Genomic DNA, 229,324 nt, shown 5'->3' with positions numbered 1-229,324 from the left:
ATCTCACGGTGGCAGCTCCACAAAGCTTCTTGATTGGGGTGTGAAATAAATTTTCAGCCTCAATTGGGCAGCAGCCGACATTATTCTGCTCCTCTTGAGTGGATTTTCCTCCAAGATAAAACAACAATATGCTTCTCCTTTCTTTATCTCTGGCTTTCCCCCTTCTCTGCTGTGAAAAAGACTAATATTATCACTATCCTACTCTTTCCCTGCTAATACGCCCCTAGTGAGTACTCAGTGATGCCACAGAGGTGCAGATAATTTCCCGAGTATCAAGGAAGATGCCCTCTTAGGGGCCCCTGGCACTCAGCAGGCGGGCGGCCCCGTGATTCTGATCTCATCAAGCGAGCACGTCCGCCTCCATTAGTCTCTGGCATTGTGCTCGAAATTGCTCTGACTTGTCGGGTGATTACCTCAAATGAACAATTAGGCGGCTGGCTGTCACAATAACTTGCTCCCCGTCTGTGAATTGGCTCGCCAGTTTTAACGGCTGCTGCTGCCATCAAGGTGCTCCAAATAAATGATCCATTCTGGAGGGGAAATGTCAGCTCATAGCCCCCATAATGAATCGGTGCGCAACATCTAGTCGCATGCACCATAATGGGATGATGAAGGGGATAATGCTGCCATTGGACAATGAATACGATGGCAGAGGAAGTTTCTAGATTGAGGCACGAGGCGATCGGTTTAGGGTGAATGCATTTGTGGTTGTAAAAAGTAGTGCGGAGTGGGAAATATGTCACATGCACCAGATTCTTTAGGAGTAATCTTAGGAATAGACTTTGAAGTATATCAGTAAATTTTTGCATTTAATGATAGAAGAGTGTTAGAAAATTGACATAATTCAGATTCACTTTTCTTGGACTTTGCATACAACTTTCCCATTTGACAATCCAAGTCCTTTTTGTAGACTTAAGATGGGGATAGGAGGCAAGAAGAAGAAGAAGGAATATATTTGTATTTAGCCCTTTCAGGCATTTTTGGACTGGACGAACTTTTACATAGTTCGAAGAACCCCCTTTTTATTGTGCTTGCACCACAAGAACTAAGAACAATCCTTGTTCTCAGAACGCCATTTTGAGGGACTTTGAGGCAGCGCTGTAGTCTAGTTTCTTGTAGGTGAAATACTGTGATGACCTACCTTTCTACCTCCTATAACATGCTCTGCAATGAGCTCAGCCGAGTGGGGGCGAAGAGAGATGATGATAGTCTCTGCATGTTCCCTGGTGTCTGCTCAGATTGCCATCACATCTCTTGACACTGTATTTGTGAAAACAAATAGCTGACACAGAACTACGTTGTGATGTATTCTTGCTCATTTTAAGTGAGTATACAGAAATCCCTAACTTTCTTAGTAGGTGTACTGTATGGCATATACCTGCACATCATGTAGACTACACCACTGTTTTGGGGTAAGTTGCTTCTTATGGCGTCCCCAGAACTGTTTGGTTGGAGACTGCCTTTCATTACAGGTTCATCTGCCTTTCCTCTTTCCCTCTTCCTCTTTAGCAAACAATTAAAGAGTTCCTTCAGGATTCACAAGAATAACTCCTTAGGTGGCTGGTAACTCCAATGACACAGATTAAAAAAATCATATCACACCTCGAGGCCTGTATCGGCATGCTTAAGTAGTTGAGTAGCCCCAAGCTGAACCTGATGAAGCCTGAAGCAAGAAGCATTTGTTGGAGAGTTGCACTTAGTGTTTGATTAACTTGAAGTACTGAAGATATATTTCAGTGAGCCTCCTAATGTGCAAAGACTCTCCATTGATTCCATCTTGTGCTGGAATGATTTGTTGATTCACAGGAAATTTGACAAAAACTTTTTTTAATTGTTTAATTTTTTTAAGCAAGAAAGCAAGCAAGAAACATTTGCAATCGGATCACAAGAAAAAATGTTGGCATTGTATACTACAGGCCCTAATGTTTAAACAGTGCTGAGGTTAACATGTGCTTAGGTTGAGGCACAAAAAAGACTTGGTTATGGCTAGAAAAAGACAGTGTTTTGGCTTAAAATACACTGTTTTGGTGGCAGAATCCCAAATGGAAACACAGCAGTGTCTTGGTAAAAAAACAACTGCTTTTCATGGCGTTACACCAGCAAGAAACACAGCATATTACCGCTGAAAACACAGCTGGCAGTTGCTAAAGATCCCCACATTTGGTGACCTTAAAACTGCTGGAAATGCAGTGTTGGCTTGCTAAAAAAAACTGCTTTTGTTGTTTGATGGTGTCGAAGAGTGGTCTGCAGCTTGGCAGACATCCTGCCTCCTCTCCACCCCCTGATGACAACATCAGCTCATATACGTCACTTTAGAAACATTGATATGATTCGTGTGTAACATACAAATGTTACATATCCATGGTGTGCAGAAATGTACCATGCCAACACTTGCTTCTGGTGACTGGGTTGAACATTTGATGATTCCAGGTTCTCAGCATTTGCTGTTTTTCTTGGTATCAGAATGTCTAAGTGTTTCAGCCTCACCATATAAATGATGGACCTCATCTCCAGGGCACAAAACCAAAATGGGCCTTGTTTAAGCAAATCTGGAGAGAGACACAGTCACAGATGACAACTTGCTTGGGTTGTTTATTTGTCCTCTTCCCTCTTCATTGTAAGTGCAGCGCCACACTTCTGAATTCAGCACTGTGTTTCCCCATGTCCTCCCCAATCCCCCAGCCCACTACTGGGAGCAAATCTGGTCTGCTCCGATTGGTCTCAGCCACGGTGGGCAAGTCATCAGAAGCGGCAGCCATTGGTTCCAGACGCATCTTTACGAGGCGTAGACATCCACTAGAATGCAATCTATGTTTGTGGTTTACGGGAGTGTGTATCTGTCTACCTCTCGGGCAAGTTGAGGAGAGTCCCCGCGAGGAAATCCTGCATCAGTGCTGACCAGATTACCGATCAGAGCGTGACCAATGTCAGAAAGCGCAGAGCGGAGTAATGCGGCCTAATGGCAAGACAAGCCAGGGACTCTTTAATGGTAATGAATACACAATGTGAGCCCAAGGCGGGATGAGAGGGAGGGTGGCAGAGATTGGGGTGGTGGTGGGGGGGGGGGGGAGTCGTGACCAGACTGGTGAGGAGGGAGAGATAACCACAGAGTGTGGGAAAGGAGAGGAAGGTGTACTGTTTAATGTGTGTGTTCAAGCAAGTTGATGAAATAACAGAAACACTGTACACAGTGAATCCTAAATTGTTGAGCCCCGTACTGTTTGGTTTTTGCTGTTGTATACACAACAATATAGCACCGAAAGTTGTGAGGCCACAAAGTTATGATAACAAGTAAAAATATGGGAAAACTTGAGTTTATTCTTCTTCTGCTTTATCATTAGTTATCTGTTTTTTGACCAGAAAAATCTGTGTCTGATATATTTAAATCTGTCCAGTCATGATATCCAGTAAAAATATTTTCCTATGTAGGCCCACCAGGTCCTAACAGCAAGTAAGCATCTTTCTGTCCACACTGAATCCATTCAATATTCAGTTCTGTTACGCCACATAAACAGACCATGGAGGATATGAGCTCTGTGCTTTAGTTGCCATCAGCAAGTAGGTTGTTATTAGCAGACGTCATCACCAGAAACGTTTGCAGGTTTGCTGGTTGAGTTTGGTCATTGATTAACTCACATGTTTGCGGGTTAGGCAGGGCAGGTTGGCTCTTTGACAGGCTGGGATGGTGTGGGTTTTAAAAACTCTTGGGAGGATGTCGGGGTGGATGGTTGGGTCAAACAAACAGAGGACTTTGACCTAGGAGTCCATTGTTCGTTTCCACTGTAAAACAAAAAGTCAACATTGAGTTATTTTAATCCTTTGAAACCTGTGCAAACTGGCTTGATTTCTTTTAAAAACAAGAGGAAATGACCCAAAAATTTGCTAGAAATCAGTTGAAAAGACAAAATTAGTAGAAAAAAAGTTAAAAACAAACAAACAAGGAAATGATATATGTAATTTTTGTGCTGACCCCCTACCACCAGTAGGAGCGTTACTTTAGGAAACAATACTGTGGGTCATATTAGAAGGGAGAAACAAACAACCTGTGTGGCTGTATCGGTTGGAGGACATGTTGTTTTGATCATATCACATGATTTTCATCAGCATCAATGTATATGTTTAAAATCCCATTTTTTCTGAGTATACTTTAAGGACACTTCAGGCCCAGAAATATTCAGTTGAACTGCTTGTAAATCTGTTCACCATTACTGATGGACACTATTGATAGTATTTGAAATTATTTGAAAGTATACCAATGTTTTGCATATTTTAACACCTTTTACTCCAAATACTTTTCATATACTTTTCGATATTTTGATATTTCGAATGTGCATTTCGGATATTCCAGCCTTCCAGGCAGACAGAAGTTTGCACTCACGTCTCTGAAATCAATTTCCACAGTCTTGAAACTTACTTGAGAGATGCTATGACTCATCATATTGAACATTATGTCTGCTTAAGTTACATTATCATTGTGTGGTGATGCTGCTGCTGCTGCAAGTGCAGGCTACTTTGAAAGAGAAGGCACTGCGTTACCATGCTGTCCGCTTGACAATAATCCAAACAGACATGTACAGTATCTTAAGCAGGTTTGCAATGATATAAGCAATGATTTGCTTTGGAAAATGCCAGTACAGTAATGGAGTCCTTGAGACTTGTATAAAATCTACATTTTACAAGACAGGCATTCTGACTTGTCAAAGTATTGCAGGAGAAGCACAGGTGGAGTTTGTTTCACCTGCACTTTTACTAAATCAGGTTCAATCAAACCAAAAACTTTACTGCAGGATTGTTGGTTTGTCCACCAGAGTTTGACTGCGTAAAGTTAATTTCAATTGCTTTTCAAGTAGTAGTAAACAGAGGAGAAGTGAGGGAGGTAGAGATGTGGAGAGGGGTGGTTGCAGCTGAGTCTGTCATGTGGTATTTCTCATTTACTCTCCCTGTCTGTTGTGTGCACAGCCTTTCTCTCCCCATGTGATGATTCTCTGCCTGTGTGTAACAAAGGCTTCCTTCAGTGGCAGGGCCAATAAAAACAGGAATTAAACATGATCAGAGCAGCTCTTCACCTTCCTCATATCCTCCTGTGGAAGCCCAGGGAGACTCGGTGACGGTCTCTCCATGGCTGACTTTCACCAACTCTCTCAGTGTTTATCTTCCTCTCTTTTCACTTACCTTTTTTCATTTTGGGGGTCTACACCATTTCTTGTTGGCTTGTTGTGGCTATACGAGTTGAGCTAGTGGTCGTGTAGGGAAGTCCCAGCCACAGTGGAGAAAAGCAGAAATTACAGTAAAGATATTGCATGTCCAAAAATATCTTTTTAGTGGTGGCACTGTCTGGATGAAGGCTGATATGATGTGTATATTTGTGTGTAGGTTCTTGTCTTGTAATTATGCCGGAAAGTCTCTGGAATCCCAAAAAGTGAAAATAATGAAAATGCAGGAATGATAAAAAGCATTTTCAGAATGACAGTGATCATTTCCATCATATTTTTGAGTTACTATCTTATAATTTAAAGCTGCTCTGTGGATGGCAAGGTCAGTCTGTCGCTCATTCCATCACTTTGGTTTAGACTGAAATATCTCAACAATTACTGGTCAAGATGTCATTAAATTTTCTTTAAATATTCATGATGCATAGAGGATGAATACTAATTACACTGGTGATCCCCTGACTTTTTATCGGGAGTGTGTCCGTGTTCCCTCAACACCATGTTCCCTCTGTCTAATATCAATATTTTTATCGTGATATCTCAAAAAAATACAGACAAATTTTGACAACAGCCCGAATCCTAACCCAGTTATGGAAGGGTCGGCTCTGACGCTGAGGGAAAATGAGCTTAATTTGAATGGAAAAATATTAATGAGGGAACATGGGACTTAATTTGGATGGTTAAAAAGTTCATGAGGGAACCTGGGGCCTAATCTGGATGGGAAAAAGTTCATGAGGGAGCCTGGGGCCTAATCTGGATGTGAAAAAGTTCATGGGGGAACATGGGGCCTAATCTGGATGTGAAAAAGTTCATGAGGGAACATGGGGACTAATCTGGATGGGAAAAGTTCATGACAGAACGTAGGGTCTAATTTGGATGGGGAAAAGTTTCATGAGGGAACATAGGGCCTAATTTGGATGGGAAAAAGTTTGTTAGGGAACATGGGACTTAATTTGGATGGTTAAAAAGTTAATGAGGGAACAGTGGGCCTAATTTGGGATGGAAAGTGTTCATTAGGGAACATGGGCTTAATTTTGGAAAGAAAAAAGTTCACAAGGGAACATATAGCCTAATTTGGATGGAAAATGTTCATGAGGGAACAAAGGGCCTAATTTGGGATAGAAGAAAACTTCGGGAGGGAACATATGGTCTAATTTGGATGTGAAAAGGTTCATGAGGGAACATATGGTCTAATTTGGATTGGAAAAGGTTCATGAGGGAACACAGGGTCTAATTTGGATGAGGAATGTTCGTGAGGGAACATGGGCTTAATTTGGGATGGAAAATGTTTGTTAGGGAACATGGGCTTAATTTGGTATGGAAAATGTTCATAGGGAACATGGGCTTAATTTGGGATGGACAATGTCTGTTAGGGAACATGGGCTTAATTTGGGATGGAAAATGTTCATTAGGGAACATGGGCTTAATTTTGGATAGATAAAGGTTCATGAGGGAACATAGGGTCTAATTTGGATGGGTAAAAGTTCACAAGGGAGCATGGGGTCTAGTTTGGATGGGAAAAAATCACGAGGGAACACTGGGCTGAATTGGGATAAAAAAAAGTTCATGAGGCAATATAGGACCTAATTCCGATGGGGAATAAGTTCATAGGTGCTGAGGGAGCATAGGGCCCCTTTCATCTTGCTTCACTTTTACTGTATTTATCCTGTGAAATATACTTTTTGTATCCAATACCTTTTTAAAATGAACAGATACTTGCAAAACTAATATATGTGTAGTGCTGTTTAGCAAATGTTAGCATGCTTACACACAAAACTGAGATGGCAAACATCAAACCAGCTGTCTTGTTATTGTTAGCGTTCTGAGCATTTAGCTCAAAGCCACTAGCATGACGGTAGATTCTCGGTTTTAGTACTTTTACAGTAGTATCTCATAGATTATACATATCATAGATATTTATACTTTAGTTATTTTTAAGGGTGGGGAAAAAATATTCTTAGACACAATGCAGACATGGAAGATTCAGCATTGATTTAACAGTGTCAAAAATTGATTGTCTTAATGTAAGTTAATGACGGGATTTTGACAAAACAGAAAAGGTGAAACTCAGCTGTTAATAAATCAAATGGTGAGGTTCCCAAACACCCCTACCACAAGTCATTTTTATTTCTTAAAATTTTGTTCCTAACAATTTTTTTTTTCTTGGCCGAAATGGTCGTCCATAGCACCCTTTGACCCTCTTGACCTATTTATTAAAATCACAGCATGAAGGCTTAGGCTAAGGAGCAGCCAAATAGCACCAAATGTCAATAAAGTCAATAAGGATTTTACGGATTGCTCTTTTAAGTGAGAAGACATAAAACAGCTGTACTTTCAGTTCATACATTTATGTAGTTATCTCTCTAAAACTACCCGCTGGGCTGTTTTTAAAAAATCATAATAGTGTATCAACACAAACAGGTTTATTCTTTTATGTTATTGTTTTTCTCACTTATTTATTTTACTGTCACAGCTGCACTGATACAATTTTCTCACCTTTTTTTTTATCACTCCTTCAAGCCCTCCCGCTGCTTAAATCTTTGTAAAAGGTGGATTCTGATAAGATAGTGAACACAGAGGGGATATCATGTGGAAAAGAAGGAGAACTCTAGATAGACTTTAAACATACAGATCTCTTGAAGTCTCTCTTTGCCTTAGGAAATCCATTATTTGGATGATTACCTCCTGCTCATGAACCAAGCTACCGCAGCGAGCACAACCGACAGCAGTCAAAACGGACTCGCATTAAAAATGCAGCTCAAAGTCCACACAGTCTATTGGATCCTATCAGAAGGTGAAATCTCTCAGCCAAATTGATCTGTTTCAACACACATCCCCAGATTACATTCCACAGTAGATTAGAGGACTGTGGGGGGAGGCATTAGCAGATATTCTCTTTTGTCAGCAGAATGGCGGGAGAGTGGAAACTGTTCACGCTGCCTCAGTTTAAGTCTGCTAGTTGATGCTTTAGTCTCGCTGTTAAAATCATAAAAACTGAATTGGTTTTCGGTATCGGGGCCAGAAAGTACAAATAGATAGAAGAATGCACAAATGTAATCTGTATTCATATTCAATATTTAAGATTTTAAACAATGATGCTCAGTCAGGCCTGGTATCAACTGTCTTTGATCCGTCCATTTAAACCAAAGAAGTAAAATGAAACTGAAAAGTAACACAAGATGTTGGAGTTATAAAGTTGCATTTAAAGCACTTTTTAAGTGCACTGTATGATTTTTTTTAAATATGAAAGGACCAAATAATCTTATGAACACTAAAGATCTGACAAATTACAAGCAATTCTACACACATTTGGTTGGAAAGAATATGGGAACCGAGCCCTTGGCTGAATTTAGCTTGTGGCATCAGGTGACCAAAATGTCAGGTCAACATCTAATGCCAACGTCAATTTGACGCAGAATACTGCTGACAGATGGTTTCAGGTGAGTAAATATAGGCAGTGCAGGCAGTGTGGTTGCACTGGGGGCTGTGAGGTGAGGGGCCCACTGATAGAATGGGCCCTCCAGCAATGTGTTGGGTAGAGAATGGATCCCTATGAGTGACTGTCACCTTGTAAATATGCCTGTGTTCAGAGAAGAACTCGCATTTAATTAAAAGCAGTGCCATTTGCTATATATGTGCTTGAAAAAGGGCAAACCCATCTCTGATTTGCAAACTGGTCTGTAGTCCATTGCAGTCCATTTTGCAAAGGAGTTAGTTAGTCTGTACAGGTATGTCCGGACTTCACCGCACTTGCAGACTCACAGACTTTGCGAGGGTGCTCCTGGGAAGTCTGGGAGTGCTTATGGCTGTCCAAATGATAAATAAAAAATAATAGAAATACAGGCTGTAGAGGGTAAGTGAACCTCCACGTTTGCTGCTAAATGCTTTGCATTGAGGTGATATTTCAATATTTCAGGCTTGAAGTACTCTGATGGTACGACAATCCCTTACTGCATAAATTGCAGAGAACAGTGCCCCTATCAACAGTTCCATCTGTGCAGTTTTTAAATGTAAACTTTCTATTCACAGGGTCAGGCAGCGTTGTGTCGTCTGCCTCCATCATGTCACAAAGCCACGGTGGCCTTCAATGACACATCAGGTCAAAGGGCACCATGGAGAGCGATTGATCAGCGCTAATTTTGTAACGCGTTATTCTTTGTGATTAATCAATCGAGATCAACGCATTATTTTGACCACCCTTAACGACATTCAGTCATCAAGTATGGAGAACAAAATCCAATGTCTGCAAAATGTCATAGTATGTAAGTCCATATAATGTGAAATTTAAATCATCAGCCCAATTTTTTTTTTTTTTTAATATTTTATTGATTTTAATTTTCAAAATGCAAAAGGAAACAGAAAAACAAAACAGGAGAACAGAAAGAAAAACAAACATACATACAAACAAACAAACAAACAAGCCTGACAGCACCTGAATCACAAATCATAGCAAAATGGCAGCATCGACAATATATAGTACAGGCCAAAAGTTTGGACACACCTTCTCATTCAATGTGTTTTCTTTATTTTCATGAAATAAGGTGAAATAATTGAAAACATGTTTTATATTCTGGTTTCTTAAAAATAGCCACCCTTTGCTCTGATTACTGCTTTGCACACTCTTGGCATTCTCTCGATGAGCTTCAAGAGGTAGTCACCTGAAATGGTTTTCCAACAGTCTTGAAGGAGTTCCCAGAGGTGTTTCGCACTTGTTGGCCCCTTTGCCTTCACTCTGCGGTCCAGCTCACCCCAAACCATCTTGATTGGGTTCAGGTCCGGTGACTGTGGAGGCCAGGTCATCTGCCGCAGCACTCCATCACTCTCCTTCTTGGTCAAATAGCCCTTACACAGCCTGGAGGTGTGTTTGGGGTCATTGTCCTGTTGAAAAATAAATGATCGTCCAACTAAACGCAAACCGGATGGGATGGCATGTCGCTGCAGGATGCTGTGGTAGCCATGCTGGTTCAGTGTGCCTTCAATTTTGAATAAATCCCCAACAGTGTCGCCAGCAAAACACCCCCACACCATCACACCTCCTCCTCCATGCTTCACAGTGGGAACCAGGCATGTGGAATCCATCCGTTCACCTTTTCTGCATCTCACAAAGACACGGCGGTTGGAACCAAAGATCTCAAATTTGGACTCATCAGACCAAAGCACAGATTTCCACTGGTCTAATGTCCATTCCTTGTGTTTCTTGGCCCAAACAAATCTCTTCTGCTTGTTGCCTCTCCTTAGCAGTGGTTTCCTAGCAGCTATTTGACCATGAAGGCCTGATTCGCGCAGTCTCCTCTTAACAGTTGTTCTAGAGATGGGTCTGCTGCTAGAACTCTGTGTGGCATTCATCTGGTCTCTGATCTGAGCTGCTGTTAACTTGCGATTTCTGAGGCTGGTGACTCGGATGAACTTATCCTCAGAAGCAGAGGTGACTCTTGGTCTTCCTTTCCTGGGTCGGTCCTCATGTGTGCCAGTTCGTTGTAGCACTTGATGGTTTGTGCGACTCCACTTGGGGACACATTTAAAGTTTTTGCAATTTTCCGGACTGACTGACCTTCATTTCTTAAAGTAATGATGGCCACTCGTTTTTCTTTAGTTAGCTGATTGGTTCTTGCCATAATATGAATTTTAACAGTTGTCCAATAGGGCTGACTTCTGCACAACACAACTGATGGTCCCAACCCCATTGATAAAGCAAGAAATTCCACTAATTAACCCTGATAAGGCACACCTGTGAAGTGGAAACCATTTCAGGTGACTACCTCTTGAAGCTCATTGAGAGAATGCCAAGAGTGTGCAAAGCAGTAATCAGAGCAAAGGGTGGCTATTTTGAAGAAACTAGAATATAAAACATGTTTTCAGTTATTTCACCTTTTTTTGTTAAGTACATAACTCCACATGTGTTCATTCATAGTTTTGATGCCTTCAGTGAGAATCTACAATGTAAATAGTCATGAAAATAAAGAAAACGCATTGAATGAGAAGGTGTGTCCAAACTTTTGGCCTGTACTGTACATCACAGGACAAGCATAGCACAAAAGAAAAATTTACTCCATTCCTGTGTTAGGTCACAAGTTTTCAAGTAAAAGGGGGTTGATGAGAAGATACATTCTTAAAATAAAATTACAAAATCAATTGGAATTCATTCTGAGAGCTAATCCACCCCTCTGTAGTAAGTCTGAAATTTCATATGGCAGATGCTCTAAAATTGGTTGCCAGATTTTTTTTAAAAAAAAGTATTGTTCCCCCCTAAGGTAGCAGAGAGGCTTTCCATCGGTAAGACCTTATAAATTTCTCTGTACCACTGCGTTACTGTTGGGGTTTTGTCTTTAATCCATTGGAACAAAATACATTGTCATTGTCATTGTTACAGCTAGTAACAGAAGTTTTGTTATAAGAGTGTACTGAGAGGGGTTAAGATCGAGACCTTCTAGAGAGAATCCCAACAGAAACAATGCAGGTTCCCTTTTAATGTCCATGCCCAAGATTGTACAAATCTCTTTTTTAATATTTTTCCAAAAACGTGCAATAAAAGGGCATTTCCATATTAAGTGAAAATAAGTTCCCAACTCTTTCTTACATTTTTTACACATGGGGGATATATTGGAGTTGCATTTATTGAGAAACTGGGGTGTACGTTGTAGCCTGTGAAATATTCGGTATTGGTTCTCATTTAACCAATTACATAAGAATATTTTACTCGACAATGAAAATATCTTAGACCACTCTTCCTGGCTAGATTGGATTCCTAGGTCCTTCTCCCATGTAATAATAATTTATCAATGTTATATTTCTCCAAGGACTGTAGCTTCTGATAAAAAATGGAAATAAACTTTTTTGTAATATTTGGAATGAGAAGAAGGTCATCAAGAGTGCTCCTAATGTACTTATCATCAGGAAACTTGCAGGCAGAGAATATAAAATGTCTGATCTGTAAATCTGCAAAAAAGAATGTGATGGATATTCCATATTTAATCTGAAGTTGCTGAAAAGACGTAATTGTTTCTGCTTCAAACAGGTCTCCGATTGTTTTAATACCTTTTGTAAACCACTCTTCAAAAACCCCTTTCCCTTGTCCAGGTAAAAAGAAATTATTGTTAATTATTGGTTGAAGGGATGATGAAAAGTTTTGATGACCAGTCATTTTAGAAATATCAAACCCTGTTTTTAATGTATTGCTTACAATTACATTTTTTTTAATATTTGATGGGAGCTGGACATTACCTGACAGATAACTTAATAAGGAGTGGGGGTGGCAACACCAGGAGTCAATATGGGATTTTTTGGTTTCTAAAAAGTTGCGTATCCAATTATAAATTGTTTGGGCATGGCAAGCCCAGTTATAATAAAGAAGACTTGGTAGAGCTATCCCCCTCTGTTTAAAGGGAGTTGCAGCGTTTTAATTTTCACTCTGGCTTTCCTCCCATGCCATAAATATCTGGAAAATGACTTTTCTATGTCCTGAATTGCGGTTTTTGTAATATAGAGAGGAAGCATTTGCATTGGATAAAGAAGCCTCGGTAGTATATTCATCTTTATCAGGCTCGCTCTGCCCAACCAAGATAAGGGTAAATCCATCCAGCGATTTAGATCTGTTTTTATTCCTGCAATAATATTTGTAAAATTTTGTTTGTAGTTAACCCGATTTTAATTCTAATCAAAATTTAACATCTGTCAGAAGTGAGGTACCAATGTCTTTCTGACATCATAGTGACGTCCGGTGCCCGCTGTGACGGTTGGGACCCCTACACAGGCCTGCAAGCCAAATCTGAAGGGTCGCAAAAATGAATGACAAGATAGGAAAACAGAAAATGCATGCAAGTGCTGCAGTAAATTATTTTAACAGGAGAGACTTGTACTTTGTAAAATTATATTTATTTACATGTGCACATAAGTATGAGAAATATGAAAAGTCGGTGGCGATTAGACCCCATCGTGATGTCATAAAATCCAGGAGGGTGGTAAAGACGTAGTAGATTAGGGATCCCCCTCCCTATGGGGTCTAGATTCTGGTGGTGGTGTTGGGGCTGATGAGATGAGTTGAAGAGGGGGCTGAGGGTCTGGATGTGAAGAGGAGTGGGCTTTTGATGAGCTGGTCCTGGGCTCTGGATAAGGTGACTGGAGGTGAATGAGGTGGAGGAGAGGGTGACGATGCCCTTAGATGACAGCTGACAGAAGCAGAGAGGAGAACAGATTTGGCAGCAGCAAAATGAATGGCTGAAGGTGGTCGTGGCAAAGTTTGATTGGCTAACCAACAGAGGGAACACCCAAAGTCAGCTGATTGGTGGAGGTGGTGGAAGTGGGATAGAGGGAGAATTATGAATGGATATAGCATAAAGTCTTCCTGATTGAACTTATGCTGAGCTTCATGAGTATTTTGTCAAACATTCTAATTGCTAATCTTCTTCTGACTTATTGGATCATTTTAGCACAAGTAATCAAATTAGATTCATATAAAATACCGGCGACATATCATGCGGATGTTAAAGACTGGCTTTTTCGTCAGTGTCTGATGCCGCAAGTCACCGGCCAAGCGCCGGATTTCAACGACTTTGAAGTGGAACCGGGTTGGCGGAGGACCTCCAACAGGTCCTGTTTCATATGTGTCCCTCCCAATGTTCAAATGAAACTTATACCTGTGTATGGGCATGCACCCCCACAGAGCTCAGGTGAGGTCGGGGCTTAATGAAAAAGGTAGTCACAGAGACACAGAGTGAATCTGGGGTCGTGTTTACCAACAGTAACAGACAATCCTGCACACTATACCTTTAAATTTGTTTCATTGTTCCCATTGTCCCTGAACCTCTCTTGTCAACAACTGTTTCCTCCTCTGTTGGACTTTGCTGTTAACAATGAATTCCTCCATGCATGGCTAATAAAAATCAGTGCAAAGTGGCAGCATAATGAAAAACATCACGTCTTAATGCAAGCTCTGCAGGAAATCTACAACTCTAAACAGAAAAACAGCTTCAGAAATGCAATGCATGTCTTCCTAATGGCTTTTGATGAAAAATGTTGAAGTGGATTTGTGCCTTCCTCTTTAAAAGTACATCAGACAGTTATTTCATAAAAGCAGGAAAACAGGCCTTGGAGCATGGTAATATTAAATATATCGAATGTACACAGTTTCCTTCCATTTGTTTTTCAATAGATGCCGTGCAGCTTAAAGGGGGTGTCTTTCTTTTTTGTCACTTTTACCTTCCATCTATGTGTATGCCCCATTAGCCAGCATCTTGCCGGCTCTTTCTCCCCTGCATTTTAAAGCTGTAGTTTACTGCCAGCATGCTTGGTCAGGCTTGTGATTCACAGAAAATGATGAGCTAAAGGCTTACGCTCGGCCAAAAAATATATGGCTCTGAAAATGGATGTCCTATATTTGAGCCACTTGAAGGGGGCGCTTGATTTAACCAGCCAGAAACTTTAACTACCTTAAGTTATTCATGCTCCAAACCTTTAGTACCCTAATGTCAAGAACTTCTCAGCTCCTATGAGGAAAATTCCATTTGCTGTAAAACTGTGTAAACCATCAACCTTCTCTTAAGAAAGACGTTGAGCACCATCGACTTTTCTGAACCGCTTTTTTTCTTTTCAAGCTGTCTTAATTTGGAGTCATTGCCTGCGAGCATGACTAATAATGCCTTTTACTTAACTGGGGAGGAGAGATAAGTAGAGGAGCATCTGAAATCAATGGAGGAGGATTAGGGAGGACCCTGGGGCTTCCACCTTCACAACACATGCTCCTCCTTGGCACCTGAGGATAGGAGGTGGGAAATACCTTTTGGCTACACTGCCTTAAAAAAGGAACACAATAATACAATTTCTATGCATAATACAAGCTCTTAACATTTTGATAGTTTACCAAAATCTGAACCAAAGCTGTTTTTGCCTGAAGCCATGCGATTTTCCGTTTATTGGATGTTTATTATTTAATCTGGGCATTATTTGGATTTCAAGTGTTGCTTTTTCTAATGGGAAAAAGGGTAACTGTACTGTACGTCACAAGGGAACACAGGTGGGACCTTTAAAGCTGACATTTCAGTTTCAATTAATATATGCGGCGCATCATCTGAGGACTTTGAAACTGTGCCGTCTTAGAGATGCTGGGGAATTATGGAAATGCAGCCTCAGCAAGGAATTGACTGCCCTCAGCTAGGAAATTACACTGCGACAAAATAATTAAAAGCCATGTCTAATTTAAATACATGCCTCTGCACTCTAAAATACCCCTCAGACCCCTCGGTGCGAGTCTGGAATATGCCGCCTCCACAGGTTTTGAAGTGAAATCAGCCCGCAGGCGTCTGCGCCGAAGCAACAATGATTGGACCTGCCTTTGAAAAGTGTAATAGAGAAGAAAATAACATGTAACCCTTTCCGCAGAATCAAAACGGTGCCTTGCTCTGTGTGTGTGCTTTGTGTGTATGTGTGTGTGGATCCACGCAGAGAGAGGGAGCAATAAGGTGAAATAGAGATGAGTGGCTGCAGAGGAAAATAAGCAATGAAGATGGAATAAAAAGAGAGGAAAATGGTCTATCTTTTTCACTGTACTCCAAGTGTGGGCATATTTTGCTTGCGTGCACCTTTCTCCACACATGCATGCACACACATCTGTACTGTATGTAGTCAGTATAGGCAACAGTCCTATTATAAGGCAATGAAGCGGCTTAGCCACTATCTCAGGCCTTGCTGACAAAACTCTAATGTATAGGGCCTTGTGCTCTCTGTGCTGGGATTCAATTAGGCTGCCTAACAGTAGGGCCTGCCTGGAATGGGACGGAGGAGTTAGAGCCCTGTCATATGGGCCCAGTGGGGCGGCAAGCCTCCACTCTGTCTGCCTAATACTGGTGTCACAGCCGCAGGGAGAAGCCCACTGCCAAGGGCTCCGACTGACTGAATTAACTCACTTTATTTGTTTTCTCCGTTTTTTGTGTCTTTCTCTTTACATCCGCACTAGGTAAGACTTTTATTTAAAAACAGCAATTTGTCAGCCATAGGTCGTAGATTTATGCTCTTTGGGCGAATAAAATTCAGGTTTTTACACTTCCTGCAGGAGGAGAGGCAAAAAAATAGTGAGGGCTGTTTAAAATTGAGTTAGTGCTATGCCGAAAAGGGAAAAAAAAGGGAAGATACCAGGACCACAATACAACCTGGAGGGTTATTTCTGGTATTGTCATTTTTTAAAAGCATCAGGGGAAAAAGATAGGGAAAGCAAAAATAAGTAGTAAAACCCTTTTTACAGAGAGATCACACTGTACAGCTGCTACGAAGTCCCTTCTTTATGCTGCATTTTTTACACAGAACCAAACAACGGCGGCATCATGCTGTCGCTCTGCATGATTACAGATAACATGCCAGCCTACCAGAAGCAAAAGAGGTGTGACAGGCGTGATGTGTTACACAACAGTGTTGGCCTCTATAGCGGCATGTAACATACGAGTCAGCAGCGCTTTCTAAACAGTAACACGATTGATTTTCCAATTTGCTGATTTTTTCGGCTGTTGTTCTTCTTGTTTGAGTTAGCTGCTAACTGCCACTAGCAGCTTTTTAAATCTTCCTGGTGTGGGTCACAGCTCATAATACGTCGTCAAACTGTCACACCCATCCTGTCCGTGGTCCAGGCCTGTCGTCTGTACCTTTTAAACAAGCCCGGTCTCACTCTGAAGTCGTCGAAATCCGGCTGTTGGGCAATGACTTGCTGCATCAGAAACCAATGAAAAAGGTGTGAAAAAAGGATGATACACACAATACAAGTGATACTTGTGATACGCGGCTAGTTGTTGTTATAGTTTAAGGGCGCCCAGCACCATCAGAACACAGTGGGACAAGGACAAAAGTTTAGGCGGCAAAAGTCCGACTGGGGCGGGAGGGAGGTGTGGTGGATGGGTCCAACAACCATTGACTTTCACCAGAGAGAGCAGTGTTCACATCCTGTAAGATTCTAAAGCCAAACCATGCTCTTTTTGCCTTAACCTAACCATGTGTTTTTGTTGTTGAAGGAAAAAAAAACGTCACTTCACGGTGTGCCGATGTAGTGTGTTTACTTTGAAAGTATCATATTGTATTGTATCATATTGTACTACCTCTGCTGCTAGCGAGACAACTCTGTCTTCCCATTCCACAATGCTACCTTTTCTAAAGAACAATTAGACAACAGTTCAGGACCACTACAAGTATAAACACTTCATACTAGAAAAATAAAATTTTCATAATGCTAGCTGGCAAAATGGCAAGGCTAAGTAATTTTGTTAAACAGCTGGGCACTGTTGTTTTAAAGCAACATTACTCAAACAGGAAGAAATAGCCAGCTGCTCTTGCAGAAAATACGATCATGTAGGTCGACTGTGCAAGCAGCTTGGTCTGACACGTTTACGTTTATTGTGAGGTTGCGCCCTCTAGTGGCCAGAGTCATTTTTACAAGAGGAGGAAGTGAGGTGATTTAGTATAAGGTTGTATAAAGATGGAAGAAGTCCCTTTAGGGTGGATGGGTCAAAGAAGCACAGGATTTTCACCTGGCGGACCGTGGTTTGTGGCCCAAAGAGATAATGACTTTATTTAATTACAATGTAGCATAGTAGTATTATGCTAGTATGTGTAGCCTTATACGCTAATTACATAATGTCTATCATGTGACATATGTGACATTATGGTAGAAAAAAAGTTCTTAGTTAAGGTCAAACCATGATGTTTTTCCTAAACCTAACCACAATGATTAATGGCTGCCATTTCATGGCATTAAGGATGTGACCGTTAGGAAGGTAATGTTGTTGTTGTAAATGTTGTTTTGGGGACATTCATACATATCGTTCTGGAAGTCAGAGGAAATCGATCTATTCTATCGTTTAGGAGGGAGAGTTGAAAATAGCACATTTCTGGAGGACTATTTCTAGTTGTGGAATAATCCGCATTTGGTGCACTAGTGAGTATTTACAGCAGCAGGACGGTGTTTGTGTGATCACCTCAACATTGGCAGGAGCACGGCAGCCAGTGTAGGTGTTCTTTCAGTCCTTGGTTTGTATCCATTGTGGATGCTTTTGCCTGCTTTCATTTAACGTTAAAACCATATTGTTCTGAGTGATTAAAACCCCATTCATATCCTAAAATACATGTTGGAAATTCATCAGCCTCAAAAAGGGTGGATATGAAGATAAGCACCATGAAAGCCCAAAGCAAACACCAGTGGATTAACACTTGTTACCACAATTCTGCTATCAATTAGATCAGTTTAATAATTTAATGTCATGTACCTCTTTTTTGTGGCTTAAACTGTGTGGAGAGGCATCAGGATTTTGAGTTATTTTCAGATTGGTCATGTGTAGAATATTTGACTGTGTAAAGAGTGGTAACATGCTTTGAATTGCCACAAACGGGCACCTGCTGAGGACAATTCATGCTTGAATTTGGATAAACTGGGGAAGAATTTTCAGCCTGCAATTTACGCTTTGTGTGGAGCCCACTTTAAGCTCCTGTTTGCCATTTTCTGAATCGTCCTCTTTGTGCCCACTCCAAACATCACGCCTGTCTCCTTTAACCTTCCTCTGATTGGTGCAGCTGCTGAACACCATATCTTTATTTCAACCTCCCTCCTTCCCGTGTGAGGCCGTGTCTGCAAGCCAGACCAAACAACTTTCCCGACATGGAAGCCAGATCGGAGTGTAATCAGGGACTGAACCTCAGAAGCACACACCCACTTCAAAACACTCAACGTGAGCACCAAAACGTAACCAGGAAGAGCTATTCCTCGCACTGTCCTGTCCGCCCGACGCCGAGGCCTCAGCAGGATGGTGGCCCCGCCAGCCGTGACTCAGCATGGGATAATCAGTGTGGAGCCGCGGCCGGGATTACAGCGGGCGGGTAGCACGGGGCGGTAGGCTGTGGGCGAGCAAGGTGACAGGGATTCTGGGGAGGAGGGGTTCTCCTGCCATCAGCAGACCCAGCGTGAGATGTAATAATCACCAACCCACCACGGGCCCCAAGCCAGGCTGCTAACCAGCCATTATTGAGTGCAATCACGAAAAGGGAGGCCCATCAGAAAGAAAGAAACAAAAAGACACAGCGGTCTGACAGAAACACTTTTGGGGTGAAAGAAATAAATGAAAAGTCACTGAGTGAGCTGCAAGCTCCTGCTACTTGAAATCAGCATGTAAGTGAAAATCTGCTGTGAAACATTTTTCTGGCAGAGGACAAAAAGTTAGAGTTGGAAATTACTTTACCATCAACATTAATGGAGTTAACCAGAAAGAGATATGTTTCTAATATGAAACCCAAAGTGTTCATTCGGGTGCTTTCAGACCTAGAGTTGTCTTGCCTTGGTCTGAATCAGGGACTAATTTTGTTATAAAGTTGCATGATTGCCTAGAGTTGGTTGATGTTCTCATGACAGCATTTACAAGCGGACCAGATAAATGCCTGAGTGTGAAAGCTGCTCTTGATTGGGCAGAATTTCCATGTGGGAAAAATCCAGGAAGTAAACAAAATGTTGAAGAAGAGTACACTTGCAAGATAAATGCGACACTTTCTAATGTCACAGTGGAGGGGCAACTACGCAGGTTGATTTTAGTGCTGGTCAGCATGGACTATATTGTTGTCATTGTTCATTTTGAAATAAAAACTGAACCCTTATGTATGAGGGCATGGAGAGGCAAGAAGGAAAACAGTTCTAGTGATCTATTTTCAAAGTCTGATCTAAATTGTTCTTTCTCCTGTGTTCATGACTTGTAGGCTACAGGTAAAAATTTATGGTCAGGGTCATTTTTTCCAAAGACCCAAGCGCACTGAAAGCAATAACTGACGCGCCTCGTTTGACGCACATCAACCGATGCTCCTGTGGTCCACTGCAGGCGTCACTTTCAAAATTCCAACATCAAAGAACCAGCAGTATTTTAGAAAACTATTTCTGTTCATATATAGGCATGCACAGGTTTAAATGCTTTACAGTTACCTCCCATTAACTCAATCAGTTTGTTGGCAGTAAAGTCACGGGGGAACAGCTGTTTCATTTCATCTTTTAGTTTTATTTCCAGGTGGGTGAAAATCACATAAAGCACAGCTAATCATAACTATACTCTGTTAACTAATTGCTGTTGTTAAGTTCACAAGTTAAGTTTTAGGCTAGATGTCAGTTAACACGTCATGATAGGAGACACGGGCTACATCTGTTCCGCTAACCCAACTAAGCTTTTATTATTCTTATTTTTAGTATCTGACATGTGACAGCACAACAGTTAAGATCTATATTAGTACAGTTGTTAGCTGTGGCAGTTGTTTTTGTTTGGCGCTGTAGAATTACAGTTGTATAATTGTTCATAAACTTTTGAGCTCAGCTACCGGAGCTTACTGTACGTCAACTGTTGTCTAAAACCAATGTGTGCTTCATGGAGATTATAAAGAGGAGAAGTCACATCACTGGGGTGCAACACGTGCAATAAAATCTGGTCTGGACTTTCCGAAAGGCTCAATAGCTGTCGAATTATCATAGAACATTGGGGATGATTGATTCGTGCCACTGAGGCGTCCGTGGACAAAAGTCTGTTCTATGGTGATTTCTATATAAAAATGTTCCATTGCCATCCATTTGGGCATACCCAAAAAGTTATGTCATGTCCAGTGCACCCAAAGAGCACCTGAGCAGACACCATCCCTTACTCATAGCACCATCTGCTGTAACCCTCCAGCATCACAGCTCCAGGTACATTGCAGATGTGTCGTACTCCATAGTCTCCAAATCTCCTTTGAATAGCTTTGGTGTGCTCTTGCTTCAAGTCCACCTCCCCGCCTCACTGACTTTGGTCGCTGGGTTCTCATTTAATAAGGCGTTTTGTGTACTTCAAAACGCATACGTCAGATGCTTTTAGTGCATTTGGGCCTCAAGTGTGTATTGAAGTTATGCTCATGTTGGCCGCAAGAAGCTGAAATGCATCACTACCCAATGATCTAAAGACATTGCAGTACATTGTTGCACGCATCTATCCAGCCTTGCTTTAAGCACTACAGTATAATTCATGTGACAGAAGTGCACTCGACTCCCTCTTGTGGCCGAAAGTTGCAACAATGCTTGTCTAACTACTATGCCTGAATGCAGGCTGTGTATTTTGATAACTATGTCACAATATAAAACTATACATTCTTTAGTAAATAAGACATTATAACCTCTGAATGTTCCCTATGTTTCTGAATAAGTCATAAAAATTAAATACATGTAATAAAAAAGAGAAACAGTATATAGGGGTGGCTTATTTTGCTTCTTTCGATGAACTTCTTATCCCTACATTTTCTTTGGCCTGGAAATGTATTTTAAGTGCTGCTAATCTACATAATCTGTGTAGCTCACACTAACAGCAGATTAGCGCACATTAAAATACATTACTAACCAAAAGAATTACATGACCATAATGTTACATATGGCGCCATACACATTGGTGTATCCTTAAATTCATTGTTATCAGTGTATCAATTTAGATTTTTTTCACCTGTTTTCAGTCATAAACACAGGAGAGAAAGCAATTTATAATGAATCGGCAGATAAGAGCTTCAATTTTTCAACTGTTTTGACATATTTTTTTTTAAAGTAACTTACCTTAAAATTACCTTGGCAAAAGTTTTTTTTCCACCTGGCACCTGGTGTTTCACAGATAAAGAAAAAGTGAGCAACTTCAAACGATCAGTCCAACAGAAACCTTTTTTCACCTGTTTTTAAGTCATAAACAGGGGAGAGAAAAAAAAATGTATTACCGAAAATGTTCCCTCTCAGGGCTTCTGTAATTTGAGATTAAATTTGACAATGTAACATTTCAGTATAATGAGTTGAGTTTTAATTATTTATTTGTTTAATAATGACCACTTTGGGCCTCCATACAAACACTTGCATACTTACATTATTATACAAATGCAAAGCCACTAATGTCACTTATCTGATGGAATTTCTCCTAAACATTCAAAATCTTAGTTTTCCTGTAGAGATATGCATTTGGATCAGTAACACAAGAGCTCTTTTTTTCTTTTAATGTCCCTAATTGCATTGCTGTTCCAGATGAATGCACACAATGAGAGCGGTTTTGTTATGATAACTGCCAAACGTACAATTACAAGTCCCATTAACATCCTCTTGAAAAGAACGTAGATGCACAAAAGAGATGGACTGAATACATGAGGCAAAATTACAGACAGTCGATACCCCCGCTCATTGATTGTCACGGAAACACAATAAAGTCTTTGGTAGTTTTACAGAAGAGATGGAGGTATGCTGTTTCTATCTCAGGGGTGACTAGGCAGGAAAGTGTGGGGGTCATTTTAAATCACACTTTAATTCAACAGAAGATGACAGCCATTGTCAACATGCTTCGTATCGAGTTTAATCCCTGAAAGAGAAAGTAATTTAGTGCCTCGGCATGCTCTCGTAGAGGAGTAGCTGATTATTTTATTCACTGTATGTGTGGAAGGTGGGTGGTGGTGGGCGATGCTGTAAATATAAGTGTGTCTCTAGTGTGTGTACTCGTACTCGTACTCGTACTCGTACTCGTACTCGTCGTCCTCCGCTTATCCGGGTCCAGGTCACGGGGGCAGCAGCCTCACCAAAGAAGCCCAGACAGTCCTCTCCCCAGCCACTTCCGTCAGCTCTTCCGCGGGAACCCCGAGGCGTTTCCAGGCCAGCCAGGTGATGTAGTCCCTCCAGTGTGTTCTGGGGCGGCCTCGAGGTCTCCTCTCGGTTGGACATGCCCGAAACACCTCCCAAGCGAGGCGTCCAGAAGGCATCCTTACCAGATGCCCGAACCACCTCAACTGGCTCCTCTCGATGTGGAGGAGCAGCGGCTCTACTCCGAGTCCCTCCCGGATGTCTGAGCTCCTCACCCTATCAGCCACCCTACGGAGGAAACTCATTTCGGCCGCTTGTACTCGCAATCTCATTCTTTCAGTCACTACCCAGAGCTCGAGACCATAGGTGAGGGTTGGAACGTAGATCGACTGGTAAATTAAGAGCTTTGCTTTCTGGCTAAGCTCCCTCTTCACCACAATGGACCAGTTAAGCGCCCGCATCACTGCTGACGCCACCCCAATCCGCCTGTCAATCTCCCGCTCCATCCTACCCTCACTCGTGAACAAGATCCCGAGATACTTAAAACTCCTCCACCTGAGGAAGGACCTCCCCCTGACCTGGAGTGGGCAATCCACCCTTTTCCGGTGGAGGACCATGGTCTCAGACTTGGAGGTGCTGATTCTCATCCCAGCCGCTTCTAGTGCGTGTGTGTAACTATAAATATCCATCAGTGACTGCGTGGACACTGTACGTCTCCTTTTTGTGGTTATTGCATGAGTACATATGACAATACTCATTAAGAGGCAGACAAAGCTGTTCAACTATCACATGGGTGTAATATTTGTTTGTCCTCATACTTGTGGACACCTATGTATGGAAGCAAATCAGAGACATTAAGTATTTTCAACCACTGGTTTGTGGACTCCCTTTTTGAAGTTCTGCATAACAGCCATTGCCATCTTGTTTTTTTGGAGCCAGAAGTGACCATATTTGGGTGAGAGGCTGGTGCTGTGGAGGAGTGAGGGGTGTATCTGACCAACACATTCTCACTTTGACCTCGCCACACATTGCCACTTGGTGGTGGACCTTCCACGTCTAGATAAGACACACTGTGAGTGCGTCTGTTGTTGATGTTGTGGGACATTGTGTCAAATTCCGCCTGTTACTTGCATTGTGTCTTTTTAAAATACACTTCCGTTTTCACAGGAAATGTAGAGTTTGCATGTGGTCTCTTTCAAAATAAATGTAAACTATAATAGCGACTTGCTGCGTATCATGGCGATGTTGAAGGACGATTTCTTTCATACCAGGCTGTAAAGTTGGGCATTTTAACATAGGGTCTATGGGGATTGACTGGCTTTGGAAGCCTGCCTCAAGTGACCATTTAAAGAACTGCAGTTTCTGGCACCTCAGCGTTTGTTTCATCGTTCAAGGCTTCCACTTAAAAATATATACATTTCAAGTCATCTTTTGAAATTGCAGAACAATAGAATTCATATACATGTTTTTTTCAAAGTAAAATAATTAAATGCTATGAATTCAGCTGTGTTTACATTTCAATATTAAGTATTAAGTGGTTGTTTAAATTGAAATATGTCTCTTATTTGCTTCCATACTTATGTGCTTTCAAGCTTTGGCAAAATTGATGATGTTTCCTCAAATTCTAGTCAAGTCAGTTATTTCATTATGTTTCCATTGTTATGCTTCAGGTTTCTTCATGATGTTTCAGGTGCAAGAATCGTGATATATTTTGTCTCAGGTGCATTAAGTAAGAATTACCTTCTGAAAGCATCTCATTTTTGTGCCTGCTGCATGTCTCAGGATCTGATTGTGTGCCACATATCCACATCCTACAGACTGTAATTGCCAGTTGACTCCATGCAGCTTTTTGGCTATTAGCACTTATGAGATAACTTTGGATATTTTTACCCTCGGCTGTTTTCAGAGCAGTTTCTGTGGTGATGAGAAGTCTGTTTTTTATCCCTTTCTAACTGTGGCTGCGACTGTTTCTGAATAACTTAAAACGACATATCAAAACACCTGTAGGATTCAGGCTGTTGACTTCAGGAAATATTGCAGTGCTGTGAGCTGAAATTTAATTGAGAGCAGGTATAGAGGAGGGTGGTTCTGTTGTGCTGGACTTTATTGTTGAGCTCTAAAGCATTGTGGGTTTAAGTCAGCGAAGCATCTGTGGCTGTGAGCCTCACATGAAAGAAGTTTTTGAAAGGAGAAATAAAGTCTTTGAGAGTTGGAGAAAATGGCCTCAAATGTCCTCAAATTAAATAAGCAGGGACGGTGATAGCGGTAGGGTCAGAGTAGTCTGGGTCATCGCTCTGCAAAAGCAGATAAGACCCTGAGACAGATGCTTTGTGCCACAGTGTCTGTCAATCTGTAGATATTTGTTATTGTCAGGCCTTTGTCTGTGTGAGTGTGGATGTGAGTTTGTCCCTGACTCCACATCCAGCAGAAAAAATCTTAAAAAGTTAATGTTTCCTCTTTGGCAACAACATCAGGTTTTGTTGTGTCCTTCTTGGCAAATACAAAGGTTATAAATTAACCGAGAAATGTATTATTATTTTGTGTGTAAGTGGAAAATAAAAAAAAATACTTGTTATGTTGTTATTCATTTATGAAACACAAAAAGAATTTAGCGGAAAAAAAAAAAAAGTCATACCATGGAGAGTTGGCCAGCACATGGAGGTGGGTGGTGGACATTCAGAGGCAGAGGCAGAGGCAAAAAAAAAAATGACAAAAAAACATGATGTACTTAGCCAATCATCAAAATATTTGTCCAGTGTTCCAACCATAGTCTCCAACACACCTCTGTCCAAGTGAGGAGTAAAACTTTCATGCATAGTAACGCACACATGGTGCTCTCTGTTTTGTAGTTAGTGACAGCATCCAACAAAAATTCCACCATGCTGAAATTCAGTGCAGCAGAATGATTCAGTTTCTGTTAGCATCTGAGGGCTATTCAAGCAAAAGCACTACCATTTGCTCTTAGGCACTGGATGGTGCCCTCTTGTGGTGGATACAATTTGCAACGCGAGACAAGAAGGAGGATTTGGTTTTGGATGCATATAAAGTACGCCACCTGGATACCCGGAGGTAGAGGCTGGCAATACAAGCTAAAATGGCTTGTGGTTCTTCCGAACACCACTGACGTCACCAGTTCATGGGAGAAGGGCAGATTTTGAAGCGGCCCCCAGAGACATGTTGTTTTATGTCACACTATAACAATAATTTGGATAGATGAAGTTAATGTTGAAAAACGGCAAAGTGAACCTTTATTGTGTTGGATTTGTGTTGCCAGGAAGTTATTGACTTCTTTGTGTTTGGTATGGGGCGAAAAGAGGATTGTGATGTAATTAATATGAACCGTATGTATATGAAAATATTTTTGTTTTTTTGCCTAACAAGAGTCTGTGGATACCGAGGATTTAAAGACTCCCCACCTTTAGACTCCCCACAGCTCACACCTTTAGGAATAATTTGATGGTGTTTTTGGGCTATTTCTTGCATACTTCAGGAAACAATGAACACAGAGCTTTTTCAAGTTGGTGCAGACATATTTTAGCAACATCCAAGGTTTTGCTGTAGCTTCGAGGGCTGATTTGATTCCTTAAACATTACTCCCTGGAACCCAGAAAAGAAAAATGAAAGTGATTAGGAAGAATAGAGATGAAGGATAACTGCTGAAAGCGAGTCGTTGCATGAGATCTATAAATTATGACAGTTTGGTGCTGCTCTGAATGTGGGCGATTTGGTGGAAAAAAACAAGTGCTTTCTGAATTTCTATCAGAAGTGATACATTCAGCTCAGTTCATCTTCACGTTATCCCATTTCAGAAACCTTTTAGAAAGTATTGACTACACATGCCAATAGTATCCTGTGATAGCATGTTCTTTTGTGCAACTTTTTAATGTTATTTTTCCACATGAATATCATCTTGGAACATGAACATCTGCCTCCGTATGCAGTGCTTTTGTTGTGATCTATACTGTATGTCACACATACTGCCTCTCGGTGAAGTACAACCACGGACAATGGCTCCGTCTGACAGCAGAGATAAGACTCCTCGAGTTGCTTTTGTATCAGTATGCATCACTTTCACCAGCGCTTCACTGGCTGTGTTCTCACATGGGAGATGGGATATCCAACCGCTCCGTCTGGACAAAGACATGAGTAGAGACGGGGCTGAGCATGCGCTACATCCCCCTTTGGTGGTTATACTCTACAAAGCCCTTCTTTGACTGCAGGTATTTAGCCAAATGATAAGAAGATACTGAAATAAGAAGCATAAGTGATTTAACGTCTCATTGCTGGAGCTCAACAAGTCTTTACAGTCTTGAATGTGTTGGCAGCGGCTGCTTCAATTGAGATGGATTTTGAAGCAATAGTTCGACATATTGGTGAAATCCAAAGAACTGAAGATACCCCCTGTGCAGCCGTCCCTCTCTCCTGGCAGTGCAGGATATCCACATGGACTAAAAAAGAAATCAAAATTCCAGCACACACCAGGATATTCAGACTGACACTTAATTTATTGACAGCTTCCAAAAAACAAAACAAAAAATAGGAGCAAACATTTAAGAAATATATTTGCTGTCTTGCAAAGAGTTAGATGAGAGGATTGATACCACTCTAAAGTCTATACAATAAATATCAGCTTAGCTAAGCTTAGTCGGAAGACTGGAAATGGCTCTGTCTACATGTACACTGTGAAAAAAAATTATAATAATACAGACTTTTTCCAGTTTATTTCATACACTTTTCCTATATTTTTTTAAATATATGAAAATATGAGTCATGTGACTTAGGACCTCTGATGTTTAAAATACAAATGTGAGGGTGGTATCAGTCTTCTTATTTAACCCTGGACAAGAAAGCAGATAAGCATGCCTTCCAAACTTCTTTAACGTCTTGTTTTCATCTGTAACCTCTCATTATGTTCTCTTGCACAATTGTGAGACTCTTAAAAGAACACAGTGTTGAACGTGAGGCTGATTCAGCGCCCTCACATTTTTTTCCTCCTTTACTAATCATTCCCTAACAATGCTGGACCTCAGCTTTCCGCTCGCGTCGGTGGATGTCCTCAGAACCAATTTCTGCATTTCAAGAAACCAGTTAGCAATACACACACGCAGACAGCCGCGAGAGAAAGACAGGACCACACCTCATCCTCGCTCATTATTAATGAAGGGGTCAGGTTGGACAGGAGCGCTAAGCAAGACATAGCACAAAGCCAGAAACATGATGTGAATTCTTTAAAAAAGAAAACAGAGCATGTGTAGCAGGTTGGTGGTGAGATGCTCTGACTAATGAGTAGTTCTGTGTTGCTGTAACATCAGTGTTTCTCATGCTGCGATATGTGTTTGGTCAACCTGCTTGAAAAATGTATAATTGGGTGAGTTGGTGCTTGTAAAGAAGGAAAACCTCCCACAGAGCCAAGCTCTCACAGCGCTGCTACTTGTAATGATATTATTTTGTGGGTGAAAACAAGTTATTAGCTAATGTAATATCTATGTTTTAATAGTACATATTTTGGGTCCTGTTCAAGATTTTCAGACTGAAAAATTATATATTTAACTGTTCTAAAAATGGTTTCTGGGTCTGTTTGGATTTTGCATGAAACCAGTCCAACTTACTTCTCTACAATCAGAAATTTTACAAGACTTGACATATATTTGGAAGCATTTTGCAGTTTTAGCTTTATAGGAAAGCATTTCATTTCACTTTTTACTTGAAGAAAATGCATTAGATGAACCTGTCATAGGCTGGCAGGTTGGTGTGATGAAGAGGCTGGGTTAACTGAGAGAGTTGCATGTATGGCAGGTAAAAAGTGCCCACTGTGACACATGCTTATGACACAAAGCAACAATGGGCATGTGCTAATTGAGTAGATGATGACATCATTTCCCAAACAAAATAGCCAGAGTTTTTGTTTTTTTTTTTAAATCTGCACCTTAGAAGGCTTTTAGAAGATTTCCCTTTTGGAAAAATAAAACACAGTTTGTGTGTGGACAAAAAATATCTATATGCGTAGACAGGGCGTAAAATGAGAGTGCTGTTCGGAGAAATAGAGTGTTCTGTTTCTATCATACAACACATGGTTGAAATACAAGGAAAAGAGCTCTGCTGCTTCGACCCAGAGTGACCCAGAGTACTCTCTGCTGCTCCGGGTGTGGTGCTCTGAATAACCTAAAGGTGTATTCCAAGAGAGCTCAGAAATTGCAGTTTGTGCCATTTGTGTACTATATACGAAGGCACCCTTGACCAGACATGCAGTACGCTGTGTTCAATAGATGTGTCCATTATTATCCTGTCTACGTGTCCCTTCCCTAGATAGCGTCTCTAAAGCTATGTTTACATTACAGGGCTTAATGCTCAATTCTGATTAGTTCCCCAGATCCAATTTTTCTAGCTCGACTCTTCACATTCAAGTCTGAGGTGATCAGTTGTTTGATCCCCAGCTCCTCCAGTACGCATGTACTAATCGAAGTATCCTTGGGCAAGATGCCGAACCCCAAATTGCTCCAAATGACACATTCGCACACTCTCATCGGTGTGTGAGAGTGTGTGAATGGTTACTGAGTAGCAAGTGGCCTCATGTATGATAGCCTCACCCACCAGTGTGTGAATGGGTGAATGTGATACTGTAAAGACTAGAAAGGTGCTATACTAGTGCAGTCCATTTAGCATTTACTATAGCAGTCTCAGCTCAGTGATCAGATATGTAACAGATTAAGGAACACATATAAAAGTGTTCCAGATCTGATTGTAGAAAATTCGATTTTTGTATCTAACTTACTCTGATAAACTCAGATCTGTGTCACATGAGACCAAAACTTTCAGATTTGGGCCACATTTGCTTGTAATGGGAACGTAGCCGAAATATATTTTCTGAAAATGAACTTTAATACACACAGAAAAACTTGGAATAACATGATTAACAATTTTCCAAACAACTGCTCCAATTAACACCAGAAGCCTGTTGCCATCCACAGATTCTAGTTAAAAAGTGACCTGGTAGCACGTTAAAAAAAACAGGGTCCTTGGCAGAAGCTTCTCTGGCTGGAGCCTGGATTACTAGCAGGGGTCCTCCTCTCTGCAGGGAGAAGTTGTGGGGAGCTAAAGCAGAGAGTGCACCGCCAGCCTTTATGATTCCCTCCACGTTCCTCTGATTCCCAGCCACTCACAGATCAATAGCGGTCTTTGAGCAAAGCAGAGGCCCTACTGTGGCTGCATTCACCAGGGCCAAGCCACGGTGGCCATTGGTGCAGCTTAACCATGACAGATTCATCCTGGCCTGGTTCTCCCATTAGTCAGCCACCACGTGTGAAAACACAGACCTAAGGTCCCATCATGGGAATTTAATGCACTTCAACGTACCTGCAGCCAAATAGAAAGAAAACAGCCGCTGTTTTTCCCTCCAACGGTGATGACTCACAGTAGATATTAGATCTCCACAGTCTGTGAGGCCAACATGTATCATAAGCAGTGTCTCTTTATGTGTAGAAGTGGCTCCAAATTGGAATCGGGGCATCGAGTTCACTTGTGTGCCGCCGTTGGGTATGTGGCTTAGTGGAGGGATCGGTTCATTTACTAGGAAGGAAGTGTGTGCTTAAAGTGGAGTGGGAGGTGTGTCTATGTATGTGTGTGCTTGCTCTTCCATGCTCTTACTGCTCAGCATGTGAATTATGTATATGGATAAATGCATCTTTCCATACAACCAATAGTGTATCCACTGTGTAGCCTTCTTTTTTTCCAAAATAAAGTGTTTTTGCTGCATGGCTGAGGCCCTAATTGATCGAATTACTCGCTCAATTTGACTTTCCAATCCAAACTTCTCTTGAAGAATCCTCGTTCATAGTTATATATTTTAATGGTGTCCGTGTCCTGGTTTGAGCACAGAGGCAAAAGTAAACACTGTTTGTAATGCTAAATACTTTGCTGAGTGGATAAGCCGAGAAAGTATTTCATACACAGTCGTATTTCTGTCTGCGAGACGCTGAATGCTCATTTGTGAGGTTCAGTCTGTTGTGGTTGCTTGGGATTTTGCAGAGCAGCGTCGTCTCAATTGGCCTGCAAAATTAGCATCATATTCTTCCAAGCTTTTAATTTCATCTAGTGTTGTTTTTGTTGCTTTTACCAGTTTGGTTGCACTTTTATGCTGCTGTTAAGTTTCTTGGATAATGGAGCTCTTCCTGCTTTATCAGCACTTCCAGTAACTGCTATTAGGATTCTCTGTCTGTGATTTCAGCTGTGCAGTCAGCCAAAATATCACTGGGAAGCACACAGGCCGTGCTCTCTTTATGCACTGTGCTGTGGCCATTTTGTGGTGTTTATGCCAAGGGCCACGACACTGACTCCAGCTATGCAGAGGGCAAAGTGTTAGGCCTGGCTAGCTGGTGGCCGTAACCCCGTGAACCCTCCCTTGGACACACAGATGCATGTGCGCACAAACTCAGAGTCGGGGGACGAGTATAAAACATGACAGTATTGGCAGGTCCCGGGATGGCCGGGCCGCGTCTGCCCCTCCAAGGTGTTGGGATTCATAATGACCCCGAACGCTTCTATCCGATGTGTATTGAGCGCTTGTGACACATAAAACTGTCGTGGCGTGATGAGAAATAACCACTGTCAGCCCACATCTGCGCTTCAAAAGATTTAAGCACGGACACAGGAGAAGGGAGAGGGGCCGGGGGTGCGGGGAGAGATGGACCAGAGACGAGAGGAGGCACGGAGGAGAGGGGGAGGCAAAGGGCAGTCCGCATGGCAGCGCAGCATGATTCATGCGCCTGCAACAAGACTCAGGCTTTTTCAAGAACAGTCTTCTGTTACTTTGGCTTAGTCACTGGTCTGCTGACTAATACCAAAACAGGGATTCAAGTTCTGGTACAGTATGGCCAGTTCATAAAACATTTGACCTTTTCTTAACACCGGAGTCTGGTAGATCCTGGAGAAAGATCTTTTTTTTCAACATCATCTTTCGTCTAAATCCCCTCATGTTCGTCTTTTATCTCACCAATAAATGGAGAGACGATAGAACAGTAGATGCATAGATGGATTGATGCTAGGTGACAGAGGGATGTCAGATGGATACATGGACGATACATCATCAATGCAAGAGGTGGTGGTTGTTTAACTGCCAGCATCCTCACACTCTATAACCTCTGTTTTACAAAAAGTTGGACGAAGTGTTGCGTGACCCATAGGTGTAGATTTTGGGGGAGGACCGTGTCCAAAGTGTTTCTTTTCTGGGGCCACCTTATTTTTTTCTAATTCTTTGCAATGGGAGTGTCATGTATTTACGTCTTGCTACAAATGCCAGCAGCGTGACCAGGCGCTAGGTGTGAATTTTGCGCTGAGCACTGCCAGTTGAGCACCGAGACTTGAAAATATTCCACTCTGGTTAAAAACAGTGCATTCGTCAGCTGTTCAATCACAGTGGAATAGGGACAAATACCATAAAGACCAACCGCTGTTACATGTACAAGTGCTGAACAATATATGTTTCCTCTTAAGAACACGCACAGAGCAGTGGGTCTGACCTCTCTCCCTATGTGCTTCAACCTTTCCTTCCTTCAGAGTAAGTATTCTACCTTGTGCCGACGCGTTTACTTCCTGGGATATTCAGTATCATAGCAACAAAAGTTGTGCCTCCAAAGTGTCTCAAGCACTCCCAGCTCAGCATCTGCCATTGTCAGCTGGGGAAAAAAACGCTTTGGTTGACACAGGGCCTTATGGTGCGATCGTTTTGTACTCGGAGGTCGGAAAGTCCCAGCTCCCAGTCAGAAGTTTAAACTCGAACGCACCCTGAGATCGGATTTCCAACTTGGAAACTCGGAGCAACCGCATCAACCCTGACTTACATGAATAAACACATATACTAAAGTAGTGTTTATAGCATTTTTATCTTATTTGTTTTACATTAGGTCAACAAAGGCAACAAAGGCTTTCTTGCGGGCGTCCATGTTTTTTTCCGACTTGTCCACCATTGTCAACTAGAATGCAAAAACTGTTGTCACTGTCATTCCCACTTCTGACTTCCGACCTCCGAATAAAAAACGAAGGCACCATGTCACCATGAACTCATTCAGATAAGGTACAAATTGATGTAAGAAATTAAATGTTCAATTTTTAAAGAATTCCTGGTGAGGACCCCCGAAACTTTCTGTTTTCCCAATGCTGAAACCTACAAGCTTGGCATAACCGTCCATTGTTTGACCTACAGAAGAAGACATGTTGAATTCTGCTGACAGCGATGTCTCCAGCTGTACTGATGCAACCGCTAATGTGGACTTAAGAGCAGCTAGCAAGAGTGTGGACATTCTAACAGGGCCCTTTGACCTTGAGGCGTTAGCAACGTAGGCAGTTACACGTGGTCAGCTGGAGATGCACAGTAGTGTACTCTTCCAGCTTCTGTTCAAATCATCCAAATGCATGCTAATATCAGATGGAAACAGGCTCATGGATAATGCATAAATGGATGGATGGATTTATGTTAGATGGTAGACAGATTACACAAACACATAAATAAAACAAAATACATTTAAACACGGAATTTAAAAACTCTGAATATCTCCCTTCCCATTTTTACCTTCTCTAACAGAAGCCGGCTCCATGTGCAGTCACTGTGGCTGAGCAGACAAACGAGTGACATCTCCAGAAAATTACAGACAATTAACTTTACAACAACACTGTTGACAAGTGGGGTTTTGACAGGTAATCTTTTGGGAGAGGCAGTGCAACAATGACTGCTCAGCTCCAAAGATGTGAATCATGAATTTGTTTCATACTAAAGAAAAATAAAAAACACACTCTCATCCCTGCTTGTTAAACACTAGAAACAGTTTGCCATAGGTTGTGGATCTAATTCAGCAGAGTAAAACACAAGTAAACAGCCTTTGATTTTTCTTTTTCTTTTTTTTTTCCGTCCTTCGCTGTGATGTTTTCAGGCGCGGCGGGCGAATGTGATTTTGAATGATGAGACGTGCTCAGCGTGTCTTCTAACTCACAGAGGGGTTTCAGGTAGTTCTACCTGTTAACCGACAGTTAGCCTAAGTGTCTGAGCGGGCTTCCCTGCGGTGAGGCAAGAACTTCAGCTCCACGGGGGAGGAGACGGGAGGGAGGTGGAGGCGATTAGAATCGTGTGCCGCCTCTCAATCATGTCATCAGTCTTTTGAGATGTGGGGAGATTGTTAGTGTGTGACTCCACACAAGCCAGACCATTTACAGTACCTACATGCCTGAAATGTACACAAGTGGATGTTACAATTTAAGATTTATGGTCACAGTGTTGATGCTGGCTTTTGAACGCTGATATTTCTTGAACAGGAAATAGTCCGTGTTTACACACCTATATATATGGCTGACGCAGCATTACTTGGCATTCAATCATCTTGACTAAAAAGCAAAGCTCTCTGCCAGATTTGAAAGCTGCTATTTGCCTTTATCATCGTTTTATTTTGTGTGCTACTTGTTGGTTTGATAAGAATTGAGTGTTTGACTGTTAACTGTTTGTTGTTTTTCACTCTGATTGTTGCTTATTTAGTTCTGAGTATGAAATTTTGTGAGGAAAGACTTAAAGGGACAGCTCACCCCAAAATCAAAAATACGTGTTTTTCCTCCTATCTCTGGTGCTATTTATCAATCTTGATTGTTTTAGTGTGAGTTGCAGAGTGTTGGAGATGTCCATCTTCTCTCCAATATAATGGAACTAGATGGCACTCAGGTTGTGGTGCTCAAAGCGCCAAAAAATGTCATTCGATCCTCAGACCTTGTTGTGAGCAGTTTCATGTAGGAACTATTTTCTTTCCACCGAACTACACCTGCCAACCGTATCACCATGCAGAAGGAAGCATGCACCTATGTTAGTTCACCTAGCTGAGCTAGTTAACATTACAGCCATTTATGATATAAAAGTAATGGGCGTCACCACTGTGATGTCATCCATTGGTTTAAAGCCTCGAGTTAGACCACAGTGACCATATTTGGACAAGGGGGTGGAGCTAACCCTAACAATAGCTTCTAGATAGGTTAGCACAGTGCATTTACAGTTAATGGTGAACTGCCAGCATGTGAATGCTAATTTTAACTAATGAAAACCAAGCTTAAATCCATTAAAACAAAGCAGTAAAGCCCAGTTCAGATTCGTGCCAAGACAAAACCATTTCAGAAGGTTGCAGAGAAAAGTTTCAGAGGTGGATGGTTATAGAATGTAAAGCTTGTCACCTGTTTCAACAGCCAGTTGGCTTGTAGTGAAGTCCGCTGGTTAAGTCAAAATAAACACAGACGGTGTGTTTGCTTGCTGCAGCAGGTGCTCCGTCCCCCTGAGCCCTCTGTTTCCATCCTCATGGTGTGCAGGTGTTGGACAGTGGGTCACTGCTGCTGCTCTCTGTATGTGCATATGTGCACTGTACAGTATGTGCACTCAAAGTGCCTGCACCCTTCATTATGCATTACTTTAAGCTTTAATAACATATAATTGGTTAGTTATGTAAAAAAGCCCCCACACAATTGTCACAAAGGGGAAATTAGCTATAAAAACCAAAACTGTTTCTTGTACTAGACTGTAACCATTTTGGAGCCAGCCTTAAGTGGCCATTTGAAGAGGCATTTTTGCGTTGGCTTCTTCTTTAAGCCGCAGAGGTCACAGTATGGTTGCAGTTCAGCTGAGGAGGAAGCCATTCATGTTTACATCTCACACTTCCTTTTGCACGGTGATACAGTTGGCGGGTGTAGTTCCGTAGAAGAAAAATAGTTCATACATGAAACTGCTCACAACAAGGTCTGTGGATTATCTTGATTTCTGGAAAAGAGACAATGCCTATGAGTTTTTCAAATTTATTTTTTGGCGCTTTGAACATCACAAGACAAGTGCTGTCTGGTTGTGTTATATTTGAGAGACAGCCGATTATTGTTTTTGATATTAGGGTTGAGTTGTCCCTTTAAGATTTGAAGCTGAGTTTCCAGGGGCTGTAACTGTTTATCGCTTATACTTGCGTCCTCGCCTACATACACACACAATGGCTACTCACCTGCACACATAATTAGTGCAAATCTGGTGGCTAATCACTGTTGCTTTCACTGCCTCAGTCTGTTCCTGACTAACTATTTGATTTTCTAACCATCTTTTATCTTTCCAGCTCCAAACTCCAGCAGGTCGGCTTCAAACCAGGGCTGTGGAGCCACCTCAGCCCCTTCCTTTACTCCTCTGTTACCTCATTCCCCTCTCCCTCCCCTACCTGTTTTTCCCGTGGACAAGTTACTTTCCACATCCCTGTTTGATCTCTTGATTTCACCTCTTTTTTTCACCTCCAGTAGCTTTATGACCTGGTTTTGTGTCTATGTTTGTGTGTTTTTGGTTGTTCGTAGAAGCAGGTCTCCAGACAGAACAGAATCTTAATTTTAAGTCCTCCCCAAGCGTTTTTTGTAAGAGCCTATCCGTGCTTCCCTCTAAATCGGAGACCTTCCTGGGGTGCTGAGTAAGGGAGGAAAATGATGGAGGACGGCTGGTGTGGTAGTGGTGGTGGTGGTGGGGTCTCATGGCTCTGCACAATCAGAGTGGTGCCTGGTTTTAATGAGGAGCCTGTTTGTTAAGTCCACTCAGGGAGGCTGTGCAAGTGCTTAGCATTTGCTCTCTAATTAGGAAAGCTAAACAGTCCCTATTGCTGAGGATCAACCATTAGGGGGGAGAGGAGGCACTCAGCGCGGCTGTGCACGGGGTGCAGATTGCTGGGCCGAACACTGAAGGGAGGAGTAGGAGGAGGAGGAGGATGGGAAAGAAAGAAACAATCAAATGTAGAGTTATTGTCATTGCAAACAATGGGCTTAAAATTTTTGGAAGACGAGAATCGATTTCCACGGTCATAGCAGTGATGAAGAAACCAATCAGACAGTGTGCCAGCAGGTACAACAGTATCTGAGTGTAAACCCACCAAGCATGGTCATTACAAGGAGTCCACCTTGTGGTGTTCAGGAGAACTGCAGCAAAACAATACTGTCTCAGTTGCAGCTGAAACTGTGATGGCATTGACCATTTCATTACCATCATTACATGCAATTTACAAAACTGCGTGGTCACAACCATCATCTGCTATCAAGTGAAGACGGTCCACCTTTTCTAAGTGCGCGTGGGCGGGAAAACATGTTTCCCAGCCTGAGTGCAGCACAGGGAGAGCCATGATGAGGATGTTGACAGGGAAAACAACACCATTCTGCCACAGCTCCTTTTGTCCACACAATAAATGCCTCCCTGATTACCTCGTTCCCTGTCATGCAGACTGCTGTTAAAGTGCAAGAAGAGACGAGCACTTTTTAGATTAAGACCCTGATCAAATTTTCATAACTCAATTTCAGGGAGAGAGCGATTGCTGTGGGAGGACTGGGGGAAGAGAGAGATGTTAAAGTGTTTGTGAGTGTGTTGCCTGTAATCAGTTTTCTTTGTCTGCATCCATTTCACTTTGAGTAAAACTGTGTCTGTGATGATAACGTTCATGTAAGCTCCGGCTTTCAAATAGTCGTACCAACTTAATAAAACCGTAGCTGATAATGATGTTTAGTTTTGGTATTGAAGTTGCCAACAACTGTGGCAGCAGTGAACATTTTTTCAATATTTACAAATCTGGTCTTTTCCATAGCAAACTACACAAAGATTCATTTCTCTCAAAAACAACACATTTCCATGTATGTGGAAGTATTAAACTATGGGCCTATATTTGCAAGATGTAATGCAATGTAATGAATAAACCAGTTTTTCAGCACATTGCAGAATATACCACGTATGGCACTTGGAAGTTAATTATTGAGCTTGGAAATGGGTTGAAAAAGAAAGTTCTCAGCACAAGGCAAAGATGCTGGAGCTTTCAGTCATACCTCAAGGCCTTCATCACCACATTCCTAAGTGGCCAAAATTAATTTTTAATCCCATACATGATATCAGCCATCTCCATGACAACTGAGCAAAACTCAACATATCAAATTACAAACATTATTAATCATAGCTAAACAAGTTTCAACCATAAAATGTGATCAGGTTCTGGGCCTTGTCCACTTTTGTGTCAGGATCGGCTGCAGACTGACTTAGCAGAGATGGCTGCCATCTTGTTTTTACATTGAGTAGTGTATTGTGCAGATTATCCTTTCACATGTTCACAGATGGAAACCTTGTAACAACTTTTACCTCCTCTTGTCTGATCGTTTCTGTGCACTCTGTCAGGGCCACTAGATGGGACAAAGAAAGTGTTCACGAAGGAGGACAACAGGGTAAGTTAAACAGAATGACAGTCTGCACCAATTTTCAGACATTCGAAGAACAGAAATCTGAACATTACATGAAGCCAGGTTCAAATTTGTTTTTCATGTTGTTGATTTATCAGTGAAACATTTTACCCAAGGGAGTGTAGGATATCTTTTTGCATCACTCCATAAATAAGAAAACTGTCAACAGTTAACAATTAAAAAAAAAAAAAATTGATGTTTTTAGGAATCTTCTAATAATCGAGCTATGAATGATATATGAACAAACCCCACTGTAAAAACATTCAGAATATAGATAGGAATAAAACTGAAAAGCTTGGTGTATGTTGGTACTGCTGAAGTGAGATTTTTGGCTCAGAGTATGAAAAAAACATAATTTTGAGAAAACAGTCGTTAAAGATATGTATTGGAGAATTCCATACATTTTTAGACAAAAAATAAGACCACACAGGTGAATAGGGTAAACTTTCTAATTCGTACATTATCACCATTAAACTTCCTCAGCTGATTACTTACATGTTATTTGCATTACAAGTTTTCTTAAATGTAATGTTTTAATGTGCAAATGATGCATTGTCTAATGAAAGAGATACTTCACTCACAAAATTATCATTGGTGTATCAGGTAGTCAAGCTGTTTACCTTGAATTTGTGAAGAAACCAGTGAAAATATTGATTTATTGATTGGGAGGTGATAAACCCCTTCAGGTGTTTCAGTGTCAGTTTTAAATACTTAAAATGCATGTGTTTGGGAAGTACTGAGCATATGACTGGATAAGTGAGACTCAGATTATACTGCACAAGTTGTGTGAGAGTTTGCAAATGAATGTTTTAATGTAATGCTGCTGCTGCTGTTGTATGCCATTTTTCATGGAGGCATGCGAGAAAAAGTTTTCTTAACGAATTCGAGGTAACATGGCATGACTAATTGGTATACAAATGTTATTTTGTGGATGAAGTATTCCTTTAAATACGTGCTTTTTGCATATATTTCCAGATCATAAATCAACACCTAAATGTGCATTTTGAAAATGTGTTTCCATTAGTCTGAAGACCTACCATAAACTTCAAGTTGTCCCAATCAAACTTAATCCCTTTTAGTAGCCCAATGACAAAGTTTTTCGGATGTAAAAACCTGGTTGTTGGCTGCCTCAAGTTATGTGTCCATTCCTTGATTACCCTGTAGGTTATTCATGTTCCTTTAGTCTGTAAGGTTCCTCAAATCAAAAGAATCAAAAGTATTTTTCAGAAAAATTCATCCAAGTTGTGAGTATTGTTTCAACAGGATAAAGTGGTGGTGTATCGGTATGCTGCTAAGTGACGTAATCCTCGATTGTTGTAGCTCCCTCTCTCTGATGTGCTGTCTGTCAGAGCTACTGTAGATCAAATGAAAAATGATTTATAATATAAATATCATCTGAAGCCTAATTTCTATAAGTAATATTCATACTTGTTTAAATAAACAATGTGGTCATATTACCCATCCTTGCTGAGCAACAGTTTTGTGTGAAAGGAATTTAAGGCTTGTCCCAAATATAGGCCTTTTGAGTTCAGTGATTTAAGCAAATAATAGCCCCGGCTATTAATTAAGTATTACTGTGTGATGAAAACTCTATGTTCACCCTTATTGCCTCTGTTCCAAATATGTATTACCATTTATGCACCATATACATCTGAATAGAGGAATAATGCAAGAAGGAGAATATATCATATTGCACTATACATCTATATGGTATGTCTTGCAAAGAGCTGATTCTGGATGATTCTAGTTTTGTAATTTTTCTGACTGAGACAAGACAAAACTTAATTCATCCCAGGGGAAATTATTGTACAGCAGTTGTATGAGAAGTTGAAAGACTTTTCTAATGTTTAGAAGGGGGGGTAACTTTGGTTTGAGAAGTAAAGCCGGATTTAGTTTTAAAATCGACGTTCTGCATAGACATGTACCGTACTCTGTAGCCTACCCCATAGCCTGATGTGCACCTTCTCAGAATTGTAACTGTACGTCACGGCAACAGTCTTTCTGTCAATTTTTAGAAGCTGAAAAACATTTTCCTCCATGGAACACAGCTTATACTAACTTGTATTTCACAGATAAGGAACAATAAAGTGTGAGGAATATAAAGCCTCCACACACTGGCATTTTAAGTCCTTTGTGTGATTTAACCTGGCTTCATATGTGTAGAGAAAAACTCCACTAGCTGCTAGGCTAATTTATACAATTTCAAATGTCATAGACTTATGCTAATAACTTTAGCATGTTCTACTTGTGGGGAAAATGTGTCCAGCAACAAACAAGTGTTTTGTCTGTGAAGCTGATTTGTGTACTTGTGTTTGAAGTTGTCGCTATAGAGTTATGATTTATGTGTTTTAGGTGTGTTCTGTATCAATCACACTTAACAGACCTTCACAGAAACCCCACAGCCGGCTGTATAATTGCTCACAACGGCGTAGGCTATGTGCGTACCTCAAGTGGGGACACAGTAAAATGGGGGGTGTAAGTGTTCCTCCCCCAAATGAACGATTTGTATCACATTTCCTGCATTTTTACATACATTTAGGGACCACTGTAACCAAAACAATATGGTGGAAATTGAACCTCAGTGTTAATATGTGATAAAAACCGTCAAAAGGTGCATGTTGCAGTACATAAATGACATGTGTTTTATCATAATGACGAATGCTGGCAGTTTCATCCTCACAGTGCAGTCTATATATTAAACAGTGATCGCCTCAAGCACTGTACATGACCCTTTAATATGTAGGTATATTTATTCCCTCTGTGTGCTAATGTGCATTTACAGTCCATGGCTTCTCCTTCTAATATATTGTGCTTCATGTACTGGGCGGGCTGAGAAGGTTTAGCACCATTGGTATAACTCATGTACTGTACACTGCTCATGTCTCTTTCCTACGACAGCAATATCACAGCGAGGGCAGCCCCCTCCCCTCTCCTCGCTGTTATGTGCTCCCTTATCTATGTCTTCTCTATTACTTTCACTCGTCCTCTCTATCTCTCTCTTCCTTGTTTCAGTCTTTTCCCTCTCCTTCTGCTGAGTCTCAAATGCTTCAGGTTGTATCTGTCTATGTGTCTGTCACCTCTCTTTCTTCCCTCCCTCCCTCCCTCTCCCAGACAGTTGACTGGTATGGCGACACCAGACTGCGTGTATTTTTAGTGCTGCCACAGATGGGGCCGTGGCAGCATGTCAGAGACCAGAATGTTCTTTATCTCAGCTGTCAGGCCATTCCCCGCGACCAAAATGGATCCCGTCCACTCAGGAGGGAAGGTGGGGAAGGGGATGCTTTATATTTGCTCTTCAATTTCAGGTTTTAATTGTGTCTTTTGGCATCTCTGAGCAACTATTGAGGGTGTAAATGGAAGGTGGTGAAAGGAAACGCTCGCAGTTGCTGTGTCAGCTCCTCGGTGGGAGCTGCATCCAAACCTGTGATCAAGCTGAGGTGAATTTGCAGACCATACCTCGGCAGGAAAACATCTCAAAAGCAGGCTGCCTGTCAGGACAAAGCACAGCAGATATCAGTGTATATAGTCACAGAAAGACACATTTTCTAACATTGCACATTTTGTAGCAGGAAAAAGATCCTACGCTGTGACCAAACTGGCTCTTAAAAAGCTTTGTAAATTACCAACCCAGGCTTTATTCATAGCCAAAAGCAGGTCTGTACACAAGTAAATGATTTACACAAGTATTTTAATTTTAACCACCAACTACTTGCTGTTGAAATTCAAACACCACTGAATTAAAAGCATTGAAATATTTTACTTTAATTATTATTTATTTGTTTGAATTCTCCTTTTTGAAATTGAAAATGTGAAAATTCTTGATTTATAATTCCAAAAGTTGAATTTGCGACTTGTTTTCACTCCAAACTCGTCACATATGCCTGCTGAGGGGGCTTTTGACATCTCCATATGACACCCTACGTATCACGGGTGCATCTGTTGTTGACATTCTAGGACGCCGTGTCAGTTTACATCTGTTACATGTAGTGTGTCTTTCGGAATACACCTCCATTTTTACAAGTAATGTACAGTTTATGCTCGTTAGAAGTCTTTTTTAATATAAAGCTACAAAGTTGGTAAAACACCTCTTATTTTTATTTATTTCCTCGTGCAACAAACGCAAATGGTTAGGTTTAGGCAACTGTTCGTTGGACCCATCCATCACCCTTCCCGCCCACCATCAAGGGCAGGGGTTGGTGACCTTTACCATCAAAAGAGCCATTTTTGGCTGGAGTCAAAAAAAATATTTGAACATCATGATAAAGGTAACACAGCCTTTTAAGTCAAATTTAGCCGATCAACATTACTAATGATCTAAATGAGCATTCATTGATATGTTTTAGCACAAGGTGGCTACTCTGCAGTGGGCTACAGTTGAAGAATGTAAGAGTCACTTTAGGCCTACAACAATAAAAATCAATAGCAGTTATTAATTTCCATATGATTGTCTGTCAAAGACACAGGGAGCAACTGGAGAGGGGCTACACAGCCCTTGAGGCTCTAGAGTCGCAGGTTCAAGACCTTTGCTCAAGGGACTTTGCAGCTCCTTAAGTTATGTTGTTTTCCGGTGCTGTTTCAAACTGACGCCATCGGGTGGCATATCACACCACCATGAAAGGATGCCTTTTCTCAGCCGTGTCTGACAGGAGATCAATGACCATGTGGTGGTATTTGACAACTTCAGAATGAGAACAGGTTGGAATTTGAAAAAAAGAAATTAATGTTCACAAATTCAGATGCAAATATTCAACTTTCAGAATTTCATAAAATAGATTCTGAAAAAAAAAATTTATTCTAAAACTCTAAATTTTGATCCAAATTTTTGAACATTAGAAAAAATATGCGGGTGGCGCGGTGGTGTGGTGGTTAGCACCTTTGCCTCACAGCAAGAGGGTTGCCAGTTCGATCCCGGGCGTGGGAGCCCTTCTGTGCGGAGTTTGCATGTTCTCCCCGTGTCAGCGTGGGTTCTCTCCGGGCACTCCGGCTTCCTCCCACAGTCCAAAGACATGCACACTGGGGACTAGGTTAATTGATAACTCTAAATAGCCCGTAGGTGTGAATGTGAGCGTGAATGGTTGTCTGTCTCTATGTGTCAGCCCTGCGATAGTCTGGCGACCTGTCCAGGGTGTACCCTGCCTCTCGCCCGATGTCAGCTGGGATAGGCTCCAGCCCCCCCGCGACCCTCAAGAGGATGAAGCGGTTCGAAGATGAATAAATGAATGAGAAAATATGCTTAGCTTTAGCTTTTGACATTGTCAAAAATCTTTGAATACCTGGTTTTTCAAAGTAAAATATTTCAATGCTATGAATTCAGGCGTGTTTTTATTTCAATATTCAGTTTTGTTGTTAAAGTTTTTAAAATTTAAATACATATGTCTCTTATTTACTTCCATACATTCTGGTTAATTTTCATGCACCAATTTGTGCGTTTTCTGCATCAGTTTATGATGGAAATGTCTTTAATTTCGTCAAAGTAAAAGTTCTGTGTCTGCACACCTCTATGTTTAAGGTCCCCACTTGTAAAGCACTGAATGTGCACATTTAGGGAATAAGCTTTCTATTTGATTCCCTAACAACCTCTGAACACTGTGTTGGTCAGCAGAGACCAGGGAGCAGGTCTTTCCGACTCTGAAGATTTTTTTTTCTCTAGTGCAGAGGGAGTAGTAAAATATGCTGCAGGCTACGACTGGGGGTCAAGTGGTCGGCTTTGTGCATCGCAGTTTGGAGTCTGCTGAGACTCTCCTCTGGCAGCGTTCACACACTCTAGCAGCAGACCGGCTGTCCGCGTGAATATCAAGGAGGGGTGGGAGGAAGACAGAAGGGGATGCTGACAGAGAGGAGGGAGAGGGAGGGACGGGAGATGGTCTGTGGGGCAAAGAAGTCAGAAATGATCCAAAGTTTGGTTTGTCAGGCTGTCAAGTTGTGTTCAGGTGATTGTTTTCGGCAAGTGGGAGTGAAGTTTTGAGTGACTTTCTTTGGCTATATCTCCAGTACCATGACAAAAACACACGATTCAAAAGTGTGTCTAAGGCTCGAGTTCACGCCTGAACTTACGCCTGAAACAGGGTTAGTTGTAACATTTATTATATCTCACTCCCTAGAGGGTGCTGTGAAACTAAATTTTAGTGTAGAATTTCAAAATCAGAATTGGGGTCAGAGGTCACCAAAGGGTCAATCCTGGAGTAAGACACTTGACATTGATGTGAGAGGACTTTTTTGTCATGTCAAAATGTAAATATCCAGTTCTTCTGTGGTTCTCATAACATTGACAGCACTGACATTTGGTGTTACATGGGGCACAAACAGCGGTGTCCTGTGTAAAAGCCTATGCTTGTTTGACCCATTCAACACCCTCCCCCTCCTCTACCCCTAGATGGTTTACAGTGGAGTTAATTGAAATCTGGTGGCTGGGCCTTGGGCAACATGTGGACAGTGACAGGAATCAGGGTCGGGTGCACTGTGTGCCGGGAGCATGCTAATCCCTGGCGTCACAGACTGGGCCACACCGGAGTTTATATTATTTGTGCAACACAGACTCTGTCCTTGTAGTGCTTCACTATGCGTGTATTGAGTTTTGCAAAGTAATAATGTAGTTACTAATGCAGAATTTGGAGGCTTAGTGTATATTATATTATATTAACTTCAGGCATGCATTGATTTCATTTATTTATTTTAATGTGTAAAAACACACACAAGGTTGCTCTGCTGTGTCACATTGCCTCCAGGACAATGAGATATTCATTTCAGTCATTCTTAAACAGATTGTACTCGTTGTTACACGGTTATTTGCAGGCTTCCGTGTTCAGTGTAGCACCTTTAGTTGTTTATAATGCTGTGGGCATGCTGCAGCAGATGTGTCACACTGCAGCTGTGTTCCTACCCGACACCTAAGACTTCTATTACACAATGAAAGAGAATCTATTAAGGTTGCAGTTTTTGAGGGATTCAGATGATCCCCACAAGAGTAAAAAGTGCATTTGGTGGGGACTATTTTAAGCCGTGGACTGATACACATTTGGTGCAGTAGTGAGTATTTAGCAGCAGCAGGATGATAGTGTGTGTGAGACTCACTCTTAATTAACCATTTTCATTGGGAGCATATTAGCATTTAGCTCAAAGCACCAGCTTCACGGAGCTGCTACTGTGATCTGTGAAACAGAGGGAATAAACTAGCTTTGGTTACACAGACAATGCTTGTTAATGGGATCAGTTTGTTGTTGGTTTCATTTGAGAGACAAAAATAAAGTGAAAACATTTGATTTGACAGCAGTGCTCAAGATGAGGCCTGAGCTCAGATGTTGTCCTGTGCTGAGAACAAATGATGATCAATAACTCCTCTAATTAATATTTTTTTCCTCCATGAAGCTGTTTTTCCCAGCGGCGCAGTGGGAGGGAAACTCAGGTCAATAATGTGTCTTTCAACGAGGAGCTCTCATCAAGCCCGAAGGTCTCCTTTCGGAGTCTTGTTGCATTTCCGAGCCTCATTTCCATTCCCCGTCCCTCAAGGCAAGGTAAAACAGTCCCGAGGTATACGAGCAAAGGCGCTATACTTTGTGCCGCATGACTGGCATTCACCTGCAGCTCGGTCATTTGATATGGAAATGACGGGCGGCCAAGTTCTTCTAACTGAAGGGAAATAATGGAGCATACACAGACAGAAAGTAAACAAAAGAGTGACAGTGATGACTGTTCCAAATCTGCTGCTTTGGTCAATCTAATTATCAGCTTCATTTGCACTTTTCAAAGACAAGGTCACACCAGTCATCAAGATTTCTGGACAGCAAAAGAATCCTGCATATTAGCAACTCAAAATTTTGTTGCATAAAGTCGAGACGAGTGGTCAAGGTTTCGAAGAGCAAGCAAAACCATTATTATCAATGTCTGTATAAAAAAACATGCCCGTACTCTTTTGGGAACTTATAGAAGCAGGACTGTTCGGCCCATAGCATAGTTTAATTAGGACCCTGTTTTGATGATTTTTACAAAGTCCAGAGCAGAAAGCCGGCTAACACCACAGAGAATCAGGATGAAACATGGAAAGAAGCGAAAGCGATTGAGTCACATTAACAAAGGGAGAACAGTAATCACAGCCCTTCAGAGGACGTATCCCATTGCACTCCCTCTTTTGAACGTGCAACGTCTTGCTGCCACAACAATGCGGTCTTTCTCTCCATTGTGCCGATGGTAGGGCTGAACATTCAAAGGGGAGATTACAGGGCTAGTGCAGCTCCCATGTCTGCAATAAATGAGAATGTGGAACACCAGCAGTGAGACTCAGCAGTGTGCCAATCAATATCAGCCATGTTCTCTGTGACTACAGTAATTATCATCACCATCCACAGGAATGACATGTTGTTTGGGCTTCGCAGAGGGTCAGATTGGTGGCACATGATGTTTCCATGGCGCCAGTCTGCTCCAGCCTGGTATAGTAAATTTAGTCTTGTCTGATTCTAAGAAAGCCATTAGCAGTCAGTAGCCACGTGCTACACACCACATACTGCTCTGAAGAAGAAACTTACAGTTACAAAGATTGAAGTACAAAGAGCATAACTACTGCATATATGAGAAAGAGCACAAGTACTGCATATATGGAAGCAAATAAGAGTTTCTTTTTTATTTATCAACCACTGAATACATAATATTGAAATTCAGACACCACTGCATGCATTGCATTGAAATATTTTACTTTGAAAACCAGGTATCTGATTTTATTTGTTCTGAATTCAGATGTGAAATTCCAAATGAATTTAAGTATGTTTTTGTTGTTGTTGTTTTTTCAGTATTCATAATTTCAGGTCCAAAAGTTCCAGATTTTTTTTTTCATTTGTATTATTTTTATTTTATTTTATTTTGCCTTGTTTTATTTTTATTTTGTTTTGTTTTGTTTTGTTTTTATTTATTTATTTGATTCAGCTGGAATTTTTGTATCTAAATTCAGCCAATGAAATTTGAGCAACCTGAACTTTTTTTTTTTTTTAATTTTGTGAACATTGAACAAAATATATTCAAATTCAGCTTTTAGAACCGCAGATCAAGAATATTCATATTTTTGTCAATGTTTGCAAATTCAGATGCAAATGCAATTTTCAGAATTTCAAATAAACAGATTTTTGATTCTTGAATCTCTGGATCTGAATTTGTTAACATTGACAAAAACATATTCGATTTCAGTTTTTAAAACTGCAAGAAATTTCATGTTTTAATTTGAAAGAATAAATTAAAAAACATTTTTTGAAAGTAAAATATTTTTAATGCTATAAATGACATGGTGTTTGAGTGGCTGTGAAGATTAAAATACTTGAGAAATGCAGTTCTTCATTAAGGCCAAAACGGCTCCGCTGTCTTAAGAGCATTAATCCAATATCCCTCTGTGCAGAGCAGTGAGTTAATAATGCCACCACCTCTAGGAGAGGGTGAAAAATCTGCTGTTCCCCTGAACACTGCAGAGCCATGGTTAGCCTGTGTATAATGTACTCTGTGTTGTATTTAGATATGAGAACCTTTAAAGCTCTTTTACTTTATCAAACATAAACCAGACCACATGGACATTTTGGCACGTGTGCCACTGCAGAGCACAGTCGCGACAGCGGAAAAATCCTGATTGATTGTGCAACCTTTGGAAACATTCATGTTGATGGGCTAATGTCTGAGATTAGACACCTGTGGGACAAAGCCGTTTAGGGCTCTGAGCGGAACAGTGTGTACTGAAGTCAGCTATTGTTGCAGGTCGAGCTCTAATCTGTTTGCATACAACACCTCCATGTTAAGCACATCTTAAATAGATATGCATAAGGGCAAAGATCACACTTTGATGAGATGTTTTTTTCAGCAGGGATGTTTTCTGTGATTTGTTAAATGGGGTCAGTCCAGCTCTGATCAAAGCCATATTTCCCACATCCATCTCTGACTGTGTGATTGTTGCATTCATTTATGAAATGGCAACATACTGTTTCTCACTGAGGCCTTGTGTGCTTTTTCTTTATGCATTTTCTCAAAATAGATAAATTGTTGGCTCTGGCATGTGAGTGACTCAGCAGGATGTAGTTTTACATTCAATATATTCAGATAAACATATAAAACATGATGTTTTCTTTGTTAAAACAACCCAACAATATTTATATTACAAACACACTCTCTTATTTTTCCTACCATATTCCCCTGAAATGGCAGGAAAGGGAATCTTAAAGGTAAAATGTGTGATAGTGTGATGCACATGTCGACAACTGAGCAAACTCCTCATGAATCACTTGATGAAAAGTAAATGGACCTGGTACATTATTAGAGACATTTTTGTTTTTTCCTCCTGCTTTTTATCCCTTATCCAACTCTTATTTTAATATTTCATTTTAGTATTAAGTCTTAGTACTTTGCTTTACCCCTTTATTATCTTGTGGGGGTGGTTTATTATTATGACTATTATTATTATTAGTAGTAGTAGTAGTAGTAGTAGTAGTGGCAGTATTATTATTATTACGATTATTATTATTATTATTTAGAATTCAGGATACTTATTTGAGTCCGTGGAGAAAATTAAGACATTATAGTTGCTCCCATACTGTTTATAGGCATAGAGAAATTATACGAAAATAGAAATAAGAAGTACGCAAAGAAAAAAATGTGCATTATGCTACAATATAGAACACAATATCTACATATTTTATATGCATAGATTTATATAAGAAAGAGATGATAAGATAGAAATAGAGGTTTATGAAATATGTTCAAATATGTGCATTACACATGTCCTAAATATAAATGTAAGACTAGAATAGGATACTAGAAATATATTATAATACTTTATTATAATATAATATTATAGGTATAATGAAATTATAATTATTATTATCATTGATCCCCGGCAGAAAACTGGGATACATTATAGTTGCTCTCATACTGTTAAGCTATGGGCATAGTGCATTATGTTATAACATTAAACGCAATACATAAATATAAATATAAAAATATAAGAACATTTTAAGACAGATAAATGTTGTATAAGAAATACACGTATATGAGATCTGTACAAATATGTGCATCATACTACAAGTGTGAAAATTTAGAGTAGGTTATTATTAATTATATTATTTAATTTTTTTTATGACTTTACATTTTTTATGTCTTTATTATTCATGTTTTTCAGATTTTTCCCATCACCACAGCACTTCATCCTGTGAGCTGTAGTTACACCTCCGCAGCAGCAGGGGGAGTAGCGCGCTAATAATCCTCAGTAACATTTAGAGGCGAAGAAGATTGAACAACATCAACAGTGTAGCACTGGCGCAGGTATTTCTCTGTGTATGAAGCGCACACCTTTATCCCAGTTCATGACTTTGAATAGATACGACATATATTTTGGATGTATTATTTGTTTTATAATGTTGTTACAACACGGGTTGCACGAGTAAATGCTAGCCGTTAGCTTTAGCTACATGTAGCTAAGCTAGCTAGAAGCATCAGCGCGCTAAGCTGTCGTTATTTTGTGCGTGTGTGGGTGGATGCAGCTTCGTCATGTGTTTTTTTATTCCGTTAAAAGATCGATAGCTCACTATGTTTAGCTTTACCACTATCACACTCGCCTTTTGTGTCTCCTGAGCCTCATATTGCCTCATCCCTAATCCGGTTATTTCTTTCTGGCCCAGATATTGAGCAGTGCAGCAGTGACAGAACCGTGAACATGGACACAAGAGCCTTGAGGAATCCTTATCACGACTATGATGGGACCCCTGCGTCCACACAGGGGTTGTTTGACTCCCAGGGAAAGGTAATGCATGAAGAGTGAAAGGTGTGGGTGTGTGCATGTGATTCATGTCCACTAACCCTCCTCATTTAACATTCTCTGTACCTTCAGCTCACATCAGAGTTTGCCCAGCGGCTGAGCAGCAAGGTCAGCGAGCTTTTAGCTGTCATGGAGAATGGGCTGAAGTCTGCTGACCCAAGAGATTGCACCAGTTACACCGGCTGGGCAGGTGACACATCATCACACACCCCTTATAAGTGATATCACATTATCAGATTGCAGGGAATTGCATTCATGTAACTGTGAGTCAATGTAATGTCAAGAAGAAAGGCTGCACACGACATTAATGCACACTTTGTTTGCCTTATGTATTCAAATAAAGACAAGAAGTTTGTGCTCTAGAAAAAACAAAACAGTTTTGTGCATGGACATGTTTTGTTAATGCTTCGATTTCCCTTCACAGTTGATCAGGGTCATACATCACATTACAAAACAAACATTCACTGAGGCATCTGACACACTTTCATGTCTTGTTAAAGGGTTGCTGACTTAAATAGATATTAAACATTAAATATAAGAGTTCTATCAGAAAGGGCTGTAACTAATGATGATAATCTCCCTTGATTAATTGTTTAGACTTTAAAATGTCACAAGAAAAGACAAACCGATATCACAGTTTCCCATAGCCCAAATTGCCTCATTAATATGGCTTCTTTTGTGTGACCAACGGTAAAAAACAAACAAACATTCAGTTATTTTTTTTGCTACAGTATTTAGTTTATAATCATAAAAGGCCAATAAATCCAGAAAATATTCACATTTAAGGAGCTGGAACCAGAGGAATTTGCCATTTTTTGATCAGAAATATCTGACAGTGATAAATATACAATCAATATACTTTAAACTTAACTTAAATTAATGACTGATTTATTGTTTCAGCCCCACGCACCTCATGTGTCCGTGCTCTAGGCACCTGGCATTTTTGCCGGAGCGCTCTGAACTCCTCAAGTTGAAAAAATGTCAACTCAGAGCGGAAAAGCACCCTATGTTACCTCCACTTTTTTTTCCCATTGTCCAATCAGATGATTTGAGAGGCGGGCCTTCTGTAGTGTCACAACAACAAGTTTACAGTTAGTAAACAATAGGGGAGACACAGGTGGTAGCGGATGCTGGATTCCCAGAGCTATATGGCCCAATATCATTGCCAAACTGCCCTTGAGTCATCCTAGAATATGCCTCGAAATGTCCATCATGGAGGAGAAGCTCCTGGACCGACTGGTGGTACTCCCCATCATTCACCCTCTTTATTAGGGTCTCATGTCCCCACACAGATCTCTGTCTCCCTGTGCCCAACAAACAATTTGCTGACAGCCTATCACCCTCAACCAGAGCTACAGCAAGTACCTTCTGCCTGTCCTTGTGCATCTTGTGTTTGGCAACCTGCAAAATGCTTTCTGTGTGATCGGGGCCTAAATTATTCTATACGTTACCAAATATGCAGCCTTACTTCAGTTATGGTTTGACACAGTTTCCAGTGCTTACAATGATACCACGTACTATCTCTCTGTCCACAGGCATTGCTCTGCTCTACCTGCACCTCCATAACGTGTACAACGACTCCACCCTCCTTCAGAGAGCTCTGGAATATGTCAGCCGCAGTCTGAAGTGTTTGACCCGACGCCATGACGTCACCTTTCTGTGCGGGGATGCGGGGCCCCTGGCTATAGCCGCTGCGGTGTACCATCGCCTGCAGAGGGTGCACGAGACAGAGGAGTGCATCAACAGGTCAGTGTGGATATGAATTTTTTAGGTATTGATTATATAAAAGTGTTATGGTTCCTGAGGTATGTAATTTAGGGTAATCTATCATAAGTATCTGCAGCTGAAGGACAATAGGTCTTGTTTTCCAGTGTACAGAAATGCATTCACATGCTGCTTAAACTAAATGCTTGGTATTGACTGGGCTGTTAATCAGTGACCACTTTAATTGGATGAAGCAGACCAGTACTAATAGGTGAATATCACGCCTGATCCAGTGTAATTGACCACAAAAGGTAGGATTGTGATTACATTTATTATACATAAAGTGTACAATTAACTGTACACAGCACCCTCTCTCTCATGGTCACGGAAGACCAGTTTCACAATCTCATTTTCAGGCCTGGAAAAGTCCTAGGCAAAATCATTGAAAGTTTGGAAGAGTCATCATGTTTAAATCTTCTGTGGTTAACCTTCCATGTAATGTGACAACGGCTAGTTAATTTTCTGCAGCTCTTGACTTAACGTAGCTCAAATATGCGTGGACATGTGACACTGTTTCGTTCACCATTGCATATGTGTTGTCATTTTTAAATCTGATATGTTGCTCCCAAGAAAGACAAATTAAAAAAAATCTTAATTATGGATGCTTAAAAAGTCATCAGGGTGTCTGCAGGGCCTTTAAAAGTCGTAAAATGTCTGAAATTCAATGTTACAACAATAAGGCCTTAAAGCTTACCTTTCTTGCATTTTACATAGCACTTAGAAAACATTTGAACACCCACAACTCCCACCTCCCTCCAAAGTCCCATCCCCATCCACCTGCCACTCCACCTCCCTCCAATAAGTTAATGTTTCAGAGGCTACGTTACAGTCGGCTAACGTTAGCCATTAGCAACTGGATGTTGTGTTGTCATATAATGTTATAGGTTATATTAGAAGCAAACTAAACATAACGTTACCTGTCCTGCACAGTCAAACGCAACCCCAGAGTTTTGAAACTTATCCGAGATCAGTGATGACTGATGAGTTTTATAATGTAGCGTAAACGCTAACGTTAGATAGTACTGGTGACTGGCAACAAACAAGGAGGCTTAGGCAACGGTATGCTACAGTAGGGTTACTGTTAGCAACTGGATGCTGTGTTGTCATATATAACGTTATAGCCTATGTTACATTATGGCATCTCGTCCCTTTTTAGCTCAGGATGAAGCTGCATGTGTAGGGTGTTATGGGAGCGGTTACGTCAGTCAGAGGCCTCCACGTGGGGCAGACAGACAGGACGCTCGGCCAATCATTGCATTTGGTCTGAATACAATGATTGGTCGGAATTTTTCTTAGAACCATATTAGAGATATGAGTTTTTATCTCTGGTGGAATTCACTTAGGGTTCAGTGTGCCATCAACTTATTAATAGCATTTTAACCTAAACAAAGAAAAGCATAAAATTTCCAGAAAGGTAAGTGTCGCTTTACAAGTCATTAAATACTCTTAAATTTGAATTTGTGAGATCTTAACTGCTACAAACATTTTATCTAATTCCATTTATGCATCTTTTAATTTGTTTAATGAAAACAAGTGAAGCTTTTTTTTTTTATTTGAAAGTCCGCTTTTCTTTATTTACAAATCTAATAATATAATACTATCATTTTACTTCATACTTGCATTTACCTACTTGATTTGTCCAAAAATCTTTCCTAAACTTGGTGAAAATGTGTCTTGAAAGGGTTTAAAAAGCATTAAATTTTACTGTCTGACACCTGTAGGCATGGAAAAGTTTTGAAATTTTGACCATAAAAGTGTGGGGGGTGTTTCAGGTCACCATGCAGTGTTTTATTTAAGTTAAATAATGGCTAATAGCAGGATCAACTTTAAGAATTTTTAACATGAGGAACATAATGCACGGGATTTTACAAATGTAGCTATCTCAAGGTACAAATGTGGGATTTTAATGTTGGCAATTCTCCACATTGATACAGTAAAAATGTTTTGAGTCTGTGTGTTGTCAGAGAAATTAAAATGTATCAGTTATTGCCAGGAGCAAATGAATTTCCCTCACAATTTAGTGGGATTTCTTAAATTATAAGGGACACAGGTGACATGTTTTATACTTCCTGTTAATATAATCCAATTCATCTTTCCATGTTTGCATTTTGCATCAAAGATGTGCATCACGTCATCTGTCAGATTGACGATGCTGCTCTCCTTGCATGTGACGAACATTAAATGTTAAAACTACGACTATGAAGAGATAAACAACCTTCAAAGGTGGAAATAATATTACAGCTTTCAGAGACTCATACTTAAACTATGCATGATTAAGGGAAATTATTTCAACCCTGAAGTGTCAAGTTTATTTCTTAATGTCTATATTTATTATTTAAAAACAAACTGATTAAATCGATAATAGGTGAGGCAGGCCACCCGCTGCATTATAATTAGGGGGAACACTGTCATGGATAGTTAGTTGTTAAAATAGTCAGTCATGGCAAAAGGTCATCCTGATTGTGTCTCTTGTGCTGATCTCCCAGACTGCTGCAGATGCACCAGCATGTCGTGACAGGTGCGGGCGGGCTTCCTGATGAGATGCTTTACGGGCGGATGGGTTACCTCTACGCCCTCGTCTTCGTCAACCAGCAGCTTGGGCAGGACAGGATCCCGCTGCAGTACATCCAGCAGGTGGGTCACATACAGAGCTAAAAAATCACCGTGATGTGAGGCGGTACAGGAGGACTTTTTCATCCAGGACAGGCTGAATGATCATCCATGACTTCTTAGACAGTACGTACAAGAACTTTAAACAGGCCAGACAAAGAGGAAATTAAAGCTACATCGATGAAAGGGTTGGGAATAACTGAAGAAAAAGAGGAGAAATGCATTAACTAGATATTAAAAACCACCCTGAGTGTGAAACAAAGTGAAATAATACTATTAGGAGACTTTGGAGTTAGAGACCTGCTCCTCTGACTCCTAGCTTGCTACCCCCCAGCAGTCTTGATTTACCGTTAGGTGCTAATTTGCTCACTCTTGCACATATTGATGTCCAATCGCTCTAATTTGTCTCCATTGATTTCTTTCAATTGTACAGATTAGGTGTGTTTGTGAGGCGGGATGTGTTATTTCCCTCTTCAGATCAGTGAGGCCGTGCTGGTGTCAGGCGACAACCTCAGCAAGAGGTTGAGGTTCCAGAACCACAGCCCTCTGATGTACGAGTGGTACCAGGAGCAGTACGTCGGCGCCGCCCACGGCCTGGCTGGCATCTACTACTTTCTCATGCAGGTAAAGCAAGTCTCAAGCAGCTTATGTCCAGTTTGTGGAGCCTAACCTTTCTTCATATCTCCATTAGAAGTAATACATTAACACTTAATATACATTAAAGAAAATACATGCATGGACTTTATATTTACAGATGAGCCAGCCACAGATTGGCAGGTTATTTTGTTATGTATAAACTTTTATTGTGACCTAAATGAGCAGCAAAATTCACAACAGCCATAATTGAACATCGTCATTGTGGCCAACCAGTATCAAGTTGAACGATAATCTTGCCACATTGCCCAAGCCCACAGACAACACACACAACAAACGAAAAATATTCGATTTACACAAAAAAAGAAAACAAAGAAAAGAAACAAATCCTCACCAGAACCAGTGAATATTTAGCATTTATAATAATTCATAATTCATAATAAAAGCTTTTAAGTAGCAAAAAACGGGGGGCTTTTATTGTGAAGAATCCATACTGTAGGAAGTGAAATGTGCGCACTTTTCTTCAATAAAAACAAGTCCAGTTATACCTCAGTCGGGAGGAGTACAAGCAGACTGAGCCACAGTAAGATGCTGAGATGAACAGCTGCTGACAAGAGGCTCTTACTGCACCTCTGCGAACAGTCACCTCCAGGTAAACAACTTCTGTTACCTGCCGTGCTATGTGATGGAAAAACACTGGCAGCAAAATAACGGGGGAACTTCAGCAGTGGATCAACCTGCTGATTTTAAACGTCATTGACTTGAGACAAGTGTGTCATCGGTTAGACACATCTAAATGTGGGTAGTTGTAATAGAGATGGAAATTCCTGTCAAACAATGTCAAGCCAAGGAAAACGCCCATGTTGTGACTTACTCCAACTACTGTACACCCAAGGGTTACTTCCACCCTGATGGTCCGATCTCTCCCTCACAGCCAGGATTTGTCGGTACTGAGGAGTACGTCCACAGGCTGGTGAAGCCCAGCGTCGACCACGTCTGCCGTCTCAAGTTCCCCACAGGAAACTACCCCCCCTGCATCGGCGACGATCGGGACCTGCTGGTGCACTGGTGCCATGGGGCGCCGGGGGTGGTCTACATGCTCCTGCAAGCGTACAAGGTAAACACTGAGGGGACAAATGAATACTGAAGAGTTACTGTGATGGAGTCCAATCATGTAGAGAATGAAAGGGGAGTTCATTTACAGAGTCACAGTGCCATCTTGTGGTGAAGTTTTGTCAGTTCCATTGTAATTTCAGCTGATATGATGCTGCTCGTCATCTCAAGTCATTTGTGTGGATTTTTTGAAGGCGTTCTTTTCTATTTTCTGTCAAAATAATGAAGTATGAAAAAATGATTTTGTTTTCCTGATAACAAATGTTTGTGTGTCAAACTTCTGCACTGACTTTTTCACGAGATGAAGCATATTTATTAGGGAAAAAATTAAACAAAAAACTGTCCTTTGTCCCAGGTCTTCGGAGTGTCCCAGTACCTGGAGGACGCCCTGCAGTGCGGAGAGGTGGTGTGGCGTTACGGCTTGCTGAAGAAGGGCTACGGGCTGTGTCACGGTGCGGCGGGGAACGCCTACACCTTCCTGGCTCTCTACCGGCTAACGCAGGACCCCAAGTACCTGTACAGAGCCTGCATTGTGAGAGCACATTAATGAGACTTTACAATGTAATCAGTATACATCATTCACATAGTGCAGCAGTTATCTGACTACAGATATCAATTAATCTTAATTAGTGTCCAGGTACTTGATGAATGCTTCTGCAGTTTGACAGTGAGGGATTATGATTGGGAGTTGTTTTCTCAATTGGTTTATGAAGAAATTAAGATTGTTTTAATGCTTTTTTATCCATTATGTTCTTCTGTTTTATGCAAAAACAAATGGAGAATACAGAGAGAGTTTCTGCAGGTCCTTAAAAAGCCTCTATTCTGTATTGCAGCATTGTCATGCATGTCATCCCCCCATTAACATTGTCGGTTATTGTTGGTAAACACGCTCACCAGTGAAAGCAAACGCCAGATTCACTCTCGTTTGGCATTCCGCCTTGCTATATTTGCGTGTTTTTTTGGCACTGTGTCTCTTGGATTTTTGCTGTGTACAGTCTGGCAGTACACATTAACACAGTAGTCATTAACTTTTTGTAAAGCCCCAGCCTCACCTGAGCACACACCCATTAACATCCTGAGCATAGAAAACCAGTAAACCAGTACAAACCTTGCAGGAAATAACAGCATTTTTATCCCAAATGAAAATACATTTTTAAAAATACACTTAAATTAAACAAACAACTTCCCCTATTGGTCTAAGGATTTGAATGCTTCTTTACCTGTCTGTCCAATAATAATATAAAAGTTGGTATGTACCATCCTATGGAAACACAGTGCCCTCACTTGCGCAAAAATATAATCAATATTTTCTCTGAATTAATGAGATCATTATCTCAGAATTCATGACATCTGCACTTGTTTTCTGAATTTTTCTGAATTTTTGTCTCATTAATTCAGAAAATAGGAACAGACGCCGCATGAATGCGTTACCCTTCTGTAGCATCCCTCGAAGTATGATGCCATAACAAATAGAGGGAGGTAATTTTCTGTCTCTTTTTGAGGCTTCATATTGTGTCTTTCCTTGGCGTCCTCTGACTTTGATGCAAGATGTGAAAGTCACATTAAACTTAGCTCAAAGGACAACCAATCATAGCACAGTTGGCCCCTCGCCAGCCTTACAATCGAAAATTATTCCAGAGACAGGGGGCATGTGAGAGGCAGGGCCTTTTATGTTTATTGACAATAGGTTGGTAGCTGTCGGTGCGAGTCGGCGTCAAAGCGCGCCGAGCGGGCCTGGCAGCGAGCTCTATTTGGATGCACTCCAGGTGGCACGAGTCCCACGTGTACCATCATTAATATGAATCTATTCATAGAGGATGGAAATAGACTCTTCAGATGTCTCGCCTAAGCTCTGCTACATGCTCCCAGCGCAACACAGTGACATTGTGGTCATAATGTGATACCTCGACAGATGCTAGGATTTCTCTAAGAGGAGCACAATTTTTAGCAGTTGTTGACATTGCTCTCTTTTCTCCTGAGACGCTGCGACTACAGTCAACTGTTGTTATAGAAGGGGAATGTTATTATGACACTGTCTCTCTCTGTCTCTGCAGTTTGCCGACTGGTGCATGAACTATGGCAAACATGGATGCCGAACACCAGACACTCCCTTCTCACTTTTTGAAGGTAATCTGTGATGACATGTCCCACTTGCCATACATATCCTGTTGTTAGAATACTTGGTTTGTTTCAACTTTTTAATCACCAAATAGAACTGATTAAATCTAATTAAACCGATCGTTTTAAATTATATTATGTAAACACACCATCTCACTTCCTGTTCACAGGCATGGCCGGCACCATCTACTTCCTGGCCGACCTCCTACAGCCGATGAAATCAAGGTTCCCAGCCTTTGAGGTGTAGAAGTGAGTCCTCCCCACTCACACTGTGGGAGAAAAGAACAAGGAGAAGACCCGCACTTCTGCTGTCCATCACACACACACGCGCGCGCATGGAAACACAACACATTCAAAGCAGCACAACGTCATGCCACGTTTTTCCTGCTCTTCTCTTCTCTCCTGGGATTTTCCATGATATTAACAGGATAAATCTCAGCTACATAATTGTCGTAAAGATGTGTCAAAGGGGAGAGCTTGAGTCGCTTTTTGTTTTTTCTGTATAAATGAAATTCTTGCTTGGCTGTTGCTCAGATTGTGACGTCTTTAAAGGTTTCAGCAAAAGGATAGAAACCAATTTTCTGGCTGTCAAAACATAAATTAAAACATGGTGAAACTAAACAGCGTTAACTTTACTAAATATTTCTATTATTCTGTAAGCTTGATATGTTAAAAAATAGGGACATGGATGCTTTTAGTTTGCACAGCTTTTCTGTTTTCTTTCTCAGAGTCAGCAGCAAAGCTAGGAACAATGCACTAAATATAATTCAGTACAAGCTGTGCCATGTGTGAAGGGATTAACCCTGCAGTGTAAACTGTTGCCTGTCCTTTGCACTGTCTGAGCAATAAACCATGTGTCTTTTTACAGCTGTCGCTTTGTGGTGAATTCCCTTAGCTCCTGCTCATCTTTGTGAGTATGCAGCAGCACAGAAAGGCCATAAGAGGGCAGCAGAGAGGCTGGAACTTGTGAATTAATGAGACGATTGACCTCCGCTTGGCAAATGTAGTGCGTTCACCTTGGTCACTTTATGAATTTGACTGTCAAATTTAATGCTAATGAAGTCAGCGGATATATGGATACTGCTTACAAGATGGTGGAAAAAGTGTCCACTATTTGATCTGCTTTACCCTAATTATGTAATGAATCGTCTTTTAAGCCCTGAGATAACACAGGCATGCAGGAGATATACACTTTTGACATCTCTCTCACTGTAAACTGTCAGTTTTAAGCCTCTAAAAGAAGCCTCCTGTCACAGTGGCAAGTGTCTAAAATCCACTTGGCTCAACTGGCCTGCTCTCTATTCCAAATAAGGCTCACGTAATACTCGTGAAAACCAAGCGACGACACAATGCCACCACTCTTTTTTAAGCCCCCTGCCCGTGCTTCTTCATAACCTGACGTCAGCTGGGGTTTTGGAGGGCTAAAGGGTGGTTACTGTACCAGTCTTGGGGAGCAGGAGTGTACATTTTCTCCACCCCCACCTCCACAGAGCCAGCCCAGCGTAGGAGAAACCGAACACCTCCAGCAGGAATGGGAGTAAAAATAGAGCTCATCTGTCCAGGGGAGTGGTGTCTTTCACTCAGTCTCACAAATGGCCTCCAACTCTTTTCCGTCAGTTCCATAGCTGCAGGACATAACTGTTCTGGTCCGTGCAGTCTGGCAGCACACACACACACACACACACACACACACTGTTAGTGAGTTATCTAATCCTGTGCACGCTGCCTTTGTGTGTATTTACACTTGTTCTCCCTCTCAGCTTTGTCTTTTGGAGAGTCTGTGCAAGAAAATAAAGTTTGAGTCCAAAACCACATGCTTACAAATTGACACTTTTGATTTAGCAGCCAAAGACTAATCCACTCTGCACTGCACAAAATCAAGTACAGTCCTTGGGCAAAAATGTGTGGCAAGTCAGAAATGATGTAAATAATACACTGACAACATTCATATCTATCATTTTATTACTGCAAAATGAACCTAAAGATTATACTAAATATACAGTGGCCATCAGAGGCTTGTGAGGGAATTGCAGAGCTAGATATTTTGGGTGCAGACTGCATCTTATACAGTGTAATTTAACCTTTAATGCAAGAAAAATTCATGGGTCAGCTAATGAAGCTATGCACACATTAAAATACACATTAAAAGTAATTGGACAGTACAAAAAAGTAAAAGCCCCACACTCGACAACAAAATCAAATACCAATGCAAAACAGCATATTTTTCCATTAATAAGAAACACTAGGGCAGTGCAGCACCTTGCACATTCGACACCCTCGGCCTATTTTCACCCCCTATACACATTTAGATCATTGAACATATTTTCTGTGCAGAGCAGTAAGGACAGAGTTTCATCCTTACTGCTCATTTTGAACATACATCAATTTGTCAACTTGCCAAGAGTATCTTTTTTATTTTTGGTGTGTTTAGTCTTAAATTATATATAAAAAGTCTTGAAATTGAGCTTGTTTATACCTGTTGACCCTGCAACAGAGGCAGGATGGACCTTGAATTAGGATTGTTTAGTTAAACTTCTGTTTCCATATTCAAAAATTAACTTGAATTCAAAAATTAAACAGAGTAATTAACACTACAGGTTCAACAATATGGAAGCAAATAAAAGACAAATATTTGAATTTGATAATGACTGAAAACTTAGTATTGAAATTTAAACACCACTGAATTCATAGCATTGAAATATTTAACTTTGAAAGATCATGTATGAGTTCACCCCGCAATTTCAAAAACTGAATTTGAATGTGTTTTCATTTTTCTCAGTTCTATTTCCCTCGGTGTTCACAAATTCAGACTCAAAAATTCAAGTTTCAGAATTTAAAAATAAATAAATTGGATAAATTGACTAATCGAATTTGGGCAAACTGAATCTATTTTTTTGAAATTCTGAAAAGTGAATTTTTGAAAATGTAATTCAGCTTTTAAAATTGCAATCAACTGTATTTTCCTCAATATTCACAAATCCAGTAATTGAAGTTTAAGAATTTAAAAAAGAAGAATTATTTTTATTTCATTTTTATTTTTTCTTGAATTTTTGGATTTGAATTTGACCAATTGGATTTTAGCAGCCTAAATGTATTTTTTTAATTCTAAAAAAAAAAATAAAAAAATAAAAAATGGAGTATTCAGTTATTGTTAAAATTAAAATACTTCTGTCTCGTATTTGCTTCCATACAGACAATCATAGACAAAGCTTTGAGACATAAAAGAATTATAAGATCAAGCTAAATGCTGAAACATAGCACAACAGTGGCACAAGACAACATTCACCAAGGTAGTGAGCACAGATACGAGTCTGGTGGTTAATGGTGCAGAAATGTATTTATTTGTTTAACAGCAAATGTTACAATTAAGTTTTGTGCATCTGCTGCGTTGATAATAATGGACTCCTTTTGATACAGTCATCAGCACCATGGAGAGCTCTGTGAAGCTGCTCTGCGCTCGGGTCATTTCACCTGCATAGATTATATAATCAAGTCTTTACTTCTGGGTAGCTTAACCTATTGTTATCACTTTATAACCTCGATTTCACTCTAATGCATTATAGCGCTTGATTTAACTACTAAAAACATGAACTTTGGGATGTCTCCATTAGCTATGTTGCGGATAATCTGGTGCATTGATTTATAAACCTTATACTGTAGTATTATGAATGTATATTAAGGTCTTAAATAAACTGTCATTAAAAGTTGACTTTTGCAATGCCTGTCAGAATGGAATCAACTTTTCAGATGGTTTTTGCCCTGCTGCTATTTCACCATAAGAGGAGGAGCACGCTGACAGTTTAAAAATATCACCTTGTAAATGAGCTCTCTGGGCTTGGAGCCACTCTGCAGTGGGCCACTAGGTAGGTGACTTCTCTGTATTTTCACTCTCATGGTTCAACTGCATCCAAAAACCTCCCTCCAAAGTTTAGATGTCAAGCTAATGAAAGTTAATGGTGTTTTGTCTTTATAGAAATTAAACAGTTTCAAGTCTTGAGACACAAGACATGGAGTCTTGACACAGTTCTTTGGCCTTCTAAAAATACCCCTGTCCCCTTCTAAAGGCCTACTCCCACTGCGCGGGACGCACAGCTCTCCTTTCCGTTTGCCCTAAGAAAGTTAAAGATGTTCCAACGTGTCATCTGATCCGCCCCATTAGCATACGTGACGTCACGTGCCAGGGTTAAATAAGAGGCGGCTTTGACCATGGCTCAGGACCACTCTGTCTTGGGACTTCAGCTTCTCTTCTCCTTTCTTTCCGCTCCTCCAGCTCCTTCTCTCCAAAATGGTGTGTACATAATTGTGTTTTGGACCCTTTGGGTGGGGCGGTGCCGATGGAGTTACTTTTTTTTCTGCCAGGGACAATTCTTTGTGGCATGGGTTTGGACACCATCTCTGCAGAATAAGCTCAAAGTTGGGACTTAATTGGCATCAATGAAATCGTGATAGGAAGGAGAAATCAAGACTTTTGCTCTAAAAAGCTTGTCTTTAAAAAATGTGATAAAAGTTCTTGGGACCACCACTTTAAAATACACCCACAGTTTACAGCAATACATTCTCTGCTTGAGCATTGTTAGGAAGTCTTACATGAACTGGACTTTGTCTGTGCATCTTCTTCACTCATTCATTTCTCTGCGTTCTCTGTGTTTGTGTATTTGTAAATGTGCATTGTCTTTGGTATACATGTGCATTTTTGTGTGTTTCCACATGACAGACCGAGTTCTCAGCGGACCAGATTGAGGGTAAGTGAAGAAACACCAAGATTTGTCCTTGTCCCTTACAGAAAGCTTGACGTGTGAGAAACAGGCTGTGAGAATCTAAACGTCTCACAATAATTCGTGGTGACATTATGCCCCAAACCTTTCCTAGCGAGGAATTTTAATTGTCACACTTAACAAACTCGGAGTAGTTGTTTGCTCAGTTAAACCTCTAGTCCAAATTAACTCCCAAACTCACCAAAGGACGTGCCATTTCACGGATTTGTCCAGTTGTCGAGGAGAATTCGAGATATGTCTATTCTAAGCCGACCTAGCCTTGTCTTGTGGCTCGCACGCAGCAGAGGCGTTAATCCCGAGGTCAGGGTTTAAGATGCAGCCTCAGCGGTGTCCTATTACATGCGGAATCCAGACTCTGATCCCCGAGCACCATCCCCAACCCTTTTGTTCAATGCTGAAAGATGTGCCCTCTATAAACATTACCCTGTGTTTGGTGAAAGGTATTTGTGGGGTAATAGGCCTACATAATGGCTTCGGTATGGATAGTTGTGTATCTTAGAGTTGGAGGCAAAAGCACTTCCTGTCAAGCTAATTGGTTTGTATGGACTTTCAATTTGCTTTGCACCCAAAAAAAAAGTGCTGCTCCTGCACATCCTGGTACATTTATACTACAGTGAAACACATGCAAGCCATGCATGACGAGGTGTTGGTTACAACACAGTCAGCATTCTTATGTTTAACTTGAGCAGGGCCGTGCTGCCATGCCTCTATATGGCCAGGGTTCCTCTCTCGGGGTGTATCAGTTTGCTCCCGATGTCGACCTAAATGCCTCTCAAATGCAAGCAGAGGCAGGAATGGAGAGGGGGTCAAAGGGGCGGGGGTGGAGGTGGGGTGGGAGGTACAGCTGTTCCTTCTGCTGCTGTTCAGACCATTAATCTGTCAAAAAGGTCACTTTGAGTTGGCTTCCTGGTAGGATTCATAGGAATAGCTAACCTTTGTTCAGTACCTTCCTCCTCTCTGCTTGGATACAGCTGTCCCTTCCAATTATCGGGGAACAATGACTGAAGTATGCGGCTTCTACTGTCTTTGATCCTCGGAAACAGTGTGGCACCACATGGCTGCCATAGCTGACTAAAACCCTGAAGGATAGAAAACCCAAAGGCATTTGCACAAAAAGAGAACATTACTGACGTATCGGACAAATCCGACGTAATTTTCTGGGGGCAATATAAATTGTCCAATAGCCTTGACATATTTTTTACCATTTGCCATTTAGTTCTTTCTTCTGATGCCATCAAGACATAGCTTTCCAGTGTGTGTAGCCACTTAACTGTTGTGAGCACTATAGCAGAGGGCATCATGTATTTTTGGTTCTTTGACTGACTTGTGTCTTTGTAACTCAAAGTTCTCGCTTACTCTTCCTGGCCAGATTTCAAGGAGGCTTTTGGCCTCTTTGACAGAGTCGGTGACAGCCAGGTGGCCTTCAACCAGGTGGCTGATATCATGCGCGCTCTGGGCCAGAACCCCACCAACAAGGATGTTAACAAGATCCTGGGCAACCCCACCGCAGAAGGTGAGACCCCATTGCATGCTTGCAAAATGCAGATATATGGAAGCAAATAGGTGACAGAATTATTTGCATTCTAACAACAAAATTTAAACACCACTGAATGAATAGCTTGAAATGCTTTACTGTGGGAAAAAAAAGAATGTATCTGAATTTATTTGTTTGGAATTCACCTCTTTGAAATTGAAAATTGAAATTTCTTGATTTGCAATTTTCATTTTTCTCAATTATAGTTTTCTCAGTGTTTATAAATTTATATAAAAAAAAATCAAGTTTCAGAATTTGAAAAAAAAAAAAAAATTCCAGTTGAATTTTTGAGTCTTTATTTGACCAATCTAATTTGAGTCTGTGACTCCATTTTTTTTTTTTTTTTAATTTTGAAACATTAATTCTTGGAGCTGAATTTTGTGAACATTGAAAATCAAAATTCAATTCAATAATTTCTCTCAATTATGTTTTTCTCACAAATTCAGATCCCCAAATTCAAGTTTTAGAATTTACAAAAAAAAAAAAAAAGATTATTTAACTTGAATTTTTGGATCTTAATTTGACCGATCAAGTTTGACTAATGCTATATCCTGGATTTATATATCTAAATATGACCAATTGCATTTTAGCAACCTAAATGTAATTTTTAAAATTCTGATGGTTTATTTTTTTATCTGAATTTGTAAGAATAAAATTTAAAAAATTCAAATTAAGCTTTCAAAAGTGAAAATCATGAAATTTCATGATACAAAGTCCCTCAAAAAAATACTAAAATTCTATTAATTCAGTGCCGTTTGAATTTCACTATTTACCATTCAGTGATTGTCAAAAATAAAAATACTTTTGTCTCTAGTTTGCCTCCATATATGCATTCATAGACAAAAATTAAAGACATCAAAGAATTATGAGATAAAGCCAGATGCTAAAACATAGCGTAGCAGTAGCACAAGATAACGTTCGTAAAGTTAGTGAGCACAGAGGAGAGGTCTGTGGTTGTTTATGGTGCCCTCCGTGTGACATTTCCAACAGACATGGCCAACAAGAGGCTCAACTTCGACGCTTTCCTTCCCATGCTGAAGCAGGTCGACGCCCTCCCCAAGGGTACCTATGACGACTACGTTGAGGGTCTGCGCGTCTTCGACAAGGAGGGCAACGGCACAGTCATGGGCGCTGAGCTGCGCATCGTGCTGTCCACCCTGGGTGAGTTCCCCAAATATAGAAGTGCACAAATATAGTCTGCTTAGCACGCACAGTGTGTGTGTGTGTGTGTGTGTGTGTGTGTGTGTGTGTGAGTGTGAGCGTGTGTGTGAAACAGAGAGTCTGACATGGATCCTTGTAACATCTCCAGGAGAGAAGATGAATGAGACAGAGATTGATGCTCTTATGGCCGGCCAGGAGGACGAGAACGGCAGTGTGCACTATGAGGGTAAGCTGATACTTCCTGGCATGCCTTTTCTTTTTCTTTTTTAATAAATATGTAATGCCTAAGATTTACTCATATGGCTTTGTCTTTCTCCAGCTTTCGTCAAGCACATCATGTCTGTGTAAGAGGCCAGCAGTTGGAGTGCTGAGGAAACTGTAGCTCCCCTACAGACAGCCCATCAGTGTTCAGGACATCTTCACTGTATCAAAGACCAACCAAGGAAAGACAAGGACTATGTACAAGGGATGTTGAAGCAAACCCATCTTGTTGTTTATTTTGTTTTTCTTTCCATTTCGTCACCAACCCTCCTCTCTCGGGACATCACCACCACCTCTCCGCTGAAGACCTCCCATCACTTGGCCTCTACTCCAACCGGGGCGTGTCTCCACTCGCCACATGGGGTGAGGAACGGGGGAGAAGGGATGACCGCTCATCAAGTGAGGGTAGATCCCTACCTTCCCACCGCCACCTCATTCAGTCATGCCATCACTGGCCCAGCAATGCCAAAGGTGCTGGAAAATGGTTGTGGATAGACCGCCAAAAGTCTTCCCAGAAAAGTTTTATTTATTATCACTCTGTTCATTTCAGAATAAACTTTTCCAACGTACATCCCATCTGGGTTGGTTCTTGATCTTTTATTGACCACATACAGCTGTAGGGATGCTTTGGTGCAGAGCAAACAGTTGTTCTGCTGAGTGTGTACACATAGCGTGTGTACATAGTGTGTGTACATACACAAGTGTGTACTTAATATCCCACTGTACAAAGTCAATAGACACAAATACAGGTTGTTTTTGTGAATTGCAAACAGGATGGATGGATAGATAGATAGATAGAAGGACGGATGGATGGATAGATTTATTTATATAGCACCTTTCAAAACAAATCAATGTCATTCAAAGTGCTTTACATTTTGATTGATAAATATAGAGAATAAAAAAGTTAAATCAGAAAAAGGACTGGGAAACTAATGCACACTGTGTCATACAGTAATAACTTAAAACAATAATAGAAAATAAAAACAAGATCAAAACTACTTTGCTGCTACTAAATTTTTTTTTTTAAATATTTAAAATAATATGCAGGATAAAATATAAAATCAAAGTCAGGAGAATAGCAATAATAAATAGAGAAAAATACAGATAAGACCACTGAATAAAAAGAAAAGTAAAAATATAAATAAAATATAGAATAAAATAAGAAAAACAATCAGGGAAATAGCAATAAGACAAATACAGATCAAAAGTAATAAATAGAATAATTATAAAACAATAGAACTAACGTAGGACACCACACAAAAGCCAGACTAAAGAGATGGATTTTTAGCCTATGTTTAAAAGTGTAGATGTTTCTGACTCCTCTCAGAGCCTCCGGCAGATTGTTCCACAGTTTTGGAGCATAGTGACTGAAAGCAGCATCACCAAATGTTTTTGTTCTACTCTGTGGGACAGTTAAAAGAGAGGAGCCAGAGGATCTGAAGGGCCTTCCTGGTTCCTAAAATAAAAACATCTCTGAAATATAGTCTGGTGCAAGCCCATGCAGTGCCTTAAAAACTAATAAAAGAACTTTAAAATCAATACGAAAACTAACAGCCAGTGCAGGGATTTTAAAATAGGCGTAATGTGTGCCCTCCTTCTGGTCTGAGTGAGAACTTGTGCTGCAGAGTTTTCAATCAGTTGCAGCTGATTAATTGTATTCTTGGGTAGACCAGAAAGGAGAGCATTACAGTTGTCTAGCCTGCTAGTTATAAAAGCGTGTATTAATCTCTCCGTGTTGGTCAGAGAGAGAAACGGCCTCACTTTGGAAATGTTTTTTAAATGATAAAATGCTGTTTTTGTGGCATAGCGTATATGTGGCTTAAAATTAAGATCAGAGTCAAATGTCACTCCTAGATTTCTTGCCTCTTGACCTGGGTTTAACTTTCTGAGTGATTCAAAGTGATGGGGGAAGAAACTGTTCTGCTGTACAGTTTATTTATTTATTTATTTAATCTTTATTTAACCTCTTGAGATTAAAAATATCTCTTTTTAATAGTGTCCTGGCCAAGACAGGCAGTAATTTAAGTTACAGACAGACAACATAGAACAAAAATACAGCTCTAAAACAAGCAATATAAATGAGTGATGAGTTAATTATCAATCAATTACAGTTGGTAATAAATCTCATTGCACCATGATACAGAGTCTAGAGCATGCAAACACTGGGGTGCATTCATATATGATACATCCCCAAAATCAAGCACAGTCGGGGATGTGGCAAAGACCAGTCTTTTTTGACCTAGAAAGAAAGGCAGTCTCTACTTCCAAAATAAAAACCCACTCATCTGTAGAGAAGTTGGAACAGGTTATGTTCAGGGGTGTGATGGGTGTGCACAATGGGACACAATGGGCCCTGATGCATAAGTTGAAGGGCCAATATTGCATCGAGTACTCTTTAAATGCATCATGGTGTTTTGTTTTTTCTTGTGACATCTTCAATGTGTATTTTTAGGCTACAGGCAGACAGAAGGCAGACTTTTACTTTTGTTTTACTTTTGTAATTCGGAGGAGGAGCCAGTGACTACCCAAAAAGTGATCTGATCTGTCCTTATAGTCATTCACACATTCTCACTCATCTAGTTTGTTTGCATCTTCTGCTGTGTGCTTTATTTCTTTTTTTTTCTTTTTTTTTTTTTGTCAAGGATGTCTGTTAAAAAAGTAGCTGAAACTTGTCTTTTTGGGCTGAGAAATGTTTCCAGGCAAGGACAGGCGCTCTCTGCGGCTGCTGCAAAGTGAAATATAGCCTCAATTGTTTAAATATTTGTCTTTGTTTGGTAGTATTACTTTTGAGATGAACATATGTTTCAGTAATTGACATTTGTCTGTAGGGGTGGGTCACAACCTTTGGGGTCAGAAGTAGTCAGATAAATAAAAGCACTAATACCACACTGTAAAAATATGTTAAATAAATTTATAAGGTAAAAATATCGATTGTGCAATTAAATGTTACCTGTTAGTGTGAAACAAAGATAAAATAAGTAAATAAGTATATATGTTGTTGTTGGGTTTTTTTGTTTTTTGTTTTTTTAAAATCTGTTTCTTTTTATACATTATTATTGCATTTTCAATAATGTTACATATTGGATCTCTGAAATAGGCAAAATATCAGAATACATTTAAAGATAAAAACCTTTTATTTTTGGCTGGATAAAATATTCAATGATTTCTGCACCAAAATATATATATTTCTTTTCATTTCTAATATGATTTCTCTCATTATTTTGTCGAGTACATGCTATTAATTTTTCATGATATCAGCTAGGCAAATTTAATATAGATATATGTGATTATTTGTACCAATTGTTAGTTTTTACCTCCTGCTGAAAACTAAACACATGTATTTCTGCAATCCTTTTATCCCACCAGTAGGTGTCAGTAAGAATACATGTATTTATTTATTTAGTAGAAGAAGAAATCTCTGCGATAAGACAAGAAAATAACAAGAGGTCTCACTCTGCTGCTGTTATGATGGGCAAAACTTTCTTCTTAAGTGTGAAACCCTGCTTCGAAATCACATCATAAATGTATTTATCCGTAATTACACTCGAATGTTAGTTTCTACAAGCGGAACTAAAAACGTATTTACTTAACAACCCGGAGCACCTCTCAAGGGATAAAACCTCCTTTCTTAGACCGGAAGAGGAGCCAGAGACGGACTATAAAGTGATCCATCTCATAGACATATATACATAGACGCCGCATTGACTGCCGCTGCCTATTGGAGCCGACGTCCTCGCCGGCCGCCATCTTGGATGGGTCTCGCTTTGCCTCCACAGTGCATTCACTTCTATTGAGGAAGGAGCTGTATGCACAAGTAAAATAGAATAACTCACTGAATTTTCAACTGATTTTCACACGGTTTGGTTTGTTACAAACGGCACACATGTAGTTATGATACAGGATGCTTTCGTACATTAAAAATGCGGGATTTCATGCTTTAATACTTTCTGCAGATAGCAACAGCATGTTATTTAGGTCACATCACAGTTATTTTATTCACCTCAACCCCAGAGTGGGATATATATATATATATATATATATATATATATATATATATACAGTATATACTGTATAAACATACTGTATAAACACCATATACACAATAGAAAACACAGTATAGCATATTATGTATCACATAATATGTAGGTCTGAGGTTTGCTCAAACTGTCAGCTCCTTTAAATCAGGGCTAAAAACACTATTGTTTACTGAAGCGTACTCTTAGATTAAATACTTACTTGCTGTATTCTACTGCCCGTACTTTTTAACCACACACTGCTGATTTATGCCTTTTATTATTCTACTTCTTTTCTTATCCTGACAGTTCAATGTATTGAGCCTGTTTTTATTTTATGTTACTGTATTTTATTATTATCATTATCATTCTCAATTTCTATTTCCCTTTTCAATCGACTGTTTTTATTGTTTTAAATGGTGTCTTGTTGCTTTTAATGTCTCTGTAAAGCACTTTGAACTACCTTGTGTTGAATTGTGCTATACAAATAAACTTGCCTTGCCTTGCCTTGCCTTGCCTAGCACACCTTTGTGCACATACTCACTTTTCCACCAGCTGTGCTGCAAATATCCCCTGCTGCTCATCCTTCTGTATCTTTTTTCAAATTATCTTGACCACAGTCCCATTTTCATAGTTATAATACCAATACCAAAATTAATTTCAGTGTTTATGTAAATACTGAAAATGTTTTTTACTACTTTTGAGGGATCACAGCAGTCAGTGTAATAAGAATAACTTTAATAATCCCCGAAAAGAAAATTTCAAAGAAGTCTGTAAGATCATCTATTTAACGAAGATTTATTAAGTCTGATGGCTGTGGGTATAAAAGAGAGTGTGTGTAAGAAATAAACTCAATCAACAATAGAGCTTTTTCTTTATTAAAATATATTAATAAATTTATTAATATGCTATACTACGTTTTGTATTGTGTATATTGTGTTAAAATACAGAAATACAGAAATACTTTATTGATCCCCGAGGGGAAATTGTTTATGTTACTATTGCTCCTTGCAAGAGAGGAAAGATACGTGAAAATATAAGAAATTTAAACATTAGTATTAACAAATATAGAGTTAAATAAACAGGAATTATTAACAAACATAAACTTAAATAAATATATATATATACATATATATATATTGTAGACTGAACAAGATTATTTACACAAACAAAATATATACAGTCAGGGTGAATGGGGTTATTGCACAAGTTAGATTAAATTATTGCAGTGTGTGAAATAGTCACAGGGCCACTCAGAGGGAGGAGTTGTACAGTTTGATGGCCACAGGCAGGAATGATTTCCTGTGGCGCTCAGTGGTACATCTTGGTGGTATGAGTCTCCCACTGAAAGTACTCCTGTGCCTGACCAGCACATGGTGGAGTGGGTGTGAGACATTGTCCAAGATAGTTCTTAGCTTAGACAGCATCCTCCTCTCTGACACCACCATCAGAGAGTCACACTCCATTCCCACGACGTCACTGGCCTTGCGGATCAGTTTGTTGAGTCTGTTGGCGTCCGCCACCCTCAGCCTGCTGCCCCAGCACACAGCAGCATAGAGGATAGCACTGGCCACCACAGACTCATAGAAAATCCTGAGCATAGTCCGGCAGATGTTGAAGGACCTCAGTCGCCTCAGAAAATAGAGACGGCTCTGGCCCTTCCTGTAGAGAGCATTAGTGTTCTTAACCCAGTCCAGTTTATTGTCAATGTGTACCCCCAGGTACTTATAGCTCTCCACAATGTCCACACTGACCCCCTGGATGGAAACAGGGGTCACCGGTGTCTTGGTCCTCCTCAGATCCACCGCCAGTTCCTTTGTCTTTGCCACGTTGAGCTGCAGATGGTTCTGCTCACACCATGTGACAAAGTTATCCACAACAGCCCTGTACTCATCCTCATCACCCTTGGTGATACATCCAACTATAGCAGAGTCATCAGAAAACTTCTGAAGATGGCAGGTCTCAGTGCGATAGCTGAAACAGTATATATATGTGTGTGTATATCTATCTATCTATCTATCTATCTATCTATCTATATATATATATATATCCCACTCTGGGGTTGAGGTGAATAAAATAACTGTGTTGTGACCTAAATAACATGCTGTTGCTATCTGTAGGAAGTATTAAAGCATGAAATCCCGCATTTTTAATGTACGAAAGCATCCTGTATCATAACTACATGTGTGCCGTTTGTAACAAACCAAACCGCGTGAAAATCAGTCGAAAATTCAGCGAGTTATTGTATTTTACTTGTGCATACAGCTCCTTCCTCAGTAGAAGTGAATGCACTGTGGAGGCGAAGCGAGACCCATCCAAGATGGCGGCCGGCGAGGACGCGCTCAGGCAGTCGATGCGGCGTCTATGTATATATGTCTATGATCCATCTTGCCTACTCATACGATCTTTGACTTGTTTGCTTCTACCTCTCTACGTGACCAGTGTCATCGTCCTCCTGCTTTAATCCAAGATGTTTCTTAAATATGTCAGCAAAACTTGTCTTTTGGGACTGAGAAATGTCTCTGGGCGAGGACAGGTGCTCTCTGTGGCTGCTGCAAGGTAAATTATATGATATATATACATTTATAATGATATATTACTTTGAAAGTGGAGTTATGTGTCAGTGGGCTAATGGCTAACTTCAAGAAATGCGGAATTCTGACACAGTTTGAGTTTTATCGAGTAACATCGGTTATATTAAATATTGAAAGGCTGCTGCACTCTTGGAAAATAGTATATTTTATCGATTGTAGCGGACGTGCAGTTGTCTGTTGAAGTCAACCTTTGGCACACTGACATTGTGTTGTCACTTTTTGAGCAACTGTTGACTTAATATTGATATGATCAGAAAACCAACAATTAATTCGTAGCATTAAACTTTTTTACTTTGAAAATATAATTTTTATTTTGTTTTTGACTTCACCTCTTTGAAATTAAAATATGAGATGTTTTAGTTATGTTTTTGTCAGTGTTTGTAAATTCAGATCCAAAAATTCGACTGTATGAATCTTAAAAAATAGACTCAGGTGGCTGTAATTTGATTGGCTAAAGACAGATACAAAAATGTAACTTTAATTTGTTATTTTGTTATTTTATTTTTTTTTTTTTCTAAGGTTTGAGACTTGAACTTTTGGATCTGAATTTGTGAATATTGAGGGGAAAAATACTCGAATTCATAAATAAATTCAGATTCATGGTTTTCACAGTAAAATATTTCAATGCTATGATTTCAGAGGTGTTTAAATTTCAATATTAAGTATTCATTGTTTGTTAAAATATTGTTGCAATGTCAAAAGCTGAATTTTAATGTACTGTATTCAATGTTCACGAATTCAGACTAAAAAAATTCAAGTTTCATCATTTTCAAAAATCAGATTTAGGTTAATGGCTCATTTGACTGGTCCAATTCACATCCAAAAACTCAACTCCAAACATCTATTAATTAATTTGATATTTTTCTGAATCTTGAATTTTTGGATCTTAATTTATGTACACTGAAAAAAATAAATTCAGAATTAGCATTTGAGAAAGAAAGAAAGAAAATTCCCATTGTGTTGGTCAGCTGGCTAATTTTCAACTACAGTCCTTTGGCAAGATGTTTTAAAACCAATAAAAGGATACAAGTCACAGGATTTTCTCATGTCTGATTGTCTGAAAAACAGGTCTTGCGCCTTTGTTTGAATGTGTGATGGATGTCACTGTTTCTTATTTCCAATGGGAGAATGTTCCATAGTTATGAAGCTCTGACAGGAAAGTAAAAAAATCAAAGTTAATATGTCCGGTACAATTGTGTAAATTGCTAAACTCGCATGTAGAGCTGAAAGGGTTCAAATAAGTTCAAGGATCGACTTATAAACACATCTGGAACTGTTTAATATTTAATAATTTTACTATATAATGACAAAAACTCTGTCTGTGGGTGTGTCATTGTGTCTCTGTTCCACGTTTTTCTCCTCACTGACTTGGTCAATCCATGTGAAATCTGGCACAGTGGTAGAGGGTCATGGGAGGATGCGAATGGGGGGGCCATATTAGCAACCGATTGAAATTGCAAACTTTGAATGGGCATATCTCATGCCCCGTATGTCGTAGAGACATGAAACTTTGCACAGAGATGCCTCTCCTCATGAGGAACAAATTTGCCTAGAACCCATAACTTCCGGCTATATAGATTTTCCACCATTTTGAATTTTTTGAAAAACACTTCATCAAACAAAATGGGGGCGCTAGAGAACTAATTTCTGATCTAGGCCTAACCGCCATATTGATTTTTACTAAACTTGGTAGATATGTAGAACAGGATGCCTCAAGGTGACTGGAGAAATTTAACTCGCTGTGGCTCCCCCTTTGGCTGATTTATTTATTTATTTATTTATTTTTTTCTAATTTTTGGTATGACTAAGTCATGGTATGGTTTGCTGTACATAATCACAGAAACTGTCAGTGTGTCATTCTGTCAGTCAGTCAGTCAGTCATTCTGTCTGTCCCATGTTTTTCTGCTCACTGACGTGGTCAATCTATGTGAAACTGCACATAGGCATTGAGGATTGGCATAGGTAGAAGGTGACAAAGCTACCAATGGGTATGCACTAGTTTTAGTTGTTTTTAGTTGTTGTCTTATATGACAATTATCTGACTGTTTTTAGGTTTTTGAGTGCTAGTTGGACAAAACAAGACATTTGACGACATTGCATTGAGCTTTAGGAAATTATACTTTGCTTCCTTTGTTATTGTCTGTTTGTTTTTTTTTACATTTCACAATTAATAGAGAAGATAATCAAACAGGAACAAATGATGATGAGAATAAACATTAGTTTCTGCCTGCCTGTCATGCTAATGTTAGCATCTTAAACTTACAATATCAAACTATCCATGATCACCTGCTGCTTTACCAAAGTGAAATTATTTGCCATGGGCTGCCAAATCAGCCACTTGCTGGCATTCAAGAAGAGTATGGTTGGTTACATTTCTGTAATTCCTCCCAGGCTACAGCACAGTCAAGCCCAGGATCATGGGCAGCCTGCCCCATCAACCCGTCTAGAAACCTCCAGTGCCAAGACCTTGATGGACATCGGGACCCGCCGGATCTTTACTGAGGACCATGATATCTACAGACAAAGTGTCCGGCGCTTCTTTCAAGATGAAGTGGCTCCACACCACAAGGAGTAGGTGGAAGCATGGCACATGCTCAGAACAACCACAAAGAAATGCAGAATTAATCAGTTACTTTCCCACCTCACTATAATCCCCTTTTCCATGTTCCAGGTGGGAGAAGGCAGGTCAGGTGAGCAGGGAGGTGTGGGAGAAGGCTGGTGAGCAAGGGATGCTAGGAGTGTTGATACCAGAGGAGCACGGTGGCATCGGAGCAGACGTGTTTTCTGCGGCTGTCGTGTGGGAGGAGCAGTAAGTTGCTTTGGAAATTTGAAAACATCCATCATATCAAAGATCAAACTATTTTTAATCAGGGGGGTTTTTTTTGTTTGTTTTTTTTTTTTGCCCTTCAGAATGTACTCCAACTGCTCAGGGCCGGGTTTTCTCCTGCACTCCGACATCGTCATGCCCTACATCTCCAACTATGGTAGCAAGGAACAGATTGAACGCTTCATCCCTGACATGACTGCTGGGAAATGCATCGGCGCTATTGCCATGACAGAGCCGGGAGCAGGCAGGTCAGGACTCGAGCATAGATGAAACATCAGCGATGGTGTTGTGTAGCTTTGATGACACGGCATCTCTATCTTTTCAGTGATCTTCAAGGTGTGAAGACGTACGCCAAGAAGGATGGCAGCGACTGGATCCTCAATGGCAGCAAGGTAATGAGCTGTAAAAGCAAAACTGTCATTCCATCCGATCTCAACATCACCCTGAACTCTTTTTCGCTTTCACCTTTCCAGGTGTTCATCACAAATGGTTGGATGGCTGACTTAGTGGTGGTTGTGGCTGTGACTAACCGTGAGGCAAAGTCAGTGGCACATGGCATCAGTCTGTTTCTAGTGGAGAATGGCATGAAGGGCTTCCAAAAAGGACGCAAGCTGGAGAAGATCGGTCTGAAGGCCCAGGTACTGGAGCTCCTTAAATCTTCTTCAATCCTGCTAAAGGTCATGTGAAAGATTGATGTCAGGAGACTGTGATTCTGTCATCTCACTATTTTTTTCTTCTTCTTGTAAAGGACACAGCTGAACTGTTTTTTGAGGATGTGCGACTCCCAGCTAGCGCCCTCCTGGGAGGACTCAACAAGGGTTTCTACTACCTGATGAACGAACTGCCTCAGGTGACAGGAAAATGTTGAACTCATTCACTGAAAGGGTAACTTATTGTATTTTCTACCTGAACCCTATTTTACCATGCATTTGAGTCTAAGTGACTAATGGGAACAACTATTTTTGAAATTGCTCCAGCATTGAGCGAGAGGGCTGCATCTGACAGCCACAAAACGCCCTGCAATGTGACGTTGAAGGGCAATTGTGCACCATCAATTTATGTCCACTAAAAGTGCTTATTTTTGCCACTGACAGGTTCAGATTGTTGTTATAAGTGTCTGACAACATTATAGAAAGCATCCCTACAGAGATAGACCTTTTTGTTAAAGAGTAAGATCCTTTTTGTTTCACCACAAACAGCCCACCAGACCCCATTTGAAATAACAGTAATTTTATCATCATAAAACACACCTCATCCCAAGTCTACAGAAAAAAAATGAAACTCACAAAAGGCATCTTGGTTCATTTTTCCACTGTTTCAACAATCACCAACTCTTGGTTTGTTGAAATAAACCCTTAATTCATACAGTTAAATGTGAAATAATGCTGGTTCTATACATGCTAAAATCACTTTACTTGAATGGAGTCTGGTGGGTTTGGTGATGGCGGTTTCTGGTTCAACAAAAAGCATCTTTCTCTTCAACAGAAAGGTCTATCTCTGTAGGGATCCTTTCCATAATGTTGTCAAACACTTCGAATGGTAATCTGAGCCTGCATGAACTTGTTTCTAGTTGTTTCTTGTTTTACTACAGAGATACCTCCACCCAAGGAACTCTGTAATTGCTTCGGTTCAGCCTGTCTGATAGTAAATCTTGTTATCATTTTATGGCGAAGGAGCGTCTGGTGATTGCTGGCATGGCCATTGCGAGCTGTGAGTTCATGTTTGAGGAAACCAGGAACTACGTGATGCAGAGGAAAGCTTTCGGCAAGACGGTCGCTCATCTCCAGGTCTGTATAACAAGGTTTTTTCTGAATCTTGTGTTTTTACCTGTGTGTTATGTACTGTTTAAACTGTAACTGGCAGACAAGAGTTTCAGAAGTTAAGGTTTACCTAAAGCTACTGTTTTGAGATATCTTCATCACACGCTCCATACCAGTCAAAACGTAAGAGAATAAATATCATTGCATCTAATTTTACTTCACAGACTGTTCAACACAAGCTGGCAGAGTTGAAGACTGAAATCTGTGTGGGCCGATCCTTCATAGATAACTGCCTTCAGCTCCACGCTGAGAAACGCCTGGATGCCGCAACAGCTTCCATGGCCAAGTTCTGGTGAGAATGTGTTAGCTTCTCATCTTTAAAAAAAAACAGGCTATGTTGCAGCCATTTGCTAATGTCCTTCACCTTCTCTCCAGGGCTTCTGACCTCCAGATTAAGGTGGCCACTCAGTGCCTGCAGCTCCACGGAGGCTGGGGCTACATGTGGGAATACCCCATTGCCAAGTAAGTACCACATAAGCTGTGTACCAGAGGGTCGGTATAACATCAGGGAAGAACGCCACATTGTTCGTATTCCAGTCCTTCTACAAGTTGCTGGACTTGTCTCGCTTTGTTTTTCCAGGGCGTTTGTGGACTCCCGTATTCAGCCTATCTACGGAGGCACCAACGAGATCATGAAAGAGCTCATCGCCCGCACCATCGTCAGCCAGAAGTGAGAACTTTGGATGTTTTCACGGTGGAGGCGCACTGGGGAAAGTGGGATGCTTTGCACAGGTGTTTTTTCTTAGTTCACCATTTGTGTAAATTGGGTTAAAGCAGGTGTCTCTGGGGTTTCTTAGACAGAGCAGGGACCCCTACTGCATATCGTCCTATTGTTGAAAGTTGCTTGTTAAACTGGGCCTACAGTAAGGTAATGTAGGGCAGTCTAAAGTGCCATCTATAAACTTACCTTTTTATTCATTCATACATCATGTTTGTCTCTGAAGTGGATGGTATTTCTGAATCTCATGCTCGAAAAATTACAAAGCAATCCACTGTGGCTCACAAGGATGTTGGTACACTTGAAATAATAATACAGCTTACTGGCCAGTGTGTATCAATAGCACGTAACTGTTAGCTTACTAGTTTGCCTCGCTGTTATAAACCGGTGCTGCACAGTAATTAAGGGTTACCTAGCTAACATGATTGCACAAGGTTTCAAGGGTAATAGTCTATCATGAATGCCGTGTGCCTTGAATGACCTACCTCTTACAGATGGAAAATTAAATTTGTTGATTTTAAAGGCTGACAGAAAATAGACAGAGCACAAAATGCTAAGCATTGTATGAACAAAACCTTCAATGACCTCAGTCAAACATGTTGTATTTCACATTGTTGGTACAAAAAACAACAACTTATTTTTATGTTTGCTTCTGTCCACTCACTGTAGCGGTAGTCGTGTGTATAGAATATATTGTATATATTGCACTAAAAATAATAGATTCCAGCCAGAAAGTATTTTTGTAAATGATTGGGTTGTTTATTGATATTGTGTTGAGTATGTAGCTGCATAAAAGATTAATTAATCAGATCTATGTGCCTTTATGTCAACACTGAAATTGTCCAACTATGGCTGTCCACCTGATGAAATAAATGAAGTTCACACAATGTTTAACTGTGCAGTATTTTTCAGAATCAACAGAATATTCAAATTTATGTGTCTGAATCCTGTAATATGGAAAATAATTACAGAAAATTTCAGAGCTGAGAGTAAGAGACTGAACACAGCTACCCAAATGAGGATTTTGCTTCATTGCAAGTTCAGATATTGACACAGTTTATTTGTATGACCCAAGCACAGTGTACAGTCCAATGCAAGGAAGTAGTCCAATATGGTTAGTCAGCTTGAGTCCTCATCTTTTTGATATGTTCAATAAAAGGTCTCCACATTTTATAAAACTTGATGAGGGAGTTGGACAGAGTGTTCTGAAATTCCTCAAGATGTAGACAAGAAACCATGTCATTTAGCCATTTTGTAAAGCAAGGAGGGGAGGCAGATTTCCATTCTCACAAGATAATGCTTTTTCCATACATCTGAGACATATATTACAAATAAACTAATATTTTACATCAGATTACAGGTAGATCTTGAGAGTATGTCAGGGTGTGAATTTGAGGCATGTGATTGAGAGAGTTAAAGATGAATTGATGTAAATGAAGTGCCCATAGGGACTTGGGTTGGGAACCAGAGGGGTCGTCGGTTCAAGTCCCCATCTGGGGAAAAAAAACTGACCCTTCCCAGTATATCTCCTAAACTGAAGAAAAACTTGCGAGACACCATCCCCTGTGCATTTCCTCACACCCACCAATAGGTGGCAGCAGATGGATGGATAAATGGGTCAGACAAATGAAAAATAACCAAGTGTCCATTTGATTCCAATGCAGCACACTCAGCAGGCAACAGCAGACTGTTGAATGTGTCTGGAAGATTTAAAGCAGCTTTCTCAGTTTTATAAATTATATGGTACAGCATGCTGTAGCAATGTCTGGGTACCATGTATCACTCTTTGTGGATGTGGTGTATGCGCCTGAATATGCACAGCATGCCAGTCTGACTCCCTGATGCCCAAAAAACCCACATCAGTGCCAGTTGAGGAGGCAGACGGCATCCCCACCACGCCTCACCTGGGGAGGACAGAAGTGCAGCTATTGCTCACTGATGCATTTTCCAACCCCTCCTTTTTCTTCCCCTCTTCCTCCCATCTTCTCTCGTGCCCCTCCTTCCCACTCTCCCCTTGGCATCGCATCCACATTATCCCCTTCCCTCTCCTCCTCTCCTCCTCTCTCCTTTCCCCCCCTCTCTTCTCCATGTTTCCTCAGCAACAGCCACACCCCGCTGCTTTCAGCTCTGCACTCATTTCTACTGCGGACACAGTGCATCCCCTTTCAGCAAAGTAGCACATTATAGACATGCAAAACCCTCTTTAACCATGATTCTACGTTTCCTTGCACCTGTCTGGCTTCATATCAGTGTATATCTGCATGTCTTTGTTGCATTTACACTCATAAAAATGTTGCACATATGCCATATAGGAGGGATTGCCCTGTCATGCACATCCACATAATCCTGCTGCGCCTACACTGCTGCATTTACGGTAGCTTAATTTGCGATGGGAGGGATCAGAGGGCCCCATACCGCTCTCATTGTCACTACAGCTCTCTGCCTTCACACACACACACAAGGGTATTAGTGCCGCTCAGCAGCCTAAACCTCCAGGTAAGAGCTCAAGCTCTTTGTTTGTCATTTACTTGCCTTATAATAAATACCAACAAGCATGCATGTAGAGTTTCAGTTATTTTAATGCAGCACAGGCAGCTGTAAAAGTTTCTTTAAAATTAAAAGTCAAAGTACATTAATGTTGCTGTCCACTAATCCTCAGCTGTGTGTATGTGTATGTGTGTGATGTACAGTTATGCGTGGATTTAGAGATGTAAAATGATGGCGCGCAATCTCGACAGGGAGTTTCTAACTCACTGTGGCTTTCAAGTGATTTAAGAGTAAAAATTGAGTGTGTGCACGTGTGGAAATGTGTGAAACTGCGTTTTAGTCGCTGTTTATTTGTGGCTGTGTTGCTGCGTCCTGGTGCGCCTCTGTCCGCTGCAGCAGCCTGCGCCTTTTGTTCTGGTCCACGCCTGTATGGTGCTGAAACCGGCGCTGCCCCCCAGCTATTCACTGCAGCACAGGAGAGCAGACTAACCTGTGAGGAAAGGATGGGGATTTAACATGTAGATGTGTAGAGAATTTTAACTGAAGTCATATTTGCGCATTCATATATTGGCTCATGTCTTGCCCATGGCCATGGCTTGTGGATATGGGAGTAGCCCAGCTTGTAGTTGGCATCTTGTCTGCCACAGCCAGTTGCCCTTGCAGTCATCACCAGCTTGCATCAGCAAAAGGTGTCTTGCACTGATGTGTATTTTATGTTGAATTAAGTTAAATTTCTGTTATGACAGCCCTGATTCCTCATGTCTGCAGGCTATAACGGAAGCCCTGATGGGTGGTGATGTCTATTTTATACATATATTCAGCCACTGATAATGATCTAGAAAAGCCCAGACTTCCATTAAGCATGGATCTGTTCCAGACCTGCCTCCTTTCAGTGTCGCCTCAGCCTCCACACACCGAGCAGAAACAGGAACCACAGATTTCCCATGTCTGGATGTGAAAACATTCCTTTTGTGAAAAGGTATTAACACTCTCATGAAACTGCGCTCCAGTTTTTGTGTCGGCACATTCTGATTGCTGTCTCATAAACCCCCGGGTATGGGAGATATATAATGAAAACAACACCCTCACATGCTGATGATGTACAATCATATGGTGGGTTTTGACTCAGACTGAATGAGATTTAAGTGTTCAAGTGTTTCTTGCTTTGAGGCTTAGCAAGTCATTTAAAGCCAAGAGTCATACACCCTTTTGGATGTTTAATCAGATTTTATCTCTCTTCAAAGCCAGACGGCAGTAGACCAATGTAAACTGGTGAAAATACTCTCAATATAGTGTACACTTAAACTGATAATCATTTTTTTAGGTGGCTAAAAGACGTTTTGCTGCTGCGTCCATCCACAGCAGTGCATTGCTCAGCTTCTGTGTCAGTCCGTCTGCTGCTCCTCCAAACTTGGACCATGCCGACAGACATCTACTGTCTATAATAAACTGACTATGGATAATTACCTCACACAACCCCACCTCAGAAGATCCAAACTGTTCCTTTAAGGCAAACCTTGGAGGTTGGTTGTCAATTAACCTAACATACATTGCAAAGAATGGGCAGAAATCCATACATATGACTACACAGATAGAAAAAGTGGCATTAAATGAAACATTAGTTCATTATTTAAATGTAGATTATGTGTTTTTCAGTTCGGGCCAAATAGGTGTTGACAACGTGTATCGTGACGTGTGTCAGGTTTCACCTACTTGCCTCCTGTAAGGACAAACCTCCATCCGACCAGATTGGGCTGTGTCTTATCACCGATGGAGTAATTGAAATGACCTTAATCACGTAACAACAGGTTGGATTTTGTGTGTTTATTTGCATAAGCTATGAAAATACGACTTATCTAAATCTCAAATTTAATTCTAGTGGACTCCTCCTGCGTTCATGTACAGTATGTGTGTGAGAGCCATACATTCAGCCACTTTGTGCTTTTCCAACCACTGGGAAACCCAATCCACCTCCATGCACCACGCGGGAACGTTAAGTATATTTCCCAACGTCAATTCTGGTTAGGTGCGCCGTCAAAATCCTGAAACCACAGAACCACTCTGTGCTCCACTGAAATTAAGACACGCTGTATTGGCTGGTGCTTCCTTCCTCCTGGGAAGGAATTGTTTTGGAACAATGTTCGGCATAAAGATCAGTTTCTGGATTTGTTTGTGGATTGATAGTTGGACTCTGTTTTGCTTATTTGTGAAGGAGAGTGTTTGGTTTATGTGCATGCCGTGATGGGTTTTGGAGGTATGTCAGTGGTGATATGGATCTCTTTTGTGTGTGCTTGCGTGCGCTCTGGGAAGTAGGTGAACACAGTGTGGTCTAGTGCCATCGTCACAGGTGTTTGAGGTCTTTGTCCCCTGCTGCTCCTCCCGTCTGAGGCCTTTTTGCTCTACAGGTGTCTAATGGGAGCTGGCAGAACTGTGCTTTAGTCCATGATTAAGTCTTGACTGTGAGAGGGACCTAATCTAATTCACATACGTCAGACAAACCAAACGGCCCACTGACCTGCATGTGGAGCAGGCTCACACACACACTGATTCCTGGCACACTAGAGTGCTTTTTGATGGGCGTAGAGGAATGAAATTACGGATGTGGAGTAAATCAAAAAGCTGATAGTGTGAAGTGTTGTGCTGCTATCACCTGTACACCAACATCATCCATTTTTCAAGAATGAATCACTGATTACACACTGAAAAGGCAAGGCGTCACTGTCTTTGAGAAAAACAGAGCTCTTAACCAAGAGAAGAAGGATGGTGTACAAAAATAGAGTATAAAAATAATGGACAGAGTCACCGTGACGTCAGTTATTGGTTTGGCATTGTGACTTTTGCTATCTTGGATTTTTGGAGCCAGAAGAGGCCATATTTGACTAACCCTAGGCGTAGGCGTAACCCAAAGGCGTAGGTTTCATTTCAACATTGGGGGGGCACATATGACGCAGGTGGGGGATTGAAAGGAAAGGAAATTTAACTTCCTGCATCCTGGTGAGTTTTTATGCACCAATTTATGATGGAAATGTCTTTATTGTCATTGAAGTAAAAGTTCTCAAGTTTTTATTGGGGTGACGAATACACGTTCTAAATACTGAGTGGGACATGTCCCCAGTGTGCCCCCTGCAATCTACGCCTACAATATGTTTTTGCTCCCAAAAACCAGGCTTATAACCATTAACAGAAAATGTTCATACCAAAAAAGCTGAACATCCGACTCTTTTTAAGGTCTTCTGGTTTTACCAAATGCTGAATAAGACTTACCACTTACGTACCTCCTCTCTTCCCTTACAAATGTGGTCCTTATTGCTTGTTGATTGGTCAGTTGACGTGATGAAGTATGAAGACAGCTTTCACAGGAGTCAGTTTGTAAAAGTTGAATGGTGCTTGCGGCTCATTGCATGGACAGTGCTTGCTTGCTGTTCTGTGCCCAAGCTAGAGACTGCAACCCAGCATAGTTGCCTAAATGGTGGTATGTTCAATACTCACCTGCCGAACTTACGTCAAATGCGGGAACAGAAGATTCTTTGTCGTGTGAAGTGATTTCCACCCACTCACATCCAGATGAAATCTTGCCGACTAATGACCTGTCTGGTCGACTAACGGGGGCAGCTAAAGTTGTCAGGCTGTTGTTAGTCTTCTATTAAGCAGTGCACTGGAGTAATAAGAACAATCACGAATGCTATAGACAAGATGGACAATGCTGTCGAGGCTGTTCTAAATCAACGTGTCTTCTTAATAACTCCCAACATTATATTTGTTTTTACTTTGTTGTTTGTACTGTTGTTTGTTTCTACTATGTGGACTCTACTGTGTGGACTTAAAATGACCTTAGTGTAGGCACATATCTTGGTCTCCAGGGGAGGGGGATTTGATTTTCCCTCACCAATCACTAAAGAAATCGGTTAGAGTGGACGCAATGTCAGACTGAAGATGGAAACCGAGTGTAACAAGTTTACAATTCTGACTGATATCAGGCAAGGTCTATGGGGGACGACTCGCTTTTGAAGCCAGCTTTTTTTCCAGCCCTGGAGGTTGCCACTTTGTAGTGGCTAGTGTGGCAAAATCTTAGAAAAAGCACAGATTTTGTATTGCATTACGTTCAAACAGCACATAAAATCTGCAGTCCAGATGTAGTCGAAACAGCTGTTAAAATGAAGGCCCTTGAAGTTCACTATTGAAGACACAGGTGCAGAGTTTATGGCGTATGATAAACACTGTGTATCTGGCGCTGAGATCCATCCTGTGACCTCCCTGGTAGAGGACAGTCTTTCTAACCATTCACCCAGCCTGCTTGCCCTTGTACCATCTCCATCTCCATCTCCGGCTGACTAGCACCCAGTCTCCCAAACAAACCCTGACAGCCAGTGTCACATTGCATTCCTCACGGATGGTGCCCCTCGACAGAGAGGACACTCATTCAGGGCATTCTTACACTCCGTCACCAACTTCCTCAGATATTGGCATCCGTAATATTCTCTGCTGCTCTCACTTCTGAAGTTGTGTCATAACCATGTTAGCTAATCCGTGAGGTCAGCGCGATAATGGCGGGTTTGTACATAAGAGGCTGCGGAAGACCGGGAGTGAGTAGGAAAGAGGTTTATTTCTGAGAGACAAAGAACACCGCCTACCACAGTTTGTACAGGTCGACTTGGCTGGCGTACAGCAAATCCACGGCGTGTTGATCCATGTGCCTCAAACTTATTTCCCTCCTCTAGAAAGCTTTCTTTATTTAGAGCAGTTTGTGTGGACAAGTGCCCAAAAGCACATTCCAAGAAAAAAATGTGCTGGATGTTCACACGGAGCTATTACAGGAAGTTTATGCGTCTCTGTCTTCACAGGGTTATGACATATAGTTCAGCTTTAAATTACTGTTTGCGGTTTCACACCCCTAATTGGCGCACGAGAATGCAGGCAACTGGGCTGTTGACATATTCTGGATAATATTATGGCTGGGTCTGTTTCTATATGTAGCCAGCTGGGTCCTGCATCTGTTTTAATGTTTGCAAAGCACCAAAGCTTGGCTGGATTTTATTGGCTGTGCTGTCTAAAGGAACTTTTAATTGCATTTTTATTGACAGACAACAAACTGTGTTTTTGGCGGTCAGGATTCCTCAAGGAAAAATTAGCTTTTAAACTGCAGGTGGTATTGAGTGTTAAAGATGTTTAATTTTGTTTCCCTGAGATCTTGAAAAACCATGTAGGAAAAATTTCTTTTTTCACTTGTCCATCGAAGTCAGAACTATTTTGAGACTTAATAGTAGCCTAAATGATGCACTAGAAGCAGCAGTACATGCAGCAGTTACACTGGAGGCCAGTCTGGTTTTTCGGACCCTGACCTGGGCCAACGGTGGGAAGAAACCACTAATGAGCCTTAGCGTCTTCCTGAATGGGCCAGGGACCCTCCAGTTAGCCTAGCGTAGCGGCTAAGCTATGTAGTGCTGAGCCTTTATGGTTTCCAGATGTTGGAGCTAAACAGCTAGATTGTATTCTCCCCATCCTTCTGCAAACAGTGGACTGGCAGCGGCTGTGGGCTGAAACATTGGGTGAAGTGTACTGGAGGAATCAATGAGCCTCATTGTTGAAGTCATTGTAATGTTAGAACATGCAGTCTCTATATATCAGGTTTCTTTATGTTCTTTTGAGAACATTTTTTTCTTCTATTGCATCTCAATTTCAGTTGATCCATTGAGGAGTCTCATGTCATGGAATTAAGTCTCCAAGGGTTCTTAAACAAAACCAGAACATCTCCTTAACTGTGTTAGTGTGTCCATCTCTGTTCCTGTGTGCATCTGCTGGTCAGGGCCGTATATCGGATGAATGGAAACCCCCCCAGTTCATAGGAACTTCACACACAGCAGCTCTGTAAAGCCAGTGTGAAACGTAGAAACAGATGGACGGCATGAATGCATTGATGGTACATCACGTTCCTGTAAGGCTGTTTTTAACTGGACTGCAGGAACACAGCAGCTGAGTGTGTGTAGTGGACCTCCTGGCCGGCTTCCAGGAAGGGTTTTTACTGTGACCGCCACTGAATGTGTCTGAAGAGGGACTTACCAGCAAATCTAACATCCTCTCTTACATATGTAACAGATGGAGTAAGATGGAGATGAAGGCATGTCATTGAGGGCAAATCCACACATACAGTCAGGTTTCCCACTTTGGCTTTGCAGAGCTTTTTTTACACACCTTTGTACACTGGAAAAGATTAGTTGAGTAGTTAAATGACAGAAAATCAGTCTGTAGTATTTTTAACTAGAAGGGCACTCAGACATGAACGGACTATTGAACGGATCTACAATGTGTCAGGGGCCCTCTGGCCTTCACCCGCTAAATGTCACTCAAATTAACATGTGCCAACCAGGAAGAGATTCAAACTGACCATAAAGAGACACAAAAAGACCACAAATACTCTTTTCCACCAACATGAAACTGGTTCCAATCCAGTTCCCGCGTCTAATTTTTAGCGTGCAGAGCATTTTGACTAAAAATAAAGTGGTTCAGAACCCAAAAAGTTGGTTTCCAGCTGGAACCAACAATGAGCAGTTTTTACTTGACTTGAAGTGCAAACACTGACGACATCAGTTGGTGCTTCATATTCTTCAGATTGAAAGTGAGGATGGAGAAGACAGCAACAGAGATGTTAAGTAAAAAGAGCATACAGTAATATTAATAGTTGGTCCATGTTTTTTTTTTAATAAAAGCAAATATCTGTGATAACAGAACAAAAGTTCGCAGGTAATCAGTGCAATCTGCTGTCTTGATACTACTGTTAATTTCGATTGTGCATTGTGCAACACCGTCTGTTTATGACACATCTTTAATCACAACGTTTCTGATGAAAATTGGTGGAAACACGGGCTGGTTTGCCAGATAGCACCAAGGTTCCAAGAGTCCTTAACAGAACCGGTTCAAGAACCGGAGCTTATTTGGTGGAAAGGGGTAAAGGAAATGCAAAGAGACACAAAATAGCTCCAAAAATGGGCAAGGCAAACAGATGGAGATACAAAACCACAAAAAACATGATTACCAGTAAATGCAAAACAAAAAAAGAGAGGCAAAACCACCACAAAGTTGATGTGTCTTGTTCCTATGTAGGAGGGGTGATGGGGCCGTTTGCATATATGTACCCAGGGACCCATCGTCTTATAATCCGTCCATGCACTCAGAGAGAGCAGACCTCTTCCAAAGCTGCTGAATCTTGTAATGTTGACAAGGGTGAAAATGAATGATGTATCCACCCCATGATTTGGATCCTCTCCAACATTTTATGAGTTCTGTTGTGGCCAACGTTACACCCTTCCACCACATTTCATGAAAATCCAGCCAGTAGCTTTAAAGTAACGCTCCTGACAAACAGAAATGAAATCATAACCTTTTGGTGAAGGTAATAATCAGTTTATTGCACAATCATCTCCATTCATTGTCTTTCCATATGAACAAATAATACAACAGAAATAGTAATACATGAAAGACATAAATGCAATCATCATACTACACTGCAGTGGGTTCTCATTCACAAGTATCCTCCTATCTAAACTGAGTGTTGACTGTGCCTACTGCCCCCATTGGGACCATCAAGGGCCCCCCTCACCACGGCAACCCTTGCCATGGAAACCAGCCCCTCAAAGGAATGACCCCTTTGAGTACCAGTGTGTAGAGACCCTCTGTGTGGCTCTACCTCACTCTGTAGTAAGAGGATACAGGCAGGAGACTAGAAAACAGTGTTTACACGTTTTCTGTTCTCTATCGTGTTCCCATCCCTTGTTCTTCTTTTATTTTCCTTTCCTTTATTTTTCCACCTGGGAATCCCCTGATTGGGACGCAACCTTTGACCCTACAGAGGATTAGGGAAGGGACTGAAAATGAGGAATCTCTCCTAAATTCTCTCTTAGTCTTGCAGTATTCAAGGGACCAACCAGTCAATGGCAGAAACTGATGTATGAGCTGAGCTGATGTTTATGTACGACAGGGCTTGTATCCTCAAGGCGCCGTCTGGTGGAGGTAGGGTGGGAGACTGCACTGCCTCAGGTCACCACATTAAATCAAAGAGCATAAATCTTTGGCTTTGGCTTTATTTTGGAGTATCAACAGATGTTTGTGAATGGCCTCTCTGGGGAAGAAAAATGTTGTCTTTATAGTGCTGACAATAGCTGGTGATAAACTGGGGGTAAACTGAAGAGCTTGAGTTCGCAGGGCCAAATTTACGTATGTCAGAATCAGTTTAAGATTTATTGCCAAGTAGGTTTTCACTTACAAGGAATTCGCTTTGTTTTTTGGTACATATATTAAACTAGGGCTGCCCCCGACTAAATTTTCCTAGTTGATCAGCAGTCGTCATTTAGGACCATTCGTTGACTAGTCGCCTGCATGTTTACAATATTAATTTAATTATTAAATGATATATTTTGGGCGGGGCAACACAATGGTTTGAGTTGAAGGTGTGAGAAAGAATAGTATCAGTAACATTGTTAACACTGTGCTACATTACAGAGAAATACAAAACCGTACTAATGAACCTTCATTAATATAGGCCTTTATTCTATCTACAAGTGCACGTCACACACTGAGCGAGCTGCCTGTTAATGACGCTGTCTGCAAAGCAGTAATGACTGTGCTAAGTGGCTAATGGGCATGTAGCTGCTTCCATGTTTCAGATGATACGTCATGTTTGTAGTCGACCAATGAAGATGAGTTTACATATCACCTTGGGTTCGTCCTTCACCTTCTCAAAATGATCCCACACTTTGGTTTTCCTGCCGACATGTTATTGACTAGCCTGTGGAATAACCACAGGTACCAACCCTGGAAATTAAGGGCCGTACACATTCCGCGTCTTTAATCGCCTGGAAAACTCGAGATCTGGTGCTGGGCGCCACTGTTGTAAGTGTATAGGTCTATCGTCCGTGGGACATATGGAAAGCTCGAGGTAGCCCTGCACCAAAATGATCAACTTGTCCGTATTTATCAGACTGAATATTTACAGAAGAAGGGCAAGATATCTGTCAGCTGTGATTGGTTTGTAACATGACTCCTGATTGACTGCTGAGCGTGGCCACTTCCTGTGTCTGTCCTTTCACATTAAATTCAAATTCTAAATTCAAATTTTAAATAATGACCTTTCTGGTGGACTAACATTTGGCCAACTATTAGGGGGCAGCCCTACTGACAAGAAAGAGTGAATGGCCCTATCAGGAGCCAGTGTTTAGTTTGGTAGTTCTGGACTACTGCAGAAACAACATGGCGGACTCCATGGAAGAGAGCTTTCTCTGTTTGTAGATATAAAGAGCTCCTTCGAAGGTAACAAAAACTCAATGATTCTTATTTTTCAGGTGATTATACACTCATGAAAAGATAGTTATAAATATTATATTCCATTTCTGCCAATTGATGCCCCTTAATCCACATCCATACATACTGGACCTTTTATGGAGCCAAATGAGCTGTTTTTCTCTCAGAAATTGGTGGATGCTTAATGAGGTACTCATTGTTGATTTCAAGTGTGGATTTTTACTGTTTCAAGCCAAGTTTCCAGAGGCTTTAAAGAAAAGTTACAGAAATGTTTGTGTATGCTGTCAATTCTTAAAAGAAAGAAAATCAGAATCAGCCAATATTGGAATTGGCAGGTCAGACTCAGAAATCGGAATCCACCATGAAAACTGTAATCAGTGCATCGAACCACAGTATCATAGTGTCTGTTTAAAGTCATAAAGGCGAAGTGCTCTGTTAATAATGACAATATACTATATACTGGCATGTGGTCCCAGTTTCCTTATAAACTTTTATATTCAGTGTTATTTGTACAGGTTTTATAGATGGTACAGGAAAGTCAGTGCAGTTTTGTGGTCTCTTAGGAACAGCAAACCTGTCCTTTGTGTTTTACCTCTGTATCTAAACTGCCTCACATTTTTCATGCAGAGGTCTGGGCTGCAGTTCATTGTTGATACCAGCATGCTTTTTTCCCCCCTGACTGTGTACTAAGAGTCCAAACATTGCGGACGTGAACTTCAAAGCTGCGTCACTTCTTATTGTATCCATCCTGATGTTATCTCTGCTGCTGTCATGTCTACAGGAGCACAAGGCCTGATTGCTATCTCCCACTACTGCAGGAGAGCAGGCATGATTCTGTGTTTTATTACATTTAGATTTTGCATGCCACTCTTCAGCTTGGAGTAAAAACACACAGAAATATGTATAGAAAGACTGTAGCAAAAATAACTGAGCATATTCTCAGTCTGTAATTAGCCGTTTCTCTTGCAAAATCACTACTGTTTAAAGCCACCAGCTTTTCCCAGCTCTTTTGTCTGCGCACCATGGGTCGCCAATTATTGATTTTGTCTCTCCAGAGCCCTCTTTCCCTCTGCTCACCTATCCCCTGTGGGGAAGCAGGAGGAGAGGGAGAGACCCCCTGCAGGTCTGCATGTCCACATTCAGATGCTAATCCCTTACCATCTGCTTTGTACCTCAGGGAGCCTGCACGTCATGCCTCCATGTCCACGGTCGCTACGGGGTAGGGAGATAAATCCCTGAGCTCCTTGTGCCCTGAGGGTTTGCCAGGCTGTTTGCCACCTTAACACCCTTATCAAGGCATACTACACCCCCCCACCCCACCCCTCACCCCTTCTTCAAACAGGGGTCATCCATGGGGAAGGCTCAGAGAGAACCTAAAGAAGTTACCCCCTTTATCCAGGGGCAGTGGACCTTAGCATAATAGACCCCTTTTCTCTGCATGACCCCTCACATTGCCCGGTCAAAGAGGCTTCCGGGCAGATGAGTTAATCACTGGCACCGTTCAAAACTGCCCACTGATCAAATGAAGCAGACTTGATTTACACGTAACTTCAGTTTGCTGGAGTTTAGCTCCCACTCTTATGAGTGGGAACGCTTCTCAGGCTCCTTTTTCTGACTGGTTGCACATCAACTGGTGTGTGTGTGTGATGGTGCTTGGATTTGCAGCTCTGGGATGACATAATAGAGTATATTTTGGCAGTCTCTGGCTGCTGGAAGTTCCTCTTCATGTTTGTAGCCTGTATTTAGAATTAAATGATTTCTTGAATTTTATGTATTCCTTTTAGTGTAAAACAACTCTTCCCACGGATGAAGTAGATGTAGTTATGATGTAGTTCAATAAACACACAGTAAAATGGCTCTAGAGACTCAGATGCTGTTTCAGGATCCAACAAGCATTTCGTTTGACGCACACTGACCACTTAAAGGGACAGTTCACCCCAAAATCAAAAATACATATTTTTCCCCTTACCTATAGTGCTGTTTATCAGTCTATATTGTTTTGGTGTGAGTTGTCAAGTATGTAGATATCGGCCACAGAGATGTCTGCCTTCTCTCTAATATAATGGAACTAGATGGCATTCGGCTTGTGGTGCTCAAAGTGCCAAAATGGTACATTTGAAAACTGAACAGCAATGTCTCTTTCCATTGAAAATCATGACCTAGTTATTCAAGATAATCCACAGACCTTGTTGTGAGCAATTTCATATAGGAACTATTTTTTATCTTCCAGACTACACCTGCTAATCGCCAACTTCTAGCTCACCTAGCACCACTGAGCAAGCTAACATTTAGGCCCAGAAACACCAAACCCACATCAAAGAACTTGTGGCAACGAAGGTCGACTGTTGCATCGCCTCACGTCACCCCTATCTCAGCCAGAAAGTTGCACATGAACACACCACAAAGACTACAGCCGCAGCCAACTAGCAAGTCCATTCTGCAACAGCATGAGAGGAAATAACTCTCCACAGCAGCAGGCGGTGGTAGTCTGTATTCGTCATTCAAAAGGGGAAACAGAATCTTCTCATCATTAAACTGAACTGCCATTCAGAGTTATTTCTGTCACTGATGGGCTCCAGCATCTCCGGCACCGAAACACCAACAAGGGCCAAGTCTTGCCAACACTGTAGGACACACCGCCAAAATTAGGGCGACAGACGCTTGACGACCCTACACTGACCAATGACCCTTACAGCTCAGCTGAGGAGGACGTCATCAGTGTTTACATCTCATGCTGTCATAAGCATAAGCCTGTCGCCATGATTAGATGCATGCTTCCCTCTGCACAGTGATACAGTTGGTGGGCGTAGTTCAACAGAAAGAAAATAGTTCCTACATGAAACTGCTCTCAACAAGGTCTGTGGATTATCTTCAGAAACCAGGTCATGATTTCTGGAAAGAGACATTGGTTTTTAGTTTTTCAAATGTATTTTTTTGGAGCTTTGAGCACCACAAGCTGAGTGCCATCTAGTTCCATTATATTGGAGAGAAGGCAGACATCTTCGTTTCAATTAACTACAATACAAATCTGAGATTGCACTGGTACACTAAATGTAATATGATAGATCACCAACTTGAGCCACAGATAGTACTGATAAAAGTGTGAATAACTCTGGAATGAAAACACCACTGCCCCGATAATAGCTGTGACAAATGTCCCCCAAAGGTTCTCATACCACTTCTATGCTTTTCCCATCACAGATCAGATGAAACTTAAAAAGCTGATGCAAACAGGAAAATAAAGTCCCACTCCCTCCAGCCTTTATCTCCCATATCCTCACCACTAATTCAGCACAGCTCCACACGTTTCAAACCAGGAGACTCGGAATGCATTTTATCTGCAGTAGCTCGTATGTTCTCAAGCCCAGCTATTTCCTGCACCAGGCGGCATTCCCGTCAACAGGCATGTGAACCAGTTGTGATCTAAACCACAGCATGGATGGAGCTTCACAGTCAAGATGCTTTAATCTGCATCTACATCTGAGTAATGAAAACACAAAGCTCTGTCTTGTTTCGCCTGCACTGCATCATTCTGTCTACATGGACTGTGTCTGCATGTGGTTCTATTTTGTGTGTTGATTCCTGCATGTGTGAGTGTGTGTTTGTGTATATGTGTGTGTAAAGCCAAAGTGACACTCAGTCAGTTGCATTGCAGACGATGTCACTCCTGTCTCCTGTGGAGCTGGTGATGGCGGCGTCCTGAATGCTGATGATGCACTGACAGCAGCACTGCTTGGTGTCCCTTTTCTGACAGATGAACTTACCTGCGCTCGGGTTCAGTTTGTCTTTCTGTCACTCTGGCTGTGTCATCACTTCCACCGGGCATGAATAATAAATGAAGTCAGACTTCAGAGCTTTTTGAGGCAATCTCTGAACTTTTGATTTCAGCCCTCGGTTTTAATATATTCTTTATTGTTTGACCTTTTTCCACCTGTCTTTATGGTTATGCTCAGCTCATTTGCAGGCACTTAGTAATGCATTGATTTATAATGAAGGTTTTAGCAGGCTTAGGTAGTGTTCATCAATATGATGGGTTGTCCGGTCAGGACACAAAGACTGGCGTTGGGTTTAGGCACAGCTGTTTACCTACCGCAACACCGCATCCCAGTCTCAAACACTTTAAAAGTTCTTTAAATATTTAACATTTAGCCCATTTTCCCAAATATTTACAGGGTTCTTGGAGCTCTTTTAAAAAGCATTGAATTAGGGGAGGACGATATAGCAATTTTACTTGATGTATTGTGGCTTTTTCCCATGTGGGATTCATAAAATGACTATATCATGAACATCCATTGTAAATTGTCACATTGTTATTTTTAAGCCACCGGCATGAAACTCGCTTCTGCATTTCGGTTTTCTCATTCTCTCTTATTTCTCTTTGCCTCTCATAGTCGCAAACACATAACAAAAGACTCACAAACACAATATGTCACACACACTGCTACATCCATCCAGATCACTATCTCCTAAGTGTTAGCAGGCCTTATTGCTACTGCTACTAGTATTTTGCTACCATGGAGCACCAGTGCAACTTGCAAATACTGTTACATATTAAGTGGAGAGTTGTTAGTTAGTTTTCAGCTTACAGTGAATAAATCCTCACATTTGAACTTGTAATTTATTTAACTTAGCAGTACTTTTTATGAATCAAGGCAGTTGAACCCCACATTTTGCTACCATGGAGCACCAGTGCAACTTGCAAATACTGTTATATATTAAGTGGAGAGTTGTTAGTTAGTTTTCAGCTTACAGTGAATAAATCCTCACATTTGAACTTGTACTTTATTTAATTTAGCAGAACTTTATATGAATCAAGGGAGTTGAACCCCACATCCAGCCACATCCCCCAAACAAAATCGCCAAGAAAACGTATCATCAAACAGGGTATTTCCCAGGTCTGTTCTACCATCATCTCTGCCATGAGAAGAAAAATGTTGTGTTTTCCGTTACAATAAACATTAGGGCAAAATTATCCCTTACCCTACATAATTGGTATAGATTCATGTTTTTTTTCTTCATTTATTGTAAAATTGGTCTTACATTTCAATCTAAGCGGTATTAAGAAAAGTCCTAAAAAGTCTGAAATCTCACTTGCCTGAAACTGTAGGAAGCCTGTATTTGTCATTACTTTTTGAAATCCACATGAACCACTCATTAACACAGAGAACAATGAGGGCAAAACAGCCTCACTGATCTGCTTGTAACTGAATGTTCTCTGGTTGAGTTTATCTAATAACACAAAGGCACCAAATCTGTCAGCACAGTGCAGTGTGTCATCACTACCAATCCTCTTTGTAACCAGTGGCTTACCGACAGTGTTATCTTCATTCACCTGTTCATCTGACTTTAACGGTTTAGATAACAGACACTCAGTTGTCCTGCTGTCATTACAGATGTGTGAACTAACCACAGACACTTGCCTCGTTCGGACTCACAGCAGTGCGCCGCTGCAGTTCATGGCGTGCGGTCGCTGTAGAATGAGTAAAGGGGGAAACCCTGCATGGTTATTTGGCGTTATTTTTGTTGTTTTCTGGCCTGGCTGGGGTTCCCGTTGGCGTGGCGGCTCGCCAGGCCTGTACAGTCGTAGGGGAAACACTGAAACATGGTTAAAAAAGAAAAACAAGCCCAAATTAGTAACAAGGGAATAGAAATAAAAGATGGAGCAACAAACCCTCAGTAGTTAGCAGTGGGTGAAATTACACATAAACTGAAGAGATCTCTCATCAAGCAATTTTGCACGCAGCTTAATTTTTGAACTTGACAAGGCTCTCCAGGCGTAGCTCCTTTTCACTGAGGCAACCACCAAGTCACAAAGCGGGAATGATGGACTAACACAACAGTTTATTGTTTCCATCTCATGGCTCCGTTTGTTTCTTGAGACATAAAAAATGAAGGCAGTAGAGGAATGCTTGAACGAAGATCATGCACAGTTTTATATTTCAGTAGTCTTCATTCATGTAACTGGATTTAATGCCAGGTTAATACATTTTAAAGAGATTGCAATGCTGCTTTTTAGAGTGTTTCTCTGTGACTTCATGGTTCACCCAGCTTTTTATTTCCCTCTACATCACCTATCTGCCAATAAAACTCCGCCATCACAGTCACTCTTTCATTTAACTTTGTTTCCCGGTGGAGCTGTAGCCATAGTGACTCATCTCAGTGTCATGGAAACAAAGTACTATCACTGCAGCAATAACAGCAGCCTCCAGAACCCCACAGAAACCTGTAGCCCACACAGCGTTGCCGACTGCGCAATAAAATATTGACTGAATAAAACCATCAAGTGAGTTTTTCTGTGACAGCAAAGAGAAGTTTCAGTTGTCTCTTTCCTGACGCAATACATTTGGCTTCAGACAATGATTGTGACAAAAACAACCTTGCTGGGCATGAGCTTTCATTTTTTATTATGGAACATAATGGCAATTGTGACTTAAGAGAGGCCACAGTAATAATTAGAAAGACATATCCTGAGCTGCAGTTGGCTCCAAGCATGTAAATGTCGAGTAAGTTAATGAAGACTGACCTCACTCTTGAGTCCCCTAAGTGCATGAAGTCATTATCGCTCCACCACACCAAACCCCATGTCAGTGCATTATACCTGGGATGCTGCTGTGCTCTTTTATCTTAATAACTCCAGCTTCATTCTTCCCTCCTTCCTCTTTTGTTAATGGAAACTGGCAAGAGATTCCCAGGCATGGAGCCCCTCCCCACTCAACCTCCTTCATCTGCCTTACGGGCCTGCTCATATTATTGCCTCCCCCCCCCGCATGCCATCCAAGCTCGCCTCTCGCTCTAACCACAATATTGCTGTATCACTTACACTAATAGCTTGCTCTTAGAGTACCTCAAGGTGGAGGTGCTGCCGAGGTGCTTCCTGTCGACGGAGGAAAGATGCGGAGGGATTGTGTTTGCGATTAAAATGCAGTTTAAAAGGCAGTCTGTTTGAGCTGATTGAACAGTTATGTTGTGTCTACTACATTATCACTCAGCTGCCCACTGGACTGGTCCCTTTGGTGCTTGAGGCTTTTTATTTCACGCCTGCCTTGTTGTACAGTGGTGGAAAAAAGTTTTCGGACACCCCATGCATTTGTGAAATATTGCATTAAGAATCACTCTTAGGTCTTCAAGTGCAATTTCTTTTAGTACAGTCACAGCCGAAATACTAAATAAATCCTAAAAAAGCCATTAAAAACTTAAAATTGATTGGTTCCATAAAAATACATAAGAAATTTTGAGTATTGGGTCATTTTGGTACCAGTGATGAAGGTCGTTCTTTTTATTAAAAGACACAATTTTTGTTGCCAAGCTTCGTGTCTACATAAAGCCAGCACATTTGAAAGTTCTTCAGATGCAAAAATGGCTAAAACAAGGAACCTAATGCAGGAAACACACCTGAAGATAAAGATTCTCAGCCAGGAAGAGTACAGCTGCCGCCAGATAGCCAGGAAGTGCAGATGCAGTCCTTCAGCAGTTGGATACACTCTGCAGAAATACAGACGAACCAACAGCTTGGAAGACAAACCAAGATCTGGGCGTCCAAGGGTTTCTTCAGCAAGAAATGACCGCATCCTGATCCACATGTGCAGGCAAAACCGCCGAATGACATCACGGGAGCTTCAGCAGCAGTGGTCAAACCAAACTGGTGTCCAGTGTTCCACCCGCACTGTACGTGGCCGACTTTTAGATCATGGCTTAAGGTCCTACAAGGCTATCAAGAAGCCCCTGATCAATGAGAGACAGAGGTTAGCCCGGCGTCGTTGGGCCCAGGCACACAAGAACTGGACAGCCAGGAATTGGAAGAAGATTTTGTGGTCAGATGAGTCCAGTTTCCAGCTTTATCTTCCTCCTACTAATGTGAGGGTACGCAGAAGGCCAGGCGAAGCATTATCTCCAGCATGTAGAGTACCTACTGTCAAGCATGGTGGAGGCAGTATCATGGTTTGGGGATGCATGAGTGCTGCTGGTGTTGGTCATCTCACTGTCTGTAATGGCACATTGAACTCTACCAAGTATTGCACCATTCTCGAAACCCACATGCTCCCTTCTGCGCGTGCACTGTTCCCTCGAGGTAAAAACTGGATGTTTCAACAAGATAATGCCCCTTGCCACACATCCAAGGCCAGTAGAACTTGGCTGCAGGAGCACAGTATCCAGGTCTTAGAGTGGCCAGCTCAATCCCCGGACATGAGCCCCATTGAAAATCTGTGGTGGATTATCAAAAGGTCTGTTTCAAAGCATAAACCGAAGAATTAAAAGCAGTAATTCAAGAAGAATGGGACAAGATTACCCCTCAACAGTGTGAAAGGCTCGTGGGGAACATGCCAGCCAGGAGTAGAGCTCTACTACATGCCAATGGCAGGACTACTAAATATCAATTTGATGATGTGATGGTTTATTTATTTTTTGTTCAGTTTTGAACACATTCTCTGTTATTTGTTGACTTTGATACAATGTTGAGAACTGACATAATGAAACTGTCAAGAATTTAGTTTTGTTAGTTTTTCTTGTAAACAATAAACAAAAAAATATAATTTGTATTTGTTTGTATCTGTCTAATGCAGCCACACCTTTTGATACACAAAAAAGATTTTTCCACAAATATTTCATAATAATATTTGAGATTGTGTAAAATTTTAAGGGTGTCCGAAAACTTTTTTCCACCACTGTAGTTCCTTTTTAAAGGACCATACCAGTGTTTCTGCGAGTTTTTCTTATGTTCTGTTGGGAAAACCTCGGGTTCTGACATTCATGTGGTTGCCACCTGACATGCTCCACCCCCATGAACACCAGTGCAGAACAGGTACCCCCACTTATGGCAGCGGCACTCCCCATTAGCAGTGCCCCCCCCCCCCCAGCAGGACAGTGCGTCATGCCACACCACAAAAAATGCTCAGGAATGGCCCGAGGAAGGTGACAGAGACCTCAAGGTGTCGACCTGCACTCCAAATTCCCCAAATCCCAACCTGATCAAACATCTTTGGGACATGCTGGTACCCCACCTCACATCGTACAGGACTCAAAAGATCTGAAGCCAGTGCCCTGGTGCCAGAAACCAAAGGACACCCTCAAGAGGTCCTATGTCCATGCCTTCACATTTCAGGGCCAAGTCCAGTCCAAGGAGCACCCACTGTGGATCGGGGGTACCTTTGGAGTTGCCATGAGGGGTTTTGCTTGGTCTGCAACAGTGTTCGGGTGGGTAGAGCATGTCAAGTAGCATCCACATGAATGCCAGGACCCAGCAGAATGTGGGTCCCATTGTATTTCCTTTAGGAATGTTTTGCAGTGAAACAAATGACATCAGCTGACAGGAAGTAAACACGGACCCACGTTTTGCCTAGCAGTGCAGTTCCAGTGGAATGATTGATAGGCGGAATTTTTGTTTATAACTCTTGTACATAAAATGAAATGATGCTGAGCAAACTTTGCCTCTGTTTAGTGATAAAATGATGATAAACAATTTTTGTATTATTTTTCAGGACACAGTTTCATTATTTTCATCGTTATTCTGGTGTATTGACGTGCATAAACTTTTAGCTTAGGTTTGAACTGCTTTCGGAGATATGAAGCATTTGAAGATAATCCAGGAAGTGAAATCACAACAAGCCAAAATATCACTGTTGGCACTGGTGGACCATTTCTATTGCAGAGTTCAAAGGGTTAACTAACTCACGTAGTATGTGTTGTACTCATATCTGTCATTTATAGCACCAAAAATTTAGGAGAATCCATCATGCTATGACGTTTTATTCCATCCAGAAAGTATTAGCTAGTTGGCTAGGCTAGCTAGCAGTAACTCGGAAAGTTGTCAGGAAGCTAGTTAGCTTAGCTTGAAGTGATTTGTCACAACATCCACACAAACTGTATACATTAAGTAAGAACATTCTATGCATAGGATTTTACTAAATCAGTAGCTGTCCTGATTGTCAAGGATCAGGTATAATTGACAAGTTTTAAGTGACCTGTTTTTATTGTTGTTTCTCCTTGGAAAGCCAAAGAGCTCAGTCAAAAGTAGCCTGTTGTTTATAGTACGATGCAGAAATGAATAAGAATCAATGGCTTCCTTGAATGGTGGAAAAAGTTGTGGTTAGTTCTAATGAGAAGTATGATTTGTAGTTAATGGACTAAAACTATGGGTTATGATCCTTTATGAGCAGTTGAAAATTTGTTTACAATTTTTAAATAGATGTCAAAACAACACATTGTTTTTAATTTATCACGAGGGTAGTGCGTACAGTTATTCCCCATCCAGAGCAGCCAGAAATCAACATCATCTCTATTCCCGAGCCTCCTACCATGACTCATTCTTTTTTGGGGGATGGAAGGAGGAGGAGGGGAAAAGAGCCAGTTTGCTTGTTTTGGATGCTTTACTGACAGGGCGGTTTCCCATGCCTGGCCTGAATGACAGAGTTGCCCCATAAGACTTGACAGCTGTTGACTCCAACTCGGGGATGTGTTTGTCTGTGTTTGTTTGTCATTTATTGGTGTTTACACTTGGCAGGATTGAGCTGCGTGTGTGCATGCTGGGCCAGTGACCTGCCAGCCCAGGATGTGGGTCTTTGTTGACGTCTTTTGGCGTGTTGTGTTTGTCTCCAAGTGGTGTTTTGTGTATGTGTGTGTCCATTTACTATATTTGAATGCATACTGTGTGTGATTTGCCTTGTGTGTGGGCGTGTGTGCATGCGAGTTGTGACATCCTCCTCCGCTGCAGTAAAAGTCCCGTGCAGCCCCCCCCCCCCCCCCCGCTCCCCCACCCGCCTGTCTCTGATGACTTCCAGAAACTTCCGGTCTTCACTCCATCTCAGTGACACGTGTGTCCTCTCTTCTCCAAGCCTGAGCGCCACGGCAACTCAACAGGGCTTATCTGCTGCTTCTCACACTTCTCTCTAGAGAAGCAGTCCAACATCTGGACTGAAATATAATTTAATTGGCCTTGCTAACAGGCCTCTGTCATCTGAATTTAGTCCTGAAGGAAAAGTAGTTTTGCCTAGTCTTGCTCACATGAAGCCATAACTGGATGTGGTGGAAGTAATTTAGTATTTAGCCTTTCAAACCTTCCATCTTAATGACAGAGCTCACTTCCTCCTCCAGCATCTAATATTCACCTTACTCTGCTATGACTGCTTCCATTAAGCTGATCTTGAGCTGTCGTCCTACTGGAGCTTCATGACTCTGAACCCCAGTGTCTGACCACTGGTGCCCAGATCTCAGTGCTCCCTGTGTAGGTGCTAATTTAGAGCAGATGGCATGCGGACGCCAAGGCTCAGAACTCCCATCAACAGGAAATGGCTTAAAAACGGGGACATCCCTGCTACAAATTACAGCCGTTTACCTTTCCTTGCTGGTAACCTGCCCTTTTAATAATCCACAATGTTATTAGAGAAACAATCAGCACCAAGGGAAAGCTGCATTGCCATTTATTCATTACTGTTTTAGCACTTTTGATCCATCACTTTATTCTCATTTTAATTCGATTCGCTGTTTCTGTGAACTCTGTAGGCGTGAGTGCATCATCTCTGACATTTGGGGTTTGCTTCTGCTTGATGAATTATTTGTTTGCTTTGCTGCATTCAGACACCGCAGTCAAGGATAAGACAAACCAAACAGAAGAGAAAGGAAGCTTCTTAATTAGAGAGTAAGCACCTGAGGCTGAGGTTCTTCGACAGAGATTTTCAAACTGTAAGGGAGAGGCATGGGAGAGTTGAGGGGAGGGTAAAGATAATTGCATAAGGTGAAAGGGACACATGGCATATTTAATTAGTTTGTGGAGGCTAATAAAAAGACTATTATCACCTGATTGCAGCGATTAACATAAAAAATCTGCTTGGAAATCATATAAAATATAACTCCAGAACTCAATAGTTGTCTGCAAATCCATGGGTACATTACAAACCAGAACTGCTAATGGATAATTCGCTATCGAGGTTTTCAAGGGGGAACCGCAGGGAAGTTGCAGGGGAGGTAGGGAAGGCAACGATACTACATGAGCTGAAAGGGTTTGTAGTGACAATTACAGTTTTGTCAGGAGAGACAGGAGAATGAAATAAAGTTTAATACGTATATGAGTGTACAGATTAACAGATGATTTGTGCTGATAAGATTAAACAGAAGTCTTTGGCGCTTAGACACCAAAGGGATATATTTTGTGATCATGAGACATCTGAGCGGCAGCAAGATAAATCCCTGCATGGAGTCTAGACACTGGTGGAGGTGGAGGTGGCTGATGACTGATGGGGCTAATGAGGTTGAATCCAAGAAGACTAGGCAGCGATGGAGAGGTGGAGGGTACGCAAACAGAAAAAGAACCATAATTAGAATGAGGAGCAGTAAGATGATAGGCTGATGGAATGGGGTGTCACTGTGCTATTGATTGATTGTGGATTGATTGTGGATCAGCTGTAGAACAGCTGATGATTTGATTGACAGCCCCGGACACTGACACCTAGAGATAGTGAGTGAGCATGATTTCGACGACTTTGGTGTGAGACCGGGCTCAAAATTCACATAGAAATTTACGTAGCCCCTAAACTCCCAAAACAAAATAATTTTTGCTGGGGCGTCAGTGGCTTGGTGGTGGAGCGGGCGCCCCATGTGCAGGGCTGTTGCCGCAGCGGCCCGGTTCTGTGGCCGTTTGCTGCATGTCACTCCCTCTCTCTCTCCCCCTTTCACGCTTGTCTGTCCTATCAAATAAAGGCTAAAAGTGCCCAAAAAATATCTTTAAAAAAAAAATTCATAATAATTTTTGCTTTGTGCATGAAGTTTTTTCTTGTGTGCTTACGTTAGCCTAATATCTTGTGCATGCAAGATAATAACACAGAAGTTATTACAAGTGATGCAAGATATTCGATTTTTTGCCGTTATCCAATATGCGGATATGTAACAACTCATTTGACAGATAACCGATACTGATATTGATATATACACCTTTGTATTATGTATGCATGCTTGTTATCATGATGGCCCACCACAAATGGACAAAGGAAATACAATACTTTTCAATGTATGTAATATTCATTTTGCAAAATAAGAAGAAGCATGTTTGCTGATTCTGATACTTCATTTTGAAGCCAGTATAGGTGGCGTACCAATATTTTCATGCATCCCTAGTTATTTTGCACACAAGATAAAAAACATCATAGTGATCCACAACATAACTCACGAATTTCTGTTTGCATCCCCCAAAGAATTATGGGGACTGTAGTAGGGGTCTAACGATACATCGATCTACATCGAAACATCGATTCATTGATTAACGATCCAATTACATCGATGCGAAATGAAAACATCAATCCATATTGTCATCTTAAAGATACGCCTTTATTTTGAAATTCACATAGCACGTCTGTGTCACCATTTTAGTGAACAGGTCTGTTTTTATTATTTTTTGTTACAGAAGCATACTGTTTTTCATTTAAATTCCTGATACCTGGAAGAGCTCAGAAATAAAATGGTCAATCATATTCTAGTTGTTTTTGTGAGTTGATGTAAATGATTGTGTTTGATGGGCATATGATATTGCGTCATATTGATTGCAGGCTCCTGAATCGAATCGAATCAAAATCGTATCGTGACAGACTTTGTGATATCGGCAAACATCGTATCATCATCCAAACAAATCGATATAATATCGTCTCGTGATGAAGCTGGTGATTTACACCCCTAGACTGCAGTGTGTCATACTTTGAAAAACACCTATTCCAAAATATGACAATTTCTTATTTTGATTGTCAATTATTTGTGTGTTGTTGGCATTTGCTAGTTCCATAATGTGACTTAAATATCTTTGTGGCTGGATGTGCTGGTCAGACCTTTTTTATAAACCAGATTTTATAAACTAAATGTTTTATCTGTTCATTTGCCTGAATTCGCCAATTCCTCTAAGTTTATGGTGTGTAATGCGTTGATAATTCTGTCTGATATCCGGTGATCTATTAATAGAAATATGTAAATACTTGTCAGCCTCGGCCCTACACTGGGCCCCCTGTTTTTCAGCGTTTTCTTCCCAGTGAAGTTTTACTGGGGGAATAGACAGGGCTGTGTTCCCTGTGAGTAAAAAGCATGTTGTGATTTTTCCATGGAGTAATATGGGATCTTGTACAGTAGCCTGTGTTTGAGTTCAGCCCAGGGTGTATGGACGACTTCAAAGCCCACGGCTACACCCTGTGGTTAGTGTAAAGCCGGGCACACGCGAGCAGGAGCGCTCACACACACACACACACAATCTGGCAGGGAGTTGATATGCACGCCACGATACACACGCCCTCAGACAAGCGCAAATTTATTTAAGTCCATAAAAACAGTTGACTGCCTTCTCACCCCTGAATTCCCCCACAGTCGTAGCATCGGTCCCCTCCGCCCACCTCCCCCTTCTTCTGCTGTAAAACACACACACATGTACGCACAGCCTCTCCACTTCCTGTCTATTTCGTTCTCCTCAAATCACGTCTCTGTTTTAAACAGGCCTCTCTGAGGCATATTTCACATTTGAGGAATTTCCTGTGTTCTGCTTATATCAGAGAGGAATGACAATCCAGGAGAAGCACACACACACACAAACACACACACACTCACACACACACACACACACACACACACACACACACACACAGGCCATCTTTAGCCTGTCAGCGTGGGAGGGTGTGTGTATACGCCTTCACATTGTATATGAATGTGAGTGATGAGACAATATGCACCCCTGAGAGGCCGTCTTGCTGGGTGGTAGAAAGGAAGACAGACTTTCCATCCATCATAGTCAATATTGTGTCCAGTGGTGGTCTGGTTGTTGCATGAGAAGTGTATTGGACATTCCCAACGCGCTTGTGTTTTCGGTTATGAATCGCAAGCTGGTCATTGAGATGGTGTGACGCTGGCTCTTGGCAAACAAGCAGCCTGCTATTTGCTCTTGGCGGTTGCGAACAAGGAAAGCTGCACTTTCACAAACCACTTAGGTTTTTATGCACTGCAGGGCTTTTCACAAGCCTTGATGCAGTGGCACACTCTGGATAATGACGAGTGGCTGGGCTGTTGGGTGATTGTGTCAATATCGTAAACTGTTTCTTTTTACCAAAACATGAATGGAGTTCATCTGGTGACTGTAAATAAATAATCTCGCTCTGTCACCCCTTTCTGGAGAGTCATCTTTAATTTAAATGGCATAAACAGTGCTTTTATAGGCCTGGTTTTGTACTGAACTAAACACTTTGAACCAGACTGACATAATCAGCAGGTTGAGCAGGAGCACAGGGCTCAGACAAGGTGTCGGTCTTTGGCTTCAGTGTGAGTCACGCTGTAGTGTCTATATGCAGAGGGCTCTGAGGGGATGGAGAGGATCAGCGTCTGTGTCTGGTCTAGCAGCTCTGAGCATACTCACCTTTGACCTCTGACATCACAGGCCTTAAACAGCTTTTGATCAAACAACAACAGTAGTAAAAGAATCTGACAGCATCATACATCTCTAAAATGTTTTGGTTGAAAAATGAATTGAAAGCTTTGAGAAAAATAAATGAATCCAGACGCTTTTGAAACAATTTGATCTCTCATCAAAGAAAATGCCTTAATCTAATAATCATAAATAACCTTTAGTGATGAAATTATATGAGCAGGATATGATTGCTGACAGACGCTAAGACGTATGATTGGCTGCTAACCTTTGAACAGACAGCAAGATCAGCACGGATTTGGGTAATTAGATGTTCCACCGTCTTAAATCTAATTTGCTGTTTGTTTAAAGCAAACAACACAACAAGCAGATGCCACTATTTTCTACCATTTCAAGCCAAAAGGAGCAGTTGTTGTGGGAAATGGACATCAGCCTTGTGTTGGAAGGAGATTGCTCCTGCGAGCCTGCTGGTGTTGTGGTGGTGATCCGATCCTCAGTCATTAACATGCGTCTGCCAGTGCAAGCGATTACAAGGTCCATGTCTGGGTGAAAGTATTACTGGCTGTAAGGCTTACAGGCATACTGTAGTAGTCATGGAAGAAAGGGTGAATGCAAACATGTTATTAGAGCCTTTCTGATATTTTTTATTTGATTTCAAAAAGCAAAACTGCAAGAACTTTTTGAGTAGACCTTCATTTTAATTATCATCACCAATCAGGATCATCATGCTAGGGCTGGGTGATGTGGAGAAAATCAGATATCCTCCTGAGACCCTGTGTCCTCACATGAGGACATCACATTTTGGGTTTACTCAACCTTATACTTCATTCTACTTAACTTAGACCTGTTGTCCTTGTTCGTGGACACTTTTTTGTGCCTTCTAATGGACAGGCGCCCTGAGCAGTTGGAGGTTCGGTGCCTTCCTTAAGGGCACCTTCGTAGTGCCCACGAACGTGAATTGGCACCTCTCCAGCCACCAGTCCATGCACCATATTGGGTCTGGATAGGGTCTTAAACCGGCGACCCTTTGGTTTCCAAGCCATGTCCAAATTTTGATCAGAACATGTATGTTGCAAACCTGCGGCATGGAGTTTTAAAGACCTGTGTGTTTCAAACAGAGAGTGTCTTACATGTATGAAGGATGTTTTGAACTGCATTATGGGAAGTGTAGGATTCAATGTTTTTGGAGTTTTGACCCATACTAAGTGCTGAAATATAGCCTTGATTATGACCATTAATTTTATGCCTCCACGTCGGCGACAGCCATAGCCAAAGGCATTATGTTTTCGGGTTGTCCATCCGCATGTACGTACCCATATCTCAAGAACGCCTAAAGGGAATTTCTTTGAATTTGGCACAAATGTCCACTTGGACTTAAGGATGAAGTGAATATAATTTAGTTTTAGTTTAGTTAAGTTTAGTTACTTTATTGTCTCCCTTGGGAGAAATTTTTCTTGGACACAAGAAATGTTTACATATAACACAACAGAAAAGCACATAGAAACATAAGAAACACCTCCCGATGTCCACAATCCTTCCATCTCGCAACCCTACACACACACACACACACACACACCCTCTCGCCATTTGCACTATTGCACTACTAATATTGCACTCCCCCATTCAATCATTAGGCCTACTTCTATTGCACAAATTAATTCATTGGAGTCCTTTCTATTGCACTTCCCTATACTATCAGTTTTATTGCACAATCCCTTTACAATCTCTCACTTACACACACACACACACACACACACACACACACACACACACACACACACACACTATCTTGCATTATTTAACAGTTTGATCAAGGTAGGTATAAAGGACAGTTTGTATCTATTCAACTTACAGTTTGGTACCCTGTGCTTTAGTGCGTCAGAGGTCAAGGTCACTGTGTCTTCACAAAACACATTTTTGGCCATCACTCAAGAGTTCATTTGCTAATTATGACAAAATTTCACACAAATGTCTTATGGGATAAAATAATGAAGTGATGACATTTTATATCCAAAGGTCATCATAATGTCCTGCAAAAACACTTTTCACTTTTCTAGTCCCCATTTAAAAGTCATTGTTTAGCCTATAAAATTGTGAAAGAGGCTCATTACAGTTTTCTAGAGCACAAGGAGGTTCCTTCAGCTCACTTGTTTTTTCCAATAAACAGTCCAAAACCCAGAGATATTAGGTTAACAATGATATAAGATGGAGAAATAACATTTCATTGTCAGAATTAATTTAATTTCTCTTGTCATGCTTCACATTTAGATCTATGTTTAGATTATCTTTCCCCTTCGTCTCAACTTCCCCCAGCTTCCTTTCTGTTTTGTCCCAAAGCACTAACCCTAATCCTTAATCAATATCTGCATTCATGTCAACGGATCCCTGCTCTCTCGTAAAACCACAGCAGTTCAGGTTATATGGTGGCCCACTAAAACAGAGCTGCAGTTACAGCTTTAATGACACTTGTGTTCAATGATGCAGAACCACTGAAGCCACCGCTGTTGTGTACTCATGCACCTGCAATAAATTTGCCAGCTCAGTGAAACGCAGCTTGTGCTAATGCTGCTGCATTTTTTTTTTTTTTTTTTGAAGGTTGAGTCATGCTTTCAGAGGCGGTCCGATGAGCTGACAGCTCGGGAGACAGCTTTTTTGGATATGATGATACACCAGCAAGTCTGGAATGAAGACGCAGATGATGCTTCATTTGTTATTCTTCACACTGCAGAGGAAACAGGATAAAGTACAACATTAAAAACACAGTAATACTGGCTTCTTATTGGCCTTAATTTTGTAGCTTTGGTTGATTCAGTGTCTATGATATGACATGATTGAGACGCTCTTTGTTCTGGATTTGATAACTTGTCTCTCTCAAGCAACACATCAAGCAGGAGTTTGACCAGCTATGAAATCTCCCATCTAAATCTGGATGAAGAGGTCCATGCAGATTACACGCAAGCCTACGATGATCCATTCAGCTAATCCTGATCATAGTGACTTGGCTGCGCCCCAGTCTCACTGTTGGGGGAGCAGAAAACAACCAGCGATCAAACCTCACTTCCAATACGCCAATGCGATTGACCTACCTTTTAATTTGGGATTAGACATCAGGTTTTATGGTGACCCATGAGAATAAATCCTGTGATAACCATATGCCCCTATCTGATTAAAGAAAGTGATTCAATCTGTCACCAAGTGCATTTATATGGGCATGAATAACCCATTTGTGATTGAGTTTTTGGAGTATCCTCTTTATGTGTTTGAGCATGTAAACACATATTCACACATATTCCATCACTGAGAAACCGGAATATGCTAGCTGGAATACTCTGAAAGAAACTGAGATGTATACAGGGAATTTGAATAACACAATTTCTCTGTTTTCATGTAAACACCGTATCTCGAATATGATCATACCAAGAAAAAAACCCATAAATGGGTTACCCATGTCCACGTAAACACATTCACTCAAGTTTTTGTTGTGTCCAGTGTCCTTTTACTTGCAATAAACTTTATTAAAGTTTACCTGATGATGGTCTAGAGTATAGAAGCAAGTAAGAGACATACCTATTTTAATTTTAACAACCACTGAATACTTAATATTGGAATTTAAACACTACAGAATTCATAGCATTGAAATATTATACTTTGAAAAAACATTTATTTGAAGTAATTTGGTCTGATTTCACCTCTTTTAAAAAAAATGTATATTTTTTTTTACTTTCAATTTCAAAAGCTGAATTTGATTATATGTTTTCAGGTCCAAAAATTCAAGTTTCAGGATATAAAAAGTAGAACACAAAATTTATTAAATCTTGTCAAATCCAAAAATTGTTTTGAAATTCTTAAATTCTTAAAAAAAAAAAAATTTAATCTCAATTTTTGAACATTGAAAAAAATATTCAAATTCAGCAATTGACATTGCATATTAAAAAAAAAACATATTTTAATTTGAAAGAGGTGAATTCAGTAGTGTTTAGATTAAATTCAATTACATTTCAATATTCATTCACAAATTTAGGTCCAAAAATTCAAGTTTCAGAATAAAAGAAATAAAATTATTTTACCAAAATTTTGGGATCCGCTCAAATTTAAGCAACCTGAATCTATATTTTGAAATTCTGAAGCTTAAATTTTTGGACACGGGTAGGTGAACACGGCAGAAGAAAAAAAAAACATTCAAAATCAGCGCTTGAAGTTGCGTATCAAGAAATTTCACATTTTAAATTAAATATCAGAACAAATACATTCAGATTTATAATTTTATTGCAAGTTAAAGGACAGTATGTGCGCAAATTCTCTCTTCTCTCACTTGTCATTTCCTCCTGCATGCCTTTTTACAAGAAATTGAAGGTGTGCCTAAGCCTTCACAGCCAAGACCTGTGTCCAATGAAAATTGGCTTCTTGGCAAGTAATTTCCCTAATACTGAACTAGAGGACTGAGTTATGTTGAAAATATTGATGCTTGTTTGTTAAACATTTCTCAGCCAAGCAAACCTGTGAAACTGGTATAAATTTGTTTTAAGGAGGGGAAAGACAACTTCAGGATTTTTTGGTCTCTCAGAATCAAATATTTCTTCAAGTCATGTTCAAAACAGTGTAAAATGTCTCATAATGTTGCCATTGTTCTATCTAAGGTCATCTCACAACTGTTAATGTCTAACAACATGCTTTAAATATTCTTGAAACAGTGAACTCTTGCACTGCAGCATGGCCTGTTTGCACCTATTTAGAAGTGTCTCTCTGGCCGTCCATATGTCCGGCTCAAACACAGGGTAAACAAAATGTGTAATCTGGTGACAGAGAGTTCAGCCTGCTGCTGTGTTTGTTGACAGTCGGTAGTGGAAGATTGGCGTTAGCGCGAGTTGCATCTGCTTTCTGGCAGCAGAGACCGAGGGGGAGATTAGATGCTAGTGGCTCTGCTAGCTGGCTCTGCAGCTCTGCTCCAGCCCTCGCTCTGTAATCAGTGCTGGCGAAAGGCCTCCCTAATGGCAGCCGGCGTTGACAGGACTGTCTGTGCCTCTCGGAGCTTTGATTCTCACTGTCTCCCACTATCCTCCCCTTTATTCTTCTCACTCCTTATCCCTTATCACCAATCTCTTTTTCCTTTCACCCCAAATCCCAACAGCAACACTGTGCCGCTTGGTTCATCATGAGCACTGAAGCCTCTTGATAAATGTGAAAATTGAAAATTGTCTCATAATTCAATTTGACAGCAGGATTATTTTTCCGCTGCCATTTTCAATGTCTCATTTGCTTTTTTAAAAAAACCTGATCCGGTCTCCGACGCTGACAGGTTGATTACAGTCTTGCGCTGACGGCTCTTTCTAACCCCCCCACTGGAACAAGACAAGCTAATGATGGGACTGAGGGAGGATGTGATGTGGGATGGAAGCGGCGCGGCTGGCTCGCTCTATTCCCTCTCCTCCTCTAATTTTTTAAGTGGTTTTGGGCACCGTATGAAGACGTATCCTTTATGATTCAGCCTCACATCAACCTCAGTGGTCTCGGTGAGGTTTGGCAATCATGTCAGGGAGTGTCTCTTGACATTGGTCTGGTCGTATTGGTTTGCTTTAGTGGGTTAATTATTTCCTTCTTGAAGAATAGGTTCAGAAATCTATGTTGATACAATACCAACATGCCTTGTTTGGAGAATCAACATTGGCCTCACCAGGATCAAGACCACAACACACCATCCATATTATGTTAGATAGATAGAGCATGAGGTGCTTGGTGGCAGTGAAAACAAGCTGTAAACGCAACACTGACATAGTATCATCTTATAAAGTTGTAATGGCAAATTCAGTTGTCTACTTCTATCCATGTGGTGCAACTGGGGCCAATCGGACAATGGGCGGTTCAAGCCACATGTCGAGGTATCCTTGGGCAAGATAATGAACCCCAGATTGCTTGTGTGAGTGCATGTGAATGATTGCCGAGTAGCTGTTGGCACCGCGTATAGTAGCCTCGGCCACCAGTGTGTGAATGTGTGATAAAAGCGCTTTGAGTGGAGACTAGAAAAGCGCTATACAAGTGCAGTCCATGTACCATTTTATCATTTACAATATCCAAATACAGAGCAAAGTTAGCACCTGGCAAATGTAAGCCCTCTATTTCCGCTCCTTTTGACTTCATTTTGGTCTCCACCAGCTTCTGAGAGATATAGCTGGCTCTTTAGCTGTTAATTACTCCAGCCATTTAGTGCTGGAGAAGTAGCATACAGTGGGTTGTTTATGTATTTTCTTACAACTTTTGGTTTAAAACAGCTGCATTCTGTGGCCCAAAATGCCATTGTGAGAGCTAAGACTGAACAAAAACTGTTAAATTGCTCCTTACACAATTTAGCCACATTTAATAGTGAAGTTATTAATAATATGAATATGATTCTGGCCCTGGTATTAATCATCCAAACCAAATCCAAATCCGCCAGTGCTATGTAGCACAGCTCTATTATTAGAGGTGCACCATGCAGGATTTTCCTGAAACAACAATATATAGGCTCAGTCATCACTTACAGTCCACTAGAAGTGTGTGGTGGTGTATTTATCTGTAGAGACTCTGCCCTGTTCCTGTATTTTCTTATTTTCTTCTTCTATGGAAAGTAACTTATGTCTTACTTTAAAATATCTGCTTCTGTTTGGTTGTTAAGGCATGCATAACTGTATTATTTCAGTATTGCTGTGGACAGTGTGGGACAAAACTACGGTCACATATAATCTATGATTGTACCTATAATCTCTATGATGAAAGCAAGTAGTGGAAAAATTAAAACACCAGAGATATGTTTTGATAGGCCTCACTATTGTAGCCTTGTCAGGCCCTCAAAATGAAAAAATGTGTTTCTCCCTACATTTGTATTTCTGTTGAATGCCTATTGTGATGATAATTTCTTATCATCACAATAGGCCTACTGAAATTATAATTGTAGTTATTAACACCCTGCCTTATCCTTTGTAACCGTAATAGTAATTCAAATCCTGCACATAAACTACAGCTCACCATTATAGGCCTAATGTGTTCTTGATATTGAGGAGGGGAAAACAGTGCCCATATTTTCAAGAAAGCAACCTCGAGTTGCCAGAGCTGTTGGCCACTGTGTGCAGTGACAGTCTCATTTATTTATTCATGCCATTCATTGCGGACAGGCGGTTCCCATTGAGTTCTGAATAATGTTAAACTATTAATAACTTACAGAATCATTGCATGCAATAGTCCACCTTCCACTTTCTCTTCCCTTATCTCTGTCTCTCTCTGTCTCTCAAACACACACAAGCAAAAGGAAGGGACTGAACGCTGCTCACCTGCGCAGCGCATCACTACAGGTGATGTTAGATCATAACTGAGGGAAAAAAATCAGGGCTAGGCTACGTTTGTCTGCTACAATCGAGACAAATGTAATGATTAACAAGCAAGGCTAAATGCCAACAGACAAAGCTCGTTACAAATCGATTGAATCTGGGGTTGGTTTTCACTTTCACTTTCGCTAACAATCTTGTTGACAATTCGTAGCTGACAAATCCTGCGTAGTTTACCTTTAAAGATGTGGAACACACTCCACAGTCCTCCAAAGTTTATCCAAAGCTAATACGATGCTAGTCAGATCGAGTGGGTGTCTTCATCCTGGCTATTAGGTGCAGGTTTATTCTTGGTGTTATGTTCTGCTAACAAACGTGGAAGTATCCCTCCTCTGTGGCTCAGTGAGGAATTTCTGTCCATGAACAAACTAAAAGGCCATAACTTTTGAAGGTGCCCGCTTCAAAAACTCCAAACCTATCCTTTAATTTATATGTTTGTTTTATCTATATGCTAATCTCATCAGTTGTCCAAATCTGCAGTCATTCATTCCTTTGATTCCTCTGCTCTCTAGCTCATAATTTCAGTATTTATTCACAACTTTGACATCTCTAGTATCCGTCGGGTGATGGATAGCTGAAGACTGGGACCATTGTGAACCCCTGGACTATAAATATATTTCATTTCATGTGGTTTGAGGTTGGAGTAATGAGCAGGGAATTAGGCTTTCAGCAGTCAGCGCTCAGTGCTACTGAGTTGTATGCTTGTGCTCTGCTTGTCTGGCCTCTGCAGTCTCTCTTTCGCTCTGTCTCACTCAGGCCCTCTTTCCCCCCCTCATTCCTCCTCTCTGCCTTTGTTTCAGTGCTGCTGCTGCAGTCGGCCATGCCTGCAAATGAGCACCAGGACAGAGCAATTATTCAGCACGGGGGCAAGACCCGCACCCCTCCTTTTATACACACACTCATACTGCACTGGCTGTCATGTTTAGGTGTTTCATGCATTCATAATGTCGACGTCTTTGAGCAAAATTTGTACAGATGACATACACAGTGAGAGGAAAATGAAATATGCTGCTGGAACATTTCTTGGATAGAGATTTATCTTGGAATTCAGTTCCCTCAGGGATGGATGAGCTTCATCTCTTTCAAACATGAATTAATATGACTGACACACAAACACACACACTTCTTGTGCCCATCCCCCCTTTTATCCACCCCTCCCCAATGCTATGGAGGCACTGGTTTGGTTGCAGAGTGAGTGCTGGTGGAGGGGAACTCAGGGAGGGGTAGGCCTACGTGAGACAGCATGCCGGTTGGCTCGGTGTGTGTGTGTGTATGTGTTTTTGTGAGGGAGCGTGTGAGCTGCAGCAGTAGTGTGCTTGCCGGCTCCGCTCGCCGGCGAAAAAGCATCAGCCATCTCTGACAGTGTGGCTCTGCCCCTGTGACTCCTGTTCGCTCCCTTTTCCGTCTCTCATCTTTTGTTTTTCCCTGTCTCTCTTCTCTCCTCTCTCTGCAGACGCCGCTGCCTTGCCCCCTTGAGCCCTCTTTGCAGACAAAAAGCTGCCCTACCCCACCAGGTAAGACGTTGTATTTTTCATTTGCGGTAGAATCCTTTGATGCAGCCGCTCTATTGCTTGAAAAATCAACCAAAGCTGCCGAGATGACAAATAAATTTTCCTTTCCTTTCAGTTTCTTCTTCTCCCTCGAGCTTGATCTCTAATAAATGTCTCCTTGCATATCATCTCCCCTTTGTGTGCAGAAATTCTAATTAATCAGGATATGCTGCAGACATATTCAGACAATAGAGTAAAAGAGCTGATGTTGTGATAAGCCAAGGGCTGTTTCTGTGTTTTGGTGACCCATAGTCTTCGTGACGTACCCCGTCTAGACATTGCTGATTATTCAGCCGGCAGGACAGTTCACCCTGAGTGCTGCTGCTGTGTATGCATTTGTGTAAAAGCAAATGTTTACTAAGACATTTAACATTATTCCAAATAGAGATAATAGCGATTGTGATATATTTAGAGGCTGTGATGGCATGTGGCCGTCGGCGGTTAGCGACTCATAGCCAACAGATTGTTGGTGGTTTCTCCGTGGGAGTGACACCATGCCGAGCGAGACCGCGGGACACATTACTCTGCCTGTCAGCGGAGTTGGCTGTCACAAGTTTGTTGATGGCTCATTCGGGAGGAGTTTGGGAGCTGATGGGTGGGTTTTGATGTGAGCAGGTGGTGATGGAGTGATGAGACGCCAACTCTGACTCCCTGTCCTTGTTGTCTGCCTTTATCACCCACCTTTTCTTTTCTTCTTCCCTCCCACTCTGTTTATTCCTCCCTCTGCATGCTCCTGTTTTGATCTCTCATCTCTCTCCCACTCACCCCCTTTTTAAATTTTCAAGCTGTAGTGACAGGACGTTTTATTTTTTTAAGGGGGTAACAATGCAGCGGCACACTGTGGGCCCTGTTATGACTGTGTGCCAGAAGTCACCGGGGTGTCTGTCCTATCCACAGTGACATGCCCCCTCACTTCCCCTCTCTCTGTCTCTGTCGGCCGCATGTTGCTTGGCAGCTCAGAGGCGAGCTGTCCTTTCCTGGAAACCAACTCTGGATGACACACCACGGCGTATGAGGCGAGGATGAGGGGGCAAAAGCGCCCTATCTCTGTCCTCATTTTTGGGGGTCACAAATGAAGTCCTGTCTCCCCAATCATCCTCCCCCTCTTCCCATTTTTCCTGCGTCCCTCTTCTGCCCTCGGAGCGAGGTCGTCGTTTGGCAGAGAGGCTGGCTGCTGCGGTTGGTTGACCAACTGTTGCTGCGCTCTCAGGGCAAAATCAGTGGGAGATAGGGACATTGTTTCAGAGTCAACATCGCCCCCGGCTCCAACTGCTGTTTGTCAGCAAGGCATTTGAAATGTAATGGAGCTAAATGTAGGTGTTAGAGAGACGCCAAGGGTGAAAGAAGGCATTGTTTCAATGGCTTTACCTCCTTCAGTGTCAGTTAGAAACACATCCACAACAGAAATCAAGTGTATTTTTTGGAGATTGGCCCCTACCAGGAAGTCAGAAAATGTAGACCTCTGCAGCTTAGATTTTGAACACTTTTTACAAATCTGCCCACCTGAAAGTTCACAACGTTTATAGCCTTTTACCACCAAAATTAGTGTGTGTACACAGCTCTGCAGTAGACGGGTATGACTGTCTGTTATTATTTTAGTGGTGTGTCACAATTGATGTCATAAATGCACTTGAAAAAACGCTTAGTAAACAGTAGAAAGCAGCATGGAGGCCTGGGAAAATGTTCGGGGATACTTCATTTATATATGCTTTATGTATTCAGTGTCTCTTTCGAACTCAGCGCCGACTACCACCAAGTGAGAGTGGACTCAAACGCACGACGCAGGAGACAGTTTGGGTAAAGTTTTGGATATCTGAAAGAGATGGTGTAATATGTATGTGTAGGCTGTTTTATAAATATCGAGCCCCCCTTACTTGCTTGTTTTGTGTGCTTATAACACGTTTTATGGTCTGCATTGGCACTGGAAGAAGTTGCTTAGTGTATATTTTGATATAAATACTGCGCAATGACCAAATACCCTGTAAAAAGCAATTTAGTGGACTTTGAGTCGTGATTTTTTTTCTTTCAAATCTCCAAGCCTGACCAGCTTGTTGATTATCTAGCTGCCATATGAGATATTCTACTAATTCCAACAGTATTTTCTAACATCAGCCTCTCGTGCTGTAGTGTTTAACCCTACCATCAGAGATTTATATGGAGTGTAAGTTACTGTAGTAGAAAGGGACACTGCGGTCGAGTCAATGCCACCGTCAACTTTGACAGAATGCCCTCAAGTGTCTGTTGACAAGTGATACTTGATGGGCATGTAGTTGGATGTCAGTGACAAAGAGGAGGCGAGCCACAGAGACAGATGCAGATGAATCAAATAGACAGTGTGTTATTTTAGGCTGCAGGAAAGTTGGTGAAGCAGAGCTTGGGTGTAGCGCTGTTGAGGAATACGTGATGATGCTGCATAATAGAAGGTACGGATTACTGAAAAATCCTCTCAGTTAATCCTCAAAGCACTTGGACCACTTTTGGTATTTGTTATGTCAGGAGGAGAATTTATAATGATGAAAGAATGTGCTGTATATACAAAAGTCCAGCTCAGCTTCTTCAGCACTGTCCACCTCTGAGACCAGCAGACCAGCAGATCCTAACATAGGGCTTGATGGAAGTATAATTAATGCTGTAACGCTCCCAGAAAGCAAGATTAAAGCAATAAAAAGACATTTCACAACTAAAAAATATAATGTTTTTGCCTCCCAAGATGCTTGTCAGTGTCTTGCTTACTTATAACCTTCCCATTGCTGTCATGAGATGTCAGTGCATGCAGTTAAATGGTAAAAACCCACCAGGATTTACCGAAACAGACCTCTTAACAGCTGCAGTCTTCCCTAAAAATGCTGAATATTTGGCATTTTTTCAGCATCTTCACATTCTTGAGGGTGAAAGTTTTCCAGAAGAGTAAAATCCCAGCCTGCAGGCACCATTTCAGCCCGCCTTGTCCCTTCACGTTGATTGATGAATGTGTGTGCGATGCTCTTAGGCCACTAAAAAAACCTACATATATGTGAATAAAGACCAGTTCTCCCACATGTCTCCACTCTGAAGTGCAGCTGTTGCCGCGGGGGCACAGAGTCCTGCACCTGGTCCCTGCCTGGTTTACACAACGCGGCGAAGAAAAGTGCTGCTCACATGTGTTTGAGCTTGTAGATTGTGACGGGCAGAGAGTGTGTTTGGTTTTCGTGTCCCTGGTGTGTGTTAATGTGCGGATTCGAGGTCAATAAGATTTAGATATTTCAAGTGGACAGAAAAGAAAGAGAAGAGAAATTAGTCATTTCTAATGCGTCATGTTACTGCTCTATAGCAGATGTACCAAAGGCCAGATGAGTATATTATGAACTAATTTGTGTAATCATAAGTTTATATAACATAATTTCCATCTATCTAATATGTACTAATGGTATTTTACAGCTGCTATAATTCACATAATTGCCCAAGAACGGTTTTCCCTTGAGATGCAGTTCCTACCCTGGAGGTTTAGACCACTGATGTTTACAGATTGGACACCATGTTCCAAGATGGTGCTCCATTCATTCCAGCAATGGTTTACTGGCCACCTGGCACAGATGAAAAAATCCTAGTGGGATAGTTTTCTGTCAATAAAGACAAAAAGTTTCATTAAGAGAGTGCATGAAAGCGTGCTACGTGCATGTTACCATACAGCTCTTTTGTGATCTTTTAAGATTTATTTGGGCTACTGGTTCTAATGTGAAGAATTTTTCATCATGCATTTATTTTTTTACAAATCTGTTATTTTCCAAATTTAGTTCTCGTTACAAGGAGACGAGAGACAAGTTCTGCTGCCGCAATGCTCACAGTCCCCACCTGCCCTCCCTCTTCAAACCGGTGCTACAACCCGGCTCATCTCTTCTCTTTTCTTCCTTTGGTTTAATTAATGAGCCTCTTTCCCTGCAGAGTTTGGCTCATTAGCCACACAGGCTCCTCTGTAGGCTGTACCAAGTGCGGAGGTGTAGAAAACAGTCTCCCCTCTGCCTCTTTACACCTGTAAGATTGCACCGAGGCCTCTGCTGAATACTGGAGTTCAGGACGACATGCAGAGTTGTGATTAGAAAAGGTGAAGTGAATCATAGATGCAATTACTGGCTGGCTCACATCAAGTAGAGTCGTGATGAAAAGATAATGAGGAGCCATAACCGCTTAATATCTCAACACATAAATGATGTGGAAGAAATATAAGAAGTTTCTGAGATGCAAAAAAATGCTATCAAGCAAATAAATTAAATAATGTACTTTTATTTTGAAACCTTTTCTTTGTCTGTTATCTATCATGTTTTGGACATGCGAATACTCTTCACCTTGACCCCAACTACTCAAAGCTTTGATGTATTAAACATGCATGTGTTTGTTTGTCTGCTGCATAGAGGCGTGCATCGGCCTGGGGGAGTGTGCATGCATGTTTGTCTTTGGGGAGAAGGAGCCTGTCTTTGTGAATTATAGATGAGGAAATGGGGGCGACGGCCAAGTTAAAAGGGGAGGAGGCAGAGACCTCAGAGGAGAGGATCTGTCAAATGTACTGGCTGGATCCTCAGGTTAGAAAACACAGCACAAACACAGTCAGAACAAACCACTGAAGCTTCAAAAGCCACATCATTACAATAAATAATGTAGTTTTCTGGAACTAGTCTCCTTTATATTTGTTTTTATTTCATTGAAATTCATGTGTGGTGACACCCAAATGACACTTGTGTGATTTAAAGTGCAGTGCGATTGCTTTGACACCATTATACCCCATTTTTTAGTCCTTAGCACCTGCTGTAGGAGGTAGGAGTTCTATCAGTAGTGACTAAGCCTTCAGGTCGCATAGTGCAACCTCTGGCATTCAGTGGGTGCTTTGCATAACATGCTTACAAGTAATTTAGGGCGCCATGGTGCCATGCCATTGCTCCGACAGCCCAAAATTCCAAAGCCCAGTTAGTCCAAAAAATGTCCCATTGGACCAAAGGCCCATTTCTCCAACAGCGTGTTATCCCAAAAACAAGCATCAATCGCTCAGAATTTTTGTTTCTTCGAAATACAACTCTCTGCAGTTAGTTTGAGTTTGCCAGCAGCTTTGGAGCCACCAATTGTGTTTTGTTTTTAGTGACCTTTCCTGGCATTTCCAAGTTGTGTTTAAGGCATCAAACCTTGGTGTTTTTAACCGAACTGTCCCTGCTTTTCTAGCAAACTTTGTGCCAATTTTTAAACCAAAACATGATCTTTTCCTTATCATAACCAAGTGACGTTTGTGCCTAAACCTAACCACACATTCACAATGGCATTGTTGTCAAATGTATCTGTGGTTTATGGAAACGGACAATGAGAACATTTTTTGCGGCAATTGGGTTGTCTAAATGGAAAATGGTAAATGGACTACACGTGTGCTTTTTTGTCAGCCGACTACTCAAACAGCTGCTTACACTACATGTCACATTCACCCATTCACCCAAGGCTATCATACATGGTGCCGCCTACTACTCCGTAATCATTCACACACACTCACACACCGATGGAACAACCATCGGGAGCAATTTGGGGTTCAGTATCTCGCCCAAGGATACTTTGACATGTAGACTGGAGGAGTGGGGTATCTATGTGTCGATCATCTGATTAGTGGACGACCTGCTCTACCTCTGAGCCACAGCCAACCCGCAGGGAGTGTATTTTTTGAAAAAACCAAGCAATGGGTGTTTGTTTTTAGGATAATAGGCTGTCGGAGAAATGGGATTTTCGGACTAACGGGGCTTCAGAATCAATCAATTCGACCTTGGCAAAGGCAACAGATAGCAGATCCCTATCTTCCATTCTAATACACTGTGTTTTGTGTTTGTGTTTTGTGTCACACTCCCGGTGTGTAAAGGCCTTAAGGTTGTCCAGATATAGGAAATGCTTGACAGTGCTTCATCCACCGTTGTCCACTAATTACAGGGCTGGTGGTTTGATCCATTAGGACCTCTCGTTCACATGAAGTAGTTTGAATTGCCAAAATCAAGTTCATAGCCTTTGAAGAATTGTCTGAATCGACCTATTCTTGTTTAATGTGATGACTGATGCAGTGTTTTTTTATGCATTCTAAAAACAGTATAAGGTTCAGACTGAAATTGAGATTTGGATAATTGTGGTCCTACAGGATAAGCAGTATGAAAGGTCCCTGAGCCGCTCAATAAAATTGAGTCAGATAATTGTGTAAATATCTTCCTGTGATGTTCCCCTGTTATCTCCTCTGCTGGCTCACTTCAGCAAAGTTCAGCAAGGTTTATCAGGCCTTTTAGCGCGAGCACCGAGATTAGGATTCATTTCCTGTTTGCCTCGTCTCTGATGACGAAGTCAAATCTGTGGATTAGGTCAGCCTCTGACCTCCTTCCTCTATCCTTGACTCTTCCTTTCCTCCATCTCTTCTCTCTCTGCCTTCTGTTTGACATATTTGGCCTCCCGTCCTCCTGGGAGGAACATGCAGGTCAAGACGAATGTAAAAAATGTGCGTCGCCGATTGTTTTCTTCCTTTCCAGAGACTCGAGACAAATTGTTTGTTTGTTCAGCCCTGTAGTCACTTACTCACTGTTTGTGCCCATCCATTACAGAGTGACCCCAGAGATGCACTAGTGGAGGCTGATGGTCATCTTGGGTGACTGATAAGATTGTGAAAATGTAAAATTAACAGCCGTTCTTCCTGTAAAAGCTGCAGTTAATCAGTTTGGAGATTAGATATGACACACTTCAGATACTATATGATAAGACAGGCTGGCAGGTTATTAGTGAGGGGAAAAAAGGAAAAGAAGTAATTTGCTAACTGATCAAAAAGAAGAAACTTTTGATCTCGGAAACATTATTATCCCCCAATTACAGTTAACTTGCATCAATTTGTTGATTAGTTATGTGCCCAAGATCACAATCTCCTCTTGTGAATTCATCATTTATTAAAAGCATGGGTGCACTTCTGGAAAAAATAATAGTGTTAAGGGAGATTTGGGTTTCATAACAAGCGGGCCAACTGTTGTGTGCGAAAGGGATCATTTACTGTGACAGTTAAAAAGGTGGCTTTGTGCACAGTGCTTCTGTTTCTGTCATGCGCTTGATATTTTTGGGCTGGGCGGTAACTACCCATCGCTCTCTCCTACCTCATCCCTTTCTTTTTCTGGCTAAGCTTCCCCAGCTGGCCGGCCTTACCCCAGAAGAGACATTACTTCCTGTTTGACCTTACTGTCTCTTTTCTCTCTCTTTGTCTCACTATATTTTCACAGTCACTTTCTTTCCTTCTATAATATCAACTTGCTTCCCTCAGAGAGTCATTTATACTTTTTTGTTTCCTTATACATGCAGACATGTAACAAATTAGAGGAGACATTTAAATGCAACATAAAAATGCATGTCCATTCAATCTGTTCTGGAGGCTTAACACCTTTTTTGGTCCATCAGTCACATTCCTTTAGATTAAAAGACCTTTTTTACAAAGATTGTATGGAGGCCCTGAAGTGACATGAGCACACAGACACACACACAAAAAAAGGAGCCAGCTAGCAGCGCTGCTCCTTTAGTGATTACCATTAGTGACGCCATCTTGACCCTACAGCATTGCTGTAAAACATTGTGCACACCCTGCGGTCTTCCTCTGGGGTTGACCTGGTGAGTACATGGCTCAAATTTAAACTGCAAACCACCCTTAGCATTAACGGTTAGCCCTGCACCGTTAGCAGTGTCAGCATGGCTAGTGGTGCTAACATGGTTTACAATGCTAAAGAGGTTTTACAGCTCAAAATAAAGCCGCTTACTTACCTGGGTGACCTGGGGGGAAACCGGAGAGCCACCAAGGGCTTTTGCTTCATTTTAACATTGGGGGGGACACATTAAACGTGAGGTTCAGGGGTCCTCCGCAAGAAAATTTTGAGAATCAAACATTTAATTTTCTACATTCTGGTTCATTTTTATGCACAAATGTGCCTTTTCTGCATCAGTGTTTGGTGCAAACGTCTCAAATTATGTCAAAAAGTCCTTTGCTGTTTTCATTATTTTAGTGGGGGAGACAAATACACGTCCTAAATATTGAGGGGGAAATGTCCCCTGTAACATTAGGCAGTATGGTGGTTAGCATTGTCGCCTCACAGCAAGAGGGTTCCTAATTTGAACCAGGGGTGGGGGAGTTTGCATGTTCTCCCTGTGTCAACAGGGTCAACTCCAGCTTCCTCCCACAGTCCAAAGACATGCAGGTTTATTGGTGACTCTAAATTGTCTGTAGGTGTGAACGTGAGTGTGAATGGTTGTCTGTCTCTATGTGTCAGCCCTGTGATAGTCTGGTGACCTGTCCAGGGTGTACCCAGCTTCTCGCCCAATGTCAGCTGGGATAGGCTCCAGCGACCTCCAACAGGATAAGCGGTTACGGAAAATGAATGAATGAATGAACTGATGTTGAAAATAGAATCAAGAATAAAACTATTAAGTTACATATAAAGTTAAATTTATAATGGGCATTTGAGTACCGTGTTATCATAAGCAGTAGAAATGATGGCCAAAGTTCCAAAAATACCACCTACATTGCAATAAACCAGAATCATCCTGTAGTAGAAATACTCCAGGCCTCTTTCTCTCTCCTCTCTAATAAATCAACCTCCTTCCTGTTTGGAGAATCTCCGCTCAGCTCTCTTTACGTCCCTCTACTCTATCCTCTGTCTCTTTCCTTCTCTGTCCAACTGCCTGTTTTGGCACCAGAACCCCCCGACGGTCCTTTCACACTGTATTACTGTTAACAGGATGCTCTGTTTTCTACCTCCTTACAGTCCAAAAGCAGTGTAAATGTGCAAATCTGTCTTTCTTCATGGCTGGCTTAAGCCTTAACTCATCCCCTGGCTCAGCCCCAAACGGACCAATCCAAGAATTTCACAAATCTCAAAAACAGCTCACGAGTGGAGTCTCTCTAAGTTGGCACACGCATGACACGTTCTCTTGTAATCGCTTGAAAATAATCACTTTGATTTCTTTTCGGGATTATTATTATCCTTGCAGTTGCCTTGGAAACCGTCCTGCTGACCTCTGTTTCTCTTGTTTTCCTCACACTGTCTACAGTCACTGTTGTAAACATGAACACTGGTCTGTTGTCTTTTTTACGTATGTTTTGGAGGGATGTTAGGAAGTGGATTGGATTTTCTTTCTGATGGAACCAGGCTATTTTTCCTTATTTCTAGTCTTCATGCTGAGCTAAGCTTACCAGCTGCTGGCTCCACCTAGATATTAACAGTAGAGACATGGGAGCAGTATCAAGAACTGTTCCTTTAAAGGAACTTCATATGATATTCAGAACATTAATAAAGCTATATTTAACAACCTATTAATTTTTGCTATGTACTGTATGTTGCTATGTTTGCTCAGTCAGTTTGTGTTGTAATCTGAACTTCTCTGTCCTCTGTTGTGGCAGACGGTGCAGCTATTTTGGCATATTAGTGCATCTGAATCCCGTGTGTGTATCCCTTTGGCTAGGTAATAGCCACCACTTTGATCTGCGCTCATATGGTGATTATCGCTGATATGAAGACACCATTGTCATGGAAGTGGAGCGCCCACCTTCCAGTTCCTGCGTGGTTAACACCATGAGCTGTGTCAGCACTGTCACTGTTGTTAGCACTGTTCCAGTTATTAGCACCGATAGCTGCTAGCTGCCAGCTCAGCCATCTCCATGTTGAGAACTGTATGCAGACAACCTCCGAATCATTGATATGTTCTGAATACGAGCTATTTGGAGGAATTGTGAGCACATTTTTTCTTGTGAATATTGCGTCTGAGACGTACAGGAACTTTTTATACAGTTATCCGTCTGTATTATTTTTTTGGTTTGTTTGTTTTTAAGTGTTCACCCCTGAAAATGACCCCCTTGTGGATCTTTGGTGACCCCCAGTGGGGGCTTGGACCCCAAGTTGGGAACCAGTGACATAGAGCTCCTTTAAGTGTGCATCAGAGCCAATCCACACAAATCCACACAAATACTAGAAATGTGCATGTAACAAATTAAAAGTTGAAAAGCAATTTATATGGGTATTTAGAAGTATAGATGATTGATTCAGGTCCAAATCTTGACATTTGAGTGTAAAGTATTTGAATACTATTGTGTTAAAAATATGCATAGTGACTACCCTCTACGGCATGAATCCTGCCTATTGCGATTGAATTTTGCTGTTTGCTGTTCCAGTGCCAACTGACGTATATGGAGACAACTTTCACCACCAACCAAGCCCCCCATTGCTGCCCCATCATATAAAAGCAACGTCTTCAGTAGTGGATTGAGGGGATTACGTTGATTAAGAGTAGATATTGCAATTGAATTAACAAGGAAATCAGGCATTTCTTAGGAAAATTTGACAATGTGAACAATGCTAGAGAATAATGCCATTCATTTAAATTTAAAGTACAATTATAAATAAAAAATGAGCTAAAATTACACATCCCTGTGATGACACAAAAGAATAAAATGGTCACAATGGACACGCTCATGCATGGACACTCAATAGATCTGATTTTGTTGTTGTGTACCGTCAGCAGCATCTTTAAAGAGAGACAAGGCCACACTGAGGTTTGGATTAATGTTGCTGACAGACTCCAGGTGACAGAGCTAAGCTGCTGTGTTCATGCACGGCTCATGCACGGCTGTGTTAAACACAAGGCTGACACGACTGAGCTGTCTTGTAAAGAATCCCCTATTTGATTCTGGACTAGCCAGGCTGGATTCAGAGGCTTGAGCTTAAAGCTGTCAGTGAAGTAAATGAGTTTCAGCTTTTGTCAGATGCAGTGACAAAACTTTTTTTTTTTAGGGAGAAGTGTTAAACTTAAGTGCTGCGCATTATTGATGTCCTAACATGTGTTCCCTGTTTTTCATGCAGGTCTGAGCAGGCGCTTCAACTCAGCACTCGTCTGTTTCATCCATCAGTGAAGACAGCTCTTCAAGTCAGGTAAGCCAATGAGAAAACATAAATGTGACTAAAAACGGGTCTACAGTCATCTCACACCTGAATAACTAAAAGAAAAAGCAAAAACATAGAAGTCTGGAGCGCTGCCAGATAGAATACTATGCACTACTTCTACTCATATCCCCCCATGACATTTCACACTCACTTTTCCCATGACTCACGGGGCCTTGGGACTCAGATCTAAGTGGCTGCACTCAGCCAGATGATTAGCTTGGCTGTCCATGGATGTATAATAGAGGGGGAATTATACACAGCAACATGTTGGACGGGAGAAGGGCCGATTGTTTGGGCTGATGTCATGCGAGACATTTCTGACCTCCAAAGACCAGTCATTTAGTCATGTATAGAGCTTTGGTTGCATAAATGTGTTTGAGATTCATGACAGGAAATGAAATGACAGAGCGAGTGGCTAAATGTAGATTTGGTGGTAAATTCAGAGAAGTCTTCTGTTTGTGTGTGTGTCTATGTTTAGCTCTGTTAACAATGTGTTTGCTCCCAGCCAGAGAGCTGTGGGTTTAGCTTTGTGGATGCGTTCGGGGGCGTCAATGAGAGGGTGTGTTTGTTTGCGTGTGGGTGTGGTTCAGTTTTTGGGTGTTTGTGCATGCGTTTGGGTTGATTTGGCCAGGGAGTGTGTGTAGGTGTGTGTGAGCCTGCAGGGCGTGGGCTGTCAACAGTCATCGTAATCCCCGCAGCCTTGAAGGATGCCTGAAAATGCAAGATGTCTGGAAAGGGAGGGAGTCACTGCTCAAGAGACAGACAGACGGGAAGTTTTGTTGGGAAGCAGCAGAGAGCTGAGTGCTGTTTGTAAAAGTCTGTCACAATTAGCACAGATTATTGTGCAGAATTAGCTAGTGAAATTTGCAGTCCTATTTTTAATTCTGATTCTCTGTGCTTATCCTAAGTAGGCTTTGCTTCAGATCACCTGTCAGTCAAACACTGTTGGTTGTGCTGAGACATCCTGTTTGATGAATTCTGTTGATGTAGTTTGACTTTTCTAAAGATGGTGCTCTTATATGTAACTCAGTCATGACTTTTAGTTTCACAGGGGACATGAACATCAGTCTCCTGGGTCAAAGTCCTGTGCTTGTTGGTCCTATCTACCTTCTCTCGCACCCACCCAATGGGGACTCTCCTCACTCTATATACTAGATCTGATGTTTTGAGCATCTAATAATGACACAGATGGGTTTATATTCCAGGTAGTGGAAGGCCCAGTACCTCTCAGACATTAAAGTGGGTATTGTATGTCCATTCCTGACAGCGAGGGCTGCTGCCCAAGCTCGATTTTTGACACCCTGGTAGCTAGAACAGGCTCTTTTTTATACCAGTGGTTGCCAACTGGTGGGTCGCAGTCCAAAAGTGGGTCATGGGTCCATTCTGAACGGACTGCAGGTAGGTCCTGTTGGTATTAGGAGAAATTTCATTAGGTTTCACTTTCACATTTGTTAGATTTAGGTACCAATACTGCAAAAATACATAAAATTACTCAATGTTTAGTTTTTTGGTTTCACACAGGACACAAACCCCAGTTTCTTGGATCACAGTCCTGCGTTTGTTTGACCTATCCACCACCCCAACCAACCAGCCTGTTCTCACTCCCAGTTGTCAAATATTGATGCTTTGTCATGTCCTTCAGCATGTGATACCACAATGCACCCTTTAGCATCCTTATGAGACACTGGGCTTTTAACCAACTCCGTACACTCATCTGCGTCAATATTTGATGCTCAGATAAACAAACGTAGTATAAAGAGCGAGAAATTCCACATAGAGTGAAAGGGGGTGAAACAGAAAGTCAACATTGAGTTTTTTAGGGCTGTACCAGACTCAAATCAGATTTCTGTGGCTTGTGGGTCGGTCTCAGACGCTGAGGGGGCGTGTTCCGGGAATGAGAATGGGTTGGATGAACTACCTAAGCAGACTCTTCAGCTCTTTATACTAACATTACCTCACCTGACTTCTTTGGTTGCCACATAACAATAAACACGGCAATTTAATGAGCTGATAACTGCATTCTGAATCTACTAATAGGTGAGCAAGTTCCTTCCACCCATATCTATAAGGCTATTTAATTGAGTGATAACTTAAAAGGTGATAAAAAGCCATGGTCTGTTGCTTCTAATCATAACTGGACATATCTTTCCAACAAACTGCCGTTGTTGGTGCAGCAAAACAGTGATATGCTTAGACACCACCCCCATCAGCACCAGCCTAAAAGTCTAAAATGATATAAACAGCCCAACCGGCAACCAGCTATCAACGTATTGATGAATTTAAATGGCTCGGCTGCCATTTGTGTCAGTGCAGTTAGGAAGGACCCCCGGGGCTGCGCCTGGAGGATCTGGTGACCTATTTCAGGATCCATAACATACTCGAAGTCCACTCTCTGCAGCCAGCGTCCGCTCCTGACCACCACCAGCCCCTCCCACCCCGGGGCTCACATCACCATGGGAACAATGACATCACCATGGGGTGGGGCTGGTGCGTGCCAGGAAGCATCTACTCCTTTGATGAGATTGGAGGCTGAAGCTAAAGAGAAGGAAATGCAAGCAGTGAGGGGATGAGGGAGTAGATCTGAGTTAAGATGCAGCAGTCAGTTTTAGTCAGTTTGATTTAAATTCAACCTGAGGGAGGAAAATTCAGTTTGCAGACAGACTCTAATCTGACAACTCACTTAAACATCCAAAATCCAATAATGGCTTTCAAATCATCACAATATGCCATTTAAACTACAAGATAAATCTGATTAGCAGGAGGCCAAAAAAAGCACTGTCGACTTTTACTGCAGGGTCATAATTGAAATCAATATTAGCTGCCATTTATTTAATCATGTAATGTTTCTGTTACCGACCGTAGTTAATACAAATATAACTAGGTTATAATGATAATGATAGCTAACTGTCAGTGCTCTCACTTCTGTTTCATCTGTTTTATTTCAAAACATAAGAGTGATGCAGATGTAGCACAGAGTAGTTGTTTTTCTAGCAGCTGATTGGATGTGACACAGTGCCTGCAGCAGACTTCCTAAATACTCATCCATCACACCCCCATTGAGAAAGATTATTGTTATATTTATGAACTGACCCTCAAAGTCACGCCTTGTAGATAAAACTCACATTGGGTGTAAATCACATTTTATTCATCCTTATACATAAACGACAGGAGGTTTTCTACTTCTGCCACCATTGTCAACTCGTCCAGCGAGTCTCAGCAGATTCATGCTCACATCTAAAGACTGTCATCAAAGATGGGGGAGGACGACCCAGTAGGAGCACTTATGTGATAGGAATGTAGATACAGCATAGGGCAGAGTATACATGTGATAAGATGAGCCTTTTTTAAATATTTGGCTAACATAAGTCATGTTTCATGATTTTAAGGAATACATCACCCCCCAAATGACAGTTTGTTTTTTAAGTACTCACCCTTGCTTGTCAGAGTCAAAAGGGTCCACATTTTAAAACCAACAAAACTACTGTCAACACATCTGCTTACAAACTCAGAACTCGTGCAGTATAAACCAAGTCTCATTTATCCAGTTATATGATCAGTACATCCTAAACAAGCAACCCTTTCTGACGAAGCACTTAACTGAAAGTGAAACTTATCCATGCTCTCTTCAAAGCCACCAGACTCCATTGAGAAAAACAGTAATTTTACCTTGCACAGGAGCTGCTGGTCTACCACAGCCTCGATCAGTTGAGTTGTTCGTATTATTGTGTGACTTCGGTGAATCTGAACTAACCCTTTAAAACACCAAAGACACACAATAAAATAAACAGACCAACTGCCCAAGACAGCAATGGACCAGGAGCTCCTGTGTTCAGCAAAGTAAAAACATTGTTTTTGTCAATGGAGTCTGGTTTTGAAGAGAGCATCACTTTCGGTTTTCCCTGGCACTAAAGGGCTGTCTATTTAGGAGGTACCCAGCATACAACTGAACAAATGAGACTTGGATTATACTGCATGATGTGTGCGAGTTTGTAAATGGTTGTTTTTATATAGTTTTGCTGTTGTTAAACATGGCCCCCTATGACTTCAATTCATCAAGAATTTTCTCCATTTTTGGATTCTGTATTCATTGTGGAGGCATGTGTGAAAAACAAAGTTTCCTTTAAACACTAGGAAAGACTAAAAGGCGATGTAGTTTCTTTCACATGCTCACACCGCTAACTAAAACAGAATTTTATAACATATTCTAATATTATGTCATCGTTATCATCAGAGTATCAGTGTTGCTTTATTCATATGTTCTGGCATGAGATATGTTTCTGAGCAGTAATAAAACCTCAGTGCGCATATACTGCTGGTATTATGGTACTTAATCTGCAAGGAGTGGAATCAGCCCAGCACCTCTTCCACACAAGCGTGTTTGTGTGCACGCGTGCCTCGCTCGTCATGCTGCTGTTCAACATATACACGGTTCATTCACACCTCACTGGCAGCGCTCATTATGTGGCAATCCCCCGCATGTCTTGCTGAGTCAACGAAACATAATCCACCCGTCTGCTACTGAGGAGGAAGCCACCGGATTCTGGGTTGATTACAGGTCACAGAAACCTTCAGTGGCCTACTGTCCTGTTACTATAATGCTACTGTTAAGTGGGACAGCTACCCATCATCCTCTGCAACGTATTACACTGTGACTGTGTTCACTTGGCTTGTGATACTTACTCTATTCTAAATAATGTAGTGCTTTGATGAGGCTTGCAGTAGTGCAGCCAACATCTGAATGACAGTAAATATAACTGGCATTATATCATTGTCTTCACTGAGATAATATTGGAACTGTAGTCCATGTAAATAAGTTCATAACTGAGCAAATAGTTTTGTCAACATATTTATTAGATGTTAAGAAACAAACCAATGACAGAAGGAGACAGAAAGGAAGCAGGACCTCGGGTAAAGGATTAAATAATTGATTAATTATAACAAATATAATTTCAAATGACAAAACACTGCATCAGTTTTAGCAACATGACCTCTACTGTGCATTTGGATGCATAAATAATATTCAGAAATGAAACTATACTTGTAACCATCCCATCAATGATTGGGATGTAGAAAATCATACCTAAAATTAGAGACCAACCTCAAGCACACACATTTACAGATAGAGACACACGCGGACGCTCACACAGAGGATTAAGGCCAGGTTGGCCTACTGAGACTGGCTGCCAGAGATTCCATCCTCCCTCCTAAATGGATGGTGACATTCCGATGTGAGCGGCGCTCCACGGAGGCGTGAGGAGTGACCCAGATCGGGATGCAGTTGGGGGGGGGGGAGCAAGGTCGGATTAGGGACGGGGTGGGGTGGAGTCGGTGGAGGAGAGGGATGCTGGGACTGGAAGGTAGAGCGAAGTGCAGCAGGGGGCCATGAGAGTGCGAGACGACAACGTTGAAAGACAAAAGGAAGAAGGAGAGAAGAGAAGTCAGACGAGCCTCAGGCCTGCTGCCACACCTTCTCACTTGTCTCATGCTGGCATGTTCAATTTAAAACATCAATCCCAAGATGTAATGGGATTTGGCAGTCCTTTTTTGACTCCCAGTGCTGTTGATTTAACCCTTTTAAGTCAAGAACGCTGTGATGGTTGACATGCTGTGCAGTGGGCTTACTGCTGGGCTTCTAGCCTTCCTAGAAGTATAACAGTCAAACTTGATTTAATGGTTTGCAATTTTCTGGAAAAGGTATTGAAATAAATTACTAATAAAGTGTCACAGCTTTAGTGTAGGTTATGTGGCTGATATACAAATGATCATTTGTATATCAGCAACTCACCTTGTTTCATGCTGAATTTGAAAGTATTTCTCGCTTGCCTCCAGGTTTAACGAAGAATCCAAAAACAGAGAAAATTCTTGATGAATTGAAGTGATGGGGGCTGCGTTTACCAACAGCAAACTATATCATATCATTCCTTTACAAACTCTCACACAACTCTGCTGTGTGGTATAATCCAAGTCTCATATGCTCAGTTCTTCTCAAAAAGACAGCTCTTTCCGATGGGGAACGAAACATTGGATGAAACTTATTTATGCTCTCTTCAAAGCCAGATTCCATTGACAAAAACAGTAATTTTGCCTCACTGATCAAGGGCACTGCTGCTCTATCGCTGCCTTGATCAGTTAGTGTGTTTGTGTTTTTGTGTGACTTTGGTGAATCTGAACTAAACCTTTTAAACACCAAGGTCACACGATAACACAAACAAAGTAACTGATCAAGGCAGCAGCAGACCAGCAGCCCCAGTGTTTTGTAACATAAAATTACTGTTTTTGTCAATGGAGTCTGGCTTTGAAGAGAGCATTGTTAAGTTTCAATTGCAGTTAAATTCCCTGTTTGAAAAGGCTGTCTGGGAAGTTTTGAACATACAACTGGATAAATGATGTAAGAGCTGTGTGAGAGAATTTTTCCCATTTTTTTAAAAAAAATTCTTTTTTTTTTATTGGCAGCAGGCGAAAAAAAACGTTTTCTTCATGAAGTCAATGTGACACAAGGTGAATGATATACAAATGGTTATTTAGGTGTTGAAATAATCCTTTAAGTTTTATTTTAGTGCAGAAGAGGTTGCTTTTTCCTGTTGTCACTCTAAATTGAGCCAGAAATCAATTCTTGTCTGCAGGTCAGTGCCACAAAAGCCTTTAACTACTTTTTTTCTGCTCATAAACACAGTATTTTTGCTGTACTTTGTCAACTACCCACAAAGCTAATAGCATTTTCTTTATTGTTAGGAAAGATGCCCATTATACACTTTATCCTTTTCTCTCTAACACAACAAGACTGATAAACAGCTAAAAGGGAGCGATGAGCGAGGGCACTGTCGTATCACGTTAACTGCATGAGGATGACAAGGTGTGCCTGGAGAGCAAGGTCCTAAGGGTTGGGCAAGCACAGACATCAGGAGAAAAATAAACAATGTGACATGAGTTCAGTATTGAATGCTACTAGAAGTGTTCAAATAAAAGTTAGAGGATAAGTCAGTTTCATAAACATAAGTGATAAAAAAAAAATAGATCTAGGGGTCAAAGTCGGAATGAATTTCAAGAATGAAGTCATGCACAATAACAGTAAGGCCTTGTAAATGCCTTTTAGAGTTTGTAAATGACAAGTCATGTTGTTGATTAGAAACTAGAATAGAATAGAAAAGGAGGTCAGTGCATCTTTAAACTCTTCATTGCACTGGGCTGATGTGCAACTGTTGTAACTCGCCACCAATCCTACCAGTTTTTTTCTTCAGCCACATTGTATTTAAGTGTCTTACATTACAGTATTTTCCAGTCTGCTTGTCAGGGAGGCATTCAAATACAAAAACATCAACAAAGCCAACAATCCAAAAAATAATAAAAAGGTATTTGTAGTAGATCCGGACCCCTGGGGTGTAACGCATTTGAATTTGTGAGAAAAGGTGTGCTTTGCTTGTGTTTTTCTCCTCAATTATCAAATGAAAACACAAATGATTTATGTAAGCAGCCAAGGTTTTTGCCATCCTTTGTCGGGACAATGTGTGAATGCCAAGTGTGGCGTAACATTGCCAAAACAGCAGCTGAAAGCAGGTCAATGCAATTCTAAACCACCATCAGCACAATCTGGCTGTCAGCGCACCAGTTTTCTTCCTTAGCAACAGCTGGGACTAGACTCGCCTCTGACTGAGCCCTCGGCTGAGATTTTCAGTCTCAGACAGTTTGGCCCAATATCTTGAAGTGTCAGTAGGTCTTTCTCCTCCTCTCTTCTCCTCTCCTCTTCTCTCTCTTTCTCTCTCTCCTCTGATCCTCACGTCTTGCCGCTGCAGCAGATATTAGCCCCGATCACTGTGAGCCTGTCGTCATGCAGCGCTGCAGGGAAGGAGAGGAGAGACACTTGGAGACGAATGAGGAGGGAAGAGAGATAGAGACAAATGTGAATGGGAGACACTATTTCACAAAGGCTTATACATATTTCAGGACTGAAGCCGCCAAGGATTTGTCATCTCATATCTCACCAAAAAAATCAAAGATAATGTTGGTCTCTGAATTCTTTGTCTTAGCAGGGTGGAAACCTCAATTAGATCTTCAATAGAAAAATGAGTAGTAGGGAATTAGAGAAAGGCTTTCTTGCAGAGAGTTTTTTGCCATAAGAAGCTCTCATGTCTGTACTTTAGATCAGTGGTTCTCAACTGGTCCAGCCATGGGGTCCAGATTTCTCCTTAGACATGAATTCAAGGTCCACAGATGTAGATGTATGATTAGATCTGGATACCAGACTCCAAGGTGGCACCTATTCAGTCCAGTTGTTATTGCCCACCTGGCGCATTGATAACCAAGGTTGCATCATCAACAAAGGGCATTGCACAATGCACAATGGAAGTTAACAAAATGGGAAAATGGTGGATCACTTTTACTACCGGCAAACTTTTGATCTCTTATAGATATTTGTGTTTTATCCAAAAAACAAGCACGGACCAACTCTTAATGAGACCCCTGCATGCTCTCTTATTCCCTGAAGATCTCTCACTTGACTTTTCCACTGTTGCCTTCTCCAGCTTCACTTTCTAAGCTGAAGAATATAATGCCCACTGATGTCGTCATGGTTCACACTGTTTTTTGGTTCCAGATGGGAACCAACTTTTCAGGTTCTGAGCCATCTCATTTTTGGTCGAAATGCCCTGAACGGTTCAAAATTAGGTGCAGGAACCCGAACAGAACTCAATCTATTTTTGTGGGGAAAGAAATGTATGAGAAAAATACTTTTTTGAGATTCAGTATTGCGTCTCTGCTTTTTGCACATGATGTGGTTCTACTGGTTTCATCACACCATGACCTCCAGTGTGCACTGGGGGAGTGTGCAGCTGAGTGTGAAGCAGATGTGATGAGAGTCAGCACCTCCAAATCTGAGGCCATGGATCTCTGTCAGAAACAGGTGGATTGCCCCCTCCAGGTTGGGGGAGAGTTACTACCTCAAGCGAGAGATCTGAAGTATCTTGGAGTCATGTTCTCAAGTGAGAGTAGAATGGAGCTTGAGATGGATCAGCGGTTTGGTGCAGCATCTGCAGTGATGCGGGCGCTGTGCCGGACTGTGATGGTGAAGAGGGAGCTGAGCCAGAGGGCAAAGCTTTCAGTTTACTGGTCCATCTATGTCCCATCCCTGACCTATGGTCATGAGCTCTGGGTAGAGACCGAAAGAATGAGATCGTGGATAGAAGTGGCCAAAATGAGTTTCCTCCGAGGGATGGTTGGGCTCAGCCTTAGAGATTGGCTAAGGAGCTTGGACATCTAGAGGGAGCTCAAAGTAGAGCCGCTGCTCCTTCGCGTTGAAAGGGGTCAGTTGTGGTGGTTCGGGCATCTGATGAGGATGCCTCCTGGGTACCTCCCATTAGAGGTGTTCCGGGCACGTCCAACTGGTAGGAGGCCCCGGGGTAGACCCAGAACATACTGGAGGGATAACACATCTCATATCTCATATCTCTTTGCTCAGCCGCTGCCCCCATGACCCGGATTTGGATTAGCGGTTGGCTAGTGGATATGAAATAGTTGCTAACGTTTTTGACGAATGTGTTTGCAAACTGATCGCAGTAAACGGAAAACGGGAGATGAGATTTGTTAGGAGAGGATGACTGAGAGAGAATCAGGATGAAAATGTAGACAAATATGGGAGCAGAATGGAAAAGATGAGAGAAGAGGACAAAAGAAAAGGGACATGAGAAACGAGATGGAGGAAGAAGGGACTGTCAGCGATTATTTGTTATGATGAAATTAGCTGCAGCTGATGATAATGATGCAATTTAGCCAGGCTGCCAGGCAAGGGAGGGCCCCCCGCTAATCTTGTTTAAAAAGCAACATTATGTGTTTTCCTCTGAAGGGAAAAAGACTGCCTGATGCCTGATTAGAATTTAGATACTTTGGTAGTGCATACTGGATTGGGACAAACCTTTTGTCATTGTAATGGGAGGTAAAGAGCTTGTTGTACTGTCGTGAAGGAGGCAGTGGGAGTTAATAAATGCTGCAGTGTGTCATGTGCTGCTCTTGTTTGAAGTGTGTGTGTGTGTGTGTGTGTGTGTGTGTGTGTGTGTGTGTGTGTGTGTGTGCGTGCGCGGCACTTTTTTTTTGTCTGAATGGGGCAAGCCTGTCAAACCCATCTGCTGGACCCCCATAAGACCTGTTCTGGTTGCCATGGTAACAACATCCTTATCTGTGGTGAGGGGATATGAAGGGTGTGTTCATGTACGTTGTTTTTTTTTTTTGTTTGTTTTTTTTCTTCACCAATCCACAAGCCGCCTGCTGCAGTGCACCTTGTCTTTATTGTATCACATTTGGATTTATATAAATTCTATTTTATTCATTGTTGAGTTTTGGATCGAAGCTCACCTCTTAAGCCATAAACGTCTGCTATTTAGGGAATACTTGCAGTGAGTGTGTCTGTTTAGTATGAATCAAATCTAAAGCACAGGCAGGTGTTATGCTCCACCTGTTAAGCTCAAAATAACAAACATTTTAAAGCCACTTTTTGGATGCTTTTGGTAGTCACATGCACTATAAAAGGGAAAAAGAAAAATTAAATAGAATAGCTCCGGCACAGCTATTTCGTCGGTCTTTCCTTCCTGTCTCAACACGTGGATGCTGAGACAAAGACCAGTTTGCTGAGCCGGTAGAGGAACAATGTTGCGCCTCACTCCCTCTGGTGGCTGATTTGTGAGCTTCACCGTGCAGTGTGCATCTTGTATCAGCTCTCTATTTCCTATCATGCCTACATCTCCCCCTTTCTTCTGCATGAACAAACCTAATCATATTTCCCTTCTCTTGCTCCAGCAGGTGACCTGTCCCCTCCCCGGCGTCCCAGCAGGCAGGCATGGCAGACGGTCGGCAGCCAGACGAGCACTGGTCCACAAATGGCCAGGAAAATGGCGAGAATGGCTACTCCGCCTACAGCTCTGCCTACAGGGAGAATGGATACCACGGTGGGGCAGCTGCACATCCTGGAACGACAGGTAGGAGCACGGACACTGTGACTTCTGTGTGTGTGTGTGTGTGTGTGTGTGTGTGTGTGTGTGTAAGCATGTGCATGCAGCACTGGGTCGATGGCATTGATTGGACTGCCAACACATACTGCCAGATGGGTCTGGGGAATGTGATTGGTTCCACAGTGCCAGGCAAGGGCAGTCAGTTCCCAAAAGGCACGTGTTTCACATTGGAAAGAGCACTGAACAGGAACAGTCTGCTGTAGCAGTGTTTCCAAAGGTTGAAGGACATTGTCGTGGTCCCTTAAGACACTTGCATAGAGGGGATCTGGACCTTTCCAAATGCAGACCAGAAAGCTCAATGACTCCTGCTTTAAAATACTGCAAGCTTTGAGCAGGTATAACGCTGTTTTATTTCAAAGTGAAGCACATAGAAGATGGTTGTCTTTCACAAACTTGCTTGTTTTACAGATTTTACACTTTGCACTTTGGGAAAAAAATATCAGATAAAAGCCCTCCAAGTTCTAAGTTATGATAATGTGGTTGGCTCAAAGTTACTAAATCTTACAAATAAAATGAAGCATCGAATTCATCATATTAGAACTCTTAGAACTGGAAAATCACGGGGTGGTGGATATCAGATTTACAGCGAAATGCTCATATTTTGACTGATATGTCTGTGAAGTGATCAGTTCAACTTAAAGGGCAGAGATAGAAGTATGAAAGAGAGGAATAAAGAGGAATGACTATGTGCATGTGTACATTTGGGGGAACCACTTTATTCTTTTGGTGAATTGGGTGTAAATGATGCAAATAAGGCAAATAAGAGACACAAGTATTTTAATTTTAGCAACCACTGAACACCAGGTATTTTTCTTTGGAAAACCATGTATCTGAATTTATATGTTCTCAAACCACCTCTTGATCAATCACAGACTCAGCTGGGTCATCTCAAGACATACAGGTTAATTGGTGACTCTAAATTGGCCGTAGGTGTGAATGTGAGTGTGAATGGTTGTCTGTCTCTATGTGTCAGCCCCGTGATAGTCTGGCGACCTGTCCAGGGTGTACCCAGCTTCTCGCCCAATGTCACCTGGGATATGCTCCAGACCCCCCACCCCCCACCCCCACCCCCTTGCATCACCCAACAGGATAAGTGGTTACGGAAGATGAAGTGATTTGAGAACAAATAAATTCAGAGAAATGGTTTTAGTATTTCAATGGTAAAAGTTCAGTAGAGTTTAGATTTCAATATTAAGTATTCAGTTGCTGTTAAATGTAACTTGTGTCAATTATTTGCTTCCATTCAGTGCCTTTGGTGTTTTTTATGGTAAAAATCTGATTAAGCTATTATAATGTGACTCTGTGTTTGTTTTTTTGACATTTTACACCATCTAAGGTAAGTTGGTGCTCTGTCTGCATTTATTTGACACTTGACATTGAGTGAAAGTCCCAACAAGCCACTAATCAAATCCTAGAGTAGCATGAGATCCATCAAACACAGCAAGCATCATTCCAAACTCAAAGGGAGGCCACCTACGGAGATAAGGTCAGCAGAGTTATTAGTTTTTCATTTCCTTCCTCCCATCCATGTCTTGTCTTCCCGGTGTTGTCTCTCTCTCTTTCTCTCTGTCTGTCTGTCTGTCTCTGTGTCTCTCTCTCTCTCTCTCTTTCTCTCTCTCCCTCTCTCTCTCTCTCTCTCTCTCTCTCTTTCTTTCTCTCTCCCTTCGCAGTGGATGACTCAGCCAATTTGCCTCCCTCCCCTCCCCCCTCTCCATCCGCTGAGCAGATTGGGCCCGTGGCACAAGGTACACCCACGCACACTTAAAACCACTCAGACCATTCAGGGTGAGAGTGTGGATGGTTGTGAGAGTGGTTAAAAAAAATCTCTGGAAGAAGACAACAAACACAGGGTTCTCAAGTTTTCAAAACATGGCAGCCACTGGTATGATTAGAAAAACTCCTCTTTGTTCTGGTCCCTTTAGTGTTTACTGTCAAGCTATTGCATGTCAGCTGATTGTCACCTTTAAGGAGTCTTCAGCATGAGCCACACTGTCCTGTCCTGTTCACACTTGTTCATTCTTCCAATAGTAGTTCGATATTAGTTTTCTAACACATACCAGTATGTTATTGGTCCTCGATACTGGGGCTAGACTACACAAGAATCCTTCCTCCCCTTAGGTTTTAGTACATAACCTGCCACTGGAGCCCTTCATTTCACTCGTCTGCTTTCCCCTCAAAACATCTCCTCTGTTGTGCCTTTGCTCATTGTGTCTTTTGATTTTCTCGAGTAAATCACAGATTGGCTTTCAGCTCTTTACTCACAGAGAACAGCAGAGTCTGTTTTCTAATCATTTCCTTCTTGCATGTGGCATGCAATCACCAGATTGTAGAATTACAGAGTCCCGCTGCATGGTTTATGGCTAATGCCAATGATTCATTAATAAAGAGAGTAAATTCTTAGAGTATATATCTTTTAGCTTTTTAGTATTTTTCTTTAAAATTGTTACATTCTTGAAAAGGTCTAATTTTACATTAATATTTGGGTTAACATATGCTATTTACATGAAGTAAGATGCTTATTTCTAAGCCAAATGTGCAAACTCAAAATTAAATGTTAAATATTTATCTGATTCTCAACCAAGACTAGGCTAGAAGGTATGTTAATTGCATCCCATGCATCTCCATCAGAGCTGAAAGTAACCCATGTAACCCCAGTTTTGTTGTCCTCCATGTCTCATCTATGTGTCCCCCTTCCCTGCTCAAAGAAGATATAATAGAGGTTGTCAGTCAACAGCAGGATGAGGAGGAGGAGGAGGCTCCAGAGGAGCCCCACAGTTACCAGGAGGAAGTGGCATATGAGCAGCCTGGAGACTTGCTCTTAGAGCAGACAGATTATTTAACAGAGCCCCAGGCTTTGGGCTGCCAGCAAGCCCAGACACCTGAGGTCCTCAATGGAGGAGGTCACCAAGGTGAACACAGCCCGACACAAAAAGGTGTGTGTGGATTTTATGGGGTATTTGTGCGGGTGCCTACAGTTTGTGTGAGTGTACTATATGTGTGAGCAACTGTACATCCTTCCTCTAGGAAAGCGTGTCGGAGTGAATGTCTATCGCTTACCTATTTTGCATGATCCTCTTGTGCTCTGGTAATGGGAACTCAAGATTTTCCGCACTTGATTTACAAATTGCGATGCGACTCAGGCTTTGCTGCCAACCTTCCTGCAGCTTTGTTGCTCTAAAATCCTTAAGCTTCTGCTTCACTACCTGAAGTTGCCATGTGCAAAATGATGTGACATAGCATTTTTGATTTTGTGCTTTTTCATGCAAAACATAACCATTTGCTTTTCATTGGAGCGACATAAGAACACCTGATCAACCATATTGTAGTTGATCATTTCTGCACTTGTGTATTGCCAGCTACATTGCAAATGCAAGTATCACTGTCTATACTGTCAAGTGTTGCTAGAATTAGTTGTCTGTATATTTTTATGTGGGTTTTGCTGGAATATTGTGTGCAAGAAGGTGTTTCTGAGTACACCCACCTGTATGGGTTCTTCATGAATCAGTCCTGAATGTATTTGAAGCCTGTTGTATATCACTTGCTTTGAGTTTCATTGTTTTCATTTCATCCAAAGGCAAAGGATAATTCTGTTTTCCTATTGTTACTAAGGACACACTTTGGGCATTACAATCCACCCTCATTGGACATGTATCATCATTCTTATCTATAATGTAAATAGAATCAAGAACATACCCCAAATAAATTTGCTTAAACATTTTTATCCTCGCAAAATAAATATTCATTCACATCCACAGTATTATTTTACTTGCAGTAGAAACTGTAATAAAACCATTTACAGTTAAAAATCTTTCTTTATCATCAGGTTGACCATTTTTGTCAATCTTTCTGTATGCAATAGGAATTCAATATATTTGTGTACATTTATTTCTTGTCATCTAACATCATGCAACTCATTCCTTCATTCCAGTTCTGCACGCTATCTCAGGTGCTGTGACCCCCCTCTGTGCTGTTGTGGCCTGCTGCAAAATACACTGTGCTGTTTTGCTTTATGGACAGCTACTGTATCTATGTGCAGAAGGCCTGGGCTTGACTGTATTGGCTAGCTTTTGTGGATGCTTCGAGCAAAGCTTTTAGCTTATATGACCTGGCACAGAGTTGTACAGTATCCTTCAAACTCACAGCCCAGCCAGAAGAATGTATCAGTGAGGCATCTTGTGAGTCTGCTGTGAAAGAAGATGAACCTCAAGTGGCATCACTACCCGAGAAGCAGTTGGCAGTTGAAAGAGCAAAACCTGAAGGTGCAGAACTCGCCTCGATTGAACCTCCTTCTCATTCTGTGAAAGAGAAAAAGCCCTCCGACACATCTTCAATTGAGCAGAGTAACCAAGACAGAGAGGAGGCAGCAGAAGAGATTGCCGAGAGACACCTGCTTTTGGAGTCCAAAGAAAAAGAAGCAGAAAAGCCTCAAAGGACAGAGGAGTTGTCAAGTCTTGAGGATGAAGACAAACAAGAGGTTACCTTACAGAGGAAATCAGGAGACCCTATAAATGAAAGCAAGGAAAAACAAGACACGAATGAGGGGATGAATAAGGAAGGCCAAGAGAGTGGCAGTGACATTAGATTGCATGAGACGCCAGTAACTGACATTCAGAAAGTGGACCAAAGGCAAGAAGCAGTCAAGTCAAGTCCAGAACCTGGCACAGAGTTGAAAGCCACAACAGATATTTTTGTAGACCAAGAGTCAGGAGCAAAAACCTACTTTGAGACATCCTCTAAAAGCCCTGAAGAGGAGTCCTCACAAACCCAGAGCTATTATGAACTCAGCACAGCAGCAGAGAAAAAGTTAAGTGAGGAATCAAAAGGCCTTGTGCAGAAGCTCGAGGAACAACAGGAGAGAAAAGATAAAATATCTCCTGGGAAGATGTCACTAGACCAAAGAAGCCTCTCCCTTAACATTACTGTTGGATCTTTGGCAGGACAGACCGTGAAGGGAGAGGAGTCAAGGACATTGTGTCCAATTAGTGGAAGCTTTGATGAACCTGAGGGTTACCCTTTAACACCAGCTGTAGAGAACCAACACCACTTTCCTCCAGCTGTCTCCATTACCCCAACTACCACCGAATCACCTGAAGATACCCCCATCAAGGCAGACACACCTTTTCCTACTGACAAGCACAAACGTTTTGAACATTCAGGTAGCATCTCTGAAATGTTGGACCTGGCTGGAGACCTACCTCGGCCTTCATTAGAGAGGAGGGAGGTTGATCACATGAGGCGAAAATCTGTGCCCACCAATGTGTCAGCTCTGGTGGGGAGTTCTTTGGCCAAGCTTGCCTTAGAAGATCAAACCTCAAGAGTAGTGGGAGGGGAAAGCCAACTGGAGGAACTGGGCTACTGTGTCTTCAATGAGTACTCAGGGCCCATGCCTTCTCCTGCTGATGTACCCAGTCCTGGGGACTCTCCGCACCAGCGTTTCCCTTCTATGGAGAGTGAAGCTGAAGAAGAGCTTGGGGCCTCGGAAGGTGAAGGTGATCAAAAAGGTATGCAACAAGATCATAAGGGAATCATCCCGGAGATATCTCAAAAACCAGTGTTTGAAAAGAAAGATTCACCAGTCAAGAGTTCCTTGATTCTTGAAAAAGCTGTGACGAGTGGAATAAAACCTGATCGCCTAAGAATTCCGATGACTTCTTCAAAAGATAGACTGAGTGAGTTTCGTTTGGAGACAGGTCTCCCTGGTGACTTAAAGATCCAAGCCATCCCCGAGGTAGAGGTTGAAAAAGACCCCTCAAGAGAGGCGTCTCCCATCCCACCAGACAGTTCCTTTACTTTTAGTCCTGTGGAAACTGGAAGCAAGGTACCCCCAACCCCCACCACCCCCAAGTCCCCAAATGATACACCCTCAGAAACCAAAGTCACTGGAGAGAAGGCAGGAAAAGATGTCTTGTCGGAGGTTGAAGCAGAGAACGATCAAGAGCCTGAAAGGACTGAAAATAAAACAGAGGTGGATGAAGGAACGCAAAAATCTAAGCAGGAGGAATCAGAAGAAAGGAGGGAAGAACCAGAAATAGCAAACACAAACATACCTTCCGCATCATCGCCGTCATTAGGAGAGAGCACAGAAACAGATGAAACTAAGATTCAAAGTGAGCCACCTACAAGATCAGAAACACTAGAAAAGCAAGAGACCTCAAAAGCTGTTGAGGCTTTAAGCACCGAAAAGCCCTCAGATGTGAAAGATGCCAAAGTCCAGTTACAGTTACAGGAGGTGACTCTGGATAAAGTCGCACCAAAGCCACAAATATCTTCCCCGATCATCATTATACCTCAAGCACAAGTAGACGAAGAAGCAGATGAAGAGGATGATATTGAGATTGCCGAAGAGCCTCAGGAGGTTATGGAGGAAGCTGAAGTGCCTGTGCTCCCCAAGACTGATCAAGCAGAGGAGAGTCTAATCAAAGTGAGGCTGACGGTAGGCGATCACAGTGTGGACGAAGATTCCAAGTCTGGAGCAGAAGAATGGAGTCACAGCGCACAAAACAGCGATGACGGGGAGCCTGCAACAGACAGTTCGCATTTGTCTCCATGCTCTGATCATGATCTACCACAGCAACCGGATGAAGGTAGTACGAATGAGGGGATGGAAGAGGATAAAGTAGAAGAAGATAGGCAAATGAGTAGGGATGAAGAGATGAAAGAGGAGGGCAAAGTGGTAAAGAGAGACTCAAAAGGGGAGGAACAGGTGGAGGAATCTGGTTTGGATAGGGTAGGCAAACAAAAAGAGAAGAAAACTTTGGAGGATGAGGGGGAAGAGAGGATGGGTGAAGAGGAGGTGGAAGAGAAGGACATCGAGATTGGTCAGGAGGTGGAAGAGACCTCTGAGGTGCTCTGCCAGACCGGTCAGGCAGCTAATGATGAAACCACCATGGACGCCTCTATCCTAGATACAGACAGTGGCTGGATGGATTCACAAGGTACCCAGAGCTTGTAAAATTAATAACTAATCACTTGTAAAATAAATGCTAATGTATATGTAGCACACTTTTTAATACCAAAAGCTAACTTGAAGCTTGTTGATAGTAAATCTTTATGTGTCTTTTGTGCTAAGCTAGCTCCCAGCTAGCTAGAAATGTGGAGAATTAGTCCTCTTTTAATCCCTCTCCACTGCAGATGATGACAAAAGTATCATGACTGAGAAAATCGAAGCCCTTCCTCAGGTCCAGAGTCCTACCAGTACACCTGTGGTGGACAGACCCGCTAAACGGGCCCCTGGCAGAGGAAGGGGCCACCCTGGCTCCACTGAGAGTAAAGTGTCCCGCAAAGTGCCCAGCCACCATCCACCAAGAGAGGAGATGAAGAAGAAAAAAGGTTCCAATTTTGATTTCAAGAAGTGTGTTTTAGCGTAAAGCAAACTGTTATGTACATTTGTATTTAACCGTTTTGTATTTTAGCAAATTCAAACTGTAACTTAATGTTAAGGTCAGATTTGCGTCTCTGTAGTACATTTAACTAAGGTTTGCATGTTGGTATAATCCTATCTCTCCTCTTTGCTAGTAGCTGTGAGGAGGGCTGACCAGAATAAGGTGTCAGCCCTCCAAAGTCGTTCTCCATCTCGAAAGAGTGTAGCCAAAGTGGCAGCCAGACATCCTAGGCCCGCTCTGCTTCACGGCTCTGCTAGACGCAAGGCCACAGGTGAACACTCTTCACCGGGAATCATTGCCGTGGATAGAGAGAGTGCAACCAAATTCTTATGTACACTCTGCAACTTTCCTGGTATTATTTTTTTCCTGGCTTCAGATACAATAACAATAACAGAAATAAATATTGCTAGCTAAGTTCCAAAACCTGACAAATGCTGAGTTTTTAATTTGACCCTATTTGTCAACACTGGAACAATTTAGGTTTTGAATTGTTGCTACAAACATACTAGAACAGGTATTTTGAAGACTTTGCTCTCTCTCTATTGATGGCTCTTTGAGAAATCAAGCAGGTGCAATGTAGCTGGCAAACATCATGTGCTGTGGCTTTTTTTTTTTTTTTTTTTTTTTTGGGTTGTTTTCATTTTGTCAAAAATTGAGTATTTACCCATGCTTAGCCTCATATCCATGTTTATTTCTGCTCACTGATGCCTCAGCAAATTGTGATTGGTATTTAATGAATGATCATAGCTACTCTGGTTTCACTCTCTTGCTAACTTGTATATGTTTACTGGAAATGGCTGCACGTCGAAGGTTGTGTGTTTGGTCAGCTGGTGTGGAAAGGTGTATGAATGTAAGGTGACTGAAATGTTGTGATGTGATGCTGAATGTGCAGACGGTGTTTCGCTGATCTCAATTTGCTCTCACTAATGGCTCTCTGATGTTTATGTCTGGACTGTCTATTCACTACTTTTATGGATGTTTATGTATGTTAAAATTCACACTCGCAAATGTCTCTGCCTTGCTGGTTTAATTTTGGTTATTATAGTGTGATGTTTTCTTTACAGGTATGGAAAGCCACCAGCCTCTCAGTGTGGCCCATCATTCCAGGGAGAGGACCACTGTAAGTACTATCAGTAATGGCACATGCAATCACGTGTCTACGCACTTGCAACATCATCATTAGCATGGATTTTTGTTTAATTTTTTTGAAAATGCATCTCACTCATTACTGATGGGTAATATGAATGTGCATTAATAAATTTATCCTCTGACACACCTGACAGGCCAGCCTCCCCACTTAAATATTGCCATGCATTATTGGTCCTGTTTTTATGTTGTTGTTATCGCTGTGGCCGGAGGCATCAAGTTTTCAGGTTGTCCGTCCATCCATATGTCCAATTCTCATGAATGCAATAGCTCAGAACATCTGAGGGGAGTTTCTTCAAATATGGCACAAATGTCCACTTGAACTCAATAATGAACTGATAAGTGATCAAAGGTCAAGATCACTGTGACCTTGTGTCCATCTAGTTCTCGTGAACGTAATATCTCAGGAAGGCCTTGAGGGAATACTCTTATATTTGATACAAACATCCACTTGGGCATGAGAATGTAACTGATTAAGATTTGGTGGTCAAAGGCCAAAGGTCACTGTGACCACGTCTGTGGCATTCTTGCAAATGTCAACTTATGACTCTGACATCATAATGTTCTGCAAAAACACTTTCAGGCCATTATTCAACGTCATTACTCAGGAACAGAAGAGGAGATATTTAGTCAGACACTGAACTGGTGATACTTATCTTGGGTGCCTTGAAATTGTGCTGATTGTATAGATCTTCTGCGTTGCCCAGTTGAAGATGTGTGTGTCAGGAACACCTTAAGAGAATTTCTTCAAATTTGGCACAAACATCCACTTTGAGTCAAGGATGAACTGATTAGAATTTGGTGGTCAAAGGTCAAGGTCACTGTAACCTCATCTGTTGCATTCTCATTAACACAGTATCTCAAGAGCACCTTGAGGGAATTACTTCAAATTTGGCACTAACATCTACTTGGACTCAAGGATGTACTGATTAGAATTTGGTAGTAAAAAGTCAAGGTCACTGTGACCTTGTGTCCGTCTCATTTCGTGAACGAGATAGCTCAAGAATGCTTGAAGGGACTTTCCACAGATTTGGCAAAATTGTCCACTTGGACTCATGAATGAACTAATTAGAATTTGGTGGTCAAAGGTCAAGATAACTGTGACCTCATGAAACATGTTTTTGGCCATAACTCAGGAATTCATACGCTCATTATGACATAATTTCATACAAATGTCTAATAGGATAAGATTATTAAGAGATAATATTTATATCCAAAAGGTCAAAGGTCAGCTTCACTGTGACATCGTAATGTAATGCAATAACACTTTTCTTTCCATTAGTCAGTGTCATATCTCAGGAAGAGAAGGGGAGACATTTGGACAGATACAGAATGGTGACACAAATCTTGTCCACCTTGAAACTGTGCTGTTTGTATAGATCCTCTGTGTTGCCGAGTTGAAGATGTGCGTAAAGCACCTATGTTTTCTCAGACATGGATGTAAACTGTAACTTGACTGGTTTACAGAGGATACAGCCACAAGACAAATCTGAATGGAAATGATGCGTTAAAATAAAGAGTAGGAAATAAAAGCCGCATGGTGATGGCAGTTATGTCTTTTTTGTTCAAATACATTTATTCAGTTTCATAGGATGAGGTTATTCCAGTGGTTCTGTATTTATTTTCTTTCAAATCACACACAAACAATACTCTGTTGCTTCAAATGTGCGTCACATTTGTCTCTCAGTATTTTACATAACCCTGTGTATTGCATCATGTCAGTTGTTGTCTGCATGACAAACTGGATCTTTTCTTCGCCTGCTTCTTTTCATTCCTGCATGTGTTTTTCTTTATTTCTCTCTGTGTGCTTGTTCATTTTGTCTTGCATGCCTGCCCCTGTCCTTGTGCCAGCCTCGACAGAGAAAATCTGTGAGTATAGGAATAGTATGAGAGAAGGCAGACAACACTTATAATGTGCAGTACAGGGGCTCTGAGAAATGTCTTCAACTCCATCTCTCACCTCTGTACATTCTCACAAAACATTTTTATATTTCTCACTCATGTCTTTCTGGAAGTTTCATTATGTTTCATGTCCTTCGTGTAAATATCTCCATCCATTCAAGCTTTTTACTCACTTAAAAATTAAATATTTTGCACAGTAAGGTGACAGTTGTTGAGATATCATACACTTGCATGTAGTGTGTCTGTCCCTTCACCTCTGCTCCATCCCATCTCACTTCTTCATCTTTCTATTTGTTTGTCACCTCTGCCTCACATCACCCTCACATCCTGCATGCTCTCCTGCCTCTCATCGCCGCTTCGGTCCAGAGCCCCACGAGGGCCGTTCTGTTAAAGATGGCAGTTCAGCGTCGGGCATCTGATCACCCGCCCCCCCGGCCCGGCTCTGCTTGTAGCCTTAAACGGAGCCCCCTGGTGCAGGCGGAGCTCAATGAGGCTCGCTCCTCCTCTGCATGTTCCCGCCAGTTCTCTCTGCCACACGAATGGGCAGAGAAGGTAAAATGAAAGGAAAACAGGGATCGATAGGTAGTCAGTGTCTGTGCACGCTTCATGTGATTGAGGCCGAGTATTGATTATCCAGTGTGTGTGTGTGTGTGTGTGTGTGTTCATTCAGGAGAGAGCATACCGCAGCCCAGAGAAGAGGTCGTCTCTGCCCAGGCCAGCCAAATCTCTGACACGCCACATCCCTGCTGCTGAACAAGAAGACAGCACCCCCTCCAGGCCAACCTGTAAGAATACACACACACACAAATACAGAACCTTCCAGCTTGTTTGCTTCCCATATTAACTCCTCTCTTCAGCAGCAGATTGCTTCTTTAATCTCTTGCACCTATACTCTTCAATCACTTTCTTTTTAATTACTTTATTAAATTCTAACTCCTACCACCCTACACTTCCTTCCCTGCTCTTTTCTTCCTCCTATTTCCCTGACCTCCTTGTTCACTCCTCCCCTTTGTCCTCCTTGTCCTTTTGCCTCCCCCTCCTCGAAGCGATCCAGTCCAGAGCGGACAGCAGGTCTGGAAGAGCCCCTGGTATGGCAGGTAGACCACCTAGTAGCTCCTGTTAGACCCGTCACACCCTCCTCATCCACATATGACATCTGATTCTTAGTATTAAGTTGTTGTTTCTTTAACACCCAAGTAATGGACTAAGATTCTGTATAGAAGCGACCATCAATTGACAAAGCATTCATTCATTCATCTTGGTCACACATTACTCATTACTCATTACATTTTGCTCCCCTCTTAATATGGTAACAGGGTTGTAACAAGCATGCCTGATGTGCAGCATTTGCCTGAAGATCTATTTACAGATTTAAAAAAAAAAACCTTCATCTTCCAATCAGAAAGAAGGTAAAATTGAAATTTTGTTTATTTACACACAAGGAAGTTATTTGGTCTATTTTTTCAGGTTATTTCAGGTTATTATTTCATCTTAGATTGTATACAAAAATTCTGTCCATTTGAGCCAAGTAATTCTGACATAAACCAATTTAAGTTCCATTTATGTAAATAAATCATATAAATCTGAGAAGAAAAGACTATAGCCTTTTTTTCTAATGCCATGAGGCCACTACGAAGTCCCTTCTTTGTGCTGCTTTTGCATTTTTACACGGGATTGCTTCTCCAGTGCGTGATTATAGACAGCTTTACGGCATTGCATAACTAAAAGAGGCGTGACATGTAACACAACAGCATCTGCCTCTAGTGTGACATAAAACATACCCGTCAGCAGCACTTCCTAACCAACAACAATGGCATAACATGACAATAACAATCATTTACCATCCCTTTTATATCTCGTCCTTTGCTCAGAGGGTCAGGAACTAATGAATGATATTGTTTTCCCAATTTGCAGACATTTACGGTCGCTGTTCTTCTTAAAGTAAATCACTTACTGCAAACAGCTACTTTTTAAATCTCCTACAGCAGGTCACACACATAACATGACGTCAAAACACCACACCAGTCCTGCCCAGGGCTTTGTTCTGCCGGATGTCCCTTTTACACAGGCACTGTTTTGATGCTATTACTACCACCTGTGGAAGACTTAAGGCGAGACCACTCTGTCCCCCCTATTTTGCACTTGTACCTCATATACAGCATGGCGAGGTAATAGCACGATATTCCTACCTTGAGCAGGCAATGTAAACATAAACGGCACTAATGTTAGAACTCAACTGGATGGGAGTTTTATATGCAACTGAAATACAAAAACTTGACAAATAGTCCAAATAATTTCTTTGAGTGTAGTTTTGTCTCAATTCAATGTAATTTCCATTTGAGTATTTTTTTTTTTTTTTAATGTGTTGAATTTGGCTTTGTTATACCTGCAGTGACTTTATCAGAGGAACAGGTGGGATCCATAACAGCAGGTTCCTGTTCCTGTTCAGGATGTTGTCGACTAAAATCCTATTGCCCAGCAACAAGCCTCCGGCGTTAAATGAATTCAGTTGCCTCTGTGGGCTTTCACAGCTTCCTTGTCAAACAGTCTTGTTTGACCTGGGTTGTTTGTTTTGTGGAAACTGAGCAAATTTGACTCCAGTGGGGCAATGCTGTTTCCTTATCATCATCAGAAGCAGATGAAGGATCATACACTCCAATCCATCTATTGCTCTAATGTTTTCTCTCTGTTTTTCTCTTTGTCCATCTGTCTTGTGTGTTTTTGTCTCCAGGAAGGGTTTCTTTCATTTCACAACTCTGTCCCTCCCTTTTTCCTCTCTTCATCATTGTAATCCCGTGATTTCTCTTCTTCTCTCAAGGCACAGAGTCTGCACGTTCTCGATCAGTCCGTAGCGGCGCCTCCACCCCTGGCTCCTCCGCCGTCACGCCCGGCACACCCCCAAGCTACTCCTGCCGCACCCCTGGCTCTCGCACCCCCGGCAGCCACACGCCCAAGTCCTTCAGCGTCCTCCAGGAGAAGAAGGTGGCGGTGATCCGAACCCCGCCCAAGTCGCCATCCTCCGCCCAGCGGCAGCTGAAGGTTCTCAACCAGCCCCTGCCTGACCTGAAGAATGTAAAGTCCAAGATTGGGTCCACCTCCAACCTCAAGCACCAGCCGAAAGGCGGACAGGTAACAGGCTGGGCTGAAACCTGACAGGCATGATGTTTTCTGGGTTTAGAATCACACTAAGGATCTCAACATCACGTCAGGTTCTCATGTGTTTAAGGGATATTAACAGGAAAAGAAATCACATATACAGCTTTACCATTAAACTAACTCTGGTGCTTGAACCGGTTCTGTTCAGGATTGTTGGAACTTTGGTGGTTTCTAGCGAACCAGCCCATGTTTCCACCAATTTTGGGCAGAACCATTGTAATCAAGGATGTGTCATCAATGGAGGGTGTTGCACAACACACAACAGAAGTAAACAGCAGTAACAAGATGGCAGATTGCATTGGTTATCTGTGGACTGTTGTTAGTTACAGATATTTGTATTTATCCATAAAACAAGCACAGACCAACTATGATTTAGGGCTAGGTTAAAATAATTCATGTGATTCCAATCGATCTTCACATTACGGTTCACTCTTCAGGTCGAGGAAAACCTGCTATCTTTTGGTTCCAGCTGGGAACCAACTTTTCAGTTCTGAACCAGTTTATTTTTGGTTAAAATGCTCCAAACGGTTTAAAATAAGGTGCGCTAACTAGAACTGAACCCATCCCATGTTGCTGGAGGAGAGGTAATAGTTGCAAGAAGTCAAGGTCCAGCTGAGTTAAATCTGTACTTGATTGATGATTTTAAAAGTAAAAGAATGTTTTTGTCACTCTGACTGTAAATCTTTACAGAACTCAGAAAGCAGAGGGAAAGATATGCCTTTCTGGGTAATGAAGTCCTTGAAACTTTCAAAAGCATGCATTTACCTATTTCTGCCACTTGGGGGCAGTAAAGGACAAAGTTATATTGTACACCTTTAAATAAAAAACATTTAATTTGTCTGAAAAGACTTAAAATAGAATTTTTTTTTATTGTAATCTCTCAGTATTTAGTGCAAATCAAGCAAGACCATTAATTTTATTATATTTTTTAAAATATTTCTATTTGATGAAACAGTTTATTACTGTATATATTATTTCAAGATTTAATGTTTTCACCTTATTGTAGCATGAATTGTAGCATGCTACTCATACATACAAGATGTAAATAAATGTGCTGTTAAAAGAAAAAAATAATACATAATAATGATAAAAAGACAGATGCAAAGGGGATCTTTATCCGTCTTTAAAAATAAGTTGTTGTTGCTGGATATTTGATTTGAGAACATTTGTAACAGCCTTCTTCTTCTCTGTCTGTCTGTCTCTCTCTGAGGTGTAGAGATGTAGTAAAATGCTCAAATATCTCTCTTCACATCTTCACTATCACTCACTGCCTCCAAACCCCCGCCGTCACTTCCTCTGACCGTCCTCTCCCTGTCTCCTGTCCTCTCCGTCATCAGCTGCCTCCGGCCTCTTCCCCTCACTTTCCCTTTGCTTCCCTTCTCCTTACCTCTGTCAAATTTCTCCCTATTGAATAAGACACGGACCAGCTTGGGCTGTACTAGGAATCGCATGTTAGTCTCCGGAGCAGATTTAAAATAGCTATCCTCTTAAGAATATTCCTGTCGCTGCCTCCAAGGACCAGTCAATCTGCAGCATCATTTGCCCCGGGGATCTGTTTTCGTCATCACTGTGCTGGAGTTTCCCTCCGGCTCTCTGTATTAATAATTGCAAGCAGACGGAATTATTTATTGAGAAGTTGCATCAGGGACACAGAATGAAAAGATATCACCTCACATCACTGTTTCCTCTTCACAAACAGGGGCTCGATAGAAAAAGAGACAGATTTCTGGTTCTGAAATGCACATAGAGGTGGACAAGCTGGTCGAGAAACTTTTTTAGACACTCCCATCTTCGTGTGCGTGGTGTAACAGATGTGCTGTCGACTAATGGGCTGCAAGTTCTTAATCACATAACCAAGGCAACAGACAGTCTTAATGTCCCCGCAGTATTGCAGAGGTGAGACTGTTCATTAACCCCAGTGATGTATGATGGAGGAGGAGGAGGAGGAGGAGGTGAGTTCTTCTTTCCTCTTTGGAGAGAAATGTGACATAGGGGCAGAAATTTTTAATGAAGCTGGGTGACGCACGGCTTGGAGAAGCAACACAGGAGCCTTTGTGGAGCACAGTGTGTGATATCACACTGAGAGTGCTCGATAATATCACACCAAAGAGTTGATGGTTGCCATCTTTTTTTAAAAAAGTAGAAAAAGAAAGAAATTTTATATGTTAAACTAAAATGTATGATCTATTTATAGTCATATAATGTTATTTTATTTTGACACTAATGACCTTTTTCAAAATAAAAACACTGAGTATGCACAAAAAGTAGTGGAAAATAAAAGTGGTTTGGTGGCATTTGATGTTCCACCACTGTAATTTTGGGTGATTTTTCTCTGCTACCTTGACAGAAATTTAAATAATTAAGTAGAGCTGTTGCATAATGTATAATATAGAGCTGCCACAAAGGATTTTAATGATATTTTCAGTATTGAATAATCTGTTGAATATTTGCTATATATTAATAATTTGTCCATGAAATGGCAGAAAGGAGTGAAAAAGGACTGCTTACTTTGCTTGTTTTGTTGGAATAACACACCAAAACCTATAAATATTTACATTATTATTACAGAGGATAAAGAAAAATAGCAAGTATCAACATTCCAGAAGCTGGACTAGTGAAGTTTGTAATGTTTGCTTAAAAAATAATAGATAATTTATCATCGGAATACTTCATATTTCATTAATCGTTTCAGCTCTAGTATAATGGCTTTTAAAATATCCATATTCTTAGTTCGACTGGATTGTCTGTGCAGGTGCATTGTCATTGCTTGACCTTGCAGCTGTCTGTACTGCAACAGCTGTAGAAGGTAGCGTAGGAGCTGCAAGAAATCCAAAAAAAAAAATAACAGTAAGAGCAGTGTGTGCACCCTGAAATGTGTGTGTGTGTGTGTGTGTGTGTGTGTGTGTGTGTGTGTGTGTGTGTGTAAGAGGGAAGAGCTGTCAAGAGAATCCAGGTCAGGTCAGTGTCGACCGCAGACGGAGGCTTGCTGTCAGGGCTCCTGTGCGTTTTCCCCTGAATCTCTTCTTCCCTTCTTTGCTCCCTCCCCCTGTGTTCACTGTCGGCCCTTTGAACAATGGAGTAGGGTTTTTCAAACATTATTTTTATTTTACAGAACAACACAGGATGGCACATAGTAAGAAATAATGTCATTGGTTGTATTAAACCACAAATGAGCATCAGTATATAGATTTTATTTATCTGTATGTTGAGTTAATTGCTTGCCTCATTACTTGTTTGTTTTCAATTTGTAAGTTTAGGCTTCGTGATATTGATTATCACCTCTGTTACCATTTGCAATTTTAATATAGCATCAGTCTGAAATGTGTTCAGCCAGAAAAAGTGTTTTTCAGCTCTGGTACCTAAGCAAATACAAGACATAACAAATAAAAACATAATTATGCTAATTTTAACAAGCACTGAATATTAATTTTATGCTGAATTTTAAAGAGCACTGAAATATTTTACGTGTCTGAATTTATTTTTTGATATTTGCTGATTTCACCACTTTAAATTAAAATTAAAATCTTTATCTGAATTCGACCAATCAAATCTGAGCAACTGGAATCTATTTTCCAAAACTGGAAAACCTGAATTTGTGCACATTGACAAAAGTGACGTTGCAAATCAAGAAGTTTCATATTTGAATTTCAAAGAGTTGAATTCAAAACATATATTTAGATACAATTAAGTATTCAGTGGCTGTTGAAATTAATATACTTATGTCTACTTATGATTTGCTTCCATACTGGTTAAATTGACCAATGACATTATTTCTGCCTTGAGAGCAGCTCTGAGAAAATATTTGTAGAACTAAAAATAAAAGCATTGTAAATGTAAATGCAGGTAAACACACAATGATCACCCATGGCACACTTGACTTATCTCAATAAGGCACATATAGTGTTTTCTTTTTTTCTTTTTTTCTTTTTTTTAAATTCGATTTTGTTTTAGGTTCAAATTTTACACGAGAAGCTGGACTTCAGTCATGTTCAGTCAAAGTGCGGCTCCAAGGATAATCTGAAGCACTCGCCCAAAGGAGGCAATGTATGTACGCCTTTCTCTTTTCTTTCCCTTTTTCCTTTTTTCTTTCTTTCTCTTTTCGGCTGGGGCTGTTGTGGCACTCTCTTGTGCTACTTTTATGTGTTCATGCCCATCTGTCTGTCTTGAGCTAGAGAAGGGTTTATATCCAAAGTGCAAAACATCCATGTTTCTTCTTTGTCAACCAAGATGTAAGGTGCCCAAATTCCCAAACGATAGTGTAGTATTGTGGTATGGAAGCAAATAAGAGATTTTAATTTCTACTGAATACTTTATATTGAAATTTAAACATCACTGAATTCACAGCATTGAAATATTTTATGTTGAAAACCATGTATCTGAATTTATTTGTTCTGAATTCACCTATTTGAATTTAAAAAATGAAATTTTCATTCACAAATTCAGATATAAAAAAATTCAAGTTTCAGAATTGCAAAAAATAGATCAGGTTGCACGAATTTGATTTTTAAATTCAATTTGATCAGAATCTTGAAATGTAATTTTTAAAAAAATCTATTGATCTCTGCTTTTAATTCTGAAACTTTAATTTTTGGATATGAATTTATAAAAATTGAAAAAGAAAACTAAATTTAGAAATTGCAAATCAGTATTTTTTCAGAATTGCAAAAAATAGATCCAGGTCCAAATTTGATTCTTAAAATCAATTTTATCTTACATTAAAAAAAAAAGAAAAAGAAATTGCAATTCAAAAAATTTCACATTTTGATTTTTAAGAGGTGAATTCAGAACAAATAAATACAAATACAGGGTTTTTCAAAGTAAAATATTTCAATGCTATGAAATCTGTAGTGTTTGAATTTCAATATTAACATAGTGGCTGTTCAAATTAGAATAGTTTAGTCTCTTCCTCCATATACTGGATGTTGCACTCGGGAATTAAACTTCCATATATGCTTCAGGCTGCTGTAACAAATCAAAACGGGGGCAAGTTCAACACTCGATGGATTACAGCGCTAAAAGTGCAGCTTCTGCTCGCTGATAAATGCCTTTATCCCTGCATAAAAAATAACCTCCATCAATATAAAGCTTCAGCTTGTTTTCTGTGGTTTAGATCAGATAAAATTCATATTCCCCAGCGCTGAAGTGAGCTGACAGATTGATAGGTCGTGGATTTAAAATTGGGACACTTTTAGGAGATTATTTTTGGCAGGAAAGCGGGAGGGAGAGGTATTTTTAAGCCCCCCCACCCATCCACTGTGCTGTCAGTGTTTGCTGTTTGTATAAAGAAAAGCCACCTTGTCATCCCCAGGTCATGATTCCAAGTGTTAAACTGGACTTTAGCCACGTTCAGGCTAAATGTGGCTCCCTGGACAAAATCCAGCACGCAGCAGGCGGGGGGAACGTGAGTGACTCTGCAGAAAAACACATTCAACCTTTACATCTAGGCATGTTTGTGAATTATAGTTGTGGCGTGTTTTCATTTTAATTCAATGTTCCACTGGTATTTGGACTAAAAATATAATATTTAATGTCTTCCCTCGGCACACAGCATACAGTGTCTCTGCATCGTATATAAATCTTAATGTAAACACCTCTTTACAGCATGCAGGGTTGTCTCTCTGTCTTTTTAACAGTGTTTGTACTCGCTCTAATTCACATCACCCATGGACAATAAAGTTTAATTGAAGCACCTGCTCCCTGTAGCGTCACGTAGTGCCTGTGTTTGATGTCTGTGCTGTCGCCACTCGCTTTCATGGTAACCTCTCTCCGGGGAGCCAGCATCAGCATCTCTGATTTGTCATTGGCTTAATTTGCACTCAACTGCTGTATCAGTAATCATACTGAAAGACATATATTAGCCTTCTTCTCACACTGCATTTCATGTCTGAATCGTACATCTCTCCAGCAATTAGTTAAATATACTTTTTTCTGTGAACATATGTTTATATGTGTTCTTTCTGCTGCTGCCCACAGGTCCAAATCCAGACCAAGAAGATCGACTTGAGCCACATCACCTCCAAATGCGGCTCCATGTCCAATATCCACCACAGACCAGGTACGGCAGGGTTTTTTTAAGCTTTGATTTAAGGAATTTATCAGGATTACATATACTTGTTCGACACTATTCTTCGTTGGTGGAAAATAGCAAGTACAGTACTTGAAGGAACCTACGCACATTTTCAAAAGTCATACATTATATCCTCTTTAGATCTGAACTTATGTTTGGTATGCATTTTCAATTTCTCCTAGTTGTTGGGGATCAACAGGACCCAATGAGTTTAAAAAAACCAAAATATTGTCAATGATAATAATGTCCCAACGTCCTCAAATGAGTACTTCCTAATCAAAAGTGTCTCAGCTTGTTACTGTTGCTAAAATTAGTCACATTTGTATTCTATATCAAACATTATTAATCATTAAAAAAAAATTAGTTTCAACCCCAAAAATGTGATCAGTTTTGGAGCTTGACCACTTTTGTGTCAGGGTCTTTTGTGACTGACTTAGCAGAGATGGCTGCCATCTTGTTTTTACATGGATTACTGTATTGTGCAAATGATCCTTCCGCATGTTCACCGACGGAAACTTTGTTACGACTTTTACTTCTCTAGATAGTCAAGTTTGATCCTCTTCTCGGTGCCGTGCCAGGGCCACTAGATGGGTCAGCAAAGCATTCATGAACGAGGATAAAATGTCTAAGTTAAATAGAAACATGAACAACTCTCTCCCAAAGCAAAATCCTAGAGTACTCAAATGTGTGATGTCATCAAGTCTAAAGTCTGGAATCGATTGGAAAGATTTAGAAATGGCCCATTCAGCATAATAAGTACCTTTACTTTTAGTACTTTATGTATGTTTTGATGCTAATACTTTTGTACTTTTACTTTAGTAAGAGTTTTAATTCATGACTTTAGTATTTCTACACTTATGTATTACTATTTTTACACAAGTAAAAAACTGGATACTTGTTCCACCACTGCTCTTTAAAAACAATTGAGTATTTACACACATCTGACATCTGACAAGGTATTTAGGGATACTTTTCTGAAAGAAACATTGAAACTAGTAGTTTTTTATTAAATATTTTACTTGCCCAAGGATGCTCAGCAGATTGAGCCAATTTCCCTGTTATGTTTAAGGGTCCTTATGGAATAAAATACGTAAAAACAAAGTAAAAAGTCTGCTCTGGCGACTCTTGGTCCGCAGCTGTAGCGGCTCGAATTTGGCCAGCAAGGGAAATATTCTTCTTAATTTATGATGGTAATTTCAACCTCGTCCCCTAGCCCGAAATGATATTGTGTGCATCAAGAGAATAAATAGATAAAGTTATTGTTTTTTGGCACTGCAGTGTGCACACTCAGATTCTTTGCCTCGAGTGTTGCTCAGGAGAAGCCTGCAGGCAGGTGATGCCCCATGGGTTTCATGCTTTTCTTCTCCTTCTGTCCTGTTCCCAGGGGGAGGTCATGTGCGCATTGAGAATGTGAAGCTGGACTTTAAAGACAAGGCCCACGCCAAAGTCGGCTCCCTGGGCAACACCAGCCATGTTCCTGGAGGCGGGAATGTTATGGTAAAAAGAAGCACACAGATACAGCTTCCTGTCAATGCCAGTTTCTGTAAAAATAAAGACGAGAAAACACCTCTGACCTTTTCAATTTTTTTTATGCACCCTCCAGATTGAGAGCCACAAGCTGACCTTCCGGGAAACGGCCAAAGCCCGAGTGGATCACGGCGCAGAAATCATTGTCACCCACTCCCCTGGCATCGAGACGGGAGGCACTTCCCCTCGCCTGTCCTCCTCCGGCAGCATCAATATGATGGAGTCACCCCAGCTCTCCACGCTGGCCCAGGATGTCACCGCTGCCCTCGCCAAACAGGGCTTATGAGCGGGCTGCCTCTCCTTCGGATAGCCTCCAAAAAATCCACACCATCACTCCTCTTCCCATCAATTTCACTCATAAGCATCCAGTGTTCTCCCGAGGTCCTTCACTGCAACACGACCCCCACACACGTGACCCCAAAGGTTCTACAGTTACAGTTGATAGGCTGTCTCGTCCATCAACAACCCTTCTGGCCCTCTCTGTGGGATTATAAAAACTGAATTCTAAGATTATGCTTCATTCACACCTTTAAAAGGAACATGCCCAGTCACTTTTTATTTCTCATTTTTGTTCACTCAAACATGGACTTTTCTGTTTTGTTTTAGATAGGCTGTACATTAAGGTTTTGAATGGATGTTCATCTAAGAAGGCATTGACGGTTTTAAGATTGTACAGTGTGATTTTTTTTTTTTTAGCGTGAAAAGCATCACATTCCACGTGTTTGGAGATAAACGGTATGGTGCATAATGTTCATTCAGAAATTATACGGTACTGAATGCAAGAAATAGCTACTAGATACTAGACGCTAGTCTTAAAGATACAACAGCGAGAGACTTAAGTTACAGAAAAGTGGCACGCAACTGTACCTGCAAAAGAATGGCTGATGAGCATGTCTGCTAAAATGTGACATGACAGGAATTTTCGTTTGTTGGTTTTATTATCTTATGGTTTCCTGATATGTGCTGAATTGTTGGAAAAAATTGTGTTCTCCTGTTTCTTTTTATATATGTCACTGTAGTGGAAGTTGTTACAGTTTTGTATGTTCCCTGTGGCTGCACTGGCTTATTAGCACTTCCATGTGGATAACCACTGCAGTTATGTCGAGTCAAGCGCTAAAAGGCTAGCTTTCCAATAGATTTTTGTTTTCTTTTTTGCAAACCAATGGGCTGCTCTTTTTTTTTGGTTTTACATTAGCTCTGTGATTTTATTAGGCTACAACAACGCTGTTATGCTGGCATGGCAAATAAATGATAAATAAATTAGATCTATTTGGAGCGAACTTAAACTTTTCAGTGTGAGTGTAAATGGCCAGGATGCATTCTAGTGTTCAAGGTCAGATCCCTAAACCGGCCCCTCATGCTCGTGTGATCTTTCTCCTTTTACAGAGACTGGGTTGTACATTGTATTTGAAAGGGGCAATGGGCCCAATGTTTGTTTAAAAAGTGGCAAGTATGAAGCTTTATATGAAAACATTCCATAAAAAGAGCAGCTACCTGGCCATTTTGTGCAGTTGAACCGGTAACTTTACAGGAAATGAAAGCAGAAACGAAGAAGACAAGAAGAATGGGAGTAACCCTCAACTTGCAGCTGTTAGAATTCATTTAAAAAAAAAGAGTAAAAAACAAAACTGTTCTAGCATATTCTCTGCTCACCATTGTGAAATTCCTCTGCCCCCTTTTTCCTCCTCCCCCAGGTGTCAGTTGCCCCTCCAGTGTTTTTCTGTGCTTCCTATATCCGCGCCTCCCTCCTCCCCCGGCCCCTCTTTGCCTGTGTAAGTGTATTTAAAAGACCATGTAGATGTGTGCACACTTTCCGATGTTTGAGACGTACTGATGACAAATGCTCCTACAGGATGATGACAACAGAAATAAAGAAAATAAAAACAGGCTCACTCTTGTGTTGCGTATGAATTCTCAGAAAATATTGTCATCACCATTTATTTTTTAATCCAGTGTAGTGAAGTTGGAACATGTTGGAATGGTGGTGTCAGTTGTTGGATCTGTGATGGAAATAAATCATGTTTTAGATTTACTTTACCACTTTTATTGTAAAAAAAAAAAAAAAAAAACATTGTCTACATGAAGGCAAGTGTTGGGGGATGCTAACACATTTTGAGTTTATTTATATAATATTATTATATAATATTTTTGCCCTTCTGCATTTACATTGTATGAACTGGAAAGTCTGATGTAATCATGTGCTTTCCTACTGTACTCTGTATTTTTATTTACTGTGCCAGTTTAGGAACTGTTCTTTACTCATCAGAGGAGGGGTGGTGGGGTGTGACTTCATTTTTTGTTTTGTTTTGTTTTGTTTTATGACCCTCCACAAAACTACAATTATTTTTTACCTTGAGCCTTCCTGAGTGGTTTGGGGAAAATACATCACCCACAAAGTAGTTTTTTTTTTTTTTTTTTTTAAATATTTTTAATTTTAAAAACGTACCTGTTGATATTTAAAAGTTAAAAGTTGAAGACAAAAAGGTTTGGTTTTTCACTCTTGTCGTACATGCTGGTTAGGTAGAGCAAAGGGTTTATTTTTGGCAAAATCTTAAATTAGACGTGTAGGATAAAGTGATTTTGATGAATTATCAGTAGTATAAGGGTTATATTGGTTATGTTTTTTTTCTGACTGAAACATTCGTCCCACATAAAGTGTTAAAGGACTGTCTAAAATTTGAAAATCCAACACTAATTTCTGTCGTGGGCTTTAGAGGAATTGGTAGGCGAATTTTGTTACATTTGGGCGGTGCCAGTTTAGCTGTTTTCCCGTTGGGCTGTGAGCTAAGTTAGCCGAATGCTAGCAGCTGTTAGCTTCGTATTTGACATTAGCATACAGTTTTAGAAGATAACAGTATGTACTTCGTCTTCTCTACAATATTTAGCTCTTGGTGAGAAGTTCACGAGCTATTCTTTTATTCTTATTCGTCTCTTGTTACAAAAATAGGGGAAAACTTTATGGAAATGGCGCTTGTGACATTATTTAGCGACAATTTTGAGGCAACGCTACGTATGACGTTTCATGTTAGCCTACTTGTAGTTTACTTGAGCAACTCCTTTGCACTTCCTTTGCATATTAAGATTTTACAAATATTTAAACTTATAGAATATGATGTAGTACCATGCATAAGTCTGCCCTATACCTATATGGGAATATATATTTCAGTGCAGCTGTAATTTTATTTTGTAATGCAATATTTTAATGTGGTATTGCTACTTTTACTCCATTTGCTCAAGTATTGCACAATTTTGACGGACTTTACTTAAGTATTTCCATTGTCTGCTGCTTTATACTTCCACTCCACTTCATTTCAGATGGAAATATTGTTGTTTATACTCCACTACATTTATGTAGCAGCTTTAGTTCCTGGTTACTTTTCGGAGTTCAGATTGATAATACAAAATAAGACTTGATTTATGCTTGGGTATGGGAATTATATAAAATATATAACAAAAAGTAGGTAAAATTAACCCCACTTTAACCAGCTGCAACATTAAAATGATGTCAAATGAAAGCAGAAATTATGATCCACTTATTTAAATTACTAGTATTACTATTACTATTGCTATATTTAAAAGGGCCATTCTGCATAATGAGTACTGTTACTTTTGGCACTTTAAGTAGGCCTATATTTTGATGCTTATACTTGTGTGCTTTTGCTCGATTTGCATTTTGAATGTGGGACTTTTACTTGTATGTCTACACTGCTATTGCTAACTTAAGTAAAAGTCTGAATACTTCCCTCACCACTGTACTTCAGTAAAGGATCTGAAACTTATGGAAGTGTCACAGTCTGGTATGGCCCACTACCTTGTCCACCAGGGTTAATACACAACCTGTTGATATTCAGCTGGAGGATTATGCCTCCTGTGAATGCACCATCCGGGTGCGATTCAACGTGTGTTTACAGCCGTTTGTGTTTAAGTCACACGTTGTAGTCATTTCCTTTAATGGTGTATAAAGCAGAGAGTTGTCAGCGGAAACATCTGGCCCAGCTGCACACTGCGGCTTTAAGCTCCGCCGCCGATAATAAATTAGCACGCCGATCAACTGTCGCTGTCCGGTGAGGGAGGTGCTGAAATCAGAGCGCTCTCCTTCTCCCCCCACCCACCCCCCAGCTCTCTCCATCTCTCCCTCTCCCTCTCTCCGTATCTCTGTTGCCGCCGACCGACCGACACTTGCAGCCATTTTACGCAGGACGAACCCAATCATGTCGTGAGGGAAGCTCGCTGGTCACCTGGGCAGAGCCAGCAGCAGCCGCCGCGCGTCCCGGTGGTCGCACGCAGGCAGGCGGGCAGGCAGGCAGGTCCGGCCAAAATGGTGAAGAGGAAAAGCCTGGACGACAACGAGCCGGAGTGCGGGAAAGGAATACCATTCCCCATCCAGACCTTCCTATGGAGGCAAACCAGGTTAGTGTGGGAATTGATAACAGGTGTTTGCCATTGCCGAAAATAAGGGGGGATCAAGGATTTGACAGCAGCCGCTGCCTGGCACATGAAAAGCCACCCGCATATCTGTCCTAATAAGCGTCAGAATAGATGTGTTGCCTGGTTATAATTCAACCCGTGAATGGATGCCCGTGCAACTGAGTGTGTCAGTCCTCTGGTTTCATTGAGTGATTTAAATGGAGGGAGACGGGCTGCCTGTTTTTGCAACTGTGAATGGAGACGGATGCAGATTGCATGATGTCACACCTGTAAAGCAAATATAGAAATTGGCAGCTGCAGTGAACTGTTTGTACAGAATGTCATGTACATGTAATGTGGCGTTGGAGATTTAATGGTGTAGCCGACATTTATGTTTTTCAAATCTTATATAAGCATTTTTGTGTTTTCTTTTCAGTGCATTTCTCCGTCCAAAGTTGGGGAAACAGTATGAAGCATCTTGTGTGGTAAGTTCTTTCATAATGCCATGTGCGGGGTGAGGGGGAAATAATCGCTGCCCTCCCAGTAATCTGTTTTACCTTAATGCACCTGCAAATCAAGTGGGCTCTTGATTTTACATTTAGCAAATTAGTTTTTCCCCTTGCTTCCTCCGATTACCCAGGAGCCAGACCTTTGGAAACTCATATCCATAATGACGCTTCTCCAGATCCCTTTAGATCTAAACAGAGCTGCCACTGTCTCTCCCACAGGCTTTGCCTAGCTTGGGGCCATGTGGGACATTTAGACAGTCAAAGAAGGGGGCTTTAGTTCTTGGCTGATGTCTCTTTTCTCCTTTTCCTCTGGCTGCCTCCCCAGTCCTTTGAGCGGGTGCTGGTGGAGAATAAGCTCCACGGGCTGTCACCGGCCCTGTCGGAGGCCATCCAGAGCATCTCCCGCTGGGAGCTTGTCCAGGCAGCCTTGCCTCATGTACTCCACTGCACCTCCATCCTGCTGTCTAACAGGAACCGGCTGGGTGAGGGCACACAACACACATATTACCACTGCTTCAGGCATCGAGTTGACAGCCGTATCCAGGTTATCCTCATTCAACAAAACACAAAACTGATGTTCTTTGAGTCACAGGGCAGTTACAGAACACCCTGACTTTACAGGTCTGGATCATCAGAAACAAAGAATAAAATGATGAACATGTTTATTCAAATGAAATTATTGACTTTTCTGGACCACGCCAGAACCTCAAGCCAATAAAAGAATTAAGATACACTGATTATTTAAAGCACCCAAATGTTAAGACAAGAGTGTTATTAATGAGGAAAAAAAGCACCTTGGTTTAGTATATTAACAATAGGGCTACAACTTGTGATTATTTTAATATTGATGAATTTGCACATTAATATTTTGATTGAAGACAGAATAACATTTGGTTGATAAAATGTCAAGAAATAATGAAAAGCGAGCCAGCCTGTTTCCAAAAGCTGAAGCTGATGTCTTCATATTGCTTGTGTTTCAAGACTATCAGACCCAAGCCAAAAGATATTTAATGTAAAAGCACAGAAGATAAAATAAGCAGCAAATACATTTAAAAAGACTGAACGAGGTAATGTTTGGCATTTTTGCTTGAAAATCACTCATGCTATTACAACATCAGCGTATTGCTGATGTTGCTTTGAAATTATTCAATTGGATTTGATGTTTTCTTTATGTCGAAAGAAGTCAAAAGAATACAATATACACTAAAACCCACCCACACAATCTCGAGCTTTATGTCATTTATCACCTCACTAAGCAGCACTCAATATCAACCCCTGACTTTTGACCTCTAACAGGCCACCAGGACAAGCTGGGTGTGGCCGAGACCAAGCTGCTCCACACACTGCACTGGATGCTGCTGGACGCTGCCCAGGAGTGCAACCACGAGCCCAGCCTGGGCCACGGCTGGTCTGGGGGCAGCAGCAGCAGCGCCTTCCTCCAGCCGGTGGGGAACCAAGGCTCATCCCCAGGCGCTCCTGGCTCATGCTCCGGCTCTGCCCTAGGGGGGTCGGGGCCCCAGCACAGCGGCTCCCTGCTGGAGGAGGATGAGCATACTCGTACCAAGCTGTTCCACAAGAGTATGGCCACAGTGGAGCTGTTTGTGTTCCTGTTCGCTCCGCTTATTCATCGGATAAAGGTCTGTACTCTCAGAAGAGAAAAACACTGCAGGCTCAAAACAATCCACTGTTACTGTGCAGTTTTCTATGATACTAAGAGTGACTTTATTACGGAAATTGTATTTATTTTTAATCTTTTAAAGTTTTTTACCATCAGTTTCATTCAGCCTCATTTGAGACTGGCCCATATCGAACCCTCCAACACACACACACACACACACACACACACACACACTCGGGGTCACCCTATGCCTATTGATCTGTGTGTATAAACAGACACAATGGTCAAGTTACAATACTCTTGGGATGGCAATGTGTTTCCCAACTGAGGACTGAATCACTGTAATTTTTAAGCAGCATGTCTACAGGCCATTAAGCAATCTTAGAATTTCCTAAACTTAGTGTTTAAGTATTAGACCTCAAAATTGTATTTTGAAATGATCCGACAACATGATAAATAAATTCTTAATATGTCACTTTTTTAAGGAGTCAGACCTGACCTTCAGATTGGCCAGTGGTCTTGTAATATGGCAGCCAATGTGGGAGCACCGCCAGCCAGACATCCCTGCTTTCACTGCGCTCATCAAACCTGTCAGAAACATTGTGACAGGTGGGGAAAAAAACCCTTACTCACAGCCTTATAAATCCCTTTTAGAAATAATTTATTTTTGTTGGTTCATAATTAAGACGTGTAATCTGCCATGCCTGTCTCAACAGCAAAGAGGAACTCCCCAGTCAACAACCAGTGCAGCCCCTGTGGATCTGGCAACCCTGGTCCCATGGTGAGTGAGCGTTTAAAGCCCAGATCTTATCTGATTTTGCGTCTCATGTTGATTGAATGTGTTCAAGCAAGAAGCTTCTTCCCCTCCCCCCCTTCAACATCTCCCAGAGGCTCACTGCTAATATTCATTAGCACCAGTCATCCAGGAGCATTAGCGTGGTTAGCTGGGGTCATGGCAGAAACCCTGCTCCAACCTCAGAGCCTTTAATTATCAGGAAGTGTCTGTCTGTCCCTCTGCTTGTTTGTCCACTCATCTACAGTATCTGTCCATCTCTCCCTCCCACTCACAGGGCTTCCAGGTGGTTTGCGAAGCCGCCCAATCCGATTCCTCCTCCCCCACGGCTGGAGAGCGGAGCTGTCGTCGTGGTAACTCGGTTGAGAAAGGTGGCCCCTCCCAACAACCCCCATCGGTGAAAGGCCCTTCCAAGAAAAAGTAAGCACCGATAATTGATTTAACCTCCAGAAGCTGTGAGATAGGTAGCATGTGGTCATGTGTGCACATCATTGATTTTTGATTCTGGGGCCTCATTGGAGCCTCACGCCTGTTCGGGCTTGCTGTAAAGTAGCAGGAGGTAGAGCAGTCATAGAGAGTGTAAATGCTACACTCCACATGGCAAGTGTGAACATGATAGATGACGCTTTTCATCTGCTATTCTCATGTTTTGAGGCTTGAGCTCACATATATGGTACATTTTCTCTTTTGGTCATAGCAGCAAGGGAAGTTGTGTTATTGAATATTACTAATATTATTATTATTTATCATAGTTAGGTTTATTCATGTAGCCCAAAATTGCAAATTTGTCTCAGAGGGCCTCAAAATCTTTGCAGAATAGGACACCATCTATCTAGACCCTTTATTCAGATAGATAAATACGTACATGGGATAAATCTCAGCATGAGCAACAGGAGGGAGCAATGGGAGCATATCTATTTTTCCCAGCAGAAATGTGCGCTATTAATGTACACAGATATGAAACATATGGGCGTTGTCTCATGCAACATGAACAGGCCTTGTTCTTCATCATTTTAAGTGAGTTAAATCATGCAGTGAAACCATACATTAATCATTAGTGTCGATTCATAATGATCAAAATATGATTTCCCTGCAAATGCTGCTTTCACCAAAGCCTTGATAAATGAGATACTTGTCCGTGATGCACCCGAGACGCCAGTTGTGTGTTGAAGCAGTGCAGCGACCCGCGCTGACACAGAGCTGGTGCCATCGTCTTGTTGATGGCTAAACATTTAGCCCTGCGGCGGCGTCTGTCGCACACACTGCACAACACAGCTCGCTCCACTAGCTTGCGAGAGCTAGTGTATATGAATAGCTCCTCCTTCCCCTGTGTAATGTGTTGCTCTAAGCAGTACTGTCTCCTCAGTCAGCAGCACACGCTCACTCACACATACACAGCCCCGTCTTGCTTGAGCATTAGCAGACCCAGCTGACGTTTGTCCACATACATAACCAAGGTAATTATGCTGAAGTAATGTGCTACATGTCTGATGCTGGCAGTGTCCCTGGCCTGGCATGACATGGCCTGGCTTCATTTGGTCTGCCCACGGCAAGTCTGGCATTGTTTGATCTTTTCTGCCAGACTAAGGCCCAATCTGTGCTCGCTTTTGCACAGACGAGGCAGGTTTGACCAGCAGACAGTAACTCACTATATTGAGAGTGTGATTTTGTTCACAAAAGTTTTGGTTGTGCAAAATCATGCAAAAAAGGAATTCCATAAATACACTAAACAAAAATATAAATGCAATACTTTTGTTTATCACAAGTTTAAATAAAAGATTTAGTATTATGCCCACAAAAGGTTTATTTTTCACAAATTTTGTTCACAAATTTTTTTTAAATCCATGTTGGTATGGACTTTGCCAACATAATCCATAATCCATCCACCTGACAGGTGTGGCATATCAAGATGCTGATCAGTTTTGAGGGAGTGTGCTATTGGCATGCTGGCTGAAGGAATGCACACCAATGCTGCTACAAATGAATTGAATGTTCCTTTCACTTCCATATGATGTCTCCAACATCATGTCAAGAATTTGGCAGTACATCCAATCAGTCTAGTGAGCCAGCCCAGGACTTCCTCATCTGGCTTCTTCACCTGCAAGATGGTTTAATGGTAGTGAAATAAATGTTCAGTTCAGTGCTCTGGTGGTGTTGTGTTTATATTTTTGTCCAGTGTAAAATGATGTGGCTACATCCAATATTGTGATCCATGATTGCTGTTTTGAGTTCCAAAGAAATTCACCGGAAAACACCAAATATGCACTGCAGAAAGTCCCCAGATAAACACTTCAAAACATTTGCATTCTGCACATCCTATGTGGGTGTTTTCTGTTTTGAACTTCATCACGGCTGGTCTATCATCATCATCCTGAATCACCCAACCAGTGGGCTGAGAGGGAGAGTAATGTGGGAGAAGGCAGTAGCAAGGTTGATAAGCCATCCATGGCTCATCTCAACTCGTTCTGACAAACAAACAAGTCACTCCACTGCTTCTCGTGATCACTCTGACAGCCAGCAACTGACTGCAAATCAAAATAAGCTCTCCCCCCCCAAGCTAGTTATATCCTCATACACTCAAACACCAAAGCAGTCACAGTTTGAGCAGTCACATGGCAATATAGGAAGGACGAGATTTATCCCTATTGTTTCGCAGCACACACTCAACAAGGGCAGATTAATTACTTTCTCTAAGTGTTGGTGGTGGGAATGTTAAGCTGCTGTGTGTGAAACGCTGGTTTGCACAAGAGCAAGGTTAGGGAGGAAAGTGAGTTGAATACAAATGAGATGCACAGCAAAAGGGAATTTTGACATTTGAGAGGATTTGAGTGTAAGAAGGAATTACTTTCATGCTTTCAAGTTGTTGGATTCCTGCTGTATGGATCCCCACAGGGGTGGGGCTTTACTGTTGGCCTGCACCAACAGATTTCAATCCAAAGATCTAATCAAGACAGAACCCAAATTTTTTATTTTCGCCATTAGCTCAGACATCCTGTCAAAGTTCATATTTGTGTCTCCTCCTCATCCTCTCGAACACGTACCTCTGCGTCGCTCAGCCAAGATAAAATCATTTCCGCCATCAGGTCCTGTGATTAATGCAGCTTACTCATCCGCCGCCGCATCGCACTCCACTCAGAGCACTGCTGATGCTGAGGCAGTTTCCATGGCAACCGCTGACTGCTGCATCTCTCCTACCGCATGGAGTCGGGGGCTGGGCCCACTGCCTCTCCGAGGGCCTGGGGTGGCTGTCGTCACTCGGTCTCCGTGGCAACCTGACACAACAGCAGCAGGCAGAGGGACTATGTGTGTGTGTCGGCTAGACAGTGAAACATGATACAGCCTCTCTCCGCTGTCCGCTCTCAAAGTGATTCATGTAGATATCGACCATCTCTTCCTGCTCCACTTATTACAGCGGCCAAGATTAAATGCCTTCCCCTGTCTCTCTCTCTCCTTCTCTCATGGTATCAATATGTTTCTCCACAGTGAGTGGTGCTCTATACGCTCTGCAGCTCGCCAACCACTGACCTTCATTCCAGCTTATTTATAGTGGACTCACGTAGGCTTAGACTCCCTCTCTTCCCACTGCTCTCTCAATGATGCTACAGGGGGGATCTGCCCTTGTTTACCATCCTCCTTTGATGCATTATTAATGAAGCAGTGTGACAGGAGTTGATGACAGACTAATATAACAGGAAAGGCCATGACATAGTGTTACTGATGTAGAGGTAGTTAATTGCATGACAGTACTGAAAAGGTTAAAAATGCACCTAGTGGTATGTGTAACTATTTAGGTGTTACTTTGAGTTATGCTGTAACTTATCTCTGTTGTGCAACTGCTTACTATTAGTAATAATTTAAATTATAACTAGGCTTTTCAGTACATGTTTCTAGTGTAAGTTTGCTTATATTTTGTTAATTCTGCATTCTAAAGTAGAAAAGGACTTCCTAATATGACCTCTATGGACAGACAAAATTTTTTCTGAGTCAAAAGTATTGATACTTTGATACGTTTTTGACACCACGTGTTTAAAACAATACAATCTCTTTTAATTATACATTCGATAGTATCGAGAGGACCGAAGCTATGTACAAGCAGATAGACATCTAAAATCATACTTTTGCCAATGTTGTTTGTCTTATACTTCTTGTCTTATATACGTCTTATTGTAACAACATTACAGTGGAGAAGGGGTTGCGGTTTTTGATACAAAATGGTTAAACCAGTAAAAACAACCACGTCTCTCTCCTCTTCATCAGGACATCAGCCCCTGCCGGCCTGCCAACCTCCCTGTCCCAGCGAGCGCGTTACGCCACGTACTTTGACGTCGCAGTGCTGCGCTGCCTGCTGCAGCCACACTGGACTGAAGAGGGCGTGCACTGGGCCCTGATGTACTACCTGCAGCGCCTGAGGCAGATCCTGGAGGAGAGACCTGAACGCACCCCAGAGCCCTTGGTGACGCCTCTGCCACGCCCCCGCAGCAGCTCCATGGTGGCTGCCACGCCTTCGCTAGTCAACACACACAAGACTCAGGTATTAATTAGGAGTTGTTATATTTTTGTGGTGTAAATTACAACTTTTAAAGGTTAAAGGATGCATTCGTGTAGCCCTTCAGACGCTCCACCGATCATTGCTCATGTGTATCCTCTGCTATATTTTGCAGGATATGAGTCTGAAATGCAATGAAGAGGGAAAATCTCTCAGCACAGAGACATTTACGAAGGTTTCTCTGACCAACCTCCGTCGACAGGCAGTCCCTGACCTCGCCTCTGACCTGGGCATGAACATCTTCAAGAAGGTCAGAGCCAGAAACCCAGATGGGCCACTGTCCATGCTAGCATGCTAATTTTATTTTTAGCATATTAAAAACAATATGTGTTGGATCAGGACAAGAACGGCAGTGTTAGCAATGTCACAAGTAAGACACCTGCCTAATGTTTTGCTTTTCTGATTTCACTGTGTGACTTACTTTATGCAGTAGGCAAAAAAGACACATTTGCATTAGAAAACTATACAGTATGCATTGTGGTTCTTACTGGGAGGCCCTTCCTGCTCTGCTTCAGTTTAAGAACCGGCGTGAGGACCGTGAGAGAAAGGGCTCCATCCCCTTCCATCACACTGGAAAGAAACGTCAGCGGCGTATGGGGGTTCCTTTCCTGCTCCATGAGGATCACCTGGATGTCTCGCCCACCCGCAGCACCTTCTCCTTCGGAAGCTTCTCTGGCCTGGGTGATGATCGGCGGGGTCTCGACCGTGGGGGCTGGCAAGCCACCATCATGGGTAGAGTGCTGCTTATAGTGAGAATAAATTGCATGTCACCAGTTTGCAGTCTTGCTTCCTCTCCCCTAAGCCTCCTTTCAGTGAGTCAGAGGATTCTGTCTGGATCTAGATGTCAGCTAGTGAATTAGGTCAGTTCATTAACATTGGTATTTCTTATTAGCTCTCACTGAGAAGTGTAATTAAAATTCGCTCAAGGCACAAAGACACTTTTTTTTTTATTATTATCCAGACTTAGTGACTTTTTAAAGCCTGCTTTTCATGAACCCCCTGCCCCCTCTCACCACACGACTATATATCCACTTAGTTTAGCTGCTGCTTCAAATTAGCTCCATTCCCAGGATGACATTTTCTAAAAATGTCAAATAGATGCAAGAAAAATGCATGAAAGGGGACGTCTACAGCGATCGACTGGAATTTCTATGTGTGTGTGTTTAATTCAGCCTGATATATCTATCTGTATCTTCATCACTTTACAGGCAAATTCACACGGAGGGGCAGTACAGACACTGCCGCAGATGCCGATAGCCTGAGTGCCAAACATTCTCACTCCCACCACTCTCTGCTCAGAGACATGCCCGACCACTCCAACAGCCACAGTGATAACACTGTCAAAGAGGGTAAGGAAAAGCCAGAGCTATGATTAACTGAACTGATTTTAAGAGCATGACTAACTGAGAGCAAGTTGTGACCAAGCAAAGGAGCACTTCACCCAAAATTGATCATTTATATACCAATTATTCACCATGCATTGCATTGAATTCATGAAGAAAACACTGTTTTTGGTTCATGCCTCTGCAGTGAACAAAGAATCCAAAAACTGAGAAAATTTGTATGGGTGAAATATTCCTTTAACTTAACAAGTCCAAAAATTAGCTTAAGCCACATTTACAGATACTCAGAGATGGGGGACTCGAGTCACATGGCTTGACTTGAGTCAGACTCGAGTCACAAATATGATGACTTGAGACTTGCTTGACTAACCTTGATAAAAGACTCGACTTTGACTTTGTATTCAGGACTTGAGACTTGACTTTGACTTGAGACAGATGACTCAAAAGGACTTGGCTTTAATTCAGTATTAAAGGCACGCTAAGCACCGTTGGGCGTCACTTCTGTTTATGTTCAACAATGTTACCAAACACAACTAGCTCACCCCTCTCCCCCTCGTCCTCTGTGACTCTGTCATTAACAAGCGATCGCTGCTAGTTACCCTGGATTTACACACCTGTTCAAGGGATAGTGCACCCAACATGAAAATTCACCCATTATCTACTCACCCTCATGCCGATGGAGGATCAGGTGAAGTTTTAGAGTCCTCACAGCACTTGTGGAGATCCAAGGGGAGAGGAGGTAGCAACAGAGCTCCACCTAATGGAGGCTTATGGCGCCCCAGATTCGAACGTCCAAAAACACATAATTGAAACCACAAAATATCTCCATGCTGATCCGTAGTGATTTAAGTGTCCTGAAACCCTGACATAAAAAGTTGTTTGGAAAAACGTCATTTGAACTCTGTTTTAGCCTCATTGTAGCCTGTAGCTCTAACTGACTCTCTGGGCACCTCATTCACGTGTGCGTGCTTGCGCGAGACCGTGAGACATGGACACCACATTCATGTGTGTGTGCTTGCTTTCGCTGGTCTCACGCTGACTTGACTTGCTTGACTTATAGCAGGGACTTGACTTGCTTGATTCTCACCACAACTATCTTGGGACTTGCTTGAGACTTGAAGGTAAAGTCTTGAGACTTGCTTGTGACTTGCACATGTGTGACTTTCCCCCATGTCTGCAGATACTGCAGTGCTTATATCTGTCAACTTTTTGAATATCCAACAAACCAATAGAAAATTGAGAATAATATTCACAGTTTGGTAGTCGTTTTTAAGTAAACCATAGAAAACAGAGAATAACCATGTTTTTTCCCAGCTCTTTCAGGGTCTGGCAGAGTGTAAGAGTGACATTAAACAAGAGAAACAAACTGCAATGTGCAGTAAGATGAAAACGGTAATCATATTCTTATCCATCAGCTACAACAAACGCCAGATGCTGCTGGCTCCACTGAGACCTGCACAGCAGAAATAGGACAGATTATATAACAGTAATATTCCTGTGACAATGCTAATTTACATACAAATAACGGTGCTGGCTTTAGGCTCAGCTCCACACTGTATAACATGCATGCTATTTGGTTAACTGAGAACAGCAGATAATTAGAGAGAAGCATTGATTCTGACTTGATAGGCTCTATAGGGTTAATTTTGTGAAGAAAAGGATGCGGCAGAGTCGAAATCAACACAATAGAGCATTCAGCATAACAAAACTGTTTTTTCACCTAAGGTCGTGGTTGCCTACTGTGATAACAATGCATGACAACATTTAGCCAGCTGCACCATACACCATCCTCTCACTGCCTCCCTTTGCCACCCACAGTTCGATCTCAGATTTCCACCATTACTATGGCGGCGTTTAACACCACAGTGGCTTCCTTCAACGTTGGCTACGCTGATTTCTTCACCGAGCACATGAAGAAACTCTGCAACCCTGTCACTGTCCCCGAGATCCCTGTGGAGCCCCTGGCCTGTGCCAACCTGCCACGCAGCTTCACCGACTCCTGCATTAACTACTCCTGTCTGGAGGAGGGGGAGAACATCGAAGGGACCAATAATTTTGTGCTGAAGAATGGCATGCTTGACCTCACAGTGAGTGTCGGGGTCATTCAATGAAACCTACAGGAAATGATCCCTGTGGGCAAATACATATAATGGAAGATATTGGCCTTCTGCTGCTCTTCTCACATACGATGACACCAGTAGGAATACAAACTGAATTTAATGCTTTATTTTCTCACATTTGGTCCTTTAAGTTGCAAACAAGTCAAATGCTGCTTTGTTTTGCAGACAAATACAATGTAATATTAATAATGATTATTGTGAGTTTAATAAATGTAGCTTTTGCACCATTGGTTGCACAAAACAAGCTATTTCTTTGTGTATTCCAGGCTGTCTTGCGGGCTCTTTATGCTGTCCTCAGCCACGACATCAGCTCCAGGATCTGCGACGTGGCCCTCAACATCATCGACTGCCTGCTACAGCTGGGCGTGGTGCCCGGCATGGGCAAGAAACTGTCCAAGCCCGACAACAAGGAGAACCAGGAGGCGCGAGCCAAAGACACGACCGGTCAGGGCCTCGGTGGAGGCGCCCAGGGAGGCGGGGCGGTCCCTGGGGCAGGAGCAGGTGGAGGGGGAGATGGAGGCGGAGGTGGAGGAGGAGGGGGGAGTGGTGGAGGGAGTGGGCAAGGGAGCAAGGATGATGTGAAGAATAACAAGGATAATGATAAAAAGGTGAGTTTGCACTGTATTTTCGGAAGTGGGTTGTAGTGGTAGCGCAGATATCTCAATATATCTGTGTGTTCATGGCTATGGTTGCTTCTCCCTTGTCATGAAAACAGGAAGAGGGGTCTGGCTTCAGCACCCACCGCCTGGCTCTGACCATGCTGATAAAGATAGTAAAGTCGCTGGGCTGTGCCTACGGTTGTGGAGAGGGACACCGGGGGCTGTCTGGAGATCGCCTCAGGATGCAGGTCAGACTTCTCTACCTTAGCTGACCCTCCTCTGTGCATGTGTGCAGTTTGTAATGCCTGACATGTTTTCATGAAACCTGAAAGAATGCTGCAAGGGCAGAGTTTCTAACTGTAATGAGAAGCAGCTGCAGTTCTATTTCAATGCTGATCAATAGTTTTTTATTATTAGATTAAGTTGTATTGGAGAAACACAATTTCTCTCAACAGCTGATATCTTTCACGAGAATCAATGAAAAGAGATGAAAATAGCACATCCTGCAAACAAGGCCACTTTCTTTCTCCCCGACTTATTTTTGAAACTCTGTGACTTTCTGTCTAATGTGCCCTGTTCCAATTCTTTCCTCACAGGCCCAGAACTGCCTGACCAGCCTGTATAAGCTGGACAAGGTGCAGTTTCGACAAACGATGCGGGAGTATGTCAACAAAGACTCTCTCAATAACATTGTGGACTTCCTGCATGCACTGCTGGGCTTCTGCATGGAGCCCATAACTGACAGTAAGTATGGAGGTATGTGTGAGTGGGGCAAGATGCAAATCATGACACACATAAAAATCATGCATATGCAAATGCACAAATTAGGGTGCATCAGGGTTTGACCAACATTAGTTCTGAATGCTTAGGTTAGGGTTGATGCTGCAAAAAGGGCTGCAATTAATAATTATTTTTAATTATTAAGGGATTCATTGTTTGGTCTGCAAAATGAAAATGAGTCTACAGCCACACTACACTCTTAGAAATAAGGGTTCCTAAAGAGGTTCTACCCAGAGCCATTTGCTTTTGAAGAAGTCCTTTTGGTAAAAAAGAGTTCTTCAAGGATTGTTGAAAGCATGGGTGGCTAAAGATCCTCACCCCCAAATATTTAAATGTTTACCCATGTCTCAAATTAAATTTTTAATGTCGGGGAACTGGAAGAATTTCCTTAATCAGTTTATTTTATGTACTTGTGTTCTGCCATCATGACCATAATAACATTCCGTACAATACCACATGGTCTGTCAAAAAATGTTTTTTTTTAATGGGATGGGTACCTGTTGCTTGACATTTTGTATTTGATTTTAATTTGGAACCAGGTTTTGGTAGTAGGGATTTCACGAAATCTCCACCCCCAGATGAGAATGGGTGTGAAGTCGTCTGGGGAGAGATCCCTAGACTGCATTGTAGGTGGGTGATAAGTGGTGTCGTAGGCCACCACCTCTGTTTAACAATGGTTAAACAGCTTCTTGGATGAGAGGCAAAACGTCTTCGAGAAATGCAAGATACAGCACTTATGATTACCATGACCTGGATGACTGAGAATCTTCACTGACACCATGACACTCATGGTGTCATTGTTCCCCAGGCTAACCTGTTACACTAAAACCATGATTAGTGGTAGAGAGATCTATGGGTTATGTAGTCAGTTCCTATTTTTAAAGTCTCCTTGGGTAGGTTCTGGATGAAACCCCTGGAATATAAAAGAGTTAGCTCCCCAGAGAGGATTTTGGGTGGGACCATTACACTGTAGAGGGGTTCTCTGTAGAGCCTCTTAAACTGGTTTCTGGGTGGATTTTTTTTTTTTTACAGATGGTTTAATAGGTGTATCCCTCTATTGTGGGTTCCAGGTAAAACCCTCAAAAAGAGTTTCAGATGAAGCCTTTATAATAGGTTCTACCCTCAACCAAAAAAGGTTCTCCTACCGGAACAAGCTGAAGTACCCTATATGGTTAGCACCTTTATTTCTAAGAGTGCAGCAGCTCTGTGAGGCTGAACACAAAAGTCAGCATGCTCACAGATACAGTGCTCACATGTGTATCACAAGGTATCATGTTAGCTAACACGCTAACAAAACCGACTAATATAGTAAACATCCTAACATTATACCATAACATCATTGTGTTAGCATGCTGACTTTTGCGTCTGCCTTGAAGTATTGGAAAAATTAAAAATTTCACCTGCTGATAAAAAGTTTGCTCTCCAAAGTTGTGAAAGTTTATCAGTTTTTAAATATATTTATCATTTAAGTAACTAGTCATTTCAGCACGACTGTGTAGATGTTTACACACAAACAAACTCTGTTATGTTTATTATACAAGTATATTCATTCAAATCTATATCACACTCAAAGGTCTAATATGGATGCTACATTACAGAGTATGAAATAAAAACTTAAACCAATTAAACACATTGACAAAGCTGAATTGTACTGCCGCTGTCTCACCCCACACTTCGACTTTGCATTCCAGCGCTATCACTGTTTATATATATGTTATTTCCCTTCCTCCTTCCACTTGTCTCTGCTTGTCTGCGTCCCTTTTTGTCGTCCTGCTCCTGCTTCCATCTTCCCTCTTTTTCTTCATCCACTTCAATGAGCTGAATCCTGCCTTCCTTACTCACTCATCCATTCTGTACACTTGCCAATCCAAAGCTTTGCCCATTACATCTGTGCTCAATCAGTGGCTTTATTGCTGAGCATTGAGACGCATTGTACATGCCAATTCAGTTTTGCACTGAAATTTGAAAATGCAATCAGCACAATCATAGCATACAAAATACTGTGCAATTGGCAAGTTACTGAACCGATGAGTGTTTTAATTCTCAAAGTGAACGGGGCACCTTCTTTAGTTTTTTGGTGTGTGTGTGTGTTGTTCTTGCGTGTGGCAATCTGTGTGTGTGCGTCTTGAGTTCACCTCCACAAGGAGGTGGGGTGCCACGTCCTTTTTGACGCCCCGTACATGTCTGTGCTGGCCTGATGTCAATCAACTTGTGCCCCGCCTCTTTTCTCTTGCAGAGTACGGCAGTGCAGGTGAGAGGTCCAGGAGGGCGAAAAAAAGAAACATCGGTAGATACACATGATCAATAATCAATAACAGTCAATAATTATAGCAATAAGATGAACATACTCACCTGATCAGACCCTTCCCTAGGCACCGCTTCCATTGCTGCACCCTTCACTCTCTCCGAAAGTGACAAAACTCGCCTGCAACAAAATTAAGACTTGTATGATTAAATCTGGCATTTGTAATTTGCATAGATAATAAGTTTAACTGGACCAAAAGAATAAGCCCCATGCTCTATGGTTTTATAGCAGGCCTTAGTCACTTGCATGTATTCCTTATCCCCAACCCAGAATCCTTTTCAGTTTGCTTCTCCCCCATATGCTTTATGGACCCTTTTCCTTTGCCCCCCCCCTCCCCTCCCTCTTGTACGGGCTCACTGTTTTATACTCAAGCTGGTCAGCTGTCAATAATCTGCTCCCATCGCTGACTAAACCACCCCCTGTGTGATCCGTGGTCTATCCCGCCTCCCTCTTGCTTCCAGACAAGGCGGGATTCGGGAACAACTTCACCACAGGGGACAACAAGTCCGTGGCACAGAATATGGAGGCGGTGGTGGTGGGCTGCATGTTCAAGTCTCTCATCACCCGCTGCGCCTCAACCACACACGAGCTGCACAGTCCCGAGAACCTGGTGAGTGGTGTGCGAAAATCATCTGTCCATCTGTCCTCTCTGTGTTTTCATTATCAGTCTCTGTGGCTCTCCTTTGATTCACTCTGTGCCTCACGTATCAGTTGTACTCCCACTAGATTCAGACGCTCATATTTCCACTTGCAGGATGTTGTAGTTGAATTATTAATGGCTCATTTTGTACTGAGCCTAAAGACGAGCAATCGCTCATGCCGCCTTTTTTAATGCCTTGTCATACATGATAAATTGGACATGATGGGTACTTAATCTCACTCTGTGAATAAAGACATTACAGGGAGCCTTATATTCCTCTCCATATTTGCTGTCATATTTATAGTGTTACTATGTCAAATGTTCATATTAAGCATGGACAAAGTTTTAAATATTGAGGTGGACATATGTAAAAGTAATCCCTGTGAGCAAAAACTTCAGGCCTTAGACTGTTCTCAATACTCCCTTAAGTTTTTATCTACTTTCAAGACAAGCTGATGTGGCCATCTGCTTCATGCATGTTACTGCAGGTGTTGCATACACTGCTACATGTAGCTACATGCTAACGTCAGGGAAACATGTAATCTTGGTTGTCGATGTTGTTAATTTCTCTTTGATTTCAGATCATGTCGAGTTGTAAACATCTTGGTTTAGAAGCTTTAATGGGTGATTTTTCATGGTAGAAAGTGCCATCATATTCCATTACAGTCATTCCCCAAATGCAATGACGGTGCAGACACACAAATATGCAGAAGTCCAGGAAATGACAATCAACCAGAGCAGACTGGGCTATTTCTGGAGGTTCTACAGGTATATTTAGTCAGACAGTATAAGAAAAATAGTGTTTTTGAACATCTAAGCATGGAGACATGTTCTGGTTGAAACCCAAAATAATAAGTATGAACCTGAAAATGAGCATATGAGGTCCCCTTTCACTTGAGCTGCTCTCAGTTCTTTGCTAGAACAGATATTTTTCACAAATTAAGAATAAAATTAATTTGAAATGGCACAAACTGAACCCTCTAATAACAGACCTCAAGCAGACACCATACTGTGTATTTGTCCCCAAACTGATGCCAGCACCATCTTCTTGTTTTTAACATGCAGTGTGTTGCCAGAGTGCTCAAAGATCCTTTGAGTAGCTGGCAGTTTCTCTGTTAGGCACTCTTACTGTTCACAGAATAATAATAACTTGCCTTTTGTGTCTCACATGATGGGCACTGACTGTTTTCGAGTACAGCACGCTTCAAACACAGAGCCAAGTCAAAGTGCTTTACACAACAACATCTAAAACACAGTGGAGAGGAGAATATAATACAAAATAATAGGTATAAAGTTTCAGAGCCATTTTAATGCAGCAATGATACATTTAAAGGTTCTGTATGTAACTTCTGCACATGAGCCAAAACAGTGACAAACACGAAAGTGAACCTGATTGACTAAGGCTAAGGCTGGTTAATCTTAATTGAGGTTAAGTTAGCTTGTTGGCTGCTGAGCTACCTGTAACTTAGCTGCAGTGCATGGATCTGGTGTAGTTGCTTTGTAACATTAACTGAGTAATTTGCAAACAGGCCCTGGGAATCTGGTTGAATTAACTGATGTTGTCCACTTAAGACAGTTTTTTGCTACATTAGCTAGCGAGTAATTAATCCGTATTAGGAAAGAAGCTAACATTGGATAACAGTAGCCAGCTAAAGTCACAATATCACTATATTTCACACATCAGTGTTTCTGCTGGGATATTTTTAAGTGCTGGGGCCTCTGAATGTATGATATGAGGCACTGAATTTAATTAATTTACTGTTTAACAGACCACAAATTAAACAAGAATAAGCAAATGTTAGCAATGAATGTTACTTTGTTCAGAGGAGAGTGGATGACAGTTCCAATGATGGCCCTTCAGTAAGCTGCTGTAGCAGCTCAAATTCAGCTGCGCAAACCCCAGCTCTAAGTTAGTGTCAGTCTCCGAGCCTCAGCTGCAAATTGTATATAACAGAAACACAGCAACGTCATATCCTTTGGATTTCCCAGACAATTTGTCGTGAGTCCATAGAAATCAGTCCAGAGACTGTTAGAGGCATCCGAGGAAGTCGGGGAACATCTCAATTTTTGAGTTACATTACAATCCATACACACATTGGCAATATAAAGCACTAATACATGTAAGAAGCTACATACAGAACCTTTAATAAAGCAAATAAAACATCAATAGGGAGAGTCTTGATTTTTGTCTTATCCTGAGTTGCGTAGATCATTGGAACCTACACTCTTCCATAATTGTGGAAAAAAATCTTAGTTTACTTTTTGTTGATAATAAATATATTGTAGGTTTAGATTTTTCTATATGCAAGTGTATGTGGATCACTCCTCTAAGAGGACTTGTGGTACTAAGAAAGCCTCAAGGCTGGCATGACTGGTTGTACGTTGGCGGGAGATGACACACTTTGCAAAGCAGGCTTTATTATGGCACAGGATCAGAGGCCACCCACTCACAAGCTGGAGCTGTTGTCCAGCATGCTCATATACATCACTCATTTATGCATGCATGTGCAAACATACACACTGTTTGATGCTGGCTGCACAGTAATATCAGCCTGATTTTATATCCTAGCAGGAGATTCTTTTTTTGTTGTTATCCTCCTCTGACACACTTTCTAGTTCACACGCCATTCCACTCCCACATCCCTCTCTCTCACTTGTTTGCCACCCTCCTCCTTCCCAGGGACTGTACTGTGACATCCGCCAGCTGGTGCAGTTCATTAAGGAGGCCCATGGGAACGTGTTCCGCAGGGTGGCACTGAGTGCGCTCCTGGACAGCGCTGAGAAGGTCACCACCACCAAGAAACCTGATGAGAAGGAAGAGACCAAACAGCCCGGACCCAGGAGGTACTGGCCAGTCAGTGGCCAGAAATGGTCTCAATGACATCCTATTAAGTTAAATCCACTAAAAATGTCTTGTAATGATCATGTGTCAGTTACTGTTGAAGTGTCCTTGAGAACAGACCATAAACACCCCTTCCCTTAAGTGGTAACAAAATATTTCTCATCCAATCACACTGATTGGTTTCACAAGGTCTTTCTCCTTTTCTGACAACTCAGAGCTACGCTTCTCATCACTGCTGGATGTTTTTATTTTCTTATGTTTTTTTTCTGTCCTGTCTGCATCTGTTCTTCTTGCTTGAGTGACTGATTTGATGTTGTTACTTTCAAAATGATGTGGACAGCAGTATACGGGGCAGCCCTGCCAGGAGTCTTTGCCTCATCATGTGACCATCAAACTAGAAATGGAAGTTACATGAGGGCATAAATATTTTGGACATGCAACAAAAACAAATGTATTTTAAAAGTATATAAAATTAATTGTATAGTTATAGGTAATGCAGTAGGATTTTGTTCATCCATATGTCGATGGATGAGCAATAAGTTTGCTCAGTTTCCAAACATCTAAAGCTTCAGTGACATTCCCATCAGTTCCCATCAGAGAAAAATCATTGAAACTGTGCTAAACTTATTTTCCATCAATCAAAAACCTTAATGGAAGAATCACATGGAGAGGCTTTGCTGCATCTCTAGAGTTCGGTCTGCGTCTGCATCAGGTGGCCTGAGCGCTTTGTCTGTGTGTTGGGGTGTGTGTGTGTGTGTGTGCAGGTCAGAGGCGGGTGTGTCCGGGGAGAAGGGTCAGGTGTCCAGTGCTGCAGATGAGTGTCGCAGCTACATCTCCAGTAGACCCCCCCAGACCCCCGAACAGTGAGTGTCCACCTCACAGCATCTCCATATAGCACCATCTAGTATGTCGAGCCCAGCTGTCATGTGTCTGCTCAAAATAGGAAACAGGTTTTAAACTCTTCCTGTTGTACCCTCCCCCCCTCCAATAACAAACAGGTCACAGAACTAATTTACATCAAAAGAGCTACAAATTTGTGTAAGCTGAAGTTTTTAACCTTCAAATCCGACCTTCCTTCACTCCCTCTCTGTGCCTCCAGTGAAGAACAGATGCCGGGTGCTCTGCTGGGCAGGAAGGACTTTTGGAGGAAGATGTTCAAGTCGCAGAGTGCCGCCAGTGACACCAGCAGCCAGTCAGAGCAGGACACCTCGGAGTGCACCACTGCACATTCTGGCACCACCACTGACCGGCGCTCCCGTTCCAGATCCAGACGAATTTCACTACGCAAGAAACTGAAGCTGCCAATAGGTAAGAGCTGGTATCAGGCAACAAGTCTTTTGATAGTAAAGGTTGAAGGGTTACTTTACAGAGGAGGCCTGGGTCAGGACTGTAATCAGAAACATTACTTTATTTTGGGTGGGCCATATCTGGGCTTGGGGACAAAATGTCAATAACAGAGGACCTATTATGCTCATTTTCAGGTTCATACTTCTATTCTGGGTTCCCATGAGAACATGTTTACATGCTTTAGTGGTCCAGAAATACTTTATTTACCTCATACTGTCTGTGCTGGATTACCGGTGCCCACTCTCTGTCAGAAACACTCCATTTTAGTGCCTGTCTCTTTAAGCCCACCAAATAGGCACAGTCTGATCAGTCAGTGTTTTTGGATCTTCCACACCTGCACACTCACTGCACCATCATTGCGGCTGGGGCATGACTATAGCCTCACTTTACACTGTGAAAAATCCGCAATTAAATCTTTTAAACACAACCAGTAATGTTGCAGCAGGAATGTGACCTAAAGTTGCGGAGAAATTAACGACCCAAGATTACAGGTTTCACAGATGTTAGCATGTAGCTACAGGTAGCAAAGTACTCACTATTTTTTTATATATATATATATCATGTCTGGTAACTGTATTTCCATGACCATACCTCACTGTATTTCCTACCCCAGCTATCACCTTGAAATTCATGATGTGTTTTGTTTGTCTAACATTGGAACAATGCCCACCGCGAGGCCAAGTCACTTCATCTCTTTGGTCTGTTTTGTGTTCCTTTGTGTGCTGTAGCATGCCGTGGGACTGTTCGCCTACCACTCACTCTCTCTGTCTTACGTATGTGAATGTGGAACCATTGCCATACAGTATTTGCTTCATGTCTGTTTGTGTTGGTCATCTCTTCCAAAGTGTACGGTGTTACAGGCCTGGGTCAAATTGTATTTGCAAATTGCTTCAGATGGATGGAGCGTATAGACTTTACTCTGGCATATATGTCTCTATGAAGGCAAAACGGTTACAGCCAACTGCACAGCTAAGCTGAAGCAGAAAGGCTGGGGTTATATCAAGTGAAAGCTAGCAGGTGATACAGTCATGGTTTGACTTAGCTAAAGCTAAAAATGGATTTACTGATTTTTAAAAGCTTTTATCAGTAACTGGAATGTTCTGATACATCAGTAAACCACCATTTTTTGAATGACACATGAAGAAAAAACAGAACAAAACTCCAGCTAAAGCTAATTTATGGTAGCTTTGCAGAGTTGTAGTACCTGCTGTATCAGCTTTTGACTGATAAAATTTTATGCAGTTTTGTGTAGTTAGTCAGCAACCTTTTATGTACATATGTAAATGTGTTAAAACGCAGATTAATCTTAAAAAATATTGACATTAGATGTATAACAGCAGCAAATCAAAATAAAGTATTACATTTCAATATGTTACGCAGGTTGTCAGCCAGCCTGTAAACATATTTCTCAGCTTATGTTGTTTCTGCTGTCTCCTCTGTGACAATATACTGTTAAAATCTATTTGCAAATACCATTCGACCGGGGTCTTTTGTTTAAGTCGTCTTATGAAATGATGACAAAAGTTCGTTTTGCACCCTTTTTCTATCATTTTTGAATGAACGTCAGCCTGTGAATTTTTGTGACTTAAAACACTCTGAATTTATGTCACTGTACAATAACAATGAGGGAATGCTCTGTCTGTTTCTACCTCTACTTACCCTTGTGTGTGTGCATGCTTAATTGCCTCCATAACCCAGTGTGTACAGTACATTAACTTTCCTTGTTCTGCAGTGTTGGTTGATCAGGTAAATGTTTTTTATTATCTTGTGTCTCCAGGCAACTGGCTGAAGCGCTCCTCTCTTTCCGGACTGACTGATGGTGTTGAGGACCTGCTGGATATCAGCTCAGTGGATCGACTCTCCTTCATACGTCAGAGCTCAAAGGTCAGGGCGGGCTGACAGCTACAGTACCATAACACTGTTTGTCCAGTGAGTGCGCTGGTCAACACTGAGTAGTGGCAGCCAGAATCAGCAAATCTACAATGAGCTACAACAGAGCGTAAAAGAAAGTAAATCCAGCTTTAAATATGGAAGACATAGATGTACAGACCTTGCAGTGGCTGTCTGCAAGAAAATGTATAAATTGCCAACTGGTTTGGCCTCTGCCTGTCTGTCTGAGCATGTATGCATTTATGCATCTCAGGTGAAGTTCACCAGTGCAGTGAAGCTGTCAGAAGGTGGCGCCGTGGGGCCGGAGTTCGCCAGGGACGAGGAGGAGAATTTCTTCAAGCGGCTCGGTAAATGGAGGTCTGGCAGGAGGAATCCATCCAAGCTTCACCACACAGAAGAGAAAGATGGTAGACCTCCCCCACCCCGGGGTGCCCCCTTGCCCACCCACTCCCCATCGTCCTGTGTCTATTCCTCTCTCTCTTTCTGTCCCTGCCTCTGTTTGTCCGTGTGGTGTCGTGTCTTGTCTCGCAAGTCGTGGTCTGTCCTCTTCTGCCAGTTCTCTCGTCCACCATTCTCCATGTCAGCTCGGTCAAATAGCTGCCTGCTACACTCTGTTAGCCTGAATGTGTTTCAACCCATCAGTGTCCAGTTTGTAAAAATACACTTTATTTTCAGTCTGATTGGCTCAACTGTGTTTTATACGACCAACTCTACATTCCCTTCTTTCCAACCATGCACGTCCCGTTCTCTTCAACAATGAACCCCCTCCTCTTTCTTTCACTTACTGGTAGAAAGAGAGGAAAGGAGGTGTGTGGGAAAAACTCATATATATGAAACCATCTTTCTACAGTAGAACGTATCTCTGTGCTTTGTCAAGCATGACGCTGTCAGTGCTCTCTTCGTCTCTTCTGTGGTGATGTCTGGTGGTATTTTCCAATGCCTGAGTTTCAGTGAAGTGATAAAAACAGAATGGTCCACATACAGCTTTCCTGTGTACAGCTGTGATTACACTTGTCATTTCAATGTGATTTAACAGATCTTATTATCAAAAATATATTGCATTAGAAGCCTGATAATAGCTTCTGCATTCTTACACTACTCTTTACATAATCATTTTTATTGTGTCGCTTAGATGATGAATTGAAAATCCAAGTGTAACCACTGGCGATGGCTGTGTGTCCATCTCTCACTCAGCTTCATTTGTCGGTGGCTCTTCAGTGCTTTCTGTTAAATGTCCTGGATGGTGATGTTGCTTCATGCAATGTCGATATTTAATCTTCAGTGCAGTCTTTACAAACAATTACACCCAAATATGCTTGTTTTCACAAGAATTCTCTTCACTTGTCCTGTTATACTCTCCTCTTTTCCTTTCTTCTCTTCTCCTCTTCTCTCTTGTTCTATATTCATACCTTCCTTCAGGACCCCACGGTTTTCAGGAGCGTCTTGCAGCCAGTCAGGAGGCCATGAAGAATAAGAATGTGGTGAATTTGGGCGCTATTCGACAGGGCATGAAACGCTTCCAGTTCCTGCTGAACTGCTGTGAGCCGGGAACCATACCGGACGCATCCATCCTTGCTGCTGCTCTGGACCTGGTATGTTTTAGAAGACACTCCTTGTATTTTTTTCACATGATGCATCAGTGTAAGCATGTCACCTTGGGCTGCCATCAATAAAAAATGATGGTAACATCCTTAATTCTGCTTTCTGGCTCTTCCAGGAAGCTCCAGTCGTGGCACGGGCTTCCCTCTTCCTTGAATGTGCCCGTTTTGTCCATCGCTGTAACCGCGGCAATTGGCCAGAGTGGATGAAGGGCCACCACGTAAATATCACCAAGAGAGGCCTGTCCAGGGGCCGGTCACCTATCGTGGGCAACAAAAGGAACCAGAAACTCCAGTGGAACGCTGCCAAACATTTCTGCCAGTGGGGAGATGTAAGTCAAAGATTTCTGGCTGTTAATTAAGCGGAGTAACAATTTTTAATATGGCTTCAACAAAGTGTTTCTTTTTGTGTTTTATCTGCTCAGGCAATCGGCACAAGGCTCAGTGAGCTCTGTCACTCTGACAGCGAGAGCCCTGCAAACATCCTGGGTTACATTTTTGATGAAGAGACCAAACGAAGAATGAGAAAAGAAGACGAGGAAGAGGACTATTTAGATGACAGTGAGTGAGAAGACCATTCAAAGGCTCACTTTTAATTGCCAGGATGCCAATGGCAACCTTTTTAAGAAAATAGCACCCAACTTTTGGCCATTTTAGAATATAAAAAAGTAAGTAAGTGACTTAGGTGAGCAAATTTGCGACCGACCACATGATTCGGTTAAAAGCTGTGAAAAAAGGCCGTAAGTGGACCTTAAGCTAAGTTTTTTTTATTTTATTTTTTTTAATTAAAAACCTTTGAAAGTTCTAACCACACTGTTTTATTTTGTCATCCCTTCCAAGACACAGTCAATCCTACAAAATGTGGCTGCCCCTTTGCTCTTAAGATGGCTGCCTGCCAGCTGCTGTTGGAAATCACCACTTTCCTGCGAGAGACCTTTCCCTGCTTACCACGCCCACGCACTGAGCCTCTCGTGGTTAGTAGTCAAATCTCCTGTGTCGAATATATATGCATTAAGTGTGTGTATTTTCTCTTTGATAATCATGAAAAACAGTCAGGAAATCTAAGGATTCTATGAGAGAGTTTGGTCATTATTATAAGAAATAAAAGAGTAAAATATGAACAGGAAATTTTGAATCCAAAACATGTGATAATAAATTTGTTGGAAACATTAATACCTGCTCACATGCTTGCTGTAGGATTTGGACAGCTGCCGCCTGCGTTTGGACCCGGATCTCGGCCGTCATCGCTATGAGAGGAAGATCAGCTTCGCGGGCATCCTTGATGATGAGGATGGACACGATTCGCTCAACAGCAGCAGCCATACGCTGAAGTCCGACACCACCTGCGATGAGAAGAAGCCCCAGGAAGTTCAAGGTGAGATCTGGTGTTGTCTAGACTCTGCCTTTTTGGTGTATTACTGCCCTGTGTGCTTATCGTGAAAAATAATTTAGATAATCTCGCTCCACTGCCGTCTCCTCCAGTGCCTATCCGTAAGATTCGCATCGGAGGCTCCCGGCTGCTTCAGATTAAAGGGGCTCGCAGTTTCCGTGTAAAGAAAGGAGGCTCTCTGTCATCGATACGCCGGGCCGGGAGCCTCAAGAGCACCAAGATGTCGCGGCAGGACTCTGAGTCGGAGAACGAAGAAGGGCTGCTGTCACAAACACAAAGCAGGGACACTGTTACTGACATAGGTAAGACATGGATGAAAAACTACATTTCCCTCTGTTGTAAGAGATACATTTTAAACATGTGCATATTCTTGTTCCCTGTTGCAGGCAGTCCCTTTAGCACCAGTGAGCCCAGCATAGAACCAGAGGGCCAGGGCTCAGGAGGAGCAGAGGACAACTACCACCGTAATATGTCCTGGCTCCATGTATGGCCCTTTAATATATGTGGAAGTGTTTTTGTGTATACAGTGTCGGCGTGCTCCCTCCTACACACTGACTCCCCCTCCCCTCTCCTCTCCTTTCTCTCGGCACAGATCATGATCCTGCTGTGCAACCAGCAGAGTTTCATCTGTACCCATATAGATTTTTGCCACCCACGCTGCTACCAGCACCACAGCCGCTCTTGTGCCCGTCTGGTCCGCGCCATCAAGCTTGTGTATGGTGAGACGGTGGACAGCCTGAGAGAAGACAGTGCCTCCTCAGGTCACATCGGGTCACGGGCCAAGAAGAGTAAAGAGGTGGGTTTCAAAAGCTATCTGTTTATCTAGTTTTAAACTTCTGTTGTTTTTGTGGTGGTTTATGAAAATTTCTGTGCCTTCAGTGTTCAGACAAGTCTTGCCTGAGGACCCCGTCCATGAAGAGACGACCTACTGACTCCAACACAGAAGGGAAGAAGGATACTGGCATGCTCAAGTATATCCGCAACCAGGTGGAGTAGTTTTAAAAGTTAATTTCAGATTAAGTCTTTTTTTTTTCCTTCTATTTTTGTTGTTGTTTTTCATTTTTGTTATGTTTTGGGTTTGTTTGTTTTTTTTGTTTTTACCTTTTTCAATTAAATTTTTGTTTTTTTATTATTTGTATTTTTTTTTTCCTTTTTTACTTTTTTCAATAAAAATTTTGTATTTTTACTTTTTGAATTGTTTTTATTTTTTTTTTTTAAACTTTTTCAGCTTTGTTTGTTTTGTTTTTTTACTTTTTTTGTTTTTCGGGGGGTGTATTTTTTGTGTGTTTGTTTATTTTGTTTTTTGTGTGTTTTTTTTTACTATTTTCTTGCAGCTGTTTTTTTTTACTTTGTGGTTTTCTTTTCATAATACATCACAAATGCTTCTGTAATTGCTGTACATTTGATAAATAACTTAAAACTGGGAACTTATCAATTAAAGGGCCAGTGTGTAATATTTGGCATGGTTTATTGTCAAATCTGAATCTGAATATTCTACCCAGTAATATGTTTATGCAAGTGTATAATTGCTATAAAATAAAATTCGTTTGGTTTTCGTAGCCTTATAATTATGCTTTTATATATATATATATATATATATATATATGTATATGTATATATATACATATATATATATATATATGTATATATACATACATACATATAGCAAGGGCCTTGCTTTAGAGAGGTCGCCATCTTGCGCTACCATGTATGTAAGGCAGCCCGAGCGGACAATCAAGCCAGCCAGAGAACGCGTTTTGCGTGTATAAATAAACCAACGAAGACAGCGGAAGGAAGGAAGAAGGAGGAGGAAACAGCAGAGAGTGTTAGTAGTTCGTCAATAGAGAGTAGTGAAAAGTTTTTTTAGTTATAAAGTTTGCAAATGGACCACACTTACCACGCAACAGGAGAGAATGAACCCGAACCGTCACCTGTGAGGAAAAGAAGACGCAACTTCACTCCTTGTGATGCACTCTCTGCGGTGCTATTCCTCCTGGTGATATATCTCCCCAATGATGGTAGCACCAAATCCCATTCTGTGCAGCAAAATGGGAGCGGAGGATTCAGCCTCTCTTCTCGCCCACTCAGCATCCAAGTTCCTCATCTGTATGCTCCGGCTCAAACAGGTATGGCTCTGGATCTGTGTCCGCTACAAGAAACTCTTCAAAATCGCGTTCAAAGTCGTCCATTGCAGCTACTATAGTCCGGAGATATTGCTAGGCTAAATAAACAGCTGAGCTCTGTTTACAGGCTACGCTGTCAGTCAGTGTGCGGGCTGGTGGAGCAGAGAAGGGAGGGGGTACCCGCTAGGTACTGGAGTTTTTGGAGTGCTCAAATAAACGGGCCTTTTTCCCGAAAGCTACTCTGTCTCCTGCTGGCGAGGTATCCATTACAATATCGTAACATGGTTTAGATTTCTAAATAAACATTTACCTCGTCACTAGATAGACCTACTCCTGAAAAACTTGTGTCTGCGCAAGGCTTTTTGTCCCTACGAGGCCACTGTCATTTACCCGACAGGAGGGGTGAGCGAGTGAGCCCTGCAATCTAGAATTTGACCACTGATGTCACTGTTTTCAACCCATTTTACACACTGGCCCTATAAGTCAGAAGGGAAAATTAAAAGACTTGAAAACAAAAACAAAATTACTGTCCATACCTAATCTGCTGTTTATCAGGTTTTTTTCCTGTGTTTCTCAGGTGATGAGCCTGTCTCCAGCTCCGCTTTCACTGCTCATCAAGGCAGCTCCCATCTTGACTGATGACATGTACGGAGACATTCAGCCCGCAGCCTGGGAGCTCTTGCTCAGCGTGGATGAACATATGGCAGCTGCTGCTGGTGAGTCAGCTGTGTATCGGTAATCTGTGGGTCTCGTCTATAGGCTGTGGTGCCCTTCAGAGTTTATATACGTATGTACATGATTTAAGATCATGAAAGGATGAAATACTTTATTTATTCACTGAACTAAAGTGAGCTTTACTCACATAGTGTGTAAAACATTTTGACCTAGATATTCTAATGCTCTATATTCTAACAGTTGCCATATCCTTTACTTTATGTCAACCACTTTTTACCTCCCAATTTCCTGCCTCTTTTCTGTGTCCTCTCTCCTCACTCAATCAATCAATCAATCAATCAATCAATTTTATTTATAAAGCCCAATATCACAAATCACAATTTGCCTCACAGGGCTTTACAGCATACGACATCCCTCTGTCCTTAAGACCCTCACAGTGGATAAGGAAAAACTCCCCAAAAAAACCCCTCTTCCAGGACGGACAGACGTGCAATAGATGTCGTACAGAACAGATCAGCATAATAAATTAACAGTAATCCATATGACACAGAGAGAGAGAGAGAGAGAGAGAGAGAGATGCAGGTAATGACAGTAGCTTACAACAACATTAATGAAAGTAATAATATTATAGTTATAGTTCTGGTTACTGCAGTACAATATGTTGAAAGTATGTATTAATACCTGGCAGTATACATGTGTGACAATAATCATATGTGTATAATAACAGAAGAAGTATGACTAATGACTAATGATGGCAGCAGCAGCAGGAGGCATCTGGCGGGACCACGGCAGCAGCACAACCACACACGTCACGCTGTCCAGGCACCGCTGTGATATGAGTTAATCTGAGAGACAGTGGAGCACAAAGGCTCCGGAGAAGAAGCCGAGTTAGTGACATCCAGAATGGCCGGGTTAGCTAGATGCAGTAATAGGATACGAGAGAGAGAGAGAGAGAGAGAGAGAGAGAGAGAGAGAGAAGGAGAGAAGGGGCCCGGTGTATTATAGAGGGGTCCTCCGGCAGACTAGGCCTAAGTCAGCCTAACTAAGGGCTGGTACAGGACAAGCCTGAGCCAGCCCTAACTATAAGCTTTATCAAAGAGGAAAGTCTTAAGTCTAGTCTTAAATGTGGAGACGGTGTCTGCCTCCCGGACCGTAACAGGAAGATGATTCCACAGGAGAGGAGCATGATAGCTGAAGGCTCTGGCTCCTGATCTACTTTTGGAGACTTTAGGGACCACGAGTAACCCTGCGTTCTCAGAGCGCAGTGTTCTGGTGGGATAATATGGTACTATGAGCTCTCTAAGATATGACAGAGCTTGACCATTTAGAGCTTTATAAGTTAACAGTAGGATTTTAAATTCAATTCTGGATTTTACAGGGAGCCAGTGCAGAGAAGCTAAAACAGGAGAGATATGATTGCGTTTATTAGTTCCTGTTGGTACACGTGCTGCTGCATTCTGAATTAGCTGGAGAGTTTTTAAGGACTTACTAGAGCTACCTGATAATAGAGAGTTACAGTAATCCAGCCTTGAGGTAACAAAAGCGTGGACCAATTTTTCTGCATCTTTTCGGGTCAGGATAGGCCTAATTTTCGCAATATTACGCAGATGAAAAAATGCAGTCCGTGAGGTTTGCTTTAAATGAGAATTAAAAGACAAATCTTGATCAAATATTACTCCGAGGTTTCTTACGGTAGTGGCAGGGGCCAGAGCAATGCCATCTAGAGAAACTATGTCATCAGATAAAGAGTCTCTGAGTTGTTTGGGGCCAAGAACAATAACTTCAGTTTTGTCTGAATTTAACATCATAACTCCATTTTGCTTTTTTATTTCTTCCTCTCCTCATTCCTCCCCCCTCCACCCTTTCTGAATCCCCTCCAGGTGCCATGTTCCTGTTGTGTGCGGTAAAGGTCCCAGACGCAGTGACCGAAATGATGATGGCGGAGTTCCAGCACCAGGAGGCCTGCCAACGCATCAACTCCATCCTGAAGTTTTACACACTGTGGCGTTTTCGCTACCAGGTGTGGCCTCGCATGGAGGAAGGAGCCCAGCAGATCTTTAAGGTACAGAATAACAATGTTGTCATGTTTAAACTTACCCTCAGAGTCAAAGTTGTCCACTTTGTAACCTCAAAAGGTTGTTCATAAAGGTTAATAATTTATTATGCAACATTTTGCTGTTGTAGGGACAAATATATCATTCAGAACGTACCGTCTCACAAAGCTAGGCTACATTGACCCATGTTGTATGATATTCCTCTTTTGTTTTAGATCCCACCACCCAGCATCAACTTCACCCTGCCATCTCCTATACTGGGCATGCCCTGTGTGCCCATATTCGACCCCCCCTGGGTGCCCCAGAACACAGGCAGCGTCCAGGATCCAATCAATGAAGACCAGTCTGTAAGTCTGAGCCCCTGTATAGCCCCCCAGTATATTTACCACCATAAGTTTGTAACAGACACTTCGCTATAACATTTATTTTTACTAGTAGTATTAATGTATGCACATACTTTTGAGTCACTGTAATATGCAGTAAATACATTATATGTTAGTCATATTGGCTTAAAATGCACCAGTGGATGTGACATCACAGACTGACCTGGGTTGGGTCATCAAGTTGCCTTACATTCAGTGTAAATTAAAGCATCTGTTCACCTAAAAAAAAAAAAAATACATGTTTTATCACTTACCTATTGTGGTATCTAGCCATGCGTTGGGGACACTCTGCCTGGAGGCACATATTGCTGTTTTATTTAGCTATGGAGTTGGCACAGCTCTAGAGTTAGGAATGTTGGTCTGGCTCCTCTCCTTTGGTCGGGACTAAAATATATCAACAGCTATTCAATGGATTGCCGTGAAATTTTGGGCAGACATTCATGATCTCCAGAAGATGAATCTAACTGATTTTGGTGATCCTCTGACTTTTGCTGCAGTGCCACCATAAGGTTTACACTGATAAAAAAAAAGTGTCTCCACAAATGGTTTATGGCCAAATCCCTGTAAAATTAAGAACTTACCCAGCAACATGGTAAGCATTGTGCTTGCTCAACATATGCACCTTGTCAGTGTGACAGCAATGATGTCAGAATTTAAGTCAAAGCACCTCGGTGTGTAAGTGCAACCTCACAGGGCCATTAGCGTGACTGTGGACTATGGTCTGCTGTCAATCTTTGGGCCTAATTATGGTTGCTAAAATGTTAATAAGTAGTTGGGGCAACAGTTTGTTCAGATAGGTTTTGCAGCTTGCAGAGAGGGACGTTGAAAGTGTGCTGACGTTAGTTCAATCCAAACCATGTATGCTACTACGTGTTGTCATCGCTATTACAGAGGGCCTGCCTTTCACTTAATTCAATCAGACATTGGGGTGAAACGCCAGTGACGTTGGGCAGTTTCTGCTCTGAGTTTGAGTTTTTTAAAGTCCAGGCATTCAAGGCGCATAGAGTGGAAATTGCGAGGCTCTCAACAATGCAAAAGCAGCGACCAACTGCTAAAACGCACACTGTCTGATGGAGGCTAATCTCAAAATGTTGTCACACTAAAACAGATCTATCAGTATGATTAGATACAACTAGGGGTAAGTGATATTTTTTTCAGAATTCTGGTGAACTGACTCTTAAACTCCCATAACCTGTAAAAAAAAAAAAAACATGGCAGTTTTTAACAGCGGGTGTCTTATTTTGACATTTATTCTAGATTGAGTGCTGCGTAACCCTCACAATGTACCACAAGCAGATACACTGCACTTTAGACTGCTTTAAAGTACATCTGTTATTGCTATGCCAGTGTAATGTGGTCAACTGCACCAAGAAATCTGCTAATTCAAGAAAAGCATATATAACACATTTAAAGTCATTTAACACAGTAAAAACAGATTTCTTGGTGTTTCCTTTTACTTTCTTGTCTTTTTTGTTAAAAAGCATGATTATCAAAATATGTTTAATAGATTTTGATGACGACCTGCGAGCACCTGTTATATAATTTATCTATCGACTGTCTTTGTTTTTAGTACTCCACATTAATTCAGTCAGTCCATACCATAGTAAGTTGGTATTTCTGTCCGGATGTTTGTACTGATGCATCTTGTTACTTCAGATCATTAATGACAGGAGAGAAAACTCTCTCCATTAAACATTTTTAGCTCACTGGGAGCTGTAGGTTTCCATCATGGAAGCTGGGGCAGTTTCATGGGTCATTTCAGATAGTTGCATCTTGATTAATGATACGCACCACACTAATAAAGTGTTGTAGCATTTGCTCTGATTGTAAAAAAAAAAAAAAAAGAAAAGAAAAAATAACAGCATGCATCGGACATTCAGACATGTTGTGTGTGTTGTGCTGTTGATGCATGGTCATTGGATGAGAATGACTTTGCTGTGGATGTTTTTCATACCATGCTATACTATTTGGATATGTACGTGTATGAGCACTCGTGCGAATGCTGTGAGGCATTTACTGTACACAAGATACAGTAAATTCTCCAAATTCCAGTATGAATTCATTTTTTCTTGCCAAAAATTTGTCACGATTGAAATCCTTTCTATTCAATACTTCAACAGTGTTCTCCATGATGCTCGCGATAGCATTAGAGCATGAGATTAATGTGCTGGAAGAGAGTTACTGTATTAATGTGTTGTCCGGTCATTTTACATTACAAAATGCTCCACAGATGTAAACGTGAGCCTAGAGTAGCTGTGCACACGTCCCTGAGAGATTTGAACTGTCAATTTTTTTTATTAATTTGTGCACTCCCTCATTCTGAACCTTCTGTATGTCTGCACTCGCTGTTCTTTCTCTGTGCTGTTTGATCCAACGCCACCCTGCATGCCACCCCTTTGCAGAAATCCTTCTCGGCACGGGCGGTGTCACGCTCCCACCAGCGAGCCGAGCACATCCTGAAGAACCTGCAGCAGGAAGAAGAGAAGCGGCGTCTGGGTCGCGAGGCCAGCATCATCACAGCCATCCCCGTCGCTCAGGAGGCGTGCTACGAACCGACGTGCAGCCCCCCGCCTGAGCAGGAGGAAGAAGGTGGGGCTACCAGGCACACAAGCACATAGCATACAGAAATACAAAAGTCTGATGGGAATAAGGAAGCTGCTGACAGCTCTGTACCCTGATAGCATGTTGTTTCTCCTGTATCTGCACTGGTCATGTTGGGCATTGATCCCGCCAGCAGAAGAAGTGGTGAACCTGGCATCACGCCGTCTGTCTGTCAGCCCATCCTGCGCCTCCAGTAACTCCCACAGGAACTACTCCTTCCGTCGGGGTTCTGTGTGGTCTGTCCGCTCATTGGCCAGTGCTGAAGGTATGAAAACAAAATATCCATGACCACAAAAGCCTTTATTACACAACTTTTAGCAGTCTTTCTGTTTTTTAAATAAACCTTGAGCTATCATCTTTAACATGTTTTGTAGATGAAGAGAACACAACAGAACACACTCCCACTCACCACATGTTGCAGCCACCCCAAGCTGTCTTCCCAGCGTGCATCTGTGCTGCAGTCCTACCGATAGTGCATCTTATGGAGGACGGGGAGGTTCGAGAGGATGGTGTTGCTGGTAGGTGTCATTGTACTAAAACAGTTTGCCAGGTGCCAGTTTTGGAGCTTAAAATAATTTCAAGACTCGAGGGCCTTCAGGAATAAAAAATAGCAAGTACCACCTACATAAAAATAAAAACAAATTACAGTTTATTAAATATTTTATTAGCACAGTATCAGTCCAAACATAAAAATACATGTATTGATAGATTCTCTTGCATTATGTCATCAATGCATTTGCCAAAATATGCATGTTTCTGATTTGTTTTTCATGTGTGGGACTCCTCCTGAAACATGAAGCCTGTGTATGGTATTTGATCACATACTGTATTTGCAAGTACAGATATTTCTTTCAATGTTTCTTCAGTGAGCGCTGTTGCCCAACAAATCCTGTGGAACTGCCTGATTGAAGATCCGGCCCTGGTTCTCCGCCACTTCCTGGAAAAACTAACAGTGAGCAACCGACAGGTGGGTGAACATCTGAAGAACAAACACAGCTTCAGTGGCTTCTCATAAACTTACATTTACACAGTCAATGAGGATACGTGCAGGAGCTTAAGGCTGAAAATGGGAAATAGGAAGTGTGACATGACTTTCATGACATTCTTTGTGTTGTTATTCCAGGATGAGCTCATGTACATGCTGAGGAAGCTCCTGCTCAACATTGGAGATCTGCCGGCCCAGACCTCTCATATCCTCTTCAACTATCTGGTGAAGCAATAATTCTTTACCTTTACATATAAACACTACTCTGTACTCTCTGTTAACCATTGTCGTCTCAACGGAATCTCCCCCTCCTAGGTGGGACTGATCATGTATTTTGTGCGGACTCCGTGCGAGTGGGGAATGGACGCCATCTCGGCCACATTGACCTTCTTGTGGGAGGTCGTCGGCTATGTGGAGGGACTCTTCTTTAAAGACCTTAAGCAGACCATGAAGAAGGAGCAGTGCGAGGTCAAACTGCTGGTCACTGCATCCATGCCAGGTGAACTTACTCATACTTTGACCCATTTAAAGCAACCCTTACCTTTCTTGCATTTCACACAGCACTTAGAAAAAATTTGAACATCCACAACTCCCGCCTCCCTCCAAAGTCCCATCCTCCTCCTCCTGCAACTCCACCTCCCTCCAACGGCCTACTCCCCCCTCCTCCATTACATCCTCATTACATCTATGATAGACGTAGGCATTGTCATGGTAATGTTAGATACATGGAAGAGGAGGGCGAGTGTAACGTTACAAATGCAACCCCCGGAGTTTTAAAACTTAACCGGAGTCAGCGATGACTGATGGGTTTTAGAATAAGGTTACAGCGCTAACGTTAGATAGTAGCGTTAACGTTACTAGTAAGTGGAAACACACAAGGAAGATAACGTTAATGTTTCAGAGGCTATGCTACATTAGGCTAACGTTAGCCATTAGCAACTGGGTGCTGTGTTGTCATATATAACATTATGAACTGAACTGAACTTCTTTGTCATTTTTATGTGCAGCACAAAAAACGAACTGACATTTCGCATACCCCAAGCAAAAAGAAACAAAACATTTAAAAACAATTTGTGCAACATATAAGAAAGACACATCACAGTACACCACGGAGCTTACCAGATGAAGCAGCCTCCCTGTCTGCTCTGTGTAGCGTTAGCCTCCTGAGCTCAACACCGGCGTCTTATATGTTACCATTCATCCTGTGACAGTTTGACTTGATTTCCTTTCTTTTGAAATCTGTTTCGGGGTGCCAGCCAGGTTTCTCTCCTGGCATTTAAGATTAGCCAGTCAGTTTGTCTGTTTGTTTGAAAACGTCACACAAGGATGAACACTTGAAATGAACACCCTTACATTGAATGAATGTGAAAACCACAACACAAATAATTTTCAAACCTAATATTAATATATGTTTCAAACACCAGCAAAAATAAACAATTCTCAAAGTTCACCACACAAAGAACAAGCCAACACAAAATTCCTTGAGCAAAAAATAGTCACGTTTACCCCCCCCCACTTACTGACACCGTCAGTCCAGTCCGGTTTGGGGATACTCCAGTCTGGGTTTTGTGGCAAGGGTGACGTGGTTGCAGGATTGTGTGCAAGGAATCAGCTGTTTGGGAGATGTGTACGGGGAAATCCGGAGATCGCTGCGGCAGTAATGATGAGGATGATAAAGATGATGGCCCCGGCGGGTGAAGAACGAGGGTTTAAACGACCTCACTTTTAATATTACTCGCACTATGAGCTGTTTGCTCCGGCCGATCGTCATACCACATTTTCTCTGCCCGTCTCCTCCTGCTCCTCTCTCCTGCTGAACGAATGGCGAGTCAAAATCAGCTGTTCCAAAAGGAAATGAATGGGAGTGCTTGAATGGAAGCGGGAACCGGGAACAAATCTCTGCGCAGCTGGGTGTGTTCGGGGCGTGAACAGGTGACAAGGCAGATCAGTAAAAAAAAACAGCTGTCACAATCCATGTCTCAGTGAACACAAGGACACAACAGTCCCTCACTCCTCAGTTAGTGGATCTCCGTTGTCGGATGTAATCCATTTCGTGTCCAGCGAGCGGACGTTCGCCAGAAGGCTGCTGGGAACAGCTGGTTTGACGGGGTTAGCTGTTGGCATCGAGCTAACCCCTCCGCGCTCCCCTGCTCCTGCGTCCTGTCACAGCACTGCCAGCATCTTCCCTTCAGGACAGCTCCAGGCGAAACCATGGTTATCTCAGGTTACTAGTTTATATCCACAAGTGTCCCTGTTACTAGTTTATATCCACAAGCCTCCCTGTTTCTAGCATATTTGTGTCTCACAGACTCAGGGGTGGAGGGTGTGGGGGGATGTTATGCGAGCGGTTACGTTTGTCGGAGGCCTCCACGTGGGGAAGACAGACAGGACAGGAGAAACTCCGACCAATCATTGCATTCGGTCCGAATGCAATGATTGGTCGGAGTTTTCTTAGAACCATATGAGAATGGTATAATGATGAGTTTTCATCTCTGGTGGAATTCACTTACATTTTAGTGTGCCATCAGCTTATTAATAGCATTTTAACCTAAACAAAGAAAAGTGTAAAATTTCCAGAAAGGTAAGGGTTGCTTTAAGATCCCATTGAGACTCTGCATTTCATTTACAATAGATGCTGATGACCTAAAGAACATGTGAAATATATGTAAATATTTTCTTGTGTATTGCTGGTGCAGGAACCAAAACACTGGTGGTGCATGGGCAGCACGAATGTGACATCCCAACACAGCTTCCTGTCCATGAAGACACTCAGTTTGATGCCCTGCTCAAGGTAAGGACACCAGTGTTGGAGGAATCCTGAACTGGACTCTTAAAGCTGAATATTAATATAACTGGATTAAATTTATGGAAGATATTCATGATATCTTTTCTCTCCCTGAAACAGGAGTGCCTGGAATTCTTCAACATTCCCGAAGCCAGATCGGCACACTACTTCCTCATGGACAAACGATGGAACCTCATCCATTATAACAAGGTAGATACATTAGGTTTATGTTGGTATAGCTAAAGATAGAAGATAAATGTTGATATGTGATCTGTAGTGCATCTTGTTACACAACAGTGGCAGAGAAGGCAATATTTTAGCATTTCCTATCTATACGCCAATGTAATGTTGCGATCTACCTCCACTAGACATATGTGAGAGACATCTACCCCTTCCGGAGATCAGTCTCTCCCCAGCTCAACCTGGTGCACATGTTGCCTGAGAAAGGACAGGAGCTTATCCAGAAACAGGTATAGAGGATTTGTTTACCAGACAAGTAATATGGTCAGAGTGTCTACTTTTTCCTCACGCTGTCTCTTATTCCTTCTTTGTTCTTGTTCTAGGTGTTTTCCCGTAAACTAGAGGAAGTCGGTCGGGTTCTCTTCCTCATCTCCCTCACACAACACATGCCGGCCGTGCACAAGCAGTCCCACGTCTCCTTGCTGCAGGAGGACCTCCTTCGCCTGCCATCCTTCCCAAGAACCGCCATCGACGCCGAGTTCTCGCTGTTCAATGAGCCACAAGGTAAGGCAGACTCCAACTGTATCATTACACACTTGTGTAAAAATCATTCTAGTTTATATATGAAACTGGTTTTTTACTACCATCTCCTCCTTTCTAAATATCCCAGGTAAGGAGCTATTTGGATTGGACACCCTCCACAAGGTGTTGTGGATCAAGCTGCTGGAGGAAATGTTCCTGGGCATGCCCAGTGAGTACCCATGGGGTGACGAGATGATGCTGTTCCTCAACGTCTTCAACGGGGCTCTGCTGCTGCACCCAGAGGACAGCTCCCTCCTTAGGCAGTACACAGCCACTGCCATTAACACCGCTGTGCACTTCAACCACCTCTTCTCCCTGAGCGGTTACCAGTGGATCCTGCCAACCATGCTGCAGGTAGTCAACAGTGCAACAGTTTTTAAGACAAGAGTGCTTCCACTTGTTAAATCACCAACAATAGTCCAGGAAAGTGATTCCTTACTCCCTAAAAATGTGTCCTCTCTGTATTGTCATGACAGGTCTATGCAGACTATGAGAGCGACCCTTTATTGAGGCAGGGCATTGAGTTTTGCTGCCGGCAGTTCTACATCCTCCACCGCAAACCCTTTATCCTGCAGCTGTTTGCCAGTGTGGCTCCGTTGTTGGAATTCACAGTAAGTCCACTACATACTCAAATTAATTTACAGTCAATATTGATTTTGCTTTCTTATTACACACATGCCTTTTCTCTCTACTTTGCTGGATGCCTGACATTTTTTAATTGCTCTGTCTTCATCTCCCATCGCAGACCAGCACCAGCACCGGTCTGTCAAAAGGAGTTTCAGCTCAGTGTCTGTTTGACCTGCTGGTCTCTCTGGAGGGTGAGACCCAGGACGCCCTGGATGCTCTGGAGCTGGTTAAGGCTGAGAAACCTCTACGTTCTCTAGGTAAACTCTCACTTTCACACATGGTCCTAACATTAATGGAAAACTCCTTCTAATAGTGTTGTGTCACTTCGCTGTAGTTGGACAAACTAAACCAAATTGGTGGCTGTACTTTTCTGTTGCAGATTTTTGTTATGGTAATGAGGACTTGGCCTTTTCCATCAGTGAGGCCATCAAACTGTGTGTCACCGTGGTTGCCTATGCACCTGAATCTTTCAGGAGGTATGAAAACCTATCCAGGAGGTGTCAAGGATTCTTCCTCGCTTCTTGTATCTTCAGGTTTTCCACAGCAGTTGTTTTCTCTCTGCATGTATCTCTCCAGTCTACAGATGCTGATGGTGCTGGAGGCCTTGGTACCCTGCCACCTCCAGAAGCTGAAGAGCAACACAGTTACAATGGAGTCGGCCTCGGCTGCCAGGGATGAGATTGCAGCCATCGCTGCTCTGGCCACATCCCTGCAGGCCCTGCTGTACAGCTCAGAGAGCCTCACAAGGTCGGACTCTCCCCCATGCAACAAAGACAAAAACACAAGTCTGTGTTTTTGCAGCTGCTGGAATTGAAATCCTGTTGTTGTTGATTTTGTGTTGTGCATAAGGATTTAATGTCCTTTTAGCTGCTTATAATCTTCATAATTTTATCCACACCTCCTCCACAGGCCCATGACAGCCCCCCAGATGTCCCGCTGTGATCAGGGCCATAAAGGAGGCACTACAGCTAACCACGCCATGTCAGGAGGGGTCAACACCAGGTCAGGACTATAACATGATCAACATATCAGTCCCAGAATAGATAGCTAGAGTGCCGTTTTGGAGTCAGACAAGACTGAGGTCCTGTTTGTATGCACGTGCCCAGGGACAACCTCCACCTGTTGGAGGAAGGCCAGGGCATGCCAAGGGAGGAGCTGGATGAGCGCATCGCCAGAGAGGAGTTCCGCCGGCCCCGGGAGTCCCTGTTGAACATCTGCACCGAGTTTTATAAACACTGCGGGCCGCGACTCAAGATCCTGCAGAACGTTGCTGGCGAGCCACGGGTCACTGCGCTGGAGCTGCTGGACATCAAGTCCCACATGAGGTGATGAGATTTACGCATGACCAACTTCAAAGCATCTTACTGATAAATATTTGTAACTTCATCTCTCTTTTCCTGCAAAAAAGTTTTTCCCATTGTCTTTGGACATATCTGACATGCCACGTTAGTTATTCTGTTGCAGTATAGCACTTTGGCACTAATAATTTTTTTACTGAAGGTATGTCTCTGTGTGTGTCTCTTTTCCAGGCTGGCAGAGATCGCCCACGCCCTGCTGAAGCTGGCACCGTACGACACCCTGACCATGGAGAGCCGAGGGCTGCGGCGCTACATCATGGAGATGCTTCCCATCACCGACTGGTCATCCGAGGCCGTCCGCCCCGCCCTCATCCTCATCCTCAAGAGGCTGGACCGCATGTTCAACAAAATCCACAAGATGCCTACGCTCAGGTGCGCTCGCCCACAGGCATTGTGCACCAGGTCTGTTGAATACAATCCCTCTTCTTTCTCTGTCTCCCTGTGACTGTATCGTGCTGTGCCGGTGCCGTGGTGTGTACAGTAGCTAGACGGCTTCTTGGCACTGTCCTCTGTAGCGCTGCCTTCGTGGGTGCTGTACCGTAAGTGCTGCTGTGGCGTGTATATGTGCGGATACTTGAGGATCTGTGTACTAATGATGAATCAGTGGCAGTGTTCCCTTTGAGCCAGTGTCCAGTCTTGTGTCATGAAAGATGATGTCAGTTTTAATTACAAACAGACACTGTTGCAGATTTGACTGGTGATGTCTGCATGCGTGAAGTCACCAGAGTAATACAGTTTTATAATTTATTTACCTCACCATGTTGAAATAATTAGGATCATTTTTCTAAGTATAATGTAAAACACAAATAAACACACGCATTACTCATTTAGAGATGTTGATACATCATACTAACGTTCTTCTAATGCGTACTTTGAGAAATGGTGTTGTAGAATATGTCACCAGTGAACTGGTTACTGATTGCCACCTGATCCCTGCAATAAATCGGAGCCAGTACAATAATGAATCTTTCATAATAATAGTAACCGGAGCCCATCTTGTGATAGGATCACTCCATACACATTTCAGTGCTCTGTGATTTAAAACAAATGTCATCCAGGGGCATCCATGATGGGACCAAAGTTTCCTTCTCTACTTCTGTACCACCGTGCCACATCTAGCAGTGAAGTTGCAGATTTAAAATTAAAATTTTTCATGTGACCAGTGCGTAGAAGAACTATGGTGGCCAACGCGAAACTGTGAATACTCCTATCTAGAGCCAGTGTTTGATTTGTCTGTTCTGGGCTACTGTTGAACAACATCATGGACTCCACGAAAGAGGACCTGCTCCGTATATTAACAGCTAATTCTAAGGTAACAAAAACATCAGTATTATACAGCTTTTCTGCCAATATATCCATCTAAATCCACCATAATGGACCTTTAAGTAAATAGAAATAGAAATTAAAAAGAAATTCAACTTTTCACTAAGAAGGCTACTGAATTTAAATATCAGACAGATTAACAAAGTATTCCTCAGTTTTGGTCCATGGCTTAATACTAATGTCCTGTAATAGTGGATAGCATATAGAGGGAGAGAGACAATCAAGTACATATAAAGGTGCCTACCTTTACAGAGTTTTTAAATCAGTAATGAAATGTTCCAGTACATACAGCCGTACAATAAATACAGCCCCAGTGCAGTAAAAACAAATAACACCTGCACATCTCTTCCATGACATAAGACTGAGCAGCGCTGGCTCAGAGGGAACTCTGGTCACAAGTGTGTGCTTCACACTGGGATGTGTTGCTGTGGTGTTGAGCTGGCTATGTTTGTGAGCTTTGCAATATTTGTTGTCAGTATGGCCTTTACTACAGTCATGAAGGTGATGATTATATGGCGGGAATGTAAATAGAGTGGTAAGTGTTTCACAAGTATGATGGATAAACACTGGATACATTTGATACTGATCTTATGCCACAGTCAAGTCATTTCAAAAGCAGCTGATGAAACAGAAATACGATGATTGGCTTTCACATGACATGAATGTGGCATTTGTGTTTTCATCTATTTTTAAATTCATAAAAATTTGCTTTTATCTGGGTGTGGGGCGGTGTTGTATGGGTGGGTGTTCTCCAGGAGACAGGTGGAGTGGGAGGCGGCCAGCAGCCTGATTGAGGGGATCTGCCTGACCCTGCAGCGGCAGCCGATCATCTCTTTCCTCCCACACCTTCGCTCACTGATCAACGTCTGCGTCAACTTGGTATGGAAACACACAGACGCATGAGATGTCAAAAATTATTCCAAAAAAAGCTTTGGATGTTGGATTCATTTGTGTGTGTTGTCAGGTGATGGGTGTGGTTGGTCCCTCCAGCGTGGCAGATGGGCTTCCTCTTCTCCACCTCAGCCCCTATTTATCCCCTCCGCTGCCTTTCAGCACAGCGGTGGTCCGACTGGTCGCCCTGCAGATCCAGGTAGCTGACTCTTCACTGCACATCCAACCATCAGCAACAGTATTTGTCCATTTTCTAATTTTAAGTTTCCTCCATTTTTTCCAACCTAGGCCTTGAAGGAGGACTTTCCTCTCAGCCATGTGATCTCACCGTTCACCAATCAAGAGAGGCGAGAGGGGATGCTGCTCAACCTGCTCATTCCCTTTGTGCTCACTGTGGGCTCTGGGAGCAAAGGTAAAAGCTTACAGGCTTTATTTATTTAGTTGTTTAAGAGAGCGTCGTTTATAAGGTTTCATTCTCATCTTGTGACATTCATTGTATACTGTATGTATGATCTGTTTTCAAATTATACAGCTGTGTTGTTTAAAATCAAATGTCTCTTTCCGTCTTGCAGACAGCCCCCACCTGGAGCAGCCTGAGATCTTCCTGCTCCTCCAGACGGTCATCAATATCCTCCTGCCTCCTCGGATCATCTCCACCTCCCGCACCAAGAACTTCATGCTGGACGCTTCCCCGGCTCACTGCTCCACCCCGGGCGACACAGGGAAGGATCTGCGCAGAGAGGGATTAGCAGAGTCCACTAGCCAGGCTGCATATCTGGGTATGAATAAGAAGTGACAGCATGTTGTAGCTTCTCTTGTTCCGAACACTTTCCCTTCTCAACCTCTTCCCTCTGTCTCTCTGCAGCTTTGAAGGTGGTGTTAGTTTGCTTTGAGCGCTCGCTGGGGAACCAGTGGTACCGGCTAAGCCTGCAGGTGAAAGAGATGGCTCTGAGGAAGGTGGGCGGCTTGGCCTTCTGGGACTTCATTGACTTCATTGTCCGAACCCGAATCCCCATCTTTGTCCTGCTGAGACCCTTCATACAGTGCAAGGTAGAGGACAAGTGCATTTCTTTCCACTCATTTGTTCATTCACTTTTATTGTCTGTTTGTTTTCCTAACTGGTTCATGTATGTTGATGTTGGGCTAGTTGTTGACGCAGCCCGCTGACTCCCAGGAAGAGATCACAGCACGACACCACATCGCTGACCAGCTGGAGCGACGCTTCATCCCTCGACCTCTCTGCAAGAGCTCCCTCTTTGCAGAGTTCAACAATGAACTCAAGATCCTCAAAGAGGCCGTGCACAGCGGCTCCGGTTAGACACTTTTACTTAAACTTCTTTTTCATGCTCTGAAATTAACTGATCAGATGATTGCTCATATTGTTAATGTGCATTTTGCCTGTGTGTTTGACCTGCCCCCACCCAACAGCTTACCAGGGCAAGACGTCCATCAGCACAGTTGGCACCTCTACATCAGCATATCGCCTCAGTTTGGCCACAATGTCGCGCTCCAACACGGGCACGGGCACAGTTTGGGAGCAGGACAGCCAACCGTCACGCCAACCCTCCCAAGACACGCTCAGCCGCACCGACGAGGACGATGAAGAGAGTCAGAAACATTCTCGTTTTCTTTCACATTTGACATTTGTAGAAATTTAAACTGAGCTCACTGCCCTCCGTCCTCCTCCCTCCAGATGACTCCATGAGTATTCCCAGCGTGGTGAGTGAGCACGAAGCCTTTTTGCCAAGAATGATAGCACAGCGCCGTTTCTCCAGCCACGCCACCGGCTCAGCGGCTTCGCAGCCCGAGGCCCCCCGCACCACCATGCTGCCCAGCCACAGGTAACATTCCCAACACACACGTGGACAAAAATAGACACTGAAACACACAAATACAAACAAGCACAAAGTTTAACTATTTTTTCAAGTGTAGATTCTGTTATAGACAGAAGAGTTTTGAATGCAACTTAGACCAAACGACTAATCCATTAATCGAGCACATTAGACATTAAACAACATCTCTTTTTCATAAACACACACACATTAATATTTTGAAAATCAGTCATATTCCACAATCACAGCCATTTTTTCTGTGTATATCTCTGTTGATTATAATGTTTTTGTTCAACAGTCTCAGAGCAGCATTGTGAAGTAGCTAAGACTCTATATCTTGGTAAGAATGTAAAGAAATAAGAATCTGCTCCAGCTTTGTTGTGGTCAGAGCCCTGGCTTCCCCCCCACTGTCTGGGCACAGGTATTTGGGTGCTGACAGATCTCGACTGCACTCCCTAAACTCCCATTCTCCCCCTTCGCCCCCCTTTTTACAGTGAACCCAATGTGCTAGATGAGTCCCAGGGCCTTCTGCAGGAGGGTAACCTCTCTAGGTACAGTGGCCCTCTCTCTGTGTGTGTCCCGTTGGTGCGTTCTTGCATCTGTCCGCCAGTGGGAGGGGCCTCGCCTCGGGACGGCCTCCTCTATTGGCCGCCTCGCCGTTGATCACTCATCCACATTCAATCAAATCGCCTTGGCCCCACCACACCTCCCGTCACCCTCCCCCACTTACCTGTCTCTATCTCTTTCTGTGTGGGTCCAGTGTGCCTTGTCTCTGTCCCCTATCCCCCCTCCACTTCCTTTTGAGCTTCACACTGACCCTCATCTTCTCAGCTCATCTGCTGTGCTATCCTAACCAGGCCCCGCCCCAGTTTAACCAAAAAAAAAAAACAAAAAACATAGAGGGCCCCCTCAGCCCCGGGGCCAGGGAGCTCTGCCTCTGTTTCTCCTCTGTTAGCTGTGGGTCTTTACAGTTGATGTGCCATCACTGAAGTCAGCCTCTCTCATTGGTGCCATGGTGTTTCATACTGTTTACATGTGTACTGGCTTCTCACTGATCAAATTGGGCGTCCTACTCTGGATACCAATCTGTAGGGGCAAGGGGGAACTGGGGTGGCAACCACAATAAACTTCTGTTGTTTTCTTTGTCTACTTCTGTCCAATTTTTCTTTTAAAGGGGCAGTTTGGATCTTTTAAAGTGGGATTATATAAGGTACTCGTCCATAGTCAGTGTATTAGCTGTAGGAAAAAGTCCCATCTAAAGAAAATAAATTTCAGTTTTAGTGTTCGCTGTATTTAGAATATTTTAAACACTTTTCCTTCCTGTCAGACAGCCCAGAGAGAGAACTGTAGCCATTACAGCGCTCTCTTTAAAGCCACCATAGAGGAAAACAGTGATTTAACATCACTGAACACAGGAGCTGCTGCACTACCGCCACCTGGATTAGTTAGCTTGTGTTATTGTGTGAATTTAAAGGCTTTAATTCAGATTCACAGAAGTCACACAGTAACACAAACAAACAAACTGATCAAGGCAGTGGTAGTCCAGTAACTCCTGTGTTCAGTGAGCTAAAATTACTGTTTTTCTCAATGGAGTCTGGTGGCTTTGACAAGAGTATGAATGGGACGCTGAAGCTTCCCCATCTGAAAGGGCTGTCTGACAGAAATGTTAAGAGTTTAAAAAAATACTCTAAAAATAGAGTGCACTTAAACTTAAACTATTACAGTTTTTTAGGTGGCTAAAATACTTTGTTACTACTGTGTGTAATACACTGACTATGGAAAAGTACCTCATACAACCCCAGTAAAAAAAAAAAAAAATCAGAACTGTTCTTTTAAGCTCAAGAAATTTAACAGTGTCACACTTTTAAAAGAGGAGAATTTTAAATACATGAAGGGAAAAAAATCACAGTTTTCTTTTTGTCAGCGTTGCTACTCCAGCCCCTGCTATCCCTTGTTGTGTTTTCAGTGTATGACTCATGGCAGCACTGTTTATTTTCTGCACTGTGATTGGGTGTCTTGTAACATACTGTGTGTGTCGTGTAGTGAGTGAACGGGTAGAATAGCAGCGGCATCTTATTGTGATCAAAGATGTGGTCAGTAAGCGAGTACAGCTGATGATGCATTAGCCTTTTGGTCCCTTCATGTTGATGTATTTTTGTGTCTTTCGTGTGTGCGTGTGTGTGTTTGTGAATGCAAATGTGTGTTTGTGTCCATGTGATTGGTTGTACCAGGGTTGCCAGTGTGCAGAGTGAACCGGGCCAGCAGAACCTTCTGATCCAGCCTCCATTAGGAAGAAAAAGAGGCCTCAGACAGGTGTGATGTCAGCGGTCCTTCATGTTTTTATCAAATAGTGCAAACTACATTAGAAGTACAAAAAAAGTGATTTTCTTCCTAAAGAAAAGAAACTGAAAATATATATATATATATTTAAAATTACTGTACAGCAATAAATATTGCATGATTGAAAATAGAAATAGGAGCTTTGCCGAGCTGGTTCATGATGAATATGTAAGATTAAAATAAAAGTTATCATATAAAGTCGGCTTTAAAATGGAAGTAAAGTACCTTAAAAAAATAGGTACAGTCACAACAAGGTTTCAATACGGGAGTCCATAAACCAAAGGGTGACATCACAGTGGCTACATCTTCTATACAGTCTGTGAATATCATATCTTCAATCTGTGTCAAGCACGGTTAAATCGGTTAAATATTTGTCATATTGCATGAATTCTAATAGTTTGCATTAAAATGCATGAATTGAAACCGAGCTGATGCTCCACAGCCGACTGGACTTAACTGTGACCTTCCTGCAGCTTCGACGCCCCCTGCTGTCCATTCCGAAGAATGAACCACGTGGTCGATCTGGAGCGAGGCTTTCTACAACGCGCAGGAGCATCCAGCCCAAGAACAAACCCCTTGGTAACAGCACACGTGCCTTCATCTGTGTGTGTGTGTGTGTGTGTGTGTGTGTGTGTGTGTGTGTGTGTGTGTGCGCGCGTGTGTGATGGTGACTGAACGTGTTTGTGGATAAGCGATGATGAAAGCACATGTTTGTCTGTTTTAGAATTTTAAAACAGAGTGACTCACTGAAGAACTAACTTACCAGACTTACCCTGCACTTCAGATCAACACACAACGAGCCAAATCCAGATTCTCTCATTAAAATACAATATTTACTGTGTGTGCTGACTTGAACTGACCCATCCTCCCCATTCACAGCCTCTGTCTTTGTTCCAGTGCTGTTTGTTGAAGCACCTATCACCAAACTGACTCTTCTCACTCTGTTCTGTCTCATGCCTTATGTTTCGAAATAAAGAAACTTTGTTGGACTGTGAAGGTGAGACACAACCCTTAACCCTTCCTCTCCACCCTGCAACGGCCCGCCCCTTTAATCTGCAACCTCACCCAATAGGGCGCTCTGCATGTCTGTCTTGCATCCCCCTCCCCGTCCCTGCCGACCCCTCCTGTCCCGTCCCTGCCTCCACTCTTTTTGGTGGTGCTGATGTGTTAGCGAGTCGCTAAGCTGGCGCTGTCATCTCCTGTTTTGACCATGTTGCGCATGCATGTGTGCCCACAGCGCATGGAGACCAAAAGAGGTCAGTCACCTTTACAGAGAATCAGGGCCAGCAGGGGGGCAGCAAACCCCCGACTCCCAGCACTGCGGACCCTCCAGCTGAGGGCAAGAAGGCCAGTCCGGCCCTTTCAAAGTCCCCAACACTGGACGTGCCATCTGTCTCCGCAGCCACGGTGACTGCCGATCTGCACAGCCCTGCTAACACACAGGTAGGAGCTGCAGAGAGAGGACAGGAGCAGGAATGGGTAGGTAACTGCTGAAACAATACATTTTGGCAAAGCATTATTATCTGCTGAAAACAGTGCATCCATGCATTTTCTAAAGACCCAAAGTGGTCAATATTAATATATAAAAAAGGCTTTGATTAAGTAAGTAATTATTATTAAATGTTATTTTATCCTTACTGTGGGTAATTTGATTTAAAGGCCCAATGCGTAGGATTTAGGGGCATCTGTTTACAGAAATGGAACTTAATATTCACAATTACAATTATGTTTCCTTCAGTGTATACAAAGACTAAATCTAAACCAGCTGCCAACATTAACACTGGTTGGTTGCAATCTGCAGCCTCACCACTAGATGCCACTAAATCCTCCACACTGCTCCTTTATTTCTAGCAGTTGATCCAAAGCCAACTTCATTTGAAACCGCATTACAGGAACAAAGTGTGTTCTCCTCAGGTCCCTCCAGCTATAACCAGCAAGGAGAAGAGAGAGCAGTGGGGCCTCCGCAGCAGCCTCTCCCCTCCCCCCTCCATCTCCCGCCCCTCCACTCCAACACCCCCATCCCGAACCTGCTCCCCGCTGCCCCTCTCCCGAACCTGCTCCCCTCTCCCTTTGTCCCGCACCTCCTCTCCTCTCCCTCCGCCACTACCAGTGCTGGCCACTGCACCAGCCCCAGGCCCCCCACCGCCTCCACCTCTGCCACCAGCCCCTCTCCTGCCTCCACCACCGCCGGGGCCATCCAGGATCAGAGAAAGCCCCGGGGACGAGGACACGACCGCACTCCTGCCGCGCAGCGACACCCTGCTGCAGCTCAGCGAGGATGACGGCACAGAGAACCCCCTCCTCACCCCGCTGCTGTCCCCTCCCTCACCCCGCCGCTCACCCCGCAGGATGCCCCTGCCCCTCTCCCCCGTCGACTTGGACCTGGATGAGTCCCACGTTTGAGAGAGGTGACAGGTGGACTGTATTTTTCTATCTGTAGCCAAATGCCATACAAATACCTGCAGGGTACGGATAACAGGGAGGCTGTGCTGCAACATCCAGATAAGAGCAAAAACAGGAAAAGTAAAGTGTGCATTTAGATTTTATTGACTGACAATCTAAAAGTGTGTACTCTAAAAGGAAGGGAATGTGTCTTCTACTGTTTCCACACTGACCCCCTGCCTCAAGTGCGTCTGTAACCCACCGACTTGATTTTCCTATCTGTCTGTAGCCCCCAATCCTAAAAGCCATTTCTGTTTCCCTGCAGCTTTGCCCTGAAACAAAACCACCCACACTCTCCTCAGTGTTTTTGACAACAGCATACACTCCTAAATGTACAAACACCACCTATTTCCCCCTCCTTTTTCTCTGCCGGTCTTTTATTGTATCTTCTAAGTGTTGAATATCAACATGGAAATCATTATTGTGCTCTGTGTTCTCACGGCTACATATGCTGAGGGTTGAATGTATCTCATAGCAGCAATCTACCGTATTGCTCATTTCCGTCATCACATGAATCATGCTGGATTTTTAGGTCAAACCTGTGCTCGTCTGTTCTATCCTGAGATTAAAGATTTATTTTTTGAGTTAATTTTAGATGAATAATCAATTATAAAGAGATCAGAAATGTTTAAAGGAATAATATTTAACAAATGAATGCTTCTAATACTGTAGATTTGAATGTCTATATCACTGAGATCTATATAAATTGAAGATGTTATAACTTGTACAAAGGGTTGCAAAAGCTATAAAGGAGAAGGGCTGGGTGTAGAACCTGCATAAAAAGTATATTAAAGGGACAGTTCACCCCAAAATCAAAAATATATATTTTTCCTCTTACCTGTAGTGCTATTTATTAGTCCAGACTGTTTTGGTGTGAGTTTCCCAGTGTTGGAGATATCAGTTGTAGAGATGTCTGCCTTCTCTTCAATATGATGGAACTAGATGGCACTCAGCTTGTGGTGCTCAAAGTGCCAAAAAAATACATTGGAAAAACTCAACAGCAATGTCTCTTTCCAGAAATCATGACCCGGTTACTGAAGATAATCCACAGACCTTGTTGTGAGCAGTTTTGTGTGGGAGCTTTTTTCTTTCTACTGAACTACTGTATTACTGAAGGAAAGAGAGAAAGAAGGGGGACCATGATAGAAAGAGAGGAAGAGCAACAGAGAAATGGAACAAAAAAGCAGAGAACTGGGGGAGAGCGATAGAGAGCCCGCACAAGAGAGGGGTGGAAAACAAGAGAATACAAGGCGACATGGTCTGCAGTGGTTGCTTCTGCCTCCCCAGCAGAGGGAGCGATGTGCGTAACATGCAGCAGAGAGCGGTTATCATCATCTGCGCCAAACATGTGCAATGGAAGCAAATAAATGTGCACTGAAGGGCACAGCTTGCCCTGCTGAGCCGATTGTGTGCGAGACGCAGAGCTGATGTCAAACTATTTAAACAACAAAAGGAAGAGAAGACAGAGAAGTGTGTGCAAGGAAACATGTCAGCCCTTAGCTTGTATTAAATGTTTAGAAATTAAGGGTTTGGGTTCTCGGCCTAAAACTGCCGCCGTGGTTCAGCCTCGGGTCAGGCTTGGACAGACACTGGCTACGGTTACATGATGGCTTCTCATTCAGAATGAAATGAACCTGAATGAAATCATTCGGAATTAAAGTGTTTCAAGGTAGTTTACATGGGAAATATTAATTCCGAATGAGGGTTTACATGGGAGATCAGTTCAATCGCCTTTATTCAGGTCTGCGTAAGGTTTGGGGCAGGGAAGGTTTCTGATTGGATAGGGGGCGGGGCGGATGTTACGTGTTTACGTTTACCGGAGAGAAAACACTGTAGTCCTCGCTCCGGATAACAAGATGCTTGACGATGCCGTTCTTAGTGCCTTTTTCGGGCGTGTTTTGCTTATATTCTTGAAGCAGCAGTACGACAGCAACCTTGTTCTGCTAATGCTTCATCTGTTGAGGAGGAGAAGGGAGGTAGAAGACCGTGCTGTGGCGAATGGAAACCGGTGACTGCAACGAGTCCGACTGGCTAGCTCAGCCCGTTGTTATGTAGCCCGTTGCTATGTGCGCTATATACGTCATCGCACGAGAAGCGCAAGGAAACGAGCATGCACAGAAAGACCGGAATAAACTTAAAGAGGAATGAGTGTATACATGCACACAAAATTCTTTCATTCGGAATGACAAACGGAATAAACCACCCCCTTTAATCGGATTTTGGAATTAAACTGTCCATGTAAACGTACTGACTGTGTGGGTTCACCTAGGGTCAGGCCAGATCTAAGCTCCATTGCGTGGTGATACAGTTGGCGGGTGTAGATCAGTAGAAACAAAATAGTTCCCGTACAAAACTGCTCACAACAAGGTCTGTGGATTATCTTGAGTAACTGGGTCATGATTTCCGGAAAGAGACATTGCTGTTGAGTTTTTCCAATGCGTTTTTGGCACTTTGAGCACCACAAGCTGAGTGCCATCTAGTTTACGATGTGTGGACGATATCCCCAACACACTGTAACAAACACCTTGGTGTGACTTACAGGTAATGAAGAAAAATATGTGTTTTTGATTTTGGGGTTAGCTGTCCCTTTAAGAGCCATTGTAAAGCTATGGGTGAAATGAGGGCCTTTTTATTAAATGAAGCAGATGATATACAGTAAATATAAAACACAGTATATGTATTTTAAACATTTTTATGTGATCATATGGAAGAATTGAGAGATTTTGTGTTTTTGGCTATCCTTGAAATTGTCTCCACCTCTTGAGAAACGTTTCTACAGCTGACAACTCTCATTATAATCTTAATGTCAAACATATGTAGGAGTGTGTATGTTATGCTGCTCAGTGTCTCAGCAGAATATTTCATTTGTGACCAAAGACGGTAGCTGTATCTTGTGTTTATCAGCTGAAAATATCACTTCTGAAAAACAAAACTGAGAACATTTACAAAAAGACTCACGTGTCCTGATGTTGCAGTGCTGGTTGTGTTTTGTTTTTGTGTCTGTGATGTCGTCTTACGCTCAGAACGGTCGGGCAGCGAGACTTAGTGCAACTGTGATGAAGCCATGCAGTAGATAGCTGTTACCTCGTTGCTCATTCCATGCCTTAACAGAGAAATTTTAACATGTCTGTCTGTTTAGAGAGTTTATTGTAACCTCATACCTCCTACATGTCCACTTTTAAGATGTGACAAAAGATCTGGATATTCAATAATCTCAATATTTATTTTTAAGCACATTTTAAATGTAAACCATGCACATTTTACTCTGATCAATATGTGCCATAATTCACACCAACGCACTGTGAGTGTTTTGTTATCGGCTGCTTCCCCCCTACTTCATGTCAGTACCGTATTTAACATCCTTTCTTTTGACTATCTGTGTCACAGTTTGTGGAAATATTGTAGTCATTTTGGGCACATAGAGATTATACAGTGGGAATAGAGAGGAAATAATGCAGCTTCTTTGGGGGTGTCTTACTGCAGTCAATTCAACAAATATTTAAACTGTATCCTCAATAAAAGCACATATTACTTTATCATGTGAAGCTAATTTAAGACCCAAAATGTTTGACATTACAACAGAGGAAATGTAGGAAATGTTTCTTGCTCTGTCCTCTGTATCCATGTCAACCTGACAAATTCTTTAAATTTTCTCAAAGCAAATCTAGCTCAAAACCACAAAACACACACCACACATTTCAAGGTTTGAAAGTCTGAAGAATGAAGAAGCATCAGTGTTTTAGTTAAAGGGCCTCTGAACTGTTGAATCTGAGTTCCCTTTAAATGTAATGTGTCTGTCAAATCATGTCTTCTGTGTGCAAAGTTAGGATAAAGCTACAGTATATCAGAATATTTCTGGAATATCTAAATAAATGGATATTATTTACAATGTTTTTCAGCTTTCTGATCATTTGTAACCATAAAGGAGTCAGTTGTAGTCAAAATGAACATTATAAATACTGTTAATGAAGTTGATTGTTTCCCTGTGATATCGTCAGCAGTGTGAAGGAGAAGCTCTGATAATGAGGCACATCTGGATTTGTCGTTGAAAGATCCCAGCTTCCAATAATGTATTTTTCAGTACAGTTGTACCATTAAAACAAAAAAACAGCTCATATCTGTTGTAGCATTGGTGTGGGTGTTGCCAGAAATAAGATGTTCAGAAGGGTTGATGGTTGCTCAGGAGCACAGGAACAAAGAGATTTTCCTCTGCTTACAGATTAACTGTCTGGTCCAACAGCCCACAGTGCAAGAGGACTGTTTGGAGAGTCTCAGGTTGTGGGTTTAACAGTTATTTACTGACTGACTCAGTGAATCTTGAATACCTTTGTCCAAAGGAGCGAGAGAAAATGTTCAAGGAGGAGTTGTCAAGTGTCTCCAGCTCATTAGCTCATTAGGGCCAGTTTGAGGTTTAGAGGATCAGGGTTCAATTCTCAGGTGAACAGTCTGTCTGTTTTGAAAGCTGATGTCTGTAGGAGAAAGCTAAAAGCCATATGGAACACAGACAAGGTGTCTCTAGACTGATAGCTCAGGCTGTAAGAGGACTGGTTGGAAATCCAGAGTTCGCTCATTCAGGGCAGGTGAATTTTAAAGGCTGCTGTCCAGAGGAGAGAGTGAAAGGCTCTGTGAAACACAGTGGAAGAGAGAGGTTAAAGCTGTTAAAGCGCTGCTTGGAAATTCTAAGGTGGGAGGTGCAGTTCTTAATCCAGGGCAGGTGAATTTTAATGTCCAGCCCCAAAATAAAAAGATTATATGTGCACGGAGAAAATGTGCAGCAGCAGGATAGCTCAATGGGTAAAACTATTGGCCTTGGTGTGGGAGACTGGGGTTCAAATCTGGTCAGGTTGATGGTTTGATCCTTTTCCAGGGCAGGTAAAATTTAAAGTCCAACATCCGAATAAAAAGCTTAAATGCGCCCGGAGAAAAGGTGATATGTGCAGGATAGCTCAGTGGGTAAGACTACTGGCCTTAGTGTGGGGGACTGGGGTTCACATCCGATGCTACCATATACATGTCCTGGCATAGCATGGGGGAGCCGGGATGCCGGGAAAAGTGGGGATGTCATCATCCCCCACATTCAGTATGTGATTAATGCACAGTTCACTGTTAAAAGTGTAACAGTAATCTACATATCTAGGACAGACAGGAGGGCATGAAAGGATGGTAGCGAGGCCTTGGGCATGAACGTGGCATAAGGTGGCTAGGACTGGATGGTAGGAGGGCAGGATGGATAGAAAGGAAGATAGCTAGGCCTAGGATAGCAAGGTAGGGATGAAATGTTTAGACACAACTAGTTTAAATGTAGATAATTTAAAGTAAATTATTAATTTAAAGTAATTATTACATTTAACTAGTTAAAAACAGTTTTAATGTTAGTTAAACATCTTTGTTTCTTTAACAATTTAAGAAAGCTAATGAAATAAGTGAAATGTTTTCGTAACTAGTTAAACATTTTTAGACATTAAAACTGTTTTTAACTAGTTAAATGTATAATTTACTTTAAATTATTAAAATTAGTTGTGCCTAAATGTCTATCCCTACCTTGCTATCCTAGGCCTAGCTACCTTCCATCCTGCCCTCCTATCATCCAGTCCTAGCCACCTTATGCCACGTTCATGCCCAAAGCCTAGCTACCATCCTTTCCTGCCCTCCTGTCTGTCCTAGATATGTAGATTACAATAGTTTATTGTTACACTTTTAATAGTGAACTGTGCATTAATCACATACTGAATGTGGGGATGCCGGGAAAAGTGGGGATGTCATCATCCCCCACATTCAGTATGTGATTAATGCACAGTTCACTGTTAAAAGTGTAACAATAAACTACTGAACTATCCTGCTGCTGCACATGCCAACTTTTCTCCGGGTGCATTTAACCTTTTCATTTCACCTGTAGACAAAGCCTTAAAAAAAATTAAATAAATGATTTTCCTGTATAACTAATTCAAAATTGTCAAAAAAACTTAAATAACTCGGTATATTACATTGACAAAATCTCACCATGTAAAAAGTGATTCAGTGACTGAGGAGCTAAAGAAAGAAAATCCTCATAAAATGTCTTAGTACAGTATGTTGAAAAAAGTCATTAAAAACACACTTCTTTAATTACATGTAGCTCACTACTCCCCAGCACTGTCACAAACATATTTTAGTGTTCAATGAGAGTTTGCCTCTGCTGGTGGGCAGTGCTTGGTTTTGGCTCGACTGTTTTCATTGCAGCGGCCTGGTCACAAACTTTCTCATTGTAGAGCTTAACAGTAAAATATGCTGCTGAAAACATTTGAGAATCAAATTGAGAATCTTTATTCATATTTGATCAGTGCTGCCTGGTTAGACAGTTTGACCACAGTTCATGAGCAGTGAATGACATGTTAGCTTTCCACTTTGACACATGGCAAAAGTTGACAGAGGAGCTGATGTTCCCTTGGAAACAAAGAAAAGCTACATGCAAGTAATTCAGGGGAAAAAAGTCCATTGTTCAGCAGGGAGAGCCTCAGATGATGGTGGTAAAAGCAGGTTAATGATAACATTGTGTAAATGAGCATGTGGAACTAAACTGCAGAAAAGCAGACCCACACCAACGCCCCGACAATGTCTGTGGGGCCTCTGGGGAGTGGTGACGCCCCTGTTGAGAAACACTTCACTACAAGGAGGAGGAGGAACATGATTCTTTTTCACATATTATCTGTCTTATGTAACACTGTGTGGATATACAGAGAGTTTTGGCAAATATGACTATTATTTCTATAAAAGTTACCAACCACAGCAATAATGATAAATGTTAATAAATAAAGGCAAGGTCCATGGGAAGGCTCCTGCTCTTTTAAAAATTGAAACATAAGTTTTCCCCACCTAAATAATTTTAATACAGTCCCCCCATACACTTTGCAGTTTGTGGCTGGACCTTGAAGATGTTTTAGTTTTTATCAAACTCCCGATGGAGTGGGCGCTCCAAAGAGAAATCAGAACTTACATCATCATACTGAAAGCTGACCGATCCCTGATGCATGGTATCACTCCATCTGAAGTTGTCTGCAACATGAGGAGTAAACTATCACCATTTCAATAAAGCTTACTTGATAAAACCTTGTCACACAGATTTATGTGCTGAGCAAAGCACATTGTCACAGCACTTCAGAGATAATAACAGGGATTACAGGTGGAACAAACCTTAATGCAATTCCACTGTCTGTCAGCCCACATTTAAAGCATGCATCTGAACACGAGTGGTTGTTCACTGAACGTGTCAGGTCATTTCTGTCAAACACACATCCTGTCTGTATCTCCTACCTGTGAGAGCTCGCAGTTTGACACAGCAGGCCACGTAGTCATCAAAGAAGATTCTCCTGATTTTCTCCTGATTCTGTTGTCCAAAATCATGAAAAAATATAGTAGAGCATGTCGTCCAAAATTACGAAAAAACATCATGGTATAGTATGTCCTCCAAAATCATGAAAAAAATCATAGTATAGTATGTCAAAAAAATGTCATAGTATAGCATATCAAAATATTATATCATAGTATAGTATGTCAAAAAAATAGCACAGTATAATGTCAAAAAAAGTGTTTTGTCAAAAAAATATAGTAAAGAATGTCAAAAAATATAGTGTAGTGTGTAAAAAAAAAATGCAGACAATGCAGGCAGACAGACAATCTGGACCAAACGTCAAGGTCAGAGATACGCTGCTGATAGGAGACGGTGCTATCAGTGGCATAAACCACGGAAGAATTCAAACATGCTGCTGTCCCAGTGCCACTGTCTCTGAGATAACAACACTCCTCCCAAAAGTTTTGTCTACACACTGAGGAGTCAAACAGCTGATCGTGCACGTGGGTGCAGTGGACATCAGAAAGGAACAGACTGAAGTCTTGAAAAGGGATTTCACTAAGTTCTTCAAGGAGCTTGATAAAGTGGAGGTCCAGGCATTCATTAGTGGACCTCTTCCAAACATAGACAGGAAGATAAACAAGTTCAGCTGGCTGCTTCAGCTGAACACATGGCTGTCCAAAGAATGTGCGCACAGAGGATTGCACTACATTGAGAACTTTTATCTGTTCTGGAAACGAGAGGACCTGTTCAAGGGAAAGGGCCCACACCTGTGCAGAGGTGGGAGGAGAGTGCTGACGGAACACCTCCTCCACGCTCTGAGGCATCAGAATGGGTCGGGACAGGGTCCTGAGCGACCAGTGAGAGAAAAGAGGAACGAGAGAAGCATCTCTGTCGCAGAAGCCAGAGACTGAGCCAGTGTTTCAGCACCAGCTGCTCCACAACAGCCTCCACCACCCCCAGCGAAGGATTCAGCTCCAGCACCACAACAGCCTCCACTGCCCCCAGTGAAGGATTCAGGCCCGCCATCGGTTCCACCTCCCCCCAGGCCCTCATCACAGGCCTTGGACTCGTCTGTGACAGCCCCAGCAGAAGTTTCAGACCCAGCAGCACCCCCATCACCTCCTCTACCCACAGACCAGCCCTGGGCTCCCCCTGCCACATCTACCCCCTCTAGAGACTTGTCCCTCTCCCTCTCCTTTTCATCCCCACCTTCCCCCTTGGGCCTTCCCAACCATCTTGAAAGCCTGATCAAATCAGGGATTAAGATGGTTCCCCTCACCCCTAATATAACAAGGTCAAGACTTCTATCACCAACTATGCTGAACTCTCCCCTCAAGTCACACAGGAGCTTCAACTCTCCTGCTTCACAAACTAAAGCTCCCCCAGCTCCTCCCCCTCGGTTTTCATCTGGTCCATCACCCACACTTTCCCCTGCTCGTCCTCCCCTGCCTGCCCCCAGAGCTGGTATCCCTAAGAGCTAGGATGCACAGGGCCTCTGCTGTCCCAGGACTTACAGCCACGATAAAGGTAATATCAAGCTGGGGCCCTGTGAGACAATATTTTCCCCTAGCGCTATATCTACAGCCACACCACATAGACCAGATTACAGGACAGTTAGACTGTCCAATCAGAGAAATTGAATCCATATCCCTTGTAAGAAGATAATGTCCAGTCCTACTGAAACTAATCTGAAACTTGCTGTGCTTAATGTCAGATCCTTGTCTAACAAATCATTTTTAATTAATAATTTGATCTCTTCGTATAATCTTGATTTTATGTTTTTAACTGAAACATGGCTTGACAAAAACACAGGTAATGCTGTTCTAACGGAATCAGCTCCACCCAACTACAAATTTGAATCTGAAACACGAGAAAACAAAAAGGGTGGAGGTGTCTGTGCAATATTTAGAGATCATATGATTATGCACAGGTTGTCATTTGGGGTGTTTTCATCATTTGAGTATGTATCCTTTAAAATGGAGCTAAAACAATCTCCGTCCATACTCTATGTAGTTATATACAAGCCTCCCAGCACCGTCAAAGTTTTATTGATGATTTTACCAGGATGCTTTCAATTGTATGCACAGACTTTGATGGTTTGGTCATTACAGGTGATTTTAATGTACATGTGGATAATGTCTGTGACAGAAATGCTAAAGAGCTCAGTGCTGTCCTTGAAACCTTTGGCTTGACTCAGCATGTGTGTGAGCCCACCCACAGCAGAGCGCAGCACACTCTGGACCTGCTCATTACAAAGGGGGTTAATATTTCAAACGTCAATGTGGTTGATGTTGCTCTGTCTGATCATTTCTGTGTCTTCTTTGACCTGTCTGTTTCTCCCAAACCACCGGCTGGTCCTGCAGTTGTTCGGAGGAGACACATAAATAACAGCACAGGTGCTCTGTTCATGGAAATGATAAACTTTGAAAATGCCTCATGTTCTAATGTTGATGATTTGTTGAACTCTGTTACTTTGAGTGTTTTGAATGTTCTGGACACCATTGCCCCTGTGAAGGTTAAAATGGTTAAATATAAGCAGAAGGCGCCATGGAGGAATGATGACGCGGTCAGGGCACAGAAAGGGAGTGCCGGAGGGCCGAGCGGAAATGGCGCAAGTTGAAGCTTCATGTTCATTATGAAATTTATAAAGAAAAGTTGTACGTGTTCAACCGGATCTTACGTAGAACGAGGGAGAGGTACTTTTCTGAAATTATTGGAAACTGCAGTAACAATTTGCGTGTCTTATTTGCAACAGTGAACAGATTAACAAACCCTCCAGCTCAACTACTGTTGGAACTGATCTCCACATCTAAGTGTAATGAGTTTGCAGTATTCTTTTGCGACAAGGTTCAGACCATTAAAAATGCCATCAATTCCACAACACCAATAACAACCCTGCAGCCACCTAGACACTTAGAGCTGACTCATTTTGCACCTGTAACTGACAAAACTGTCCAAGAGATCATCACCAGTCTGAGTTCGTCTACATGCTGCCTCAATGTGTTACCCACTAGATTTCTAAAGTCTGTGCTGAGCAGTTTGTTACCACCACTCACTCACATAGTTAACATGTCACTACAATCTGGAACATTCCCAAAGGCCTTGAAAACTGCGGTCATAAAGCCTCTCCTAAAGAAGAGCAGTCTTGATGCCACAGTACTGAACAACTACCGGCCCATTTCAAATCTGCCGTTTTTAGACCGCTCTTATTAAGGTGACAAATGACATCCGCCTCAACACTGACGCAGGCAAAGTCTCAGTTTTAGTCCTGCTAGATCTGAGTGCTGCTTTTGACACTGTCGATCATGAGATCCTTTCACAGAGACTAGAGGACTGGGTGGGCATCTCTGGCACTGCCCTAAATTGGTTGAAGTCCTATCTAGAAGACAGGAAGTACTTTGTTGAAATTGGTAACTGTGTCTCAGACCACATGGCCTTGACCTGTGGGGTGCCCCAAGGGTCAATCCTGGTCCCAGTGTGTGGATGCAAAACAACTTTCTCCAGCTAAATTCAGACAAGACTGAAGTCATCGTATTTGGTCCACAGAAACAAAGAGAAAGTGTCAGCAGTCACCTCCAGTCTCTCTCTCTAAAACCTACAAATCAGGTTAGAAATCTTAGGGTAATAATGGACTAAACCTGACTTGGAGAGACTTATCCATGCATTTGTCTCTAGTAGGTTAGACTACTGTAACGGCCTGCTCACTGGCCTCTCCAAACGGGCCGTAAGACAGCTGCAGTACATCCAGAATGCTGCTGCTCGGGTCCTGACCAGAACCAGGAAGTACGAGCACATTAGTCCTGTGCTCAGGTCTCTACACTGGCTTCCTGTGGCTCAGAGAATAGATTTTAAAGCAGCTCTGCTTGTGTACAAGTCTCTCCACGGCCTAGCACCAAAGTACATCTCTGACATGTTAGTGCCATATGAACCATCTCGGACTCTGAGGACCTCAGGGACCGGCCTCCTGCTGGTGCCCAGAGTCAGGACTAAACATGGGGAATCAGGATTCCAGTTTTATGCAGCTAAAATCTGGAACAGTCTTTCTGAAGATGTGAGACAGGCCTCTACTCTGACAATGTTCAAATCTAGGCTCAAAACAGCTCTATTTCACTGTGCATGTGACTGAAAGGATCTTATCTGCACTCTTCTCTTTTAAAGTTCATTTTATGATTGTTTTTATTTTGTATTGTGATTTTAATGCATTTTCTTGTTCTGTAAAGCACTTTGAATTACTTTGTGTACGAATTGTGCTCTACAAATAAACTTGCCTTGCCTTAAGCATATCAAAAGATTATATCGTAGTATAGTATGTAAAAAAAAATAGCACAGTATGTCAAAAAATATAGTAAAGTATGTCAAAAAATATAGTATAGTATGTAAAAAAAATATATAGTAAAGAAGCTGTGTGAACTCATGAATATTGTCAATAGAAGGCGAGAGAAAAATGTGCATTCATGGAACTTTATTCTTTGAATTCTTTCATGTAACAGTGGAGCATCTTCAAGTGCTGTGCAAAACCCAAAGCTTCATTAATCCACTCCAAAAGAGAACAAAAAAAGCATTGACAAAAAGAGGAAAACTGAGGTCAAACACTGAGTGCATTCACAGACACTAACATTGTCTTTTTCTCAAACATATACTGTAATATTCAATCGAACCTTTAAAGCCCCAGTGTCTCTGTGCATGAGCACTGCCATAACAAGTGGGCAACATGCAAGTGATCCAGTCACACTGAATTACTTGATTCAATAACTCTTTCATCAAGTTTTAATTTTTGTGCCCTGCTGCACCAGATGTAATATCTCAACAAACACTCAGGATCTGTGCTTAGTTTGCAGACAAGAAGGCAGAAACAAACACAGCCGGTTTCTTCTCACAGATTGATCTGACGCAGCTTGGAGTCGACTGGTGCTGCCTGTACCGGAGTGCAGACTAGCCTGGACTGCCCTGGTGTAGCCTGGTGCACGTGGGACAAATGGAGTCACCACGCCAGATCCATCAATACTCCTCACAGGAGACGAAGTGGCCCCGGTCTGTGCTGGGAGTTGTCTCTGCTCGGCTGACGTCTGCACCTGCCAGACATCTTCCTGTGGTTGGGTATAGCAGCTGGTGCTCATCTGTGATTGGCCAGCATCTGCTTTTGGAGTTTGGACTGAGGTCGCCAGCCAGTGTGGCTGACGGTGTTCACTGGTCTGGTGATGTGGCAGCTGCAGAGGAGAGTCACTGTCAGAAGTGGAGCTGCCGAGGACAAAAAGTTGTATTTTAAAAGTGCATTCAAACAGAGGACATTAGAAATAAAGTCTCAAATAAAGGCCTTGTTGTCTCTGCAGCCTATTTGAGAATTGACAGTAATTTTGTCTCCAGGTTACACCTACCTACTGAATGACGTGCAAAGGAAAGGGTAAGCTGGCTTGTTGTGTTTCTGTGGGCTCGCCATGACCACATATTCATCCTGAGACAGCACAGACGAGTTGTGGCTCACCAGTGGCGACATCATCATGTACTCTGGCCCTTCCTCACCTGGCTTGCAGGCCTCCATCCCAGCACTGCGGAAGTCCCCTGTCACCACAGCTGGGAGCTTATTCACTGGGAGATGACGGTCCATCTTCATCTTCATGTAGCTGCCGGTCTCAGCCATGTAGCTGTGACAGGATCTGACTGGGCTGAGGTGTGAGGTGGAGCTCAGAGAGGGTTCAGGCTCTGCTTTGTGTGGTTTGAAAGGATCTCCCTGATGTTTAGTTGGACTTGTCTGGATTTCAGGGTTTCGGGGGGCCAGGCGAGAACCAAGCGGTCTCACATTCACCTGCTTGTCTCTGTATTTGGGTCTGCAGCCTTTTGAAGCCAGAAGGGTTTGAAGCTGATTGTGGCTGGAGGTGGGTGACCAGCTGAAGTTAGGAAGCACTCGCTGTGCCCTGATTGTCTCACGAACCACTTCATGAATGTGCTGAGCTACTGCTGTGTTTCCTGTACAGAGCAGACATAAGGATGAGGGGTCACTGCCCTATGGTAAGGCAGAAATTAATTTAATAAGCACATTTTTTTATTCTGAATTACCTTGATCTCTTGCTTCCATCCAGATCTCTCCAGGACCGTTTGGTGCTGACCTGCCAAGCTCCAAAAAGAACAAACCATCCAAGTGGCCAAAGCGCCGAACACTTAGCAAAGGTATTGTAACCGATGGCAAAGCACAGAATGCTGCCACTCTGACCAAGATGAGAGACGTAGCTGTGAGGCAGAGCCGGCTCTCCCCCGCCAGGGACTTGGAATAGCCCAGACTTCTGGGCTTCACCGTGACAGGCCACACCTTAGACGAAGGTGAAGGGAACAGGTGAAGATCAGACAGAGATATTTATCCAATAAAGAGCTAGTGATACTTGAAGATATCATATGTAACATTTCCACAGTGGCGTAATATCCCCTTTTCCCTCTTTGCTGTAACTTGGGGGAAAACATGGGAAACACCAGATGCTATGTCACAGCGAGAAAAGAATCATTCAAGGTTACAGAATTTTACTGACTAACAGTAATACTGCACAGCACCAACATCATCATCCAGCCGGTGGGCGGTGACTGGTTTTGGCTTGAATGTTTTTAACTGGAGGCCGGATCACAAACTTTCAGTACACTAAAATATGTTTCTGAAAATATTTGAGAAGAGAAACAGGCAGTAGTAGGGGTGGGTGATATGGCCCTAAAGTAATATCATGATAATTCAGGGTATTTTTGTGATAACAATATTCTTGCAGTATGACAAGACAGGGTCGACTTTTTTTGTGTATGTCGACTTTTGTAAGGCAAGAAAAAAAACCCAATAAAAGTCTGGTCTGACCTCTTTGAAGAAAGCAGCAGGGGGCAGAGTGCAGTACCCGTCATCATCTCCATATAACCCTCCATGCTCTTCATCCCTCTGCTCCTCCTCCATCAGTTTCTTAAGAGCCAGGTACCACTCTTCTTGCTCCTGCTGGTCCTCTGCCACTAGCACCATGGTCTGATCCTTGACATATAGCGCCACCGTGTGGCCTTTCCTGGAACTGCCAGTCCGGCTCACACTGAGGCAGCACCTCAGGTAAATCACCCTGTGGGGAAGGATTTAATTTAACACCATTTTAAATGTTTTCGTTACCTTATAGACAGCCATTCGCCAAAATAGTAAAGCCAATGGCCACTGCTTTAGAGTAAGCTGCAGCTGGCGGGATCTTAAGATTTATTTGTACGCTTAAAAACTACCTTGTAGGACTGATAGGAGGTTGGGGTCAAGGGTAACTCAAAAGTAGTAGTAACAGTAGTATTCCAATCAATTAGGTGAAGCTATGAATGTATTCAGGATCTCAAAAAAGTTACTTGGGTGTATAAAAGAGGACAAAGACTGATAACATAAGGCATGCGCATTTGGCTGGTGGCATGCATTGATGTGAAAACACTTTAAAACCTTTAAGTTGTTGAAGTTACTTTTACTAACCCTTGCTTGCTTGATCCAAACAGCGCAGCTTTACCAGTAGACTTCTCCATCGCTGTGAATGTCTCCTGGCTCTTGTACCATTCGAGACGGCTCAGCCCGGTGTGACTTCCTGCTCTCAGGACAAAATATTTTCTCTGTTTCCACTCCTGCTTCCCCAGATAACCTTGTTTCAGCACATCAACCTGTGGCCCAGGGGAGGTCAGGAGAGCGCTGGCCAGAGGGACCAGAGTGTTGGAGGTCCAGCCAGCACAGTAGAGTTCCTCATAGAAATGGGACTGAGGACTGGGCTGCATGTCAACATAATGGTCCTGAGTGTCCTGGTCCTGCCTCATCTGATGACCATTCATCCATGGAGGCTGCAGAGGTGATTCAACTGGCAGCCATGTTTGGGTGGAGCTGTGGCTGACAGACGTAAGAGGGGAGCTGGAGGCAAGAAGAGATCCGTTTACGTTGGCACACCTGTTGTGCCCTTCTGCACTCTCATTCATTTCAAGCTGTAAACCAGAAACATGCAAACAGAAGAATGTGAATCAGAAACTTGATATTTCTGCTTAAAAATGCAGCTTACAAGTAAAAAACATTTTCTAAAGAAACTAACAAGTCAAATTGCCTACGATATAGCACTTATAATCCAAGTACGGACAAAGAAAACAAGGTGATATACACAGGTTGACACAGAACATAAAAAGCCACCAATGACAGTCATAACAATACTAAAAATATCTTGCAGTAGCACTTACATTTGGTGTAATCTGTTAAATATTGCACCCATGTGTGTATGTGTATGATTAAAAAAATAGTAATAAAAATATTGACAATACATTTTTGAAAGAACAAAAATATAACAGCTTGGTAAAGGAGAAATTAATTAGCATTAACATTAGCTGACCTATATGAGGGAAATCATCCGAGGTCAAGAGGTTGGTTAATGTGTTTTTTTTTTTTATTATTTATTAACACTCTGTGACACTGTTTATGTCTTAAAAAAAGCAAAAAGTTCAAAAAATATTAATGATTAAAAAAAGTAAAGGAGAAATGAATTATAATAGAATAATAATTAAAAAATAACAATAATTTAATATTTAGATGTGTAAGCTGTTGCAGTATGAAAGGTCCTGACAGGGATGTGGCGATGGGACCACTGATGAAAAATAATTAGTACTACTTGTTCAGGCTTATTGGGATATTCTTTTACAAGTGTCTAAACATAATAAATTATATATTGATAAATAGCAGTCTGAAGAGGTATAAGCACTCTATTCATCTTTAGTGCTAAAATTAGTCGAAGGATCCACTGAAAAAAATAACGAGACAATTTTCGAGGACTGCTAATCAATTAAAAAAAAAAAACACTGGCAGTTTTTTTTCTATTTTATACCTTTACAACATGAGTGTCTTTGGTATCGGAGAAAACAAGCAAATAACTCATTTTTTCACATAATTTTCCGTCGTTGTGTAAATATTTCATAATTAATAGACTAATTGAACTACAGTAAACATGGCGCCTACGTAACGTTAGCTAATTAAAGTAAGCTAGCTGTGTCGCGTTTTCCCTCTCACCGTTAGGACACAAATGTTTGATGAAAACTCACCTGAAACTGACAGGTATTGACAGTACAACTGGAAACACGGACAGTGTCGCCTGTTTTTTTTTTTTATTTCAGGCTGCCTGCAGGAGTCCAAAAACGGTTTGGAAAAAGATTTCCAAACTAGTGTAACTTTGGTGTTTAGTCGGAGCCTGTTTGTCTGCTCACGTGCATCCGGTGCCAATCAGTGTGGCCTTCAGGAGCTCCTCGTAAAACCTTACTCTCCAGTAAAGAGAAGTCGTTTAATTAAATTCGTAGACAGGAAATAAGAAATATTTGGCCATTGCAGAAATTAATCTTGATGTACAAAAGCTGATAAATCCACTATATAACTATACAAACTATATAACTATATAAACACTGACGTTTCAATTACTCCCATCAGAGCAAAGGTTGTAGTCGCAGTCTATGTCTTTGTGTTTTCTCGTTTTTTCAGTGAAGAGTGCCTAGATCAACATAATGTCAACAACTTTGACAGCAATCAAGATACTAATAAGAGAAAACTGGGTATTATTCTTATAATATAAACTAAATTAATAACATTTTTCAGCAAGAAGGAGAAACATGGTTTCTAGAGGGCTGCTTTTCTTTTCCAACAACTTTATTTGATCCATATTACAAATTCTTGTAAGAAAAATGACATTTCTATGATTAACAATGCTTTTGTCTTCATCAGCATGATACAGTTAGTGGTTAGTGTAGCAGACAAAGGAAGTGTTGTCTCTCACAGTGGTTACAGCAGTTATCCCTGTTGAAATAACTGTGAGGAACACTTTCTGCATGTTTCCACATTAGTAACTTCTCATTGTGAACACAGCCGCTGTCAGAAGAGGGTAAGTATCAAGCAACCTCTGGATACTCATCCCTCTCTGTCTCTGTCCCAGGATGTCTCTCCTCTGGGGTGTCATCTCTCATGTCCTCAGCTGGACGGGCCTCTGTCAGGTCCTGCTTGTGGCCTGTGCAGGACTGGGAGCTGTGGTTGCAGTCTGGATGCTGAGGCTGCTGGCACGACACGCCTGGTACACACACAGGCTGTCCTGCTTCAGGAAGCCACATGCAAGCTCCTGGCTTTTAGGCCACCTGGGCAAGGTAGGATACACCAACCAATATGGTAAAACACACCTGCTCACATGCATTTATAGCCTTATTTGTAATAACATTCACCTCATCTGTTTCCTTTAAATGCTGTGTCATTATTGTAATACTTGGTAATTGCTGAAATGAGAATCTGGAAATGTAACTGTAGCTTTCTCAGTGTGATACAACATGTGCCTAGTGTTGTGAAATTTCCTCTTTGTGTAATTCAGCAAACAAACCAAAACTCACTTGTTTCTTTAATTTAAAAAGACAGAGTTCAATTAAACTTCTGTCTATTGTTTAGTTTAATTTAATATTCATTTGTGGCTCAGATGCAGTGCACAGAGGAAGGTCTCCTGCATGTGGATGACTTGGTGCAAATATACACACACTGTTGCAGCTGGTTCATCGGCCCTTTCTATCACCTGGTCAGACTCTTTCACCCCGACTACATCAAACCTCTACTAACGGCACCTGGTAGCGTATAATCACTGTAAACCTTTTTCCACACCAATGAAAGTGCCATGGCAACTAAAGCTTCATTTGTATTGTTCTTTTCTCTCTCCATTACATCCTCACTCCTTCCCTCAACCCAGCGAGCATTACTGTGAAAGATGAACTCATCTATGGCCATCTGCGTCCGTGGCTTGGTGAGTCAAATAGCTCATGTTGCTGAATTAGCAACAGTAAAGTCAAATGACTGTGATTGCAGTCACTGTGTGTGTACTGTGTAGCAAGTACTGATTACACTCCACGGTCAAACCTTCTCTGTCTTGTGTCCCAGGACAGAGCCTGTTGCTAAGCGACGGGGAGGTGTGGTCTCGCAAGAGACGGCTGCTGACCCCAGCTTTTCATTTTGATATTCTGAAGAGCTACGTCGCCAGGTTTAACACCTCAACTAACACTATGCACGTAAGACACACAGTAGTGTACAGATACATGCAAACAACTGCTGTCATTTATAAAATACATGTCCTGCATCCACAGTCTTACTTAGGTAAAAATTTACAAGTATTAATGTCGAAATAAACTTAAAGTGTCATTAGTATCATTAATGTGTTCATCACTTTAATGTTGCAGCTGGCAAAGGTGGATTTTATCTCAATGACTTTATATACTGCTGGGTAGCTTAATCTATGTATAGGATGTGATTTTGCCTAGTAGGACATGCTCCTGGATCAAAATCCAATATGGCGTTCCTGGACCAACATTGCAGTCAACCAATCACAGCCCTCCTTACATCATCAGTGTGCTGCTCTTGGGCTTCTTTCACAATTCCTTTTTGCTTCTTCAGAGCTAAGGTTTCCAAATTGACGTTTGAACAGTTAAACAAAAATCCTCAGTAACATTAAACAAAAACCTTTTAAGCTACTAAAGGGCTAGCAAGTTGCTAAGTAGGTAGCCTATGCTAATAAGCAAGCAAGATGTTGATCCTTGATAGATTTAGTTAGGTTTATCCAGGACCATCATCATCACGCTAACTCTGGATAATTTGTTCATGTCAACATCAACATAGCAGCCTATGATGGTCAAGATCAACACAACAAGTAGTCCAGGATCAACGTGGCAATGATGTCCCTGGATCAAACAAATTATGCAGGATAAAGATGATGATGATGTTCTGGATCAACAAACAGATTATCCAGGGTCAACATGGCAGTGATGGTCCTACATATATATCAGAATATTCTATCCTATTGGCAAGCTTACTCATTAGCATGGCTTACCTAGTTAACAAGCTGATTCGCTAACTCTGCAGTAGCTTATAAAGTTTTTGTTCAGTGTTACAGATGATTTTGTTTAATTGTACTAACTTAAATTTGGATAACTAGCTTAGCTTTTAAGAAGCACAAAGGAATTTGGAAAGAAGCACAAGAACAGACCATTGATGATGTGAGAGGGCTGTGATTGGTTAATTGCATTATTGACCCAGGAACATGTCCTACTCGGCAAAATCATGTTGTGCAAATAGATCATAGGCAAAAGGGGTCTAAATTGCAAGGCACAAATTGATTTAGCTGAAGGGATTGGGTTTCACTGGAGCTGTACTTTGTATGACTTCATATGACAAATAAATTGAGCTCTTGTATCTTTTCTGTCTTTCAGGAGAAGTGGCGCCACCTGGTGGCAAAGGGCACAACTAATATAGAGATGTTTGACCACATTACTCTGATGACTCTGGACAGTTTGCTGAAATGTGCATTTAGCTACAACAGCAACTGTCAGAGGTGAGGACACACATTTAAATATGTTCCACAAATATATTCTTCTCTTGATCCTCTATTTTTTTTTTTTTAAAATTATTATTATTATTTCTCTCTCCAGGTCAACCAGTGAGTACGTGTCAGCCATAGTGGAGCTGAGTGACCTGGTAATAGATCGTCGGCAAAAGATTTTGCACCACTGGGACTGGATTTACTGGAGAACACAGCAGGGAAAACAGTTCAAAAGGGCCTTAAGCATTGTGCACAGGTGTGACCTTCTGACCTTTATGTAACATAGTAGCACAAACAATACAGAACCTTTTAAGTCTGATGATACATTTTTATCTTATGATATTCCTGTTCTATAGTAACAATTTCCTGTTGTCTACTCTATTCTATGTTTGGGTAAAACTTGTTTGCAGGTTTACCAGGGAGGTGGTCCAGAAGCGACGAGCCCTGATCAGCCAACAGAAGAACACAGAGACAGATTTCTCCACAGCACCACAAAGAAAGAAGGATTTCGTGGACATCATACTGCTGGCAAAGGTAGGAGAGAAGAACAAATAGGACTGAAAAACACAAGATGTAGACAAAAAGACAGTTTAATTGCTTTACAGGATAAAAGACGATGTAATTCTATATAATTGCAGGATGAGAATGGACGAGGCCTGACAGATGAGGAGATACAGGCTGAGGCCAACACCTTCATGTTCGCAGGTGAGACAGGTTAAAGGGTCTGCATACAACATTCAGAACATTAATGTAGCTTTGAGAATTTAAAGAATCAAACTCTCCTACCTTGTCCACAGGTCACGACACAACAGGCAGTGCCATTTGCTGGACGCTGTATAACTTAGCACGCCACGACCACTATCAGGAGCAAT

General features: G+C 41.8%; 7 protein-coding genes across 31 annotated transcripts in view; 6 read left to right on the top strand and 1 right to left on the bottom strand.

The window, feature by feature from the left end:
- The first annotated feature begins 49,159 nt into the window (after positions 1-49,159).
- Positions 49,160-58,866, top strand: lancl1 (LanC antibiotic synthetase component C-like 1 (bacterial)). The gene is made up of 10 exons (XM_049569877.1): positions 49,160-49,302; positions 49,659-49,780; positions 49,868-49,985; positions 51,331-51,541; positions 54,046-54,193; positions 54,647-54,793; positions 55,698-55,880; positions 56,232-56,408; positions 57,931-58,003; positions 58,165-58,866. Exons 2-10 carry the CDS (start codon positions 49,694-49,696, stop codon positions 58,239-58,241), a joined length of 1,221 nt encoding a protein of 406 aa, XP_049425834.1. The 5' UTR covers positions 49,160-49,302; positions 49,659-49,693; the 3' UTR covers positions 58,242-58,866.
- A 3,319-nt stretch (positions 58,867-62,185) lies between these two features.
- LOC125884742 (myosin light chain 3, skeletal muscle isoform-like) lies at positions 62,186-66,301 on the top strand. Its single transcript, XM_049569885.1, is given in 7 exon segments — positions 62,186-62,245; positions 62,247-62,282; positions 62,709-62,736; positions 64,139-64,282; positions 65,294-65,464; positions 65,613-65,690; positions 65,784-66,301. Coding segments are annotated over 7 exon segments (531 nt in total). The 5' UTR covers positions 62,186-62,200; the 3' UTR covers positions 65,813-66,301.
- Positions 66,302-72,155: 5,854 nt separating this feature from the next.
- On the top strand, positions 72,156-78,591 carry acadl (acyl-CoA dehydrogenase long chain). The gene is made up of 11 exons (XM_049569873.1): positions 72,156-72,297; positions 74,724-74,903; positions 75,004-75,141; positions 75,243-75,407; positions 75,485-75,551; positions 75,633-75,797; positions 75,908-76,009; positions 76,833-76,946; positions 77,144-77,271; positions 77,355-77,441; positions 77,560-78,591. The coding sequence occupies exons 1-11, from the start codon at positions 72,209-72,211 to the stop codon at positions 77,651-77,653; spliced, it is 1,329 nt and encodes a 442-aa protein (XP_049425830.1). The 5' UTR covers positions 72,156-72,208; the 3' UTR covers positions 77,654-78,591.
- Positions 78,592-80,114: 1,523 nt separating this feature from the next.
- Positions 80,115-158,564, top strand: LOC125884725 (microtubule-associated protein 2-like). Of its 8 annotated transcripts, none has more exons than XM_049569856.1 (18): positions 80,115-80,193; positions 113,660-113,720; positions 124,622-124,690; positions 135,488-135,663; positions 137,367-137,441; positions 138,402-138,629; positions 139,839-142,631; positions 142,828-143,025; positions 143,212-143,349; positions 144,143-144,198; positions 146,797-146,911; positions 147,173-147,223; positions 148,945-149,255; positions 153,234-153,326; positions 154,591-154,683; positions 155,256-155,337; positions 156,734-156,846; positions 156,953-158,564. In XM_049569856.1, exons 4-18 carry the CDS (start codon positions 135,525-135,527, stop codon positions 157,160-157,162), a joined length of 4,695 nt encoding a protein of 1,564 aa, XP_049425813.1. In that variant the 5' UTR covers positions 80,115-80,193; positions 113,660-113,720; positions 124,622-124,690; positions 135,488-135,524; the 3' UTR covers positions 157,163-158,564. The 8 variants fall into 8 exon arrangements, with proteins under 8 accessions (XP_049425813.1, XP_049425815.1, XP_049425814.1 ...); XM_049569858.1 differs by having other exon boundaries at positions 135,485-135,663; positions 138,405-138,629; XM_049569857.1 differs by having other exon boundaries at positions 135,485-135,663; positions 143,215-143,349.
- Positions 158,565-160,989: 2,425 nt separating this feature from the next.
- LOC125884723 (protein unc-80 homolog) lies at positions 160,990-209,715 on the top strand. Of its 18 annotated transcripts, none has more exons than XM_049569842.1 (66): positions 160,990-161,286; positions 161,720-161,768; positions 162,118-162,274; positions 163,089-163,429; positions 163,896-164,019; positions 164,127-164,191; positions 164,481-164,623; positions 168,461-168,734; positions 168,865-168,999; positions 169,265-169,481; positions 169,958-170,098; positions 171,911-172,179; positions 172,479-172,820; positions 172,928-173,059; positions 173,408-173,555; positions 175,828-175,842; positions 176,358-176,506; positions 179,217-179,380; positions 180,143-180,241; positions 180,478-180,686; positions 182,503-182,609; positions 182,869-183,022; positions 184,035-184,207; positions 184,333-184,545; positions 184,639-184,774; positions 185,054-185,187; positions 185,411-185,588; positions 185,666-185,905; positions 185,990-186,087; positions 186,196-186,399; positions 186,483-186,590; positions 188,304-188,442; positions 190,282-190,463; positions 190,671-190,802; positions 193,241-193,427; positions 193,573-193,704; positions 193,814-193,957; positions 194,306-194,406; positions 194,563-194,649; positions 194,740-194,923; positions 197,121-197,215; positions 197,330-197,419; positions 197,578-197,679; positions 197,773-197,953; positions 198,060-198,325; positions 198,448-198,582; positions 198,717-198,855; positions 198,978-199,074; positions 199,175-199,345; positions 199,508-199,600; positions 199,705-199,923; positions 200,128-200,358; positions 202,035-202,158; positions 202,244-202,369; positions 202,459-202,582; positions 202,743-202,949; positions 203,036-203,220; positions 203,318-203,483; positions 203,599-203,778; positions 203,864-204,011; positions 204,497-204,553; positions 206,234-206,315; positions 206,816-206,921; positions 207,319-207,339; positions 207,580-207,821; positions 208,257-209,715. In XM_049569842.1, exons 1-66 carry the CDS (start codon positions 161,195-161,197, stop codon positions 208,743-208,745), a joined length of 10,374 nt encoding a protein of 3,457 aa, XP_049425799.1. In that variant the 5' UTR covers positions 160,990-161,194; the 3' UTR covers positions 208,746-209,715. The 18 variants fall into 18 exon arrangements, with proteins under 18 accessions (XP_049425799.1, XP_049425803.1, XP_049425797.1 ...); XM_049569846.1 differs by having other exon boundaries at positions 175,828-175,878; positions 182,869-182,962; XM_049569840.1 differs by having other exon boundaries at positions 175,828-175,878; positions 185,696-185,905.
- Positions 209,716-220,569: 10,854 nt separating this feature from the next.
- LOC125884728 (uncharacterized) lies at positions 220,570-225,361 on the bottom strand. The gene is made up of 6 exons (XM_049569867.1): positions 225,166-225,361; positions 223,574-224,067; positions 222,944-223,190; positions 222,169-222,418; positions 221,490-222,078; positions 220,570-221,352 (listed from the first exon to the last, which is right to left on the bottom strand). The coding sequence occupies exons 2-6, from the start codon at positions 224,059-224,061 to the stop codon at positions 220,929-220,931; spliced, it is 1,998 nt and encodes a 665-aa protein (XP_049425824.1). The 5' UTR covers positions 224,062-224,067; positions 225,166-225,361; the 3' UTR covers positions 220,570-220,928.
- Positions 225,362-225,389: 28 nt separating this feature from the next.
- LOC125884730 (cytochrome P450 4F3) overlaps positions 225,390-229,324 on the top strand; it is an 8,525-nt gene continuing 4,590 nt past the window's right edge. Inside the window, exons 1-9 of the mRNA XM_049569871.1 lie at positions 225,390-226,248; positions 226,569-226,713; positions 226,833-226,886; positions 227,021-227,148; positions 228,343-228,464; positions 228,562-228,708; positions 228,863-228,986; positions 229,091-229,157; positions 229,250-229,324. The exon at positions 229,250-229,324 is cut by the window's right edge and continues 55 nt beyond it. Coding sequence (XP_049425828.1) covers positions 226,045-226,248; positions 226,569-226,713; positions 226,833-226,886; positions 227,021-227,148; positions 228,343-228,464; positions 228,562-228,708; positions 228,863-228,986; positions 229,091-229,157; positions 229,250-229,324 — 1,066 coding nt within the window. The 5' untranslated portion in view covers positions 225,390-226,044. The remainder of the gene's footprint in view (positions 226,249-226,568; positions 226,714-226,832; positions 226,887-227,020; positions 227,149-228,342; positions 228,465-228,561; positions 228,709-228,862; positions 228,987-229,090; positions 229,158-229,249) is intronic.

Source organism: Epinephelus fuscoguttatus, linkage group LG24, assembly GCF_011397635.1.
Source record: "Epinephelus fuscoguttatus linkage group LG24, E.fuscoguttatus.final_Chr_v1".
Lineage (NCBI taxonomy): Eukaryota > Metazoa > Chordata > Actinopteri > Perciformes > Serranidae > Epinephelus > Epinephelus fuscoguttatus.
The sequence above is the reverse complement of the archived record's forward strand: the minus strand, read 5'-3'. Positions and strand labels throughout refer to the sequence as shown.

Coding starts and splice junctions, on each gene's coding strand:
- lancl1 (XM_049569877.1), top strand. CDS start 49,694: ATGGACACAAGAGCCTTGAGGAATCCTTATCACGACTATGATGGGACC. Junction 49,781..49,867: donor TGTTTGACTCCCAGGGAAAG/GTAATGCATGAA, acceptor CTGTACCTTCAG/CTCACATCAGAGTTTGCCCA. Junction 49,986..51,330: donor CAGTTACACCGGCTGGGCAG/GTGACACATCAT, acceptor CTCTGTCCACAG/GCATTGCTCTGCTCTACCTG.
- acadl (XM_049569873.1), top strand. CDS start 72,209: ATGTTTCTTAAATATGTCAGCAAAACTTGTCTTTTGGGACTGAGAAAT. Junction 76,010..76,832: donor TGATGAACGAACTGCCTCAG/GTGACAGGAAAA, acceptor TTTATGGCGAAG/GAGCGTCTGGTGATTGCTGG. Junction 77,272..77,354: donor GCTTCCATGGCCAAGTTCTG/GTGAGAATGTGT, acceptor CCTTCTCTCCAG/GGCTTCTGACCTCCAGATTA.
- LOC125884725 (XM_049569856.1), top strand. CDS start 135,525: ATGGCAGACGGTCGGCAGCCAGACGAGCACTGGTCCACAAATGGCCAG. Junction 154,684..155,255: donor ACGCAGCAGGCGGGGGGAAC/GTGAGTGACTCT, acceptor TGCTGCCCACAG/GTCCAAATCCAGACCAAGAA. Junction 155,338..156,733: donor CAATATCCACCACAGACCAG/GTACGGCAGGGT, acceptor TCCTGTTCCCAG/GGGGAGGTCATGTGCGCATT.
- LOC125884723 (XM_049569836.1), top strand. CDS start 161,195: ATGGTGAAGAGGAAAAGCCTGGACGACAACGAGCCGGAGTGCGGGAAA. Junction 198,583..198,716: donor CTCCGTTGTTGGAATTCACA/GTAAGTCCACTA, acceptor CTCCCATCGCAG/ACCAGCACCAGCACCGGTCT. Junction 200,359..202,034: donor CCACAGGCATTGTGCACCAG/GTCTGTTGAATA, acceptor GGTGTTCTCCAG/GAGACAGGTGGAGTGGGAGG.
- LOC125884728 (XM_049569867.1), bottom strand. CDS start 224,061: ATGAATGAGAGTGCAGAAGGGCACAACAGGTGTGCCAACGTAAACGGA. Junction 223,191..223,573: donor TTTGGATCAAGCAAGCAAGG/GTTAGTAAAAGT, acceptor CCTTCCCCACAG/GGTGATTTACCTGAGGTGCT. Junction 222,419..222,943: donor CTGCTGCTTTCTTCAAAGAG/GTCAGACCAGAC, acceptor CCTTCGTCTAAG/GTGTGGCCTGTCACGGTGAA.